This window comes from Sus scrofa, chromosome 10 (assembly GCF_054392235.1).
Source record: "Sus scrofa isolate SSC_HxYL_T2T_F1_AM1 chromosome 10, Sscrofa_HxYL_maternal_Yorkshire_Landrace_v2.0, whole genome shotgun sequence".
NCBI lineage: Eukaryota > Metazoa > Chordata > Mammalia > Artiodactyla > Suidae > Sus > Sus scrofa.
In genome coordinates, this window is record NC_139392.1 from 91107478 (window position 1) to 91395835 (window position 288358).

General features: G+C 45.2%; 1 protein-coding gene across 7 annotated transcripts; it reads left to right on the forward strand.

Moving 5' to 3' along the window:
• Positions 1 to 41597: 41597 nt before the first annotated feature.
• On the forward strand, positions 41598 to 195702 carry PRKCQ (protein kinase C theta). Of its 7 annotated transcripts, XM_021065021.2 has the most exons (19): positions 42290 to 42341; positions 82398 to 82523; positions 97476 to 97603; positions 101162 to 101361; positions 105469 to 105529; positions 113883 to 114045; positions 115199 to 115230; positions 115328 to 115413; positions 119064 to 119193; positions 122442 to 122551; positions 123308 to 123425; positions 125465 to 125625; positions 130612 to 130785; positions 164936 to 165027; positions 167316 to 167378; positions 171853 to 171991; positions 180847 to 181035; positions 191983 to 192111; positions 194489 to 195702. In XM_021065021.2, the coding sequence occupies exons 3-19, from the start codon at positions 97486 to 97488 to the stop codon at positions 194642 to 194644; spliced, it is 2121 nt and encodes a 706-aa protein (XP_020920680.1). In that variant the 5' UTR covers positions 42290 to 42341; positions 82398 to 82523; positions 97476 to 97485; the 3' UTR covers positions 194645 to 195702. The 7 variants fall into 7 exon arrangements, 6 of the variants coding, with proteins under 6 accessions (XP_020920682.1, XP_020920680.1, XP_020920678.1 ...); XM_021065023.2 differs by lacking the exons at positions 42290 to 42341; positions 82398 to 82523 and adding an exon at positions 41598 to 41853; XM_021065019.2 differs by lacking the exon at positions 82398 to 82523.
• The last annotated feature ends 92656 nt before the right edge of the window (positions 195703 to 288358 follow it).

Here is a 288358-nt window from a genome sequence, read left to right on the forward strand (position 1 = left end):
ACTTGATTCAAAACAACCAAGTTCTTTTAGTTTCGTTTTAGCTACACCCCAGAAAGCCACGGGGGGGTGTGTGTGTTTGTGTGTGTTTTCTTCAGTGTGTCTCCATAATGAATATTCTGAAAAATGTGCAACGTAAACTGAAGTGATACAGCTGTGGCTATTTTGTGATAGTCAAGTCTTATCTAATATGGTGGCTTCCGTGGGGAATCCAGTCGTGAAGCCCCAGCTCAGGGAAAGTGTTCCGTCAAAAGAGCCCATTGCCCCCAGGAAAAACCTGAGCTAGGCCTTTACTGTCACTTTATGGCTCAACATACTGTCATCCCCCAAAAGACCAAGGCATCCGAGGAGATGACCTCTGTTTTGATAAGATCTCTCAACATAACAATTAACACCCGTATCCACTTCATTTGGCTCTTGGACTTACGGCGTGATGAAAGTCAAGGTTTGGTGGACATCAGTAGGAAGGTAATGTGTTTCAGGACCCAAAGAGAAGTTATAAATCTCCTCTTTGTGCTGGTAGAAATGGAAAAAAGTGCCTGCAGAGTGTCACTGCCCCAAAACGCTAAACAATTCATTAACCTTCAGGGAACTGCCACTTATTATACCTAAAGACACAGAAAATCAAAACTTAATCCATCTCAGGGGCTGCCAAGGGAATGAAGACCGGTCAGTGATATTTGTCTTGATTCCGAAATAACATTTCAGCTCTTTGCTGGAAGTGGCATGGCTGACTGGGTGGGTGCAGTGTAGCCAGAAGTATCCTCTATGTGTGATTGTGACTCTCCCGGTGGTTGGCTTACGCGAGATGACCGACTTTTTAAGAGTCATGCCCAGGAATTTTTAGAGCAAATTTGAAAAGCAATGTTGGGGAAGGGAAGCAGTGTTGGGGAAGCAGTGCCCTAAATGTGGAAGATGTTTATCAGCCGGGGTTTGACTGTATTCCATTCAAACCTGTAAGCAGCTATTAACACTTGTTTATACTTAGCATCAGAAATCACAATTGTGATAATAAGAGTGCCTGCCATTTTCTGAATGTTTTGCACCAAGAACTGTTAACCTACATGCTTTTGTGCAATGCTTATAGTAATCCTATAAGACCAATTTTTTGCTGTATCCTCATTTTATAAACAGAAAAAAAGGTAGCAGTGAGTTATCACAAAGACAACAAGGTATATATGCACACTAACGTCAAAACAATTTGCATCACAGCGACACCTTCTTCACATGGAAAATAATTTGGTTTCAGTAAAATACAAGTTTAATCTGTCATATAGTATTGTTTGCTAATTTTAGCAGTTTTTCACTTTTGCTTATTTTTAAATTCTAAGGTGCATGTTTAAGAATCATTAACGTAAGAGCTTTATACCCTATTTGTGTTTACACAGGTTTACATTAAAATTAATTTAAGTCAACAATACACGATACAGGAGTTCCCATCATGGCGCAGTGGTTAACGAATCCAACAAGGAACAATGAGGTTGTGAGTTCGATCCCTGGCCTCGCTCAGTGGGTTAAGGATCCGGCATTGCTGTGAGCTGTGGTGTAGCTTACAGACGCAGCTCGGATCTGGTGTTGCTGTGGCTCTGGTGTAGGCCAATGGCTACAGCTCCAATTAGACCCCTAGCCTGGGAACCTCCATATGCCGAGGGAGCAGCCCTAGAAAAGACCAAAAAAAAAAAAAAAAAACATGATGCACTGTGTTTTCTTTCAAGGGATCTGCATTTTCTCAAGTGTGTGAAGCACTGGAGTACATTTGATGGCTGTAAGACGTTTTTTAAAAAAAGCAGGACTGATCATGTTTATCCTGAAGGGAAGGAAATTAAAGGTAAAGAATTAAAGACACACATCACAAGGGCCTTAAATTATTTAAAAGACTGTTGCCCAAAAGAGCCAGTGTCTTTTCTTGGTAGCTGGAGCTGTAATTAATGGATGAAAGTTACACAAACAACAACAACAACAACAAAAGCAACGTGGTGGCGAGAGAGAGTGAGCTACCTTGTGTGGAAATGACCTTCTTTTCAGTGGGGGCATTTCAGTATAGAATTCCACGACTGGTTTGCGTCTCGAGTGCGGGTGGGAAGGGTAGACCAGAAGGCGTCTCATGTCCCTTCCTATTTTGAGACTCGCCGATTCTCAAGGAAAGGCTGTTGAAATTAGGAAGACAAGACAGACGTCGCCCAGTCCCTGGTTCACCAGGACTAGATCTGTTTGTGATGAAATCTGAAAAATAGGCAAAGTGTCAAAGCCTCAGAGGCACCGAACTGGAGAGGGAACAAAGCCAGCAATTGTTATCCCCAAGAAACGCCTTAAAACTGAAATGGAGAATGGGAAGAAAAGGGTTCAGCTGATAACACGCCAGAGAAAAGAGGGCGGTCCTCTTCCCGGCTTGGAGTAGACGACCTCTCCAACTATCTTTCATTGTCTATGCCTTTTTTAAATTAAAGTATAGTGGTTTGCAATGTGTCTTCACTTTCTGTCGCACAGCAAAGTGACCCAATCACACACAGGCCCCTGTGCTGTCCAGTAGGACCCCCGTGCCCATCCAAATGATGCCATTTTTCATCCATGCCTTTTGCCTGAGGACCCGTCTCCCCAGACGTCCCTTCCGTGGCCCCCTGCACTCCTAAGAAAAGCACAAAACTGGGGCGTTCCTCCTTCCAGAGAATTCCCGATGGAAGAAAGTCTTTATGGGAAGGCAGATAGTAGGTGAACAGAAAGACAACAGAACCCTCTGCATTTTAAGAAAACTGGCACGAATGAGAATCTCAGAGAAGCGGGTGAGGGCAGGGCACTAAAGCTGACAGATACCAGGTGAGTGTGGGGATGGTGAAAAGGCCCACATGCATTTCATGGGCAGCATCCGTGACTTTTAAAAAGGGTCAACGGAGTTTCAGCAAATAAACAAGTAGAGGCCAGTGCAGTCTCTTCCTCCTTTTCTGCAGAACAAAATTGTTTGCAGTTCTTCAATTTTATAAAATGTAGTAAATCAGAAACATGCTCAAAGTTATTTTCCACTTTCATAATAAATATAGGTGATCTTTCTATTCAGCGTGTCCAACTTGACCTCTGGGATCAAAGAAGCAAACCAACCCACATCTTACTTTTTCTCTGGTTCATAGACTGTCAAAGAAAATAGTGTAAAATATCCTCAAATTTACCTGACTGGTCATAGGCACCACGTGGGAACTTCCTATGGATCATTTTTATTTTTTCAATTAATGTTTATGGTCACACCCACAGCATATGGAAGTTCCTGGGCCAGGGATGGAATCCCAGCCGCAGCTGCGACCTACACCACAGCTGTGACAATGCAACAATGCTACACCCTCTACCCCACTGCACTGGGCTGGGGATCAAACCCACACCTCGGCAGAGACCCAAGCCGCTGTGCCACAGCAGGAACTCCTGGGTCATTTGTAAATGATCATTTAAATTATAAAATTGTTACCCACCCTCCAGTGAGAGTACTCAGGCTCAAGGTGAACCAATATACGGAGGAGGGCAGAGTGGAGAGAAAACCCTGGGACTAGCCCTGATCTGAGCCTGCGCCACCTCTAGCCAATACATCTCCCCTTCTGTTCAAGACACTCTGAGGTTTTGCGTTTCCATGACTTTTAACTAAGAGCATCCAAACTGAAATGTAAATTTGAATATGATCCTTGGGGAGAGAAATAGTACAAACACAACCAGAGGATTAAACTCTTCATTTGTTTTCAAAGGAACTGCAAATGGAAACAATAAATGCCATTTAATGGTGTGGTGCTGCCTGCTTAAGAAGAGGGGGGTTTCCTCCACGGGGAAAGATGGTGGGCAGTGGAGGCCCAGGCAAGATCGCCAACCTCATCCTTGGTACTCAGGATGCTGGTGCACATTTGCTCACTGGGCATCTTTTATTATGACCTGGCATCAGTAATTTCTACTCCTAAGCATATGTTAAAATACAGTTATGACTATAACGGAAAAAATAAAAATCATTCAAATAAATAAAATACAGTTATGTATGATTTACTATCTTTAGTGTTGTGTTTGGATTGCTTTTTCTTTTTCTTTTTTTTTTTTTTTTTTGTCCTTTTAGCTATTTCTTGGGCTGCTCCCGCGGCATATGGAGGTTCCCAGGCTAGGGGTTGAATTGGAGCTGTAGCCACCGGCCTACGCCAGAGCCACAGCAATGCGGGATCCGAGCCACGTCTGCAACCTACACCACAGCTCACGGCAAGGCCGGATCGTTAACCCACTGAGCAAGGGCAGGGATCAAACCCGCAACCTCATGGTTCCTAGTCGAATTCGTTAACCACTGCGCCACGACGGGAACTCCCGGATTGCTTTTTCTTATGTGTGTCCATTGTAGTTTCAGGTTTGTGGTTCCCATTAGATTTTTTTTTTTTTTGATGTTGTGATTTTTTTTCCCCACTGTATAGCATTGGGATCCCCACTAGATTTTTTTAAAAAATTTTTTATTATAATTGATTTACCATATTCTGTCAACTTCTGCTGTACAGCAAGGAAAACTAGTTATATATATACATTCTTTTTCTCACATTATCCTCCATCGTGTTCCATCACAAGTGCCCTGTGCTATACAGCAGGATGTGATTGCTTATCCACTCCAAAGGCCATCGTTTGCTCTACTGACCCCAAACTCCCAGACCATCCGATTCCCTCCTCCTCCCCCTCGGCAACTACAAGTCAGTTCTTCATGTCCATGAGTTTGTTTCTTTTCTGTAGATTTGTCCGCTCCTCTTCTCATACTTGCTAGTTTTGATACCATACTTGTCAAAGGATGATTTCCTATTATATTTAGAATGGGTAAGCAATGAGATCCTACTGTACCGTACAGGGAACTATAGCCAACCTCTTGGGATAGACCATGAAGGAAGATAGTGTGAGATGAAGAATATACATATATACTCTCATATGTATACGTATGACTGGATGTATGTACATGTAATATAAGTATATGACTGGATCCCCATGCTGAACAGCAGAAACTGACATGACTGTGAATCAACTACACCCTAATGAAAATAATATTAAAAATTCTGTTAGTGAATGATGACCTCCTTTTGAATTCATGTGCCATAATGACGTCCATTCGTTTGAGCAGTTGGCCTAGAAGCCATCACACTGAACTAGACTTTGACATGCAAGGGCCTTTTACACCCAGTGCTCTCTACACTCTCATCCATTACCTCCTAATTAAACAGCAAAGGCTCCCTGGAAATGGCCCAGTTGGACATCATTGCTAATAATTTTGCCATCATTTGCTAGATTAATGTGACTAAGTGACTCATTACACAACCTGCGGCAGTGAGCCAAGATCTTGGTGAAACTCGTGAGGTATATAAATTGCTCAGTAAATTTCTTCAAATGAAAGCCAGCTTGTCCCTACTGATGGACTAGATTACAGTAGATGTTCGCCTCTCTCTTTTCCTCCCGGCCTTTGCTCTAAAAGGAGAGGGAATGACTCGGCTCTGGAAAGCAACTCCCTGAGATGGTGTTGGATCCATTTTTAGTTTAGAACAGTGAGCATTTGGATTGGGTCAGGGCCTGGATATTATATGAGGCCTTCTCCTCATATAGATTAGAAGAAAAACAAGAAACATCAGCAAAATGTGCTTCCCATGGTTGACAGCCATCTGCATCTAAAAGGACGAGAAAGACTTAGTGGTTTACAAGGTGGGCTTTGGAGATCCCATGGCTGCTCAGTGGTTGACCAGCACAACTAGTATCCATGAGGATCCAGGTTCGATCCCTGGCCTTTCTCAGTGGGTTAAGGATCTGAGCTGTGTTGTAGGTCACAGGCTCGGCTCAGATCCCAAGTTGCTGTGGCTGTGGTGTAGGCCTACAGCTGCAGCTCCAATTTGACCCCTAGCCCATATGCCATGGGTATGGCCCTAAAAAGACACACACACAAAAAATTTTAAAAATAAATTTGGGCTTCTATTACAGATAAATTACCAGGGTTCAAATCCTGGTCCTTCTCCCTCTTAGTTGAATAACCTAGGGGGATTATTTGATTCTTTTAAAACATATATTTCTTCTTTAATACTGAGGTATTATTGATTTACAATATAGCTTCAGATGCACAACATAGTGATTCAGTATCGTTATAGTTTATACTACATTTAAATTCATTACACAATACTGGCTATATTCTCTGTGTTGCACAGTATATCCCTGACTATTATTTGTTTTATACGTAGTAGTTTCTGTGTCTTTTAATCCTAGACCCCTAACCTGCCCCTCCTTCCCTCACCCCACTGATAACCGCTCCTTTTCTCTATATCTGTGAATTTGTTTCTGTTTGTTACACACATTTGTTTGTTTTTAGTCAGGCTTAGCATATTAATGATACCTTAGGGCATTTGCCTATCTCTGTTTGACTTATTTCACTAAGAATAACACCCTCTAGCAAATAGCAGAATTTCATTCTTTATAACGGCTGAGTAACATTTATGAGGCCACATCTCCTTTATCCATTTATCTGCAGCAAAGGAAACTATCAACAAAGCAAAAAGACAACGTACTGAATGGGAGAAAATGTTTGCAAATGATATGACAAATAAGGGGGTAATACCTAAAATTTATAAATAGCTTATACAACTCAGTATCAAAGGATCAAAGAACCCAATTGAAAAAGTAGAAAAGCTAAACAGGCATTTTTCCAAAGAAGATATATAGGTGGCCAACAGGCACATGAAAAAAAGTTCAACATTGCTAATCATCAGAAAAAGGCAAATCAAACCCAATATAGAAGAAAAAAAACACTATTGGAATTCCCATCGTGGTGCAGTGGAAATGAATTTGTCTAGGAACCATCAGGTTGGGTGTTCGATCCCTGGCCTCGCTCAGTGGGTTAAGGATCTGGTGTTTCCATGAGCTGTGGTGTAGGTTGCAGACACAGCTTGGATCCTGCATTGCTGTGGCTGTGGTGTAGGCTGGCAGCTGTAGCTCCGATTGTAGCCCTAGCTTGAGAACTTCCATATGTCATGAGTGCAGCCCTAAAAAGCAAAAACAAACAAACAAAAAAACCAAATAAACAAAAACACAGCACACTATGAGATATCAGCTCACACCTACCAGAATGGCTATCATCAGAAAGACTACAAGTACCAAATACCAGAGAGGATATGGAGAAAAGGGAACCCTAGCACACTGTTGGTGGGAATGTACATTGGTGCAGCCACTGTGGAAAACAATGTGGAGGTTCCTCAAAAAGCTAAAATTAGAACTACCATATAATCAAGCAATCCCACTCCTGGGTATATATGTGAAGGAAATGAAAACACGACTTCAAAAAGATTCTGGCACCTCCATGTTCATAGCAGCATTATTTACAATAGCCAAGATATGGAGGCAACCTAGGTGCCCATCACCAGATGAATGGATGGTTGATCATTTGGAGACTCATCTTCCCATTCTATATAATGGGTATACTAATACATCCTCCCCAATCCATACTTGGTTATAGTAAAATCAGGTCACAGTTAAAAACATTGAAACATGTCGACATTTTGTATACAGTCATTTACTAGCACGCAGGTGGAAAGTTCTGTAAGTTCAACTCCCTTATCTTTAGGAGGTCTGGCTGCATCTTGCATGAAACTAACTTGAGGCAGACACAACATTGCAGAAACAGGATTCTGCTCCCCTTATGAGTGTCATCAGACAATTCAAAAACCTTTGACCAAGGTCTAGACCCATGACCACTGGGGGATATATTTTGCCCCTGTAAGTGTGAATAAGTATCTCCAAAATATTTTAGGTCAATCACGTGTCTTGAGTACCACTCAAGTACCATTTCACCACCGAGAGCCCATTTCCAACAAGGGTGTTAATTCATGAGTCTCTAATTTCACAAATAAAAATGTATTCTTAATGTTTCTTACTCTAATTAGAGAAAAAGCCTGGTGTTGCCCAGGGATTACTAAGAGCTAAATGCCCATAGTATCAATGGGCATGAAATGTGTGGACTTTCTGACATCCCTGAAAGGTGAATTTCTAAGATAACTGGCTGCCCCACCCCACCCCAAGCAGACTTTCTCAATCTTCTTTGTCTGGAGGAACCCTTTAAATGAGTCCCAAGATACAAGATATTAAAGACGTATGATATGTATGTCATATGGTATGTACACGTGGAAATTTGTTTCCCTTGTGTAAAACTAAAAATGACTTTCTCACTCATCTATGAGGATAAGAGGAAAAACAGACAGCTAGGCTTAGTTTTCAACCTTTCTCAAATTAAGCTCTCCCTTTCCTTTTCAAAAAAGTTAAACCCTCAAAAAGTAAACCTAATGAATTTCTGTTAAATAACGAGCCTAATCCAAAACAGAAATTAATCTTTCTAAAGTTGATCATTGGAGAGATTTATTCGAAGATTATAAATTTACTTTACTGAATGTGACCTACAGCATGAACATTTATTGACAAACAACAAACAGCAAAGCTTCTGAAACCACAAGCCACAGCAATACAAATAAAAATGTCTCTCAAGAAATGACTATGTAATACTTTGAAAAAAAAAGAGTTTCTCACTGAATGATATAATCAGGCTCGAAAACAGGTCCAGCAGCTACACAATTATGGGTTGACTTCACCTCTTTAATAGATCTATATATGCACTTAAAAAGTGTTATTTTTGAAACTGAAAATAAAGAACGAAGTTTACTTCTTTAGCAAGAACCTATACTTGTTTGATGCTGCAGGAAAATTCAATCCTGAGTTGAATCAGATTTAATTTCCAGCTGAAGTGTAATGATTTTGCCCTTGCGTTTGGTGCTTATGATAGAAAACAAAGCTTGCTCTTATATGTGAGGACTTGAAAACTACATCAAAATAGCCATCATTTTCCTGTGACACACTTCCCTTACACAACATTCAGGACCATTCTCAGGAGAGATGAGAAACCTCCCCTAGAATACACAGTTGTGCTGCAATGCACAGAATTCTTTCTTCCCTCAGAACTGTGTTCTCGCCCCAGCAAAAGATTCAGAAACGGATTTGCTTGCCTGGTCATACACTTGAGTTGAAAAACAGGGAAAATAGGGCTCATTTTTTTTTTTCTTTTTAGGACCTCATCCATAGCATATGGAAGTTCCCAGGCTAGGGGTCGAATCAGAAATGCAGCTGCCAGCCTACACCACAGCCACAGCAACACAGGATCCGAGTGGCATCTATGACTTACATCACAGCTCATGGCAACACCAGAGCCTTAACACACTGAGCGAGGCCAGAGATTGAACCCGAATCCTCACGAATCTTAGTCGGATTCATTTCCGCTGTGCCACAACAGAAACTCCTAGGGCTCAATTTTACTCTTCATATTCCCAGGTTCTTTTCACCAAAATTGACATTCATTGTTAGCCTCAGGCATAAGGAGCGAGGGAAACATCTGAAGATTTTCTTTGGCAGCCTCTGCACTGGGGACATTTAAAAACCTGTACCTTAATGCAACCTGCCTCCTCCCTCAGTCCCTGGCCTTACACCAGCCAGAAGCACAGTGTGTATTATCTGTGCATTATTACCACTTCCAGCTTTCTTCTTAAAGATGTGTACCCTTCTAGTTCTCAGAGTGTTTTCGCCCACTGTGTACCATGTGACACCTGTGCAGTGGACAGGGTGGATCCCGTAATCCCGTGTGGTAACTGCATGGAGAGCAGATATTAGGAGTGTCCGCCATGGTACAGTGGGTTAAGGATCCAGCTTTGCTGCAGATGTGGCATAGGTCACAGATGTGGCTCAGATTCAATCCCTAGCCCAGGAACTTCCATATGACATGCTATAGTCAAAAACCAGAAAAAATAAATAAATAAGGAGAAGATATAGGAAGGCAAGCCCATCAGGGTCCAATCTTGTCTAAATCCCTCCCCTGTCTATAAAATGGAGTTTTGTAGAAATTTAATCGGGAGTATGCATAAACCACAAGAACAATGCCCAGCACGTAACAGGTACTTCACAGACAGGAGCTTCTGTGGGATGCACACTTTCCTGGGGGAATTGAGGAAGAACACGGTCCTGAGTAGGACCCATTGAGCATCATCACTGCTGACACCTGGCCCTCGCCATTCCCAGAATGCACCATGCTCATTTTCAGCCCTTTGGCTTTCCACCTGCTGCTCTGTCCAAAATTGTTCCCACCTATGTTCCATCCAGCTAGCCTCCACTTAGCCTTCCAGACTCATCTCCTGTGGCCCCTTTTCTGAAACTTTCCTGGAACAGCCCTCTTGTGTTAGGTGATACTTCTCGGGCTCTCATCTTCCTCTCTTCTCATCTCTCTGGCTGCACAATGTTGGGAGCTGTCTGTTCCCTGGTTTTTCACCTCTCTTGTCTATCCTGACCTATATGGCAGGAGTCATGTCTTCAATCTCTGTTTCTGGAGTCTCTGAGTAGATACTCCATAAAATTTTTGCTCTTTAAATGAAAGAATACATAAATGCACTTAAAAAGCTAAGGAAGAATCCATTAATTTGCCTGGGTGTGTGTGGTGCCCCCTGGTAACAGACATGAGATGCAAATCACCCATCCTAGTATCCTGGAGATAAGCCAGCATACACTTTTTGTTTTGTTTTGTTTTTTTCTTTCTTAAAAAAAATGGTGAAATTGACTTTTACTTCTGGTTAGAATACAAAATACAAAACAATTTTGATTCAGTGGAAACATTAGAAAAAGTCCATATAAGATAAACATACTCTTCATTGGGGCTGTTGCAGAGTAGTATACAATAGCAAGTCCAGACGGAAAAATCCCAGAGAGCGATGTTTTTCATAAACATGCAGAAACTGCGGTAGCATCTCTACCTGGGGCAAAGGCCTGTCTGGGTGCTAGTGGGTTAGAGTTGGAGCTGCCATAGACTGGGAAACGTGGCAGGAAAGAGGAAATCAGCCAAAATTTTGACAGCGTTGTGGGCTGGTGAGATGGGTGTGCAAGGGCATTCAGTGCTTGACCCAACAATTGTGCCCCCTTTCCCTGGGAGTTTGCCAAGAAATTAGCAGTGGGGGAGGACCTAGGAAACAAAGAGAATTCATGCAGCTGTGCACATCTGCCTTAATTGCCAGGCTTGGAACCAAATTTGAATCCAAACTGTCTAACACAGATATATTTCAGTTCAAACACTTTTGAAGCTGAAAGCAGCAGGATATAATTTCTCCAAATAAAAAGGTTTCCTGAATTTCCAGGAAGAGGTAAAGAAATGGTAGAGGGCTAAATCTAGCTTGGGGAAAAGAAGCATCACTTAATTGCCAAGATCATTTTTCTTGGCACCAGCCAAAGACGAGGACAGAGACATCTGCAAGTCCCAATGACATCACTTGGTCCTGCCTTGCACAATAGAGGAAAAAAACTGTCAGGGCATATTTCCAGTTTATCTAGACACAGCTGGGCCATGGCCAAGACTTTTCGGCCCCTATCCCCACCCCCACTGGTCTCAACAGCGAAGATGGCCCTCGGAAGCGTGGAGGAAAAGTCAAAGTCTTCATCAGATTTGTAGTCATGAATCCAAGGCTTTGTTATCACAGCCATATCATTGCTTTGTGCTTCCATTCCCTGCATGCAGCTCCCACCCAAAGGAGCCGGCCGCGCTCTTAGACTTGAGGCTTACCACCTCTAGACATGTCTTTATACTTAAACTATATATGCATAGATTCTTAAAGCTTTGTAGGATTGATTGACATTTTTTTCAGCTTTATAAGTTATATCCTGTTTATGACTTCATCTTTAACATATATAGGTCTTTTCTTATTTGTTTTTTCTTTTTTCTTTTTTTCTTTTCTTTTTTTAAACGGCCAGACCGATGGCATATGAAATTTCCCAGGCTAGGGGTCGAATCGGAGTTACAGCCTATGCCAAAGCCCTGGCCATGCCAAATCTGAGCTGCATCTTCAACCAATGCCAAAGCTTGCAGCAACGCCAGGTCCTTAACCCACAGAGTGAGGCCAGGGATTTAACCCGCATCCTCACAGATGCTATGTTGGGTTCTTAATCCTCTTGGCCACAGTGGGAACTCCACACATGTCTTTTCAACAGGATATTGTAAAACTTGTGCAAGGGATATTTGCAGGTCTGAGTGAGCATCAAACCTCTTGGGTGAGGACCCCCTGGGACAGCTGCAGGTTCATGATGTGCCTAGTGGTGCATGAGCCTCGCGGGTGAGGAAGCAGAGACGCCTCACGCGCAGGTCTTTGCTGCTTCTCATCTCGGGGTAAATGAGTATCCGGATGTCACAGGGCTGGGGTATCTGTGGTCTGTTTTATCACGTGTGCATGAGGCTGATCTCATTTCCTAAACTTTGTTCACTCGTGAGACTATAAGCTACAGTCTATTGTTGCTAGAAGAACTGTAGGCTGGAAGTCAGCTTGATTCTCATCCTAGTTGTGTCATAAGAGCCCCTGGAACCTCGGGCAAGTCATTTCACCTGCCCAAGCCTCAGTTCCCGTGTAGAGTGTAACTTGGTTTCCATGAGCTGTACAGTCTGGGGAAAACATTTATAGGGTGGAATGTGGTGAAATTGTTCAACTTCATACAGAAGGACTGGGAGACTGGCACTCACTTACCCCCAGTTGGGGGTAATTAGGCAAAGCAATTTTCCAAGGCCCACTTCCCCCTTCCCCGCAGATTAAGAAAATAATGATCTTATTATATAATGGATGTAAAGTGCTTAGGCCAGCCTGGCACATTTAAATTGGTCAATGTCACATGGCAGCAGTAATATTTCTCTAGGATCATCTTTTCTCATTCTTTAGTGTGACCTCAGCTCTCCTCAAAGTCTGCCCTCTCTGCCCTGGGTCTTCCGAGGATGTCTTCCCTCTCCTGCCATAGATGAAGCCCCTAAACCCATCAGTGTGATGTGACGGCCCCGAGACCCCCATCTGCTGCAGCAGAGGCTCTTCTGGTTCCCACACCATGAGCCAGCAGTGCCCACCATCCAGACCACCGACAGCGTAGGCATTAATTTTCTCATCACATTTCTCTGAACTAAAAAAAAATACCTTCCCACTCTTCATGTTTCCTTGTGGGTTTTCAATTGCTGACTGATTGTTTTCAACCCCTTTTCTTCTGAGCGCTCATGGAACTTGGGCTGGGACAAGACAGAGTGACAAAACTTGGTCCCTCTACCTCCGGGCAAAGATTACTTTTGATTCTAGATCTTATTTATATTACTTACTCTCATCTCTTAAGATGCGCTCTGGGAGTTCCCTGGTGGCTCAGTGGGTCACTCACTGCTTGGGCTGAGGGTTCCATCCCTGGCCCAAGAACTTCCGAATACTGTGAGCACAGCAGCACCCCACCCCCGTCCCCTGCAAAAAAAGAGATACGTTCTTTCCCAGGAAGGAAGTTTGGTGCCTCAAAAACACCTGGTGGCCACACCCACCTTGGCGCTGGCTATCAGGAGCGGTCTCTACCCTCTTCCTGCTGCCCCAGATTCCTTCTCTGGAATGATGAGCACGCCCACCTCCAGCCTACACAGGCTTGACCTTAGTGCTTTTTAAAGACCCCGACCTGTCCCTCGACTACATACTGCTTAATGCCTTGGGAAGGAGAAACCCATGGCCCCTCTCAGGGCACATAGTCATGGGGTGTGACAGACAGAACAGTTGCCACCTAAGATGTCCACCTCCTAATCCTCAGAACTTGTGAACAGGTGCCCTCACCTGGCAGAAGGGACTTCTCAGGTGTAATTTAGTTAAAGATTTTGAGCAGGGGAGATGACTCAGGATTGCCAGGTGGGCCCAATGTCATCACAAACATCCTTCCAAGAGGAAAACAATCATCCGAGTTAGGGAGGGAGCGGAGACGAGGAAAGCAGAGACGTGGGGGCGTGAGGCGGATTTGAAGATGCAACACGGCCGGCTCTTCAAGAGGAGGAAGGAGACATGGCTCGAGGACCACGGTGGCCTCTAGAAGGAGGAAAAGGTAAGGGACAGCTGCTTCCCCAGAGCCCCCAGGGCGGACCCAGCCCCAACAACACCTCCCTTTTAGGACCTCTGCTTTCCAGACCGGACGTGATGCATCATGTGGCTTTCAACCCCTAGGTTTATGATGATCTGCTACAGTGGCAATTGGGAAACTAATATGGGAGGGAGTGAGCAAGTCTGACCTGATAAATTCACTGCGGCATTTCTCTCTCCTTAAACCTTTTGATTCCTTCGTCTTATTCCAAGACACTCCGGCATCTCAGAGTCCTTTCGTCCGAGTCTGCGTTTCAGCCAGCCGTCCAAGCAAATTGTCAAAACCCATTTTAGCTCTGAGCTAACACACCGAATCCAGAACCTTCAGTAATTGGCCATGTTTGATAAATTCAGCCTAATCCAAAATTGTGTTCCTTTCTTCCTGGGTTATGCCCTTTAGAATCTACTCCCAGTCTTCCTTCCCTGGTTCCTGCTAATATTAATTACCAAGTGCTGCAATTCCTTAAGTGTGTGAGACTTCCCCCAGGTCAGGCTTTAGACTTCCTCCCTGAGTCTGGCTGGGAAACTGACTCCAGCATTCTCAGAGCGGAGAAACCAAGAATGGGAGGCAGCCCCCTCCAATATGTCATTTCACAGGTAAGAGTGTTACATGAAGCAGTAGGAAAGGAGAGTCTGCTTCTGCAGGTGAGGAAGCGCTGAGTTTGGAATCTGCCGCAATATCCTCTTTCCAAGCCCCTCTCTCCCAGCATTGTCCCATTTTCACACAAAAAAAGTGTGAGGCTGGAAAGGGAAAACCTTTGTTGTAATTTAGCAACCCATGAAGGCAGACCACATCTGATTTCTAGTTGCATCAGTTCGTGGATATAAAACCTAAGAGAAGCTTTTAGAGCATCCATAGAAATTCCTTGGTTCTCTGTTTCTTACAAATAGAGTTTAAACCCTGAGCTCATCATATATTATTTTCATGACGCTTTCTGGCAGAGTGAAAACATAGCTCATATTCTGTAGGTAGGAGGATATCCCTGTTGCTTTCAAATGCAACCGGATAAGGTCATCACCTCAAATTTCCCCATTTTCCTGGGAATATGAGTTATTATCAGGGTAAAAGTTCAGTTGCAGAGAATAGACTTCACACTAGCTGGCTAAAATAAGAAAACACCCTTATCATGGATTGCGAAACCCATTCCAGAATCATTAGGAAACTGCAGAAACAAACCCTGGGCTGTACTTCTAAGAACACCCTCCCAATTACACTGTAGCATCTGGCAGCCATGAGAGCTGTTGCTTCTGCCACAGTCCAGCATCAAGAGGCTACCTATCCAAGGGTGAAAGCTGCCTGCTCACATCTGGCCCCAGAACCACACTTGCTCTGCTAGGACCCAAACAAACAGAAAGGAAGCTCACTGCCCACTTCACCTTCAAGTTGCAAGCAAACATTACTGCTCAGCAGACCTAAATCACATCCAGGAAACCTAACTGCCAGGAGGTCTAGGAGGTGTGATTGTTAGCATCCTAGCCTCTGCTCTGGGAAGGCAGGTGAGGAAACCGGTCCATAGTGTTGGCTTGCTTCCCTTGAGGATCCTAGATGAAGAGCCATCAAAGAATTGGAGCAGTGCCAGGAATCTGAGCCATGTGGCTGCACTGGTGCGTTTGCGACATGCCAGGAATCTCTTCTTGGCAGACAAGCTGGAAGGTCAGGGAGAGCCCTGAGTGGAAAGAGGACGAGTCGTCTTGCAGGGAAGAAAGGCAATGCAACCTCCACGCATGTATTACTTGGTTCAGAAGCTTGATCTCTGGATGGCTCTCCGTGATCTGTGTTTTGGCTTTCCCTTTGCAGTTACCTTTATCTTGGTTTTTTAAAGTTCTCCAATTTGATTTCTCTTTCAAGAAAAAGAAAGATTATTATATTCAAGATGTGTAGCCAGGAGTTCCTATCGTGGCACAGCTGAAACGAATCCAACTAGGAGTCATGAGGCTGCGGTTCAATCCCTGGCCTCGATCAGTGGGTTAAGGATCCAGCATTGCCGTCAGCTATGGTGTATGTCGCAGACATAGCTTCGATCCTGCATTGCTGTGGCTGTGACGTAGGCCGGCAGCTACAGCACCGATTAGACCCCTGGCCTGGGAACCTCCATATGCCGTGGGTGCAGCCCTAAAAAGCAAAAAAAAAAAAAAAAAAAAAAAAAGCCAGAGCAATCATGAGACAGGAACAGTTCCTACCAGAAAGGAATATTCCCTCTGACAAGTTTTAACTTTAAGAATTCTCAGCTGGGGGAGTTCCCAATATGGCTCAGTGGGTTAAAACCCTGGCATAGTGTCTGTGAAGATACGGGTTTGATCCCTGGCCTCATTCAGTGGGTTAGGGATCCAGCATTGCCGCAAGCTGCATGTAGGTCACAGAGGTGGCTCCGATCCGGTGTGGCTGTGGCTGTGGTGTAGGCCAGCAGGTGCAGTGCCTAGTTGACTGCTGGCCTGGGAAATTCCATATGTGGTAAGCTGTAGGTACAGGGGACCAAAAAAATTTAAAAAAATAAAAATCTTGCTTGGAGTTACCCTTTGGTGCAACAGGGTCACAGGAATCTCCAGAGCTCTGGGGCACAGGTTCCATCCCTAGCCTAGCACAGTGGGTTAAGGATCTAGCATTGCTTCAGCTCCTTATGTTGCTACTGTGTCTCAGACTTGATCTCTGGCCCAGGAACTCCGTATAAGTCATAGGGTGGCCAAAAAAAAAAAAAGGAAAAATTCTCAGTTTATGTTGAATTTGGCAAATGGGAGCCTAATATGCATTGTTTTCATTTTGAAGTTTGGATCTATACAATTAACCAAGTGAAAGCTAGCATGTTGTATGAATGCTAATTAATTACTCCTCATTTAAATAACAATAATTGAGACATTGTTCAAGCTGTACTGGCTTTTGCATATGCAAATTGTGTTTTTCTCCACTACTGGAAACTCACTGATCACAGCTGCATAAGAAATGTCTGCTTTATGAAGTTTCCATCAATCTTCACAGGATAATGCTTAGTTATGCAGAATTAATTAGCATTTGCAGATTAAGAGATCTGACTTTCATTTTTGTCTACCTTTAACTCCTAGAATTGCACCAACTCATCCCCAAGAGGATTTATGAAGAATAATCATTTAATAGGGAAACAAATAATAAAATATTTAAACTGGGAGGCACATGTGTGAATGAGCTTGAGAATGTGTGTGCTTCTGACACATTGAACATGTGGAGTTTTTTCTGTTTATAAGAGCAAATAATCCCTAGGAACCCCAAGCATTTCATGTTGATAAGAGTCTCCCCAGTGACTAAGAGTGTTCTTGTTTTCTCTGCATCTTTCTCCATTTCCTTATAAGCATTTTTATTTTATTTTATTTCTGTTTTTATCTTTTGGCTGCACGAGTGACACATGGAAGTTTCTGGGCCAGGGATTGAATCCAGGCTGCAGCGACACAGAATTCTTTAACCTGTTGGGCTGAGGATCAAACTCATGCCTCCAGAGTGACCTGAGCCTCTGCAGTCAGATTCTTTTTTTTTATTATTATTATTGTTTTTTATTATAGTTGATTTACAATGGCCCTGTCAATTTCTGCTGTGCAGCGAACTTATCCATATATACACACTTTCTTTTTCTCACATTATCTTCTATCATGTTCTATCACAAGTGATACAATCAGGTTCTTAAGCTGGTGCACCACAGTGGGAACTCCTTTTTAAGTTTTGTTTGTTTGTTCATCTTTTCAAGGGCCGCATCCATGGCATATGGAGGTTCCCAGGCTAGGGGTCGAATTGGAGCTGTAGCTGCCAGCATACGCCACAGCCACAGCACCTCCAGATCCGAGCTGTGTCTGACTGACGCTGCAGCTTGTGACCACGCTGGAGCTTTAACCCACTGAGCCAGGCCAGGGACTGAACACGCATCCTCATGGATATTCATCAGGTGCATTTCTGCTGAGCCATGATGAGAACTCCCTTCAAGCATTTTTAAACCAAACTGTTCTTCTACATTGAAATCATCTGTTACCTCAGAATTTTGCAGCAAAGCCAGGGAAAGGCCCTTATTTAGCCATAGCAGAACCAGGCTGCATAAGCTGTTCTAACGTCTCCCCACTTCATGTGGCCAGATACCATTGGCTCCCTCTGGACACTCACAAGGTTTTCTCTACTCACACCAAGACCTGTTTGCTGTCATTTATTTGAATGCACATGGGCGGTTTGCAGGTTTAAATGAGAAGCTGTCTCTACTCTTTCCCCCAGTTATTTGTTCTGAAAGCCGAATATGCTCCAAAAGTAACATTGGGCATTTGTAGAAATCCAAAATGGATAATTCGTTTTTCAAAAGTCCAACTTTTCTCTCAATTATGCAAGTCCAGCCACAAACCACATGCTCCCACAGGTCTTTTTTTTTTTTTTTTTTTTTTTTTAGGGCTGCACCTGTGGCACATGGAAGTTCCCAGGCTAGAGGTCGAATAGGAGCTGCAGCTGCCAGCCTACACCACAGGCACAGCAATGATGGATCCGAGCTACATCTGTGACCTATACCACAGCTCATAGCAACACCAGATCCGTAATCCACTGAGCAAGGCCAGGGATCAAACCTGCATCATCATGGATACTTGTCGTATTCGTTATTGCTGAGCCCAATGGGAACTCCACCGGTCGTAAACATTGAGTGACTGACAGAGGACTTTCTAAGAATTACAAGATTAGCATGTGTGGCTGAATATGTGACTCTGCCTCCAATTAAAGGCTTCCTTCTTCGGTACTGTGCTCTTGATGAATTTGTAACCTGTTAGCACACTTTCTTGGGTTTATCAACTAAGACACAGTTCCAGAGCGGAATTCTCCATGAAACCCCTTATCAAGGATAATTTAAAGCACAATGGTGCATCTTGACTTTTTTTTTTTTGGAGAACAGACATGATTCTGAATAAGCAGTTTTATTATTTGCTTGCTTCTATCTTATCTCTTTCACAGGCAATATCCATCAACCGGGTAATTTGTATGGTCAAGGAATTAGTCACATATGCTTGTGGTGTGTAATTGAGGAAAAAAATTTCCTGAGCCTAAGGAGAGTTAATATACATTGTAATTGACTAGATAAACTAATTAAAATATTTTATTCATTCTCGTATACTATTCAAACTCATTCAAATGTTTTATGTTCTCAGTTGGTTATCACTCAATAGCTCCCTGAAAATTTATCAACGGGCTCCCAGGGCATCAGCAGCATCAGTTGCAAATAGCATCTATTTCCATAGCAAGAGCATCCTCCTTGGTCTGGCTTCTTTACTGGTCCTGTAAAAAGGACAACGTTTCTTCATCTTCCCAGAATATGAACTGGCTCCAGTGAGAACCCACCTAGGAAATCTACACTTTTTAAGTGACAGACTTATCAACCACAGGCACAGGCAAATACTTGCTCACACGCTGTTTCTGACAATCTGTTGTGGAGAGAACACAGTGATTTATTTCATATGCCATCTCCAATGAACTAACAGAAGCTCCCTGGGGAACTGCCTCGAGAGGATTCTGAGGTCCTGCATGAGCTTCACTGGGAAAGAAGGTGTGTTAGGCATCACCTCGGCTTTATGTCCCCCCTTTTGCTCTGGCCAATGCTGCAGCAGCCGCCTGTGCACAGGTGAGGGCTGGTAGCACCTCATTTCAGTCGTCTTGTGCATCTTTTGTCTTTTGTCCAGGAGCATCTCTGCTCCTTCTGTGAGGGATGTCCACAGGGACTGGGCCAGCCCTTCTGTCGTTCTGACAACCCTTGACCTTAGGCTGGGAGCCAATGGCTAAGTACTCTGTTTCTGTCTTGGACAGGAAACCCCAGGGAGCATTCTACACCATCCCTCAGGTATCCCTTGGGGTTGAACTTCAGTTGCCACGGCAGTAACCAGGTCTGTGATGCATCTTTAGGGTGGCTTTCCCACCTTTTTTCTTGCTTTTTTTCAACTCCCCATTCTTGTCCTCTGAAACCACTTCTCAAAGTAAATTATTTCCACAATAATTTCTTTTGGGGAAAAATCCAAGATGAGGAAAAAAAAAAAAAGCCATGCAAAATCATTGAGGTTCATGTGGAAAGGCTAAGCTCCAAGCCACATAAATGCCACACCTGATAGCTCCATCTTTTATAATTATTTACACTCTAAACAATAACAGAGCAACTCTGCTGAGATGATTGGCCCATTCAAAGTTGTCATCATGGAAGTTTTGGAACCAACAATGCGCATTAGGAGTTCTCATGGTGGCACAGTGGAAACGGATCTTACTAGTATCCATGAGGATGTGGGCTTGATCCCTGGCTTTGATCAGTGGATAGGGGATCTGGCATTGCCATGAGCTGTGGTATAGGTCACAGACTTGGCTTGGGTCCCACTTTGCTGTGGCTGTGGTGTAGGCTGGCAGCTGCAGCTCCATTTCGACCCCTAGCCTGGGAACTTCCACATGCCACAGGTGTGGCCCTTAAAAAAAAAAAAAAAAAGTGTGTTTTACTTTCAAGTTCAATCTTTGGTTTATTATCTTTAAAAATCAGTACAAATTGTTCATTCTCATCATAGTCAACAGCATTAATAACCTTAACTGAGTGTCTCTTCTGAGTGTGCACGTTTTCAAAATATAATTTATGTGTCGGGAGGATCCAGCTTGCAGGACTAAAATGTTAATGAGAAAGGACCCAAGGGCAACAGTTACAATGATCGTGTGAAATAGCATTTTCTAAAAACAAAATGAATGGCCCGAAGGAAAGATTATGAGCATTAGAGTGACTTTTCAGGGAAGAGGTGGAACTTGAGCTGGATGTCTAAAGGTCTGAACAGAACAGGCAGAGGAATAGACAGGGAATGCCAGGCTGAGGACAGGTTTGAGCAAAAGTGCAGCATAGGGATGTCGGTGGCGTAGTCAAGAAATAATCAGTCAGCTAGCTTAGGGGAGGACATCTACAGAAATAGAGGGAGAGACTTGGGGAGATCCACTGGGACCAGACTATGGCAGAACATAAAGATCAGAATAAGAAATCTGGATATGTATTCCACAAGTAGTAAGGTCTCCTTATTATGGGTTGATTGAAACTGCTGTCAGTGACACTTGAATCTTCTAGACCAGGAGCAATGAGAAAACATCTCAGGTCATGTAGCAGAAGATGAAGGAGACCACAGTCTGTCTTGAACCACACATCTGCTCTCCCCAATCTTGGAGAGAGTAAGAAGCGACCTTGAGACCTTTGAGTAACGCTTGAACGCTGGGGAGGCAACAGGCAAGACCCTATAATTTGAACTTGAATCTTCCAGCCTCAATACTAGTGGTTTTTCTGAATAATGTCACTGATTTCTTTTCTTTCTTTCTTTCTTTTTTTTTTTTTTTACAGAAATCATTACCTCTAATGTCTAAGTTTTAGAAGATGCTTCTAAGATGTTTACAAAGCATTAAAAGCTTAACCACCTAATATATTTAAAGACTTTGATAAAATAGGCAGGCAGGACGGAGCAGGAAAAAGACTTTAAAACAGCAGTGAGAGGATGGCCTCAGCTGCCTCTTTTTAATTTTTTTATTTCATGATTTCTTTTTATTCTATATTTTTAATTCTACTAAAAATTTGTTCTTGCGACAAATATTCTTTGAATGCTCACTGGATGCTCTGGAAGGTTATCAGGACATAAGCTTGGTGTTAAAGCTGTGTCCCAATTCATTTTCTGACCACGGGATTTTGGAAAATTATGTATAGTTTCTGGCCCTCAATTTCTCTTTATGCAAAATGGGAGAATTAATACCCACCTTACAATCTATTTTAAGAATTGTGTTTATAAAATTCCTATAGTAAATGACCAACTAAAGGATGCTTAAAATTTTTTGTTTCATTTTCCATATTATCCAAAAATAATTAAAAGATTAGTACTGTGTGATAGGGCAATAACTAATCTCCTAGCTATAATTTTAGCAACTCCAGTAGGCTCTGCCTGTAGAAGTAACTTTGGTTAGAAGTTAAATCGCTCCATTAAAACTTTACATTTCTACAAGAAACATCCAGTCTAACTTATTATTAATTTAGGTATGGCCAAGTCGATCTCCTTGAATTTGGTTTCACTGTTTCCCCTCTGATTCAAAAAGAAAATAAGCTGAAAATTGTATGTTTCATATGATTCTATTCAAATCACTTGGGACAACTGCTTTCTAGTTCCTCAATGAGTTAATTCTTTCAAGCAATCTTTAAATATATGATAACTTTTATCTTGCTCTTCTCATTTGTTAAAGTTCACTTTTAGTAAATGATGATTATGATTCTATTACATCAGCAACTCAGCCTAAAATTTTTTATGACTGATCATTGAAAAAAGTATTTTAATATTTAGATTTCTTTAGGGAGAGATAACGCAATTGATAAAAATTCCAGAAATTCGCAAAATCCCCAGTACTCATTAGTAAACCTGTTATCTTTTATTGAACTGTGATAACTTCTATTGAATAAAAATCTTGGTGCAAGTTGCAAAAACACTTGAGAATGACATTATCAGGTGTCATTTTTTTTTAACCTGAAGGGGAAAAAAAATATCAGAAATATTACGGTCCTAATTTCAAGAGAACTTTTTGTCTGGAAATGGAAGAAAAGCTACCATATTTACCTCCACCAGTTAGAAAGGGGAGCAAAGGTACATAGCCAAATGTGATTTCAATCAGTAGCTTGAGGCATACAACAAAAAGATTTTGACTTTATAGTGTCTCCTTCCACAGATGCCGTGCAAGCAGGTATTTTCACAAAAGACAAAAGTCACAGTTAAAAACCAAGATAGCTGAGTTGCAAATCAGCAACAGCTGTGAGTTTCTCTGCAGGCCCAGCAGCAGGAGCAGGCAGCAATTTAACAAGCAAATAAGCAACATAAATGACTCTATGGAGAACTCCCTTATGCAGGATGATCCATGGGTGCTGATGCGATCGAATCACTCGGGCTGCCCCACTGAGTTTGCAGTTTCGTCGCCAAATGTAATGCCAAGTATTGTGGCTTCCACTATTACCCCAGATATGAAGGTTCCCTACTTCCAACCACCCATCTGCTACTCAATTCCAAGAGGACACCTCCACATTTTCCAACCACATTATCGACTTTTCCAGCTTCTTTGCTTTGCTCGTGCGGTTACCTCTTCCTGGATTGACTTGTGTTTATTTTTCCCTTTGGGGAAAGCCTGCTTATTCTTCCAAATCTCCCCCACTGTGTTCTCTCTTGAAAGGCTTTCTAGGCACCCCTGCCTTCCAGAGACGCATCCTAGGACAGTCATGTACATTGTGTTTGGGGTTTAACAGTGTCTCCCCTCCCCAAAATTCATATGTTGAAGTCCTAGCCCCACCCCCAGTGCCTCAGAAAGGGATTATATTTGGAGACAGAGTCTTTGAAAGAGATAATCAAGGTTAAAGGAGGTCAGTGTGGTGCCTCTAATCCCATAAGACTGGCATCCTGATAAGACGAGATTAGGATACAGACACACAGAGTGGGAGGACCGTGTGAAGACACAAGGAAAAAGTGGCCATCAACAAGCCAAGGAGGGAAACCAGCCCTGCCAAACCATGACCTTGGACTTCCAGCCTCCAGAAGGGTGACAAAGACATTTTCTTGTTTTAAGTCTCCAAGTGTGGTACTTTGTTATGGTTGCCCTAGCAAGCTAATACACCATTCCAGACCCTCTCACAGAACTTACATTCTCAAGTTCAGGGATTCTGCCTCGTTCCCACCAGATACACTCACCAAGTGCTTATTGAATGGAAAAAGCTGACCATGAGGGGAGAACAGGGAAATGGCTTTAAGAAAATAGTAAAGGAATTAAAAGCGATGACAGAAATGTTGAGCACCCCAACTCAATCAAAATGTTTAGAAAGAGTTTCCTTACTTTTTGTTACCTGCAAAGCTGATTTTTTAAATGCAAAGGCTTCACACACACACACACACACACACACACACACACACACACACACACACACACACACACAAAGATGAACCGGATACTGAACATTGTGACTCTTGCTCTGCTATCCAACATTCAGAGAAGAGACCGAAAGAGACCCGTTAGTACCTGAATGACAGATGTCTGCAATCAGTCCTGTCAATCTAAGATGTGAGTTGAAGTCATCATCGCTTGTATTGATAAATATTTCCATCTCACACCCTGAAAACGTCAGCCCTTTAGTTGGATTAGGAAGACCCTAAAATAAATGCCTACCTCCTCCTTATTCGTTGGAGGAATTCTCCTGACTTCATGAAATCTTGACTTGTGCACAAAATGTATTCGCAGTTCCTGACAACCTGAAATGTTAAACCCCAGTACAGAAGGCACCTCAGGAAACGTCTCAAAGCACTAGCTGATTCTGGGTGTGTGGAGTGAGTGATGGTGTCCACCCTCCCATTCGTAGGTTGAATCCTAGCCCCCAAGGTGATGGTATTGGGAGGTGGAGTCTTTGGGAAGCAATCAGGTCATGCGGGTGGAACCTTCATGAATGGAGTTACTGCCAGAACCAGACGCCAGGGATCCCCTTGCCCCTTCCGCCGTGTAAGGTTCCAACTAAAAGCTTCTGTCTGTGAACCAGGAACTGTCACACATTTATCCGTGATCTGTTTGGTAGATCATGTAAAACTGCAAGGAGAGCAACATGATCAAAAGAGTTAAATCAATTAAATGAGCAAATCATAGTAGAACACTTGGAATAGTCAGTGTATGTTCAGTACTGATGCAGTTACAAAAAATCCCAGAGCTTAGCGATTTATAACAGCCCAAGGTTTGTTTCTCATCTTTGCCATGTGTCCAACCCAGACCATCAGGGGAACTCTGCTCATCACAGGCGCTCAAAGACCCAACTAATGCAGTGGCCACCGTCTTGGACATGGCTGGCCATTGCTCTAGGAATAATGTAACACAAGTTTCTTCTGCTCATGGCTTATTGGCCCGAATTAGTCACATGGCCACAAGCACAAGGAGCCTGAAGTGTAATCCTCCAATGTTCTTATAAGGGAGATGACCAGAAGTATTTGGGAGAAGCACCAATGACTATCCCAGCACATAGAATATATAGTGTTATATAAATAGCAGTTAAACTATTTCTTCTTTGTACAACAGGGATAGATTTTTGAGCTATTAAGCCAATATGGTTTGCTTTCTAAAACCTTAGTTAGCCCCTGGACTCTCACTCATTGATAGCCTCAGTACCTCAGGAGGAGAGCAGATACTGCCTGAGCCACGTGATAACTGTCCCTCTCGAGCCCTAAGCTGACTCCTTTGTGTAGGTTGTGAGGGAATCATTTTGAACTCTGGCTTTGCTGAAGAGGATTTCCTACACTCTAAAGGTCAACTGGTGGGTCTGGTTCATGGGCCTTTTACTACCAAGTAGAGAAGATAACATAAGGAATTCCATGTAACATGAAAGACAGGGACGTAAATAATAAAATGCAGGAATAAGAGCAAGCACAGAAATGTGGAATAAAGGATTGTTTCTGTTTGATGGAGGTGACAGGCACATTTGTGTAAGTCTTCAGAAAGATGACATTTGATCCACATTTTAACATCTCTACTTTTGTTCATACTCTCCCTCTCTGGAATGGTCCCTCTCTGCCTAGACACTGAAGGAGGAAGGATGCAGTAGAAGAACAGGTATGAAGGGGTTGTGTGAAAGAGCATTTCAAGCAGAGGAAAAAGCATGGGCAAAGTCAAGTCATGAAAAGGCAGGTTCTATTTTGTGAAGTATTGGTGATTTTAGTCAAAATTCATCATAGAAAAAAATGACAGGTAGTATAGTTGGAAGGGAAGTTATGGCTAGGTTGTGAAGGCCTACTGACTGCTGAAGGAATCACAGGAGGTTTTCTCTGAGATATGGTCAGATTTTGGTTTAGACCAACCAGTCAAGTGCCAAACCAAAGAGCTGGGAAGCTTTTGCCATTTTCTGGTCAAAGGATGAACAAGCTGAGCCAGAGCAGCACAAAAGGAAGGGGAAAGAAGGAATGTGTGAGAAAGGCAACCAGAGGCAGAACCCATGGAAATCAACCCCTTGAATAAAAGGAGTGAAGAAGAGAAACAGGAGAACTAAAAAGTACTCTGAGTCTCCAACTTGGAAGCCTAAGTGGGAGGTTAGTCAGCTAATCAAGAGAGAGGTCAAGGAGGAGAGTCGGACTTGGAGGGGGGAGGTAGGAGGATACTGAATTCTGCACAGGTGTGTTGGATTAGAGGTGCCTACAGGTGTTCAGATGGGCCAGTCCAGTTAAGAGCTAGACAGCTGGAAACCAATACCATGCTTTTCCAAACTCTGTGACATCTAGAGGATAAGAAGCTATGCATCAGATACTCCTGCAGGGCACTTCAATTTGCAAAAATGAGAAAAGAAAGCACCTTGCAGACTCTGTCCTTGTAAGAGTTGGTAGCTGCATTTATATGGTGCATATAATTGATGGAGGTACTTATTTCCCACCCTTTGTATTTCCCCTCAGGTGTGATCACACTCCTGGCTTCTCTCTTCTTCCATCCTAGAGAAGTGGAATGTCTATTCTGACCATTACGTTGATGAAGGATAAAGTAGGCATACTGAGTTCTTTTCCTCTTGAAAGAGATCCTGTCCATAGGTTCTATGAGTCCTGTGGGCATCACTTTGTGCAGACTCTGCCATTGTAGGGGAAGTCTGCCTGGGTCCAAATGACATGGCTACTAGGTGGGCAATGTTGCCAATTCTGAGGTTTAATTAGCAAGCTCAATATGTCTACTTAGCCATTATCAGGAATAAAGATATTTGTTCCCTAGTCTCCACTTCTTTGTCTTATTCACATCTCAGATGGAAGAGGCAGGAATAGTACATCAGGCCACATTAAGGCTCTGTCAGCAGAATCCTGGGCACAAGGTGAGCTGTAGGTTGTATGCCAGGAGTAGCAACAGTCTCCAGCCCACAAGGGTAACATGGACATGTACGTTGCTCCTGGCGGCATGGGTCTCCAGGCTTGATCACATGTCCTTCTTGGAAATACGTGAGCTAAAAAATATTCATTGATCAATGTCTTTTATGCTTAAATTATCTCTGATTAGTTTTCTAATTGAGAGGGAGGTCTCACTAATACCCTGTGGTTCAGATGACGCAGTCATTTGGAGTTTCAAAAATATGGTCACTCTGGCTGGAGCAGATGAATGGTGACTGCTTCCAGTGTCATCCCGTTTACACATGTGTGATCCCTCTACTATACTCTTGTCCTTTAAACTAATTCCTTCTCTTGACCTTGTCAAAAAATAACTGCAAGCCTTCATTCCTTGGCCGTCATCTCCTGTCTAGATGGCTCCTTCTAGTTTCAGCCATCTCCTTCTCTCTCCAACCAGACCTTCAACACCTGCCAACATCAGCCCTTCCACCCACCTGTCACACCTGCATCTTTTACCATCCTTCTTCCTCTCCCACCCTCCCATTGACTTCTTCCTGACTTTTGTGAAGGTAATTGATTCGAGTTTTCTGAGGGAAGAAACTCCACTGAAAGAGTTTGCTCTTTTTTTATTTGTAAACATATGAAATACTTCTTGTGATGCAGAAGGACTAACTCCACCCAGTTTTTTAAGGTCTCGTGTACTGCAACATGCCTGTAGTTATCGATACGGTTGCATACGTATATCAAACCATCATATTGCAGACCTTAGATACACTTTTTTATTTTATTATTTTCTTTTTTGGCCACCCCTCAGCATATGGAGTTCCCAGGTCAGGGTTCAGATCTGAGCCGCAGTTGAGATCTAAGCCACAGCTGCAGCAATACAGGGTCCTTAACCCACTGTCCTGGGCTGGGGATCGAACCTGCCTCCCAGTGCTCCCAAGACACAGCCGATCCCACTACACTACAGCAGGAACTCCACACACACATTTTGTTTTGTTTTGTCTTTTTAGGGCCGCACCCAAGGCATATGGAGATTCCCAGGCTAGGGGTCTAATCAGAGCTACAGGTGCCAGCCTACACCACAGCCACCGCAACACCAGATCCTTAACCCACTGAGTGAGGCCAGGGATCAAACTGGCAACTTCAGGGTTGCTTGTCAGGTTCGTTTCTGCTACGCCACGATGGGAACTCCCACACACAAAATTTTTAATTGTCAACTATACCTTAATAAAACTGGGGGGAAAGAAAATACACAAATAAAAAGTAAATCATTTGTTTTTGTATTTGTAAATGGATTACTCATGATATGAAAAAAATCATTAAATCTACAGCTATTCAATTCTTTCTATAAGAAATGTATGTGAATGTATTTTATGTTTAAATGTATTGTGATTACCTGTCTTTAATCCATCTACATAACAAATCTTGTTTGCATGACCGACTTCTATGTACCAGGTTGATGGGGCTATGATAGAAAACAAAACACAACACAATTTCTGCTGGCATGGAGCTTGTGTTCCAGAAAGATGCAGCCAACTGCGAAGAAGTACAGGATGGGATGCAGGGTGGAGACATAGAGGGAACAGTGTGTGCAGATCGGTGGGGTGGGGGCGCTTAGGGGCTGCAGTTTTAAATAGAGGGAAATACTCATTGAGAACCTAATGTTGGGGCCAAGACCCAGAGGGGGACTTCTGCAAATGTCCCACGCTGAGGCTTGTCTGACGTGTGAGGGAGCGTGACAAGGCCAGCGTGGCTGGAGCCCAGAAAGGAAGGGAGTTGACTCAGGTGCCTGGGGAGCCAGGCTGGGCCAGATGTCAGAGAAGGGAGTCCCTGGAGGGCAGGTGCAGAGGAGTGGTGCCTGTGACCTGGGCAGTAGCAGGGTCCTTCTGGCCACTGTGCAGGGGAGAGGTGGCAGGGAGTGTCTCCCCAGGCTGTGCTGCGCCAACACAGACACAGGTGTCACCACACACATCTGTGCTGGTGTATAAACAGGCTTACCTGATAACATCTCTCGGTGGCAGATCAGAGCTTGACAGGTGGAGAAGAGCCCACTCTGCCTTATCTTTCCCACACGTCACTGTTCCTTCTAAGATGGAACCCACGTGTGAAAATCACATGTAGGTATTCTTCCTGACACTTTAAAGAGCTGTGCATACCATATTTTTCATTGATCCATAGGCAACCAGAAGAAAAAAAATTTTAACTACCTTGCACTTCTTCCTCCGCTTAGGCGTTTTTCTTATGCATCTGCTAAAGACAGCCTTAGCAGATGGCATCTCTAACCAAGGCATGAGGTTTAGTCAAGAGTGGTTTTCCCCTCACTGCTGGGTAACTCAAATATCTTAAAAGAGAATTTCCAAGGTCAAAATGACAGTGTCTTATGAAAACAGAAGATACATAACACTTGCTTGGCATCGCTAATGGTTTTTGATGATATTTCAGAAAATTCAGAGGATATTTTTGTGTGGTTTTTTTTTGTTGTTGTTGTTGCTTATATTTCCTTCTGAGTCACTGCGAATTTCAGACATGGGCCCTCATCATGGACTTAGCTGGTGCTCTTTCCCTGTTTGCTGAAGGATTTATTCATTTCAGATACGCACGGAACTCAGCCGATCACCGTCGTAGATGGAACCACTGTTGAAAATGACCGTGAAGATAAAACAGCAGAGGAAGAGCTGTTCTGAGCAGGTCACCTTGCTTCCAGATGGGCTCCATAAGGGACACTTGGAGCTCTTTGGGAAATGGGAAGAGTCACCCTAGAAAGACATTGTCCCTAAATCTCCCATACTTTGAATGAAAAGAGGAGCAGCTTGAAAACACACTGGAGGGTGGAACGTGCCCCAGACACTGACACCTCTGTGGCTGTGCGTCCACTGCTCTATTCTCACGGCGATAGTAGATACAGTCAGGCTCCGTTTTCCAACAGGTTTTGAAACTTGCAACAATTAACAGTGTTCTCAAGAAAAACAAAACAAAACAAAACTCTTCTAACACAGGTTTTCACGTTTAAAGGAACGCCTCCCAGATGCTCTGAGCTACACTTTTTCTATTTTCTAGTGGAAAATATAACCACAGGTTACCATGTTTTCTTTCCTGTGTTTGAAAACCACATGTGTTTGAGTGAAAACATGAAGGTGAGTAATGAAATGGAAGACTTTCAAACACTGGGTACCTGTCACTGGAAATGAAACGTTTTATTACTGACGGCTTCCTCTCCCGCAAGACATCTTTGCGAGTTGAAAATGGATCTTTGAGTCCCATCAATCTCGGCTGAATACAAATCACGTTTAATTTTCCAGATTTTTTTTTTTAAAGGGAAGTACAACTGCTTGTCGGAATTAAGTTATTTTGTACCTTAAGGATTTTTCAGTTCGAAAGATGCGTTATCTAATACATCACTGCACTTTATAGCTGAGGAAACTGAGGCTTGGGACACCTGCACCCCACCCCATCCACTGGCTCACCAATGGTGAAGCCCAGGTGTGAATCTGGACTTGTACTTCTCTGAAGTTCATAAGACTTATACACACACCCTGCCTTTCTTAATACAGCAGGTCCTATTAGAAATGTGCAGGAATATACTGAGTGCTTACTGAGGAAATTCTGCATGCTTTATTTCAACAAACTCTTCCCTAGGAGCCAGGTAAATGGAAGCAGAGACATGGTATAAAATTACTGAATACTTACTTTGTGAGCAGGAACTTTCAATGTCATAGAAGACTTTGATTATCAGGACTTAGCTGCTATTGAAGGTTTAAAAAAAAATGATGGTGCTTTTTTAAGAGAGTCAGAAACCAGCAATGTTGACATTTGCACTTTTCTAAAAGCATGGCTTGAAAATTCTATTTCTCTGGCTTCCTCTGCAACACCAGACATGCCCCCAGCACCACACTGTCCCACAGTCATAGAACACATCCTAACACAGTTTGGCATGAGGCATGAAGGCTAAGGGTGGCCTGGTCAGCCAGGAGTCTCAGTTCGCTTGAATCTGGACCACATGGCCCTTCCTTCTGCCCAGTGCACTCTCTCATGCTACACCCATCTCTGCTCTCGGCCCAGCTGGTGCTTCAGGATGGCTGCTCCTATAGGAAAGATTCCATTCCTCAACCTGATCCTGGATTTGGCAGTTGTAGCCCAACTCAGTTTTGTCCAGGTAATCGGTACCTGATGAAAAACAGTGCTGTATCCATCATGGACAATTCCCCCCAAGAGATAACTTGTATCCAATCAATCAAAGATTAAACCACAGATCCAACCAGTTCTTCATGAGCAAAAACATATTGGAAAAACAAGCATATAGGTGGGTGTTTTCAAAAGGATATAAAACTTTATCCTTCTGCAGTTTAGTACCCGACCTTTTGAAGTGAAAATTTTCAACTCCTTAAGTTTAAAAGTGTAACTGAACAACTCAGAAGACAAGCAGATGCAACGTTATCATCTAGCCTCCTTTTAAATATTCTTTCTCAACACTCAGGATCGTCGTCATCATAAACCGCATCTCTAATGACCTGAAAGAAAAGTCTCCCAGATGATCGTTGTTGCCTTATTTATATTTTATGTCAGTGGTTTCATGATGCATTAATCTCATGGACATGCTGCTTCCAAAAGACAATGCTGATGGGCCCGAACTCCTTCCATTTATACTTTACATTTGTGACTGGGCTGCATTTAGAAATGGCATGAACTGCCTCTCACCCAAGTTAGAAAATAGTCTACTTTAAAACAAATTTTTTGGAGGCTTTTACCCACCGCCTATAATGTGGACTTCAAAATTTTCAACTGAATTTTTGCCTTGATAGAACAAAGGTTTTGTATTATCTACTCTGTACAAGGTGTGGCACTAGGGAGCTGGGGGAGGGACAGGGACAAAAATGACAGCACAAATCTGTGGCTGAGATATCAGCGGGCAACCTCACAGAGAGGCAGCACGTGAGTGGCAAGACCTTTCTTTCTCTTTCTTTCTTTCTTTCTTTCTTTCTTTCTTTCTTTCTTTCTTTCTTTCTTTCCTTCCTTCCTTCCTTCCTTCTTTCTTTCCTTCCTTCCTTCCCACTCTCTCTCTGCCCTTCTCTCATTCTTTCTCCTTTCTTCCTTTTCTTTCTTTCCTTTCTCTGTTTTCTTTTCTTTTCCTTCCTTCCTTCTTTCTTGGCTGCCCCATGGCATACATAGTTCCTAGATATGATCCAAGCCTCAGGTGGGACCTAGGCTGCAGCTGCGGCCAAGCAGTGTCCTTTCAACCCACTGTGCCCGGACCGGGGATTGAGCCAGTGTCCTGGTGCTGCAGAGACACGGTCAATCCCCTTGCACCATGGTGGGAACGTCTGGTAGGATTTCAGAGAGAGGTCGGAGAAGCCTCTCAGAGGAGGAGGAGCCTAGAATCAGGGCAGTGAGGGTTGTGAAGGACTGAAAGCCCCTCTTGTCTAACTCCCTCAGTCACCAAACAAGAAAAAAGACTCAGAAAGGAGCAGTGGCTTATTTGATGGCACAATGTCATTGAGCTTAAGTCGTTGCCATGTTGAAGAGCACCCAGAGAGTGAGACAGAGAGAGAGAGGGGGGCAGAGACGAGAGAAAGCGAACCCCACAGCCGCACAGCCCGCACTCACGGAACCAATGCACTGGAACACCACCCCTGGCTCCAGCTACGAGAAGGGCTTTATGATGAGCTTACACTCCATTTTCACATAACCACTTTTATATTTGATTTATCTAAACCGAAAATAAAACAGTTCATCCATTTCTCCCTCTACCCTGTGCAAACATCAGTCTGTTCTCTGTATTTTAGGGCTTTATATTTTTTGGTTTTTAGGTTCCACTTGAGAGATCAAACAATATTTGTATTTCTCTGATTTATTTCATTAGGCATAATGCCTTTGAAGTCTGTCCATGTTGTCACAAATGGCAAGGTTTTATTCTTTTCGTGGCTGAATAATATTCCTTTAGAGAGATGATAGATAGATAGATAGATCTCACAATTACTTTATCCATTCATGGATACTTGTTTCTAGATATTAGCTGCTGTAAAAAATGCTACAATGTATATGCGAGTGTACATATTGTTTTGAATTAGTGTTTTCATTTTCTTTGGATAAATACATAGTAGTGGAATTGCTGGATCCTATAGTAGCTCTACCTTCAAGGAACCTCCATACTGTTTCCCATGGTGGCTGCACCAATTTACATTCCCATCAACAGTGCACAAGTGTTCCATTTTCTCCACATGCTCGCCAACACCTATGTCTAGACTCTTTCAAATGACCTTTACATAAGCCGTATATGTGCAGTGAGATGGATTTATGCGAAGTGGACACACCTCCCCCATCAAATGATTAAATATCACCAACATGGTGTAAGCCATTCTAGTGCCCCCTTCCCAGACACTACACCATCCCCTCCCCAAATGTAATAACTGCTATCCTGACTTTTCGTGGCAAGAATTCATTTTACCCATTTTTGAGCTTTAAGTGAAATCGCACAGTACGTGTTCTTTTAGACCCGGCTTCTTGCACTCAACAGGATGGTTGTGAGATCTGCTCATGCTATAGCAGCAGTTTGTTAATCTTCATTGCTGCCTTGTATCCATCAATTGATGTAGCACAATTTAATAAGCCTTGTATCGTGGATGGACACTTGGGTTGTTTCCAGCATGGGGTGATTGTGAGTAGTGCTGTGATAAATATATTGTACACATCTTTTTAGTGTGTGTATCTATACGTGTCTACAGGTATACACTCATAGAATGCCTGGGTCACATCATCTGCATATGCTCAGCTTTCGTAGATACCGTCCAACAGTTTCCCAAAGCTGCACTAATTTGCATGAGAATTTCACTCCCTCCACAGCCTCCCCATAATGTACATAATGGAGTCACTATGCCCAGGGAGGTACAAAGCAGATCATGGAATTTTTGGCATTTTCTTTCTTTGCTAAGAAAGAAAAAGAAGAATTTAGGTTAGGAATCATGGAAGAGGTTCCCATTCCATCCAAATGAAATCACAAGGAAAAGAGAAAGTGAATCTGCAAAAAGTAAGTAAATAGAGGATTGGGGGGGGGCGGAATACATATAGCAAGAGTTATTTTAAACTCGTTTCAAAAGTGCTTTGACACTCTATGGGACATGGAAAAGGCCCATAATAGCCTCAGGAACGTACCTTTAAAGACTCTCAGTTAGTTGATGTATTGTTTGGTTTCTTTGGCCCCGGGACCCACCACTTTCCCAAGAAAAGTGGAAGCTCAGCAATGACATTGTAGCAGCTTGAATGTGTGGCATCTTGCTGTTTTGCAAAACCTTTTCAAGTGCTTAGGTTTTAAGTCTTTTGAAGTTCTCTTGGCTGGTCAAGTCACGTGATAGGTTTTCAAGCAATGGCTTCCTTGTTTTTTTGGCTTGGAGAGAAATTTTTTAGTGTGATGACAATTTAACCGGAATTTCTGCAGCCCTCTCAAATATATGCAATACCCAAATTTAGTTCCTTATCTGGTAATTCAGTATCAATTGCTTTGGCCTGACAGAATGTTTGTTCCCCTGGTTAAAAGCCCGCAATCCAACCCGTAAACAGGGACAGCAGGTGCTTTTTCTTTGACTGCCCAGTGGAAACTGCTTAAAACAAGTTACATTTGAAGAAAAACTTAAGCCATTATGCGGAGTTACAAGGGGAGATTTAAAAGAGTATCATTTATCATTCCTTAAGGCATGGGGGGTGATTTTTGTTTTAGTGAAAAAGCCAAGTAGCTGGCCCTATGTAGAGCAACCAGGGCATTTCAATCATCTGCCTAAAAATCACATTTCCATTTTCTTGACAAATGAAACATCAACAAATCAAGAAAAAAATCAAACTAATTTCAAAAAGATATTACAGATCATAAACTACAAATAGTGTGATAAAGATAGTTTTGGCTTCATTCTCAAGATCTGTGCTCTCAACCAGGACTGAAAGAAGACACCATAGTATTACCAGGCATCTTTATATTTTGAGATTACAAGGGTTTTAAAATTTCTTTTATATACATTGTATTTTTTTTTTTGTCTTTTTGCTATTTCTTGGGCCGTTCCCGTGGCATATGGAGGTTCCCAGGCTAGGGGTCGAATCGGAGCTGTAGCCACCGGCCTACGCCAGAGCCACAGCAACGCGGGATCCGAGCCGCGTCTGCAACCTACACCACAGCTCACGGCAACGCCGGATCGTTAACCCACTGAGCAAGGGCAGGGACCGAACCCGCAACCTCACGGTTCCTAGTCGGATTCGTTAACCACTGCGCCACAACGGGAACTCCAACATTGTAATATTTTTCAATTTTTTATTGAATATTCATTACTTTGTAATCAGGCAACACATAAAATTTGCTTTTAAAATAAAATAATTTGTAATCAGGCAACACATAAAATTTGCTTTTAAAATAAAATAATTCCCAAAACTATAGATAAAGGCATGTAAGGAACTATACCAAAATGTTAATGGTCTGTGGATTGCAGAATTATGGGTAATCTATTTCTTTTCTGTAATTTCTAAATGTGTGTGTACATGCAAATAAATAACAACAATAAACATTATTTTTCAAAATCTGCATGCAGAATAAGAGCCCTATTTTTAGACACTTTAGTTGGTGGCCAGAATTTTCCAGATACGGTTCAGCATAGGTCTGAAAGAGCCCTGCCTGGTTTCTGATTCTGGCTCAGCTACTCGCTATGTGATCTTGGCTAAGTGTCTTACCCTCTCTGAGCCTCACTAGTCTCATGTATAAAGTGAAAATAACACCACCCATATTATAGGCTTGTTATGAGAGCTAAACAAGATGACATATATAAAATACCCATTGTACAAATGCTCTGTAAAGTGTAGTTGATCATTTAAAGTACAACATTATCTTCTTAAGGTTTATCAGGATCAGTGTAATTTAGACATTTTAACCTACCCAATCTTCCTTATGAAGTTGGCAAGCTATATGCATATGGTTACCTCCCCTTTATTTAATTTTACAACAAACAGAAGAATTTGTGGAATAATGCATGACACTTGTAATCTATCTGGAAAAATAAGCTCACCTACCAATTTAAGGTACCAGGTACATCTGATTTTTGAGCCTATCTCCATCAAGTTCTAATATGAGGTGTAAAAAGATTGATTTTTCATTATTTTTAATGCTGCATAAAGGTACAAATATAAGCTATTTATATGATAACTTAAATATCACAGGTTTTTCTTTAGTCATCAGAGTGAATTTTATTTGAGTACTGGGAATTCAGGTTATGGGGTGTGTGTGTTTTATGGGTAAAATGGAGATAAGGCATCCGCTCTCTGGATGATATGTGGAATCCCAAATGCAGGGCTTTGATTCTTTGGTTTGCTGATTCTGCCTAGTGACAAGCAGGAAAAGAGAAAAAAATAAATAAAAGATGAAGGGAGGGAGGAAGGAAAGAGGGAGGGAGGGAATTGTGGAAGGAAATATCAGCTTGGATCTACTTGCGAATATGAGCCAATCTAAGTTTAAAGAAATACCAGTCTTGAGCATCACCATTTGGGGCGAAAAAGCAAACAATTCAGGGGAGAGATGCTTCAGCTAGAGGATAAAATGGGACCATGCAACAGAGCACACTTAAGTGACTCACAAAATAGCCAAATATGGTCAATTTAGCCTCATTAGGCCACTGTTCTAACCACTGGGAGGGGGGAGAGATTACTTATATTTTCATCTCAGAAAATATTTACTTTAAACTGAATGGTTGAATACCATTCAATACTACAGTATAGTGTTGTCAGGAAAGGTCTACACAAAGAAAAAAGTCACAATTGTCAATGTTTTCTTGTGCCATCAATGTGTATGACTTCCTGGAGAGTATTTGAATTTTTTTATACCAGTGACTATGTTAAAATAGCAATGAGTTACATTCCCTATCGCTAACAGTTAGAATGTTCTTTTAATTGGCATTTATTCTCAGACTTTTATACCTCAAAGAAATCTGACAGAATATCTCATGTAGTGCAACATAAATCCCCTCCCTGCGTGTGTGTGTGTGTGTGTGTGTGTGTGTGTGTGTGTGTGTGTGTTAATGGCAGAATAAAACCATAATGGTATGTGTTTGAGGGGTTGTGGGCTGAAGAAAAAGGGAATAACGAGGAGCAAGTGTATTATCTGCTTTTTCAAAAAGCAAATGGAAAGGAAAAGTGATTTTCTCTAAAGAAACGTGCCTTCACTGATTTTCAACTCCGAGGGCATCTGCGCTATGTCAAATGGCAGAAATCCAGTAATCAAACGTATAAATATGACCAAAGTTTCATCCTATTTTCTGACTTCTGAGTTCATAGATTTACTCTCAGGCTGATTAATCCTTCCTGGAGAGGATTTCTCATCAAAATGTATGGTCTTTTGGACTCTCAGTTTGCTGTTGTTTTTCCACTGGTGGAAGAGGATTACTTTTAAAGAAAAGTGCTCTCTATAGATGATTCTACCTAGTCAATATCCCTTCAATTTTAGACAAGACTTTACATCTATTATGGACCATGCTCATTATGCTGACATACTTGGGTTTACCAAATCCGAAGCGAACCTGTGGGTCCTTAGAGACACTGGAACATTTCTTTCACCCTAATCCTGTGTTTAGAGCTTCCAAACACACCGGAAGTTTATTGTGTTAACTTGTATCCATGTTACAACATTGAAAATGTTGCCATGCACTATCTGATTCAGATACTTAGGTTAGGTTACAATTAGTCTCTTCAGGAGCAGGCATGATTTTAAAAAATGATGCCTGAAGGACTTCAGAAGCCACAACAAAAACAAGACAGCAATGTTGTGCTTTTATAACTCTCTGCCTTAAAAAAAATACTTTGAGGCTCAATTTCATTCTTTTATGATATAATAATAATTGATGCTCAAGAAAAAAATGATTTACTCTAAACGTTCTGCATCATTAAAGATTAAAATTTATTCTTGTTTTATTTTCTAGGTCTGTGTTATTAAGTGGGCATTTTGATATATTCTGATTTACAAATTGGCCGTCTATACACACGTTACCTCTTTTCTTAGAATACTGTATTCATAGAGACATCCATAAACATAAACAATCCTTTTACAGTTCGAAGAATCTTGTCTTCTTTCTGTGTATGATGTCAAAAATCACACCTTTGGGGGTCAACAGACTGGGAGTCGGGCCATACCCTTTGGGGCTCATTGAGCCTGGCAAGTCATTTATTTGACCTCCGAGGCTCAGCTGTTGTATCTGTAAAACGAAGAGGGTATTACTCACCTCAAGGGATTCCTTGTAAGAATCAAATGAAATAATTGAAACAAACTGCTGGGCACCGTGCCCAGACATAGGCCATAAATACATAATGAGGTTTAGCTCGTATTCGTTTAATTATCTCTTTCTTCAATGGAGATGTAACACCTACCTTCCCAACTTTGTCTGAGGTTTTAAAATCGGCTTAACATTACTAAAGTAAAAAATAATCCCCCTGAATTTTCAAGGATTTCAGATTAGGATCACTGTTCTTTTTTTTTTAACTTCAGAGTAAAATCTGCATTCACCTTTCACCACCTCCCTGGTATTTTGGAAGAGCTGATATCAATCTTATTATCAACACTGATCAAACTTTACTTACTTCCCAAGAGGAGGATCAATCTTTGCTTCAGGTTTAGAGCTCTCATCTGACAGTAAAAATGTCTAAGTATTATCCTTTTCTTCCCCATTTGAATATCTAAAATTGGATTGAAAATTAAAAAAAAAAAATCTCTTTCCCTTGTCCAAGCTATGACTTTAAAATACCTTTCTTATTACTAGTAGTGGTATTTTTATTGGGGCATAATGGATTTACAGTATATTAGTATATTTTTTCCAGGTATACAACATGATTCAAAATTGTTGTGGGTTATACTCCATTTATAATTATTATCAAATAATGGCTAAATACCCTATGCTATACAATAAAACACCTTTTTTTTTTTGGCCTCTTTGCCTATAGCTTCTAGAATAATTTTGACATTTTCTGAATAAATTTACGCTAGACTCAACATGTTTCTCTAATCTTTGGTTAGGGTCGACCATTGTTTTCAATTCCAAGCCGATCCTTCGGGGGATTCAGGTGGATGGCTTTATGAATAATCTCTTCTTGGCCTTCGGAGAAATGGCTAGCTAGGGAGCCAAATTCTTCATGAAATTGTCCAAACTGGTTTCCTCTGAGTGGTAAATTTCTGCAGAGACAGAAGTGTCCTTGGAAAAGTATCCGCTGTTCAAATTGTGGGATCATATCTTTCTTTTCCTTGGTACCATCTTCCTCCAAACTGAGGCTCATACTAAGAACTTTTTCTTGTTAATATCAACCCCATATCCTTTACGGCAGGTCACTTTCACAGAAAGGTGCCAGAGCCCGTCTCTTTGGGAGGAAGAGCATAATCATCCAGATTAAAAGCAAAGAGATGTCTCAGGCTCCCTTGTGCAAACCCCAAAATGAAGGAAGATGGATTGCAACATCTCCAGAGAGAAGGTCCCAGAGTCATTTATTCCTTAGCTTTGCATCCAAAGCAGAATCACATCCTTCTCCGCTACAGTGACCTAAAGCGGCTGCCCCAGTCTGTCCTCAGCACGATTCCAGGAAACTTCAGGGCAGAAGCTGAAGTGGGGAAAGAAGCACAGAACTGAAAGCTTGGGTGTGTTTAACAGAACAAGTGGAACCTCACCACCCACGTGTAAGCCCCTCCAGGAAATGCAATTTCCTCTTCCAGGAAATAAAGGTGTGGAGAACTTCTGGGCAGCAACCATGTTCATAAAACAATGAGACAAATTGTGATACACAACAGAAATGCTTTGTTGCCTGGGGAAGGGAAGGCTCGCTGTGCAGGATACTGGAGTCAGAAAAGTCGACAGATATCCTTCACACCTGTATGGAACAAGAATGGGTCGGATGTTTTTCTTTTAGATGAGATTCAAGACAAAAGAAAAAAAAAAACACCCTTTATAGCTTTATGGTTAATATCATTTTAAAAGATCCAGTCTTAAGATTAATGGCTTTCTAGTTGTAGGACAATATGGCTGTAATATAATAGAGTAACGTGGGTGCCCAGGGACCAATTGTCCAAAAGAGAGAGAGGAGCAGAAAATGAGGGCATGGTTATAGAATGCAGGGGGCTGCTTCAGACTGGCCTGGGCTTGAAGCCTCACTGTGGTACTTTATTCACTGTGGGATCTCAGGCAAGCCTCATCATCCTTCTAAGCTGCGTTAGTCTCACCTCTAAAATAGCGCCTGCGACGATGGTGATGAGGATGAAGCTAAGGATGATACAATAGCTACGTTTTAGGATTGCCATAAGGATTAAATGACTAGTGCAGCAGAAGCCACGGGAAGACAGGTGCTCAATATCTAACGGGGATGGTGATTGTCATTACTTGACACTATTTTTAAAGCCACTGACTCTTGACTGCATCTAAAGGGCATGTGACTTTTCCTTGAGCTCCTACATGGACTCCTCAAATAGTTAGTGGAAACCCCAGCCTTGAGCAATGAGTGGGTTTGCTCTCTCCTAGCCCTGCAGCCTCTGGCAGTCTGTCGGCTCCCTTTTGTGTGATGGGCTCTGTTGAAGGATGGTGGGGGACAGCCAGGAGGAAGCCACCTTGAACCAAGAGGTTTCAAGAGATGCTGGGACCCCCCATGAGGGTTGTTCATCCAGCTCTGCCACCTCGTTCCCTGCCAGAAATACATTCCCCACCAAATCTCAATATAAAAGGAGCACCTCCTGTGAGCCAAGCTCTGGTGACATCACAATGAGCCGGGACAGCTGAGGTTCCTCCACCTTCACGCCTCCTGGATTTGTTCTTCCAAGAGGGGACAGCCTCTCTGTTGGATGTTCCTTGCCTGAAAGTCCATTCAGTGCTGCTGGATATTGATAAATGTGGGAGACACCATGCTTTTCAGGGAACATATTCTTATGTTTAAAATGTGTGTGTGGAGTTCCTGTCGTGGCTCTGTGGTTAATGAGTTCGACGAGGAACCATGAAGCTGAGGGTTCGATCCCTGGCCTTGCTCAGTGGGTTAAGGATCCAGCGTTGCCATGAGCTGTGGTGTAAGTTGTAGACACAGCTCGGAACCTGAGTTGCTGTGGCTCTGGCGTTACAGCTCTGATTTGACCCCTAGCCTGGGAAGGTCCATATGCCGCAGGGGCAGCCCAAGAAATGGCAAAAAGACAAAAAAAAAAAAAAAAAAAAAAAAAAAGTGCTTTGCTTTGCTGGATTCCTACACATCAGGGGAAAGAGTCACCACTATCTGGCTTCCGAGCATAGGCGTCCCACAAGGCAGCAATGTGAATTAGGTCACCAAACTCTTCTGGGCCTCAGGTTTTCATCTTTAAAGGTTTGGAACTTGTTGTAGTCTGAGGTCCTTTGCAGGTGATGATCTATGTGTCCAGGATCAGAAGACTGCTGATCCAAGGTTTGGGAAAGAAAGAAAGAGGGAAACGAAAGAAGGAAAGAAGGAAGGGAGGGAGGAAAGAAAGAAAGAAAGAAAGAAAGAAAGAAAGAAAGAAAGAAAGAAAGAAAGAAAGAAAGAAAGAAAGAAAGGCAGGCAAGAGAGGAAGGAAGGAAGGGAGAGAGAGGAGAAGGGGGGAGAAAGGAAAAGAAAGGAAGGAAATAAAGGAAAAAAGGAAGGAAAGAGAAAAAAGGGAGGAAGGAAGGGGATAAGGGCTCTTATTTCTCAGACTGCTCTGGGCTTAGTGTATTAAACCAACAAAAGCCTTAACCAAGTACATTTCAATCACTTCGGGTCATAATTGGGAAGGGAACAGCTCTGCAGTCCTGGTAACCAGATTTAGATTTTTAACCTAAGTGAAACATTAATCCCCTCGAGCACAGGCAAAGCACCCCAGTCATCCTCATCAGAGTCCTCATTAGCACCGCCAGGTAGGCGGAAACGTCTTCCAGTGCCAAATGCGCGGCTCGGACACTACGCTGCAGCTTCCAGGGCTGTCAACTTTAAAGCAGTGCGACCTTGGAAATGATACATGAAACGACTGTGCAGAAACCAAGTCAGAGGCAGGACACAACCGAGGAGAGATCATCCAGCGGCCAGAATTGCACCAAATCCTCCTCTGGTGGGTCAATTGAAAAGACCAGGGTTCACCTGTCCTTTGAGCGCAAAAGCTGGCCAAGCAGCTGAGGTTCTTTTTACCAAATGACCTTGATGCTTCCCGTGGGAAGGCTCGTTTCGCTTCTCGGTTGGGTAGATGGAGAGTCACGTGCTCCTGGGGCCCCTCCGCCCCGCGCGCGGCGTGGGCTTCGGCATCCCCGGCGCGGGGATGGGTCGCGCTCTCGGGCTGGAGGCGCCGCGAGCGGAAGCGCGGGGAGGAGCGCGCGGCGCGCGGGGCGGGCCCGGAGAGAGAGCGGTGCGCGGCCGGCGGTGCGCGGGGCCGCGGCTCCGGGGCGGGCGTCCGGGGAGCCGGCTTGGCGGCGGGGCTGCGGGGTGACGAGCGCCCTCTGGCCGGCGCCGCCCGAGGGCGCACCCATCGCGCCGGCCGCCCGCGTCCGCCCGCGCCCGCACCGCCGCCGCCCAGCCTAGCGCACGGACCGCCGCTGCCAGCAGGTAGGTCCCCGCGCGGGTCGCCGGCCGGGGGTAGGGGGTTCTCGGGGTGGCGGGGCCGGGACCGTGCGCCCTGCGAGGTGCGGGGGGTGGACACCCAGCTCGCGTTCGGGCTCCGATCCGGTCCAGGAAGGGGCGAGCTGGACGCCAAGGGACTCGGCGAGAGCGCTGGGAGCTACGAACTCTGGGTCTTGTTTCCGTGGTTTTTTGCGCGCGGAGCGCCCGGGATGCGCGGATCTCGGCCGGGCGGAGGCCCCCGGGGCCGGGGCGCCTCCTCTTCCTCGTCGGGTTTTCTCTCACCTGAACTACTGGGGTGGGAGGGACGGAGGGAGGGAAGGAAGAGGGCGGCGGAAAGTTTTCTGTGCTCCGGAACACACTGGAAAGGAGAGATGTTTGATGCTGGTGGCAACCGGTCCACGGAGCGAAGTCTCTTGTTTTCTTGGCGTTTGCTGGTGAGGCGGACGGGGCTGCCAGCACACCCTTGGAAACAAACCAAGCTTCTTTCCAGGGGTCTGGGGCAGGCCGGGGGAGGGGCGGCGGGGGTGATAGATTTAAAAAAAAGGAAAGGAAAAAAGTCTGGCGTTCACCCTTGTGTGAGAGTGCCTTACAGCTTTGAGGGCCACCTGTTAAGAAAGTAGAGTTCGTGTCTTTTTGTTGGGAAATGGACCTTGCATGCTCAGGGCTCGGCACCTCCCGAGTGTGAAGGAAGAGCGGCCTTAGGGGGGCTCCCCCGGGAGGCGCTGGGATTCCCGCAAGGAGAGCGTCCTGGGGGGCGTCCTGCTCAGAGTGGAGCTAATAGAAGATGTTCACCGATGGGCCAGGCTGACAAGGGGGAGAAGGATGAGGAGACTGGCCTGTCCCTGTCCGAGGACAGGAATAACCCATCCTTGGGCAGCGTGCTGGTCCTGCGGGGTGGTGCCCTTCCTGAGCGCAGGTCTGGGGTCCCTCCCTTGCATTGTTCCCTACAAGCCGTGACCACCCCCATCCTTTCCTGGCCGGGATATTTGATAGAGAAGCCCTATTTGTAAAGTGGGGTTCCCTATTCCCACCCTGCACCCCGGCCTTGGGACTCACCCTCTTCATCCCCCACCACCACCAACTTCTCTTTGTTAACTTGTAAAACGGCAGTCTTAGTGCTGACGCTTAATCTCCTTTTTAAAAATGCTGTGTCTGGTGGGAAGGAGGGTGACATTGACTAATTTGGTTGCACATTACTTTTGAAGTTTATGCACAGCTGTTTAAAATCCCTCCGAGGAGTTCCCGTCGTGGCGCAGTGGTTAACGAATCCGACTAGGAACCATGAGGTTGCGGGTTCGGTCCCTGCCCTTGCTCAGTGGGTTGACGATCCGGCGTTGCTGTGAGCTGTGGTGTAGGTTGCAGACGCGGCTCGGATCCCGCGTTGCTGTGGCTCTGGCGTAGGCCGGTGGCTACAGCTCCGATTGGACCCCTAGCCTGGGAACCTCCATATGCCGCGGGAGCGGCCCAAGAAATGGCAAAAAGACAAAAAAAAAAAAAAAAAAAAAAAAAAAAAAAAAAAAAAAAAAAATAAAATCCCTCCGAGATGAGTGCCATTGTTTGAGGCAGGTGTCTGCCGCAGACTGAGCTCCCTAGTCTGTCTTCTGCTGATTGAACGTACATATATTTAAAGATGCAGCCAAGGAGGAGCTTCTGAAACCTTCAAAGCCTCAGCTGTGGAACTCCTCCACGTTAGCAATTAAGTTAAATTAAGTTGGTTTGTTTGGGCCCTCTCCCCATAAACTTTTATCTCTGATTTCAGAAGTAACCTGTTGGCCATCAACAGCCTTTGTTTCAGTCCCCTGCGATTTTTCTTGTCAGCTTTTCAAATGTAAACTTCCAGGGAGGACTCTTGTCACCACCCTCCGCCTTGTCATTTCACTTCCGCTGTTGTCTGGTGTGATAGTGGCTCGGGATGGCAAGTGGCTCTTGGGCAAGCCTCTTTGTCTGTGCTCCTGCCGGCCCCACCTCCCTCCAACAGAAACTCCCTTTTTGAGTCCACTTGGAAGAGACATGGGTCAAGGACTGGAACTTTCTTTTGCAGGTGTGTCGCTTGCCTTTTGGGTGTGCAGGGGTATTGCTCAGTCACAAAGACCAGATTTCTCTTGTTCACAGCAGGTTCCCTTGAATTGTCCATTGTCTTTGACCATTTTCTTTTTTTAAATGTCTCTGATGCCGTTGTCGTGTATTCTCTCTCTCCTGTGGAAAAGGTGAAATTCTTCTGTGTAGTGAATTTGATGTTTTATCTAACATTCCATGTGGAGTGGGTCCAGGATTGGCTTTTGAGAGTGGGGACTTAGGGTGCAAATCGGTAACTGGCATTCAGGAGGAAAATGCCACAAATTCCCTAATAATGCAGAATTTATTGATGGGATGTTTGCCTTCCTTTAAAATAGGAATTGGAATCAGCACTAACTGATTTTAATGCATATCATGTTTTAGAGTTACTGAATATGTTGTTTGCCCCTGAAAGTATCGTCATCTAATGTGACTGTTTGTTAATAAGGGTATATTTCAGGTGGCTGACTTTTTATAGGGTTCAATCTTTTATCTGTTTTACCAAGTAATTGTTACAGATAATTTAATTAAAATTAAGATAGTTATATGATGAAAAATCCCAGAGAACACAGATGTATCATGTGATTTTATATGTATATGATTTTGTTGCCCCAAATCAGGTTGTCATTAAAAGTAGGGAAATTAGTCCCCTGGTGACATATGTAGCATTAAACTCATTCTTTCTTTTTCTGACCATTATTTTAAAACTTTAAGTGTCTCGTTTTCAAGCAGCAATGCATCCAGCTTGGCTTTTTAATACCTATTCTAGCCATTAAGGCAGAAATCAAAAGAAACTCATAGAAAAACATGATGCTGGGGCAATGTTGAGGCAGAACAATGAAATAAAAGGTGTTTCCTTGAAATAATGTGAACATCTCATCATTTTAACCTGTCAAGCATTTGTGCCCAGATTCACACTGCTCTGTCATCTAAAAATATCTCTGGGGCAAAAATAGAACCAGAGGTTTCTGAAATTAGAAGTAACTCACCCCAAGCCTGGATTTCTGCTCTGGGATTAAATTCGCAGATATTTAAAGGCACTCACTCTAGCATCACATACTTCTACAGGTCGATGTTAATTTTCAAATTAAGCTAATAATGATAGTAATTGGAGCCAATGAAAGCAAGAAGGCATGGGTTTATTGATGCATTGTTACTAATAACTTATGCGCCAGATAGTATACTCAGTTTTAGTTGTATCTGGCAAAGATGACTGCCTCATTAACTCTTCACAAAGTCTATTGATATATTTTATAAATATATTTACATATTTTATAAATTTGATATCATCTTCATCACCACCATCATCATCCACATTTTGCAGATGGGGAAACTGAGGCTCAGGCAGGCTAAGTCCCTTGTTTGCCCAGCTCTTGCAACTGGCAAGTGGTAGAGTCAGATTTGTGTGACCACCAAGCAGTTGCCAAAAAACCTCAGATCTGGGCAACCTGCCAGTTCTTTTTTTTTTTTTTTTTTTTAATTGTGGCAAAATGCACACATAGCAAAGTTTACCATCATAATCATTTGTAAATGTGCAGTTCAGTAGCAATTGAGTTCTCGCTGTGCAACTGTCATCACTCTTCATCAGCAGGACCCTTTTCATCTTGCAAAAGTGAAAGTATGGATCCTTTAAACACTAACCCTCACCTCCCCTTCCTCCAGCCCCTGGAAGTGTCCATTCTGCTGTCTGTCTCTGAATTTCACTACCCTAGGTACTTTACGTAAATAGAATCATACAGTATTTGTCTTTTTATGAGCTACTTATTTCACTCGGCTTAGTGGCTTTCAGATTCATCTACATTGTAGTCTGTGTCAGAATTTCCTTCCTTTTTTTGAGGCCGAATAATACGATGACGTATGTATACACCACATTTTGTTTATCCATCTGTTCAGGGACGCTTGAGTTGCTTCCATATTTTTGGCTGACGAACAATGCTGCTGTGAAATGGGTGTAAAAAAACCTCTTCATCTCTGATTCACATTCTTTTGGCTATATACCCAGAAGTGGAATTGCTGGCTTAAATGATAGATCTGTCTGTGTTTAATCGTTTGAGGAGCCGCCACACGGTTTTCCACGCCCGCTGTACCATGTCGCATTCCTATCGACAGTGCACAAGGGTTTCAGTGTCTCCCCGTCCTCTCCCACGCTGGTTACTTTCTGGTTTTTGATAGTTGCCATCCTAATGGATGCAGGATGGTAGCCAATTAACTTTTTACCAAATTATTTGATGCCTGGCCTCAGGGTCTCTGGGTGGATGCTGCTCCCGAGTTTGCTGCTTTTTTCTGATCGCCTCTTATGCTTGTGTCCCGTTTGCTAGTGCAGAATAATTGGAGGGATTACTACTCTGGGGTCTCCTGAAGGACTGAGGAAACCATGGACAGGAGGGCTCCTAGCAGATACACACGTGATCCCTCTAGTGAGGGCTGCCCCCTCTCCTGTCAAGGACCTGCTGATTTAGAAAGAGACAGATAGTTGTCGAGAATAAGTGGGCATATGGCATTGGCGTTGGCATTGATGACAGTGTGCAGAACAGACACGCTGCAGGAAATGAGTTAATGGTTGAGTTATCTCCTCTATGTAATCAAAACTAGATGAACTCTCAGGACAATGGACAGAACCCAAAAGCTGATGGCTGTGCATTCATCCATCAAGCTTTTGTGGGGCACCTCAGAACCACATACTGTGCCCTATAACCCATAGGGGAGATGCAGCCAGGTGAAGAGGGAAGTATCATATGATAAAGTGAGATGTTGTCATCCTGCGTTTACATTGCGTCATGTCAGTTTATAGTATCATGGTGTGCGACTATGTTATAGATTTATTTGTTTACTTTGCTTCCTCCTCAAGCATATGAACTCCCTGAGGGCTGGCATTTGTCCATAGCCGGAGTCCCAGGTCCTGCGGTGGGGCTGGCACATAGCGAGCCCCCAGTAGATAGCGCAGAATGAATGCATAAGCCCTGCGCTGAGGACATCCATGGGGCCATGGGAGCACTAGACCTGGGGTGCCTGAGATGTTCCAGAGAAAGTGACAGCTCAGCTGAGACCTAAAGGGTGGGGGAGGATGCTCTGGGAGGTGGGAACAGGGTTTTAGGATCGCCTGTGAGCAGACATTCTAGGCAGGAGGGAACAGTCTGGTTTGAGCACAGCAAGTGAATGAAGAAGAGCCCTGTGAGCCCAGAAGCTCCCCCTCAAAGTGTGCTGTTGGCGTCAACTTCCGCTCTTTAGTTGAAAGTGCAAAGAGCAGACCCTTGATTGCCCTGGACTGTCGTCTTCCTCTCTTTCCCATTGCCCGCCTTCGGAGCCGTTCACACCAGGTAGATGCTAAAATTAGCAGCTAGCAAGTAGGGTGTTGCCAAGATATGAGTGAGTTTCCAAAGCAAACCCAGTGCTGTGAGTTCACAGTCAGATCAGATGACTCTTGACAGCCCAGGTGAGCAAGAAGCCAAGTCTTTCATGAAAGTCAGCTGACGCCTCTGTCTTTCTTGCAGGATGGGGAGTTCACGTCAGCTGTGTGTTTAGTGTTTGAAGGGCAGTAGTCTTCAACATTTTCCATTCTATGGTCCGTTTATGTGTTGTTTTCAGTGTTATAAAAACAGGCCTCTCACCTAGTGTTTTTGAAACTGCGAGACGCTGCCCATTGTTGATGAACGTAACTTGTTGCAGTGGAACAGGCATATCTTTAAACATGAAGTAGAAGATAGTAGGAAAAAAAGAATGTGTACATATGTATGACTGGGTCACTCTGCTGTCCAGCAGAAATTGACCCAACACTGTAAATCAATTATACTCTAATAAAAATAAAATTTAAAAAACCCATGATGTAGAAGAGAAAACGCAAGAGTGAATTTCAAGTAGCAAGAGTCATTCATGAAATTTTGCGTCGTGGAGTTTGGGACATGTGTCTTACCTAAAACTTTGAAAATGACAGACGTCTGATGTTTAGTTTCCTGTAACATCCCCTTAAGTCATAGAGTCACACAAACTCAGGCCTGGAGGGAGGCAGGAGAATCAGAGAGGAAGTGGAATTTGTTGCATGAGCATCATTCCAGGTGCCTGGATGCATAGGATCATTTGCTCCTAAAGTCCTGCTCACTGGGCAGATCATCCACGGTTTATAGAGGGGATGCTGAGGCTTGTAGAGGTTGAGAAACTTGATCAAGTATCTTTTTGCATTGTAGTTTTGTCCAGATAGATGCCCAGGCGTGGGATTGCTGGATCATATGGTAGTTCTAGATTCAGTTTTCTAAGGAACCTCTATACTGCTCTCCATGGTGGCTGCACCAGTTTATATTCCCACAAGCAGTGCAGGAGGGTTCCCTTTTCTCCACACCCCCTCCAGCATTTGCTATTTGTTGACTTAATAATGATGGCCATGCTGGCCAGTATGGGGTGGTACTTCATTGTAGTTTTGATTTGCATTTCTCTAATAATTAGTGATGCCTGCTGACCACCCATGTATCTTCTTTGGAGAAATGTCTGTTGAGGCCTTCTGCCCAGTTTTTATTGTGGGTTTTTTTTGGGGGGGTCTCTTTTGTCTTTTTAGAGCTGCACCCACAGCATATGGAGGTTTCCAGGCTAGGGGTCTAATCAGAGCTGTAGCTGCTGGCCTACACCACAGCTCACAGCAACACTGGATCCTTAACCCACTGAGCAAGGCCAGGGGTTGAGCCCTCAACCTCATGGTTCGTAGTCAGATTCGTTTCTGCTGTGCCACGATGGGTACTCTGGGTTGTTTGTTTTTAATTGTTGTTGACTTGTATATTTTGGAGATTAAGCCCTTGTCAGCTGTGTCATTTGCAACTATTTGCTCCCATTCTGTGGGTTGTCTTTTCATTTTTCTTATGGTTTCCTTTGCTGTGCAAAAGCTTGCAAGTTTGATTTTGTTATTTTTGTTTTTATTTCTGTTGCCTTGGGAGACTGGCCTAAGAAAACATTTGAACGGTTGATGTCGGAGAAAGTTTTGCCTGTGTTTTCTACCGTATGATGCCACTATGTGTGGAATCTAAAATGCGGCACAAATAAACCTGTCTACAAAACAGAAACAGAGTCACAGACATAGAGAACAGACTTGTAGTTGCCAAGGGGGAGGGGGAGGAAGTGGGATGATGGGACTTTGGGTTGGCGGATGCAAACTGTTACATTTAGAATGGATGAGCAATGAAGTCCTACTGCACAGCACAGGGAACTACATCCAGTCTCTTGGAATAGACCATGATGGAAGATGAATTGAGAAAAAGAATGTATATACATGTATGACTGGGTCACTTTGGCTGTAGAGCAGAAATTAGCAAAACATAGTAAATCAACTATAATAAAAAAAATTAAAGAAACTTGATCAAGGGTCACACAATACATTACTAGCCGTGAACCCTGATATCTTGGCTCCTAATTTAATCTTTTTTTTGTCTCCATGGGTCGTATTCCCAAAGTTTGTTCACCAGTTGGCTGTTTGGGGGCAGTGTCTTCTTGGGGAGAGCATTGTAAGCATATTCCACATTTAAGAGGAATATGAACTTTGGGATATAGCACATCAGCTTCTTAAGGAACCACATCACTTAGGAAGAAGTAGTATTGATTAAACAGGCCAAGGGTGGTTGCACCTGAAATTGACAAAGATGACAATGGCTGCTGTCTCCTCCCCTGGAAGCTTTCCCCTGGCTGCTGGGAGAAGACGGCCTTGACAGTGCCACACAAGGCCATGTGCTTTCCTCTCTAAAGCGGGGCTCCCTGGAGCAACACCCAGTCCCACTGACGGCTTCTCTGGACCCATCCTTCCATTTTTGACAAAGCAGAAAAAAAGCATCAGCCTCTGTCCAGTGTTTACCCTCCACTGATTCTCTGGAGTCCATCTCTTCCTCCTCCTTGGGAATCTCCTTCTCGGATTATTCCCACTTGCACCTGTATTTTCCTTCCCTGCCCCACTCCTGGCCCTGATCTCACTGCAAAGGCAGACTGAACTCCCTCCATCCCGTCTTTGAAGAAAAAGACAATTCTTCTGTGATTCTTCCGTGCTTTTCTCCAGCTCCTTTCTTCTCTCTTTCCTCCTTTTCTCAACCAGATTCATTACATTCCCTGGCTCCTCCCCTCCTCGGCCCCAAACATCCAGCTTTGCCTTTGCTGCCTCTGGGAATCTGTCACACTCATGCTCCCTATTGCTGATTTTTGCTAAATTCCACTCTTGTCTTCCTTGACTTCTCTGCAGCAGACCATGCAGCGTTCTCAGAGCAACTTTCCCTCCTCTCGCACTTTCCCCTTCTCCTTTGCAAGTTGCAAGCCTCTCCTTTCTGTTCCATGGAAGGTTGATGTCCGTCAGTGTTCTCATGCCGTGGGTAACCTCATCCCTTACTGACCTTGAGAGCCATTTCCTCACTGACCTCTATCCAGCCATGACCTATCCAAGGTCCTCTCTTGCAGCTGGTTGATGCTCCCATCCAGCATTGCATGACCCAGTCTGCAGGCATTGCCTTCCCCTTCCTCTTGCCGCAAATACCCACTCCCAGTCTTCTCTGAACCTTGTGCTGGCATCATCTGTTCCAGCACAAGCTGAGATCTGAATGTTTTCCTTGACTTCTCACCTCCACAACTCACCCCAACCCAAGTTCTGTGAGTTCCACCCCCTGTCTATCTTTTTATTCCGTCCACCTTCTCCCAGCCGCACTCAGTGTGCAGGCCACCACCGTTTCTCTCCTGGGTTACTGCCAGAACCTCCTCACTGGTCTCTGTTACTATGGATTGTTCTTCACACTGCTGCTGGAGGATCCTTCTAGATCCCAGATCTGAGATGATCACACCTTGCTTTAAACCCTCCAGTGGCCGCCTGGTGTGCTTGGAATGAAACCCAGACTCTGTCATGTGAATTAGAGGTTCGAGTTAGTCTACACTCCCCTGTTCTCTCCAGTTGCATCTCTGCAGCACCGCACACATCACGTTCCTCCAGGTCTGAGCCTCTGTGGGTTCCATGTATCCTGTTGCCTCATGGAACTTTCTGCCCTGCCTCTAAACCTCTCCTTCCTTTGGCTATTCTGTATGTTTTCAGTGCCTAACTTAAACATCTTCCTGAAAACTCTTCCTGATCCTCCAAATTAGGACTTTGTTTCCTCCCACGTGTTCTCAAAGCACATGTGAGAGCATCTATATACATTTCTTCACACCATGTGTGGCAACTGATCAATACGTGCTAGCTGGCACAGCGCTCAGTCTGATGCCGTTATTGGGTTTGCTTTAGACGTCCCCAGTAGATTGTAAACTCTCTGAGGATGGAAGGCACATTTTCTCTTATTCTTGGTTAAATCTCTGGTATCTAGCACTGTATCCAATATATAGCAGGTGCTGAATAAATATTAGCAGAATAAATAAATGAGCCATAGGTTTTAGAGCCTGTGAGGTCTAAGGGATAAGAGGAAAGAAGTCCGGTCTAAGAGTTGAAATGTCTGCACAGGTAGAATTATTAGGATTTTCAGCAGGCGGGTCTCTGGAATTATCTAGATACATTCTACTCAAGTCAGAGTTGAAGGTGACAGGAAACATTTAAATATACTAATAGGCGACTTGCAACAAGGGAAAAAGCTCCTTCTCCCTATCTCCATCTCATCCTCCTAGTTTCTCACTTTGCTGAGAAATGCCAAGAATAAAAGGAAAAAGATTGAGTTAAGAATGATCAGGAAATAGAAAAATGATAATGAAGTATTCTGAAATATCCTACAATGGATGAGGCAGTAGGTAGACATTAAATGCAGTTATACAGGGAACTCAAAATCCTTTTAATAAAAAGAAAATATTAAAGGATAAAAGAGGTTAAAAAGCTTAATGAAACAGTACAGGATGTTAAGGATTCTTCAGAACAAAATCATAATGATCTTAAAATTCATTAAGAAAGGTAAAAGTGAGTTCCCGTTATAGCACAGTGGTTAACGAATCTGACTAGGAACCATGAGGTTGAGGGTTCGATCCCTGGCCTCACTCAATGGGTCAAGGATCCAGCATTGTCGTGAGCTGTGGTGTAGGTCACAGACGAGGCTCGGATCTGGTGTTGCTGTGGCTGTGGTGTCAGATGACAGCTACAGCTCCGATTGGACCCCTAGCCTGGGAACCTCCATATGCCACAGGTGTGGCCCCAGAAAAGAAAAAAAAATGTAAAAGTAAAAGACCTTTGAGAATTAGGATGATAAAGGCATGCCAGAGATTAAATACAAGAGCATTCAAAGAAAAATGTCTTTAAAGAGTAATACTATTTAGGGGCCTCACTTAAAGGTAGAATAACCAAAACCATGAAACCAGAGGGGAGGAAAAACAAAATCATTTAAAGAAGATTAAAAATAAATCCCAACAATAATCAAATAAAAGGGGCATGGGTTCCTAACGGCAATCAAGCCACAGCTAAAACAGTGTTGAAACTGGAGCTTAGGTTCTGGACTAATACCTTAAAAGCCCATGTAACCTCAGCGGGATTTCAGAGACAGTTTTTAGGGTATTTGCTAAGTGAATGGCATTATATTTTGGGGGGCATTGCACTGTGACTTTCACTGTGACATTTCTCTCCTTGGGGGGGTGGGTCACATAAAGGCAACCAAATAGTTATGCTTGTCTTTGCCAATTATAAGGGAGACCTTTCACGCTGGGTAAGATGCAGTCCCTGCGTTCCAGAGCCTAATGCCTCTTCCAGCCAAAGCGCCCCACTCCCCTTTGGGAAACAAGAAAGTAAGGTGGCCCTTACATGCGTCCCTGCCCTTGTCCATGAAGCCTCTTCTCAACCAGAGTCCCTTTAATGATGTCCCAAATAGTGTCGTCCTGTGTTACACCTGTGCAGCTCATACTGTTCTTACCACCTTCTCATGCTTTCTTGTGTCTCTGGGGTCTTGTGGTTTCTGTCCAGCCCCAAACCAGAGCTTAATGATGATATTTTAATTAGTATCTCCTGAGGAAGCTCCCCTGTTCCAGCTCTCCTGTTCCTTCTCATGCATAAACACTTGGCAAAGCTCAGATGCCTCTTGACTTAAGCTCGTGAGATGTCTCCTAGTTGGGGAATATGTTTTATTTTGCTCCCCTTGCCAGCAGGAAGGATTCTGGTGATGAATATCAGCTTTTCCAGGGCCTACTCATTAGTGCTAAGAGCCCTTAGCACTGTAATTTTTGCCAATATTCTTTTTTTTTTTTTTTTTTTTTTTTGTCTTCTTAGGGCTGCACCTGCAGCATATGGAAATTCCCAGGGCGGAATTGGAGCTGTAGCCGCCAGCCTATACCACAACCACAGCAACGCCAGATCTGAGCCATGTCTGCAACTTACACCACCGTTCACCATAATGCCGGGTCCTTAACCATCGAGCAAAGCCAGGGGTCAAACCCACATCCTCAGGGATCCTAGTCGGGTTCTTAACCTAATGAGCCACAAAGGGAACTCCCCGTCCATATTCTCAAGGTGGATTTGGGGGATCTGACTAAGAAGTGGTCTGTGGGGCCAAGTACATCATCACCTCTGGGCACATTGACTCCTGTTTGACCAGAGTCTAGATTAGTGACCTGCCGCCTTCCTCCTACCCCGTCCCAAGGTCTGGGTTCCAGTCCCTCTGCCTGGCTTGCTAGCTCCCTTGCAGTAAATGAGGACATTTGGGAGTTGGTACCCAGGATATAAAAATCCAGAGTAGGCGGTCCTTCTCAGCAGGAGAGACTGGAGAGCAGCTCTGGCATCACAGGCACGGTTCCCCCTGCCTTTGCCCACCTTTTTCATGGCTGTGCCAGTCTTTCTCAACATCCAGCAGTGAAGGCAGATAGAAAGGGTGCAGACAGACATGGGGGCTGGGAGATCTGCGATCTCATTCCTGCTTTGCCATATTGACTGTGAGATGAGTGAGCTGGAGGTAGGTGCACTAGGACCCCTCTTGATCTTAATATTTTATACCTATTTTGGGGGGTTGAGGGTCGTTCTTTTGATATTTACCCATTCCAGTCACACCAGGACGCTGCACAGCATCTGGGTGGCTACATTTCATGGCTCCCAGGCTGTGCGTTAGCCCATTCACAAACATGGGCGTAGACTGGAAAATATTACCGACCCTGAAATGTGTAACGCTTCACCAGTAAACAGGAGTGCAGTCACCCAGATGCTGAAACCACTCAGTGGCCCTTGGGATTCTACAGATGAAGACCTCACAGAACGGCAGTAACACACTGTTTTCTTCTGCGGTGTTCATGATGGTGGTGGTACAGAAATGCAGTAACAACCAAGGGTTCTCAAAAGGCAGGTTCCCCAAAAAAGAACAGCGTGATTTCCTCAGTGGGCTTTGTTTCTGGCAGGTAAGATCAGAAGCCATAGCAGCTGGATAGCATCTTCTCCCCTCTAAGATTGGGAACTCTTTTCATCCTTCTGCATCAGTCATTTGAAAAGAAAGACACATGAGCATCTTGGGACATGTTTAGGCTACAGATGGAGTGATATGAACAGTGACCACAAATAAACTCTTTCCTAGGACGAACTTGAGTTACTGCACTTCTTGCATGCTACCAAACCAATCCTAGATTGTTTTCTAAAAATCCTTTTAATGTCGAAATAATTTGGTGAGAAATAACTTGCATAATTCCAACTTCGGAAGCAGAGTTAGCTTAAATATTTGCCAGAGGTGCAACACAAAGTCCTTTAACCCTCCTTTCTCAATTCCAATATAAAGAAGGATTTTACTACCGGAATTCTTTTCTAGTTCCTGGACATTGAGATTCGTTATTATTTATAGCACGCTTGTGATCTGTAAGGAAAAGTACTTTAGGAAAGAAAGCCATGTGAGCAGTAGGAAAGGCTTTGTGTTACTTATTAAAATATAATAGGGAGTTCCTGTTGTAGTGCAGTGGAAATGAATCCGACTAGGAACCATGAGGTTGCAGGTTCATCCCTAGCCTTGCTCAGTGGGTTAAGGATCCAGCGTTGCCTTGGGTTGTGGTGTGGGTTGTAGACGTAGCTTGGATCTGGCATTGCTGTGGCTGTGGCGTAGACCAGAAACTGTAGCTCCAATTTGACCCCTAGCCTGGGAACCTCCATATGCTATGGGTGTGGCCCTAAAAAAAATAAATAAATGCAATTTACTTAACCCCAAATTGCCAGTATTGCTAAGCGTAAGCCAGCACATAATTTTAGAAATTGATGAAGGCAAACTTATCCATTCACAGTTCACCATTAGTGATGCTGAAAAAGAGACATGTCAACACATAACCTTATATTTGAATTTTATCAGTTCAATAGAAGCGAAAGGAAGAAAGGCAAGCCCTTCTCTTCTGAAAGCAGTCTAGAAGTGTTAAGAACAGAGAGAACGTATCTTCATTTACATACATAAAATCAGTTTTCCCCGGGAAAAATATTGTAGATGTTTTCCTGAGGAAAAATAGTCTATACCTCTGGATCTAAATATCTAGACACCAAGAGAGACCACACTGATGACTCAAGTGCTGATCTATCTCAAGATACTTAGCAATACAGCTAAGGAAGCAAATTATGTAAAGAACCACCAAACATGTTGCAGGGCCCCAACGTGAGACACATAATTGTTTGGATATTTGTCTAAAAACTACCAGTAGGAAAGTTCAGACTGAATTCCAGGGAATTTTAATCCGCACGCCACATTTTCTTAGCGTTTTGCAAGATGGAATCAGGATTATATTTTCTAAGAACCGCTTTTTGAAAAGCTTGAGCACTAATCGGTGAAGTGGGACATAAGTCGGAAATAAGATTTGGTACTTAGTAATTAAGGGAAGTACAACTTAACACATGTGGGAAGAGGGTCCTTGTTATTGTCCTGAACTTGGCAAGGCTGCGGCATATGACTTATTTGGCCTAGAGTATTGGTTTGGATACCAGTCACCATGTAACAGGCTTCTCCAAAACTTAGTGGCTCAATACAGCACCATTGTATTGGCTCATTTCTGTGGATCTGGCATTTGGGCTGGTTCTGCTGCTCATAGCATCACTTGGGGTCTCATGAGGTTGTGGACAGATCCGAGAGGGGTCACTCATATGTATGGCGCTTGGTGGGTATGTCTGGACGAGGGGACCACCCTGCTCCCTCCCTTTCTATGAGGCTACCTTGGGCTTCCTTTCATGGTGATTAGATCCTAGAGTGAGTGTTCCCAACACGCGAAGCCTCAAACCTTTTAAGGAACAAACCAAGAATTCCCTGAGCATCCTTTCTGTTGGGCTCTGCTGGTCAAAGCAAGTCCCAGGCTGGCCAAGATCACGGGGCGGTGTGATGCTCATGCAGCCATCTTTGGAAGTACAGCCTCGCACAAGTATTTAGGCGTTATAACGTTTCACCTTTATTTTCCGAGGTGGAGCCTCTAGCCTCCACCCCCCTCCACTCTGCTGAGCGAAGGACCTGATGAAAACAGAAATCTGACCACAGTTTTCTACCTTGCTCCTTGTCACCTACAAAGTAAGATGCAGACCCTTGGCCTGGCTTGCCAGGTCCTTTCTGGTCTGTCCCCTGCCTGCCTCTCCAGCCTCCCTTCTCACAAGACCCCAAGCCCTGCCTTGACCTTGACCTGCCTCTCTTGCACAGCTCCCCTGGGCTCATGTGCTGGAGAGCAGGATGGACCTCTTCCCATCACATCCTTGTTTGCTGACCCCTCGGGTATCACCTCCTCTGTGAAGGCTCCCCACCCCCTGCTCTATTTTAAAACATCCTCCCTGGGAGCTGCTCTGGCTTCCTGCATGGGGGGCCACCTTGGCAGTAATAATACCCCCTCCTGGACCACAGGGTGAGCTCCTGGAGGGCAAAGATCCCAGCCTCCCCTCCAGCCCAGCCCTGCCTCGTCCCCCATGCAGCCAGTGCTCAGTAAACAGCTGCTGTAGGTAGTGTAGTCTGCACACTGGGCAGCGCAGTGGCAGAGTGCCTGGAGGAAAGACCAGAAAACCCCAAACAGGAAGAAGGCGGGCGTGATGAGGAGGAGGTCAGAGCCGTGAAGAGTGACGGAACCGAGGTGGTGGATGCAGCACTGCAAAAGTGCCACGAGAGAGAACTAGATAAACAGAGGATGAGAACCAAGCCCAGCAGCTTGGACAGAATATCCAATTAGAGTACAGTTGGCCGTCGGGAAAGAAGAAACACGGAGCTGACATCAGACGCGGTCATGGGTGCACAGATGCGGGAGCGGCGCCCCATGAGAGCATCCCAGACCTGGAATTAAAAGGCAGGGCACCCCAACTCCAAACAGTCCAGAACCTCCCTCCTCCTCACACCTTCTCAGCAGGTGACTGACTGCCAGACCACAGGGACGGGGGTGGATTGGGGCCGAGGGAGGAAGAGTTGCTGCTTCTGGGAAAACTGGGACCGGCCACGACTCCTGAATCCCACATGATGCTCATTTCACCCGGTTGAATGTTTTTCCTCCTGAGCCAGGTTGACTGAATAACACGAAAGTGAAACTGCCTGTTGCCCTTGATGCTGGTGACAAGGTTCAGGGGAAACGGCGCCACAGGGGAGGGGGGCTCCTCCCCAACCCCAAGCAGGAAGACCCGCCTTGAAGGCGCCACCGCCGCCTTTTCACAAAACAACTAGAAAGGAAGTAATCGTCGTGAGAAAATGTGTGTTCTGCTAGATAGGGAAGGAGTGTGTAACTCGGCACCGTGGCTGCGCCTAATTTAGTGACTCTGTGGAGTGTGTAACTCGGTACCCGTGGTTGTACCTAATTTAGTGACTCTGTGGAGTGTGTCACTCGGCACCGTGGCTGCACCTAATTTAGTGACTCTGTGGAGTGTGTAACTCGGTACCCGTGGTTGTACCTAATTTAGTGACTCTGTGGAGTGTATAACTCGGTACCCGTGGCTGCACCTAATTTAGTGACTCTGTGGAGTGTGTAACTCGGTACCCGTGGTTGTACCTAATTTAGTGACTCTGTGGAGTGTATAACTCGGCACCGTGGCTGCACCTAATTTAGTGACTCTGTGGAGTGTGTCACTCGGCACCCGTGGCTGCACCTAATTTAGTGACTCTGTGGAGTGTGTAACTCGGTACCCGTGGTTGTACCTAATTTAGTGACTCTGTGGAGTGTGTAACTCGGCACCCGTGGCTGCACCTAATTTAGTGACTCTGTGGAGTGTGTAACTCGGCACCCGTGGCTGCACCTAATTTAGTGACTCTGTGGAGTGTGTAACTCGGTACCCGTGGTTGTACCTAATTTAGTGACTCTGTGGAGTGTATAACTCGGTACCCGTGGCTGCACCTAATTTAGTGACTCTGTGGAGTGTATAACTCGGTACCCGTGCTTGTACCTAATTTAGTGACTCTGTGGAGTGTGTCACTCGGTACCCGTGGTTGTACCTAATTTAGTGACTCTGTGGAGTGTATAACTCAGCACCGTGGTTGTACCTAATTTAGTGACTCTGTGGAGTGTGTAACTCGGTACCCGTGGTTGTACCTAATTTAGTGACTCTGTGGAGTGTGTAACTCGGCACCCGTGGCTGCACCTAATTTAGTGACTCTGTGGAGTGTGTAACTCGGCACCGTGGCTGCACCTAATTTAGTGACTCTGTGGAGTGTGTAACTCGGCACCGTGGCTGCACCTAATTTAGTGACTCTGTGGAGTGTGTCACTCGGCAGCGTGGCTGCACCTAATTTAGGTTGAGCTCGCTCTACCTCCAAGTCTCTGATCACTTTACATCTATGAACCCACTTTAGCGGGTGCTGTGATGGTCCCCATTTTACAGATGGGGAAACAGTTTACACAGCTGGTTCAGAGTCCCAGGGCTGCTCAAGGCAGAGATCTGAACCCAGGCAGTTTGATGTCCTAGTCTGTGTTTTTCATGCTCCTCTTGGCTTAGCCTAAATTTGGCAAAATCTACTGTATCTACTGATTCATTTTTTAAAAAATGTTACCCGGCCCTGGTACTAATTCCACGAAGTGAGTTTTGAGGCTTCCTTCCCCCTTTCTATCTCAGTTACCATTTGCAGAACATTTTAATATGGCAAATTCTATCATAGATGGACACACACACACACACTCGTACTGACTTCTGTAACTTGCAAAGAGTTCTTAAGAAGAAAGTTTGTTTAATTAAAAAGGAATGAGAAATGCAGCCAGATTAACATTCTTCGGTAATAACTTTGGAGTTTGAACTTCAGCTTTAGGAGGTAGTTCTGGAAATAAGAATGGTATATTGTTAGACTGTGAGATATATTTAAATTGGGTGTGTGTGTTTCTGGAGTTCCTTTCATGGCTCAGTGGTTAATGAAGCCAACTAGAATCCATGAGGATGCAGGTTTGATCCCTGGCCTCACTCAGTGGGTTAAGGATCTGGCGTTGCCGTGAGCTGTGGTGTAGGTCACAGACATGGCTCAGATCTGGCGTTGTTGTGGCTGTGGCTTAGGCCAGTGGCTACAGCTCTGATTCAGCCCCTAGCCTTGGAAACTCCATATGCTGGTGTGGCCCCAAAAAGCAAAAAAAAAAAAAAAAAAAAAAAAAAAGTGTTTTTCAATATGTGCATGAGGTAACTTCATAATTCACTTTTTTGTCAGTGTGTTTTCATATCTGTGAATCCCTGGTAAGAGTCAAATTAAGATTCTGATCCCTTTTATGTCTCTTATTGATTAATTATTGTTATTTTGACAAGCCCCTGAAGCATGAGATTCCAGAAAGTTCTAAGTGATATCCTTATTCAGGAAAACTTTTCTTTTGCCAGTGTTTTCCAAAGGAAAAGAATTATTTTTAATCTCCAAAAACTTATATTTTTTGGGGGGGATCGGTTTGGAAAATAATCCCCAGAAATAGAATATATGTGTCCTATTTGAGCAAATGGGCAAATTTCAGAGGTTGACTATAAATAGGAAAATACAATGAATAAATAGGAAAATTAAAATAACCACTGAACTCCCATGGTGCATTGTCTTGGGAGCAGAAACCAAGTGTCTACACTTTCTGTGGCTTCTGTTTTAACCTTGCCCTTGACCCTCATGGACCCCTGCTGTGCAGTCCTCCCGGGGCAGTTTTGGGGGATTTATGGATTCAGCCCTGGACGGGGGAGGAAGCTGTGAACAGTACAGAGGACTTTATTTTTTCTTGGGAGTAGATTTCCCAGCAAATCAAAGGGTGACTGCCCTTGGAATGCTCCTTTCCGCCTGATCTCAAAATGCCCTCTGTTTCGCCACCTGCAAGTGCTCACTTTGCTTTATTCTAGTTCCTGACCTCCTGCCAAAGAGAAGTTTAAGCGACACAGATCCTCTTAAAAATGCAAGTACCGCTGAGATTTCCTTCACATGTTGAAGTGGTTTAAAAAGTAACTTAGATGAGTTCCCTGACAGTGCAGCAGGTTAAGGATCCAACGTGGTCACTGCAGCAGCTCTGGTTGCTGCTGTGGCTCGGGTTCGACCACTGACCCAGGAACTTAGACGTGCTGTGGATGCGGCAAAAAACAAAACAAACAAACAAAAAAACCAGTAACTTCAAGAAAATGGGATTTTTTTATGGAGATGAAACAGGGCTTTATTCAATCCATACATAATAATTGTTTGTTTGTATTTTATGGCCACACCTGCAGCATATGGAAGTTCCTGGGCTAAAGTCGAATTGGAGCTGCAGCTGTCACGTGTGCCACAGCCACACCGGATCCAAGCCACATCTGCAAATTACACCACAGCTCATGGCAAGGCCAGATCCTCAACCCACTGAGTGAGGCCAGGGATTGAACCCACATGCTCATGGACACTGTGTCAGTTTCTTAAGCCGCTGAGCCGGGACAAGAACTCCCACACACATTGATTGATCAAGCCCTTTATTGATCATTGATCAGTGATTAATCTAGGTCTTGGGAAAGCAGGGGAGAAAAGAGGGCCAACATCCTGGCCCTCAAGAAGCCCACTTTCTTTTGGACAAGAAAGACAAGAAGAAGGAAGCAAGATAGTTTAGATCATGGCAGAACTACACAATAACAGTAAAGAGCCAAAGAACTAGAGCCACGTTTCTGGAACCTGGCCTGCTCTTAGATTACTAAGCACTAGCTTTTTATGGAAAAAAGAGGAAAAATATCTGCTATACACTCACCACCATAAAATCATGGCGAGAAAAAACAGAGTGTGGTCATCAGGTGATACAGAAAAAGCACATCCTGTCCTTTCTTAGTCCTGAGTGATGCACGGTCCCCGTGAGGGCTGGCACGGATCCCTTGTCCTTGCTGACACCCGCCTTGGGCTTAGTGGGTGGTCCATGCGTATTTGTTGTCTAAATAGATATATGGAATCTGGCTGTTGTGACTTCATTTAGTAATGAGGATCCATGCTTCTTATTTTAAAAATCCACCACTTTTTATTGCTTCTTTCAGTTTCAGTAGGTGTAGGCAGATGCATAGAAGGAGATTGAAAGGCTCTGTAATTACTTTCCACCCACCCGCAGCCCAGGTCCCCAGGCTGTCACTCTCATTCCTCCTTTTAACTTCCACAGGGGCCACATCGGGGGAACGTGCCTCGCTGTGCTGAAGAATAGTTTACTGGAAAAGGAATAATACCACTAGTCAATTTTTAAATAGTCTTTCCCCTTTTCTTTCATCCTAAGGATGAAAAGCATCTCAAAGCATTTTTCCCTATCTTAATAATATTGAAATAAAAATAGTAAAGTGTAGAAATTTAGCAAGTGCAAAGATGAACACTTCTTTCTGGACCCCTCATTTTCAAGGCAGAGATCTTGGGTCTCAGAGGAGATATTTAGGGTGTCACAGCTGATTGATGATGGAGATGAGACCACAGGGAAGGCCTTGTGGCTTCCATTAACTCTGGCTCTAACAGCCTTAATGCGTGAGATCACCCACACCAACCTCGAAAATTCAACATCAACCTAAAGATCTCGCTTCTCCTCCTGAAACTGGGTGACAGGAGGTGTCCTCATGAGCAAAGGGGACACGATCCAGTAGATGACACTCTTCCAGCAGGCGGGGAGTTCCTGAGAACAGTTCACTCTTGCGGGCTCCCTGGAGTCAATCCATCAGCTTTCCTGTCCAAAGCACTTTCTCAGACCTATGCAGTACCCCTGATGCTTCCTTGCTAAATCAGCAGCTTAACTTATTTACCCCATATCTTTTATCTCAGTTTTCTGGTTGTATTTTATCTAAGTCATCTTTACTTTAGTTGAGCTAAAGCTGTGGTTTTGCAAATTAAATCAGTTGTGGGTTTCTGCATATATCTCCTCCATATGTTTACTAAGCTTTTTTTTCTTTAAAAAAATAACAGTATATGTCTGTTTTCATCTTACTAGTTGTGTGATGGAAGCTTTGGTTTGCTTAAGGGTCTTTAAAACAAATTCAGAACTATTTACAAGAGCATGTTTTAAGAAACCAAAATATTTTTAAATGACTGGTTTAATCTTCATCTTTAGCTAAAGTTGAATTCCCTTAAAGTTTATCAGTTTGTCCATAATGAATAAGTCAGGTGGCTTTTGAGTCTGGACTTTAGGCAAAGAGAAGGTACTTCACATTTTTCAACAAGGAAAAGATTTGGAGAGACATTCCTTATGGCTCCAGTGGAAGAGGAATAGACAGCCTGCAAAGAAAAGGGGTCAGTACTAATTAGGAATCTATTGCAATGATCTAGGGGAAAGAGCTAAAGTTCTCAAGCTAAAGGATTGAAGAGTAAAATACAGAAGAAATCATCAGATAAAATGTTTGGGTCTTGTCACACAAGAGATGGCTGTAAGAGATGAAAATAAAGGAGCACTCACAGTTGATTCCAATATTTATAGGTTGGAAGATGAAGTAGATGGTAATTCCATTGATCGAGACAAAAGAGAGAGGAGAGAGATGGGCGTTGAGGAAAAGGAAGGATTCGTATTTATCTTGGCTGTGCTTGAGGAGCTGGTGGAATAACAGTGGAGAGGTTGGCATGGAGTTAAAGGTATGGGACAGAAGGACGTGCAAGTTCCGGTCCAAAAGATGTACTTTGTGAAGTTACCGCTAATTAGAGGGTCAACAAAGCCATCAACATGGGTGAGGTTAGCCAGAAAGGAGTCAGGACAAAAGCTGGACATGTTCCATAAATTTAGGAAAAGGAAGTGGAACCATCCAAGGAGCCTGAAGCTCGGCCACAGAGAGGGAAAAACAAAAGGAGGGAGAGAGGGGAGTCAGCCGTGTTTGTGTGACATCAAGGAGGAAGACCAAGATGAGGCAGTGGATCTGGAAACTGGGCAGAGCAAGGGCAGCAAAGTGGTGGGCAGCAGAAGCCAAGTGGCAGAGGATAGAGAAGCTGATGGAAGGTGGGGAAGGGAAGCTTCCTGGGGAAGGAGAAGCCCCCAGGCCACATCTGCAGGAGAAGTGAAGTCAGATGTGGTCAGAGGATGGGACACATGATGGAGGGGAGAGGCTGAAGCCACAAGGATGATGAGGTGGAGGGAAAGAATAGGTCAGGGATGTGGCCAGGGCTGCAGTCACACACAGGGCATTCGGGCAGGGGAGGTGGAGAAGAGGTAAGCCGAACCAGAGGGGATGGAGTTGAACAAATTCATGTCATGTGGCTTCCAGGTTCTCGTTAAAATAAATAAGCTCATCTGCTAAAAAAGAAGGCAGAGTTGTGGTTTCAGAGAATAAGGAGAAAAAGCGTGGAACAGTCTGTCTAGGAAGCAGGAAAGGAAACAGATGAGGAATGAGATTTCAAGAATATTTATGATTGTTGGCAAATTTGGGAATACATTATTGGTTGCTTTTTATTGTGGTAAAAATATACATAGCATGTCATTTACTGTTTTAACCGTTTTAAGTGTATGATTTGGTGGCATTAATCAGATTCACCATGTTGTGCAGCCGTCACCACGACCAATTTCCAGAACTTTTTCATCATCCCAAACAAATTCTGAACACACTAAGCAGTAAGGCCCTGATACTCCCATCATGCCCTGGTAATCATTATTCTCCTGTGTTTGTGAATTTGCCTGTTTATATATCTCATAGTGTTGGTTGGTTTTAAAGCATAAAGTAAGAGGAGATAACAAGAAGATAGTAATTCTAACTATAATGTTTCATAAATAAAGAGGTCATTCTTAAACCATACCCTCTCTTTATGTTTTTGTGCAGTTTTTCTTGTTGATTTCCAGTCATATAGCATTGTGGTTGGAAAAGATGCTTGACATGATTTCAGTTTTCTAGTTACCAAGGCTTGATTTGTAGCCCAGGATGTGATCAGTCTTAGAGAATGTTCCATGTGCACTTGAGAAGAATGTGTAATCTGTTGCTTTTGGATGGAATGTCCTATAAATATCTATTAAGTCCATCTGGTCTAATGCTTCATTCAGGGCCTGTGTTTCCTTACTGATTTTCTGTCTGAATGGTCTGTCCATTGCTGTAAAGGGGGGTGTTAAAGTCCCCCACTGTTACTGTGTTGTTGTTGATTTGTCCTTTTAAGGATGTTAGAGGTTGCCTTATATATTGTGGTGAACCTATGTTGGGTGCATAGATACTTAAAATTGTTGTATCTTCTTCTTGGATTGATCCTTTGATCATTATGTAATGTCCTTCCTTGTCTCTTAAAACGTTCTTCATTTTAAGGTCTATTTTGTCTGATGTGGGTATTGCTACTCCAGCTTTCTTTTGATTCCCGTTTGCATGGAATATTTCCTTCCATCCAAATCATACCCTCTATTTAATCCACTTAAAAAATATCACTGTAATGTTATAAAATTGGTTTAATATACTATTCTTTTTTTAATACTTAATGAGTTTTATTACTTTTATAGATGTACAACCAAATTAATCTATGACTCTTAAAGCAAATCAAATTTACTTTGGAACCCCTTAAATGCCACTTCGATGCTTATTTTTGATATACGTGCACAACAATCGATGTCTTTTTCTCCCCTCCAAATGACAGCACAGAATTGCAGTTTGGTAAATATTCTTCTGTCTAGCAATCTGTTTCAGAGGATTGCTTTATCCATCTCAATTTATATTGTCTGAGAGAGAAGTTCCCCAAAGTAGCCTGTAGATGCATCACTCAGAGAGGTTTTACCTCTACGATATGCAAACAAATAACTACTCTGCTTTAATGTCCATTCTAGGTAACATGACAGATTTACTTCTCAAGAGGGGATTCAAATAAATCATGATGGCATTGGATTTGATTTTGGGGGTGGGTTGCCTTTTTTTTTTTTTTTTTCTGAGCACCTTGCTTTGGGATCATAGGTCCCAAGCTAGGGAGTGAACCTGGACCACAGCAGTAAAAATGCCAGGTTCTAACTACCAGAGCACCAGGGAACTCTCAGGACCCAGTTATTTTTAATGGAAATAATTTTTCTTCCCAATAAAAGTGAATTCTAATGAGATGTAGTGGAAGGAGTCTCGGATATTGCAGTCATCTTCCAGCAAAAGGTGACCAGATCCAGATGTGCCTCTTCCTCTAGCAGCATAGAGTGGCTGTGCCCTTACTCGATGCCTTCTAAATTTAGGGTTCTCAATGGAAATGTCATCAGCCACAGCATTTCTCGTGAAGCTAGCTACCCCCTCCAAATATCGCTGACCAAGCTATCAGAAAGGGGAACTTTTCCACATCATTTCCCTACCCCAGTCTTACCCTTCCTGTCCAATTCCAGTGCCCAGCTCTGAGCCCCATTTCTCCATGGAGTTTTCTCTCTTTGGAACTGCAATTCCTTCAGAAATCCTTGCGGACTTCACCTATTTGCCTCTGTTGCTTTGTGTGTGTCATGTACCAAAGAGACTGGAATCTTCTTGAAGACAGTGTTTTCATCCATAGACTCATGAGCTATCACCACCTTACCCATGAGGACATGGGACCCAGGAGGTGACGTATGTGCCCTGAAGTCACCCAGCTGAATTCAGCACATGGTGGAACTGGCTGTTGAAGTGGATGGAGAGAGAGAGAGGTGTGTTTCTTCCCTAGAATTACTTGAATGAGCTCTGCCAGAATTTGTCTTTGAGAGTGTTTTTTTTTTTGGGGGGGGGAGGTTTGCTTTGTTTTGTTTTACTATTTCTGCTGCTAAGAAGCACCTTTTTTTGTTCTGAAGACCTTCCTCCAGATAAAAGATACAATTCCATACTATTAGTTATAGTTCAAATTTTTTTTTTTTTTTTGTCTTTTTGCTATTTCTTGGGCCGCTCCTGTGGCATATGGAGGTTCCCAGGCTAGGGGTCTAATCGGAGCTATAACCGCTGGCCTACACCACAACCACAGCAACATGGGATCCGAGCCGCATCTGCAACCTGCCCCACAGCAAAGCCGGATCCTTAACCCACAGAGCAAGGGCAGGGATTGAACCCGAAACCTCATGGTTCCTAGTCGGATTCGTTAACCACTGCACCATGACGGGAACTCCTAGTTATAGTTCAAAATTTTTAAAGTTATAGTCACATTTCCCATGTCCTAGAGATAACCTTGATGAAACTTTTCAAGTTCATTTTTATTTTTTTTTTGGCTGTGCCTGTGGCATGTGGAAGATCTCGGTCCAGGAATCGAACCCACCCCACAGCAGTGACCCCAGCCACTGCAATGACAAATGCCAGATCCTTAACCCACTGTACCACAAGGAAACTCCTAGAGGGCTTTTTTAAAGAACTTTGCTACTATCATAATTTTTCCTTTTTTAAATTGGAATATAGTTGCTTTACAATGTTGTGTTAGTTTCAGGTGTACAGCAAAGCGAGTCAGTTATATGTGTACATGTATTCATTCTTTTCAGATTCTTTCCCCTCATAGGTTATTACAGAATTTTGAGTAGAGTTCCCTGTGCTATACAGTAGGTCCTTATTAGTTATCTATTTTATATATAGTAGTGTATATATGTTAATCCCAAACTCTTAATTTATCACCCTCCATGTTTTCCCTTTGGTAACCATAAGTTTGTTTTTGAAATCTGGAAGAAAAAAAAAAAGGAGTTCCCATTGTGGCTCAGTGGAAACGAATCAGACTAGCATCTATGAGGACATAGGTTCAATCCCTGGCCCTGCTCAGTGGCTTAAAGACCCCAGCGTTGCTGTGATCTGGCATTGCTGTGACTATGGTGTAGGTCGGCAGCTACAGTTCCAGTTCAACCCCTAGCTGGGGAACCTCCATACGCTGTGGGTGCAGCCCCAAAAAGACAAAAAAAAAAAAAAAGAAAGAAAAAAATCTGTGAGTCTATGTTTTATAAAAAGTGCATTTGTATCATTTTTGTACATATTCCACATTGAAGTGACGTCATATGATATTTGTCTCTCTCTGACTTACTTCACTTAGTATGGTAGCCTCTCAGCCCATCCATGTTGCTGCATGTGGCATTATTCTTTTTGTGGCCGAATCATTGTGTACATGTACTACGTCTTTATTCCATTCCTCTGTCAGTGGACATTTAGGTTGTTTCCATGTCTTGGCTATTGGGAATAGTGCTGCTATGAACATTGGGGTGCATGTATCTTTTTGAATTATGGTTTTCTAAGGATAGATGCCCGGGAGTGCGATTGCTGGATCATATGATAGTTATATTTTTTGTTTTTTAAGGAACTCCCATACTGTTCTCCAATAGTGATTGTACCAATTTACATTCCACCAACAGTGTAGGAGGGTTCCTTTTTCTCCTCACCCTCTCTATCATTTATTGTTTGTAGACTTTTTGATGATGGCTGTTCTGACTGGTGTGAGCTGATACCTCATTGTAGTTTGGATTTGCATTTCTCTAATAATTAGTGATGTTGAGCATCTTTCCATGTGTTTTTTGCCCGTCTGTATGCCTTCACTGGAGAAATGTCTGTTTAGATCTTCTGTCCATTTTTTGATTGGGTTATTTTTGTTGTTGTTCGTTGGATTCCGTTTGCCAGTATTTTGTTGGGGACTTTTGTGTCTATGTTCATCAGTGATCTTGGTCTGGTAACTTTATTTTTTGTGGTATCTTTTTCTGGTTTTGGTATCAGGGTGATGGTGGCATCATAGAATGAGCTTGGGAATGTTCCTTCCTCTGCAGCTTTTTGGAAGAGTTTCAGAAGAATAGGTGTTAACTCTTCTCCAAATGTTTGATGGAATTTACCTATGAAGCCATTTGGTCCCGGACTTTTGTTGTTGAAAGTTTTTAACTCACTGTTTCAATTCCAGTACTTGTGATTGGTCTGTTCATATTATGTATTTCTTATTGGTTTAGTCTTGGAAGATTGTACCTTTCTAAAAATTTTTTCCATTTCTTCTAGGTTGTCCATTTATTTGCATATAGTTGTTTGTAGTAGTCTCTTATGATCTTTTGCATTTCTGTAGTGTCAGTTTTAACGTATCCTTTTTCATTTCTAATTTTGACTTGAGTCCTCTCCCTTTTTTTCTTGATGAATCTGGTTAAAGATTTATTACTTTTGTTTATCTTTTCAGAGAGCTAACTTTCAGTTTCATTGATCTTTTCTATTGGTTTTTTTAGTCTCTTTCATGTATTCATGCTCTCTAGTCTTTATAATTTCTTTCCTTATACTAACTTTAGGTTTTACTTTTTCTTCTTTCTTTAGTTGCTTTAGGTTTATGGTTAGGTTGTTTGGGACTCTTGTTTCCTGAGATAAGACTGCATTGCTGTGAACTTCCCTCTTAGAACTGTTTTTGCTACATCCCAGAGGTTTGGGATCGTTGTGTTTTAGTTGTCATTTGTCTCTAGGTATTTTTGATCTGTGATTTCTTCAGTGATGCATTGGTTGTTTAGTAACATTGTTTAGCCTCCACATGTTTGTGTTTTTTACAGTTTTTTTGTAATCGATTTCTAATTTCATAGCATTGTGGTTGGAAAAGATGTTTGATATGATTGCAATTTTTAAATCTTAGAGAGCAGTTTGGCAATAACTACTATAGTTGAGGATGTCTATACACCAAAACCCTATAGTTCTACTACTTTGCACATATTATGCGCAAACATATGCCAAAAGAGATACCTGCAGGTGTTTGTAACCGCATGAGTAATAAAAGAAAAAAAATTGAATACTGACATAACATAAAAATTTTTGTAGTCTGTTTACTTTAATGAAATTCTAAGGAACAATGATTCTCAAAGTGTGGTCTAGAGACCCCCTTGGGATTCTGGAGACTCAGGACATTCCCATGTCAAAACTCACTTAATAGCTCAACTAAGACCTCTTTCACTTTTTCACTCTCATTCAGTACAGTGGAGTTTTGCAGAGCCTGCATGTTATAATAGCAATAGACTGAATGCAGAAATAGGTGCAGGAGCCAACTGTCTTCTATTAAGCCAGACATCAAAGAGATGTGCAAAAATGCAAAACAGTGCCACTCTTCTCATAGTTTTTTAATTGAAAAATATGATAATCATAAAATATGTTGCATATGTTAACATGTATATAATGGATTTGATTCTTATTTTAAATTAATATATGTATTCAAATTTTTCTCAGTGTTTTTTTCTGATATGGCATATGTTAATTTAACCCACTTAAACCAAAGCTCTTCAGCGTCTTCATTAATTGGTAAGAAGGTAAATGAATCCTAAGGCTAAAAAGTTTGAGAACTACCGCTATAGAATGATGAAAATGAATAAATCGAGACTACGTATATCAAGAAGAATGAATCTGGAAGTTCTTGTCTTGGCTCAGCAGTAACAAACCTGACTAGTATCCACGAAGTTGTAGGTTCGATCCTTGGCCTTGCTCAGTGGGTTAAGTATCTGGTATTGCCGTGAACTGTGATGTAGTTTGCAGATGTGGCTCGGATTCCACACTGCTGTGGCTGCGGTGTAGGCCGGCAGTTGCAGCTCCTATTCGACACCTAGCCTGGGAACTTCCATATGCCACAGATGCAGCCAAAAAAAAAAAAAAAAGTGACTCTCACAAACATAGTAAATGGAGTTGCAAAAGGATATAAAGACGAGTTATTTTTCAGCTGCACATGCAGGATGTTTAAGTTCCTGGGCCAGAGATGGAACCTGCGCTGCAGCTGCAGCAACACCAGGTCCTTGACCCACTGTGCCACAGGGAAACTTCCAAAATATAAACAACAATTTCTGTTGAGTTTTAAAGCCAGTAAAATATGCTATATTATAATAGATATGGACATACAGATGTTTATTACATGTATAAAACATGATAGAAATAATAAACTCCAGGAGTTCCCATTGTGGCTCAGTGGAAACAAATCTGCCTAGTATCCATGAGGATGCAGGTTTGATCCCTGGCCTCGCTCAGTGGGTTAAGGATCTGGTGTTGCCGTGGCTGTGGTGTAGGCAGGCAGCTGCAGTTCCAATTTGACCCCTAGCCTGGGAACTTCCATATGCTGCAAGTGCGGTCCTAAAAAAAATAAAAATAGAAAAGACAAAAAGAAATGATAAACTCCAGAGTCTGGATATTAGTTCTCTTGGTGGGTGGTAGAGCATGAAAGGGAACTCAGTTGAGGAGGACGTTGGAAACTTCAAATACACTAGTTAGGTTTTCTTTTTTAGGTGGAATTGTAGGTATGGAATGTTCCTCAGGTTGTTTTTTATGTTCTGAATGCCTGAAATGTTTTATAGCATAACTAAAAAACAGTCGCTGTGTGCAACTCAATAATTACAACAAACAAAGAGTTCCCCTTAGACAATGGACAAAGAACTTGAAATTTCTCCAAAGATGATATGCAAGTGGCCGAGAAGTATATAAAAAGATGTTCAGCCATTAGAAAAATGCAAATTAATCCTACAACAAGATATCCCCTCATACCCGTTATGAAGGCTACTATCGAAAACAAAATAGCAAGTTTTGCTGAGGACATGGAGAAATGGGAATCCTTGTACACTGTTGCTGGGAATGTAAAGTGGCACTGCCACTGTGAAAAGCAATACATCAGGTCCTCAAAAAAATTACGGGTAGAATTGCAGTATGATCCAATAGTCCCACCAGTGGGTAATTCATCCACAAGAAAGCAGCATCTCAAAGAGAGATTTGCACACCCATGTTTATAGCAGTTCTATTCACAGTAGCCAATAGGTGGAAATAACCCAATAGCCACTGATGGATGAATGGAAAAAATACCATGTGACATTTTAAAACATGGAATACTATTTGGCCCGAAAAAGGAAGGGAACCCTTCAATTTAAAGAAGCAAGGATATTCTGACATACGCTGTAACATGGGGCTGAATAATATTCTCCTTTAATAGACTTTGCTGCTTCCTCTCTAAAAGGGGATCAGTGGCTCATTCTGCGAAGGTTGATGAGAATTTAATGGGACCGTGAAAAATGATGGCCAGTACCTAGCACAGTACTTCGGCCTATGATGTGTGCTCATTTCTCTCTGTTCCCTTTCTAAATTATAAATTTCTTGAGGGCAGGTATAAGAAATACGCTCTTCTCGTTCACCTAGTTCCTTATCATCGCGTAGTAGAGTGCAGTAATTGTGCTCCTCTTTAATTGAACTGGAGCCTCTCCTTATCGAGTAGATTAAAGATCTGCTCCCAGGGTCCCAGCACTATAATAGTGATTGTCTGTTCCACACTTTCCTGCTGCTCTCCTCACAAGCCCCACCGCCAATAAGTCAATAACGCGAGGAACACAACAGCAGACCCTGTCGCTCAGGAAAACAAAGTGGATGGAATACATTGCGGGGCTTGGATCTGTGGAACACTTGTCTGATCAATGCAGACATTGAGGACACGCTGAAAGAATTCAATCACGAGTCAAGACCCAGTTTTCTGTTATCTTAATTTGTGATCCTCCTTTGGCCTGAGTCAATGAAAGTTATTCGCAGAGGAGTTAATTATAGCATTGCATCGGTCCTTGCTGTGGCCAGTTTATTCAGTGGTCATTGTGTGATTAAATGGGCAGACTGGTACTCAAGGTGACAGTGTGACCTGTGGTTAAAGAGAATCTGGAGTGGAGTTGATTTTTACTGGAAACGTACAGCCATCCACAAACTTTCCGGAGGAGACAGCAGATAGATACGGAAATTGCTCAAAGCTACGACTGTGACACTTCCACTTCTCTCACATTGATTTTCCCCACTGTTTTCTTAAACCGCTGTCTGACACTCTCCCCAAATGGTAACTTAATACAGGAGTTGTTTGTCTTGAGACTGTCTCTTTTCTTTAATATGAACTAATGACTCCATCTCCAATTCGTAGTCGAAGTGTGCTCAGAGAGAGAAGTCAAGGGTTTTCTTTTCTTTTTTTTTTTTTTTGAAATCCGACACTTTCTTTTCCTTTTGGGGCATACCTTCGGGATATGGAAGTTCCTGGTTCAGGGATCAAATCAGAGCTGCAGCTGCAGCCTATGTTGTATCTGTAGCCGTGGCGGATCCTTAACCCAAGGGGTTGGACTGAGGACCCACCCCGAGCCACCGTAGAGACAATGTTGGATCCTTAACCACTGTGCTACCGTGGGAACTCCTGAAATCCTATATTTTATTGAATGAATCCTGCCTATCTAGACTGACGGAGCAATGAGTATTAGTATATTATGTGGCGGTTAATATGACCACTCTATAGTCTCTTAAGAAAAGCCAAATGGGCAATTTGTGAATATTTTATTCAGCACCTCAAATAATATAGCTTTCCAAATGTTCTGAAGGTAAATGTGTCATTTGTGTCACAAAACAGGCTTCTGGCTGTTCTAGAACCAAACATGACATAGCTCAGGGCGGCCAACCCCATAATGGATCGGAAAATAAAGGAATGCTTGCGTTATGCTAAACTGAACCCAGAGAGCAAGATAATTGATAGGTTTTTTTTGGGGGGGGGGTTTCTAAAAATAAAGGTGAAACCTAGTATTATATAAACAAACTTATTCTTGTTGTCCTTCCCAGAATCTGGTCCTTAATCTTTACACGGGACCTTCCTGGGGGATGGAGTGGGTTAGCTACGAGGCAGCAGTTACTCTGGGGACAGATACAGCACTGCTAGATGTTCTGGTCACGGGTGGAGCGGGTAGGGGGGCAGAAGTGCCTCTGATCCTTAGATCTGTCCTGCATATAACAGTAAAGTAGAAATGAATGTGGTTCTGCCTTTCTTCCAGAAGATACAGATGTTGCAACTGTGTTGTATTTCTAACTAAGGAAAGTCAGTGTGAATTAGTGAGATGTTTGTTAGAATACATTGTTTTAATTACCTTTGATTCACTGGGCGGGGGGGACACAAGGTAAATAAAATAGTTAAAAATAGGTTGTCTGGGGGCACTCACCCTTAAGAAGTGGGAACTGGCTGCCTGGTCTAGTGGAAAGGTCTCTCAGATGCAGAATCCTGGCTGCTTTCCTTTCTAGCTGAGAATCCCAGTGTGAAATGCTTAACCTTTTGCCCAGTTTCATCTGTGAAGTCAGGAGGACAGTTTCTGCTGTGCAGAGCTGCTGTGGGCCTTCTTTTAGAGCACACAGTCCAGCACAGAGCAGGTGCTCCATCAATAGAAACTAATCCCAATATGTCTCACTCACATTTGAATTGTAAAAATCTGTCACACACGGAAACACCTCCACTCAGGACTCAAAATAGTCTTGGTATATAGCAAACATTCACCCAACGTGTTTCCCAAAGGTAACTTTCAGCCTCTCACTTCCTTGTGGGATTTTTGTACCCATCCCAAATGCATCAGGGATGGGGGGTAGACTATTACAGAGGCGTTCGGTTTCCTGTAGTAAGACAAAGTGATACATGATACCGTCAGTGTTACTTACCTAAGGGGGAAATGGAAATTCGCTTTAGAGTGACAAGTGAACCATCTGGAAAAATGGTGACCCTTTTAGCATTATGGACCTAGAGGTGACTTTTTCCCTGCCCATGACGGGAAAGGACGCTGCTTTCTAGTCTCAACAACCGCCCGCACAAAGTGTAGGACAAACACGATCTCTGTCATCTCACCCAGGGAAGGATGTGCTTGAAGAATGAAGGACAGGAGGGGGACATGGTGTCCGCCAGGTGTGGCCGTGCTGGTCTTCCTGCCAGCACCGGCGTGGTCTTCTCTGGAGAACAGCCCCACCGGGCACCAGAGGGGCCCTGTGAGAAAGCTGCTCCTTTAGGAGTGAGTTTATTTCATCATCAATGACAGTGTTTTAAGTGTCTGGAGGTGTGTGTTTGCTTTGCTTATGTAACCACAAAACAGCGGTTAGTTTCTCTCTAATAGATAAGAGTGACAGAAGTTGCTGTCACCTTTAAGACGATGTATGCAGTCTGGTTCTGAGAATGAACTGGGTGAGTTGAGTCACGACAAACCTAGCTCGTACTTTTTCCTCTCGGCCTTTTCCCAGCACCACCCTTCCCCGTGTCATTTCTCTCCTCTGTTTGGGGATAGAAAGAAAGCAGAGAGGGCTGGGCAGCGTGTGCCTGCCAGGCTGGTGGTACTTTTAGATGCCTGGGCTCCACCTGTGGGATTTTTCCTTTTCTTTTTAAAACTCAGCGCAGCAGGGTGTGTGCACACCAATTACTGAGCACGCAGGATCCTGGGAACTACTGTGTGGAAGGCATGACTCTTTAAAAGACCGTGGCGGGAGCTGGCCGCCTCCCTGCCAGGCGTTTAAAGGGCTTTGCTCTCCTGGGGAGAAGAGCTGACTTTCTAACCCAGGACTCATCTTAGAGCTAAAGGTACTCTCTGGAGGAAAAGGGAAAGGACATTTTGGCCGTGGAGTTTCCCACTAACTTTGGGACCATCAGCACACAATCAGAAAAAGAAACCTTTGCAGTTTTTTATTTATTTATTTATTTTATTTTATTTATTTATTTTTTTGTCTTTGTTGTTGTTGTTGTTGTTGCTATTTCTTGGGCTGCTCCTGAGGCATATGGAGGTTCCCAGGCTAGGGGTCGAATCGGAGCTGTAGCCACCGGCCTACGCCAGAGCCACAGCAACGCGGGATCCGAGCCGCGTCTGCAACCTACACCACAGCTCACGGCAACGCCGGATCGTTAACCCACTGAGCAAGGGCAGGGACCGAACCCGCAACCTCATGGTTCCTAGTTGGATTCGTTAACCACTGCACCAGGACGGGAACTCCCTTTACAGTTTTTAAAAACTTTTTTTGTGTTTTTAGGGCCACACCCACAGCATATGGAGGTTCCCAGGCTAGGGGCTGAACTGGAGCTATCGCTGCCAGCTGGCAGCACAGCCATAGCAACGCCAGATCCCAGCTGCATCTGCGAGCGACACCACAGCTCATGGCAACACCAGACCCTTAACCCACTGAGCGGGGCCAGGGATCAAACCTGCGTTCTCCTCATGGATACTAGTCAGATTTGTTTCTGCTGAGCCACTATGGGAACTCCTACAGTTGTTTCATTGTATTATATTTGGCAGAAACAATGAAAAGAATGTGCACTTCGCTTTGAATATGTTCCACCTTATGGATTATGCATTTTTGCAGTATTCCAAGGAATACTGAAGAAGCAATGATGTAGGTATAGCCCTTATCACCCCATTCTTTTTAGATAAGGAATTTGAGGCACCAAGTGGGCAAGTGACCTTCCGACCTAAATGTCTTTGACTTTAAGCTGATCTTCTGACTCCCACTCGTGCCCCCATGTGCTGCAATCGGGTGTCCGAAAATGGGTGGGAAGGCTCCACCGACAACCCTGCTGCTGCATTGCACTCAAATGCTGCTCTGGTTTTAGAATGAGAGAGGTTAATTCTGAAGTTACAGGTGCCGGGCTCTTGATCCCTGTGGTTTTCTAGCAGGGCTGCATGTTCTTCTTTTATTGATTCCACTGAATGAAAGTATTCCGAGGAGGAAGCACCCATCCCTGGTGCTCTGTGAGAACTTACTGTGTGAATGGCATCGTCCAGCAGATCCTGTGTGACTCGCATAACATCAGAGGGCAAGGATGTGTCTCTAAGACTGCAGGTTTCTGTCTTTAGATGCATTGGCTTCAGCAAAAGAGTGAGCACAGCTAGCAAGACTGGGTGCCGGGGACTAAAATAGATGGGAGAGCTGAGTCTCTCCCCCTCATTTCACAGTCAGAGACACTGAGACCCACAGAGAGGGAGCGAGTTTCCCATTTCCTTGCACTTTGCTGGCCTCTTCATTCGTAGAAGACAAGAGCTGATGGTAGCAGGAACCGTTGTCCCCTTGCGTGGTCCCGACTCTGATGGAGGGTCAGGAAGACGTTGAAAATAGGTTTCTCCCCTCGGCCTTAAACATAATGTTACATAAATCCCCATTGGGTGCAGCATTTTCATAAGTTCATATAGAAATCAGATGCTATTGGAAGAACAGGGAAGAAAATCATTTGCCGTTTGAACAGGAATACTTTGGAGAAAAGAGCGAATAGAAGCTGATACTTCATGTGGACAAGAGAAAGCTCGGAGGTGCTTTTCACATGTAACATTAATACCAAGACCGTTAGAAACGGGGTCCTCCCTAGCAGTGTTCTGATCTTCATTGAAAAGAGAGAAATAGGCTTGTAATAGAGCGGGACGTTTTCTGTTGAGCTATTTTATTTTTAAAGTGGTAATCAGAAGGACTCAGCATAGACTTACTAGCTTCATGCCACACTCAGCTAATTCCATTTTTATAGTTACCAGATGAGTGGAATACTAGACAGAGAACATTTTGATTTCCATAAAATATTTAACGGGATGTCTTATAACATTCTGAATAAAACTATGGAAAATGCTGAGGGAGCAGCAGTTCATTTCAGATTCAACAAAGAGATGTCTTTAGTGGCAGATCATTGAAGTCTGTGCTTGATTCTGTCCTAGTCATCAGTAGCTGTGGAAGTAAATGGCCATAGTGAAGACTCAGAAGTCAGGCCAGGAGTTCCCATTGTGGCACAGCAGATTGAGGACCCAGTGTTGTCTCTGTGAGGATGCAGGTTCGATCCCTGGCCTCGCTCAGTGGGTTAAAGATCCTGAGTTGCCACAAGCTACAACGTAGATCGCAGATGTGGCTCAGATCTGGCATTGCTGTGGCTGTGGTGTAGGCCAGTAGCTATAGCTCCGACCTGACCCCTGACCTGGGAACTTCCATATGCCACAGGTGCAGCCCCAAAAGAAAAAAAAGCATAGGACTGTCGTAGCTCAGTGCACATTTGAGGGTTCGTGGTATTCTCTAGAAAGAAATTTTATGCAATTAGTGATTCATAGTGCTAAACCGAAAGATTATCCAAAGGGTCGGTATATGTAAATTTAGAAAAATCAGCACATCCTCAGAGGTGTAGAAAACCCACCATCCTCTGAGTTCTGGCATGTGTTACTTTATTCACTGATGAGTCCTAAAGTTATAGTAAGACAGGATAATTTGGATCGACAGGAAGGAAATGGGGGCTCTAATGATTAAACTCACCAATACTTCTTCCCTAGTGCTAGAGAGCCATAACTCCACACTTAGCTGTGTCTCTTTATGAAAAGTAAATGAAAAGTACTGCTGTTTCAGGCCATGTAGAAGTGGAGTTAAAAGTTGACAGCCTAGAACCCGAATGACGAGGTTCAGTGTGAGTGCAGCTCGCACTCACTGGAGTGGTGGGGAGGGCACTGTATGGTTGGACCCGTTCGCCGTGGTGCCATCAGCACCATGACGTCACCACTAGGCAGGGAAATTCCCAGCTGCCTTAGCGCTGCCTGTGTTTTCTGAAAGCAGAAGGAACCCACTGGGGGAGACTCAGTCCTGTAGAGCCATTCCGTGTGCCCTTCAAACCCAGTCGCGTCAATTCTAGAGAGAAAACCCAGAATCGGTTTGATGTTTCCCATGGAGGGAACATGAGGTATCTTTTCTCTCTCTGCTGAGAGGTCCTTCCTATTGGGGGTCCTGCTCCCTCCAATCAGAACCGGCCTGGCCGCCTCAATTACCCAAAGCCCAGCCAGGAAATAACCTGGAATCAGCGCAGGCAGGTTGGACTGGACTTGCACCACCGTCTGCTTCAGCCCCCAAGTCAGCCGTCCCCAGGCCCTGGTCACTGCCCCCTGCCCCAAGGGTGGTTGCTGGAGCGTAGAGCAGTGGACCTTCACCCCAGAGAAGCAACTCTTGCTTCGAGCCTCAGCAGTTCTGCACGTTGAGGGGCGTTTCTGCCAGGAGCTGAGGGCAGGTCCTGGGGGAGGATGGCAGGGGCAACAGTCCCATCCTCTCCGCTCCTGGAGGTGATGGCATCCTCCTGAAAAGATGGCTCAGGGAAGGGACCACCCCCCCGCCCGGTCCCTCCCCTTTGCCTGGAGGCCAGATGATCTGTTCCATCACTTGGGAGGAACCCCCAAACTCCAGAGGCCCTAGGAAAGGAAGTGTGGGTACGGCAGTGTCCTGGACCAAGAACCAGAAGAAGGCAGCACTGCTCCAGCCCCTCCCCGACCCACATTTGCAAACCACGACATTTAGAAGGTTAAGCAATGAGGTCCTGCTGCACAATGCGGGGAACCCCATCCTTTCTCTCGGGTAGAACATGATGGAAGACAGGATGAGAAAAGGAATGAATATATACCTATTTCTGGGTCACTTTGCTGCACAGCAGAAAGGGACACAACTGTAAATCAACTAAGAATAAAAATTTTTCAACAAGAGGTTGCAGAGATAAGAAGTGTGGCCTCACTGTCGGGAGCAACTGAGGCAAACGTGTCTTTTGAGAGCCCCGGAGAAACGCGAGATGACGAGAAGGTTTTAATCATTGTGTCTCAGCTGCAGAGAACCCAGTAGGAGTCGGAAGGGTTCCTGACAAAGGGGTCGCCGGAACTCACCCACTCAGATGTAATTAAAGGCAGTGACCGCTACAGGCTAGAACTTGGCGTAAGCAGATCAGAGCGGTCCGTGTGCCTTCAGAGCAGCCCTCAGAAAGGGAGAGAAACATTACAGCCCTCAGGTTGGCATCTGCTCCACCACCATCAGCTGTGCAACCTTGAATGCATGTCCTCACCTCTCTGAGCCTCTTTCTCTACCTGTAAAATACAGCTATGTCATGAAACCGTGGCATGAAAGTAGAGGAAATGTGAAAAACACTGAGTAAATGTCACTTTGTTAGGTCCCCTCCTCACTGATTTCCCTGAGAGGTAAACTGGGATGTGTGTAACAAAATAGCATATTGCTCCCAATTCTTTTTAGAAGATGAAATGTTACTTTTAAACACAATCAAAAATAGAGAGAGTTCCCATTGTGGCTCAGTGGGTTAAGAACCTGATTAGTATTCATGAGGATGTGGGTTCAATCCCTGGCCTCGCTCAGTGGATTAAGGCTCTGTCGTGGCTGTGATGTAGGCCAGCAGCTGCAGCTCTGATTCAGCCCCTAGCCTGGGAACTTCCATGTGCTGCAGGTGCAGCCCTAAAAAAAAAAAAAAAAAAAAATCCCACTTCCCTCCAGCCACGAAGGGCCACAGCGAAGAGCCACGGGGAGTGCTTGTCCCTTTTCCCACACCCTCTGGTCCACTCCCCAGAACCAGGCACTTCAGCCCCTGCCTTGTGCTGTCCCTTACGCATCCCGAGCTTGTTCAGGTGGCAGCCGGACCAGAGCTCATCCCATCTTAGCGGTCACATTGGGAGACGCTGAGAATTAGGGGCAGGGCCCTTTCTGAGATTTGGTAGGTTTTGTTTGGTTCCATGGTGGAAAAGTTAGTGCCCCTGAGCTCAGCCTTTTCCTTCCTGCAGCCCCAGAGCCCGACCAAGAGATGGAGGAATGCTGTAAATTTCCTTTGGCTTTCTCTCCCAGAGTTCTTACTCAGACAAACAGATTTGAATTTCAATTTTTTTTTGTCTTTTTGCCTTTTCTGGGGCTGCTCCCACGGTATATGGAGGTTCCCAGGCTAGGGGTCTAATCGGAGCTGTAGCCACCGGCCTACGCCAGAGCCACAGCAATGCGGGATCTGAGGCGCGTCTGCCACCTACACCACAGCAACGCCGGATCCTTAACCCACTGAGCGAGGCCAGGGATTGAACCTGCAACCTCATGGTTCCTAGTCGGATTCGTTAATCACTGAGCCACAACAGGAACTCCTGAATTTCAAAATTTTTTAAACCTCAGAAAGTTATCCTTGCCCAGAAGACGGTTCCGGTTTGTCTTGTGCTGTCAGGGGCGGAATGAGAGTAGGATGTTGATGCCCAGTGCCCTGTTTGGTCACCATCGCTGCGTCTCTGTTTCCCCCTATGAGCAGGGCAGGGAGGATTGGCTGGTCAGTCTGGGAGGCAGTGGAGGGAGGGAAGAAGGAGGGTGGGAGGGCTTATTGAATATAACGGTGAAATTCTGTTTGGCTACGAGGACAGTTCCTCTGTCATTCAGAAAACTCTCAGTTATATCCTTGCTCGTTTCTTACGAGTCTGGTGAAGTGTGATGTTCGTTAGTCTGTGGGTGTCACTGCCATCACGGGGCTCAGATCTTCTCCCACCTGAGAGTCCAGGCTCAGGTGGTCAAGGGCATCACCAAGGTGATTCAATGCCAACACCTATAGGTTCTAGCCAGTGGCAGCAGGCAGGTGGGTTCAACTGGGTGTTGCACATTCTCTAGGCTCATGCAGTGGGCTACATCCTACTGCAAGGAAATTGAAGGGAACCCTCCCTGGGCTGGTGGTAAGATCTGGGCCATAGGCTGCCCTGACCTTCAGATGCCCTCTGTGGGAGACCACCAGTGGCATGCTGCTTCTTGTTCCCCTCATCCTCCTATTCTCCTGGTTCATCTTCGCTGGCATCATGCTCCAGCCGTGCCTGAGTCTCCATCCCACTCCCCCTCACCTGCAGTTGCCCTTGCCCTCTGTCACCTGTTCCTGCTTCATCTCTGCTTCCCATGCTCAGCATCACCTGCAGGTGCATCTCCCCACCATCCCCCGAGCCCTTTCCCCCAGGCCCTGACTTCTCACTGCCCTTGGCCTTGGGATCCCCTCAAGTGACCTTGGAGCTGGGGGAAGACCAGATCCTACCACGCCGTAGGAAGAGGCATCTCTCTTTCCACTGTCCAAGGGTGTGTTCCTGAAGCCCCAAATGGGACTTTGGGAGGCATTTCCTACTAAATCTATTACAAATCCATTGTAGATGATTTCTTATTATCATTTAGTACTTTAAAAATGTGCCTCAGTCAATTCAACATCATGGGTAACATTTCCATGAGAAAAAAAAATGCTTGGATCTAAACCACTGATTCATTGAAGTTGTAGACACTGCTGTTTCTTAAGTCAGGAAGGAGTCTCCTGTGGTAAGGATTGGAGCATTTTTGAAACCAATCACTATGGCTTTGATGACTAAGAACTGCCCCCCAGCACTTTCCACGTACTAAACTCCCAGTAACTTGGTATTAATGAGAGTGACTTGTTACATTTCCAAATGCTATCAAAGCTAGGGATCTGAATGCATGCCAGGTGGTACCCTGGGGCCAGGTGCCCAGTGGCCTTGCAGTGACAAGGGACTAGATTTAGAATCAGGAGACTTAGGTCCTGTCACTTACAAGTTCTGGAAAAAGTCTGCACTTCTGCTGGCATCCATTTCTACTTTCTCTGTTATGGGAACCATCCCTCCTACTACACAAAATTGATAGGTGTGAAAAGTGACTCAATATATGAAAAGCATTTTCATTTTGTTATACAAGGTCTTTTTTAAAATTAGTATTATGAATCTCTCAAAAATAACCATTTTAAATTACCTATAATCCAGTCCACCCAGAGAAGCATTTTGATCTGGAGTTTTTCCCATTAAAATGTATGCATGTAAATGTATCCTTTAAAATGAGCTCCTATTATATACATTATGGTTAATATCTCTCTTTTTAACTCTATCCGGTGAATTTAGTGAACAGTGATCTCCTGGTTGTGAAATATTCCACTGTAGTTCTTTGCCATAGTGTATTGAAATAATAACTTAGCGAGTTATTGAGGCTATTTCTAGTTTTACTGTTGTGAAGCAGTGCTCCAGTAGGCATTCTTATTTGCATACCTTTATATACCTGCCTTATTATGTTAAAGTCATTTAATACATCTTTCTTTCATAAAGAGTGTAGAGTTCCTTATCCAAACTATTATAGCCAAATCAGTTTTATGATGCATATTTTATAAAAGTAATAAAGTTTAGAAACTGTATAGTAAAAATATTCCCAGTAAGTTTTGCATTAGGAGGGGAGGGTATTTAACAGTTGCATTCAGTGGGATTAAACAGACCTTAAACAGCCCACATCAGATTTTGCTACAAAATTAGCTTTCACTACAGAATCTTTTTTTTTTTTTCTCTTTTCAGAGCTTTTTGGACTTTTGGAATTGCAGAAAAGGGACTACCATGGCACTGGCGAATTTACACTTCTTTCTAGTGAAGTTGGATTTTTTCATGATTTTTTCGCCTTTTATGGTATTCCTTTTGTAAAGGGTATGCTCTTTGTTTTTAATTGGGTGAATAATATTTCATTATTAGGCTTGACCTTTTTTTTTGCTCCTTAAGAGCTTTTCACATATTTGTCGAATATTTCACCCCATATTTTACAGTCATATCTTGCATTTTTGTCATTTGTTTTATACTGTGTTAATGTTTCACACATATAAGCTTAAGGTAAAGTAGGAGAGAAATGTGATCCTTTATGGCACTTGCCGGTGGTATGTTTGAGAAAACTTTCCTAATTCCAAAACTATAATCATTCATCTGCACGTCTAATACCTTTAGTAGTTTAGAGGTTTTATTTCTCCATTAATATCATCTACCTGAATTTTGCGTTGATGTCAGCTTTAAGCCAATGGGAACGGTCCATTTCTTAAAACAATCTTGCCTTCTCCCCTAACTACTGTTATTACTGCACACCAACTTTCTTAATTATTTGGACCTGTTTCAAGACATTCTGTTGTGTTCGGGTGATCTGTCCAGCTCTTCTGCTGCCAGCACTGCACTGTTGTTATGATTCTGTCTTTATTTGAATGTCTGTTAGGGCTGGGGGGGTAGGGTATGATGAGTAAGGGGGGGCACAGGGTTCTTGAGCAGTGGAACCAGTTAGTCTGATACAAGCATGATAGATACAAGTCATTATGTATTTGCCCTAACTCATAGAATGACAACACCTAGAGTGGTCCCTAACCCTCCTGTGATGGTGGGTCCAGGCGATAGTGATGTGTCAGTGTAGGAAGTATACGGACCACCTGGTTGGGGATGTTGATGATGAGGCTGTGTATGGTGGGGCAGTGGGTATAACAGAAATCTCTGTCCTGTCTGCCGAATTTTGCCATGAATCTAAGACTACTCTTAAAAAAATGAAGTCTATTTAAAAAAACCCCAAACTAGACATTATTCTTGAAATCATAGCATTTACATTTCTGGGGGGGGGGTGTGCAGGAATAGAAAACTAGAATAGGTTTTGCATTTATCAAGTACTGTGTCACAAATAGATATCATAGAATAAGGCTTTTCAAACCCCATGATAAAGGACTGATTTTTAAAATGAAACAAGAACAATTTCCAGTATCTATTAAGAATGGCCACCTCTGTCTTAACCTCATCTTTGAAAAGCTATGTGTAAACTGTCAATGCTCTATGCATATTAGTTATTAGCCACCAGTCTGTAGTGGCTTCTTTGTCAAAATGCTGTTACGTATTCATTCCACCTCCCTTCTGCTCAGGAGAACAATGAAGGTGCAGTTAAGAATGGGCTGAAATACATTTCACACAATAGCCCTGATCACAAAATAATTGTGGTAACTCACTAAAAATTCACCAAGGAAAGTCAAAGCTTGGCACTTGCAAGAGATCTGCCCCCCTAATCAAGTACTTATTTTTTTCTTTTTACCTTTTTTTCTTCAAAGAAACAAAGTATTTAATCTCATCATAGTTTATGTGTATATGATGAATACAGAAAAGCCTCCCTTTGAATATGAATAACCTGCAGTTAGCTAGGTTCTCTCATGAAGTGATGCTTAGCTACTGTGTGTGAGGCTGCGGCACTGTCTAGAGTTAGCCAAATGGGGACATGTCACAAACTGTCTGAGAATGCCGAGAGTCTGGCATCTGGTGGTGTAAACAGTCTTTCTGTATAAGCAGCATTAATATTTGATGTAGGAGCAAATTCAGTCGTTGGTTTAAAGTGTATTCCTCACTGAGCGATGTTACAGCTACAACAATAAAATAAAACCCCAGTGGAAAGATGAATAAGAAACGACCTTGGAGACCTGAGCCCTAGTAACACTTCCTTCACTAATTAGGTGGCTGTGATCACCTGCTTTAAGTTCTCTGAGCCTCACCTTCCTCATCTTTCATCACTGGATCACGAAGAGCCCTTTCAGCTCCACATGAAACAAAAATGGAGTTCCCACTGTGGCACAATGGGTTCAGAATCCAACTGCAGCAGCTTGGGTTGCTGCAGAGGTGGGGATTGATCCCCAGCCCTGCACAGTGGCTTAAAGATCTAGTGTTGTCGTTGCAGCTGTGGCTTGGAATCAGTCCTGGCCTGGAAACTTCCATATACCACAGGTGCAGCCATTTATAAAAAGGAGACAAAGATTAAGAGATCAGCTGATTTGTTCATGGACTGATTCATTCAGAACCCATGTATCTGTGTATTCAAAGGACACTAAATATACTCGCTACAAGTAGCACCTGTCGTTACTGTGCTACTCCTGGCCTCCCAATGAGGGGCCAATGTGAAAAGAGAGACCAGTTTCCCCAGTCACTGTGTTCCTCCCTTGTGGGGCTCGAATTCACTAAACACTGATCCACTAATGGTGAGAGGGAGGGAGGAATGAATGGAGGGTCCTCTTGGTATGACCACATTTGATATTTGGACATAGAGGGCTTCTCAGCCTTGGCTCGATTGATGCATTTGCTGACTGCCACATTGTAGGTCGTTTGCCACATCTCTGGCCTCAACCTACCAAATGCCAGTCCCATGGCCTCCATCCGTTTGTGACAACCAAAAATGTCTCCAGTCCTTGCCACATGTCCCCAGGAGGCAAGGTCACCCTGGTTGAGAACCAGTAACTTAGAACCACCTCATTTTTATTTGCTGAACGCCAAGCAAATAAAAATGAGAAAGACACAGCTGGGCCTCGTGGAGCTTATTCTAGGGCTTCAGGGTGCAGCAAGGCAGTGGAGGGTCGGGCGGAACTCAGATTGTTGACCCCACACGCCTGTAGTTTCTGGGTCAGTGGGTCTGGGGTGGTGGTGCTGGAGGGTTTGCGCTTCTTGAGAGCGCCCCCCTCCCTGTGCTGGTGCTGGTGCTGGTGGCTCTCCAGAACTGCGCTTTGAGAACCCCTGAGCTGGTGAGTTCCCATCCGCAGGTGGCAGGTGCCCACTGCCGTTGTGACTCACAATACAGAAGTTCTCACCCCGTAAACCAGTGTTTCCTGGAAACCAGAGTCACCCGTGGTCTTTAAATTGAGAAATTAGCCCCTCGTTGGGCGATTAAACCCACAGCTAATCTGAAATATCGCAGGAAGAAAAATAAGCGGAGGATCCCCTGAGCCCAACAGTCAAGATCATGGCTTTGATGGTCTTGACTTCATTCTGGATTCACTGATACGTGGGTCGCAATGGGCTTGTCTAGGGACCTAAGCGGGATCTAATTTCAGCTCCTCTGGATTCTAAGCTCCCATCACAAACACGCTTTTACAGTCCACTCCTTTCTAAGTGGACGTGTGTGGGTGGCTCACCTAGAGCTGCAAGCACCCATCTACCCTCTGCCACCACCTCCTCCTCCTGCTGCAGTCCCTGGTCACCTCGTCTCCAGCAGCGACTCAGCCAGCACTGCCTGCCAGGCTAGCACACGCAGGCCCCGTGTGTGTTATTCTGCACCGAACGACTCGTTCGTCTTTGGACTGAACATCGCCACTTCCGCCTACTGCGGTGATACTGCCAAATACTGTATTTTCTTTGAAAAGTGTCCCACACCCTCAGGAGGAAGTGGGGTGTGGTGTTTGAGCACCGCTGGAGGGGACAGGGGTGTTTTGCTCCTGCTGGACCCAGGACTGACAGCCCACTTTGCCGTTTCTTATTCTGTCTCTTAACGCTGAGTCCACATCAACCGGCCACGTCATTATACTCGTGGGATAAACAGCAAATTAAAGTCCGCCCTCTCAGAACCTCCTCCTCTGATCTCCTCTAGGCAGAAGTGGTGTCCCCCTCTCTGAGGTCCCGAGGCTTATTTAGAACAGGGACCATGTCATGTGTTTGCATCCAGTGCAGCGCTTTATACTTAGTAGGTAGGTTTAGCAAATGCTTAGTGAGCAATGGCAAAAACAAAAACAAACCCGAAAAAACCCAGATGCACAAGTCACTTCATTTCCTTAGCCAGCAGTGCAATTCTAGGCCATGTCAGGTCATCCGTTGAGCGAGTCATCATCAGCAGCAGATTTTAGCAGGGAGGATTTCCAGGGATTCGTGGGAAAAGTCCTATGTGATGTAACAGCTACCTTTTCCACCAAACATTGTTGCAAGCATTTCATTGAATGGTTCATTCATTTAATCCTCAGGACAAGGCTGTGAAGTGGGTCTGTGATTTTCCCCATGCTGCAGAAATGGAAGCCTAGTCACACAGAGAGTGGGTCACTGTGCAGCTGGGGAAAGCTGGCTTCCTTCCTTACCATGGCTGTCTTGCCACACTTGTGAGCTCCTGCCTGCATCCTTCCTCTGCGTATACTGCCATGCCAGGGGAAAGGGACCATGTGTCCAGGGACTGCAACTTGACCATCTCAGTCAAGGCGCCCGGGCCCCTCGCTGTGAGTGGACGCCCTGCATGCAGGTGGAGTGGTTCTCCTCCCTGAGCATCTGATGGGCAGAAGAACGCTTCCTCTGGTTCTTTTGGAAGCGGGGGGAAGCTTCCAAAGCATCCTGTGTCTCATTAGAGCTACCAGGGCGATAAGAGAGTAGAGTCCCTGAGAAAATTGTCTCTTTTCTCCCCGCTTTATTGAGATAGAATTGACAGTTAAAAATTGGGTATTTATTTAAGGTGAACAGCCTGATGACTTGAGACAGTGAAATAATCGCCACAACCAAGCCAACATCCCCTCACATCATTACTTTTTTCTCTTGTGTGTGTGTGGCAAAGAGTGTCTTTTTAAAATTGAACACAGTGAACAGACCCATCATTAAATTTGCTTCTGTACAAGATGGCATCTTTGGACTCTAAGTGCTTACTCTGCTATATGGGTAGGAAGTAGAGCCAAGGAGATGGGCTTTATACGAAGCAGTTAGTGTTGCCCTAGACTTTGGCCCCAGGAGTCCTCCCTGATGCCAGCCAGCCATCAGGAATGGTGTAAGTGGGAAGGACATCCAGGTGGACAGCACACACTGATGACCCCCTGGGAAAACTTACCCAGGTCAATGGCTTTGACCTCACTTCCAAAAGAGAGCTAAAGTTCTTCCAAAAAGTGTCCACTTCATTTATATTACCCACTCTTTAACACTTATAGGCTCTAGATGTTACTGTATCATTTATACTCCAAATTATAGGCATGAAGTAGCAAGATCCTTGAACCACACGTTCTGCCAAAAAGAAACATCCAATTAGGAAGGTAGGTCCCTGAGCAAGCAGGCATCATGGAGGCTGTTGGAAAGCCTGTGTGGCCCCTGTAGTAGGTTCTTTCTAATTAGAGGCTGGTTGAGCAGATTGAAACAATCTATGGGGAACTCTCCACGTTTTCACTTCCTCCCTGACCTAACCTTAAAAGGTATTTTCTAACAAGGAGTAATTGACTGGTTTGGGTGGACACATTTAGCAACTAAAGCTGGAATCCAGGTCTCTCACTTACTAGCTGTGTGACCTTTAGCAAACCGCTTACCCACTCAAGCCTCAGCTTGCTTATCTGTAGAGTGGAGCTAATTATACCTCCCTCATGGGCTTGGTGAGAAGGTTGAAGAACATAAGCCCTGGAAAGCTTTCTGCAAAGTGTCGTGAATCAGAGGGAACCCAATAAATAACTCGCAGGGATATGCCTGTCTTTTGGAACAAATGGAGAGGTGGATCAGGAGTCAGGAAAATGGAGAAGAAAAAAAATCAACTAGTGATTTTTCTTCATTTTTAAAAAGTTTTATTAAAGAACAGTTGATGTGCAAAGTTGTGATCATGTCTGAAGGCAGAATGATTCAGTTATACATGTACACACAGCCATTCTTTTTGCAGATGCTTTTCCCATATAGATTATCTCAGAACATTGGAGGGCGTTTCCTGTGCTGTACAGCTGGCCCCCATTGGTCAATCCGTCCAGATGGAATTAAAAATCAACTAGTGATTGGTGGATATGGCCGTGTCCGAGCAGAAAGGTCGGTCCTTGTTCACAGTGTCATGGGCAGTGCTGGACCGGACCATGGCTGGCTTCCCAGGACTGGTGGATTAGCCCTGCCCTGCTTACAGCAGGGGCGGGGGAGAGGGGAAAGACATGGTCTTGGAAAGTCAGCAGATCCCCCCACCTCCAAAAGAGAGGAGAAGACCGCACTGGCCAAGCATAGTTTATTCTTCTAGAGCTCTAAATCTATCAGGCAAGTTGCTCCTCTTTCTGTGGGGAGCAGGAGAGAGTTTCTGAATGAGGCGGTACCGAAGTGGGGTCCTTGGAGGAGGGCAGCTGTGCATGGTGGGGACGGACACAGCATCCAACAGAGGAAGGTGTGGATAGCCCTCAGGATGGAGAGTCAGGTGTATTCAGAAAACAGGTCAAGGAGGGCTGAGCCCTGCGGTGGGGAGAGGGCACCTCGAAGCCAACACATGGGGGCTTTTGAACAGCAGCTTGAGAATCATGATTTCATTCAGCAAGGACGGGGGACGGGGACAGTTTTCTTGAGTTATTTGTGTGATTTGATCAGAGTTGTGCTTTAGCGGGATGCTTTAGTCATGTCACACATTAAAATTAGTGTCAGAATACGAATAGTGCTTTCTTCCCTGGATTTCAATTTTGCTTTATTTCTACACTGATTTTGGTGGGAAAGGGGATGTGTCCTGTACGTCTGTTCAGGTTGCTGAAGCAGAATATCACAGACCGAGGGGCTTACACGACAGAAGTTTGTTTTCTCACTCTTCTGGAGGCTGGAAGTCCAAGATCAGGTTGGAAGTCCAAGATCAGGGTGCCTTCAGGCTGGGTTTCTGATGAGAGCCCTCTGCCTGGTGTGTCGATGGGGACTTCCCACTATGTCCTCACATGGCAAAGAGAGCACGAGAGGTCTCTGGTAGCTCCTCCTCTTCTTACAAGGACACAGTCCTGTTACATTAGAGCCCCACCCTTTAACCCTCCTCCCTAAAGGCTCCACCTCCAAATACAGCCCCATGAGGACTCATGTCCTCAGCATATGAATTGCTGTGGCACAGTGAGTTAATGGATCCGGAGTTGCCATAGCTCCGTGTAGGTCACCACTGCAGCTGGGACTCCTATGGGAACTTCCACGTGCCATGGGTGGGGCCATAAAAAGAAAGAAAAATAATCAGTTGTGTCGGGGGTTAGGACCTCAGCATATGAATTGCTGTGACTCAGCAGGTTAGGAATCCAAGGGCAGCGGTTCGGGTCATTGAGGAGCGTGGGTTCAATCACAGTCAGCCCGGTGCAGTGCGTTAAAGGATCCAGAGTTGCTGCAGCTGCAGCCTAGGTCGAGGCTGTGGTTCCGATTCGGTCCCTGGCCCAGGAACTTCCATATGCCATGGGTGTGGCCATTTAAAAACAAAACAAATACATCCCACACAGTCACATGGGGACTTATGGCCTCAACATATGAATTTCCAGGGTGAGGGAGACACAGTTCATTCCAGAACTGGGGCTTGCGTGGGGAGGGCGGGGGGCGGGTCTTGTTAACGTTGACACGTGGGACAGCATCACTGGCTCTGTCACCAGTCCCCCTTCCTTGCTATTCTAACAGCTGGTCCCATGTTAGGCTTTTTCTCCTTTTGTCATCGCAGCACATACTGTCGGGGTTATTTTAGGATATTATCTTCCATTCATACTTCTTATTTTAATTCACCTTTGAGGCCATATTTGGGGGCCAGAGGCTAATGTTTAATCTGACTCTTTTTGTTGTATTACTTTGTACACATCTTAGCAACAGGATAAAACACTTCCCTGCTAGTTACAGTCTGTCTTCCATGTACATTGCAAAGCAATTTTTTTCATTATAGCTTTTTTTCTTTTTTTATTGAAGTACTGTTGATTTACAGTGTTGTGTTAGTTTGAGGTATACGGCATAGTGATTTGGTTGTATATAGAAACAAATCCAAAAAAGAATGTATATGTATCTATTCTTTTTCAGATTCTTTTCCCTTATAAGTTATTACAAAATATTGAGTATAGTTCCCCGTGCTATCCAGCAGGTCTTTGCTGGTTATGTATTGTATACATTGCAGTGTATATATGTTAATCCCAATTATAGCTTTTTTTCTACAGCAGTAAGTCATTTTATTCAGCAGTCACTCTTACTTAAGAAACCTTCCTATCTCATAAAGAAATGTGAAAGCTGTAGGTCTAGCATAATTTGCCAAAATTTGCCTGATGTTTAATTTACCAAATTTTGGCTGATCTGATATATTTGAAACCCAGTGACGTTGTTTTTTGTGTTTTTTTTCCTCATTCTCAAGCTTATCATTGATTCGTGTCGTCTCTTTTACGTGTAAAAGGTTCTGATCTTTCTGCGAGGCGTTCCCTCTGTCCCTGAAACACCTCCATATGCGTGCTGTCTAGATTGTTTTTAATAAAGTATGCTTATTCTTATTTCATTTGTGGCAAAGGAAGAGAAGTCACTATTTGTTAGCTGAGGAGAGCAGAGAGAACTTCTGTTGCTTTCTATTTCTGCGGAACTTTCCCCACCAGCTTTTTGTTGTGTGATAGCAATCCTTAAGATCACTGAGAAAGTGTTTGGTGGGTTTGAGTTGTTACAGGTGAGTCAGTCTGGGGAAGTAAGTGACTCAGCACCAGAGAGTCAAGAGACCAGGGTTTTCTGTTCAGTACCGAATGGTGTAGGACCTCCAGCCTTGATCCATCAAACTTGTCCACCTACCAGCACCATTGCTACCTGCCAAAGACAAATGGGACCACACTTCAGGTGAAAACGCTGAGCTGTAGGTGTAAAGATCCTCCATAAATTTAAAGTACATCTTGAGATGGTATTTCACAGCCGGGATAGCAAAAGCTCAGATTGGATGGACACACTCTTTATGGACACACTCTTTCATGAGTGCCAGCATCCTGCTGGCTCTGGCAGAAGGTGCTGAGTTCTCTAGGAGAGACACATGGAGGGTTTTATGGGAGCTCCGTGGCAGAGCACAGAGGGTGCTCATGTAATTCAGCCTGGATGTGCTCCTAAAAGACTCTTTCTATTCTCTTCTGCCATTTTGGGATACACCCTAATAACGCCCGTGAGGTGCACTAGAAGAAGATCAGAGTTGCAATAGTAATAAAGTAACTAACATTTTTTGAGGGTTTCCTATGGGCCAGCCCCATTCTGAGCGCCTCCATGCGTTTTTCCATCTCATTCCCATAGCCCTTTGAGACAAATAATAGAATTACCACCATTTTCCAGACGAGAAAGCAGACGCAGGGCAGTTAAATAAGTACTGCAGTTGAGCTCTGAATCACGTCGATTCTCTGCCTGTAACAATGCCAGGGACATTTCCTTTGTGTTGATTGCCTCTGTGACTCTCTGCCACCTGATCTGGCCACAGAATACCCTTGCGGGTGAAAGAAGTGCATGGAGATGAAGAGATGATACAGAATGTTGCGTTTGGAAATGAAGTTCCTTAGCAAAAGGGTGTTGAGCATTTGCTCGAGATGAGAGGGCAGGATTAACCCTGGAGGTACCAAGATGATTAAGACACAGTCTCTGCTCTCAGAGCCCGTCATCTTCTTTGGGAAGATCAGCCAATACAGTGTTGTAGGAAGATGCACGGGCACTCCATCTCCCCCACAACCCCCCATCCCCCAAAGGAACATGATGATGGAGAAAAGCCTTTATCACACAGCTAGGATCTAGTGAGGAAGGGACCTTCATGCACTCCCTCAGGAGGGTTTGTGCAGATGAAATCGGAGGGACGTCTACAGTTTTGAGTGTATGTGGTACCTCAAGGATTATGTAGGAGAAGTCCTGCTGGGGCTCTCTTCCATGTCTCCTGACTTTGGGGTCTGAGAGCTGAAGACAGAACAGGGAGGTAAGAGGATCAACCCCACTCAGATTTCTGAAATGGAAGAGGCGAGGCAAAGAAATGTAACCAGTGCTGTCTCGCAGGGTACCTAGGGAGCCAGCGGGGGCTGGGGTCCCAGTGAATTCCACCGAGATGTGCTGGAGGCGGGGTGATGGAGGCGAGGGAAGCAGGGCTTCAGAGAGGAGGTAGAGGCTGGGCAGGAACTGGGAAGATGAGGAAGTGGGTGGGGGTGGGCAGATGGAGGACGGCATGAAGTGGGCAGGCTTTCCGGGGGAGGGGGCGGCACTGCTAACAGCCTAGGGCTCCGAAACAGTGTGACGAGTTAGAGAAGTGGCAGTGGCTCTGCGTAATCCTAAGGAAGATCCTTTGGGCTTCGGGATGGAGATCTGAGCAGGAGTGAGAGGTGACGGGACTGGAGAGGGATACGGGTTAAGCCCCTGCGATGGTCCGGTGAGCGATGGAGCAGAACTGAACCTGTGCCCAGGGAAGGAGAAGAGCAGGTTGCCTGTGGCGAATGAGAGAAAGGGTGATGCTAGCGGGGCACCAGCCTGGGAGTCATGGCACCCGCAGCTGAGCTGGTAAAACAAGGGGCAGTTTCCTGAGGCCAGACAGGGAGTTCCCCTTGGACCTGGCAGGTCAAGCGTCCCCAGGGCTGTCCAGGAGAGACTGAAGTGTGATTTTATTGCTCAGATGAGAAGTCTATAGAGGGACCCCTCTGCTGCCAGCACAGCCTGAGCTGGTCAGTCTTATGCAGGCATTGCCTCTTGTAAAGGGCGGGGCCGCTGTGATTGGCAGTAAAGAGATTTATGAAATTACGCTCCACAGAGAGACCAGTGAGGGCAGGCCTGGTAGATGCGATTCCTGTGCCTGTGTTTCTCTACCTGTGTTCTCCTTGCTGTTTTGGCATCCCCAAGAAACCCCCGTTCTCCTGTAGCATCAGCTCTGAGCACAGAAAGCCAGCCCACCGAAATCTTTCATGTTAATTTTCTCTTCATGTTAATTTCCTCTTCATGTGCTTATTACACATATTCTTGGCCTCCGAGATTTACATATATACATATACGTACACACTCGTGTGTGTTCAGGATTGTGGAAATTCACACTTGCAACAGCATTATGTAAAAGTGTATGATTTTTGTTGCCTTGCAAATATTAGTGAAGAGCATTTCAAAAATATTCACTAATTACACAGGTAAAATAATATTATTGTGTTTTATATTTTAAATATTTTCATTATCATTTAAATTGAATATTAATATATCCTTAAAGAAAATGTGCTATCAAATTCTTATGTTATTTTTCTCAGCTATTTGCACCAAGATGCAAAATTTCAGGAGAGCTTAAATACTACAGAGTAGAAATTTTTTTTTTTTAAGGCTCTGACCATTTCCCTTTAGTAAATTGAGGCTACTCTTGATTACTTAGGATTTTAAATATTACTTAATATTTTATTATGTGGCTTCTCAGTTTCCTAATGTATAGTCCTTATCTATATAACCTTTGAATTTATAATCTACTGCCTTGAAATGCCAGTTGCATATTTCTTTATTTGGGTTTTTAAACTATCACATGATAAAACTGACTTTTGTTTTGGTGTATAATTCTGTGAATTTAGGTCTATATTTTTGTGACCACTACCATAATCTGGCTATAGAACAATTTGACCTTCCCCCAAAACCTCCTCATTCAGTCTCTAAAGTCATACCCCTTCCCCCACCCAAACCACTGCTAACCACTGATTTTTCGCCCTCTGTATAATTTTATCTTTCCAAGAATATCATACAAATGCTGTTATATAGTATCCCGTTTTGTTTTGCATTTCTTAGATTGCTCACAAGCATGAGCATTTCCCTACATAACTAATTGCAACTATGTTTTTAGTATTTTTTGTGTAGTTTGTATAATTGCCACTTATCTAATTGGGTCATGGGGGGGGTTGGGGCTTGGTTTTTTTCCTACAAATTTGTATATGCTTATTATATGAGAATGACGCTAGCTTATTGTCTGTTGCATTTACCATAGATATTTTCTCTAAATCTTTGTCTTTTCATTTTGTTTATTTCTTTAAATGTATATGACTTTACTAGGCCAAAATATGTTTGATCTGGTAATATTGGAGCTCGCTAGTGATCTAGTCTGACATAATCTTCCTAAATTAAAAAATATAATTATAAAAGGTGCTTATCACAACATCATTTCTATTATGGAAAAACTGCATGCAATCTAAATTTGTAACTGTAAGACTTTAGGGAGAGCAATTCATGGAGCTGTTCCCCCAATAGGCTGTCATGCAAGAATTAAAGGGATGCTTACAAGGATGACATAAGAACTTGAACAATTTCGGAGTTCCATTGTGGAGCAGCGGAAACGAATCCGACTGGGAACCATGAGGTTGTGGGTTCGACCCCTGGCCTCACTCAGTGGGTTAAGGATCTGGCATTGCTGTGAGCTGTGGTGTAGGTTGCAAATGGGGCTCGGATCTGGTGCTGCTGTGGCTGTGGTGTAGGCTGGCAGTTGTAGCTCTGATTAGACCCCTAGCCTGGGAACCTCCATATACTGCAGGTGCGGCCCTAAAACGACAAGATAAAAAAAAAAAAAGTCAAATATAGCCTCATACAGTTTGAGCACAGCATATTTAAAAAAAAAAAAACACAAAACCACACAGAACCTATTAATTAAAATAGACTAGAAAAAAATCCATGAAAGAAGTAACAGCGATTTGCTTCTATTGGTGGAACTATGCAGAGAGTTTGACCGATGCTGAGTATTTTCTTCATTTTATGATGATCATCTATTACTGTCACAGAAAGGGAAAAGATTCTGAGCTTCTCAGGAGAAAAATGCTACCTTTTGCCTTAAAAAGCTACCCCTGAGCCCGAGGCTTGATTGAACAACGTGTGAGGTCATGCACACGAGTGACAGTTCTGCTTTCTAAATGTCACAATGTCAGATCCCGGCACTGCAACTAGACCTGGGCTGTTGGACAGATGCAGGCATTGAGCAAGGGCAGATGGCTCCGGGTGAGGGGCTGGGGCAGGCGAGTCTGGCCAGCTGGCGAGGGAATCTGGGTTGCTCATGGATAGGAAATCTGAGCAAGCCCTATGGGAGAAGAGGGTTTCGCTGCAACGCTCTTCTCTACTCTTGCTACAACCCCTGGGAACCCTAGAGCTTCCTGTCACTCCCCAGACAGGTTCCCCAGGCTCTGGTTGAGCTGCCATAGCCTCCTTGTGAACCCAGCCTGGAAACTGCAGAGTGACACATCATCCATGGCTAAAGGTCAGAGTGGCTGTAACTCGGACTTTACAAGTCAGTGATCCCTCCAGGCTCAAGACAAAATTAAGTACTTTACCTTCATTTGTATTGAGGGAAATCTTCCCCAAAAACCCCACACGGTCAATCCTCTCATCAGTGATGATAGTTCTTGGTGATTGCTCCTGATTAGTGGAGAAATACAGAATTGTCTGGGAGATCTACGTGGCCCAGGCACAGGGGGCCAGGGAGCAGGGAGGGGTCTCATGGCATTTTCTCCCAGTTCTTAGCTGGGATTCCGCCCAGGAGTTCTAAACTCACAGGGTGCAGAGGGCCCTAAAGGCAAATCTGGAAGCAGCTAATTCAATGGTGTGGTGTACACAGAGTGTGTTTCAAGGCCAATAAACCCAACAAATCACGACGATCCATAGCCACCTCCTTTAGCTAAACCTGCTTAACTGTAGGAAATTGGGACGTTCTCAATATCCATGAAATTAACAGCAGTTTTCAAGAGCCCCTAATTTGTACTATGCTTGGCTAAAAAATGCCCAAGACTGCCGGCCTTCCAGGGGTCTGGGGCTCTTTTATGGCTCTGCGGGCATCAGGATTACAGGCCCAAGATGTCCAGTTGAGTTCTTGATTTTCAGTCGGGGATCCTGTTATTCTGAGAAGTTTTCTTCCTTTACACAAAGGTAGAAAAGACAGCTAATGCTTTCTTCTTGAAATCTTTGGCTTACTTCAGAACATTCAGGAAAATTTAAGAGACAGAGGAAGCAGGAATTCCCATTGTGGCTCGGTGGTAACCAATCTGACTAATATCCATGAGGACACAGGTTCAATCCCTGGCCTCGCTCGGTGGGTTTAGGATCTTGCACTGCCGTGAGCTGCAGTGTAAGTCACAGATGCAGCTCAGATCCTGCGTTGCTCTGGCTGCGGTGTAGGCCAGCGGCTACAGCTCTGATTGGTCCCCTAGCCTGGGAACCTCCATATGCTGCAGATGCAGCCCTAAAAAGATGAAAAAAGAGAGAGAGACAGAGGAAGCAAGGAAGTTATTTTACACTCAATGCCAGGTAATAGTTTCAAGTGAATGGAACATTATGGAGAAGTAGGTTTTAAAAAGGGGGGGATTGGATAGTGATGATCCTTATACAACTACAGATGTTATAAATTCATTGAGTAATAAAAAAAGGGGGGGTGTTTAGCTGAAGTGAATGGCCACACAAAGACAAGGAATAGCACATGGAGAATCAGACTAGATCCTTGGCACTTGTCGCCAGCACTGTGATAATTTTCACCCATGTCTCAGCACCTGCAGTTGTGAGTTACTTGGCTCTTTGAAGTACGTTCTTTATCTTTCCACAAGGACGTGCTGTTTTATGGTGGTCAGTGATTTAGGCTTTTGAAGTGCTTCATAATATTCAGAAGCTTATTGTATACATGTATGTGTGTGTGTGTGTGTGTGTATATAATATGTATGTGTTTGTGTCTAAAGTAAACAGATCCACTGCTAGGTAAATGCCCAAACCTGATTCCATCACACACATAAATAGCCCCTGGAAGAATTTTACGGTATCATATTTAATTGCTGGGACTAAAATAGACTCGCTCTTTGTAAACTCATTTTCTTCTCACTCTCTTGTTTCCTGGGTACCGCCTTGAATAACAGAAGAAATAAAACCGCCGAGCTTTTGCTTCTCTCTGCCGCTTTTACGTGTAACCCCATTTGATTAAAAGTGGAATTTAGGTCTAACCGACGAGGTTGAATAACACCCAGGTCCAGAAGACCGCATCGGCGTGTGGTTTGGGGTGAGCCCTGTCCGGGCTGTGCGGAAGGGGAACTAAAACTTTTGCTTGAATGGAGAGTTGAGCCGTGTGAGGCTCTGGCTGTCAGAGATAAAGCACTGGTCACGTGGAGATGGGACACCCCCAAATAATATATTTTCTGACACCCCCCCATAGCATTTTTTGTTGTTGTTGCCTTGCAGGGAAGCGACCATGTCACCATTTCTTCGAATCGGTTTGTCCAACTTCGACTGTGGGTCCTGCCAGCCGTGCCAGGGAGAGGCTGTTAACCCTTACTGCGCTGTGCTTGTCAAAGAATATGTTGAATCAGGTAAGCTGGTTGGGTGTGGGAGGGAGGCGGGGACGGGAGGAAGACCCTGCTACGAGCTGGGAAGCAAGACCTTCTGGGGTCTTCAGGGTCGTCTGGTTCAACCTAATTTTGCAGCTCAGGAAACTGATGCCCAGGGAAGCCAGGTGCTTCCTCAAGGGCACGTGGGCTTAGAAGCAGCCACTGAACTGGACCTGCGTCTCCTGCCTCATCTTCTGTTGCCTGATCCCATTTTCTACATGAACTAGGGAAAGAAGTGAATCAAGGACATTGTATAGGAGCTGACTGGGGGGAGGGGATCTACAAGCGAGCTCAGGGAGAAGATGGCAGTGTTAAGTCTGGTTGTTTTCAGCGATTATAAAGACTGCCCAGTCTTACAGTTAACTCCAGCGATGGTTTACAGCTTCTTTGGCTAGACTTAGATGAAAAACACAAACGATCTATAAGTAGCCCTGAGAGTCCCAGTTTCTGAAAACTGACTTTTGTGTTTTCTAAGACCCTGGATGAGTGAAGGAATAGTCATGTTTCACCAGATTTAAATATTCATAAGCAGCTCAAGGTCAAGGGGAAAGTCGTTCAAGGTTCTTCTTTGGGTTGAGAGCATTCCAGTAGAAGAATCCTATTCTTCTGCAATCCCTCCGCCATCACCTCGACTTCTCCCACCCCCTCACCCTGATCCCTGCCTCTGTATTTTAAGATTCTTGATGGATTTTCTGAGGAAAGGCAGGAGGAAGTTTACATCCCTCAATCTGCACAGCCTCACAGCCTTCTCCTCTCTCCCTACACACACTTCTGGTTCTAGAAGACACTTTGCAGGGAAATCAAATTGCTGCCGACACAGGGTCACAGTAACAAAAGGAGCCATCACGCTCATTTACAAAGAAAGCATTTTGGGGCGCCTACTGTATACAGGGGCAGAAAAAGTGCCTTTCCTGTAGCGCTTCTTTCCCAGCAGAGGAAGATAGGCAAGAAACAGAAACACAGTGCGGTAAGTCACGTGAAGAAAGACATTAAAGCCGGGTGGTGGGGAAAGAGAAGGATTGGGGCTGGAGAGAAAGATGGAGAGAGACTCATTTTGTGTACAGTAGTCCTACAAAAAATAGTCCTTTAAGGGGGGTGGCATGCACCAGCGCAAGAGGATGCTGATTTTGCAGTCCAGAACCTCTAGGGAGATGTTTCCAGCTCCGAAGCCTGGGGGTCCACATCCTGCTAGGGTGGCTTTTCCCTCTCTTAAGACTTCTCCGTGGCTGATTGATTTTGCCCTTCCAGCCACTGCGGGCACATCAAAGCCGAGGAGACCGTCTGATCATCTCCATTCCCAGATTTCTCTCCCGTTTAGTTAAAAGTGAGGATGGCACTTGCTCCCACTCTAAAACCTTTCAAATGTCACAGAAATCTTTGAAGTGTGCAACGTCTGAGTTTTTCAAAGCTGCTTTGGACTTAATGGGTCTCCTGGATCCAGTTCTGTTTATAACCACAGGTCTCCCTGTGGTTTGCTTCCTGAGAGCCTTTTTTTAAAAAATGTTGTCTTCTTCTTTGGGCCTTGCCTTTGAACTTGGTCTGATCAGCCATGTGGATCAAGAGAACACATCAGAAAAGAAGACTTTGTTTTTCCAGAAGCTTAGCCTGTGGAGTCGGGAGGGTTTTGTTTTTGATTTTGTTTTTGTTTTGTTCTGAAGAAAAATCACTCTGCACATGATAATGCAAGCATCACTTCTGTAGCATTTGCGCATCAGTCTTGGAGGGTGTGAGGCTGCGTTTTACATGAGGCAATAGACCAGGGACAAATAGGACAAAGAGTCGGTCTGGGAGCCTTTGAAAGTGGTAAACCTCACTGTGGATCGGATCTTGAGTTCTGGCTTTTTTTTTTAAAGGACTACAAACATTAGTGAATGCAAGTGTGAAAAATGCCTTGCCATGGGAACTTCTGTCCTTGGGCGGATGTGGAGAAGGGTCATGGTTGGAAGGAATTATGAGGGGTGGCTTCAAGCCTGTGGAAGTCAAGGGCTACTGTGATCATCAGTGTTGCCATTGCTTTTTTCAAGAGTCCAATCCCAAGTTAAATTTCTTTTAAACAAGCCATAGAAATCTTCCCCTTCCTTTTGCACCCTCAGCACTGTCAGAGTTTATACCTCTCATAGCTAGATTTACCGAAAATTTGAAGTCTCGGCTGAATTTAGCGGATGCCGCACACCTGTTCTGCATTAAGCACCTGCGCCAGAGAGGAAGGGCCATCAGGGTTCAGATCTGCTTTGTCTTCCTACTTTGAATGAATCTCTGAATTGCAGTATCTGCCACCTTATGTGCTTATGATCCCAAGAAGCAATCACTGAAATACAGGTGCAGTTTTCTGCTCCTGGAATGATTAACGAATAAATAATGAATAAATAGTACAGAAAATCCAATATGGATGAAAAATGTGACAAACCTAATCCCCTTAGTCAGCACTTCCCCAATCACCTGGCGGTTCTGGGGAGGGTCCCTTAAACTTTGTCCCCTCAACCTTGGTCCCTGTTACTAGCCATCTCCAGGGCCCTCCCACCCCCACCTGCAGGTCTGTAACCTGCTTCACTGACTCTTAGGCAACCATCCCCACCTCTCAGGCATACTTGTTGGTTTTTGATTAGGTGTGTGGTTTATATGAAACATACCCTTCTTTGAGAATTAGAGAAGGAAATAATGGCTCATGATATTTTTTGTTTTGCTTTTTTCTCTTTTTTTTTTTTTTTTTAGGGCTGCACCTGTGGTATATGGGAGTTCCCAGGCTAGGGGTCGAATTGGAGCTGCAGCTGCTGACCTACACCACAGCCACAGCAACACCAGATCCGGACCACATCTGCAATCTACACCACATCTTTAAGCCAATGAGTGAGGCCAGGGATTGAACCCATATACTCACAGACACTATGTCGGGTTCTTAACCCCCTGAGCTATTGTGTTTTGGGTTTTGTTCATGATGTTTTAAAGGGTTTTGCCTCTTAGTGTATTTACATCAAGTGGAACATTTTAAAATATCTTTTTAAAGGAACACTCATTCTAAGTGTGAAGCTATGCCACAGTATTTTTCAGATCAACACATGGCAGTTGTATATCGACTATTTTTTACAAGATGCCAGGGAACTTGACCAGTCATGTGTCCACCCCTTATGGATTAACAAAGGAGGGTTCCCAGAGGCCCCAAAGTGGAAAACCAGTAAAGAATGGGATCTAGGTCACTGCACCCTATCAGACATACCAGGCTTTGCTCCTGGGTTCAGACTCACAGAGAAGCGGCTGACTGTTGAACAGGACAGACTGGAAAAGGACATCACCAGTCCAAGAGGTGGTCAGATTTTTTTTGTTTCGTCAATTACCCAGGTTGACTTCTCAGTTGCATCCGTTACCTTGCCTGTAGACCTTGGAGTAGTCTCATTCTGTCCTGTGTTGTCTCTGATTGTTTTAGGTACCATCCTTCTTCCTAGCAGATGTATATCCTAGCAAGCAGAGGGCGTAGGTGCCACTCTAGGCTTCCTCCCCAGAGCCAGCCAAACGGGTAGCAAGGACATCTCTTTCTGTTCCTAGAGAATGGGCAGATGTATGTCCAGAAGAAGCCAACCATGTACCCGCCGTGGGACAGCACCTTCGATGCCCACATCAACAAAGGACGAGTCATGCAGATCATTGTGAAGGGCAAAAATGTGGACCTCATCTCTGAAACCACTGTGGAGCTCTACTCGCTGGCAGAGAGATGCAGGAAGAACAACGGGAAGACAGAAATATGGGTGAGTATCCAAGCCGTGAGCTTTATGGAAAGTGCATATCCCACTAACTGGTAAGCACCATAGTAGCTGAAGACTAGGTCAAAATCTCAGTGCCATCCTGCAGGTTTAATACGCTGGCCTTGAGTAAATGCCCCCCTACTTCCGTATCTATCGGTGGCTTAAAAATGACAGTGACTCTTCATGTGGATGTAGAAGGGGCTGACATACTCAAATCCCTCTGATTCTTATCTAAGGGGAAGAACGCTCTTAGGCTGTGAAGAGCTGTTTCTGACTTATACCTGTTAAAGTCAGCTCGGAAACATCAGAAATTCCCCATACCTTTAGAACCTGCCTGTGGTCTATTTATCAAGGTATCACATAGGTATCTTGATATCTTAGATAAGATGATGGGTAAAGAAGTGAGAAGAGAGAACAAAAATTGATTTAACGTTTGGTCTCTTGATCCTTCCTTTGAGCTTTTTGTAGCCATCATGTGTTCAGCTGAGCTTGCTTTGCTCTCAAAAGTACATTATACACAATCGGTGTTACTGCACCAAGTTTTTGAAAACTTAGGTCATAACTATTTTGGTAGCGAATGTTTAGAAATGTTAAAGGGAGGAATATAATATAAAAGCATAAAAAATTCTAGTGGACATTTCTGGGGTATGAAAATTAAAGAAAATATACTCGTAAAAACTGCTTTTACATGGCCCGAAACCCAGAAACTGTTCTCAAAAGTCTCTTATCGCATATGCAAAGGAGGAGACGCCTTCTGCTTCTTACAACTCAGATGGTTAAGAACTCCAGCCAAAAGATTTTCAAGTTGCAGGGTTCAAAATGGGAATGATACAAGACTAAAACCTAGATTTTTGGGTCAGTTGTGTATTTTTGACCTCAAAAAAGGTATTTTTTAGGAACGTATATGTATCTGTGTCACAAAAGTAATCTTTAAAGATACAGCAGGAGTTTTTCTTAAAGATCCCCATGCTTAGATGAGTTTGGGTCATTTAGTTTAGGGGATCATTTAGTTAGGGCTCAGCCTGGGGAGAGGGACATGGACACAGGATTCCTCTCAGGTTGCTGGCTATGCAAGTAGGAGAGGTTCAGTAGGTGGGTAATGTCACAGGTATGTGACTTTGTGTCAAAGGTTTATACCAACCAGGTGGCTCACGGTGGAGGCTGTAAGTGCCCTTGAATCATGGGAGTGCTGGGTTAGGCTCAGAGAAAGAAGAGAGAAACTGGAGAAAGGGTTTCTCAGTGTCTCCCCCCTTCCCATGTATTTCCCACTTTCTGCCTCATTTCAAAAAAGAAAAAAAAAAAAAAAGGAAAAGTCACCAAATCCCTAATTTTTGAAGTAGCATGCTGCTTGATTCCCCTTTCCATTAATGAAAGATAATGATTTTAAGAATTCTTTCATTAGGCATCACTGGCAAACAGGTAGCTTTTCTGTTTATATGTCTCAAAGTTGCATTTGATTTCTTGCCTAGACTTTTTCTGTTGTTCTCCTCACCGGACGTGTCCCATTTTTTTGCATATAGGGATTATCAAGGCATAAGCCCTTGGTGGCCCTTAGGTCCTCATTGGACTACTAAGCAGTCTCCCGACATTTTCTACTTTTGCTGTTTTCAAGGTTATTTCTCAGTTCACTTGTATTTGTAATGTTTAAGGGTCAGCAGATTGCACTAGACTTATAGTGTCCATTGCTTCTCCTGAAGTCTGCTTTCTCAACATTAACTTCTATTTTTTTTTTTTAATGGCATTCTCAGCATTGCCTCTCACCTCCGAAGAAATGATTCCATCTCCGAACATTAAGATTTTCCTTCTCTTTATCATGGTTTTCACTGTGATGTGGGCATCTCCTCCTCACTCTCAAAAACACGATGGAGGGAGTTCCCATCGTGGTGCAGTGGTTAACGAATCCGACTAGGAACCATGAGGTTGTGGGTTCGGTCCCTGCCCTTGCTCAGTGGGTTAACGATCCGGCGTTGCCCTGAGCTGTGGTGTAGGTTGCAGACGCGGCTCGGATCCCGAGTTGCTGTGGCTCTGGCGTAGGCCGGCGGCTACAGCTCTGATTTGACCCCTAGCCTGGGAACCTCCATATGCCGCAGGAGCGGTCCAAGAAATAGCAAAAAGACAAAAAACAAACAAACAAACAAACCACAATGGAATACGCCTTTCTATGGGTGTGTTTTTTTTTCCAGCAGCACAGTGGTTTAATTTCCTCCATCACCACTAGTTCCTGAAGATTGATGAGGTTGCAGTCACCTGGTACCAGTTTTTCTCACTTCCGTTGAGAAGGATCCCTCTTTCCCTTGTTCTTCTAGTTTTCTGTTTGCCTCCATATGTATTAGTCCTTAATGCAGAGAATGGTGGTGCATATACTGATGTTGAAAGCACATCTCTTTCCGTTAATCTGTGTAAGCTTGCATGAGAATATGTAGTTAACCAAGCAGTACAAGCTTGTCACGTCATAGAACCCTAATTGTAGGGATGCTGTGACATAGGCATCCCTGTGATGTCAGTTTCTCAGAGATCTTTAAACCTGTGTGACAAGCACACGGTCGCACAGCCGGCGAATGATTTAGCCATGATGCATATTCGATCCTGAGTTCAACCAGACACTTCTTACAATTTTTCAATCATTCTGGTTACTCATGGATACATGGGTGTGATGCTCAACAGTGACCTTCAGTTCACCTTTGTATTCCTTTTAGCATATTAACAGCAAGGTGTTCTGGTTTAGTATATTATTGGTCATGGTCAGATTATCTCAGACGTTACCATTTTCCCCCTTATGTCGCATCGCATGATTTCCTGCATCGTGTCTTAAAATGTCACTTTGTCTGGTCCCTTCTACATAATGATACTGAAATAGATTTTTAATCCCTTCCTGGATCAATCTAATTTTTAAAGTTTTTCAGGTTTCTTTCTTTTCTTTTTTTGCTTTTTAGGGCCACGTATGCATCATATGGAAGTTCCAGTCTAGGGGTCAGAGGACCCTACACCAGAGCCATAGCAATGCGGGATCTGAGCCACGTCTGTGACCTACACCACAGCTCATGGCAACGCCAGATTCTTAACCCACTGCACAAGGCCAGGGATCAAACCCACGTCCTCATGGATACTAAACTAGTTGGGTTGGTTACCACTGAGCCATGGCAGGAGCTCCTAAAAAGTTTTTTTATTGAAAACATAGATGATTTACAATATCATATTAGTTTCAGGTGTGCAGCACAGCGATTCAGATACATAGATAGATACGTAGATATGTTATTTCCAGTTGCTTTTCCCTTACAGGTTATTAGGTAATATTGAGTGTGGTTCCCTGAGCTGTACAGTAGGTCCCTGTGGGTTGTCTATTTTATACACTAGTGTGTGTGTGTTCATCTCAGCTTCCTAATTTATACCCCCATCCTCTTTCCCTGTTGGTAGCCATAAGTTTGTTTTCTCTGTCTGTGTGTCTCTCTCTGTCTTGGAAATAAGCTCATCTCTACCTTTTTAAAAAATTCCCCGTGTAAGTGATATCGTGTGGCATTTATCTTCCTCTGTCTGGCTTTACTTCATTTAGGTTGATCATCTCTAGGTCCATCCAATCTCAGTAGAATTTCCCGCAGCAGATTACCCAGCACTTTCCAAAGGAAACAGGCTCTTCTTGCGAAAGAAAAAGGCAACTCCCATTTAAACCCCGATTCACCTAGAGGCAGGTGTATCCAGGTACCGCAAAGCAGGACTTCTCTTTCCTTCCGACAGGAACCTATGTGTTTTCCAGGTGACCTCGTCCGACCCTCATGTTCAAGATCTGAATCTACACTGTAGGACAGCCCTTCACATAAGCAGCAGGGAGGGCAGGAAAACCAGATGGAAACAGAAGCAGAGTTTGGCTTTCTCCTTAAGGCAGTTATGATCTGTCTCCAGGGCGAATGAATGAGTTGCTGAGGAGTTTTACTAAAAGAAGGGCTCTGTTCATAGGTGCTGCGCTGTCCTGATGACAATGGGAGTGAGTTAAGCGAAGGGGAGCGGGGCTCGGGTGCGGCCCGGGCAGCTCCCCTTCCCAGACTCGCCCGTCGTGATGCGTCCTGCTCAGCCCCGGTCTCCCATTCTGACCCATGTTTCTTTCCTTCTCCCCAGTTAGAGCTGAAACCGCAAGGCCGGATGCTAATGAACGCAAGATACTTTCTGGAAATGAGTGGCAAGTGGCATTTCTTATTCCTGTTTGGGGGTGAGGGGGCATGTCGTGTCCTATGCGACGTATTTCACTTTTCCGACAACAAAGAAAAGGGCAGCACAGGGAATTCTCTTAAAATTCCCAGTGGTACCCAAGCACGAGTTGAACCTCTGCTATGTGGGGCCAGATAAGCATAGAAATAGAAAACATTTAGAGCATCAGGGTTTTGTGTGTGTGTGGGGGGGAAACAGAATGATTTATTTTATTTTATTTTTATTATTATTATTATCTTGGTCTTTTTGTCTTTAGCGCCACTTCCCGCGGCACACGGAGGTTCCCAGGCTAGGGGTCGAATTGGAGCTGTAGCCACCGGCCTTCACCACAGCAATGCAGGATCCAAGCCGCGTCTGCGACCTACACCACAGCTCACGGCAACACCAGATTCTTAACCCACTGAGCGAGGCCAGGGACTGAACCCGCAACCTCATGGTTCCTAGTCAGATTCATTAACCCCTGAGCCATGATGGGAACTCCCAGAATGATTTACTGATATATTTTAAAAATTCTGTTGGAATATAGTTGAGTCACAGGTGTGCTGGTTTCAGGTGGACAGCCGAGGAAATCAGCTCTATGGCCATTCCTTTTCAATTCTTTTCCCCATATTGATAATTATATAGTATTGCAATTTCCCTGTGCTATACAATAGGCCCCTCTTACCTATTTTATATATAATAGTGTGTACATATCAATCCCAACTTCCTATTCGACCCCTCCCCCACCCCATGTAACCCAAAGTTTTTAAACGGTGTGAATTCATATGCCCAGTGCATTTCTAGCCTTTTGTATTTTCATTTTGGGGCTTAATATAAATGCCCCTTAAGGCTCTGCTTCTGTGTCACTGTGTGTGGACACAGTCTGCGTATAAATGAGGTGAAGTAACAAGTTGTCACACCACCAGGAAAATGCAAATGAAATAGAAAACAGATAAATATTTTCCTTAACTCTGTAGTAACGACATGCAAACGTTTCGAGTTGTCACCTCAAATCCTTTTAGGAACAAGGAAGGAAAAAGTGCATCGCGAAAGAGTTTCAGTCCCACCTCACACGCAGACACTGGTCACAGAATGACATGTACCAGCCGTGTGCGTGGCGCCTGTGACAGCTCCTCAGGTCCTTTGGCTGCATTTATTGCGCGTTGACAAAGGGCTGTTTAAGTGAATCAAGTGCCCCTACTCATAAGATCTTCATCCCCAGAGTGAATCTGTGAACGCACTGAAATCAGAAGAAACTGATTTCACTTTTTCCTAGGTTTTCCTCCCAAGAAGCAAGTTTTTAGTTTTAGAGATTTGTGGTGGTTTCTGGGGTTTTGCAGAACATACGCAATCGCTTTGGGTCTGCATTTAAATAAATACCTTAGAAAAACATGTTATGAGGAAATGAGGGGACCTTGACCATTCACCAGATATTTGCTGATATTGAGGCACTGCTATTGATATGGTGATGGTGTGGTTATTTTTCTAAGGGGCCCTTGCCGTTAAGATATAGCCTGAGATGTTGGTAGATGAGATACCATGATATCAGGGATTTGCTTCAAAATAGCCATTGGCACAGGGTTGGGGAGGCAGATGGGGTACATTGGAAGACAGTGACTATGGATTAGTACCTGTTGAAGCTGGATGATTGGCCCTAGGAAATTAATTACAGAATTTGCTCAACTTCTGTGTATATTTAAAATTCTCCATAATAAAATTTTATTTTTAAGAAGAAAAAATCCTAAGAAAGGAAAAAATACTGTCTGAACTTTTCTTCTTGTTTCTTGTGGAGACTAGATACATAGTACCTGTCATTGTTTTTGAATCAGCCAGATGATATAGCATGCGCATAAGACAGCTGAATAAATGGGCTTGCATTAAAATGAAAGTACTGGCCTAAATGGTAATACCTGTATTACATGAATTCCTCAAATAAGAGAAAGTGTACTCTATTAGTTGAAATGTGATACAATATAAATTGAAGAAAGTCTTCCATTGGAATGCAAATTTTTTTTTGGTAAAAGGCTTTAAGATCACTGTTTTGAAGACAATTTCGTGGTTATTCATCCTATTATTATGGAACTTAAATTTTTGTCTTAGCAAATTCAAGTGAGGAAAAGCAATGCTATTTCACTAAGAATAATTACACAAGCCCAAGAAGGTTTTTTGAGGAATAAAACTTGGTAGTATTTAAAATTTTATGTCTAGACCCCAAATTGAGACTCCATCTGTAAATGTTTATGTATTTTTTAAAAAGCCCTAGTTTTTAACAATCAATATTACAGGAAAACCCAACTAGAAAATTCCTTATTGAGGACCAAAAGTATAGCATATCATTCAGTTTTAAGATTGCTTACTATTACACATAAGAAATAGTTTTCTGGGAGTTCCTATCATGGTACAGCAGAAATAAATCCGACTAGGAAACATGAGGTTGTGGGTTTGATCACTGGCCTCACTCAGTGGGTTAAGGATCCGGCATTGCTGTGAGCTATGGTATAGGTTGCGGATGTGGCTAGGATCTGACATTGCAGTGGCTCTGGCATAGGCCGGAGGCTACTGATTAGACCCCTGGCCTGGGAACCTCCATATGCCATGGGTGTGGCCCTGGAAAAGACAAAAAGACAAAAAAAAAAAAAAAAAGATTCAGGAAACCAAAACATGAATTCTTACACTAGGGGAACTTAAACCCTGGTTGGAGAAGTGGTACAGATTAAATAATTAGAGAAGAATTAAATCCTAAACCACATAAATACTGATTAATCAAGGTTATCTTCATTTCAGAAAATTCCATATAGCAGGCATTGAAAGATAGGCAGAGTTGAGATTTGCAAAGAAGATGGATAACCTCCCAGGAGGAAAAAAATTGTAGACTTGAGCAAAAAATATGAATGGCCAGAGGGCTATGAAAAGAACCAGTCTAGGTAGACCAGTAGCCCCCACAAAGATCAGAATGAAGAATCAAAGACAGATACTGGAGGTCTTGAAAGCAGATGAGAGAGACGTGTAGCTTGGGGAAGTCACCAACAAGTATTCATAGAATGCCATGGGACCACAGAGGGGCGAAGAATACACCAGCAAAACCAGGTATAGGTGGGCGGAGGTGAGGGAGCGAGGAAAGTGGGACAAGGCAGATGCTAGTGAAGATGATTTCTGAGTTGAAGGCTAAGTGACTCCTACTAATGTGTGGGAGAAGGCGTGGTGGGGAAGAGCAGTAGCTGGTCTGTCTAGATGGGAGCAACTGAGCAAGGGTCCAGGCAGACGGTACCTCCGGGTGGAGGCCTGGCTCGAGTGTGGAGTGTGAGGTGGAACAGGTCAGCGGGCATGTCTGCAAGATGTACATGTATCAGATGAGTCTGGACATTTTCCTGCAGATAATCTGCAAACACTGAAAGGCTAGAGGCAGCGGGCAAGGGCGGGGGGACAGGGATGTGGCATGCTCTGTATGGGGCTTTACACAGTTCATTCGGGCAGCTGGTAGGAGAGTGACTGAGATTCAGCAAGAGGTAATGACATGTAAGCAGGGGGTAAAACGGAAGCATACGAGCAGACAACCTTCGGCAGAAACAGCTGATGGGTTAATGTGGGAGGTAAAGGAAAAGGAGGGGATAAAAATTACTCCCAGGTTTCCGAATAAGTGGAGTTATAATTAAGGAAGCAAATACAAGGGAATAGGTTACTGGCAAAAACGATAAGTATAATTTTTGGACCGACTGAATTTAAGTGCTGGTAGACACTCGAGTTGGAGGGATCAACAGAGAGGTAAAATACTCAAGTCTGAAACAGGAAGGTGAGCTATCAACATGGACTTGTAATGGACTCCTCTGGATGACTTTTTCTCACAAAGCCTTGGAGGTGTCTCTTTTTCCCCTTGGCCATGCCCACTACATGTAGAAGTTCCCAGGGCAGGGACTGAACCTGCGCCACAGCAGCAACCTTAGCTGCTGCTGTGACACCGCTGGATTCTTAATCCACTGTGCTGCAAGGGAATTCCTTACAAAGCTTGGGAGAGGAAGGGGAGGATGCCAGGTTTGGAGATCACAACATCTCTGGTGGAGGAGGGTGCTCACGAGAGCAGAGTTCTGGCTAGACAGGCAGTCAGGCCAGAAGTGGGCTAACAAGTGGCTGCGAACAAGAAACTAGATCCAGGTAAAGTGGGCTAACAAGTGGCTGCGAACAAGAAACTAGATCCAGGTAAAGTCTAGTGTTTACCGGGTGGAAGGGAGGGAAGGACTGACAGGAAAGGAAGATGAGCTCTGAGAGAGGAAGGTGTGACCCTTCGTCCTGAATGGTGAAGGATTCTGCGTCCCCATCTGTGGCGTGCTGGTAGGTAACTGAACAGATAAAGAAAAGTGTAGGGAAGTGTGAACCTCTGAGGTGGGGGGACTGGATGGTGCATGTGAACATCGAAGCCAGCAAGAGTGATGGTGGGAAAGCAGAATAAGAAAAGAGAAAGTGATTCTGGCGAAGAGAACTCTCCATCACCAGTGGAGATTTTTAAAAGAGTGACTTGGGTGCTGAGAGCATGGACCAATTACTTCCCTGTAAGGAAAAGGAGGGAAGAGGGTATCTCAGGGTGGAGGCATGGCTAGAGTGTGGAGTGTGAAGCTGCCCTTTAAGGGTGCAGGTGAGAAGATGCTATTGCAAATGTTATCTGACACAATCTCTTAACCCCATTCATTTGCTTTCCTTCCCCATCTCCTCTGCTACCTACTCCCATTACGAACTTCCCAGTCCACATATTTTGAGAGATGGTGTCAACATTATTTCCCTTCATTCAACTTTTGTTTTTAAAGACTCTCAAAGCATTGTGATGATGCACTTAGAATGGGCACCCCTTTTCATCCACACTGCCATGGAATCTTGTTCTTACTTTCTTTTCTTAGGGACTCTATTATTTCATTTCTATAACCATACCCCTGGACCATATTCTAATCACCTACCCATGGCATAACTGGAATTTTATAGGCTTTCCTATATCCAGTCTACTTCCTTTCCTAAATCTGTTCCTTACTCAAGTACAATTTCCCCCAAACACCACTTCTGTCACATCACATCCTGCTCAAGAACACTGCAGTGGCCCTTGTTGGTGACTTCCCCAAGCTACATGTCTCTCTCATCTGCTTTCAAGATGTCTTTCCTTCTGGGCTCTCCTTGCATGAAAGCAGTGGTTGAACCCCATCTTATTTGTCTCTTTAACTCCAGCTCCGGGTTGCATGCTAGGTACATAGGAGGCACTCAAAGAATGTTTGTTCAGCTGTTCATTTGGACTCTGGCATTTAGAAATTTCTTTTAGATCTCCACACAGTGACTATTCCAAACAGTCCCAAACTCCTTGGTTTCTGAAGGCATCTAATTCCTCTTTTACTCTTGGAGGTTGGCCTTACTGCCAGTGTAATGGGAGAGACCCTGTCTTCTGTGAGTCTCCGCACTTGAGGATACAGCTGGTTCTTCCTGCATTCTCTCCCCGCTCTTCTGCCCCGGAGGAAGTACCTCCCTTGCCTGGCCTCTCGACTCTCATCCCAAGCAGCTCTGTGGCATCAACCACGCTTCCTCTTCAGAATCTCCATCTTTTTCCTTCTCTCTTTGGTGTCCACCTCATTGGCAAGACATACTTAATTCCTTTCCTTCCCTGACGCATTTCTTGAAAATGTCGCTTAATAAATGAGTCTCTCTTTCTTCACGACTCCATCAATTCTTAAACCGTTAGAGTCTGGCTTGTATTTCAACCAACCTGCTAAATGGCTCTCTCTGAGAGAATAAATCCTCAAAACAAATTCATCTTTCTTAATCTTCAGTTCCCTTGACATCTCTATATTGGCCAGTGTGGAGAAAAACCATCCTTTCTTGGCTTGTCCAATGTAATGTTATTCAAGTTTTCCTCTTAATTTTTCAGCTGCCTCTTTGTGGCCTCTTTTGTAATTCCTTTTCCTACCTCCTAAAAAATGCAAGTGTACTTATCTCCAAGTCTGTTCAACACTATCATATACTGTTCTTCCTGACCTGGCTGTTAGCCACTCAAAGTTGGGGAAACATCTCACAGTTTTTTAGAACATTCAGCATAGCAATTTGCTCATGGCTTCCCAGGAAACATTTGTGATTTAATTGACTGCAACAAGTGATAGATTAAACTAAATAAATAGATTAGGCACCATTGCTATAAAAGAATTAGCCAAACATATAAAAACCAATGAGCTTATTCAAGCCAGTAAACAAACAGACGACCAAACTACTTTAGAAATAAACAGTGGATACAAGAAGAATTTTTAAAATTCTGAGTTTTTAAACATTTACATCCTTGGAATAATTGAAATAGAGGATAAAGGAAATCACAGGAAAGAATAAGGGAATGAATTCATTTCTAGCATTCTTCACACTTTTAAATGTACAATACTATATTCAAATACACAGACTATGTCATATTTGTATGTATTTTAAATATAACTCCATGGAGTTATATATAGAGTGTACTATTATGTACATAAAATAGCTTGTATAGAAGACTATATACATTATTATATATTGTTATATAATATATGTTTTATATATACATATAATTGTTTACAGTACTACAGATAGGGGTCCCAGAATAATTCACTTCCATCCCTGAATTTAAAAGTAAATGTATGCTTTATTTCATTTCATCTGGACCAAAATAGAAATGAGTCAAATCTTACTGACAAATGACCTGCTATATCAGTCACAAGTTGTAAATGGATCTCTACACTTAAACTAGAACTTGTGGAAGAAGAAAGCAGTTGCCTCAGTGACCCTAAATTTAATCCCTTATTCACCAGGCCTAGTTTATTTCCAGCCCAGTTTCTTATAAAAAAGACCTGACCTGCCTGACTTTGAAGTTTTAGGGAAAGTATTAAGCCCTTATCTAAGGGAACTCTGTATTAGGAATGCTTTTTAGCTGGGAGTTTGGCATTTCCATAAAACAAACCTACCAAATGGACATTGTTCTCTATGGTGGACCACTGTGGGGAAGATCTTAGCCCCAGAATGTGTCCTGGGACCAGGCTGAGTCCTGGGGAGAGGTCTCCACCTGCACATCCCACCTTTGTCCACCCGTGTTTCTAGCCTTGCCTGATAAGGGGTGTAGAAAAAAAGGTACTTTGGCAGGAACATTTGCCACAAATGTGTTGTCAGCCTCTACCATGGCTTAGCCAGAGTGGAAATAATTTAGTTCAAATATTGTTAACTTTGTATTTGTGAAATATGAGCACCTTATTCTTGTTAAACCTCCAATTTTTTGTATTTGGAAAAAGAAAACGAATAGAATAAGCCATCCAAGAATCTTCAAGCTACTTATAATCCTAGAATTATCATCATTAAATTCTTATTTTAGCATTTATGATTATTTTTATTACCTCTTTCTTGTTTGCCATGCCATACTCTCCCCCATGCTGGAGTTTCCACCATGGTGTTTAACCATGGCTGCCTTGCTATCATGTGTGTTCTCTGGACTTGGGCTTCAGCCAGGGCTATTCTTCTCACTGGTGTTCGCAGAATTCTGCCAGCCTTTTGGGAAGATGTCATCTGAGCACAGGGCACTGTGGACACTTAATACCCAAAGTATCTGCTCCAGTGTCCAGAGCCCAGTGTGAACTGTGGAATGTGAATGTGACGATTTGATTTAGATGACTAGGTAACATCCAGGATTACCTAGACAGTTAAAAAAAAAAAAAGGGCAGGGATCTGTTCGTCTCTGGCCCTTTCCACAGTGACCAACACAGTCTGTGGCTGGTGCCTCTGATTAGTATGGCCACAAGGAACCAGGGCATAAACAACTCCCCAAAGTTCTTTTGCCTTCCCACGTCTGGCCAGCTCCCTACTGTCTACTCTTACACACTTTACTGTGTCCATAAACAACCTGATGCAAAGCATCCTGGGACCTAAAAAAAAAAAATGTCATTTCCAGGTTGCTGCCAGTAACCACATCATTCTCTAGAATTACAGGCAGAAGAGTCTTTGCCACTTCCTGCCTTTTCTGGCTGACTCATCACTGACAGTGAACAGGAGAAGTTGATAAATACCTTCAAAGTTCTGACTTCTGGTGTTAAACGTTGAGGATAGCTCAGTGCTGTGAAAGGGGAGTGAAGGACGGGGGCCAGTAGTCCAGCCTCATTGTTTCAATCCTGTAACAGTAGACCCTCTGATAATTCTGTTACGGGATGAAGGAAGGTCCCTCAGTATTGTACCCACCTTAATAAGCACTTGGGATCATTCGGACCTCGGTGCTTGTTGACCTCCTTGTCCATCTCCATCCCTCACCCCCGCTCACCCCCGCAGTGACAGCCCTGTTGCAGAATGTCACTCTGCTCCCTGTCCTCTTCCTACAGACACAAAGGACATGGGTGAATTTGAGACCGAAGGCTTCTTTGCTCTGCATCACCGCCGAGGAGCCATCAAACAGGCCAAAGTCCACCATGTCAAGTGTCACGAGTTCACCGCCACCTTTTTCCCACAGCCCACGTTTTGCTCCGTCTGCCATGAGTTTGTCTGGTACGGTAACTTGGCCTTCCCCTCCAAGCTTCAGTTATCCATCAGGCCCGGCATGCTCCGCCTTGGCAGCCGTCCTGGAATAAGCCCTAGCCAAGAGTTTGCAGTGGTCTTAGGTGGGTGGAGAAGGCTCAGAGGCTGTGGTCCTCAAGGGCATTTTCGTAATGTGGCTCCGGTAGAGTAGAGCGAGGAAGCTACTAGCTCCCTCAGGAAAGGGTTGCAAGGACTTTCCTTTCTAATTAAATGGGAGGCTCGTGGGGTGAGTGGGGAGGGACAGAAGAGGAGATATCTTTATTGTGAGTACAGTTTTACAGTTGAAACTGCCACCACCTCGCCAGCCCAGCTTGTGCCAGTAGTAACGTCTGCAAAAGGCAGCACTTGCCCGTTGGAGCTAATGGGCTGAGATGTTTACAAGACTCTTGGGGGTCTTAACAGCCCTCGAACCGAGATTGGTTCAAGCCTCAGTAACCACACAGCGAAGGCTATGGTAGATTGGAGACTTGAAATGGCTTTTCTTTCTGGTCTCAGCCACCTCACCTCTTAGGGGGTGTTCTCTCCTCTGGGCTATTGCAGAATCCGTTCATGCACAAGCCCAGCTCCACCAGGGTAGCCAAGGGTCAAATAGACTCTGGATGGATTTCCATCAACTGTTTTTGTCTAATGACTTAAACTTCCTTCCTTTGTAAGAGGGAATATTACTCAGGAATTGGTCTTAAGCTGGACAGTTTATTAGTTGCAAATATTCTCGGATACTTCAAAGAGAAAGTTAATGTTACACAGATAGCTTTCCTTACCTGTAATGAGCTCAGTGAGACAGTGAATTTCTAAGCATAGATGTGCAATTTTGCTACTAGGAGCCCATGATCCATTTTTACCTTGGGCATATTTGTTGCTACATGTTTGCTTGGAAAATACGTGAATGGGAGGGAACTCAGCAACTTCTCATTTATGTAATTATCAGACTTTTAACAAAGCAGTGTAAATTGAAAGAAAAAAAATACGTTAGCACTCTTGGCCAGTAACAGACTGGGGCTGCTGATCAGGAAATGCTCTGTGATAGGAGGATGCTACAAGATCTGTTCATCTTTTAAATGTTTTTGGTACCACTCTTGACTCAAAGGTCCGTATAAATATTCAATCATGTGCTTTATTGCAGGGGCCTGAACAAACAGGGCTACCAGTGTCGACGTAAGTAAGAAAGATTTCTGTTGTATTATCGTCATTCTTTTCTGTTGAGGTGTCCCTGAACTTCTGAAAATCTCAAGCTATAGTCTTTTCTTTTCAGAATGTAATGCAGCAATTCACAAGAAGTGTATTGATAAAGTTATTGCAAAATGCACAGGATCAGCTATCAACAGCCGAGAAACCATGGTACGTATGGATCTAGATTCCATCTGATAATTTTTACCCTGATGTTAAAGTTTACAGCCCGCTAATGCTTGTTAATAATGCCTGCTTTCGAGCCTTTAAATTTTTCAGTGCACCCCAGTACCCCAAAACCCTTTCCTTTTCTATGATGATTGTTACTGAGATCCAGACTCGGGGATGAATAAGAAAGCACAAGAAGCATCTTAATGAGTCTACCTTTTTCAGAAAAAGTCCTTAGAAAGGGGCCAGAAAGCACAGTTTTGATCCATCATATGACAACAAGCCTCATGGCATCAACATGTAGAGAGACATTTAAAGAGCGGGGGTTGGTAGATGCAAACTGTTACATGTAGAATGGATAAGCAATGAGGTCCTGCTGTATAGGACAGGGAACTATATCCAGTCTCTTGGGAGAGAACATGATGGAAGATAGTATGAGAGAAAGTACATATGTATGGCTGGGTCACTTTGCTGTACAGCAGAAATTGACACAACATTGTAAATCAACTATATTAAAAAAAAAGAGAGAGAGATTGAAGCAGGGGTTCCCATTGTGGTTCATTGTGGCTCATTGGGTCACAAACCCAACTACTATCCATGAGGATGCAGGTTCAATCCCTGGCCCCACTCAGTGGATTAAAGATCCGGTGCTGCCGTGAGCTGTGTTGTCGATCACAGATGTGGCTTGGATCCAGCAGTGCTGTGGCTGTGGTATAGACCAGCAGCTGCAGCTCCAATTTGACCCCTAGCCTGGAAACTTCCATATGCTGAAAGTGCAGCCCTAAAAAAGAAAAAAAAAAAAAGATTGAAGCAAAAAAAAGAACTTTATAAGGTTTTCATAGAAATATTCTTATCATATACATGTATGCTGTACTAACCTAATAATGCACTTTACAATTTAAAAATTAAGAAGTAAACTGGCCCAACTCTGGCTCTGTTCATGAAGCCAGCTCAGCTGTATGGCAGCTATCATTCTAAAAAAAATTAAAAAGAGGTAGGTGGTTATTAAATATAGATGGGAGCATTTACATGGATGATGACAGAAGTATCATTCTTACATTGAGAAGCCCATATTTCTTTCAGAATGACCTTTGAGATGTATCATCTGGGGACAAGTCAGACTTTGTGGGGAAGGGAGGCAGGTGAAGCTGGAGAGATAGGGGCAAGCCAAATGGTCCATCCTGGCAGGAGTGCAAGAGGTCCAGAGCCCGCAGGGAGGAGCCACTGGTGGACAGGAAGGGAGTAGAAGGAGAAGATTGCAGGTGAAGGTAGGTTTGAAGACGGGGCAGGGGGTGGACAGATGAGGGGGCTTCCCTTGGACAACGTAGGTCCTCCATGAGGTCTGAGGACCAGGGAAAGAAGGATGAGAAAGCAGCAGGTGGCTCTGAGGAGAAAGGAGGACCTGGAAAATAATCATCTCAAAGATGGAAAAGCGAGGGGATTCCAGAAGAGCAGCAGGCTTGCCAAGCCCATCCGTTGGAGTTGGAGGGTAGGAAGGTACCAGACTGCCCCAGTGTGCGATCTTCTCCAGCAAAGGGGCAGGCCAAGAGATGGCACATGGATTGAGTTTTTCAGAGTAGTGTTACTTTTAAAATTCGTGTCAGAAAGGGATAATGTCGTATTACAAATGACTCTGCTAAGGCTCGGAAAGGTTAAAGTCTTTTGTCCAAAGCCAGCCACCTGTAAGTGATGGAGCTGGGACTAAAATTCAGATCTCAGTCTCCCAGACCAGTGCTTTTGTTTGTTTAAATTGAAGGGCCACTTCCCTGTGTACCCTCTGTCTCTTTACTCGATGCCGTTAGCTTTCCTGGAAAAATCACAAATTGTAAGTGCGACTGTTACTTCCATGGCCCATGTCCAGTAGAACTAGGATGAGAACCGCAAGGATAATTTTAAACTTTTGTAGTATCCTATTAAAGGAAAATGCAAAAGGTGGAATTAATCTTAACCATATACCTTAACTCAGTCTGCCCATGTTAGCATTTCAATATGTAATCAATATAAAACATTGAGATATTTTACATTATTTTTTTCACACAAAGTCCTCAGACTCCAGGGTGTATTTCATACCTACAGCACTTCTTTTCAGCACCTTGCCAAGTGTACCTTTGGCCCTCAAGGGTAAGTGACTGCCGTGCTAGAAAGTACACATCTGAAGTCTTCCTCACATGGAACTTGAACCATGTGGACTTGGCTTCAAGATTTGAAATTGAAATCTTCCAGCCTGGACCTTGACATCAATGGGTCCTATTTATGTGGAAACGTTTATATGAAATAGGAGTTCCAAAAGGCATTTTTTTCTTGGTTGGACATGTCTGCAGTAAGTGCTGGGTGACTTTTAAGCTGTTCTAAAGACTGAGTGCTAACCAGTATCCACAGCACCAATGGGTATCCCTTTAATGAAGTTGGTTGCTTTCCTTGCACGTTCTCAAATGAATTAATTACAGCTTTCCGTAGAGACTATAAGTCTCAAGTAAGGAAAACTTTTTACGCTGCCTGAGAATATTGGTGTTCTTACCAGGAATCAAAATGCCTGGTTTGCTGTTGTTCGTGTCCTAAGTTCGATTAAAAGGGAGAATTTAAACTCTGAAATGCTGTAAGAAAATCTGCATTATATCAACTACCAGCAGCCCTCTGTCTGCTCCCTCTCCCCATGCCTTAAATCATCACAATTATTTTGAGAGAGAGAGCACTAATGGTGAAAGAGGGGCTAGGCTCAGAGATACCCCAGCTCGATGGCTGTGTGTCCTAGACAAGTATCCTGCCCGCCTGTCAAGTCAGGACACCAGCAGAGGCTCCTTCAAATGAGGTATTTAGAGGATTGCACAAGACATCACACTTGTTAAAGAGAACACACGTGGAATTCCTGTTGTGGCTCAGTGGGTCCAAACTGGACTAGAGCGGGTTCGCTCCCTGGCCCCACTCAGTGGGTTAGGGACCCAGCTTTGCCTTGAGCTGTGGTGTAGGTTGCAGACATGACTCGACTTGGATCTGGCATTGCTGTGGCTGTGGTTGGATCTGGCATTGCTGTGGCTGCAGCTCCAATTTGTCCCCTAGCATGGGAACCTCCATTTGCTGTAGGTGTGGCCCTAAAAAGAACAACAACAAAAAAAGTAATATGCATGATACGTTTGTTCACAGCACCTGGCAAACCATTAGGGACCTCTTGCCTCCCTGGTTTATGTATAACGAGGGTGAAAACGCTCCCACTTTCAGCTCACACACTCACAAACCAGTGCCTCCAGAGGAGCCATGATAGAGCATTTTCCAAAGGTTAATTCGCTAGTTCTAGGCTGAAAGAGAAAAGGACACACTGACATTACAGTAAAGCAGGGAGGTATGTTTACTGAGCTCCCATGTAAATAAGTAACCCTGGTCTCCTCTCCCTGAACTCTTAACCCATATGTGGGAACACCGCCACCGTCTCCAGCTACCTGATGGGCATATCTCACACCCTCGCCCTTGACCCAGGAGAGGGAAGAGCTCCCTGTCATCTTTGAATACAACTCTAAGCCTTGACCAGTAAAAATTCCAGTTTCCAGCACGCAGCATTCCAGTGCTTTAATTGTTGTGCCCTGCTCACGCACCTGCTGGGACCCGAGAAGGGGGCCCTGGGCACACGCGCACTGTCCCACGCTCTCCTCCTCTTGCAGTTCCACAAAGAGAGGTTCAAGATCGACATGCCGCATAGATTCAAGGTCTACAACTACAAGAGCCCGACCTTCTGCGAGCACTGCGGGACCCTGCTGTGGGGCCTGGCCAGGCAGGGACTCAAGTGCGACGGTGAGTCCCCCGGAACCCCTGGGGGTGGGTTTGCAGCTTGGATGGACAGGATGAAGAGTGCTGCCACCGTGAGGGAGAAGCTTGGACAGCAAACCTCTGCTGCTCTTTCCTTCCCTGCCACCACCCTGTTGCTCACACCCCAGAGAGGTGCGCAGTTGACAGAGGTCAGCTGTCACAGCTCCTGGCCGGACACCTTCTGGGGTACCTGCTCTGGGGCCTGGGGTGGGGGGGGAAGGCAGCATTTTCCTCTGATGGGTGCTGCCCCTGGCATCTCCAGCTGGGTCCCTGCCACTCACTTTGCACCAGCAAGTACCATTCTGCCTGTGGCTCTGTCTGGGGAGCAAGCCCGGCTGTGCTGGTGGAGGGTCCGGCCCAGAGAGAATCCTGTGACTTCAGCTGGAGAGCATGTCCCCTGTCCCCGACGTGTGCTGGGGACCCCCAGCACACAGGAAGGGGCCCAGCCCAGCTTGGACTCTGATGGTTCCTGCGGGCAGCCTGTCGGCAGAACCCAGACTGGCCGCCTTCTACCCATCAAGGAATTCAGCCCAACCCTGAGACAGAGCAAAGCAGGCCTTCTTTCTCTCAAAGTCCAGGTTGCTAAGGCAGTAACCTTTAGGAACGGAGATGCTGGGCTGAGGAGGTAGGAACAATTCCAGCAAGAACTAACAAGGCACTTGTGCCTTTTTCGTGGGGCTGAGGGTGGGACAGAGGCCAGAGAACCTACTTAAAACAGAGGTTCCTGGCTTGTCAGGGACCTTTTCATTTTAAATTATTAAACATAGATGTTGCTTGATTTTTTCTGGACAGCTCCATCATTTAGGCCATACACATCTTTTAAGTGATACTGATGGGGGCCTTGAGGAGGAAGGTCACCTTGAGCAGCTTCCTTGTCCTCATCCCAGCTGCCTCCCCATGTCTGGTGGAGGCTGGCGTGATACCTTCACGGAGGCAGGAGGGGTGAGGCTTTCGCATCATGACTGTAGACAAACCCACAAGTGGCCGGGGTCCACCCTGCGCTCTCCTCCCGACCTCCTGCACCTGTTCAGGAGTGTGTGCTCAGGTGGGCGGGGCGTTATAGAGCATCTTCTGGAGCTCACGGGCAGGAGGTCATTTCAGAGGGTTCTGCTCTGACAAAGAGGATGGAGACAATCGAATCCCCCTTCCAATGGCTCCCTGTTCCTGCGACAGTCTCACAATTGGGTCTTTTCTCCCTGGAGCCCGGGTGCCCACCTGCGGAGGCCAGCTGGTCCCCACAGCAGGGTTATGCCGCAGCTCGGAACTTCCGCGAGGGTTCCTTGGCATTGTTCCACGGCTCCACGCCCTGCCCTGGTCTGCCCTCTCCTAACATTCTTGCTTCTCCCTCCCACCCTTTCCTCACCCGGCCTCCAAGCTCCCTCCCCGCCCTCTCTTCTCTCACCCCCTCCCCTCCCCCCTCCTCCCCTCCCCTCCCTCCCACTCCCCTCCACTCCATCTCCTTCCCTCTCTGTCCTGCTGTAGCCCCGCAAGCCAAGGTGCCACCTCCTCATGCCCTTCTCCGCCTCTCCGCCTCCCACTCTCTCCCCTGGACCTCTCTGCCGCTCGGCCTCACTCACCCTCCTCCTCCTCCTCTAAACTCCCTTCCCACAGGGCCCCCCCTGTCCCCACCCTGTCTCCTTCCCCTCTCTGCTGAAATTCCCATGAAATTGGTCATCGGGAGGGACCGTTTGCACTCACAGAGATGGAGTTATCACCTTCTCGGTTAGTATCGGCCCTCTGATGGTATCAGAGTGGGCAGGGGGCTTCCTTCCTGGCATCAGAGAGGAGCCTGGATCCACTACGGTTTTAAAGAGCAGGGTGCCAAGTCCTGCAAGTGCCTCCCTCTGCCTTGAGATCAGGAGTAGGAAGAAGGAGCAAGGGCCGCCCTGGGTGAAATGAGCATCCGTGAGTCTGGAATGAGTTGAGCTAGCGATGCAGAATTCAGAGTGCAGATGCCTTATAAGCAGTATCTTTACTATATATTTCATTTCAGATGGATTTTTATGACCTTATATACTGGGACAAGCACTAGTTTATACTTATTTACATAGAAAATGCCGTTTTGCCTTGTTTTATCATGAGCTATCTGTGTATCTAGTTAAAACTAAAGGTGAAAACAGCTAAATTTCACCTAAGTGTTTCTATAAAGTTTTATTGTAATGAATAATGAAGATAAAAGTTGTATTTGGTGAGCACCTATTTTGAGGTCCATCACTGTGTAAGGTTTTGAATACAAATGGGCTGATAATAAGGTAAGAAGGTTACAATGGCGTGATTTTATAGCTTCTCCTGCCCAATCCCATTATAACAGTCCTTTATAGGATCAGGTAGGACTAGAGATCAGAGTTCCATCTGCTGGTGTTTGGATGTCTTTATTAGCTTTTTTTCTTCTTTTTCTGTCATAATGGTGATGTTTCTTAAGGGGAATTTGAGTTTCTTAAGGGGAATTTGAGTTTTCTAGGACTAACAACATGAAGCAATAATTGTCTTTACATAGACACACAGGCACACACACACCCCCCCCCCCCGCAACAGTAACAGTAAAAGAGGGTAGCCTTTGTCCTGCTGTTTTGAGAACTAAATGAATCAGGCTACTTCTCCAGAATTGTAGGTCTCCGAGCTGTTTCGTTCAAGGAACCCAGCTCTCCATGTGGTGAGAACGTGTCTCTGGACCCCTTTCCCTCCTCCCACCCCCATCCCTGCACAGATACCCAGACCATCCCATCATCTCAGTCTCAGCTCAGGCTGAGGCTGCATCCTGGGTTCCAGCCTAGAGGGGAAAAGGGGAAGCTTGGGCTCCAGTCTAGAGCGGGAGTGGGTGGCCTCTCACCCCAGCATTTCTTTACCAACTTATTTGCTGGGAACATCCCTGGAACGAGAGCCAGTGTCTGTTCTCTACTCTCAGCGCGGGCACATTCTAGATGCATCCTGGTGGCAGCCTTCACCCCCTCAACAGGGCTGTGGTTCTGCCTCGAGTTGGGAGTCATTTCCCAGCATCGTGCCGAGGAGCATCTGGTGTACGCACGTCTGTCTCCGGCGGGGAGGCGGGCGCACAGTGGCATCGTAAAAGCGCTGCCCTCATTTACCATCCTCCGGATCTCCCTCTGCTGGGAGGATGGCCGGGGAGGGCCGGTTGTTCCTTTGCCACACGTGCACTGTTTACAGATCGTGCACAAAGTTCGTGGACGTTGGTTCCCTCCCCCTTGATCCAGGTGTTGCCTTCTTCCTTTCAGCGTGTGGCATGAACGTACATCACAGATGCCAGACAAAGGTGGCCAACCTTTGTGGCATAAACCAGAAGCTAATGGCTGAAGCACTGGCAATGATCGAGAGCACGCAACAGGTAGGGAAGCTTTTAGGGGACAAGGTCTGGTACTTTCCGTTCAACAGGGACGATTCCATCTCATTGCTCCTTGATCTGGGGCAACTCCATGGGGCAACATGGCATCTATTTCCCAGCACCTGCCTTGACCCTGACTTTCACCTTCATGCTGGCACTGCCCACACACTTTGAGATATTCATTAACTTAGTGGGTTTGTATTGTGTGGATCTTTATAAGACCTTGAATCCTTCATGAAATGAGCAGGGGGAGAAACAGTTTCAGTAAAATTATTGCAGAGTCATTGCCAGCTTCATACCTATATGTGAGAGCTGTGACATAGCCTGGGGAAAAGCATTTATTTGCTCGAATCACCCACAGAATGCCCTCAGAACACTGAGTCTAAGGCAGCTTTTGCCTTGCTACTTACTAGCATGCCGCATGCTCACATCTGCGGCTACACCCTCGTTAAGACATAGCATTACCTGTGTGAGCTATTTCTCCATCCAGTGGCCTTCCATTCTTATTTGTGACGGGAGGATATAGAGAACATAGGAGAAACCAGTTAGACCCTAGAAAAGTATGAAGGCAGCAAATTCATTCTGCTGGTCCATAACTACGATAGACGTTCGCAGGACCCAGGATCCTGCGAGGAAAGGAGAGCTTGGGTTAGCCTGTGCTTTTAGGGAGCTGAAATGGCTCTCATGCCTACGGACAGCAAGCCGTGCTGGGTGGGTGGGTGGGCAAGTGGGTGGTCTCACTCATTCTTTGTAACCTAGGCTCGCTGCTTAAGAGATTCTGAACACATCTTCAGAGAAGGTCCGGTTGAAATTGGTCTTCCATCCTCCATCAAAGGTGAAGCCAGGCTGCCGTATGTCCCCGCATCAGGGAAAAGAGGTAGCTATCCCAATCCACGGAGGACTCACCATCCATCATTAATCTTCGTCCGCCTTACCCTGAGTTCCTGGATTCAGATTCTCCATCTGTGTGGACTGATCCATGATTCTTTTCTGTGTCGAGATTACAGACCTAGCCACCAAGAGGCTCTTACTCCTTAGACGTGAAACCCTAATGCGGCCCTCTGGGAAACCTTTGTAGGAGGGTGGGAGGTGGCGGGAGGTTGCGGTTGGGGGAGAAGAGGAATGGGGTCACTCAGAAGCAAATCCACATTGAGCTCCATGGTAGGAAGACCACAGACCATCTAATTCTGCACCTTTGAGACTTTTCCGGGAAGTTTAAGATTAGAAAGGGAGGGATAGCCCACTATCCTTAACATTTATGACATTTTGGACAGATATTTGGGATCCTTCATAAGAAGACATGACCCTGTGATTCTGGAGCCTGAATGGTTTTAGCACGTGTTAGAAACTGCTTATTTTCCTGGGACTTGGGGAGAACGTGAAAGATAAACCTAGAGACTAGAAAATAAAGGTCATTATTCCAACCTCAAGGAAGGATAATTACGTGAGGCTGATTCTCTAGGGACATCACAGCAGATACAAGGATCAGTTAGCACATTATCTGTCTTTTGTTTTTGTCTTTTTGCCTTTTTCTAGGGCCACTTCCCGCAGCATATGGAGGTTCCCAGGCTAGGGGTCTCATCGGAGCTGTAGCCACCGGCCGACGCCAGAGCCACAGCAACACGGGATCTGAGCCGTGTCTGCGACCTACACCACAGCTCACGGCAACGCCAGATCCTCAACCCACTGAGCGAGGCCAGGGGTCGAACCTGCAACCTCATGGCTCCAGGTTGGATTCAGCAACCACTGAGCCACAACGGGAACTCCACATTATCCATCTTGAGTTAGCCCAATGCGATATGTCCGACATATTTCAATTTGAAAAAAAGAATTATTACAAGGGAGTGGGAGGAAGATTCCAAAAGGTTTTCCGCACCTCCTCTGCCATGGGGTGAGAAAGACACTGGCTTTAAGATTTTGTTGAAGGGTTTGGGTTAGATTTGGGAAGGGTCTCTGGGCAGAAAATTAGACCCTAGACTGTGTCTCAGAGATGATCAGAGCAGGTAGCATCTTGACTCAAAGACTGGTGAATGATGCAATTCAGATTCCCCCACCACCTTTTTACAGCCACACTGCAGTGTCTGGAGGTTCGCAGGCTAGGGGTCAAATCAGAGCTGTAGCTGCCAGCCTATACCACAGCCACAGCAGTGGCAGATCAGAGCTGCATCTATAACCTACACTGCAGCCTGCAGCAATACCAGATACTTAACCCACTGACTGAGGCCAGGGATGGAACCCACCTCCTCATGGAGACGACATGGTTTCTTAATCCACTGGGCCACAGTGGGAATGACACCATTTGGATCTTTAGTGATCTGCCACCATTTCTTCTTCCCTCACGTGGTGGGCTGTGAGCCATGTAAGCAACTGAGAATCATTTCTCCTCAAATTGGGTTAAAAATCCCAATTTGTCCATGATTTGGCATTATCAAAAGTGCTCCTTCCAGAGTTCCCACTGTGGCAAAACGGGATTGGCGGCATCTCTGGAGCACTGGGACACAAAATTCGATACCCCACTGGCACCGTGGGTTAAGGATATGGCATTACCTGGGCCGTGCTTTAGGTCATAGCAGTGGCTCATATCTGGCCCCTGACCTGGGAACGTCCATATGCCATGGGGTGGCCAAAAAAAAAAAAAAAAAAAAAGTGCTTGTTCCTGTTGCGGGGATGGTCTTGGCTGATTGGGATGTTTCTGAACTTGACCTCTTCCCCAGTGTCTTGCAGAGACCCAGGCCACCCCGCAGATGCCAGGCTCACAGACAGGGGGTGCTGCTTTGCTCCGCAGGGACCCCTTTCCACATTATTGCCCCGCGGGGCTTCAGAGCAGGAAGAGCGCAAGAAGGCGTGTTGTCAGAGCAGCTAGGATGCCCCTCCGCTGTTCCTTACTTCCTTGTTGCCCCTGGCTTGTGTTTCCAGAGCCTCAGGGCATCTGCTGGGAGTCACCCCTGGATGAGAGGGAGAAAGCACGCCACCGTCCAGAACCCCCGCTGAACACAGAAAGGCCGTCTCCACAAGTGAAGTTAAAAATCGAGGATTTCATCCTGCACAAAATGTTGGGGAAAGGAAGTTTTGGCAAGGTATGGGAGAAGTCTGTGGGCCAACTTCTGGGGATTGAGCGGCAAAGCTTCTTGGCCAGTGGAACTGAACTGGTGGGAAACTATGCTTGGATGTGCAGAGCAAGCGCTCCTGGTCAGGAACTGTGATCTGATGGTATATTATATGATAGCACACTACATTAGAGCATGCTATTTTATATTTTATACTATATTATACTGTTATATATTTTATATTACATTTTAATTTATACTGTATCATATTTTGCTTTATATTATACTACATTGCATTTTATACTATATTTTACTATATTTTATATTATACTCCATTAAACTATATTATATCAGTATCTATTAGAGGGCAGAGAGGCATCTGAATAAACACAGGCCCAGCAAGCTGAGCTCTAGGGAAGAGCAGCTGAGCTCTTTGAGAATTGTTGTTCTCAGCCATGTCACTTTGAAAGTTTTCTTTTTTATTATTATTGTTTTTGCTTTTTAGGGCTGTACCCTCGGCATATGGAGGTTCCCAGGCTAGGGGTCAAATCAGAGCTGTAGCCGCTGGCCTACAGCACAGCCACAGCAACGTGGGATCCGAGCCACGTCTGTGACCTATACCACAGCTCATGGCAACGCCGGATACTTAACCCACTGAACAAGGCCAGGGACTGAACTCGAGTCCTCATGGATTCTAGTCGGGTTCATTAACCACTGAGCCAAGACGGGAACTCCTGTTATTTTTTATTTATTTATTTATTTATTTATTTATTTTTTGTCTTTTGTCTTTTTTGTTGTTTGTTGTTGTTGTTATTGTTATTGTTGCTATTTCTTGGGCCGCTCCCGCGGCATATGGAGGTTCCCAGGCTAGGGGTCCAATCGGAGCTGTAGCCACCGGCCTACGCCAGAGCCACAGCAACGCGGGATCCGAGCCGCGTCTGCAACCTACACCACAGCTCACGGCAACGCCGGATCGTTAACCCACTGAGCAAGGGCAGGGACCGAACCCGCAACCTCATGGTTCCTAGTCATATTCGTTAACCACTGCGCCACGACGGGAACTCCTATTTTTTATTTTTTTGATTATTGTTGATTTACAGTGTTGTGCCAATTTCTGCTGTACAGCATCGTGACCCAGTCCTACGTACATATACATTCTTTTTCTCATGCTATCCTCCATCGTGGTCTATCCCAAGAGACTGGATACAGTTCCCAGTGCTGTGCAGCAGGACCTCATTGCTTATCCATTGCACCTGCCAGCCCAAAACTCCCCGTCCATCCTTCGCCCCCTCCCCCCTCCCCTTGGTGATCTACTTTGAAGGTGTTCATCCCACAAGCTTGTGAGCTTGAGCCTTTGGATACTAAAGACAGGGGCAAGCGCCTCACCCAGTTCCTGTTTCACTTGATATTTCTGTGTCACTGCTGGTGGCAGATGCTGCTGCTGTTGCTCCCTTCTCAAATCCAGAGTGTGGTTTTACTTTCTGTGTGATTCTTTTTTTCTCTGTATCAGTTTGTAACAGAGGACCACAGCGGGGGTGTGGGGTGGGCTTCAACCACAGGAACTCACTTCTCCCTGGTGTGGAGGCTGGAAGCCTGAGATCCAGGGGTGCGCAGGGCGGGTTTCTCCCGAGGCCTCTCTCCTGGCCGGGTCCCCGCGTCCTCCCAGGGCCCCTCCTCTGTGTGTGTCTGTGTCCCAGTCCCCGCTTCTTATAAGGACACCGGTCAGACTGAATTAGGGCCCGTCCTAATGACCTCATTTTAACACAGCGACCTCTGTAAAGGTCACATCCTGAGGTGCCGGGGGTCAGGACATCAGCATATGAATTATTGGGAAGGGACATGATCCAGCCCAGACCACGGCTGTAGCCGAGCCTGCAGAAAGGTTCATGGCGAAAGACCCTCCTCTGAATTCTTGCTGCCACTCACTCAGGTTATGGGCTGCCTGTCAGCCACAGAGGGCAGGGGGACCAGGAGGAAGACGGCCTCTGAGAAATTATACTCTCAGTGACAAGAGAGTATTCTGAGCCAGTGACTGGAGAGAGGGAGGTTATGGAATATAGGCTTTTAGGTGATTTTGGATGTTAAGGTTAGAGCGTGTATTAATGGGATTCTCGGCTGTTTTATGTTCTTGGATCCAACTCCCAGGAAAATTCTAGCCAGAGATGACTGTTGCACGAATTTGTGCGGGCAAGGCCAGCTTAATGCACTGCACCTGCTCATCTGACTTTGGCAGCTGAACTTACCCCATTTATTTCGTAATAAACAAATGAAAATGCTGCTGGGCATTGCCGTAGCTAAACGACATTGCACTGCAATTGGGGTTGGATTTAAATACCAAGCATCGCCTTTGAAAAAACCATTCTGCCCTGCCAATGGTAACTGATCTCCATTAATTCGGTTAGTTCCTTGCCACAATAACATGAACCATGGCAGGCTCGTTTGGTGTTAATCTGAGTGAAATAGGCAGTTTTACAGCCAATCCTCATTAAAATTTAGCATCAATTAATGTGCAATTATAGCCTGTTACCAAAATTGAAAGCACATCACAGAGATGGAAATTGCCTTTTCAGCTTCTTCGTTTATGACTGGTTTTGGGGTGCTTTATTGAAAGAAGAATTACCAAAAGAGGACTTTAATTGTCAATGAAATGTTTTTCTTGGTTCCTGTGAGCATTTCTACATTCCAGCAAGGTTAAGAAGCCATTAAGCTAAACCTCTAGGCCTTAGTAGACAACCCCAGGGGCAGCCAAGGGTTTCAGGTACTCTCTGCTCTACGTCCAAAGCGGTAACCTGTCCTCCATCAGGACCCTGGGTCCCTCCACTCTGAGGCCACTGCACAGGGCAATCCAAGGAGAGGGGAAATACTCACCAAAGCGCAACGGGAGAGCCACGTTTCCTTGTCTCACAACCCTAAGAATACACCACAACTTCTTTCTTTTCACTCAGTATGGGAAGTATGGCTCCTCACCAAGATGGCAGCCTCTGTATCCTGGCTCTCCATCATCTGCAGGCCAAGGAGAATGAACTGCAGGCTTTCTGGGAATAGGCACATCATTCATGTGCCCCAGTTCTCATCTAAGCTCTGTCCCCTGTAGCAAGACAGCTCCCCCAAAGCTGTGTGTCCACCCTGTGTTGTTTTAAACATAGACACACACATTTTCACTATGGGTGTAGTATCACTAACTTCAACATTCCCTAAAAGTCACCAAAAGAACCAAATGACAGGTGTTCTCCTTTTTTGAGGTATAGCTGAGGGACAACATTTTATTAGTTTCAGGCGTAGACCATAATGATTCAGTAGTTTTATAGATCGCCCGCCATTTAAAGGTATTACAGAAGTAATATTTCCCTGTACTCTATCATAAATCCCAATTGTTTATTTTATACATAGGCGTTTGTCTCTCTTAATCCCCTACCTCTATCTTGCCCCTCCCCCCCTTCCTCTCCCCACTGGTAACCACTAGTGGGTTCTCTACAGCTGTGAGCCTGTTTCTGTTTTGTTATATACAGTCATTTGTTTTGTGAAGATTTCAATAACTGTCATTTAGAAAGCATTTTATAGTTCACTTTTCCACTTAGTTTTTGACTTCCACGGCAGTCCTGTCCCTTAGCAATGCAGTCATAGTAACCACTTTTGCGCATTTAGGGAACTGAAGCCCAGGGGGGTTAATTTGTTTGCCCACATTCCCGGAGCTCATGAGTGCCTGTGAAATGAGGCCTGAGCTGGAGTGTTCTATCTCCGAATGCCATATCCTCCCTACTGTCACTTCATCTGTGGGCTTCATTTGCAAAAGTGAAAGTCGGAGACCGTTTCCATTACATGCCATCTGGTGTCCTTTCTTCTAAGATTCGTGAAGCCGGCTGGAAAACGTCAGCTCTGGAGTCCGAATTTGCACTTGAGCATTCTGGATTTGAGAAAGTTGTTACCCTTGCAGACTCCTTGTTTTTTGCTTTGTTTGCTTTTCTTTTTATGGCCACACTTGTGGCATGTAGAAGTTCCCGGGCTAGATGTTGAATTGGAGCTGCAGCAAGCCTATCCCATGATCTGACCTCTGCTGCAGCTCATGGCCATGCCAGATCCTTAACCCACTAAGCAAGGCCAGGGATCAAACCCACATCCTCATGGATACTATGTCAGGCTCTTAACCTGCTGAGCCACAACAGGAACTCCATAGTTTTGGTGGGTTTTTTGGTTTGGGTTTTTTTTTTTTTTTTTTCTTTTAATGATCACCGTCTTGCAGAGTGTTCTGAGCTAAGAATTAAATAGATAATAAAATGAGCACCTGTAAAGTGCATAGCAGAATGTCTGACTCACAGTAGGTCTTGTAGGTAGTACAAGTATCTGTGCCGTCAGAAGAGAGGCTGTGCTCTCTATAAGCACATCAGGACAGCTCTGATCCTCACCTGTTCTTTTTTGCCTTGAAAAAATGGGTTAAAACTTGGAGTCAGGTTTGATGCTCATTTTCAGTGATATTTCAAGAGTGATCAAGTCTCCTCTCCAACACTTGCCGCTTCCTTCATACATATTTATGTCTGTAAATTTTTTTGTAAATGTACTAAGGTCCCTGGGCAGACTGGATACATGGTTTTTTTTATTCTTTTCATTTTTTAAAGTTTATCGACATATGGTTGAGTTACAAGGCTGTGACGATTTCTGTGATTCAGGTATACGTGTACACGCATCCATTCTCTCTCAGATTCTTTTCCCACACAGATTATCACGGAATAGTGGTGTTCAGAGTTCTCTGTGCTGTACAGCAGGTTCCCATTCAGGGTATGCTTTTATAAATAGAATTTCTCAGGAGTTGAGAATAACCCATTCGGTCACACTGTAGTTTTCTGAAGCCCTTTGAAAGTTAGAGAGGTTGAAACTGGTCCATAGCATATCCTGTTTATCTCCATAAAGAGAAGGGAGGGGGACTGAAGACTCATCCTCCTTCTCTCTCCGGACCTCGTGACTCTTCTTTAATGAATGCAAATCCAAATTCTAGAAGTTACCTCTGCCCCTTCCTTCTAGGTCTTCCTAGCGGAGTTCAAGAAAACCAATCAATTTTTTGCAATAAAAGCCTTAAAGAAAGACGTGGTTTTGATGGATGACGACGTGGAGTGCACCATGATAGAGAAGAGAGTCCTCTCCCTGGCCTGGGAGCATCCGTTCCTGACACACATGTTCTGTACATTCCAGACCAAGGTAAGGCCCCCCCAACTTTCCTCCACCTCGCAGCCAGTTACCCGCAGCCCTCGCCTGGGGATGGGGCATCCCAGGTGTGCTCTTTCGGCCTCTGAGTCCATTTCCCATCCGTCCAAACAAGTTTCTTCGCCTCTAAACACCGCTGAAGTGTAACTTAGACGTTTGTAATGTAGAGGGTTGGAAAAGGGCTTTCCTTCTGGATTTGTCTGATGGTTGTGTGTTCGAAAGTGCTCCACCTTCTATAACAAGGATGCTAAGCAGCCCGTGACTGGCTTCGCGTAGCAGTGCTTTGTGAGAGGGGAAAAGGGAGGCCTCTGTTTGTTCATCTCCCATACATGTATGCGAGGATAAACAGATCAAAACTTATGTGCGCTGTTATTTTCCTTCATGAGGCCAGATGGAGCGCTTCCTCTAGAGCGGGCTTTATCAGCGAGGCCCTGAGCAGCGGGGTAAAGGGTGAATTTTGTCCGACGTCTCCCTTCTGTTCTCACAGAATTCTCCTCATGATCTCCATTTTCCTTTCCAAAAAAACAGTCATTTTTCTGACTCAAAAGTTACTCAGGATCACTTTAGAAAATTTGGAAAGTGCTTCTATGCTCAGAGAAGAAAATCATGTGTAATTCCACCACTTGGGTGTATGTACCCTCTGTTAATAACTTAGGAGTTTATCCTAGATTTTCCCCCACTAGATTTTTAAAAATAAAAATTACCACCTGCCATAAACACCTAGTGCTCTGTAGCTCGCGCTGCGAACACTCTGCATTTCTTCACACCTGTGGATGTTGTTCTGCAGTGTGATTTAGCTCATTAGACTGTCTCCAAACGTTGTTTCTGGTTTAAATAACACTGAAACGAACGTCCTTCTAGATCAGTCGTCCTACGCAGACGCTGATTTTCTCTTTTCATTTTCCTGTTCTCCTTGACCCTACCCCCGTGTAGGTAATTTATTCTGGAATAATAAGCAGACCCATGAGTGGCATGTGATCAAAGCCCAAAGAACATGAAGAGTTTTTTCTCTTGCTCCATTTCAGGCCGTAATGATAATTTACTACCTTAGTTTAAGTATCAGAGGACCTCTTAGCTGCCTCCAACCATAATTTAGTGGAGAAACTCTGGGAATCGGCCAGAAAAGGTGGACTGTCACTTAGGGATGTCATCCCTCCTTCCTCGGCTCCCAGTAGGTTCTCTACAAGTGTTTAATGAAGGAATAAATGAATACATAGCCTTAGCTAAAATAAAGAGAAACAAGACCATGAAAAAGCACTCAGTGATCATATACTGTATTCAAAGCATAGTTAAGGATCCAGAAATAATACCATTCCTGACACAGGGAATTCCGTACTCGAATGAGGCACGAATGATGCTTCTAACAGTGGTGAGTACTGTCAGATTGCAGAATGCAGACGCTCAGCACCAGAGCTGAGAAAAATGAGGAATCAGAGTGTAAACAGGCAGAAGGGGTCTAGGGCAGCTGAGATGTGGGGGCCCCTGGAAGGCATGAAGGAAGAAGGGGATTGTGAAAAGCTGTTTAAGAGAAAGGAGGTTTCTCCTCTGCAGCAGGAAGGAGTTTGGAATTTCTGAGAATGAGCGCTAGAGAGATTTCCCGCTAGGAATTTCCCCTCACAGTCTCTGTTCTAGATTTGCTGTGCACCCCGGCGGCTCCGACAATCTCACGTTTCCTCCTAAAATATGGTGAGCTTTTATCAAAATGCTAACTATTCCTCAGACCAGGCTACCCGGGCATTATGCAATCAACCTTCACCTGGTTGATTTTTGTATATTCATTTGTTTTTGTATACTCATTTGTATGATTGTTTTCCTATCTTACATAGAAGGCTGTTAAGAATCTCACTTTCTAGAAAATAACTATATTCCATTCTCTGATGGTCAATGAGAGCCTCGGGTCGTGTTTGCTTCTTTCCTGTTACAGGAAGTGCTCTTCAGATTCCAAGGCTTTGTAGTGTTTTACCAAAACCAGAGAAGCAGATGCATGAGGAAAAGGGTCAGAATGAACACCTCACATGTAAAAAGACCATCACACTACTTAGACTTCAAGGATTTGAGTCCTTTTAGAAATAAGATGGAGGGGAGGGAGCCAGCGCTGATGTTGCATTTTCTGAAAGACCCTGAGTTGGTTTGAGATGTTGGATTTTCAGATTTTATTCATTTTGATTGAGGCGTAGTTGTCGTACTATGTTACATGTCACAGGTGTGCAATATAGCGATTCACAGTTTTAAAGGTTATACTCCATTTATAGTTATTATAAAACATTGGCTAGATTCCCCGTGTTGTGCAATATATCCTTGTATCTTATTTTACACCTAATAGTCCTGATTTCTTATTCAAACCTTCAATGTCAAACAGAATAACCACATGCCACAGGCGAGTACAAAAAGCAATTTATGTGAATGATGATTTGCTCTGGGTAGCTTTGTAATCAACTGGGAAAGCACCTTCTGGATTATTTTTTCTGCTTGCTTATTTTTTAGAATCTGGCTTAATGTGTATAACAAGAATTCAAAGCAGCCTGTGACTTGCTTAACAAAGCAAAGATTGCTTTGGCTATTTGGGGTCATTTGTGGTCTCATGGAAATTTTAAGATCGTTTGTTCTAGTTTTGTGAAAACTGTCATGGGTATTGTGGTAGGTATGGCACTCGATCTGTGGGTTGTTTTCATATGAACATTTTAACGATATTTTTCTAATCCATGAACACAGGATTTCCACTTTTTTGTGTTACCTTCAATTTCTTAATGTCTTTTAGTTTTCAGAATATAGGTCTTTCATCTCTTTAAATGTATTCCTAGGCATTTTATTCTTTTTTGACACAATTGTAAATGGGATTGCTTTCTTGCTTCCTCTTTCTGATAGTTCATTATTAATATATAGAGATGCATCACTTTGCTGTACAGCCTACATTGATGGAACAAGAGAAAGAAATGCAGCGCATTTGTGCATATCCGTTTGTCCTCCTTCAGCTTTACGGAATTTATTAACTCCAGCAGTTTTCTTCATGGTACCCTTGGGGTTTCCTATGGATAATGCCGTGTCATCTTCCTTTCCAGTTTGGATGGCTTCCTTTTTCTCGTCTGGTTGCTATCTAGCACTTCCAATACGATGCTGAATTTAAGTGGTGAGAGTGAGCATCTTTTTCTTGTTCCTGATCTTAGAAAAAGAGCTTTCAGCTTTTCACCATGGAATTTGTTGTTAGCTCTGGGTTGGTCTTAGATGGCCTTTATCATGCTGAGGCATATTCCCTCTATACCTAATTTGATGAGAGTTTTGATCACGAATGATGTTGAATTTTGTCAAGTGCTTTTTCTGTATCTATTGAGATGATTTGATTTTAGCCCTTCATTTTGTTAATATAAGGTATCGTGTTGATTAATTTGCAGAGATGGAAGGAACCATCCTTCCATCTCTGGGATAAATCCCACTTGATCATGGTATATGATTCTTTTAATATTTTGTTCAATTTTGTTTGCTTATATTTTGTTGAGATTTTTACATCTATATTCATCTGCAATATCGGCCTGTAATTTTTGTGTCGTGTCTTTGTCTATTTTGGTATCATAATGCTGGCCTTACAGAATGAGTTCAGAGTTATTCCTTCCTCTTCAGATTTTGGAAGAGTTTGAGAAGGATAGGTGTTAACTCTTTTTTTATATGCATTTGGCAGAATTCCTCTGTGAAGCAGTCTGGTTCTAGACTTTTGTTTATTGAGGTCTTTTTGTTGTTGTTTATTGAGTTTTTTTAATTACTGATTGTGTCGTCACTGATTATCTGTCTGTTCATGTTTTATATCTTTCTATATCCCTTCACTACTCTTGTAGTTGATTTTACTACTTTTGTCTTTTAGCCTTCACACTAGCTTTTTAAGTGCTATTCCACAGCCTTTCCTATATATTTGTCTTTAGCAGTGAGATTTTTTTTTTCTTTTATGTATTTTCATATTTCTGGTTATGGCCTTTTCATGTCCCAAAAATGTTAAAGGGTCTTCGTAAAGGCCAGTTTAGTGGTAATGAACTATGTTAGTTCTTTCTTGTCTGGGAAACTCTTGATCTCTCCTGTAAGCTTGCCAGTTAGAGTATTCTTGGTTTAAAGGATTGTTGGGGGGGGGGTTGTTTTTTGTGTTTTTTTCCCTTTCAGAACTTTAAATATCATGCCACTGCCTCTGGCCTGCAAAGTTGTTGGTGAAAATTCACCTGATAGTCTTAGAAGGGTTCCCTTGTATGTGGCTAATTGCTTTCCTCTTGCTGCTTTTACTGTTCTTTAATTTTTGCCATTTTTAATTACAGTGTGTATTGCTGTGGGTCACTTTGCAGTCATTTTGTCTGGGACTCTCTGTGCTCCCTGGACCTGGATGTCTGCTTCCTTCCCCAAGCCAGGGCTTTTTCATCCCTTCTCCCTTCTTCTCCTGGGATCCCTATGAGGCAAATGTTAGTAGGCTTGATGTTATCCCAGATGTAAACTATCATTTTAATTTTTCTCTTTGCTCTTCTGCTTGGGTGATTTCCACTATTTTGCTAATCCATTCTTCTGCAGCATCTAAGCTGCTGTTGCTTCCCTGTAGTTGTTATTTTAGCCTTCATTGCTGATTGGTTCTTTGTTCTCTGACTCTCTGTTAAAGCTCCCATTGTGGTCCTTCATTCTTCCCAGAGTTCAGTGTCTTCATGACTATTATTTCGAACTCTTAGATGGGGTAAGCTACTTATCTTTATGTCATTAAGATAAAATCCTAGGAAAAATCCTATTCTTTCATTTGGAACATATTCCTCTGTTGCCCCTTTTTGTCTTTCTGGTTTGTTTCTATGAAATAGGAAAAAACAAACAAACAAAAACCCAGATGCCTCTCCTTGTTTTAAAGATGGCTTTGTGTAAGAAGCATCCCCTGTGTGAGCTGGGCAGCGTTGGCAAGCTGGCTGGAGCAGGCAGGGGCTGGGGGCTTCTGTAGCATGCCAACCTGGGGCTTCCTTGACAGGAAGGCTGGATCAAGAGTGGATAAGGGCCAAAGAGGTCCCTGGGAAGGGCATCCTGTGGCCAACCTGGCAGAATGGCGGGAGCAGAATAAGGCAGAGGCCTTAGGAGACACCACGCCAAGGCCATCCTGGCTGTAGCTGGTGTGGGTCTGTGGCGCGCTGCAGTGGCCGTGGCAGGTGGCTACAGTGTTCGGTTGTCCGCATCTACACACAGCACCCCGACCCTGGAGAGAATTCCAGCAGTTCCTAACGCATTTGACAGATGCCTCAGGTTAGTAAATGGATTTGCTCCACACAGAGTCTAAGTGCGCTTTAAATCACTGGGCGCCATGGTGGGCAGGTCTCTGCACAGGCCTCTGAGTGGTACCCTCCCTCCTGCACATCACTGAGTCAGAGGTGGTTCCTGTTGATGCTGGGCTTCAGTCCCTCAGTTTCTTGTGCACAAGCTCTTCCGTCATCCCTGAGTTCTTCAGGAGGAATTGCTTTTAGTGTGTCTGTGGGAGGAATCTTTTAATTGTGCCAACAAATTAAAATCTACTAGAAACAAATTAATCATAAAATCTTAAAAATACACTTCGCAAGTTACTTTACAGGATCACTGTAAAATTAATTCAACAAATGGTTTTGTGGACCTATTAATAAGCATTATGTTTCCCCAAAAAATAGACAAAACTCTAAAACTATATGGGGATTAATAGTAAACAATTTCCTTTTCCTACCCGATTCTAAGTAGTAAATTGAAAAAGAAAAAGTTTTATCTTAGAAGAATAGTATTCTGCTTTCTTGGTTTTAAGATACCATTAGTACTTAGATGCTCTGTTTCCTTGATACACAAAATTATTTTAAAAACTAGAAGCCATCTCCCAATTTTAGAATTGTTTCAATGTGGAGTAACATGGCTAGTAACAGGGTCAGAAAATAATAATGTCTTTAAGGGATGGAAGTGTTCTTCTCTTAAAGGAGTGAGATATTAAGGGATTCACAGCAAGTATGACAGTTCCATCATCTATTGCATGAGGTCTCCATCCTCAAAGGTACTCTTCAGTCTAACGTGGCTGCTGGAGTCCAGCCCTCACAGCCACATTCTATGGGGGAAGAGAAAAAAGGATAGAACCACTCCACGCCAGCTTAGTCTTTATAAAAACACTTTTCCAAAAGGCCCACACACAAAAAAAAACTGCTGCTTACCTCTCTGTGACTATTCTAGCTGCAAGGAAAGCTGGAAAGTTGAATCTTTAAGATGAGCACGTTGTCATCCAGAATGATTTTTTTTTCTTTTACTAAAAAAGGCATGCAAGCAGCCATCCTTGCTTCAGCATATATTTTGAGAGCCTATTTTGTGCCAGATAGTTTCCTAAGGACTTAATTTATCTTATTTAATTCTGTTAACCCCAATGAAGTAAATGTTATCATTCCGTTTTACCCAGGAGAAAACTAAGGCTAAGAAAGTGCCTTAAAGCCACTCAGCTAGAAACTGGGAACAGTGTTCCGTCTCACCCTGTCTTTGTTCAGATAAGGGCCACTAGTAAGACACTAAGTATCTTAGTGACATGTCATCTCTGTGGTGATTAATGTTCACCTACAGGGAAGAAAAAAAACATAGAAAAGTAGTTTTCCTCTCTTTAAATTATGCTAGAGTCAAAATTCAACAACTCAAGTACCCAATGTTTCTCTATCTCTGATAACACTGGGGGAAATAAGAGTTTGGAAAGTGCTAAAGCACAAATTCAACTGAGTGAATTGAGAGGTCTGATTGTCTTTCTAAAAAACAATTCATAAATTGAGCAGCATCCTGTCTAGCAAAGAGAAGGCTCTGAGAAGCTATATGAAATGCAAGATTGTTATAGGCTGAAAGCGGGAGCAAGAAGGAAAAAGTAGATTGTTTCAGGCAAAGTCACCTACTTTTAGGGGATGAAGGGTCTACCAGATGAATATCCTCCTCACTCATCCTGATCAGGAAGTTCCAGGCTGACTGGTTAAGATTACATTCCTGGGAGGTTGGAACGACAGTGAGGTTAAGTATTAGGTCTCGGTTTGGAGACAGGGTGGGGGTGGGGTGGGAGGTGCTAGGCACAAGTGATTCCATTTGAATCCCTTTTTTAAAAATCACCTCCCTCTTTTGATCAGGCCCCCAGTTTACTTGGGAGATGTGCTCAAAATTGAAGGCATTAGCACTGCTCCCAGCTACCGTGCGAAAATTCTCCTGGTTTTTGATGATCCTTTAGGTGGTATTCACGGGTCAGGATGGTTTTTTGTTTTTACTGAATCTGGGGTGTTTGCAGGTCACAGGGTTCAGGGTTACAATTTTTAAGTTAGTCATTCTCTTCATTCCTTTTTTGAAATTCCAGCCTTAAGGAGGAGATCATTTACTTGGCGGTCGGTGGCTGTGAATATGCATGCAAAGCCTTTGCAAGAGCACAGCATTCCAGGGCGACTACTAGGAACTTTGAACAGTAGGATACTTCCCACTGATCTGGAGTGCTCTTCAGCCCCAAGTCCCAAACCAATCAAAACCAAATAAGTCAAAGACAGAACCCCCTGACAGAGTCACGTTTTTAAGCCAAGGGGCTTGTTCAGTATTTTATGTAACCGAGCTTCAGCTTCCGCAGAAGTGTTATCTTGGCTAGTAAAGTAAGGCCCTGCCCGAGGGAGGGTCAGTTATGCTTGCCTCGTGTCCCTTCCTTGCATGGAGCTGGATGCAAAGGCCCCCAGGTGCGGGGTTGTCAGCCCTTGAGAGGAACAGAGACCCGGGGTCTCTAACATCATGGACAGATCAGAGGTTTTGATGACAAACCTAGCAGCCTAAAAAGATTAGACTCCCAAGCAATGGCCTGAGTGCGATGGATGACGGTGGTGTCCTTCCAGGCCAAGGTCAGAGGAAAGGAAAGACAGTGAAGGAGAGAGGGTTTCATGTTTAGGTTCCCAGCAGTTTACCTTGACACCGGCTGCTTCTCTGATCTTGAGTCTTCAGTGGGTGTACAGGACCTGATGTCAGGTGGGGACTTCTTCAGGGTGGGAAATATACCCCAGGGTCAAGTTCCTGCATTTTGGCTCCCATCTGGTTAGTGAGGAGCATCTGGTAAAATCCCTTCCAAGGAGACTCAAGGGCAGGCTTTGTTCACGGTGATTCCAAATGAGAAAGGTGAGAGAAAAGTGGAAACGATAGTTGGGAGAGTCATAGCCAATTACGTGAGGGAAACAGAACTATTCAAGGTCTAATCCAGGTTACAAGTGTATAGCACAACCGCAAAAACAATGAGCAGGATTAGACTCTAATAGCTACAAGGATACAAACATAACTTTGTCTAATCACCTTTTTTAAACCAAAGGTAATTACAGCAAACCTAATTTGTTTACATTAAACTTGGCCTGATTAATTATATAAATGCAGCAAGAAGAGTGATTGACCATACATGCTCTTCTAAAGACTGCTTTGGAGTTCTCATCGTGGCTCAGTGGTTAACGAATCCGACTAGGAACCATGAGGTTGCAGGTTCGATCCCTGGCCTTGCTCAGTGGGTTAAGGATCTGGCGTTGCCTTGAGCTGTGGTGTAGGTCGCAGATGTGGCTCAGATCCCGCATGGCTGTGGCTCTGGCGTAGGCTAGTGGCTACAGCTCAAATTAGACCCCCAGCCTGGGAACCTCCATATGCCGTGGGAGTGGCCCAAGAAATGGCAAAAAGATAAAAAAACAAAACAAAACAAAACAAAAAAAACTGCTTTGCTGGAGAGGAACCTCAGATGGACTGTTTAAAGCTTCTGAGGCTGGAAGACAGACCCAAGTCTCACAATACCTATAAGTTTGGGTGAATTCCTCTCTCCTTGAGCTCTAAAAATAGACTGAAATTCCTGAGCCTACGAGGAAGTCACCTCCTTTCTCACTCACCTGGTAAGCTTCCAAGACCCTTGGTACAAGAGTACCAGTCCCATTTTTCCTAGAGGCCTCTCGGCCTCCCTAAAGTCAACCTTAGTTATTTCAAGCTGTCTGGTCACATCTGAGCCTATACACACGTATCTCACATACAACATTCCAAAGCCTTGGTGACCTAACCAGTGTATCCACTTGTGTCCATTATAAGAACAGGTTCTCACTGAACTTATGTGACTAACTCCTTTGCCATAAAAAGAATACTCAAGAATTTCTGAATTCTGGAGGAATCAGAGAGAAAAAGGAAGTGTTTCACCTCTGTTTACCAAAGTCTACTTTACCAAACTGGAATTCAGATAACGTAAAAGAAATCTCAAATCTGGAGAAACAAAACGTTCAAGTACCAGCCGCGTTTCAAAGACGACATAAAAATTATAATCATCTCCCTCGGTTCATCTGGTCCCGTCTTATTCTTGTGCTGCTTCAGTCCCGTTTTTTTCCATCAGTTCTGGAAATTTTCACCCCATTCCATTGTATGACCTTAAAGTTATCAGAAACCTGCGTTTGCTAGAGCACTTTTCATGAGTCTCTTCAAAAATGAAGCACTTTTGACAAAATACTTTTGCAAAAGCACCTGAAATAATAACTCTCTGTAAATGACAAAAACTTAAAAATGTTGAATGACTATAGTTAAAGAGCTGATGAAAGTTTATGTGAAAAGAAAAGGTAGTTATTTCTATGATTTATATGCATATTTTGTTTGTTTTGTTTCGTTTGCCTTTTTAGGGCCGCACCTGTGGCACATGGAGGTTCCCAGGCTAGGGATTCAATCGGAGCTACAGCCGCCAGCATACACCACAGCCACAGCAATGCAGCCTCTGCGACCTATACCACAGCTCATGGCAACGTCAGATCCTTAACCCACTGAGCGAGGCCAGGGATCGAACCCACAACTTCGTGGTTCCTAGTCGGATTCTTTCCCGCTGTGCCACGACAGGAACTCCTATGATTTATATTTTAAGATAGTAACTGGAATTATGATTATAACAGGACATATCAATTTTGAGAACACGTATATCTACATAAATATGACAGAAAGGGGGCTTAGTATGACTTTATTTGACAGTGCTTCCCGTGCAATCTAATAAATAAACCTTGTGAGTATACTATCTCCTTTTATAAGGAGAGAAAACAAATCTTTTGAAATCTTCCAGGGGCCCTCTGGAAAATATCAAGGTTGGTTTGAGGTCAGAAGACATCATTTAGAATTTGATGTGGGGGAAGTTTGTCAAAAACTTTGAAAGGTTTAAAAATACTTGGTGAAATAGGATTATAGGTCACTATGAAATAACAGTTACCCATTTAACCAAAGTGACAAATTGAAGATTTCGCAGGAAAGTACAGAAAGTTAAATAACTGGGTTTTTTTAATCTTAGCTTATTAATAGAAAAGATTCAGTTTTAACGAATTGAAGACCTTGTCAAGATAATGGGAATCACAGGAAGTTATTTTGAAAATTCTTTCACAGTCTGTTAACAGAAGTAGACAAATAGTCCAAAAGAACTTTTCCTTTTAAGAAACAGAAAACCAGTTCTAATTTTGACTGAAACTTTTTTTTTACTTAAATTCATTGCAATCCATTGCAATCATAGCTAACTTGACTATGCATAAAATTCAGCTCCCAAGATTTTTTTTTCCCACAAATCACCTACAACTTTTTCCCCTGTGTTTTCCCCATTCTGAATTAACCATTCTCACTTTAGGACAAAATTACTTTCTTTTTCCTCATCAAAAATACATCTCTCTTCCTCATATCTTCTTTGTGTTTGTTTTTTGTCTTTTCTAGGGCTGCACCCGCGGCATACGGAGGTTCCCAGGCTAGGGGTCGAATCACAGCTGTAGCCACCGGACTACACCACAGCCACAGCAGCACCAGATCTGAGCAGCACCTGAGACCTACATCACAGCTCACGGCAAAACCGGATCCTTAATCCACTGAGCAAGGCCAGGGATCAAACCCACAACCTCATGGTGCCTAGTTGGATTCATTAACCACTGAGCCACGACGGGAACTCCCTTCATACCTTCTTTTGGCAAAATCACACATCTTACTTTCCTTGTCTACGGACATGTTCCCCTTATTATTTCTAGTAGCCTAATTAAAAATATTAGAACGTTTAATCCTAAAAACCCTTAATTTTTAGTGAAAATAAAGAAGTAAACAATTGTAGTTTCAGGTTGCCACAAATTTTTGAGGAAACTGTTAATCTACCTAAAATCTTTTATCCCATTTCCATCTATTTAATTTACTTGTTCTCAATGCATATTTAGATTATTAACAACAACCAAAAAAAACCTTCATGAGACATTAGACAAGTCTGCCATCACCCCATGCTATTTTTCTTGCTGCAAAACTTGGTAACAGAGACATGAATTTATTTGACCAAAAAAAACAGGTAGAATAAAGTACATTTGCATTCTTTGTAATGCTAATAATTCTGAGCATCTATTTACTTTAATTAATCCAACAAACTTCAACTAGCTTTTTTTTTTTTTACCAAATATTCTCAGCTCATGTGAGATCGAGACATATTCAAGTGTTTTGGTTTTTTTTACAGACATACCTTTTCTTATTGCACGTCACAAAATACTGTATTTTTTATGAATGAAAATTTTGTTGCAACCTTGCATTCAGCAAGTCTGTTGAGGCCATTTTTCCAGTAGCATTTGTTCACTTCATGTCTGTCCCATTTTGTTAATTTTCACAATATTTTAAACTTTTTCATTATTATTGTATTTGTTATGGTGGCCTATTATCTTTGCTATGGTGGCCTATAATTCGTGATCCTTGATGGTACTATTGCAATTGTCTTGGGGCACCACAAGCCATGCTTATATAAGACAGCAGATTTATCGGATAAGTGTTGTGTGTGCTCTGATTGCTCCAGCAACCAACCGCATTTCTCTCTCTTCAGGCCTCCCTAGTCTGTGAGACACAGTGTTGAAAGTAAGCCAGTTAATAACTGTACAGTGGCCTCTAAGTGTTTAGTGAAAGGAAGAGTCACACATCTCTCACTTTAAATCAAAAGCTAGAAATGATGAAGCTTGGTGAGGAAGGCATAGTGAAAGCTAAGACAGGTTAAAAGCTAGGCCTCTTGCACCAACTATTAGCCAAGGCCTGAATGCAAAGGAACAGTTCTTGAAGGAAATTAAAGGTGCTTCTCCCATGAACACAAGAATAAGAAAATGAAACCGCCTCATTGCTGATAGGGAGAAGATTTTAACAGTCCAGATAGCTCGTCAGCCATAAGATTCCCTTAAGCCAAAGCTTAATCCAGAGCAAGGCCCTGCTCTCTTCAACTCTGTGAAGGCCGAGAGAGGGCCAGAAGCTATGGAAGAAAAGTCTGAACTAGCAGAGGCTGGATCATGAGGTGCAAGAAAAGAAGCCATCTTTCTAACATAAAACTGAAAGCTGATGCAGCAGACGCTGATGTAAACGCTGCAGCAAATTATCCAGAGATCTACTAAGATCATGAATGAAAGTAGCTACAGTAAACAACAGATTTTTCATGTGAATGAAACGGGCTTCTATCGGAAGAACATGCCATCTAGGACTTTCATAGCTAAAGAGAAGTCAGGGCCTGGTTCAAAGGACAGGCTGACTCTCTTGTTAGGGGCTGATGAGCCTGGTAACTTGAAGTTGAAGCCAATGCTCCTTTGCCATCTGAAAGGGATAGGGACCCTTAAGAATTAAACTAAATCTACCCTGCCTGAGCTCCATCAGGGCAACTACAAGGCCTGGATGACAGCACCTCTGTTTACAACATGAGTTACTGAACATGTCAAGTTCACTGGTGAGATCTACTGCTCAGAAAGAGATTCCTTTCAAAATATACTTGCTCACTGACCATGCACCTGGTCACCCAAGAGCCCTGATGGAGCAGCACAATGAGATTAATGTTGTTTTCATTCCTGCTAGCACCGTCTCCATTCTGCAGCCCCTGGGTGTGATTTCAACTTTCAAGTCTTATCGCTTAAGAAATACATTTTATAAGGCTACATCTGCCATAGATGGTGATGCCTCCAGTGGATCTGGGCAAAGTAAATTCGGTAAGTAAAAGTAAACCTTCTGGAAGGGACTCACCATTGTAGACGCCCCTAAGAACATTTGTGATTCGTGGGAAGAACATTAACAGCAGTCTGAAGGAAGTTGATTCCAACCTCAAGGATGACTTTCAGGCATTCGGGACTGCACTGGAGGAAGAAGCTGCAGATGTGATGAAAATAGAAAGAGAGCCGGAATTAGAAGTCAACTCTGAACAAGTGCCTGAATTGCTGCGATCTCATGATAAGACTTTAATGGGAGAGGAATTACTTCTATGGATGAGCAAAAAAAGTGGTTTCTTTTTTCTTTTTATTGCTATTTCCCCAGTACAGTTTTTTTCCTACTGTACAGCAGGGTGACCCAGTTCCACATATGTGTATACATTCTTTTTCTCCCATTATCATAAGTGACTAGACAGTGCTACACAGCAGTCATTGCTAGTCCACTGCAAAGGCAGTAGTTTGCTTCTATTAACCCCAAGCTCCCGATCCATCCCACTCCTTCCCCCTCGGCAACCACAAGTCTATTCTCTAAGTCCATGATTTTCTTTTTTTGTGGAAAGGGTCATTTGTCCCCTATATTAGATTCCACATATAAGTGATATTATATGGTATGTGTCTTTCTCTGACTTATTATTTCACTCAGAATGAGATTCTCTAGTTCCATCCATGTTGTTGCAAATGGCATTATGTCATTCTTTTTTATGGCTGAGTAGTATTCCATTGTGTATACATACCACATCTTCCTAATCCAATTGTCTGTAGATGGACATTTGAGTTGTTTCCATGTCTTGGCTATTATGAATAGAGCTGCAGTGAACATGCAGGTGCATGTGTCTTTTTCAAGGAAAGTTTTGTCCAGATATATGCCCAAGAGTGGGATTGCTGGGTAATATGGTAGTTGTATGTATAGTTTCCTAAGTTACCTCCATACTGTTTTCCATAGTGGTTGTACCAGCTTACATTCCCACCAACAGTGCAGGAGGGTTCCCTTTTCTCCACACCCCCTCCAGCACTTGTCATTTGTGGACTTATTAATGATGGCCATTCTTACTGGTATGAGGTGATATCTCATGGTAGTTTTGATTTGCATTTCTCTAATAATCATGGATGTTGAGCCTTTTTTCATGTTCTTATTGGCTATCTGTACATCTTCCTTGGAGAAATGTCTATTCAGGTCTTTTGCCTGTTTTTCAATTGGGTTGTTGGCTTTTTTGCCGTTGGGTTGGGCAAGTTGCTTGTATATTTTAGAGATTAAGCTCTTGTCAGTTGCATCATTTGGCACTATTTTCTCCCATTCTGTAAGTTGTCTTTTTGTTTTCTTTTTGGTTTCCTTTGCGGTGCAAAAGCTTGTCAGTTTGATTGGGTCCCATTGGTTTATTTTTTCTTTTTCTTTTTGCTTTTTTTTCCTGTTGCTTTGTGAGAGTGACCTGAGAAAACATTTTAAGGCTGATGTCAGAGAATGTTTTGCCTGTGTTCTCTTCCAGGAGTTTGATGGCATCTTGTCTTACATTTAAGTCTTTAAGCCATTTTGAGTTTATTTTTGTGCATGGTGTGAGGGTGTGTTCCAGTTTCGTTGATTTACATGCAGCTGTCCAGGTTTCCCAGCAATATTTGCTGAAAAGACTGTCTTTTCCCCATTTTATGTTTTTGCCTCCTTTGTCAAAGATTAATTGACCATAGGTGTCTGGATTTATTTCTGGGTTCTCTGTTCTGTTGCATTGGTCTGTATGTCTGTTTTGGTACCAGTATCACACTGTCTTGATGACTGTGGCTTTGTAATATTCCCTGAAGTCTGAGAGATTATGCCTCCTGTTTGGTTTTTGTTCCTCAGGATTGCTTTTGCAATTCTGGGTCTTTTGTGATTCCATATAAATTTTTGGATTGTTCTAGTTCTGTGAAAAATGTTGTGGGTAATTAGATAGGGATTGCATTGAATCTGTAGATTGCTTTGGGTAGTATGGCCATTTTTATAATATTAATTTTTCCAACCCAGGAGCATGGAATATCTTTCCATTTCTTTACATCTTCTTTAATTTCCTTGATTAATGTTCCATAGTTCTCAGCCTATAAGTCTTATCTCCTTGGTCAGGTGTATTCCCAGGTATTTGATTTTTGGCATGCAACTTTAAAAGGTATTGTGTTTTTGTATTCCTTTTCTAATATTTCATTGTTAGTATACAGAAATGCGACTGATTTCTGAATGTTAATCTTATATCCTACTACTTTGTTGAATTTGTTAATCAGTTCAAATAGTTTTTGGGTTGAGTCCTTAGGGTTTTCTATATACAGTATCATGTCATCTGCATACAGTGACAGTTTTACCTCTTCTCTTCCTATTTGGATGCCTTTTATTTCTTTTGTTTGTCTGACTGCTGTAGCTAGGACTTCCAGTACTATATTGAACAACAGTGGTGAGAGTGGGCATCCTTGTCTTGTTCCATATTTTAGTGGGAAGGCTTTCAGCTTTTCTCCATTGAGTATTACATTTGCTGTGGGTTTGTTGTAAATGGCTTTTATTATGTTGAGGTATGTTCTCTCTGTACCCACTTTGGTAAGAGTTTTTATCATGGATGGATGTTGGACTTTGTCAAATGCTTTCTCTGCATCTACTGAGATGATCATGTGGTTTCTGACTTTTATTAATGTGGTGGATGATGTTGATTGATTTGCATATGTTGAACCATCCTTGGGCACCTGGGATGAATCCCACCTGGTCGTGGTGTATGATCTTTTTTATATGTTGTTGGATTCAGTTGGCTAAAATTTTGTGGACAATTTTTTCATCTATATTCATCAAAGATATTGGCTTATAATTTTCTTTTCTGGTGGTATCTTTGTCTGGTTTTGGAATTAGGGTGATGATGGCATCATAGAATGTCTTTGGGAGTGTTCCTTTTCAACCTTTTGAAAATGTTTAAGGAGGATGGGTATAAGTTCCTTTTGTGTGTTTGGTAGAATTCACCCATGAAGCCATCTGGTCCTGGACTTTTATTTGTAGGGAGTGTTTTTATGGCATATTCAATTTCATTTCTAGTGATCAGTCTGTTCAGTTGATCTATTTCTTCTTGATTCAGTTTTGACAGGCTGTAAGTCTCTAGAAAGTTGTCCATTTCTTCTAGGTTGTCAAATTTGTTAGCGTACAATTATTCATAGTATTCTCTCATGGTTTTTTTGCATTTCTGTAGTATCAGTTGTGACTTCTCCCTTTTCATTTCTTATTTTGTTTGGGTTTTTTTCTCTCCTCTTCTTGGTGAGTCTGGTTTCTTGATTTAGAATCTACTTCTTGTAAAGTTGCTGTGAGGATTGTGGAAATGACAACCAAACATCTAGAATATTATATAAACTTGGTTGATAAAGCAGTGGCAGGGTTTGGGAGGACTGACAACAATTTTGCAAGAAGTTGTGTGGATAAAATGCTATCAAACAGCATTGCCTGCAGTGGAGCAACCATTCATGAAAGAAAGGGTCCATCAATAGAGGAGACTTCATTGTTGCCTTATTTTAAGAAATTACCATGACTAAACCCACCTCTAGCAACCACTACCTGTTTAGTCAGCAGCCACCAACAGTGAGGTGAGACCCTCCACCAGCAAAAAGATTATGACTTGATGAAGGCTCAGATGATGGTTAGCATTTTTCAGCAATCAAGTATTTTTCATTAAGGTACATACATTTTTAAGGCATAATGCTATTGAACACTCAATAGCCTAAAGTATAGTATAAAAAATAACCTTTATATGCACTAGGAAACCAAAATATTCATGATTTGCTTTAATGTGATATTGTGGTGGTCTACAACTGAACCCACAAAATCACTGAGGTACGCCTGTGTATTTCTGGGAGTTTCACAAATACTTAATTCAAGTAAATGCTTAATCATCTTCAAATCAATTAAGTAGAGCTCTTTTACAATTTTAGTTACACTATGAGGGGGTGAAAATACCATACACATACAACACTAATGCACAGACTCACATAAACCTACAGACAGGTGCAAACAGAGAATTTATAGCTTTCGCTTTAAAATTACTACCATGAATCAGGTACAATAACATGAAAGTCCCTGCTTATCGTAGAAGCTGGATCGAAGTTGTTTACCTGGTAGAGGGAATAAGTTCAGGTTACCTGCTCAGATGGCTAAAGCTTTTTACTGATGTTTGCAGGGAAGACACTTAAAAGATTTTTTTATTCACCTAAGTTTCAAATGACCCTTCCCCCTTTCATTTTCCTTCTGATAAGAATTATCTCCCTAAAATTTATACGGCATTGACATCTCAAAGGCACAGCGCTAGAATGCAAGTTCCTCCACGGACTTTGGTTTCCTACAGCCAGATTTTTTATAAATCCATATGTGTGTTTTTTTGAGATAAATATGGGAGGTTTGGGGGTTGGTACAAGAACTAGTTAGATTTTGAACTGCCTCTAGAGCTGAGTTTCTCATTTTGCAAAATGTGTCAGATAATGCCAGTGGCTCCCAATTTCTCAAAGAATTGGGTTGCAGCCTAAATGACGTCATAGGCTGATCCAGCCCCTCCAACTCGACTCTCCTCAATTCGCTTTTTTTCTTTCATATCAGGGAGAGGGTGGAAATCAAAAGATTTCTGTGTTCTAGATTTAGAGCTGTTTGCCTTTGGAATGTTTTAGTAACTCCTCCCACAAAGGCTTTAGGTGTTTCATTCCGTCTGGGGTGTACACAGTTTTATTTTGGCTGAGAGGAAGAGGCCATAAAATTCCTAGGAGGCTCTGACTATCAGCTTCTAATTTCTAACCAACTTCTTACCACAGAGCACCAAAAACAACAACAACAAAAACCGCCCTGTAAATATCTTGCCAGTTTTCAGCTGGGACAAGCAGTAACTATTTCTTGCGGTATGGAACACCCCTCGGACTTAAGGGGCACCCCCAAAGTGGGTACCAAAGTTGTCACATTTTCCTCTCTACTCCATGTACTGCGGGGGCCACAGCAGTGCTAACTCTGGTAGGAATCCCATCCTTGCTGGCTTTTGCCAGTTCCCCTGAGACCCCCTGCAGGTTCTGGAGTGAGGTTTAAAGCAGAAAGTGTAGCTCCCGTGTCCACCAGAAAAAAATTAATTTTTCATTAATTTTAAGTCTGCCTTAGCTGCTTAAGGGAATAATGTAGCAGTTAGCAGCAAATCCCTCCCCATCACGACGGCCCTGGGAGGGGCCCCTGGGGGGGCGGCCCACCTTTGAAGGTAGTTGTAAGGGGGGCTGGTGGTGGATTTTTATTTATGCTCTTGTGGTCTCTTTATAGAGTAGAAAGACAATTTAGACCAGATTGCTGGGATAAGTATTCTAATAAAGGAGGGCAGAGGGGAGCAGTAGGAATTCTGTCATGTCCATCTTAGCATCTGTTTTAGGTACTTCTTGTACCGTTAATTTTTCATTAGCCTCTTGCAACAAATTCTTCGGTGCAGCTACGCTGGCATCTTGAAGCCTTTCGAAGGCTTGTGTGTGCCAGTTAAAACAGGTGTCCCCATTCTGTTTGATTTGGGAGCCCTTCCTTTCCAGTGTACTTCTTAAAAATCTCAACTTACTGGAACTTTCCTCAGAATGGCCACTGTAATTTCCCCGAGGGCTGACAGAGCTTGGTAGGACCCTTAGCCACAAAGGTAGTTCAGCCAGTTCTGACCAGCCATATTTGGGGGGCCCCCCAACCTGACAGTTACCAAGCTAAGTCCTCAGGACCCACAACAATCTTAAGTTCTCTTTAGCAAGATTTTGGCCATTTTTGTAGACATCTACAGCTTCTGGAATTACAGTTCTTAGATAAATAGCAAGTGGCATGCTTAACTCTTTAGAATTTACAGGTCTCATTTTTTTCTGGCCAATCCTTTTGGGTCACTCAGAGCAGGTGCATGCCCAAGAGGGCTGTGCTGCGGGGCTGGGGGTGGTATGGTGTTTTACAGTGGACCTCACTCTGTGGAAATGGACCTCACCTGTGTCGGCAGGTGACCTTGTGTCGCTCTAACCCATCCCATGACTAGCTTCTCCTCGTACAGGAGGCTCTGGGTTGGATGCTAAGTGCTTTACCGGCTTTTAAATGCTCAATCCACACCCACCTTTTTTCTTCTTCTGAAATTCCCATTAACAACATAACACAACCAAACGGGCACCTTAGCACACCAGCATAACCAAGAGATGTCCCGACAGCCTAGCCAAGGCAGAGACCTGACGCATCACCAACAGCTCCCAACATGGAGCTTGGGACTGAACCAGCAAAACCCCAAAGAATGAGGCCTGGAGCCTGATTCCAGACCATGGGGAACCACAGCCGCCCCCAGCAGGTCCCAGCATGGAACCTGAGGACAGACAAATGGGGGACTGAGGACCAAACCACCAGCAGGTCCCCGCGTGGAACCAGGGATTCCAGTCAAATGGGGACTGCAAAGCCGATTAAATTAGACCAGTTTAATTTACACAAAGAGCAGAGCTCAAAGCCGAGGGGAGCTTTAACCAGAGCCCTTGCAACAGCCGGAAAAGGGAACTTAAAGCATTCTTACCTCTGTTTCCAATTGTCCCCAAAGCCATCAGAAGTTCTCTCTGGATCCCGTCGCCGTCACCAAATCTGTTGAAACACATAATGGACCTGAGTAAATGAGAAGCTCTGATGGTTCTTATTGGATGAGTCATGAATTGGGGAGCATCCCCGCTGGCAGGGAGCTCAGAGGGGCTCTGTGCCGTGGGAACCAGGAGCAGGCGGGGGGGCTGGGGGCAGGGGGGGAGGGGAAGGGCAGGCTGTGTCAGGCTAGGTCACGTTCCCCTAGGGGAGGAAGGGTCTCTCCCCCAGCGCTGACCAGAAAGTTCCAGACTTTCTGCAATTAAGACTGCATCCCTGGGGAAGGTGGAACTACAAATAGCTTAGGTATTAAGTCTCAGTTTGGTGATGTGGGTTTAGCACACGTGGCTCCATCTGGGGACTTAGAAAAAGAAAAAAAAAAAAAACGAAAAGATGCATCTAACACTTTTTAAGGAAATGGTTTTTCCTTAGAAATGAAAGGTGGACTATGGTCTGCCTTCACCTGTGTCTCCTCTGACCCCTGAAAACGCCCATCTGTATCGAAATCCTTTAAGACGTGTTTTAGGTCACATGAGCACCTTTCACCTGCTCCAGCCTGAATGTGGGTGCAGGCCCACAGATTTGCAGCCCCGCATGCAAAGACTGCCCAGCGGGACGCCAGGAGTTGGGATGCTCGTGTTAACTCGCATGTCTACACCACTGCGCTCGATTCCCACTCTCCCCGCCTGGACCAGGCAACCCTTCTTTGTCAGTATTACTCTAAAATGTCTCTTTTTATGGGGGAGGGGGCAAGTTTCACTTTCCCTTTATAGAACACACAAGCCTTAGCTTCCGGGCTGGCCTCACCAAGGTCATTCCTCTGCTTGTGATTTCAGAGCATGAGTGTTTTCCTGACGCTCCCTGTAACTTTCAACAAGTCACCTAGGGTTTCTTTGTAACCTCATTCTCCCCCTTTGCCTCCAAACGGATAACATTTTTATTTAAATAGCATTTTCAGGAAAGTTTGAGTCCTTTGTGGAGAAAGTGCCATACAAACTGCAAGTTATTATTATTTGAAATACAAGAAAAACTCCTCTGGCATGGCAGTTTTTTTAAAAAAAAGTCTGTCATTCTAGTATTGCCGTAGTTTGGAGGCAAGATCCATCTAAGACTGCCAGAAGGTTTTTAATGTTGAACATTTTATTCAGAAACCACTCGGGCTGAGGCGCTCACGAACGCGTTAATCCATAAACCCTCCACTGGAGTTAGGAGTGCTGGCAGTTACCACATTTTAGCAAGGAGAAGAGAAGCCACATAAACCACATCCTCAAAAACCCTGATCCATGATCTAAGACAAGAATTCACTTGTTGTGCTGTCCCCATTCACAGGTAACTGATAAGTCTCTTTAAAGCATGCTGGCAGTTTTCTGATACTCAGAATGCTTGAAAATTGTCATTTCAGAAATTGCACGTCACTTTGATCTGCTTTGGATGCCTTTTCTGTGCAACCAAACTGTGATTCAGATGTTAAATTCACACTTTGTCAAAAATGTAGTCAATTTACAGTAGAGGCAGGGTAAATTCCTGCTGTACTCAAACAGCTTGCTATAGGTCCTACCCCCTGCAAGACACCAGTGATAAAAGGCAATTCATGACCAAATAGGCAGGAGTTTTTGTTTGTTTTGTCTTTTTAGGGCCTCACCTGTGGCATATGGAGGTTCCCAGGCTAGGGGTCCAATCGGAACTGCAGCTGCCAGCCTACACCACAGCTCATGGCAATGCCAGATCTTTAACCCACTGAGCAAGGTCAGGGATCGAACCTGCGTCTTCATGGATGCTAGTCAGATTTGTTTCCGCTGAGCCACGATGGGAACTCCTGTATGCAGGAATTCTTGGACAACAGGTGCTGCCTGCTGAGTCTGAGATTCCACGCACCTGCTTTTTAAGCTCACAGATATTCGCTCGCTTTTATGGGACTTGTTTCTTCAAGGCTCGTGTGCCGCATCGCCAGTCATTCTTCCATCAGCTGTTTTCCCAAAGCCTCAAACACCAGCTTCCCTAAAAACAAAAGCCTTTTGCATCACCTTCAAGGGTATCCTAGCCCTCTCACCTCTGTCCCTCGGCCCTCCTTTGAAGGCTTATTCAGAGAGGATCTCTCCACAGTGTCTTTCAGTGTCCAGATCCCGCTTAGGTACCACCATCTCTCACCACCTGCTGGCAGCTGCCAAGACCTGAACAGGCAGTTTTGTTCCCGTGCTTTGGTCTGTTTGGTGACTGCCTTCACATGCATTCATTTGGTTTCTCTGTTGAAATAGTACTTCCTCTTGGTATCAAGGAGCCTGTTTCCTCTCTCTCTTTTCCCGCAGAATTCTAGATACTGTGCTTGGGGTGGGGACTGTGGGGGAAGAAAATGAACCAGAAATGGTCTTTTGGTAAATTACACTGGCCGACTGCAGCATGTCTGCCAGCATCCTGAAGGCCAGAAAGGCTGGTGCTGTCACCCTGCAGAGGAGAGGACGGCCCCCTGCTGTCCACGCTTCTGCCTCTCTCTGCCCTTCAAGGCCGTGATCTCCCCTTGACCCTGGGCTCCTAGGATCTGAGCCCACTGCAACCTCGTGGACGCTCTACCTGGATGGCAGAATTATTCTCACCTGCCCCTAGTCTCCCCACATCCAAACTTTAGTCACTTTTGGGTCCTTTTCTCAGCTGACAGTCTTGGGAAAAACGTCCCATCAGTAGCAAAGGGCAGCCTGACATGTAGCATTCCCAGCAGTCATTTCTTCCTACAGCAGAGCACACAGAGGGGCACTCCCCTATTCAAGCAACAGCAACAGCACGCAGCCCGAGAAGGGATAAACACGGGACTCTTCACAAACAGGTGGTAGTTGAAACTGGGGAATAAGTGTGAGAACCCACAGAAGAGGGTCAAGGACCAAACCAAAGTCAAGACCCCTCATAAGAAGAAGGAGGAGGAGGGAAAGTCGGGGATGGAGTGGATCCCTCGGGGAGGTTCGGGGAAGCCAGGAGAGGGAAGAATGTCAGGAAAGAGGGGACCACAAGGTCCGGGCAGGGAGGATGCTGCCTGTGGAGTGTGTCGTCTCAGGAACAGAAGGGAGCATCCTTCTGGGGGCTGAGGACAGGTACCAGGTTAGAGAGTCTTAAGGAGTGAGGGGCGGGGGATTCAGTAGCTACACAGCCGTCTTTCAGAGAGCATTTCTGAACATGGACACTTGTTAGGATCACAGGGTTCAAGAGTTACAAGGAGGGAGAAGGAATCTGTGGAGGAAGATTCTGGAAGAGAAAGGCATTTAGGATAAAGGAGAGGGGTCCCTTCTGAGAGATGAAGCATAAGGAGGTGGCAGCAGAGAGACTAGGTGAGAAGAAGAGATGAGAGAGGGTGATCACCGCAGCAAAGCAGGACGCAGCCCTGGGCTGGAAATGAGAAAGACGAGAAGGGGTCTGAGGACACTGGAGAGGAAGGGGCTTGACCCATGGGCGGGGCTCCAGTAAGGATGGATTGAGACATAGAAGCACAACTCACGAGGGACCGTCTAAGGGCCGAAGTGTGGAGAGCATGTGCGATGCGAATTCCCCAGGGATGAAACCTGGAAAGGTGAAAAGTCTTCAAGACAAGGAAATAAGCTGACATCAACTTACTGTGTCGCCTCCACCGCCGTTTTTATAATGATGGTATGAATCCAGAATGGGACTGAGCTCTTAAATCCTCGATAGTTACTAGGTTAAAAGACATAAACTAATTCTCCAAGAAACTATGAAAAAAAAAATTTTAGAAGAGCAGTTACAGTCATTTTAAGTGGACACAACCAAAAGAAAGATGTGTTTTTTGAAGTCATAGTTTCCGTACTTTAAATAGAAACTGCAATGCTGCCTTCTTTGTGTAATTTCTACCTTTCTGGGTGAATAAACATTAGAATTTAGTGGAATTTAAGAGTCTCCATCTTCAGTCATTATTAATATTTTTATGAATTCCAAATGAGGACGAATCTAAAGCCTGTTTTTCTTCTAGTCTTGTACATTTGCATTACTTTTAATGCATCAGCTAGTCTATAGCTACTAGGGTTTTTTAAGAGATTAACTTTTACAGAAAAACTGAGTGGAAAGTCCAAAGACTTCCACAGACACCCCCTTCCTCTCGCCACCCTCACAGTTTCCCCTATTTCAACATCTCGCTTAAGTGAAATGCATTTGTTACAACTGATGAGTCATATTTATATATTATTATTGAAGTGGAGAGTTGATACTGAAGGCTTTGTATTGAATATTTTATGAGTTTTGACAGGTGTAGGACATGCATTCACCATTATAGCATCATGCAGAATAGTTTCACTGCCTTAAAAATCTCTGCCCTCAGCCTGTGCTGCCCTCACACCCCCACCCCCCAGCCAACCCTGATTTTTTTTTCTATCTCCATGTCATATAATTTAAAAATCTCAGTGTATATATAGCCTTTTCACTGGCTTCTTCCACTAAGAAACAGGCACATAGGATTCCTCATGTCTCTCCACGGCTTAATAGCTCACTTCTCTTCATTACCAAATATTCTGTTGTCTGGATTATCACAGTTTACGAATCCCTTGCCTACTGCGGAACATCTTGGTTGCTTATGGCTCCTCCTTTGACTAGTTATACTCATTTTTTTCTCTTGTAATGACAGGCCATATGAAAGGGTTAAGAGTAGGAAGGGGTTGCAGAAGTGGTCTGCTCAGATCTCATGTTGCAGCTAAGGAAATTGAGATCCAAAGACGAGATCAGCCCCGCTTGTCACAGTCTAGCCTCTTTTCTAGATCATACTGTCCATCCAAAAGTGTTCGCAAACTTGAGCTTGCCAGGTACCTGAACGCCAAATCCAACCCCACTCATTGAAATGGAGCATTATCCATTGCCTGTCCAAAACCTTAGAAACAGGCAAGCCTCCCCTGGGCCTTCCTCTGGCCACACATCTCCCTGTGGAGCAGGGACCATGCTCCCCTCACCCCCCATCCCAAACTCCAGGACCCCAGAATTCCACACCCACATAGTTCGAAGCATGTGTGCATCTCTCTAGGTTCCTTTCTGGGAAGGTGGAGGCTACAAGCTGGATGGGACGTGGTGCAAGATTTGAAAGAATTCTAAAGGCATCATTGACCTTCCTGGTCATTTATATACACACACACACAGTATATCTATACGTATACTAATTTATATATAAATAGGGAGAGGGAGAGAGGGAAAAAAGCAGGAATATGGAACACATTTTGTTCTAACAATGCACATAATAAAGGTTATGACATAACCTTTACTCCGTGTCACACACAGGGCCGAATACTTGCTGTGGATATTTCCTTTAATTTTAGGCATGGACCAGCCTCCCTTCCTTCTCCAGGGTGCACTTCCCCTGGCTGTGATAGGCTCTACCCTGAAGGTGAGTGGAAGTCTACTCTCCAGGTTCCATATTGTTCTACTGCCATCTTGGATGTTATAGCAGTTATTACAGATGCTTAACGTCTGATACTTGGATATTTTACAATAGATAGCTTAATTCTAATTTCTTCAGACATGCATACCTCCTCTTGTATAAAATTTATGACATTGATATATTTGCCTTTGGGGAAAAACTAGAAAAAATGATTCTTTTCCTCCTTTTCTTATTTTTTTCTAGAGAGGGAATCCATATTTCTGACCACAATGACATGATATTTGCCAAGCTCCCCATGTATTTTCAAAATTAACTGATATATGTATGGCAGAATCATAAAACTTTTAATGCTGTGAAGTTCTTGCTTATCCTGTAATAGATGCACCTTTGGCAACTATTCTGGTATCGGTTCCGTGCTGACTAGCTGTCTTGAATAGTCGTCATGACTCAATAATTTCCATGTTCTTTATTTTCATTCTCTTATTAAAAGCAAATGTAATCATTCTAAGAGGAAAGCAGAGGAGAAGCTAGATCATATTAAAATCACTGAGTCCCCTTTACATTTTCCCTTTACAAATTCTAGAATATTCATTCACAAAATGTCCTCTTAAAGAATGATCTCGGAGTTCCCGTCGTGGCTCAGTGGTTGATGAATGCAACTAGGAACCATGAGGTTGCAAGTTCGATCCCTGCCCTTGCTCAGTGGGTTAAGGATCCAGTGTTGCTGTGAGCTGTGGTGTAGGTCGCAGATGCGGCTCAGATCTGACGCTGCTGTGGCTGTGGTGTAGGCCAGCGGCTACAGCTCCAATTAGACCCCTAGCCTGGGAACCTCCATATGCTGCAGGTGCAGCCCTAGAAAAAGACAAAAAGAGCAAAAAAAAGATTGATCTCATGGTGTAAATACTGATGTATTTTGACAGCCCCAGGGCTTTTCATTTCTCTGAAGGACATGCATGCAAACACAGCCCTGGAAGAGGTACACCACTGGTTTTGTTAAATCACTTTAACCTTGTATTTAATCATCTTTTCTTTCATCTTATAAAAAAATTTTTTTGCTTTAATGATGTTTCCCTTCTTAGATATTTTGGTTATTGATTCTTTGTTTAAAGAATGGCTCCATTTGCATTATTTTGATTGATGAGATGACTCCACCCCCTGTGCCTGGTCCCGCTTTCCTCATGGTGCCCAAGCCTGCCAGTTTCAGTCGAGGAGAGTAAAGAAGCTAGCACCTTACTTTCCATCCAACACTTCCTCTGGGTTTCCATGCCAGAGAGCTACCCCCCGTGACACATGCTGAGAATCTACACCATACCCATGTCAGGTGGTAGAAAACGCACTTATAATTCTTAAGAAAGTCCACTCATATTTTCTCTAATTATAAAAGTAATCACGCTGAAGTATACTTTAAAAATTGGAAAATACATGAAAGCATTATCAAAGAGTTATTCCTAGTTACATCAAAGGTGCCAAGAACTAGGATTTTTGAGTCTTTTCATTTTTCTGTATCTTTTTTTCTCTTTGTAAGCAGTGATCACTTAGTAATTTTAAAATCGTCTGCCAAGTAAATCATTTTCACATCAAAACCAAAGTCCTTAAAACTTGCCTTTTTTCCCCTCCCTTTTTATGGCTGCATCTCTGGCCAATGGAAATGCTGGGGCCAGGAGTCAAGTCGGAGCTGCAGCTGCCGGCCTACACCACGGCCACAGCATCACTGATCCAAGTCATGTCTGTGACCTACACCACAGCGCAGCAATGCCAGAGCCTTAACCCACTGGGCAGGGCCAAGGATTGAACCTGCATGCTCACGGACACTGTGTCACATTCTTAACCCACTGAGCCACAACGGGAACTCCAAAATTTGCCTTTTATGTTAAAGCTCAATCTGTTCCAGAGACCCCACCTGTGCTTAGGAGTACATATTTTTCAACATGTGTATCATATATAATAACTAGTCATAAATATAATAACAGCTAATATTTACAGAGCATTTGTGGTATAAATATATTTATGCCAGTCCATGTTCTAGGCATGTGACATATTCGGGCTCATATAATCTTCACAGCCACCTTCTGAAGTAGGTACTGTTATCACCCCCATATTACAGACAGGGACATAAAGGCAGTCCCTGCAGGGGCTCGAAGACACCAGAGGCCCAAGGGCTGTTAGCGGACCCAGAACGCACACGCTGGTGGTTTGCTGGCCCAGCCCGGCCGCCTAACTGCTCCACTGCCTCTCCGCAGAGACCCCATCATCCTAGGGAAACGGATTTTAAAATTCATGAGATGGATCCCTGTTTGAACTTCCATTAGTGGAAGAAGATAATTTGTTAGTTAATGCAAGACAACCCCCTGGGACAATTAAGCCAGAAAATGCCAACGGAGCCCAAGTTCCTGGTGCAGCTATAAAGCTCTAGAAACTCAGGCACATTATTTCTCACATGGACTCATGAATCTGTCACAGGCCGTGCGTTTTGCTAATTAGAATTTGCAGTAGCAATATAAACAGACCGTAATGAGTGTGTGCTGGTCTACAGCGAGCCGTGCCCCTCCCCCTCCCCCTCCCCCTCCCCGACTCCCCCCACCACACACACACAGAGACACACACAAGTACATTTAGACATAAGGAGTACATATGCGATTACCTATTTGGTTTTTCTTTTCGATGGCATATTCTTTATGAAAAAGAAAATAACCGTATTTTCTGGGACGTTTTAACTCCCAGCTTAACAGAGTAAGGAACCCATGCGGCACTCCACCTTCAGAGTGGCCCCAGCCTGTGAAGTACAAGCATACCTAAGAAACTGAGTGTCCACGCGCCCACAGTCATGCAGGGTGTGTGCGTGGAAGAGCAGGAGATTTGGGTGAGCCTTGGGTCCAGGTACGCAGCAGGTGAGCGGCCCTGATGCAAGCTCCGCCCCCACCTGGGCACTCCTGGTTTGCGAGCTCCCGGGCTCCGGCAGCCCTGACAGCCCTGTGGCCTTTCTCCACCCAGGTAGCCCCTCTGTGGCCTCCCCACCGCAGGGATGTCAAGGAAGCAGCTGTCCCCGTTTGTAACTGCAAACCAGAACCTAGCCCTGGGGAACCACAGTAGACGCGGTGTAAACCTCCGCGGAGGTGTCGGCGCTCCAGCTGGGACTTAGCGCCACTCTGCACGGGTTCGGACTCAGGGCGCACACAGTGTAACAGGGATGGGGCCAGCAAGTAGAGACTCAAAGGCAGTACCTTCGTTAAACGTAGACCATGATGAGTTTAAGGATTTGGTCTTGAAAACCAGAGAGCAGTATGTATCTACCATCTGAAAAATGATTTTTTTCCCCAGTTCTTAACAAAGTATCTGTATTCCTGTACTTAAATTAACGAACTACTTTGTATTCCTGTATCGCTTTCACCTGCCTTCCTCCTTTTTACCAGTATAAAGTGCTTTCACAGCTAAATTTTATAGATTGATTTACAAAACAAAGGAATTGGGATGTTCGAAGCCCCCCCCCCCCTTTCTCAAAGTGATCTCTTGTATTTTTGTAAGTACCTGGAACAAATACACAGTTCCATCAGCCAAGTGATGAAAGATATTGGTAGAAGCCCTGGAAAATTCAATGTGTCGTATACACATACACAGAATCCTTTCCTCTTTTGAATTTTTTAAAGTATTCAATATGTGTATTTAAATGATTTTGCAAGAATAAATACCTTTGTAAAGAAAAAAGAGCCACATAGGTCTGAATACCTGTCTATCTACAGAATATCAGCATTAACTATGGCCTTCAGTTGTCAGAAAATCACAGCAAAGCAGTAACTAACTGACGCGCTTGTTTTTGTGGGTCTGGCATACAGAAGAGCCTGTATGCCGTGGGTATGTTTGCAGACTGGAAAACTGAGAGAAAAATATTATTGAATGGTGTATCAAGTGCTTTCTTGTTATCGAGAGGTTATTCAGTGAATCACTTCTTCCGGTGGCCCTAATTATTGAACCATCCAACCCCAACTAAAACTGACTTCACCCACAGAATGGAAATACACCCAGTGTTTTATTGTTTAATTTGCAAGAAGCTTAGCCATTTCCCTGCAGAAAGAAACACCCTAAGTAAGGCAACCTCCCTGTTATAAATGCATGATTTCCTGGAGCCCCGTGACAATATGCTATGTTTGGGGGCAAAGGGAAACACTCGCTGAACGCTTGGACTAGGGGCGGGGGGCGTCCTGATCCTTTGTTGGGACTCTTTTCTGAAATCAGAAAAAATACCCACCCTTCTCTGAGCAGGCCTGCTTGAGTTCTTCCTAAGAGAACGAAACACATGATTCAGAAACGAAATACAAAGACCAATCAAAAGTGATTCACCTGCCACTCTTGTCTACTCAGGACAGCCCTGGGCCACGCTGTCCTGACGCTTTCTGCCTTAGCCCTTGGTGCTTAGACAGTAAAGCAGTACGAACGGAGGAACATAGAACTATTGCCCCCAGCCCATAGCTCTGTTAGCATAATCAGGAGACAGGAAGAAGGCCCCTGACCTCTATCTTGTGACCTTTAGGGTGTCATGGTGGACCAGAATGCACCCAGCCATAATAAAACTTGCACCCTCACAAGTTTCAGAAGGAAGGCTCACCTCTCTGCCTTCCCGGGCTTCAAATGTGCATTGTTTCTGGACAAAGATTTCGCCCAAGAATTTTGCAGGCATTAACTTCCTCTTACCAATATGTATTTGATCATCTGGGAAGGACTCAATAACCATAGTTTGTTTATTTCATGTCTTCCCCCAAGAAAAAAGGGAAGAAGGAATTAAGGTGAAAATCAGGGAGTCCTTAGGCTGGTGAAGAGGGCCTCGGTCAAAGGGTGTCACCAAGACTTGTCATTGTTCAGAGGCTGAGACAGGTGCCTGGGGAGGGTGTGACTGACCTGATCCCACAGCTCGTTAGGGACACAGAGATGAGGTTTCCTATCCACAGATGGTGCCGGAGCTGTCGACAACTTCTGAGTCTGGGGCAGTCTGGGAGCATCCCCCCCACCCCCCACAGCATCACAAGTTCAACTCTCTTTCGCTCCCCCAGAAGAGTCATTTGCATCAGTTAATGTGTCACCAGCAGTGACACGGGTCACCAGCCTACATGCCCGTCCCCAGCCTGCTTGCATAGTCTCCCAGCTCTGATGGGCACAGAAGCACAGCTGGAGCTCTGCCTCCCTATCCTCCTCCTCGTTTCAACATCCACAGGGCTGTGCACGTCCCGTCTCTGAGAAGGGTTGCCTGGCCTGGGACAGGGGGAGGGGGTGGGGGTTCCGACACTCTGCAAATGAAAATTAAGAAATGTGGAAACAGGAGTTCCTATTGTGGTGCAGCAGAAATGGAGCCGACTAGGAACCCTGAGGTTGCAGGTTCAATCCCTGGCCTTGTTCAGTGGGTTAAGGATCCAGCATTGCCATGAGCTGTGGTGTACGTTGCAGATGCAGCTCGGATCTGGTGTTGCTGTGGCTGTGGTGTAGGCTGGCAGCTATAGCTCCAATTGGACCCCTAACCTGGGAACCTCCATGTGCCGCAGGTGCAGCCCTTAAGAAAGAAAGAAAGGAAGGAAAAGAAAGAAATGTGGAAATAATAGTGACGGAGTTTCCATGGTGGCTCAGGGCTCAGTGGATTAAGAACCCGACTACTACTATCCATGAGGATGCAGATTTGATCCCTGGTCGCTGAGTTAAGCATCTGGTGTTGCCCAGATGCAGCTGGGATCCTGCATTGCTATGGCTGTGGTGTAGGCCATCAGCTGTGGCTCCGATTCACCTCCTAGCCCGAGAACATCCATATGTCGCAGGTGTGGCCATAGAAAAGGAAAAAGAAGTAGGTAGTGCTGTCCTACACCATTTCTGGAAGAGACATCTGGTCGTGCCTTTGCTCCTTTGTCAGAGATCAGTTGACGGTATTTACATGGATCTATTTCTAGGCTTGTCTGTTCCACTGACCTGTCGGTCTGTTCTGTCCCCAGCTCTACCACTGTCTTGATAACTGGTGTCTATAAAGTCTTGAACACTGGCTTATAACAAGTCACTGTAAGTTGCTATAATACACTATACATTATAATACACTCTAATAAGTCTTCCTACTTCGTTCTTTTTCCAAATTGTGTGGCCTGCCCTGGATCTTTTGCTTCCCTTCCATGTAAACGTTTGTTGATGGTCACCAGGTAACTCACCGGGATTTTGACTGGGATTCTCCTGAATCTTTAGGTCAAGTGTGGAAGAACTGACATCCTGGCAATATAATATCGTCTTCCTACGTATGCACATGGCATCTCACTCCATTTTAGTTCCTCTGATCTGCGGGTTTTTTGACTGGCTTTCAGGTTGTTTACTATCATGACAACAGCTACCAGTTGCAAAGTGCGTGCTGGGTGCCAGCCCCCGGCTCACCCTCTGCAGGCTTCATCCTGTCTACGACTCAACGACAACCCTATGAAGTAGGAATATTATTCCTTCCATTTTGCAAAGGAAGGGAGTGAGACTAGGGAGAGGTTAAGCAGCTTCTCCACGGTCAGGAGGAGAGGAGCCCTAGACTCGACCTGGGCAAGGCCACGCCCCTGGTGCTCGCAGCTGCTGTGAGTCTTCTCCTGTGTTTGGTTCTTCCTGACCAATCCCGGGCTCCCCCGGGGGCAGATTTTCCTCTTGACCCCCTCTTTTGGACCCTGTGGATTCCTTTAGCTCCGAGTACTCCTTCCTCAGCCATTTATGAACACTTGAGTCTACTGTCTTTTTTTTCACTTTTTAGGACTGGGATTTGGGATCCATCTTTTCAAAGGTTTATCCTTCTCTATAGGCTCCTCAACCCCAACCCCCCGGTCTTTGTGGTTTGTGCGTGCACACATTTATGCTGGCTTCATCATGGGGCCCTCTCAGTGGGCCCAGCGTGGAGCCAACAGGCCCCGGGATGAATGGATTCTCAAGACTTCCAACAGCTCTTGGAACCCCCTGGAAGAAGGCAGAGATCCTCAGAATAGCATGCTCTAAAGGGAGAGGTCTCCCCACGCCACCCGCCCAAGCTGGACGTCCAGGCAGGGACTGCCCACACCCCCTTTAAGAAGTCCCCATTAGCTGGTATTCACCCAAACCAAAGGTTTAAACGGAAGCCAGATGCCACCGTAAAGAACCAAAGACAATCCAAGGGCTTTTTTCAGTGCCCCTGTCGTAATATAAAGATGAGAACTAGGACAGATTTCTGAAAGACCGATTGCAGAGCCATCAAGTCTCTCACAGAATTAAGCATGCCGTCTCACCTGCTGTACATCTCCACTGCTAGTAATCATCACTGAGGCAGGGTGGGCCTCTTGGAATGCCCACCGACCATGCACTGTCATCTCTTCTCGTCTCATCCACTGCGCAAATTCAACCCCCAACCCTCCCCACTGGGCGCGGATTCTGATTTAGTCATGAGAACGGATGGGACCCCGTCCCGCGGGATGTGAAAGAGTTAAGGTGGACCTTTTGCCTCAAGTCACCTTCCCCCACTCTCTCCAAGTTCAGACGGACAATTTGTAAATTCCGAAATTTCCACCTTGGTGGGAGTCTGTAAAGCATCCTCACGCTTTAGAGGAGCTTTCCATCTGAGCACAACTGGAAACGGTCTTTAAGTTCTTATATGTCTTGTTGTCCCCAGTACCTAAAAGATGTCGCCCCTGTGCACACAGGCCATCCTCCGTCTGGGTGAGCAGGTAAAGGGAATCTGTTCGCATGGTACTTAGGAGAATGGAGTTAGCAAGAAGGCGTACTAATGAGGAAGCAGGAGTGTGCAGATGAGCAAGTGATCAGGCGCAAATTATGTCTGAAATATCAGCATGAGGTTAGATTTAGGTCTGTGGAGGATTTGGGCAGGTCCCCCAGAGCAAGGCCGGGCTCCAGGGACGGGTACATGGCACCGCCAGGAAATTAGATCTGAAGTCACAGCCTGGGAAAAAGCAGGCCATTTCCTTTCTCCTGAATTACTGAGAGAGTTGCCACCGTGTGTGTTTTCCCAGTTCAGCGGAGACGCAGCCTCAGCACCCATGGCAGGAAGCATGTGTGTCACTGTCACACCAGCACAGTTTCCACCGTCACTTCCCTGCCCTGGGGCCTTGGCTAGTCTCACATTGAAACATAAAGGTTCAGTCTGTTAAAAAATCACCCAGGTGAGGTTTCCAGGTGCAAATTCATGCCCCAGCACGCCGACTGTCTCCACACTGAGTGGGTGACTCACTCTGTGATTCACGAGGATGCTCAAACCCAGGGAGATCCCAGGCACACAAATATCCTTACGGAGGAGATCCATCTCACACCACGGCCAAGCTCAGGGTCACTAGGATCAGCCCCTCTGAAGCTTTGACCATGACCTGAAGGCCACTCAGCCCTTGCCTTTGACGACCGCTATTCAAGGGCCCCGGCTCTAACGCAGGTGGGGCGTCCTGTTAGGGGAACCCCGCTGGCTCGCAAGCTGGGGCTCACAACAGGGGACATGGGGCTGGAGAGAAGTCAGACCAGACTCAGCCGTGAGCTCCTGGAAGGCGGCACCGTGTCCCCGTCTTTGATGGAAGAGACAGGTGTGAACATTCCTGCTCTCACTCTGCCCGGAGGACACGTCCAGAACCACTTCTGAGTGTTGAATGAGCAAAGCCTTTCGAGCTCTGGCCCCGGAGTCAGAGGCCCCAATCCGTACTCTTTTTCTTTTTAGGGCCATACGCACAGCATATGGAAGTCCCCAGGCTAGGGGTCAAATTGGAGCTACAGCTGCCAGCCTACACCACAGCAACGCCAGATCCAAGCTGCATCTGTGACCTACACCACAGCTTATGGCAACGCCGGATCCTGAACCCTCTGAGCGAGGCCAGGAATCAAGCTGGTGTCCTCCTGGATACTAGTCAGGTTCTTAACCCTCTGAGCCACGTCGGGAGCTCCCCCCAGTCTGTACGCTGGGCCATCCTACATACTGAGTCTACAGTCAGCACCCATTAAGTGCCCAACACCATCCCACTGCCAGGGAGCAAGTCCTGTGGGCCCCTTCCTGGGGCTGGACCCCCACCTGCTGAGTCACAGCACACTGGCATCTTCGAAAATGTCACACAGCCGCCCCCCCAAGACTCCCCCAGCATCTTGGGGTTCAGAAATGTTGCAGATGGGCCAAATTATCTTGACGGCCTTTTTAGAAGGGAGTTCAAAGCCAAATTGGTTCCTCTGAAACAAGGATATCCATTGAAAAAGTAATCCTTGCTTGCTTTTTTTGAAGAAGCTCAAAGTTGGGATTGTTGTGTTTTTCCCCAGGAAAACCTCTTTTTTGTGATGGAATATCTCAACGGCGGAGACCTAATGTACCACATCCAGAGCTGCCACAAGTTCGACCTCTGCAGAGCCACGTAAGAGCCTTTGTCGAGTGGGGGACCCCACGGGCCTCGGTATGGGGTCAGCAGTGCCCACACCATGCTTGCTGTTTCTCACTCGCCAGCCTCAGCCCCAGGGCGAGGTGGCCCCAGGAACACATCCAATGAGCAGCCACTTTCCCTGTCTGTGAAGCTTCATGTCAGTTTTCTTTCAGTTCTCCGCCTTGAGATCACCTACTAAAAGCCCCCCCCCCCCACTCTGCCCGAAGTCCTCAGGCCCCTAAATCATGTGAACTGGAAGCAGTGTCTGTCCTTTGCATGGAAGTCCACTGGGACCCAGATGGTGAAGGGGGTCTCGGGATGGGGCGTAATGGGAAGCTCCGTGTGACGGCAAAAAAGCATCTGGCTTAGGGGTCCGGAGACTTAGGAACAGGGAGAGACACTTACCCTCCCTTGAGAGTACATCTTGGCCGTCTTTGGCGTCAAGCCACCCTGGAGGCAGGAGGCGAGCAGGCTGGGTTTGCGGCCGCGCCTGCAGTCAGGTCCCCCCAAGCCCTGCCCTCCTTCCTCTGCAAGCCCTCATTCCTGAGTCATCAAACCAGGTGATGAGGAGACACACGATTCTGTGCCCCCAGACCCACTTAAAGGTGTGGCTACACCCACACCTTCTCTGCTCTCAGCCCCATCATCTTTCACGTATCCCAAGTGAGCCCTGGGAGGCGCTCAGGTTGAGCTGCATCCAGAGACAGACTTTTCCACCTGCTCCTGCAGAAACCCTGGCTGCGGTGGCCACTGTGTCAGATCCAAGGAGGAGCACACCACCTGGAGCCATCAGCCCAGGGCCCGGGGATAACTGTATGGGATTTCTGCCGCTCAGAAATCATTGGGCATTTTTCTGCTGGAGATAATGCCCTCAGGGCACGGTCCCCTCTGGCGCTGTAAGGCATGGAAGCCACACGCGTGTCTCTTTGCCTCTCAGGAAGGGGCTCCTACCTTCTGCTCCGAGATCCCGCAGCCCTCGCTGGTGGGAAGTTCTCCCTTATATCTAACTTTGGTCCCACGAGTGATGACGGAAACCCACCTCCTCTGAGTCTGTCATCACTGAAGATGGGGAAGCAGAGGTGTCCCTCCCAGCTTCTAATACAGGCATATCTCGTGTGAGTGCATGTGGTTGGCTTTGCAGATGCTTTGTTTTTTCCAAGTTGAAGGTTTGTGGCAACCAGGCACTGTCAGAGGACCTTAGCAGTAAGGTCTTTTTTAATTTGTATTTGTATTTTTTAGGGCTGCAGGTGCGGGATATGGAGGTTCCCAGGCTAGGGATAGAATTGGAGCTCCAGCTGCCCGCCTACACCACAGTCACAGCAACTCAGGATCTCAGTTGCATCCGCAACCTACTCCTCAGCTCATGGCAATTCCTTAACCCACTAAGCCAGGCCAGGGATCAGACCTGCATCCTCATGGATACTAGTTGGGTTTGTTTCCAGTGAGTCACAATGGGAACTCCGGGACGGTATCTTTCAATTAAGGCAGGCACATTGTTTTTAAGACATAATACTATTGCACACTTCAGAGACTACAGGGTAGTGTCAACATAATTTTATATGCACGGGGAAACCACAAAAAAAATCTGCATGACTCGCTTTATTGGGATGTTCTGGAGCTGAACCCACAGTCTTGCCGAAGTCTGCCTCTGGGTTCCTCCGGTGCTCAGGCTGCATTTCTTACATGTGAACAAGTCAGGTTAATGTGCAGTGACCCTGCCTATGGGCCTAAGGAGTCTAAGTAGGTTTTAAAATAAAAGGGAGAACCATGTCCCTATCATTACATTCAGTGTTTGTGTGTTTTAGCAAAGAAAAAGTGACAGTCAAAGCATTATAGTTTACAGTGTAGGAGTAAACACTAGATGCAGGTAGGACTAAAGATACCAGCTCCATTTTATTTTCTCAGGGCTGAAGCTGGACATGAAGAATGGATGACATCTTCCTCTCATTATGATTAAACAAAATTTCGGGAGTTCCCGCTGTGGCACAGTGGGTTAAGAATCCGACTGCCACAGCTCAGATTGCTACAGAGACATGGGCTCAATCCCCAGCCCGGCACAGTGGGTTTAAGGATCCAGCACTGCTGTAGCTGTGGTGTAGGTTGCAGCTGTGGCTTGGATTCAGTCCCTGGCCCAGGAAATTCCATGTGCCAGGGGCGTGTCCATAAAAAAAATTACATCTGTACATTGAGCAGAGCACTGCAGAGAACTCACTATATAAAATGGGGGGGGGGGGTATATTCTGCTAAATATCTGTGTCGAGCCTTGATTTTCGTTCCCTCAGGTTCTATGCTGCTGAAATCATTCTCGGCCTGCAGTTCCTTCATTCCAAAGGAATCGTCTACAGGTAACTTTTACTCTTTGGAAAAAAGTACCGAGCTAGGAGTTCCCGTCGTGGTGCAGTGGTTAACGAATCTGACTAGGAACCATGAGGTTGCGGGTTTGATCCCTGGCCTTGCTCTGTGGGTTAAGGATCCGGCATTGCCATGAGCTGTGGTGTCGGTCGCAGACGCAGCTCAGACCCCGCGTTGCTGTGGCTCTGGTGTAGGCTGGCAGCTACAGCTCTGATTCGACCCCTAGCCTGGGAACCTCCATATGCCGCGGGAGCAACCCTAGAAAAGACAAAAAAAATAAAAGGACCAAGACAGATGAATTTCCTGGTCGGGCTGGTGTAACCATCACCCTGCAGTGACATGAAATGACCAGTGGGTTTTTGTGGCAGAAAGTTCCACAGCCAGGCTTCCTGCCAGAGCAATAACATGGACGGCAGCTTAACAACAGCCAAGGTAGAAGTTCCAGTCTCAGAAGCAAGAAGGCTGTGCTCTCATTTTGTTCTTTATTCCAGGCCTGTCTTGGAATCAAATGCAAAATGCATGTGAAAGAATTGCCGATGTTAGATATGTTCATTATCTTTCTGAGCTGTATGTAATACCGTGGCTGGATATACGGCTCCCTGGTGATGACCCCAAAGCCACCTTTCAGCCACATTTCTAGGAACATAAGTGGATATGACACAAGTGTGTTTCATACAGCAGAAACTCAAAATGATACCAAGATTGCAGAGAGGGTGGATTAGGAAATGAACCTGCCATTTTTGCGTGAAAGTATGACCCCTCATTGGACACACTGGAATATAGTCCCTAAGTCACAGTGAGAGTGGATGTAATTAAAATGAAGAAACAGGAAGGCAGAAGACTTAAGGAGAAGACTTAGACATACTGGAAGTCTCTAGTCCTAATAATGAAAGTGTGACAGCACTTGAGTCAGGTCTGAAGGAAGGTGTGTCCTGGCGGTGTCCATGCACCTGCTCGGACAGAAGCAGGTGACGGAGGTTACCACGCTGGCCCGGAAGCAAGACCTCAGCTCTGGGGACACCCGCGAACAGCATCACTCCGCCAAAACACACCTGCGTCCCGTGCTCACTTTCTCTGGCTCATTTATTGTCACCGAAGGTGAGAACGCAAAGGGAACAGTTACTCAGGACTTACTGGCAGCCCATAATCACTGGTGGTGAAGTGGTCCCTGGATGGAGATGAATTCATTCAACAAATAGTTGCGGAACGGTCAACCCAGGCTACACTCTTGTCAGAGCATCACAACCCAGCAAGGAGCAAGCAGTATGCATTTCCACCCACAGGAAGCTTAGAGTTTAACCAGAAGGCTAGATAGGAAGATTAGTGATGGGACTTCGGAATTTGGAAATGGACCGCAAGCAACATAGAGCGCTCAAACGCTTGCCTCAGCAGCAGCTCAACCTCCCCGAGAACATGGAGCCGAAAATGCAGACCCGTCAGAACCAAAGTGGCTCCTCTCTGCTCAGCTCAGTCTCCCCTTGGGTTGGCGTGGCCTGTCTCTGCTCTTAGACCAGTCCCTTCAGTTGTGTTTTTACAAATGGATTTCTGTTTCTCCGAGGGCTGGTGAGGAGGCCCCCACACAGCCCTGAGCATCAGGCACCCAACCCGGACAGCTCAGTGCCGCCATATTGCAACCCCAACAAGTCCCCCTCAAGGAGAAGAGCTGACCAAGAGTCAGGCCTCCACCTCGGGCCCCGTCACCTAGGGAGGGTGGGGTGTGGGGACAGAGCCACCTGCCAGCCCTTTGGGAGCAGACTCTTTGAGCAGGAAATTCTGAGCAATTTTTCTTAAAGGAGGTACCAAGAAAGGCAAAAAGAGTAGCTATTCCTCTGTCCCAGGCCATTTTAGGTTCATCAAGGAAGGCAGGCACAGCCATCACCAACCTCATTTCCCAGACTTGGAGTTGTTGTCATGAAACTCACGTTCATGGGCAGATAAAGCAGAAAAGGCTGGATGTTCTGTGACCGACTGGAATACCTAAAATGCCACCGATGAAAATCGATCAAAGTTTCAAGAAACCAATGACAGGTGTGGTACCTGCCTTATCTTTAAAAAATCAATTTCAGGTATAGGATGACAGAAGTGGGTGTCATAGTAGTTTGGGTAGGGAGGAGAAAAAGGATGCCCAGAGGTTTTAGTTTACAGTAATTCCACATGAACCGTGACAGTGATGGCGCTTCGGAAATGACTAATGCACAGCTTGGGCCGCAGTGCTGAGAAGCAGGAGGATCAGGCCAGGAACTTAAAGGTGCCACTGCAATCTGTACCTGTGAGGTTATGTGTCTGGAAGACCCCGGGTCCATTCTGAGCACCATGTTCCAAGAAGCAAATTGACCAATCCGAGCTATTTGGAGGGTAGGGGCCAGAATGTCAGGTGTGGAAGCCATGCCCTATGATGAACCATGTGCCTCAGCCGAATCAAGGGGAGCCAAGAGGAAGCTTGGTGTCACTTTCTCAATCAAATATCCAAGGGCTCCCGTAAGGTTAAAGCAAGGACCTTGGGCCACCCGGTAAAATCTCAGGCAGGCATAGCTCGGCTCATTTATCTTTTTTGAATCTCATCACCCGTTATATTTCCGTAAAAGTGAGCTGGGCTGCTTGACCAGGTCCTGGTTTTCTAAGGACAGAGGAATTCGCTGGCCTGGGGTGGTTCTGGTATCAGATGGATTCTGGCTCTGGAATTACTCTCTGTCAGGAACAGCTTCCCCTAAGTGATCTCAGAATTAGATGCAGGACAGTTTATCCTCGAAGAAACATAAATCCTCAGAAATTGGCATAAAGCGAGTCTATTTTTAGGCCTTTCTTCCTGCGACGTTCCCCCCCAGGAAAGGTACTGGATAAAGAGCCTCAGATCTGTGTCTTGCCCATGTTAGTTAGAGCTGAATTAGCCATATTGTCTATAGATGGCTGTGTTAGCCATATGATCTATGGAGAGCTGTGTTAGCTGTATTATCTACAGATGGCTGTATTAGCTATATCATCCATAGATAGCTGTATTAGCCATATTATCTGTAGATAGCCAGAGTAGCTGTACTATCTATAGATAGCTGTATGAGCTATTAGTCATATTATCTATAGATGACTGTATTATCTATTAGCTGTATTATCTGTAGATAGCTGTATTAACTATATTATCTATAGATGGCTTTATTAGCTATTAGTCATACTATCTATAGGTGGCTGTACTATCTATTAGCCATATTATTTATAGGTGGCTGTATTAGTTATATCTAGAAGATGGCTATATTGGCCCTATTATCTATAGGTGGCTATTTTAGCTGTATTATCTATACATGGCTGTATTAGTTATATTATCTACAGATGGCTGTTTTAGTTATAAGATGAATATATTAGGCCTATTATCTATAGGTGGCTGTATTAGCTATATTATCTGTAGAGGCCTGTATTATTTATATTATTTACAGATGGCTGAATTAGTTATATCTATAAGATGGCTATATTAGCCCTATTATCTATAGGTGGCTGTATAAGCTGTATTATCTATAGATGGCTGTATGAGCTGTGTTATCTATAGGAAGCTGTATTATCTCTGAGAGCTGTATTAGTTATATTATCTATAGGTAGCTGCATGACCGTATTACCTCCTTGATAAGTCAGGGGAATCCGCAGCAACCAGCCATTCCCTTGAAGAGGCAGTTTTATCTACACCCCTGCCTTGAATGTGAGAGGGTAGGTGTCTGTGTGGTATTAACTACCACCCCACAGAAAACACCTCACCAACCACCAGCCCGACAGCGTCTCATCCATCACCAGCTGCTCCTGTCCACCCAGGCTTCATTTCTTACTATCGAGGGATGCTCCTTGGCAGTGATAACACCTTGACACGTCCCCATCACAGCACCTGCCCAGCCAGTCACACAAGAAATGTGGCTGGAGCTTTGGAGATGGGCCAGGTCCCAAGCTGGGCATAGAAGACACGGAATTCGGTCAGAGCCCAGACCAGAGAAAGCCGACCTGGGCCCGGAGGAGCTGCAGGTGAAGCCCCGGGCAGAGATGGCCAAGGCGGAGCAGCAGTGAGCCCGTGGGCCACACTGTAGGTGGAGGGTTGGGGTTGAAAGAAGAGACGACCAGCAAAGCACCTTCTAGCTGCCTTTTGGGCTGTGATGGGACCTGCAGCCCCTCCTCATGTGGCAATTCCATTTTAACAAAACTGTATATTTTTTTCTTTTTACAGCTGCACCCACAGCATATGGAGGTTCCCAGGCTAGGGGTCCAATTGGAGCTGCAGCTGCCGGGCTACACCCCAGCCACAGCAACACGGAATCCAAGCCACGTCTGTGACCTACATCACAGCTCATGGCAACACCAGATCTTAACCCACTGAGCGAGGCCAGGGATGGAACCTGCATCCTCATGGACACTATGTCAGGTTCCTAACCTGCTGAGCCACAACAGGAACTCCAACAAAACTGTATTATGAATGTGAGGTTTTGCTTTGTTTTCCAGGGACCTGAAGCTAGATAACATCCTGTTAGACAAAGACGGACACATCAAAATCGCAGACTTCGGGATGTGTAAGGAGAACATGTTGGGAGACGCCAGGACGAACACTTTCTGTGGGACCCCGGACTACATAGCCCCGGAGGTAAGCCCCTTCCCAACTCGGCTCACTCCGGCCAGCACCACAGCAGCTTCCTCCCCTGAATTTGCCTTGGGATGTGTATGTTTTTCTGAGTATCTGACAAACGCAGCTGCACACAGGTGCTGGGGAGGGGGTTACTGATGCTGAGGTCATCATCTCACCAAGGTATGAGGGATCCAGCATGTTCTTCCCATCACGGCTCCCCCACCCCAGCCTTAAAATATATTCACTCTGTTCAGACCAACTGGAAGAGACAGCTGGCGAAGAACCAGGCGAATACCCAACAGGCTTGGGGCATCCACCTGAGTCCAGTGGTTTCCTTTGAGACCAGAAAACCTAAGCTGTGGTTTCCAAGCTGCGTGTGATCATGGAGACGTGGCTGGGGTCTCACTGCCACATTCTGTCTTCTGTCAAATGAAGACAATCCTGTCACCTGTGATGGTGTCAGATGAGAAAGCCTGTGAAAGTTAAAAAAAAAAAAAAGCCATTGGGAGTTCCTGGTAGCCTCGTGGCTAGGGATTCAACAAGGGGCATTGTCACTGCTGTGGCTCTGGTTGGATCCCTGGCCCAGGAACTTCTACACGCCATGGGTGTAGCCAAAAAAAAAAAGAACCAAAAAACAAACAAGGCCTTTGCTCTCATATTCTGAGTCCCAGGAGAATCAGCATTTGCCCAGAAGGCATCCATCCATCCAGCTGTACCTGAGGACCCCTGATTCTGGACTCCCCCCCGCCCCAGCTTCCCCCTGCCTACCCCTGGGGGAAGGGGGACGCCCCCTTACACATGCTCCTTCCCACAGCATAAACACACAGTGGGCTTTTGGTCTTTGACTCTCTCTGCATCACTGGATGATCACTAAAGTCAGGGGCTCTTTCTTATTCACTTGTTAACAGCTTGTTTTGAAGTAAGTATAGATTTTAAAAAATCTGCCAAAAATAGTATAGAAATATCACCTACACCTACCCTAACCTTCCCCCCCAGGGATCCCATCTTACAGAACTATGGTCCAGTATCAAAACCAGGAAACTGATATTGGCACAAGGTTGCCGCGTCCAGCGTGGCAGGGCAATGGGAGATCCTGGAAGAGGGACAGTGCGGTGTAACAAAACGCACAAGACTCTCTTACAGTTAGCAAGTGGGGGACCAGGAGGCACTCTTCCGCAGAACAAAGGTGCCTAGGCTTTAGCCCACAAGACTTTTATTAAGGAAGGTGTAGGTTAGTGAGCAAAACCAGACATAGGCAATGACAACGCTATCGCCTAGTGAATAACAAAGGAAACCACTAGCAAGGAAGTTACTGGTGAATACCCCGAGGACATGGTGCAGCTGCTTATAGAATAGCATGGTTAATGCATAGCTCCCTTATCTCCCCTTTGAAGGAGACCCTGTACCTTAGAACTCTGCATCAGCAGATACGCTCATCTGGCTTTGCCTCACAGGCATTCCTTGCCTTATGGTGACACCAAGTCTGCCTTCTGCAGAGTTCAGCAGTTCAGTGGTCTGCAACGCAAGGCGTTTCTAGTTCTGTCCCACCTTACTGCATGTGTCCATCAATGTGATTTGTTATGTCTGAGGATGGAGCACGAGGCTTGGCACCTTAAGGTACTAATAGGTACCTTTTCAAAGAAAGAATGAACTACTGATAAATGTGTGAATGGTGATGGTTGTTTACTAGGGAGTGTTGGACCTCGGGTCTCCCGGGCAAAACAAAATTGAGTGGCAAATCCCAGTCATTGCCCAAGTAATTGTAGCATCCTCAGGCTGAGAAATAGGAGGCTCTGGGCTGTGGGTCTGTACTTCATTTTGATTGCACCTTATTTAAATGCAGGGTTGGCCTCAGCAAGAAATTGTGCCTTTTCACTGTCCTGTTTATAAGTGCCTTATGCCCTCTGCTTTCCCCAGCAATCCTTCCTTTCTGACTGTCTGCTTCAGCATCTTCCAGAAAGTAGCTTCAGAGACTTAGTGCTCTTTGCAGCTTCTGTCTCGTCCTCTCATCTTCAGGCATGCTCGTCTTCCCGCACTGCCACTCTCTGTCCTCTTTTCTTCATGTACATGCTCCCTGAGCAGCTGTACTTATAATGATTTCAGCTCCTAAATCAGTTCAGCCAGCCCACACTTCTGGCTCCAAACCCATTACGTCCATTTTCTTGCCTGAGATCCCCAGTTGTCAAGGGCCATTCAAACATAACAGATCTCAAACCCACTTGCTCTGTTGAAATTGCCGCCCTCCCCAACACACACACCCTCCTTATCTCTTTCTCGATGAATTACGTCCACGTCCCTCCATCCAGTGTCCTGTCCAGGCAACTAGGAACTCTCCAAGCTTGCTCCTCCTTCCTTATCCCTCTCAAGTTCTAACACCAAGACCTTCTAAATGTAGACCTCATGACTTCACGTACATACTCTCTCCTCCCCAATCTTGTGACTGAAATAAAAATCTCCCTTGATTCTTTCTTGATCCTCAAAATAAATCCCTTGGAGAAATAAATCAATGTCCTCTTACTGCTGCTGCCCTACCCCAAGCCCTCAACATGTCTGGTCTTCGTGTTGCCTTTATCTCTGGCTTTCCTCTCCATCACTACCCAGCTGCCCAGCACCCTCTTTACATATTTTCAAGCTTTCCCATCATGCTTCCTCATCAGTTAAAAGAGCACCAGCATATGTATATTTATTATATATGAATCTTAGACACTGATCACCAACTACGACTGTGTTATAAAGCATGCATACAATCAAACTGAACTGAAGATGAAATAGGCAGTAGCTTTAAATAAGTTTTATTCTATTAGTAGTACGAACCTTTGTGCTTCATTAAAATAATGAGATTAGCTTAAAAATCTTAGTTCAACACTTTGTGATTCTGGGACGCGAAGAACTGGTTTTTCTTGGCTCATCGCTGAAAAAGTTAGCTCAGAAATTTACACTGTAAGATAAGACACTACAATATGTACATGAGGAGAGATTCATGGTTGACAAGAGTGAATATAAGCCCAGCATTTTTTTTTTCAGGGCCACACCTGCAGCATATGGAAGTTCCTAGGGGTCTAATTGGAACTGCAGCTGAGGCCTACGCCACAGCAACGCAGGCTCTGAGCCACATCTGTGACCTAAAGGGCAACACCAGATCCTTAACCTACGGAGTGAGGCCAGGGCTTGAACCTGCATCCTCAGGATACTAGTCTGCTCGTCTCCGCTGAGCCACAATGGGAATGTCCCAAGCCCAGCATTCCAAACAATGTTTGATAAATCTGATTTAGCCAACATCCCTTCATAACTGATGAGATCGTCCTTATTTTTAGCCTGATTATGATGTGACCAAGAGCTTGTACTAGGAGTAAGAGAGCTCCGCACTGCCATTTTCCACTTTGCATTATTTAGCATGGTCTTTGAGCCACGCCTCTCAGCAGATAACTTTTTAAGGACTTTACATTTTGTGAAAACGAGTTTGGTTAAAACAGAGCCCACTGATCCCCTTAGTTTCGTATGCAACATAAATGACGCACCTTGGGATAATAAATAATCCTAATAGTGACACACCTTACAATGTGCTGAAAACAAATGGTCTAGGGGACCCGCCACCAATGTCTTCTGAGATGAGGCTTCCCATGCCTCCCTCAGGAAGCCTAGTCACTGCTCACATTTCTGAATGAAGGCACCAGTGTCACTCTTAGATTTTTTTTAAACTCCCGTGAATACAAGATTTCATGTTGCCTTCCTACTACTCATTGCACCATTTGGTTGGTCCCTGGGGTGCATCCACTGATCTGAAGGCCACTGCTCCACCAGGTTTACCTTTCTAATGCGAAAACCTGCTACACCATGACTTTAAAACCTTCAACAAGTCCCCATTATCAGCTGGGTACAAACCAAAATCCCAGGCAGAGGTCCTTAATAATAGGTCCCAAGACTCCCATCTTCCTGCATCTCTCATATTTCTTAGCCATGTCTGTAGTTCTCCCCACCTCTAAAGTCATCTCCCTAAAGATGCCTCTGTCTTCTTGGAGTAATCAGTTGTTTCCTCTGTGCAACCATAATTCAATTTGCCAATAAACTAAACCTTTCACAGTTAGGGACTATGATTTATCCACCTTAATGTCTAGTCTCCTCCCTCACAGCTCAGAGCACCCATCATCTGTTCCATGAATGACCACACCGTGTCCGTGGTCCATCTTTGAATATGTGCTGGGTTTTCCCACCTCTTCACCTCTTTTATACAATAAGTCTCTCTAGCCTCTCCCTTTTCCATCAAAATCATGCCCATTTTTCAAAGCTCCATTCACACACTATCTCCTTTGTGAAGTTTTTCCTTTATCTCACTCACCCATTACCCCTTTCCCCAAAGATGTGAGCAGAGAATCTAAAACACAAAAATAAATGCATGCATAGAAAACAAACTTACGGTTACCAAAGGGGATAGTGGGGGTGGGGATATAAATTAGGACCTTGGAATTAACAGCTACACACTACTGTATACAAAGTAGATAAACAAGAAGGAGCTACTGTATAGCACACAGAACCACATTCAATACCTTATAATAAGCCATAAAGGAAGAGAACCTGAAAATCTATGTATCACTGAACCACTTTGCTGTAGACTTGAAACAGAAACAAAACACTGTAAATAATTATACATCAATTTTTAAAAAGAAAAAAAGGTAAAATTTAAAAATGCATTGCACACAGTATCAGGAAGGATGCACAAAAAGCCAACCGTTCTCCCTGAAACTTGGGGATAGTCTCACAGTCCACGTCTCCAGAGACCTTCTCAAAAGCTCTGCAGTTCCCTAAGTCATAGTTAAAGGATTGAGGGTCTAAAGGATAACTGGAGGTCCATGCCCATTTTAACAAAGAATAGAGAAACAGGGAGACACGCTTTTAATATGTACTAGCCACTTAGTAAGTCCAGGTGGAACTGCAACATGTAGAAGCAGCTCCCTGGAAAAAGCAGGAGTCACTTACAGATCAGAACCCTGAAGGTACAGGTGGACTCTTGGTTTTTTAATGACATTCCTCCACTGTGTGTATAATGCAATGAAGCCTTGTACAGCCCGCCACTCACTAGCTCCACAAGACGGGTGGAGGTGCAGCCCTCTCTTGCTCGAAGAAAGAAAGAAGGATGCTGACATGACATGGTGACATCATTATTATTGGAATTACTTGAATAAAGATGGGGAGAGGACAGGACAAAAGACAGCATGGCCATAAGGTGGCATCAGGGGTTGAGATAAAGGGCCGCTCCAGCCAGTGCTTCTCCACCAGTTTCTTTAAAAATATAGACTAGTTTGAGTGTAGCCAAGTTAAGTGGAGGTCTAAATCCTGGGGACAACATTTTAACAGGAAAGGAACATCATGTAGTGAAATACCAGAAGCCCAGAGTCCAGAAGATAGCTTTCAACTCACTAACCAGGAGACCTTAAAGACAGGTCCCCTCTCTAAGGTCCAATCACCATCCTTTGTTAAACAGGGGTAGCAGGACCTACCTCAGGGGTTCTTACATACAACACACACAAAATCCAGGAAACAACCAGTACACACCAGCAGGCATTTGCAAACATTCTGTCTGTACAAAATGTGTAATTGAATGGGAATCAGCATTTTGCTTCTTCCTCCTAACTTAAGCCCAAAAATATTTATTAAAATCACCTGCCTTGGAAGACTTAATTTCCATCACAGCTGTCTCCTATCCTCCAAATTTCTGTTCATTTTCCAGCCAAATGAAGTTATTTATTACCAAAATGCAAACTCAGAGCAGCTCCTGGTTGCCTTGGGCTCCCCCTTGTGGCACATCCTGGGAATTGTGTGTGAGCTGGATCCCAGTGAAGGCAAATTTAGTTAAACTAAGACTGTGCTGTGTGGGCATCTTTATTTTATCATTCTCTCTGGGTCTATTTTTACACTAGTCCTTAGGGCTAAGTGCATTTTTTTCTAAACTTTAGTATCCAAATATTGAGTTAAGGCCAATAGGTAGCACCTTTATACTGGAAATCAGCAGCAGATGGCAAAATTCTGCTTGCAACTTAACTCTTATTTTCACAAATATCTGTCCTGATGAACTGGCACCCACTTAACATAGAATACAGAGTCATTTCCATGAGGCAGAGCATTTTGTCTCTCCTACTTTTCACGGGAATGTCACAGTCACCCAGTAATAAGCTGACCCCACAGCATCACCACTTTTCCCAAATGAGGTTAAGAGGGTTCAAGGAGTCTGCCTGAAACCACACAGTGTTGTAGAACCTGCAACCATCTGCGTGGTCATCACAGTTGGTGGTGGTGTGTTTGCTTAGCAAGTCTTGTGTTAGAGACCTGTAGACAGTTCCCTGAGCCTCGCTTCCAAGCCTCTCTCATTGCCCAGACACATACCGGGGGGGGGGGGGGGGGGTCAGACATGGCTGCTGTGAGCATTATTCTGCCGCATCGGAAAGCTCACCAGCACTCCCCTAGCAAATATGAAAATGGCTAGAACTGCAGTGTCATTTTTCTTTGCTAAAGCCATCAGTGCTACAATCCTGCCATTCATTCCAAAGGCCCGTTTAAGAAGAAGAGAAAAAGCCAATCCTAAGACGGCCTGTGTGCATGTGCACACATTCACTAGATGCACTGAATTAAGCCTTAAGTCGAAGGATGGAAAGGGTGTCTATGCCAAGAGGGTCCCTTCTTGCTTTTTAAATTTGGTGCTTTCAAACCTGTTTTCCCATCCTCACTTGGGTTTGGATAATAAAGCAGCTTTGCCCCAAGCCTACCTGGGAGCAGCATTCATGAAAAACAAAGACTTTTCTTCTCCATTTCACAAATTGCTCTTATGCTCCTACCAAGTACTGTTTTGTTTTGTTTGGGGGCCACTCCTGTAGCATATGGAAGTTCCAGGCTAGGGGTCGAATCAGAGCGGCAGCTGCCGGCCGCAGCCACAGCCACGCCAGATCTGAATCGCATCTGCAACCAACACCGCAGCTCGTGGTACTGCTGGATTCTTAACCCAATGAGTGAGGCCAGGGATCGAACTCACATCCTCATGGATGCGAGTCCATGAGCCACAGAGGAACTCCCCAGTACTGGCTTTCACAGTGATATAATATATATACCATAAAATACACCATCATAACCTTTTTTTTTTTTTTTTTTTTTTTGGTCTTTTTGTCTTTTTGCGTTTCTTGGGCCGCTCCCTCGGCATATGGAGGTTCCCAGGCTAGGGGTCGAATCGGAGCTGTAGCCGCCTGCCTACACCAGAGCCACAGCAACGCAGGATCCGAGCCGCGTCTGCAACCTACAGCACAGCTCACGGCAACGCCGGATCATTAACCCACTGAGCAAGGGCAGGGACCGAACCCACAACCTCATGGTTCCTAGTCGGATTCGTTAACCACTGCACCACGACGGGAACTCCCAATCGTAACCATTTTTAAGAGGGCAGTGCACTAGCGTTGAGTATATCCACACTGTTGCACAGCCAAGTCTCCAGAACTTTCCATCTTGTACAACCGAAATCCGTCCCCATTAAACAACTGTTGCTTCCCGACAAACCCTGACAACCATCATTCCGCTTTCTGTCTATAAACTGGACTCTCTAGATATGTCATATAAGTGAAATCCTACAGCAGTTGTCTTTGTGTGTCTGGCCGATTTCACTTTGCGTAACATCCTCAGAGCTTATCCATGTTGAAGTGTGTGTCCGAATTTCCTTCCTCTTTAGGGCTGAGTTAATACTTAGCTCTGTGGAGAGACCGCATTTTGCTGACCCATTCATCCACGGATGGGCCGTATGTGCTGTTTTAGAGACGGTCGTGGCCTGCTTTGTTGGGGTGACAGGCCCTGAGCAGGATGGCAATACGGTATCTTTCCACGTTAAATAAGGAAGTTGCTGAAAGGCCAGAATACGAAGACTTTTATGCCAGGAATGTGGACAGGAATCTCTTTAAAAGTTAGGTGGGATTCCAGACTTTAAATCCACTTCCCTAAAGGACCGACCAGACTCCTTCCCCTCCAAACACTGCTAACAAGTGTCACAGTGTCACCGCATGTTGCAATGAGAGGTCTTGGTTTCTGGATTTGAACAGCTCGTTTTCCTGGTCTCTCTCAGCAGAGTCACGAAACTTGACTCTTCGGAACCATGACCTGTTAGCTTTAAGGGTGGGCTTTGTCAGATGACCTCTTTGGAAGCTTGATGTTTTAGGCAGAGACTCAGGACCACAGATGCCACACAACATGTGGTCTGGTTTAGCGCTTCACCTCAAGGCACTGAAGGGCCTGGAAAACCTAGCTCTCTTAGGTCTGGATCTGCCACCCACGTGCGGGAAAATAAAGGTTGGCGGGACAAGTCAGTTGTTTCGCTTAAGGCCAGAGGCAAAAAAAGAGAGAGAGAGAGGAGAGAGGTTGAAACTCAAGAACGTTTGCCCAGTTTTGGCACTGCCCACTCATTTCTACCTAGTCACTAGCTTCTCGAAAGTTTCAGTGTAATCTTTGTAAAACCATGTGCTGTCTTCGTCATGAGCTATTGCCTGGGTGGCCTTGAGACATCCAGGCAGGGCGTTCAGACCAACCTCGTTTTTATTTTTTTTCATGTTTTGGTTAAAGTGTAGTTGATTTATAATGTTCCTTCAATTCGTGCCGTACAGCAAAGTGACCCAGCCACTCTAAGTCAAGGGACCAGACACAGTTCCCTGTGCTATACAGCAGGACCCCGTCACCCATCCATTCTAAATGTAACCGTCTCCATCTCCGAGCCCCAAACTCCCCGCCTGTCCCCCTCTCCCCCACCCCTGCCCCTGGCAGACGCAAGTCTGCCCTCCGTGTGCACAATCTGTTTGTTTTGTAGAGAGGCTCATTTTTAGTCACTAGGTCCCTGCCGTTTGGTCCTGCAGATCCTACTGGGTCAGAAGTACAACCACTCTGTGGACTGGTGGTCCTTCGGCGTCCTTCTCTACGAGATGCTCATCGGCCAGTCCCCATTCCACGGGCAGGATGAAGAGGAGCTGTTCCACTCCATCCGCATGGACAGTCCCTTTTACCCACGATGGCTCGAGAAGGAGGCAAAGGACCTTTTAGTGAAGGTAAGAAGTGGCCTGGAGGAAACGCTCCTAGGTTTAGTACTAGGCTTTCTCCTCGGTGCTCCCGTCCATTGCTAGGTTCGGGTTTATACCTGGCAGAGTAAACAGTAACTGCACTGAACCAGATTTAAAGGGGATGTGCACCCTTGTTTTAACTGAGGCACCGATAGGATGAGCATGAGCTATCAAAAGGAGTCTCAGACCCTCCCGTGCAAGAAACACCCAGGAACCAGTTCCAGGACTCTTAAACAGCCGCACCTTGAGATGTAATGGGTCTATTGAACAAAAGCTATTTGGGGCTTAAAACTTAAACTTGTTTCCCATAGTCCCTACTAAATCTGTTCAGTCCACCCGAAATGATAAAATTCCTAGAAGAACGTATAGGCAGTAACTTCATTAACATCAGTCCCAGAGATATTTTGGGGGGATCTGACCCATAAACAGGGGAAACAAAGGTGGGAAGAAACACATGGGACCACATGACATGAAAAAGCTTCTGCACAGCAACGAAATCATCAAAATGAAAACTTTGAATGGGAGAGGATACTTGCAAATCATATTTGGTAAGGGATTAACATCCAAAATATAAAAGAACTCATACAGCTCAGTGACAGTCTGATTTTAAAATGGTAGATATATACAATGGACTACTACTCAGCCATAAAAAAGAATGAGATAATGCCATTTGCAATAACATGGATGCAACTAGAGATTCTCATATCAAGATAAGTCAAAAAGAAAAAGACAAATACCATATGATAGCACTTATACGTGGAATCCAAAATATGGCACAAATGAGCCTATCCACAGACAAGAAACAGACTCACAGAGATATAGAACAGACTTGTGGTTGCCGAGGGGGAGGGAGTGGGATGGACGGGGCGTTTGGGGTTAGCAGATGCAAACTGACATTTAGAATGGATGGGCAGTGAGGTCCTGCTGTATAGCACAGGGAACCATATCCAGTTTCTTGGGATAGAACATGCTGGAAAATACTATGAGAAAAAAAAAAAAAAAAAACCATGATGAAAGATGTGTGTGTATCACTGGGTTACTATACTGTACAACGGAAATTGGCACAACGCTGTAAATTAACTACACTTTAATTTTAAAAAAGCAAAATGTAATGGATGAAGGGATCTGAATAGACAATTTTCTCAAAGATGAAAAGATGGCTAATAGGCACATGAAAAGATGCTCAGCATCACTAACCAGGGAAACTACAAGTCAAACCAAAACCACAGTGAGCTATCGCCTCACACCTGTCAGAATGGCTGCTATGAAGAAGATGGGAGAAGGTACCAGCAAGGATGTGAAAAAATGGAACTCCAATGATGGAAGACCACTGCTGGTGGGATGTCAACTGGTGGAGCCACTGTGGAAGCAAGTATGGAGATCCTTCAAAAAGTTACGACTAGAATGACAATACACTCATATCGTATTCCACTTCTGGGTATTTATTCAAAGAGCATGAAAACACGAATTGGAAAAGATATATGTACCCTTATGTTCATTGCAGCCTTCTTTGAAATAGCCAAGAAATGGAAACAATCCAAGTGTTTGTCAATAGACGACCAGATGAAGAGGTGGAATGTATACCCAATGGAACATTAGCCAAAAAAAGTGAAATGCTGCCATTTGCAACACCACGAATGGAGAGGGTCTTGTGCCAGTGAAATAAGACAAAGACAATTACTGTGGGATTTCATTCACGTGGAACCTAAAAAATAAACTCATGGATACCGAGAACAGATTGATGGTCACCAGAGGAGAAGGGGCAGGGTGGGCAATGCTGGGTGAAGGGGGCAACGCTGTGGTGAAGGAGGGGTAACCAGGCTTTGGTGGTGATCACGCTGGAGTGGGTGCAGAGGCTGAATTATAATGCTCTACACCGGAAACTTACCATGAAAAAAATCTTTCCCTGCCCTGGCTGAAGGCTTGGATAGAACAAGTGATTTTCAGCTCACTTTTAGATAAAAGACCAACTTCTCGTCCCTCCTACATTATGAGACACCATCTCAGCCAAGAAAGCAAAGCTGTTCTGTCCAAGACATAAGTCATCACACCCATCTTAAAGGTTTTGGTTTGGTTTTTTGGTTTTTTTTGTCTTTTTAGGGCCACACATGCAGCACATGGAGATTCCCAAGCTAAGGGTTGAATCAAAGCTGCAGCTGCTGGCCTACACCACAGCCACAGCCACACAGGATCCAAGCCGCATCTGCAACCTACACCACAACTCACGGCAATGCCAGATCCTTAACCCACTAAGCGGGGGCCAGGGATCCAACCTGCGTCCTCATAGATGTTAGTCAGATTCGGTGTCCACTGAGCCACGACGGCAACTCCCATCATGTCCATCTTAAAAGCACAGACTCCCACTCCCTTTCCGCTGGGCAGGCGCATGGCCGCCACCCACCTTTGGAAAAGGGAGTCTGTTCACATTGTGTCCTGCATGCGTGTCCCCCTCTTCCCCATCTCCTGTGTTTCTATTTCCGACCAAACACAGGGAGAGGATGGAGGGATGAGGAGGAGAAAGAACTGCTCTTCCACGGCTGGGGGGCTTCATGCTCTTGGAATCCATTGGGTTTTCAAGCCAAGGCTTTCTATGGGATTCAGACAGGTGTTTTGGAAATCCCTGTCCCTGGGGACATCTTTGACGGAAGCCCTTGAGGTGCAGGCTCCTGGATCCATCCCTCAGCCCAGCTACTGGACTGAATCCCACTCCAGCCACACCCCATCCCAGCGGGACCCGCTGCTGCTGAGCGGGCTCTCCCAGGCAGCACTTAGGACAGACGCAGACCCGCTCTCCTCACATCCCCGACCTGCATCCACGGGACACCCTGATGTATTTTCCACCCTGAAACCTAAAGAGAGCAGTCTTCTACCATCTCAGCAGCAGTCTCCAGAACTCAGCATCAAAGCAACAGTCAGACCCCACCCGTGACACCCCAGGATCAGTTAAGACCTGGCGCTAGTGCTAGAGAAGCAAACCATGCTCCAAGACTCACTGGTTAAGAAAGCAGGAGCTCCCGGGCACCCACACAGACACACGAGGAGCACCTGAGAGCCACCGTTAACGATCTAGACCTTAAAGCCCCAGGTTGCCTTTGCTGAGGATACAAAATACCATCTGCCGTGTGAGTGCCATGTGCTAGAAAATGAAAATCCTGCTAATTCACCATGCTAATGAGCTGCTATCATAGTAAGCGCCTACACCTGCTGAGCTGTCCCAGCACCTCTGGGGGCCAAAGAGACCTACCAATGTGACCAAAAGCCCAGCAAGTCGAAAGGCAGTGGACCGAGAATACAGGTGTTTTGAACAAAACGGTTTGGTTTCTGGAAATTCATCTCAGCCGGCTAAAAACAAATCATTTAGGGAAATAATGTTTAGCCTTGCTCGTCTTATAATGAAAAGGGGACCAGGACAAGATCCTTCACCATTAGACGCTGTCCATGGATTTGAAATCCAAACTTGGATTACCCTGCCTACCTTTTTCTCACTAATCTGCTTTTTTTCTCATGAAGAACGACTCAGAATTAAATTTTAGGGCATAATACACGTTTGCCTTTCTGATACAACTGTCAGGTTGTCTAGGGTGTTTGAAATGTTGAGCATTCTCGCGGCATTCTCCCTAAGGAACCAAGATCTAGAACTTCAAGTGCTGACAAAGCCCTCGTAGGAGTCCCAGCCCGAGGCTGATGGTGTGTAAACATCTGAGCCAGTCTCACTCAATTCTCACTTGCTCTCTGATCCAAGCAAGCCATAAACTTAGAAAACTCCCCAAACGGCCAATTAAATTCACTTTTAATGACTGAACAAAACACATATAAAATGAAAGCTAATTTCAAAATTAACCAAGTTTTAAAAAAGATGACAGCAGTAAAAATAAATTAGCAGGATGGGAATGTAAAGTTTTGCTCTCCATAAAGGCAATTTCAGGTATTATTACAGGTGCTACATTTATTCTACACTTGGCTCTTAGACTTAACTAAGGTGTGTTAATTGTCTCTAGCTGCCATGAACAAAACACCATAGACTGGGCAGCTTAAACAACAGAAACTCACTTACAGGTCTGGAGGCTGGAAGTCCGAAGAAGTCCAAGGTCCGGGGCCAGGGCCAGGGCCAGGGCCAGGCCCAGCAGAGAGAGTTCCACACCCAGTTTGCAGGGCTGCTTTCTCGCGAGAGTGCGCTGGCGTCTCCTCTTATAAGCCCTGAGCCGATAGGCTCAGGCCCCACCCTGTGACCTCATTTAACCTTAAGTACTTTCTTCCTCCAAGTACCTTCACACTGGTTAGGGATTCAACACATCAATTTTGAGGGAACACAATTCAACCCACAGCACAAAGGGGGCGCTGAGAAGTCCTGGGCCATCCAAACTCACCAGAAAGGGGGAAACGGGAACGGCTTGGGGGTCTGGAGGCTCTGGTGCAGCCGCTGTAACCTACCTTTACATAAAGCCGAACAGCTGTGCCGCCTAAACCCAGCTCCATCTGGCAAAGGGTGATTTCCCAGCATGCCACAGGGAGGATGTAAGTGGGGCCAGCTGGAGGTAACGAAGTACATCTGTAGAAGGACACTGGGGGAGTTCCCGTCGTGGCGCAGTGGTTAACGAATCCGACTAGGAACCATGAGGTTGCAGGTTCGATTCCCTGCCCTTGCTTAGTGGGTTAACGATCTGGCATTGTCGTGAGCTGTGGTGTAGGTCGCAGACGAGGCTCAGATCCCGTGTGCTGTGGCTCTGGCGTAGGCTGACAGCTACAGCTCTGATTCGACCCCTAGCCTGGGAACCTCCATATGCTGCAGGAGCAGCCCAAGAAATGGCAAAAAGACAAAAAAAAAAAGAAAGAAAGAAAAAAGACACTGGGAATGGTGGTTTCAAAGGAGAGGAAGACTGGGGAGGAGGAAAGGATTACTTCCGGTAGGAGGAGAAAAGATGTAAAGTCATGCATGTGGAAGATTATGCAGCAGTGAAAAGGATGGAACTATGGGTTCACAGAACAATGTGAATGGGTCACCAAGACATTAAGCCAAGTGGGGGGGAGAAAAAGCCCATCTCAAAAGGTCAGACTGTATGAGTCCACATGTGTGACATTCTTGAGAGGACAACGCGGCAGAGATGGTGATCAGATTAGTGGCTGCGGGGCTTAGGGATCGGGGAGGCAGGGGAATGACTCTGAAAGGGGAGCCCAAGGGAGATCTCTGTGGTGCTGGCACGGTTCTGGATCCTGTTTGTGAAGGTGGTTACGGAGACGTGGTTATAGAGACCTCCCTGTGTGATGAAATGACACAGAACAAGATACACGGTATCAGTGCCTGTGTCCTGGTTTTGATATTATACTCTCATCGTCTATGACGGAAGCACTCGGGGAAACTGAGTGAAAGTACATGGGACATCTCTGTACTATCTTTTCAACTTCCTGTGAATCCATATGTATGGTCTGCGTGTGTCCTCCCCCACCGCCCCAGAAAATCACATGTGGAAGTCTTCTAACCCCCCACGTGGTGGTTTTAGGGGGTGAGGCTTTGGGAAGGTAATTAGGTTTAGACGACATCATGATTCCTCAAAATGAGATTAGTGCCCTTTAAAAAAGAGGGAGAAGGAAATCTCTCCCCTCAAACACATGCACCTAGAAAAGGCCAGGGAAACACACAGCCAGAAGACAGCCACTGGTGAGCCGCGAAGAGAGGCTTCCCAGAACCTGGCCATGCCACCTGCAAGCCACGAAGAGAGGCTTCCCAGAACCTGGCCATGCCAGCACCTTAACCCTGGATGTCCTGCCTCCAGAACCATGAGAATAAATGTCTCCTGTTTAAGCCTACACATCAGTGGTGTTTTTGTTCCAGCATCTCAAGCAGGCTAAGATCGTAATTATTTCAAAATAAACAGTTTAAAAACAAAACTAAATGTTAGACTAAACACCAGCAAACAGACAAAAAGAGTCATCTGCAGAGTTTCAGTGGCAGGAAGAGATTTGCTGTGAGAGTAGACCGTAAATTTGGCGAATTGGACAGAAACCAAGACAACTGAGAATAAAGAAGGAGAGGAAGTGGGACTCCCGATGAAGGGGGTTTAACCTCTTGGTGAAGAGGTTTTAAATCCACATGGAAGAGTCTGGGCTTAGTCTTTCTCATGTGAGTTAATAGAAATTCTCTATTCTTGTCCATGAAGAAGAGGGTTCTCCCATGTTCTAGGAGCTGGGCGAATAGAAATTAGTTTCCAGCCTGTGAGTCGCTGATTGTAAGACTGGCTTCTAGTTTCACCTCTGTGCCTCTTTGGCTCTACAGTTTTGATCCAGCAGCCCCCACATCCTCAAGCTCCCTTTTCTGCAGAAATCAAAGGTAATATCATTTCTGAGAAACTTCCTCTAGAGAATTACAGATAATGTTGTGAAACCCAGAGTCACGGGGCCTCTGGGAAAGCTAAGTGAAGAGTATTCAATGGCATCTGTAACAGGAGGAGGCTCAGTACTGGACTCCATTCTCTTTAGCCCTCGCAGGACGCAGATACATGCCGTGCACTGAGCAAACGTACAGCAGGAGAGGCTGCATGTCATCAAGAAGTACAGGTGGGATACCGCTGTCTCGTTGCCTGTCACCCAAGACACGCCCTTTTCTTCCCTTCATCCAGGATGTCCTGTCCCTTTGTTTGGAAAATGATGGAAAATTCGTGCTCTCAAATAGAAATACCTCTCCCTTTTGTAGAAAGAGCCGTTGGCAGAGGGACAGAAGAGGGAGAGAAGATTCCAGGGGCAGGTGCCAAGCCCGGGGGGCCATCCGAGGCAGCCCAGCCCTGCTTTTTCTCCTGGACAGTCGAGTAAATTTACACAAACTCCAGATGCATCCTGGCCATTTATGTCGGGGTGTGCTCTTTCCTGTCAGTACAGACCACACTTCTGACAGCTTCTATGGACAAAATCAAGTCTTTCCGCATGAGCATGTATTCCTTCGGGGCAGCCTCCCTGCAGCAGAGCCGGTGACCTTCCATAAGGTCAACCAGCATCTTTAGAACCGGGTTGGCGGGGGGGGGGGGGCTGCTGCAGGGCAGAGAGGATGAATATTTATTCTTCTGTACAAAACTAGAAAGAATTCTGAGTCTCGATGCTGGAGATCATATCATCCCCTCCTTATACATTTTATCTTTAAACGTTTCTGAAATTTCCCAGGTCCACATGCCAGGCTCAAAATGCCACATGTTCCTGGGAACACCGAGCATGCATGCCCTTGGCCCAAGGCAGTTCCTTCCAACCGATTCCCTGAAGCATCTGCTTTATAACATGAGGCTGGTTAGGGCCACACACCTTCTCGAATCTTGTTCCATCCAAATGTCCTTCAGAGTGGAAGCCAGTCACTTACTAAGATCATCTCAGGGGAACGAATGTGGGGCAAGTCACTTATTTCCGTCCATCTCTCGACTCTTGCTCGCGTCTGAGTCTACGGAGAAATACGTTTCGCCATGAACTTGTCTATAGGCTGCTCTATATGCTGAAACCAAGAGTCTAACAGAAGACAGAGACTGAAGACACATGATCTGGGAAAAATTAAATGGAAAGACAGCTTGGCCACATACCCAGCACACACCCATGGAGTAGCTGCTTGGTCCGTGGCGCCACGCTGGACTCTGTAAGAAACAGAAACGTACTTGGTGTCTGCCCTCCAGAGCTTCTCCTCTAGCAGGAAAGCCGCCTTTTAAAATGTGGTGCAGATACACAGTGGGCTACTTTCTTTAAGGAAGGGGAGATGTTCTATAGAGTTCAAAGGATAGACTATCCAACAGCGGAAGTAGGATAGGGCTGCTCATCACTGAGGCTCTACTGCTGGCTGGACCCATGGTCTTGAGCAAGTTGCCAAGCTTCTCTGAGCCTCAGTTTCCTTGTATCTGCTTTAGGATCTGCCTTTAAAATCAGGATGGCCAGAGTTCTCATTGTGACTCAGTGGGTTAAGAACCTGACGTAATGTCTAGGAGGATGCAGGTTCGATCCCTGGCCCCACTCAGTGGGTTAAGGGTCCAGCATTGCCGCCAGCTGCAGCGTAGGTCACAGGTGCGGCTTGGATGCGCTGTTGCCGTGGCTGCAGCTCCAATTCGACCCATAGGCTGGGAACTCCCACCTGCTGCAGGTGTCACTGTAAAAAGAAAAAAAAATCAGGAAGGTCTAGCTGAGGCATCCAGCCCAAGGCCTGACTCTCTAAGGACACTGAATGGATTGAATGATGTAACCAGCCATGTGACAGGGAGTGTGACTCAAGAGGAGAGGTGAGAGCTCACCGTGAGTGGAGGTAACCAAAGAAAGCTTGGCAGAGAAGACAGGGCGTAAGCTGAACTCTCAAAGGTGTGTCAGGACTTAAAGAGGAGGAGGAAGGGACGGGAGTGGATTACAGCGAGAGGTAAACCCTTGCAAGATGGAGTGTCAAGGCGAAGGGAAGACCTCGGAAAAGGCCACAGATGCACTGAGTAGACACGTCCGGACAGAAGAGGGTCCCAGTGAAATCGGAGCGTGAGTGTCGGCATTAGAGGGAGCCTGGAAGGCCCGCCGCCCCAGGGGCCCAGAGGGTGTTAGGACTCACAGGGCAGAAGATCAGCTTGTCTGACCCTTCATTTTACAGGTGCACAAATTGAGACTCAGAACCTTGCCCCAGGCCATGGAGGTGGAAAGCCTCTCGGTTAACAGGCTCGAGTTATTTCCACTATGTGGAGATTTTCTAACGAGCTTCTTTGGAAGCCCAAGTTTCTGTAGAGAGGCCCCAGCAGCCACCATCCAATAAAGGGGAGAGAAAGTGGGGCCATGCCAAGGACTCCCCCCTTGGCCACACCAGGCAGTTGCATGAGTGTCTCAAGGGAGCTTTTCAGATAATTTAAAAAAGAAAGAAAAAAGAAAGGAGTTCGCTGGTGGCCTACCAGTTAATGATCCGGCTTTGTCACTGCTGTGGCTCAGGTCACTGCTGTGCTGCAGGTTTGGTCCACATGTCACAGGTACAGCCCCCCCCCCCCAAAAAAAAAGTTTTAATAAAATTTTTTAAAAACAAAGAAACCTCCAAAGGCAATAGCAATGGGATCCTGCTGTGTCGCCCTGGGAACTGTATCTAGTCCCTTATGATGGAGCAGGATCATGTGAGAAAAAGGAATGTCTATGCATATGTGTGACTGGGTCACCTTGCTGCACCGCAGAAAATCGACAGAACACTGTACACCAGCTGTGATGGAAACAATAAAAATCATTATAAAATAAAATTTTAAAAAGAAAGAAATCTCTGCTTTGCTCCAGCATATTAGTGAATTAATTAGCTGTCAGTTAGTTAGTGATTATAGAGTAGAGCTTTTGAAGATTTTCAAGTAGTAAGATAAACAGTAAAGCCGTGTTTTAAATCCCATAGACTGACCACACTGACTGGCGAGTCTTATGATTCTTATGAGGTATAAGCCATCCAGGCAATTTTGGTGCAAACGGGAAGTCAAGTTCTGCCAGAACTTCATGGACAATCATTGCACTTAACCGGCTTTTATTTTCAGGATTCATACCCTCTTTTAAAAAAAAAAAATTATATTTGATTTACAATGTTCTGTCAATTTCTGCTATACAGCAAAGTGACCCGGTCATACATATATACATTCTTTTTTTTTTTTTTTTCACATTATCCTCCATCATGGTCCATCCCAAGTGATCAGATATAGTTCCTTGGGCTGTACAGCAGAATCTCATTGCTTACCCCTTCCAAGGATCCATACCCGCTTTATGACACCCTGTAACAAGCAGTTATTTTCATAAATGAACATCTAGCTGATGAAAGAAAAAGGGTAGCTGCTCCAGACCCCCAGGAGAGCCGAGACGTTTCTAGTTTGCATGTTTGGACTCTCCTAAGGCCTTGGAGCCCTCGACATGTTTTGTTTAAGTTCGAAGAGTTTCCAAGTTTCTCTGCTGTTCTGGCCAGTGTTCATGTTGACGTCATGGGGGGAAGTGACAGGACAGGGGCCAGCATAGAGAGGAAATATGTATAAAACGGGTTGGAAATGATCAAAGATGATTTGAGGGAGTTCCCACCATGGCTCAGTGGTAACCAACCTGACTAGGAACCATGAGGCTGCGGGTTCCATCCCTGGCCTCGCCCAGTAGGTTAAGGATCCAGCACTGCCTGAGCTGTGGTGTAGGTTGCAGGTGTGGCTCAGATCCCCTGTTGCTGTGGCTGTGGCATAGACAAGCAGCTGCAGCTCCGATTCGATCCCAGCCTGGGGACTTCCATATGCCACAGCTGTGGCCTTATCAGGCAAAAATAAAAACAAAAATAACCTCAATGATTTGAATACAGTATTAGCATCCAGAAGGCTTGCGGGAGTTAAGAGCGATTCTGAATACTGAATACTACAAAATCCAAAGCTGACTGCCAGGGAGTAGTTTGTTACAGCTTAAGCAAGCTCTGAAAGTGGCTTTGAAAGAAATCAGACTCAATCGATGGGCAGTCGGCCAAACAGCAGATATGCTGGTCACTTACTCTGCTTTTGGGTGTTCCAGACCAGGAATTAGCACACACCTGTCTGTCTGTCTGTCACTGTTTTAACCCACGGAACATCCCTGTGGGGAGGACGCCCCAGTCACCTTATAGATGAGGAAGCTGACTCGGCATCTGTAACTTGCCAGAGGGTCCCGTGAATTAGAGCTGATCTCAGTCCAGGTCTTTGTAACTTGAAGGGTAGCATCTCTAGGGCAAAGCCCAGACTCGGGCAGATGGACTCTTCAGCCTGTTTGAGGGAGAACATTGCCGCTCGTTTGACCTGAGTTGATAGTTGATGACGGTAAACAGAGGGACAAGGTTCGGAAGGCAGGTGGCAAAGGCCAGCCTTTCTCCTGGTGGAGTCAGTCACGCGTGTGCAGTCCTGGCCCCCATGCTAGGTGCACCTGCACCCAAGGGGGGCTGCTTCATCCCTGAGACCTAACTGCTCCCCCTCTGCTCCCTTTCAGCTCTTCGTAAGAGAGCCTGAGAAGCGCCTGGGGGTGAGGGGAGACATCCGCCAGCACCCCTTGTTCCGGGAGATCAACTGGGAAGAGCTGGAAAGAAAGGAGATTGACCCTCCATTCAGGCCTAAAGTGGTAAGGGGCCCCAGGAGCCAGTGGTCCTGCCGTCGTCATCCCCACTTCACCCCCAGCCCCACCTCTCAGGAGGGTCTTCTTTGACCATAACCAGGGTACTGGGTTTGGAGGGGTGGCAGGGAATGTGACTCATTTGCAGAATTTAACCTGTGTCATCAAATGTAGCTTCAGAGAAGTTCCCATTGTGGCTCAGCAAGATAAGAACCCAACATAGTATCCATGAGGATGTGGGTTCAATCCCTGGCCTCGCTCAATGGGGTTAAGGATCCAACATTGCCGCAAGCTGTAGCATAGGTCACAGATGTGGCTCGGATCCTGCATGGCTTGGCGTAGGCTGCCAGCTGTAGCTCTGATTCCACCCCTAGCCTGGGAACTTCCATATGCTGCAGGTGCAGGTGCAGCCCTAAAAAGGAAAAAAAAAAAATGTAGCCGCAGGAAGAATGAATCTTCGGATGTAGGAGCCTTAGGCATACCCCGAACTTTTTTTTTTTTTTCATTTTTTTTTAACTGAGATATAGTTGATCTATAACATTGTGTAAGTTTAATTTTTTTTTTTTGTCTTTTTAGGGCCACGCCTGCAGCATATGGAAGTTCCCAGGCTAGGGGTCCAATCAGAGCTACAGCTGCCAGCCTACACCACAGCCACAGCAGCACCGGATCCCCCACAAATGTGGGGGGACCGTCAGATGTGATGGGGAGCTTTGCAGAGGATGCATCCAGGCTGTGTGGTCCCAGTCTGCGTGACCCAAGCCTGGGCGTAAACCCAGCCTCCAATGGCCGGAACTCTGGAGCCGTGTTTTCCAAGATTCTCTGACATGTGTCATCTGTCCCTGCAACTACATCCCCAGTGGTAATTAATAGGTGTTTCTCCATTTGAGAAGTAGACTGGTCCTTGGACAAAAGAGGTCTCTAAATTCCCACGTGCACAGCCACCCGCCAGCCGCTCACCTCGTGAGAAAAGGCAGAACTTCCTGGGTCACCACAAGATGCGGCAATGCTGAGATGACAAAAGTTCTGGGGGTGGATGGCGGTCATGGTGGTCCAGCATATGGATGCGCTTCATGCCCCTGAACGGTACACAAAATTGGTTAGAATGGTCACTTTCATGTAATGTACATTTTACCACAACTTAAAAAATAAATAATAACTTTTAAGAGGACATAAAGCCAAGTGGCACATTTGCCAGCTTGACCCACTCCCGGTGATTCTGGAAAGGAGGGAGCAGTGACCGGGTAGTCTATGACCCGTCCTCGCAGGGAGGAGGCATGTGCTTGTGCCCCTCAGGCAGGCTGTTCACGGTGGCACGTGTCTTGCTCTTAGTCCTGACAGCGAGTGGCCAGAAACAGCAGCGTGGGAAGAGTTCTCTGATCAACATTCCCCCCACGCTCTGGAGATGTTCCAGGGGTCCCACGGGCTGGACCTCTCGTTACTTGTTACCACACCATTGCTAATACCTGGGGTAATGGTCTTTGTGATGAAAGGAATTTTTCGCCTTGTTCTAGCTCATCAGAACAGTGTCCTTCGTGTCTCAGCTTCCATGGTAGATTGCAATTGACTTGATATTTTCCACAAAAATATCAGACCCTTGAGCTACCCTTTGCCAGTGGGACAATTCCCAGTTCCTCCTGTACGAAGGAATTTCCATGACCTGTGGTCCAGGCAGCTGTTTGTAGGCAGAGGCCATTGGCTTCAGCAGCTCAGGGGCCCCTCTGGGGGTGGGAAGGGCCTGACTCAGTTGCGCTCGTATAAGGATGACAGTTGATAGTGGTTACTCCTAATCTTTCAAGTTCAAGGGTACACCATGCTAAAGAGTGTTTATGAACAGGTTTCTTGTGATGGGCACCAGTCGACCAGGGATGTTGTCTTTCCCAATCCATGCTGTCTGTGGAAGACAGCTTAAGATGCTTAACAATAAAATAAATGTGTGTTGGGGGGGACCCAAGGGCACTGAGGGATGTTACTAGAAGAACAGGGATTTATAATCTGAAACTCCTTCTTCCTCCAGTCCCTCTGCTCCCACCATCCACCCCTCCCACTTCCTCCCGCTCCCCCACCCCCTGCCCCTGTGGGGCTTTTTCAAAGGTTACCAGTCCTTCTTCATGTAAACTCTTACCCGGAAGCATTAGGTCTTCCTGGAATGTATGCAAAGTGGAATTCCTTTATATGAATTTAACAATTCTGTTGATAAGCTGATGACTCCAGGTCTTAGAGACATTTGATAAAAGCCCTACATGATCAACCATGAGAATTACCTTATTTGCAGACACGTACTTCTTCATACACAGCTGGTAGCCTGGATGACAAAAGGAAGGATAATGAATTCAGTGGCTGATTTCCTTTCCTTTTTTTCTCCCCCCTCCCTAAAACTCTGGTCAAGAAATCACCGTACGACTGCAGCAACTTCGACAAAGAATTCTTGAACGAGAAGCCCCGGCTGTCATTTGCAGACAGAGCGCTGATCAACAGCATGGACCAGAACATGTTCAGAAACTTTTCCTTCATGAACCCAGGGATGGAGAGGTTGATATCCTGAGACTTGCCTCTCCAGACACACGAAGGGATGGGTCCTCCTTCCTCGGTGAACTGGTCCATGTGACGCACCTTTGGTTCCTTTTCAACCTGGAAAAGAAAAGAAACACTCAACAGTGAAGGCTGGGACCATGGAGCCCCTCACTGACTTTGTATCCATAGCAGAAACCAGCTCTGCTTCACTAATGACAACGCCCTGACACCTTTCACGGCCACCCTTGACCTTAGGTCCTTACTAATCGCAGTCATTTACTTGAAAGAGGGTTCCCCCCACTGTGAATGATTTGAAAACTTAATTCTGCTGTAAAGTATGGTTCCTCAGGCATCAACCGCTGATCAATGAAATATGTGTGGACACGAGCAAAATCCAAACTTCTCAAGACTGAAAGAGCATGTTGCCTGGGGTAGAAATGGGTTCCGTTCAGCTCCAGACAAGTAACCACTAACCCATTTTATTCTGTTCATGTCTCTGGAAGGGTAAAGGGTAGGGGGTGGGGGAAGCCCTGAGCAGGTACTTATGGGAATTCTTCATAATAAATGTAGCTTGTGACTTGAGATCTACAAATCCATTTATTCTGAGTAGCCCTGAAGTTCATTGGAAAGACGAAAGTGGGGAGAATTTGTGTCATTGATGTGGATGGTTTACTAGAACCCTACTCTGGTTGTCTTGTCAACATAGACATTAAATTTAGAGCCCAACAAGGATAAAGTCATTTTACTGCTGCCAGTAGAACCCTTCCATCCAACCATCCTTAGCTGATTTCAGTATCAGAGGCAGTCTCTCATTTTACCATCCTCACATTTGAATGGGAAAAAAAAATGAAGTGCATAATTCTAGAGAAAAGAAAACCCAGTCCCTTTATTAGCCCATTACTGATGATTGGATGACTCCTAAGTCTCTTGAGACTTCATGCAAGATAAAAATCCATGCATGCTATTTGTAGCAGTCTTATTTAATTAGAATTCTAGCTATACATGTTGAAAGTATCTGTACTATTTGTATATTTTGATAATGCTGTGACAATGACAAGAGGTAGATAAATAAAAAATGAAATAAAGAAAGATGCCTCCTAATAGTTTAATTCTCTATTTGGCCCCCCTCCCAACCTGGTTCTGTTTTAGTTAGCATGAAAAGGTAGCTGCTGTTGAGCTGATGTACATTTGAGAAACATTAAAAATCCCCAAATAGGAAAGAAACTCCGATAACCCTAAGTCATTGGTATCAGAGTCATCTTTCCCTCCTACACAGGATTTCTTGAAGGCAGCGTCTCCAACCCCTGAATTCAGCGCCAATCTCTCTCCTGACACTGCCTCCCCCCAAGGATGCCCTTCTTGCTAGTTCTTGTGGAATATCATAGATCCTCATCTGCCTCTCTGCAGCTTTTTGTGTTTTCTTTTTAGGGCTGCACCTGGAGGTTCCCAGACTAGGGGTGGAATCAGAGCTACAGCTGCTGGCCTACACCACAGCCACAGCCATGCAGGATCTGAGCTGCTTCTGCAACCTACACCACAGCTCACGGCAATGCCAGATCCTTAACCCATGGAGCAAGGCCAGGGATCAAACCCCCATGCTCATGGATACTAGTCAGGTTCATAAACCGCTGAGCCACCACAGGAACGCCCTCTGTAGCTTTTTATTACAAGGAAAGAGCTCTTTGATCTCAGCCCCTCGGATGCTCTGACAGAGCCCTTCCTCTCACTCCACCTTTAATTCCTCCACCTCCTTGGCCTTGTTTCCCCTCCATTGGTTTTATTCTTCCACTCAACGCACATAATCTTCCTCCTCGTCTCCAGGGAGCTTCATGTGGTCCTACCCCCCACACACACACCCCACGGGCCACCACAGGTGAAATGGGCATCACTTTCCTTCTAGACCCTCACATCACTGGTGGCAGAATGTCCCAGCATCGCTCAGCATCTTGTCTATTTGAACCCCCTCGTGGGTCTTACTCTTCCTGCTTTCCCCTCCTGTCATCTCTCGCCTGCTTTCTCCCTCACCAGCCTCCGCTATCCTCTAGACTGCAGAGTTCCAGTTTTCCCACATACTCAGGAAGAAACTCATTCCACCTCTTTATTTGTGATTTGGCAGCTGTTTCTTCCTGCAGGTGGAACATCCACTACACAGTTTTATAAACTTGTGTCACTATTGTTACATAGTCAGTGACACTTGGTAAAGCACAGGAAGGATGACTTTATTTAAGAGGGACCATTGCGAGTGACAGAGGGGCCACTGAGTGGTTGATTCTCCGGGGGGTGGGGAGCAGAGACCACCATGCATGGGGCGTGGAGGTTTATAGACAAGGAACAAAGTGGGTGGATAATGACTAAGAGGAAGCGTCAGCAGTAAAGGGGGTTCTGGCTAAATGGATCTAACACGATTCTTGCTGAAGGCGGGCCAGTGATCAGACTGCACCTGGGGGATGGCAGAGGATGAGAAAACCAAACAGATGTCGAGAGTGGGGGTTCTGGCTGAACTGACTTTGCAAGAGTCTTGCTAAAATTGGACAATACCGAGACAGACACAGAGCCCAGGAGTCATGCTTAGTTGAAACAGAGTTCAGGGGGGCTGAGGAGAGCCTGGTCAAGGGGAGAATCTTGGTCAGTGTTTAGAGCCAAGGTCCCAGTCACAGCATTGCAAGAGCTCTGGGATTACAACGAGGCTGCTTTCTCCTTGGTGCCAGAACTACTTGCATACAATCCCGAGAGGCTATTGTCCTCACAGCTCTGAATGCACTTTTGAGAAGATATCTGTTTCTCCGACACCATGTGTACGCTGAGATGTGCTGGGAATGTGAGGACGTGGGGAGCTATGGAGAGATGGCAGGTTTGGGAACCAGACAGACCTGAGCTTTATCAGATAGACAGACAGACAGACAGATAGATAGATAGATAGATAGATAGATAGATAGATAGATAGATGATAGATAGGTTATAAATGTGATGGATAGATGTATGTGATGGATGAATGGATTGGTTTGATATGGATGGATGGCGAGGTAGTTTGATGGATAGTTGGATAGAGAGTAGATGGATAGATAATAATATAGATAGATAACATGATAGATATTGATAGATGATAAGTGCGTCCTATGTCTTAAGTCAAATCTGAAACAAGAGGAATAATTCTTGATTGTCTCTGCTAAGTAGCTCAGAACCCACGTCTCTGGCATTGAGTGCTATGTCTGGCCACCTTTGCCTCTAAGTGTGGACAAAAGAAGATTCAGCACATTTAGCAACAGAGAATTATTTCTTAAATCCATGTCTTCTAGTTAACAGATGGTCTTCAAGTTCAGAATGTCTTCTAAGGAGTTTCCACTGTGACTCAGCGGTTAACAAATCCAACTAGGAACCATGAGGTTGCGGGTTCGATCCCTGGCCTCACTCAGTGGATTAAGGATCCAGCGTTGCCATGAGCTGTGGTGTAGGTTGTAGACGCGGCTCAGATCTCGCATTGGTGTGGCTGTGGTGTAGGCCGGTGGCTACAGCACCAGTTAGACCACTAGCTTGGAAACCTCCATATGCCATGGGTGCCGCCCTAGAAAAGGCAAAAAGACAAAAAAAAAAAAAAAAAAAAAAAAAAAAAAGTCTTCTAGGTGGAGTTTCTTTGTCTCCCATCATCCTACCTGCCAAGAGAAGACTTTTGGAAACTTGGACTACATCTGGTCCAGAATAATTGTGGCCCTGGGCAGGGTAAGGACAAATACAAATTAAAAAGAAGCTAATTCCCCCTGTTGAAAATGATGGAAGAAACTTCTCCCTCTCCCTCTTCTCCTTTTTCCAGAGTTGCTCTCCCTGTCCTTCTCAGATGTATATCAAACGTTACATACCTTTTTTTGCAGGTCTCACCACTTAGGGATGTTTCCTTGGGAACCTGGAAGCCACCTTTTTGAAATGCATACATCCAGGGAGATAAGGCTTCTGTCTCCAGTTCCCTTGGAAGGGTAGGAGCCTCACCTCATGGGTACCTGGCTTCAATTTGCAAAACTACCTCTTGTTCTAAACATGTGAGTGTTTTTCTCTCTCCTTGAGAATAAAGCCCATGCAGGTGGCCCCCGACCACCATGGGAAGGTTAGGGATGGTAAAAGATGCTGTCAATTCCCCCAAGTGAGGACCAATGACTGTTCCTCTTGAGAAAAGGTATATAATGGGGTGTGTCTGCTTGGCTGTCTAAGGGGAGGAGAGCCCTTTCTGTCTTTACAACCTTCTCATGGGCTGCCTGTGATACCCATCACGGTCTGGTTTAATGCCCACCCAGTAATAAAACAGTTTTCTTTCCCTTTGGGTTTTTTTAATTATATTTCCCCAACACCAGCTTCTCCCCTAAACCTCAATAGAAAGAAGGGATTAGGGAAGATATAGGAGAATTTTTTGACCCCCTGCCTCCGTCAGCCCAATTTCTCCTAAAGAAAACAACTGGCATAAAACAATTCTAATACTCTCTTCCCAGGCACACTCTTAGACTTCCCTCTAAAACACTGTAATAAGAGCTTAGAAAGCTGTTCGATCAATTACTCATCAAACTTTTTTTCTCCCCAACTAGAAGATCATTCAACACATACTTATCATGTACCTATTATGTACCTGGGAGCACCTGGCTTGTCTTTGGGGATCCTCTCAAAGAACTTGGAATTTTCGTCTTTAATCCTCATTCCTGGAAGATGTGTGCTACTCAAAATACCAGCCAAGGAGTTCCTGCTGTGGCGCAGTGGGTTAAGAATCCAACCAGAGCGGCTCTAGTCACGGCAGAAGCGCAGGTTCGATCCCCAGCCTGGCACAGTGGCTTAAAGGATCCAGCATTGCCAGTCTGCAGCTCAGACTTAATCCCTAGCCCAGGGACTTCCATATGCTGCAGGTGCAACCATAAAAAATTAATTAATTAAATACCAGCCAAAATGTGGCAACTGCAGTTGTCAGAATTATGACTGATTTTTTAATCTATGTATTTCTCTCTCCCACAAACATGTTTCTCTTAACTGGAGACAGTATTACTCGAGCAACTCCTGACACTGTCTTCAGGGCAGGCTTGGCTCGTTCCTCCAGGAGAGCACCCTTTGCTCTGAGTTCTGCCTAAGGCACGTCAGGGCAAGGTGGCGGCAGAACCAGCCAGCTCTTTTCCTAGTAACACAATCCATGCTCTTGCAAAGCTTCACCCCTGGGGCTTGGCCTTCTGGGATGGGGAGTGAACCAGCCGATGAGCTGAAGCCCACGAAGAACAGAAGTTTAAAGACAGCAAAGTATATGGAGCTCTATTTCCAGTGCTGCAAACATCTGGATAGAGGGTGTGAAGGTCACTCCATAGGCGAGGTGGAGACACTGAAATTATGCCAATGAAGCACGATACAGCCCTTACACACAACCATTAGAATCATACACTTTACATTTTTTCATTAAAAGAAATAAAAGAGTTTCCTGCCAACAAGGAAGCGAATTTCTAGGGCAAAGACCCACTCAGATTTTTCTACATATAAGATAGTATCTACAGCTACAGAGAACAGACCTGTGGTCACCAAGGGGAAGGGTGGGGGAGGGGTGGATTGGAAATTGGGATTCACAGATGCAAAACAGTATACATAGAACAGGCAAGCACCAAGGTCCTACTGCATAGCACAGGGAACTGTATCCAATGTCCTATAATAAACCATAATGGAAAAGAATTTAAAAGAATGTGCGTATATACCTCTATATAAGACATGTACACATTGTATATAAGTGAATCACTTTGTTGCACAGCAGAGATTAACACAACACTGTAAATCGACCATATCGCAATAAATGTTTAAAAAATATCATATTATCGGAGTTGGAGGCTATCAGTAAGATGTGTCAGCCCTCATCTGCCATAAAACAGTAATTGAACAGCTACTCATGGAGGAGTCTAGCTTCGCTCTGGGAGAGTTCTGGGGTACGATGAAGGGGCTGTAACAACTCAGGGGAGGCCAAAAACCAAGGAGAGTCACAGGAAGCTATATAAAGTGATCAGTGGTGTCTCCCATCCTTCAGACTAGCACAGTTCAGCACCAAGGGGAATCCTGTGGGGGAAAGGAGAGCAGGAGGCCACCAGCAGCACCATAGGGGTGGATACGGGATCAACAGCCAAAGTATATAAGGACTCACACAACACAATAGCCAAAAAACAAACACACAAAAATGGGCAAAGTACCTAAGTAAAGATTTCCCCAAACAGATGCCAACAAACACATGAAAAGATGCTCAACATCACTCATCTTTAGGGGAACACAAATCAAAGCCACAATGAGCTATCACCTCACACTGATGAGAATGGCTGTTCTCAAAAGGACATAGCGTTGGTGAGGATAAAGAGAAAAGGGAACCCTTGTCCCCCGTTGGTGGGAATGTAAATCGATGCAGCCGCTATGGAGAACAGTGTGGAGGGTCCTCAAAAAATCAAACACAGGGGAGTTCCTGCTGTGGCATGGTGGGTTAAGACTCCAACTGCAGCGGCTTGGGTCGCTGGAGAGGTGTGGGTTCAATTCCCAGCCAGCACAGTGGGTTAAAAGATCTGGCATTGCCGTAGCTGTGACCTACATTGCGCAGATTCAATTCCTGGCCAGGAACTTCCCTATGCCATGAGTGCGGCCATTGAAAAAAAAATCTAAGATAGAACTATCCTATGATCCAACAATTGCACTTTTCAGTATATACCCAAAGGAAAGGAAATCAGTATCTCGAAGAGATATTTGAGTTCCTAGGTACACTGCAGCATTCATTGCTCACAATGGCCTAGATATGGAAGAAACCTAAATACCCATAGCAGATGAAGAAAGCACAGCATAAGTATGTAATGGAATATTAGTCAACCTTTAAAAAGGAAATCCTGACACTTGCAACAGCACAGATGAACGGGGAGGATATTACCCTAAGTTAAGTGAGCCAGACAAAGACAAATACTCCATGGTCTCACATGTGGAATCTAAACTGGTCAAAACTCGTAGACGTATGAAATAGCATGGTGGCCAGGGGCTGGGAGACGGGAAAATGGGGAGATACAGGTCAAGGGGAACAGAGGTGGGTATGCAGGATGAAGAAAGTCTGGAGATCTCAGGTACAGCAGTGCAACTGTAGTTAGCAATGCTAGAGGACATACTTGAAATTTGCTAAGACAGGAGACTAAGTTTTCTCACCACAGAAAGTAAGTATGTGAGGAAATGGGTAAATTAACCAGTTTGACTGGCGATAACTTCATAATACAAACATATACCAAAATATCAAGTTGTACACCTAACATATATACAATGTTTGTCCATTTTATCAATGAGGCTGGGGAATTTGTTTTAAATTTCTAAAAAGAGACATTTCTCCAAAGAAGACATATGATGGCCAACAGGCATATGAAAAAATGCTCAACATCACCAATTATTAGAGAAATCAAATCAAAACTACAATGAGGAAGCACCTCACACCAGTCAGAATGGCCATTCTTAACCAGTCAACAAATAAATGCTGGAGAGGGTGTGGAGAAAAGGGAACCCGCCTTCACTGTTGGTGGGAATGAAAACTGGTACAACTACTGTGGAAAGCAGTATGGAGGTTCCTCAGAAAACTAAATACAGAACTACCATATGACGCAGCAATCCCACCACTGGGCATATATCCAGACAAAACTTTCATTAAAAAGACACATGCACCCCTATGTTCACTGCAGCACTCTTCACAATGGCCAAGACATGGAAACAACCTAAATGTCCATCAACAGATGAATGGATTAAGAAGATGTGGTACATATATACAATGGAATATTACTCAGCCATACAAAAGGCAAACTAATGCCATTGCAGCAACATGGATAGAACTAGAGACTCTCATACAAAGTGAAGTAAGCCAGAAAGAAAAAGATGACTACCATATGATATCACTTATTTGTGGAATCCAAAATATGGAACAGATGATCCTATATAAAACAAACAAACAAACAAAACAAAACAAAACAGAAACAGATCGGAGTTCCCGTCATGGCGCAGTGGTTAATGAATCCGACTAGGAACCATGAGGTTGCGGGTTCGGTCCCTGCCCTTGCTCAGTGGGTTAACGATCCGGCGTTGCCGTGAGCTGTGGTGTAGGTTGCAGACGCGGCTCGGATCCCGAGTTGCTGTGGCTGTGGTGTAGGCCAGTGGCTACAGTTCCAATTGGACCCCTAGCCTGGGAACCTCCATATGCCGCGGGAGTGGCCCAAGAAATAGCAAAAAGACAAAAAAAAAAAAAAGAAACAGATCACAGCCGAGGTTCCCAGGGGGAAAGGGGAAGTGGGATGAATGGGCATCCAGAGGGTTTTTGGATGCCAACTCATATTTGGAATGGATGGGCAATGGGACCCTACTGTACAGCACAGGAAACTGTGTGTGATAGGGTCACTGTTTTGTACAACAGAACTTGAAGAAACATTGTAAATCAACTACATTTAATAATAATAATAAATTTAAAAGTAAAAGTAAATAAATAAATGTTAGGAAAAAATTACAAAGCACACGATATAGGATTTAGAGATTTTGGAGAGCTGTGAAATTATTTGTTTAAAAATCCATTCCTGGAGTTCCCATCATAGCACAGTGGAAGCAACTCTGACTAGGAACTATGAGGTTGCGCGTTTGATCCCTGGCCTCGCTCAGTGGGTTAAGGATCTGGCGTTGCTGTGGCTGTGGTGTAGGCCGGCAGCTGTAGCTCCAATTTGACCCCTGGCGCAGAACCTCCGTATGCTGCAAGTGCAGCTGTGGGGTCACACACCCACCATCTCTTTTACAGTAAACTCTGCTTTTCCCCCAAGAGCCTCGCCTTGTGTTATTACAAATCTTACACACTTCCCCTCTAGAAATGCATGGGCTCTCGGAGAATAAATCTCTGTCCATGTTGGTTTCTCTGTTCATTTTGCATCATAGCTTCTGTGATGAAAGCATATTTAAAACATCCATATATGTGTATGCAGTCCATAGCACTGTATGATTTTCTGATGTTTAAACCTCAGAGGAAATGTTTTGATAGTTTTCTGCAGATTCTAATTTTCCGATCGGATCACTGAGCTTCACTTCTTCTCCAGGTTTTCCGTCACCTTCCCAAAAAGAAGACATGAAGGCAGGTGGCCCTGGCCCCCTAAAATAATAAAGACAGCGCTCCTTTAAGTTTCAAATCTGGAAGATGCTTACCTTATAAACCCCTCAACTTGCATTTGAAGAAATGGAAGATTCTGAGAAGTGGCCCCTCTGAAGTCACAGTAGGGGAGTGATGGATGGGAAGGCCCATTCCTGAGTTCTCCTAGTGGGCTTTCATGACCCAATTCACTGCTTCCTTGACACTTAAGAGCAAGATGAGGATTCCAAATTTTCCATAGCAGAACTTTGCGCTAGAAATGGGAAGTTGAATAAAGAACACATACTAGGGGAGTTCCCATTGTGGCTCAGTGGCTAACGAATCCGACTAGGAACCATGAGGCTTCGGGTTCAATCCCTGGCCTTGCTCAGTGGGTTAAAGATCCGGCATTGCCATGAGCTGTGGTGTAGGTTGCAGACGTGGCTCGGATCCCGCCTTGCTGTGGCTGTGGTGTAAGCTGTTGGCTACAGCTCCAATTCGACCCCTAGCCTGGGAATCTCCATATGCCACAGGAGCGGCCCAAGAAAATGGCAAAAAGACACACACACAAAAAAATTTTTAATTAAAAAAAAAAAGCGCATACTAAGCACCTGTTGTGCCAGGTGAAGACCAGGCCCACACAACAACCCCATCAGTTGCTGTTATGTTTCCATCCAATGCCCTACGTCACAGCTTCAAGGCACACTGCTGGCAATCAGCCAGGGTAGAACTTGAACCCAGGTCTTTCCAACTGCAAAGCTCCAACTTTTATCCCGGCAACATGCTTTCCCAGCTCTCTCTCTGTCTTTGGAAGCTGAAGTGTACATATTCTTTCTATGCGGGGGCATTTCCCCTCTGCCCCCATGCTACACCATCAACATCCCTTCCCTGAAGCTAGGTCCCACCTTCACAGCACACAGGGGAGCCATCCTCGCTGCCCTCAGGGACTTGAGGTTCAACAAGCTCTCTCTGAGCATCTTCCTTCGTTTTCCATCGCTGCCCAGTGGTAAAAGCAGGAGCAGGGAGGCAAGTACCGTGTAGACGCCATGTCACTCACTCCTCCCTTCTCTTCTTTACCCACCTTCTCAACAAGGCATCTATTTACCGAGGCTGCAGCGACTGAGAAAATGCCTAGACCATCTTGCCCTCCCCTTCCTTCCAAGCCACGCGAGGAGAGCGTAGCAATTCCTTTGAGAGCAGAGCAAACTGCAAAAGAGAAGGGATGTAGTAGCATCACCTGAAAGGCATGGCTTCCCGGCTTCCCTGCATTGTGTCACAGAGGGAGTCACAGATCCTACACCCTGCGATGCATCTCATTGTGTATGTGGAAATGTCCACATTAAAAGTACTTTTAAATTTAAATTTTTAAAGAACCTCCATAGTGGCTGCACCAGTTTACATTCTCACCCACAGTGTAGGAGGATTCCCTTTTCTCCACATCCTCTCCAGCACTTACTCTTTGTAGATTTTTTTGATGACAGCCATTCTGGCTGGTGTGAGGTAGTACCTCACTGCAGTTTTGATTTGCATTTCTTTAATAATTAGTGATGCTGAGCATCATTTCATGCGCTTTTTGGCCATTGGTCTGTCTTCTTTGAACCCATATGATCTAGCAATCCCACTCCTGAGCATATATCCAGAGAAAATCATAATTCAAAAAGATACATGTACCCCAAAGTTCATTGCAGCACTATGCAGTAAATATACAACAGATACAACAGATACAACGTGGAAGCAACCTAAATGTCCATCAACAGAAGAATGGATAAAGAAGATGTATGGATACAATGGAATATTACTCAGACATAAAAAGAATGACATATTGCCATTTGCAGCAACATAGATGGACCTAGAAATTATCATACTAAGTGCAGTAAGTCAGACAAAGACAAATATCGTATGAGATCACTAATATGTGGAATCTAATTAAAAAAATGATACAAAAGAACTTACAAAACAGGAACAGACGCAAAGATTTTGAAATCCAATGTATGGTTACCAAAGGGGAAATGTGGGGGTGGGAGAAGGGTAAAATAGTGGGTTAACTGACATATACATGCTACTACATATAAGATAGATGGGTAACAAGGACCTACTGTATAGCATAGGGTAATCTACTTAATACTGTGTAATAATCTATATGGGGAAAGAATCTGAAGAGGAATGGATATATGTATTCTATACAATTGATTTACTTTGATGTACACCTGAAACTAACACAACTTTGTAAGTCAACTGTACTCCAATAAAATTTATTTTTAATAAAGTATTTTTAAATGAACTAAGAAGAAGTCATAAAACTAATAGCAAAGAAATCTTATGAACTGGAAATGAAAACTATGATGATAAAAAACAGAAGTTAATTAAGATAAAGTAGTAGTAGACCTCATAAATAAATTTGACTTTTTAACATCTCTTTGACTACTTGCTTAGAAAATAACTCAGGGGACATTCATAATCACAGTTACAAAAACAAAAAGAAAACTAAAGATATTAATAGTATTAACATAGGAGTTCCTGTCATGGAGCAATGGAAACAAATCCGACTAAGAACCGTGAGGTTGTGGGTTTGATCCTGGCCTTGCTCAGTGGGTTAAGGATCTGGTGTTGCCATGAGCTGTGGTGTAGGTCACAGATGTGGCTCGGATCCTGCGGTGCTGTGGTGTAGGCCAGCAGCTGTAGCTCCAATTTGACCCCTAGCCTGGGAACCTCCATATGCCACAGGTGCAGCCCTAAAAAGACAAAAAGACAAAAAAAAAATAGTATTAAAATATACATAATTACATGTCAATAAATTAGGAAATCTAGATGAAATGAATAATTTCCTAGAAAAAAATGTCAGTCGTTAAAACTGACTTCAAGAAATAGGTTATTAAAAACTCTAATATTCCTGACCAAGTGGCATTTATTCCTGAAATGCAAGGATGGCTCAACATACAAAAATCCACAACATTGTAAATCAACTATATTTTAATTTAAAAAAAAAGGAAAAAGAGAAAAAATAAAATTTCTCAATTAAAAAAATCAATTAATATGATACACCACATTAACAGGATGAAGAGGAGAAAAACACATGATCATCTCAACTGATAGAGAAAAATCACTAAAAATTTCAACACCCTTTCATGATAAAAATTCTCAACAAACTAGGCATAGACAGAAACTATCTCAAGGTTATAAAGGCTACAGCTAATGTCACACTCAATAGTAAAAGACTGACGAAAAGGACCATGTATTGTAAAATTATATTTATATGAAATGTCTAAAATAGGCAAATCTATAGATAAATAAAGTAGATTAGTGGTTGCCTTGGGTTGGAAGAAGAGACAAAGTGGCTGCTGAAAGAGGGTAGGGAGTGCTGACGGGCATGGGTTTCTTTCTGGAGTGATAAAAATGTTCTAAAATTGACTGGTGATGGCGGCACAATTTTGTGAATATACTAAAAGCCATTGAATTGTACACTTCAAATTAGCAAATCACATGGTGTGTGAATTATGGCTCAATAAGCTGTTATTTAAAAAACAATACTAAAAAACTGAAAGTTTTTCTTAGGAGAATTTCTTCTTCTAAGATCAGAAAACAAGGCGAGGATGCCTGCTTTCCCATTTCTATTCAACATAGTACTGGAAGTTCTGGCCAGAGCAATTGGGCAAGAAAAAGAAATAAAAGGCATCCAAATTAGAAAGGAAGATGTAAAATGGTCTTTGTTCACATGAACTAATGTGTAGGAAACCCTAAGGATTACACTCATCACACACACACACACACACACACACACACACACATGCATGTACACACACACATCATACGTGCATGCGCACGCATGCATGCACACGCACACACACACACTGGTAGAGCTAAAAAACAAATTCAGCAAAGTTGCAGGATACAAAATCAACACTCAGAAACCAGTTTGTTTCTACACACCAACAATGAACAATCCAAAAAGGAAATTAAGAAAACAATTCCGCTTACAATATTGGCAAAAAGAGTAAAATACTTAGGTATAAACTTAACCCATGAGATGAAAGACTTGTAGACTGGAAACTACAAAACACCGCTAAAAGAAATTAAAGACATAGATAAATGGAACAACACCCCATATTTACGGATTGGAAGGCCTAACATTGTTAAGATGTCAACATTCCCAAAGTCATCTACAGATGTAAGGCAGTCTCTATCAGAACTCCATCAGCGCTTTTTGCAAAAATAGAAAAATATGTCTAACATTCATAAGGAATATCAAGGGACCCTGAATAGCAACAACAACAAAAAAAGGAGTTCCCGTTGTGGCGCAGTGGTTAACGAATCCGACTAGGAACCATGAGGTTGCGGGTTCGGTCCCTGCCCCTGCTCAGTGGGTTAACGATCCGGCGTTGCCGTGAGCTGTGGTGTAGGTTGCAGATGTGGCTCGGATCCCGCATTGCTATGGTTCTGGCGTACCGGCAACTACAGCTCCAATTTGACCCCTAGCCTGGGAACCTCCATATGCCGTGAGAGCGGCCCAAAGAAATAGCAAAAAGACAAAAAAAAAAAAAAAAAAAAAAAAAAGAGTCTATAAAAAAATACAAATTAAAAAAAAATCTTTAAAAAAAGCAAAGTTGAAAGTATCACACTTCCTGATTTCAGAATTTATTAAAAAGCTACCCTAATCTAAACAGTGTGGTACTAACATAAAGATGGACACATGGACCAGTGGAATAAAAAGCCCAGAAAGGAACCCTCGTGTCAATGGTTAAATGGTTTTCCACAAAGGTGCCGAGACCATTTAACGGGGAAAGGGTAGTCTCTCAACAAAAGGTACAAATCTGCGTAACCACATAAAAAAGAGTGAATCTGGATACTTCCCTTACACAATATACAGAAGTAAACTCAAAATGGATTAAAGACCTAAGCTATAAAATTCTTAAAAGAATAGTATACAAGAAAATCGTTATCACATTGAATTTGAAATATTCTCTTTTGAGAAGCCAAATGGCCTGGGGCTGAGTGGGACAAGTGTCCAGGCTGCCTGAACACCTCTGTCTGTACCTTGTAGATAGATGGGTTTAGCTTCCTGACCTTCCTTGTAGATGCACGGAGGGAACTCTGAGCCGTGAGACTAGATGCTGCTCAGGCGTCTCCCAGCCCCAGGGGGAACCATCCACTACCCTACGAAACACGGTGGGGGGGCAGGGTGCTTGTCCTGGTCTCCAAATGTGATCCAAGCTACTTCTCAGAAAATATTTAAGGAGTTCCTGCTGTGGCACAAGGGGATCAGTGGCATCTCTGGAGCCCTGGGACACAGGTTCAATCCCCATTCCAGCACAGTGGGTTAAGGATCCAGCGTTGGCACATCTGTGACACAGGTCACACCTGTGACTCAGCTTGGATCTGACCTCTGGCCCAAGAACTCCTACACTTGATCCTAGCCAAAAGGCCGAGAAGCTATGGCCCAAGAACTCCTTATGCCAAAAAAGGGGGAGAAAAAAAAAAGGAAGGAGGGAGGGAGGAAGAAAGGAAAGAAGAGAAAGAAGGAAGGAAGAAAATGTTTCAGAAGAGGGTAGGAGGAAAGCCCCCACCTTCTCTCACTGAAAGAAGACACTCAGGGAGCTCCCTCCGTGGCTCAGCAGAAATGCATCTGCCTAGTATCCATGAGGATGCAGGTTTGATCCCTGGCCTTGCTCAGTGGGTTAAGGATCCAGCATTGCCGTGAGCTGTGGTGTAGTTTGCAGACGCAGCTTGGATCCCGAATTGTTGTGGCTGTGGTGTAGGCTGGTGGCTAAAGCTCCATTTCGACCCCTAGCCTGGGAACCTCCACACGCCGCAGGTGCGGCCCTAAAAAGACAATAAAAAATTTTAAAATTTTTTAAAAAATAAAACAAGAAACTCAATAAGACAACTGCCAATGAGCTGTCAGAGTAAACTCTTCAGGGGCAAAACGGATCAATAGCACTGTTAAAACGCCCTTTTTAACATTTTTCTGCAGAAGAGATACGGATGGCCAACAGTTACATGAAAAAATGCTCAGCGTTGCTAATTGTCAGAGAAACGCAAGTCAAAAACCACAGTGAGGTATCACCTCACACCTGTCCCAACAGCGATCATCAAAAGGTCTACAAAAAACAAATGTTGGCAAGGATGTGGAGAAAAGGGTACACTAGTTGCTGTAGGTAGGAATGTGAATTGGTACAGCCTCTGTGGAAAACAGTATGGAGGTTCCTTGAAAAACTAAAAATAGGGAGTTCCCACGGTAGCGCAGCAGAAATGACCCTGACTAGCATCCATGAGGATGGGGGTTCGATCTCTGGCCTTTCTCAGTGGGTTAAGGATCCAGCACTGCCGTGAGCTGTGGTGTAGGTCGAAGACACAGCTCAGATCCCAAGATGTTATTATGGCTGTGGTGTAAGCCAGCAGCTATAGCTCTGATTCAACCCCTAGCCTGGGAACTTTCATATGCAGCAGGTGCAGCCCTAAAAAAGAAGAAAAAAAAAAAACACCTAAAAATAGAGCTACCATATGATCCAGCAATTCCACTGCTGGATATACATCCAAAGAAAACGAAAACACTAATTCATACAGACACATGCACCCCAGTAGTCATAGGAGCCAAGCTATGGAAACAGCCTAAGTGTCTATCAACAGACAAACGGCGTGAAAAATGCAGTATGTACACACACACACACACACACACACACACACACACACACACGTACACAATGGGCTATTACTCAGCCATAAAAAAAAGAATGAAATTTTGCCATTTGCAACAATATGGATGGATCCAGAGGGTATTACGCTTAGTGAAATAAGTCAGACAGAGAAAGACAAACACTCTATGTAATCACTTATATGTGAACTCTAAGAAAATAAATGAATAAAACAAACGAATGTACATAACAAAACAGAACCAGACACAGAGAGAACAAACTAGTCGTTACCAGTGGGGAGAGGGAGGAGGGAGTGCCCAGCTAGGGGAGGGCATTAAGAAATACAAAATAATGTAGAAAATAAATAGGTTAAAAGGATATATTGTACCACACAGGAAGATACAGCCACTATTTTGTAATAACGTTAAATGGAGTATAGTCTTTAAAAATATTGAAGCACAAGATTGTATACCTGATATTGTAAATTAACTATACTTCAGGAAGAAATAAAAATAAACACCGAAGAATAATTCATTTATGTATATAGCATGTTTACCAATTCATGTGTAGTATTAAAAACCCAATTCATTCTCCCCCACCACTATAAAAAAAATAAAATGTTCTTTTAAAAGTTCTCTTACAGCGCAGTGGGTTAAGGATCCGGTGTTGTCCCTGCAGCAACTTGGGTCGCTGCTGGGGTGTGGGTTTGATCCCTGGCCCAGGAACTTCCACATGCTGCAGACATGGCCAGAAAAAAAATGGTCTTTTAAAGCCCGTTTTGCTGTCGTCCACTTTTCCCCGATTGCGTGCCCACAGACGGCTCTGGGCAGGATCTGAGCCTAATAAGACAGCCCCCCCCCTTCATACGTCTGTTGTGTTTTTCTCACCCAAGCTCACCTACAACAGAGGGGTGCAGTTACCTTTTGTGGGGTTGCTTTTCAGTTGATAAGTACCCCTAGGTCCTCGTGGGCTGTTTGCAAACTGGCATCCATTCTAACCAGTCGGTGCCCACACTACCAGGCTATTTATTTTAAATCTCAATCCTCAACGTGGGCAAATGGCATGAAGAAATGATACCGACTTGGTAACAAAGGTCTATAAATTCCTTTTCTCCTACCATGAACATTCAGACCCTTGGAGTTCCCGTCATGGCTCAGCAGAAACGAATCTGACTAGCATCCAAGAGGTTTCGGGCTCGATCCCTGTCCTTGCTCAATGGGTTAGGGATCTGGCGTTGCCATGAGCTGTGGTGTAGGTCAGACACAACTCAGATCTACTGTGGCTGTGGCTGTAGTGGAGGCCCATGGCTACAGCTCAGACCTAGCCTGGGAACCTCCAAAAGCCTTGGGTGCAGCCCTGGGGGAAAAAAAAATCTGACTCTAACGAACCCTGTAAAAGTAGATTACATAGCTTTTTTAAAAAACAAGCATAGAACCAGCAGTCCTGTAATTACTAATCTTGTTTTGAATCTACTCTGCCATTCTCCTCCAAAACCACTGTGCTGCGCCACTCAGAGGGCACCCCATCGCCCCGCCAGACACAGGCCACGTCAAAATGGCAACACATTGAGCCAAGAACCTGCTGACATAGTTCACAATAGAAGCAGAAATCAATGTCTTTATCTTGACTGCTATAAACATGTCCTATGATTCCGTGCCATGTCTATTCTGCAGAGGACAACACTAAAAATCTATGCCACAGCAAGTTCCAGTTGTGGCTCAGAGGGTTAAGAACCTGACTGGTATCCATAAGGACATGGGTTTGATCCCTGGCCTCCCTGGTAAGAATCGGTCTGGCGATGCCATGAGCTGTGGCGTAGGCAGGCAGCTGCAGCACCAACTTGACCCCTGATCTGGGACCTTGCATATGCCACAGGTGGAGCCCTAAAAACACAACAACAACAAAAAATCTGTGCCACAAAATTATGGATTAAAAGTGGGCCGGGGGGGGAGGAGGAGGAGTCTACCCATTGTTTTCACTCTTAGATTTTTTCCGACCAGAAGTCCACCACCCAATTTCTCTAGACCTTATTATGCCGCTCCTTCTTTTTCCAGTCAAGTTCATTTCCTGCCAATGGTGGTGTCACAGAATGTGAAGAGCATCTAGACACGTGGCAGGATCGTTAGACAAGACGCAGTTCCCATGACTCCTAGTTGCTACCCTAACTCATTCTGCAGCTGGGAATTCTTCTGACACTCAGCATCCTGCACTTCTAAATCAGTCCCGTCCTGAACATGATGAAACAAAGATAATACACTTAACAGAGCAGTAACTTGCCCAAAGTAGCAGACCAGCAAACCGGAGCAAATGAGGAAGTCCGGGGTGGGGGGCATTATTTGTTTAGGGTCTTGTTGCAGAATAGTTAAGAGGACATTGAAAACATTTGTTTAGGAGTTCCCACTGTGGCTCAGTGGGTTAAGAACCCAACTAGTGTCCATGAGGATACAGGGTCCATCCCTGGCCTCGCTCAGGGGGTTAAGGATCCAGTGTTGCCATGAGCCATGGTGTAGGTCGCAGACGTGGCTCGGATCTGGCGTGGCTGTGGCTGTGGTGCAGGCTGGCAGCTGCGGCTCTGATTCAAGCCCCGGCCCAGGAACTTCCAAACGCCGCAGGTGCAGCCATGAAAAGAAGAAAAAAGACCACTTCTTTATCCCTGACTTGGGTTCTCCTGGGCAACCCCTCGGAAAGGTGGGGGGGGGGGGGAACCGTGACAGGTACCTGCGCTCGGGTGGGAAAGAGTAAGTGGGGGAAAGACATGTCACCTTTGCCCTGGGGGTCAAAACCGACAAAAGGGATGAGCGCGAAAGAACAACCAGGTAAAGTTAGTGCCTCAAGCTTCAAATGAACCTGCAATGGGGCTGCTCCATCAGCATTTTTTTTTCCTTTTCATTTTTGGTACCACAATGACCTCCATGAAGAATAAGCCACGAACACAGTGAAACAGAACTGTCCCAGACATGAAAACCCTGATAGGAGAAATGAAATGTTGTCATGGCCCAAAGGGTTAGGGACGCGTGTTACCTTAGGGCGGGCATGGGAGCGGGCTGACGGTCTGACAGGTGTACAGTGAAATGATCACGGCTGTATGGAGGTTATGGTGGTATTTTTAAAAAATAGACACTCAGGAGTTCCCGTCGTGGCGCAGTGGTTAACGAATCCGACTAGGAACCATGAGGTTGCGGGTTCGGTCCCTGCCCTTGCTCGGTGGGTTGATGATCCGGCGTTGCCGTGAGCTGTGGTGTGGGTTGCAGATGCGGCTCGGATCCCGCGTTGCTGTGGCTCTGGCGTAGGCTGGCAGCTACAGCTCCGATTTGACCCCTAGCCTGGGAACCTCCATATGCCGCGGGAGTGGCCCAAGAAATAGCAAAAAAGACCAAAAAATAAAATTAAATTAAATTTAAAAAAAATAGACACTCAGCCGTAATGAACACTGAGAACCTCATCTAGGAGGTGAACATAGATGCTTCAGAAGCTCCGATTCAGATGTTTGGGTCCTTTGTTCTGAAAATAACATCAAGATTGCCGATCTCTAGCGAAGCCCAAAGGCAGGAGGGCTCCCTCCCTGGTGGAAAGCTCACAGGTGTTTATCAAATGTGCCCACTTGAAGGAGGAGGAGGCTGGACCAGGGCCCGGAGGGAACAGCCTCAGGAAGCGAAGGCACATAGATGGAGGGTCAGAAATGCTTGGGCCACGGGTTCTGAAGTGGCTCTGCTTCTGGTTCGCTGTGAAACTCTGAACAAGTCATTTAGTCTCTGGGGCTCAAAAGAAGGGGCTCAGCAAAGATGATATCTAAGGTCTTTTAGTGTGAACATTTTCTGGTTCAAATCTGAATCAAAATCCCCGAGCAACAGCAAAAATGGGCACAACATCGTAAATCAACGACACTTTAATTTTTTTTAATGTTTTTTAAAAAAAATCCCCGAGCATCTGCAAAGGTCGGTGAACAATACTTTCCAGGCACGCAGACTCACTGATTCCGCGCTGCTCTGCAGACCTGAGGGCCGCCCTCTCTCCCCTCAGCACCCTTTCTCCTCGCCCAGGGTCCCCACACACCCCTCCCCAGTGTTCATTATGGCTGAGTGTCTATTTTTTTAAAAATACCACCTTAGCCTCAATGCAGCCATGATCATTTCACTGCACCCAGTGTTCTCATGCCGCTCAGAGACCCCACGGACCCCAGCAAGAGATGCTTCTGAGCGCTGGCTCTTAGCAACAACGACGTACAAATCTGCATCCTTCCCACAGTGGCCGAAATAACATTGCTGAATTCACCATCGGCTTATAATACATGGTGCCCGTGTGAGTTCATTGCATGACTACAGATCCTAAGGTTTGCTCCATAATGCAGAGGGTACCAAGTCCTTACACGTCTCGTTCTGTCCTTATGGGAGCTTCTGAAACTTGGTAATGAACGAACCGATTTAGTAGGTGAGGAGGCTGAAACTCAGGGACACAGGAAGTTGCCCAGTGCAGACTCCGAACCCGGATCTCTCAGGGTCGGATCCTGCGTGGTTCCAGGATCCTGCTGCATCTCCTCATCAGTGCTACATCCCTGTTACGTATTAGCAAGACTTTTACGCGGACTCAGGGACTCAGGTTCACGCCTGGCCTTCCCCGTTCCATTTCTAAGGAAGCCAGCTCAGGGAGACAGGCTCATGGAAGTCTAGCTTCTCACCACCACCCCCAGTTCTCGGCCACACTGTCCTTCTGCCTAGACTCAATCCTGCCAGTAGAAAAGAGAACTTTAACTCGGGCCCCAGGCAAAGGTGTTGGGGAAAAGGCCATGGGGGATTTTTAGAAAGATGTGGACTCAGCATCGGGCTGTTGTAATGGACCCGTCGCCGCACAGGCAGACCAAGGAGGAGGCGTGAGTGCTTCCCGTGCAGAAGTGCAGACAATGTGGGCTATTACTTTTTTTTAAGTGTGGAAAATGTTATTAACATTCAGTTTTAAAAGCTTTACACCTGTGGTACATCAAAAGAAGGGGGTTCTGATAGAATGAGAACAAGAATGTTTATCTAGGAGTTCCCGTTGCAGCTCAGCGGGTTACAAACCTGACTAGCATCCATGAGGGTGAGGGTTCGATCCCTGGCCTTGTTCTGTGGGTTAAGGATACCCTGTGGCTGGGGCACAGGCTGGCAGTTATAGCTTCAATTTGACCCCTAGCCTGGGAACTTTCATATGCCACAAGTACAGCCCAAAAAGGGAAAAAAAAAAAGAATATATATATATATATATACATGAATAAAATATATTTATAAATATATATTTTAAAAGAATGTGTTTTTATATATATGTCTGGGTCACCATGCTGTGCAGCAGAAATTGACACAACACTGTAAATCACCTATAATAAAAAAATTAAAATTAAAAAAATAAACTTTTTTTCTAAATCACTAAATAAATACATATTTGGTAGAATGTGCCTGTGGGGGCAAAAAAAAAAAGAGAAAGGGGTTCTTTTTTTTTTTTTCTTTTGTCTTTTTGGGCTGCACCCGTGGCATATGGAGGTTCCCAGGCTAGGGGTCCAATCGGAGCTGTAGCTGCTGGCCTGCACCACAGCCATAGCAATGCAGGATCTGAGCCACGTCTTCGACTTACACCACAGCTCACGGCAATGCTGGATCCTTAACCCACTGAGCAGGGCCAGGGATCGAACCCACAACCTCATGGTTCCTAGTCGGATTTGTTTCTGCTGTGCCATGACAGGAACTCCCCGAGAGAGGGGTTCTTAAAGAAGTTATTCTTTAGGGTTTGATTTGAAGGTTTAAAGGTTGTGGAGCTTTGGTGTGTTTTTGTGACTTTCTTTAAGAAGTCATGCTCTTATTGCTTATCCACTCTAGATGCAGTAGTTTGCATCTAGTCCCTTGTAACGGAACATGATGGAGGACAATGTGAAAAAAGGAGATAGATAGACAGACAGACAGATATGACTGGGTCACTGTGCTGCACAGCAGAAATTGACAGAACACCATAAATCAACTATAATAAAAAAAATTTTTTTTAAAAGAGTGGAGAGGAGTTCCCATCGTGGCTCAGTGGTTAACGAATCCGACTAGGAACCATGAAGTTGCGGGTCCGATCCCTGGCCTCGCTCAGTGGGTTAAGGATCTGGCATTGCCGTGAGCTGTGGTGTAGGTCACAGTCGCGGCTGGGATCCCGTGTTGCTGTGGCTCTGGTGTAGGCTAGCGGCTAGAGCTCCGATTCAATCCCTAGCCTGGGAACCTCTGTATGCCACAGGAGTGGCCCAAGAAATGGCAAACAGACAAAAAAATGAGTGGAGAATCTTGGTCCAGGGCTGGTAGTGTTGTACCAGTTTCTTAACTTGCTTGCTCCCCAGCCCACCTGGCACAGCTGCTGGGCTGGGGCTTCGCCCACCACTGCTCAGGTGTGGAGGACGCAGCCAGAGGAGAGGTCCCTTTGCACGCGCCGGAAAAGTACAGTTGGAGACCTCAGGCTTCAGAGAATCTGTTGTAGATTCACCAAGGACCCCAGGCGAGGAAGCATCAACCCGACTCTCCTACCAGGCCCAGAAAATGCTGGGCTCCATTGACAAGAGTCCAAGACCAGGAAGACTTCTCCCGCCACCCCGCCCTCTTTGCCTCTCCTCTCTTGACTTAGGGGGCCTGGCAGATGCCATGGGGATGGAGCCAGAAAAAGAGACTGATGCCTGGGGACAGAAGAAGGGGAAGGGGCAGACTGCTCCTCTTCTCAGCCAGGCAACCAGCACGCAGCCCATCCGAAGCAGAGGAGGGAGAAGTTACACTGTGCGGATTTCGATGCCTCCAGGGCACTGCACATGTCATGTGCTGAAATGAGACTTGAGGGAAGACCAGAAGGGACCAGGGGACATTTTCAATCACCTAAGGACAACTGGAAAAATCATGGGACCTATGAGATTTTGGAGGCTGGAAGAAGTAGCCCCACAGAGAAAATCTGAATGGACAGCAGGCACAAAAATAATAAAATACAGTTTGTTGTGTTTTACCCTGAGTTCTGCTTGTTTACACACAAACATGGACTGGGGCCAAGAGGAGGCTCCATCTGGTGCAACAGGATTCAGAGATTTCAGAGGCACAAGTCCCCTGCCTCTCATCGCCCACACAGCCATCCTTGCAGGGGCTCAATGAATATTTGTTGAATGAATGAACAAAGGAATGAATGGGGCTGTGGATGACCACCGCATCCGAGCATCGATAGCGAGCAGGAAGGCCTGGTGCTAAGTATTTTGTCCAGCAATGATGGACGGCACTTTGGTATCCGATTCTGTCTTGGGATTTTTAGGAAGAGGAAGAAACCAGCTGAGCAAGAGAGAAGGCACCGAAGCAAAGGCCAGGAGGCAGCAAAAGGGACGAAGAGCCGAAGCCAGGCAGCAGACAGCCACCAAATACGCCACGATGGAGTGCGCCACAATGGAGTGCGCCACATGTCACCAGAGCAAGGAAGCGCTAGTGAGTGACCAAGGTCTCCCCAGTTCTGGGGGCACCTCGCACTGTTCTAACATCCCGGAGTTACCGAGGGGCACGAGCCGCTCAGAGGTTTGTAGGCCCCCCTGGAGGCAGCCTTGTGTGGTCCTACGACTCACTGAACTCACACCAATTGCTCAGGGGGCCACCGCAAGTCAGAAGGCAGGCCAGGGACCTGAAGCCCCGGGATGCAGCCGTTCCGCAATGATGCCATTTGATGCCCTCGAACACTGCCAATGAGGCAGAGTCTTGGCTGCCTTGTTTCTCCGTGTATCCAGCCAAGCCCTGAACCCAATGAGTTTGGAGTGTGTCTCTGGTGTGAGTGTGTGTGTTTGTGAGAGAGAGAGAGAGAAATTAACTAAATCATTGCAAAATACATCGCACAGCTATCGGCATCGGACTGGTTGACTCATGGTTCCCTGAGGTGTATTCCTGCCCCAGAACGTTGACTCATTTTCTCCTACCAGCCCAAAACGCGCCCCCACATCTTATAAACAACCCCCAAACCAGCCCCCTCAAGGCCCAGCTGAAGCTCCAACCTCCAGCATGAGGCCTTTGTGGCCGTGTCAGGGGACACTGCTCAGGGATGCTTCCCTCCACATTCTGTCTTAAATGACAGAAGTTAAAAGCAGGCCGGGGAGGTCCCTTCATGGCTCAGTGGTTAACGGACCTGACTAGGATCCATAAGGATGTTGGTTCGATCCCTGGCCTCATCCAGTGGGTCGGGGATCTAGCATTGCCGTGAGCTGCGGTGTGGGTCGCGGAGGCAGTTTGGATCCCGAGTTGCTGTGGCTATGGTGCAGGCCGGCAGCGGAAGCTCCTAGTTGACCCCTAACCTGGGAACTTCCATATGTCCTGGGTGTAGCCCAAAAATGAAAAAAGAAAAAAAAAGAAAGCAGGCCTGAACAACCAGAGCCCAGAGATGCTTAGGGATGCATCGGGCACCCCTGAGGGGGTGTGCATTATCCTTATCAGGGAGACACCCTCGGAGGGTGGGAGCAACTCCGGGGTCCAGGAGGCAGGGTGACATCCTGCTGAGAGACAGGACAGGAACCCATCTGCGGCCTCGCAGCCCTCCTCCGCCTTCTCACCTTTCCTACTTGGGGTGAACTTCAGCAATCACAAGCCACCTTTCGAATGCATGCCTTTCGCTGGCAGAAGGGGTTGCTGGGCCAGCCCCTAGCCAGCAAGCAGGGGGTAATTATTCCTCATGGAAAAATCTTGGAGTTCCCGTCATGGCACTGAGGAAACGAGTCTGACGAGGAACCATGAGGATGTGCATTCAAACCCTGGCCTCGCTCAGTGGGTTAAGGATCCGGCGTTGCCATGAGCTGTGGTGTAGGTCGCAGACGTGGCTCAGATCCTGCATTGCTGTGGCTCTGGCAGAGGCCAGAGGCTGTAGCTCCAGTTCGACCCCTAGCCGGGGAACCTCATATGCCATGAGTGTGGCCCTAAAAAGACAAAAGACAAAAAGAAGAAGAAAAATCTTGCCAAGGACTGGCCATTTGGTGCCTGATGTGTATTTTTTCACTTATTCCTTAAATCAACCCACTGAGGACAGCAAAGCTGCCCCCATTTTATAAATAAGGACACTGAAGTTTGGAAAGATTATATATCTTGCTGAGGATCTTTAAGGAAAAAAAAAAAAAAAAAGAGCATTGGAGGAGTTCTCCTGTGGTGCCACAGATAAGGATCCAGCATTGTCACTGCAGAAGCTTGGGTCTGCTGCGGCACAGGTTCAATCCCTGTCCTGGGAACACGCACATGCCACAGGCATGGCCAAAAGTAACAAGCACAAAAAAAACCCAAAACACACAACAGGGAGCTCCCACTGTGGCACAGTAGGTTAGGAATCTGACTGCAGCAGCTCAGGTCACTGTGGAGGTGCAGGTTTGATTCCTGGACCAACGCAGTGGGTTAAAGGATCCAGCACGGCCACAGCTGTGGTGTAGGTCACAGCTGCAGCTTGGATTCAGTTCCTGGCCTGAGGACATCCATATGCCACAGGTACAGCCATAAAACAGAAAAATAAAAAAAAAAAAACATTTGCAATGCCTGTACCCGCTATCACACTAAGGGGATGCCAGCTTCACCACTACATGACCTTGGATGAGTCCCTTAAGCCCTGTCTCCTCATTTGTAAAGAGTTTGGATATTAGATGGCAAGAGCGCCCTCTTGGAAGTGAGGAACTCTGAGACGGGGGTTATCCACAGAATCAAGGGAAACCAAACGCAACCTCAAAGGGACATTAGGAGCAGTAAATACGAGTAGACATGCAAAGCACTTAGAAGACCACTGAGTGTATAATAGGCACCCATTATTAGATCAGCGTTGGTATCATACTAATATTCTCAACAAATAACTTAGAGACCTCTTTCATAAGAAAAATAATTCCATGTGAATTATTTCTACCTGAATTAATTCCATCCGAACTCTACCCCCAAAGGAAGGGATCAAAGCAAAAAAAAAAAAAAAAAAAAAAGACATAAATTTTAACTCATCGTTCTCACACAGTCATAAAAAAATAAAGGTGTGGTTTCTAAACATTAATACAATTAAAACTACAAAAAATAATGCCACTGAAATCAACAATATTAATTTTATACAGGGAGGCTGAAACTAAACCACCACGCCCAAAATAAATATGTCCTGACTTAGTGTCAGTTCTTTTGTGTTTATTGTGGTTAGAAGACCGTGAACGACAGGGTGATGGCTCCATCCATCCAGCCCTCTTCTCTCTGCGGCTCCCAAAGAGGGACCAGTTACATGTCTGGATGCATCTGACCTTCACTCGTCATAAACGCCTATGTGCGCCTCACCTCTTTCCTTACAGCTCGCAACAAAGTAATTCCATTGCTGCAACAGAGCCATGAGCAAGATGCACCCGAAGCTCTGAGATTCAACACGAGAATTTTCGGCAGTCACGGGAATGTGCGATGTTGGTGCCATACGAAACAGTAGCCAATGGCCGCAGGTGGCTACTGCTTGAAATGTGGCTAAGACTGAAAAATCAGCTTTATGGTTTTTCACTCATGAATTACTTTATTGTAAATTTACACCATCACATGTGACTAGTGGCCATCCTGGTAGAGAGCACAGCTCTGAAATCTCAGGATGATACTCAGTTACTAGAAGTCACCTGTGTGATCCATAATTCCCATATGTCTATGTCTATAAGTAATAGATACAATAAATATATGTATCATATACCCAAAAAACATACACACATATATGTATACAGACACAAACGTTCAAATGTGTGGCAGGAACCTTCAGGCTACTGATAATGTCCCAATTTGTGGACACTCTACCATGGTACACGGCGTTCTCCCTGTTGGAAAGATTTACCCAGGCCCACCCCTAGATGCCATGGCCTCTGCTCCCCCAGAGCAGGTCTGGTAGTGGGTCGAAGGTAAAGCAGAGAATCTAGAAACAATATTGCCAAATTCTGAATTTACCAGGCCATGCCAAGGGCTCGAGTGCTACATTTGAAGGGTCAGCTCAAGGAACTGAAGCACTTTGAGAGAAGGGTTATTCAAAAAATCAAAGGAAGGGTTATCTAAAAAATCAGCAGAACAGATAAAAGAATGGAAGATGTTTGGCTTGGAGAAGAGAAGATATTACAGAGAAAGAAAAGAGATGAGACCCAGGGAACTCTATCCAGTCTCTTGGGCTAGACCACGATGGAAGATAAAATAAGAAAGGGAATGGATATACATGGATGACTAGGTCACTGTGCTGTACAGCAGAAAGTGGCACCACATTAAATGTTATAGGAATATTATAGGAATTATTTTTCCTATAACACTTACTGGGCACAACATTAAATCAACAATACTTTTTTTTAAGAAAGTAAAAAAAGAAAGAAAAGAGAAGATATGGTTCTGTGGACAAATATTTGGAGTCCACAGTTATGGGAAGAAGGGATGACACTTGTTTCAATGCACCTGAAGTGACAGAAAATGGAGCAGTGACACAAGACTGTGATGAATATAAGAAAGACACGCGTGCCTTCCATCACCAACAAAACTAAAAAAGAAAGACTCTTTTGGCCACCTGCCTGGCTGAGGGAAGAGAGAAGCAGGGCATTGAATGCAGCCCTATCTACATCCTTCCCAGCCTCACTTAATTTTTAAAAGAAGGATGCATTAGTTAAAAGAACCAAGCAAACAAGAAAAGAGACAACAGAGGGGAGAGCTGTTAACAAATTTGGAAGCTGGAAAGCAGGTGAAGAAGACTTGGCATCATGGAGCGAGAAACCCTAAGCCTATTTATTCCAGAGAATCTCAGAAGGGGAACAGCAGTGTGAAATGAACAAAGATCCAGAAGGCAACAAGTAAGGTGGAGCTGAAGGAGGGGGACATGCGGAAACTCTTTAATGGTAGTTGGTTAGTTTAAAGAATGTGTTCAGGATACACATTCTCCAAGCAGCCAAGTTACCCCTCAACAGGCAGCAGAGGACTAGATTTGCCCTCTGGAAAGGGTGACCTTGACAGAGAAGATCTAGACTCAGGATCCCTCCGTGGAAGGTGCAGATAGGTCGTTGTCACAAAACGTGGGAGATTAAGTTCAAGGCCACATATTTCCTCGTCCCAGTCCCCTCTCCCACTTCATCTCCAGAATAATTATTTCTCCTCTGGCTGGAGATTATAGGATTCCTTTTGGAGGAAAGTAGTCAGCCCTGGAGAAAAGGCCAATAGACCCAACTATTTAGGGCCGTCCATGGAAACGGCTGGGTTCTGGCCTCTTTACCCTTAAGTGAGTCCCACTATTGCATAATAAGCCCATTCCAAGAATTCACACTTCCCAACCATCGTCTTAGTGTCTCACCAAAATATAAACAGATAACCACGAATTGCCAAGCACTTGAAAAAAGTTCCAACCTAAAAGGCAAGAAACCAAAATAACATGGAGGGTGGGGAAGCTGAGAGGAAGCAAAAGAAACAGAAAATATGGGAAACAGCAGAAAATGAAACAATAACAACAATAATTACTATCTTCAGAAAAGCAAAAGGAAGCATTGCATTCACATTGCATCCATGGACAAGACATGATGCTATGAACATGTGCAGTCTACAGAAAAGAAAAAAACTATTTGGGATATTTCCAATATTGATAAGAGAAATGTTTTAAAACTTAGTAGATGGACATTTCTCCAAAGAAGACATACACATGGCCAATAGGTACCTGAAAAGATACTCAGCATCATGAATTATCAAAGAAATGCAAGTCAACACCAGAGTAAAATATCACATCACACCCATCAGAATGGCTATCCTCAAAAAGAATACAAATAACTGATGTCAGAGAGGGTGGGGAGAAAAGGGAACCCCCCCTACACTGTTGATAGGAACACATATTGGTGCAGCCACGATGGAAAACAGTGTGGAGGGTCCTTAAAAAACTAAACATAGAACTACCATATGATGCAGCGATCCTACTCCTGGGCATCTATCCAGAAAAGATGAAAACACTAATTCAAAAAGATGCATGCACCCCAATGTTCACCGCAGCACTATTTATTACAGCCAAGATGTAGAAGCAACCCAAATATCCACTGACAGACGAATGGATAAGTAAGACATGGTGTATATATATATATATATATATATATATCATAAAAAGAATAACATAATGCCATTTGCAGCAACGTGGATGGACCTAGAGATAAATATCATATGATATCACTTATATGTGCAATCTAAAATAACTGATGCAGATGAGCTTATTTACAAAACAGAAAGAGACTCCAGACATAGCAAACAAACTTACAGTTACCAAAGGGGAAAGAGGGAAGGGATAAATGAGAAATTTGGGATTAGCAGGTGCAAACTACTATATATAATGTACATAAACAAAAAGGACCAACTGGATAGCACAGGGAACTATATTCAATATCTTAACCCTTAAGAGAAAGACATCTGAATATATATATATACACACGTATATGGGTATCTGAGATACTTCGCTGTACACCTGAAACTAACACAACATTGTATTTCAGTAAAAAAAATAAAATTACAGTTTTAAAAAAAGTTAACATAATAGGTTGAAAAAGAGTTAAATCTCCCAGAAAATAGATCAGAAGGACAGCTTTGAAAATGTCAGCAAACACATCAAATTTCAGTCCTGAGGTTCAGTGTCCAAACACAGGTGCAACCAAAGGAGCAACAAAGAGACAGAGGGGAGGAAGCTCTGAAAGAACTCGTGCCAGAACACGACTCAGAACCGAAACATGCTTTCAGGTTGAACAGACTATTTTGACACACAGTAAAAATGAATGAAAAAAAGACATCCGCAGCCAAGCACAAAATAAAGAAGTTTCAGAACACTGCTGACTTGAGAGCGAGAGACAGAGAAAGCGGACCCAAAAACCTTCCATAAAGCCGCCACCTGCAATGATATGTCATTATCCACTGTCACACGGAAAGCTCCAAGCCAATGGAATAATGCCTTCAAACTGAGAGAAAACAGATTTGGGACTGGCACATGCACCCCGGGCTACATGGAATGACTGGCCAACCGGGACCTGCTGCACAGCGCAGGGACCTCTGCCCAACCCTCCGCTGTAACCTGCGTGGGAAAAGAATCCGAAAAAGCATGGATGCGTATCTCTGAGTAAGTGACTCCCTTTGCGGTCCAGCAGAAATGATCCTAACTCATAAATCAACTCTTCTTCAATCAAACTTAAAACATGAAAAAAGAGAAAGCAAGTGTGAACGGTAAATTCCATAACGAACCCCGCTATCACTCAGGCATTAGGTCAGAATAAAAACACTTTCCAACAATTTAGTTCTCCAAAAAAAGTCTCTCCCATGCACCCTTTATCAAGAAGATATATTTTACAAAAAAAAAAAAGGCATGTAGGAGCTTGGGGGCGGGGAGGGGTCATATGCCAGGGGAGGGAACTTGAGCAAGGAAGACAAAGAGAGAGGAACTGGGAAACAGAGGACCCAGCAGAACAGGACGTGAAGGAAGAGGAATCCCCAGACTCACTATGGAAGAACTTGAGACACAGCTCTGCTGTGACACAGCCCCAGAGCGACCAGCAAAGACACAGCCCTGCTATAATATAGCTTAGACCACAGCTCTGTTATAACACAGGCCCAGAGAGCAACCAGCACAGACCACAGCTCTGCTGTAATACAGGCCCAGAGAGACACAGCCATGCGATAACACAGGCCCTGACAGCAACCTGCTTAAACCACAGCTCTGCTATAACACAGAGCCAGAGAGCAACCCACTTACACCACAGCAGGATGACAGAGGGCTACAAGAAGGAAAAGAACCAAACACACAAATGGAGTAGCTGCTGAGTTTAAGTGCATTAAAAAGAGATCACGGTTCTGACATCTGTGGGTAAATTAGGGACAGAGACACAGAAAACCAAGCTTTTAATAAATGAGGTGGTTACCAATTCTAGGTAAAATAAAAACATGTTCAAAAATGCAAAGGTAATCATAATACATTACACAGACCCACTGGGACTAACAGTCCCCTGCCAATAATTACGCGAATTTAAAATGAATCAAAATGAAAGCTACAGCCAAAGTGGAACAGGTGGCGAGCAGCAAAGGGTACATGTATGGTGGAGTCGGTGAAATACCTCCTCATCTTTGAGCCAAAAAATAATCTCAAATTTTTAAAATCAAGAAGGAGCAGCATACAAATCTACTCGAGATGCATAAGGAGAAACAGCTAGAGTCTGCATATTATGTGCACCTATTACGCTGAATACACACAGCCAACACACACACAGAGGGAGAGAGAAAGAGATGATAGGTGAAAGACAGATAATAGATGGATGAAAGATACATAGATAATAGATGACAGAGAAAAGGAAAGAAAGAAAGAAAGAAGGAAGGAAGGAAGGAAGGAAGGAAAAGAGAGAGAAAGAAAAGGAAAGAAAAAGAAGAAAGGAAGAGAAGAAGAAAGAAGCAGGCTCCTTGGGAGGTAGGAAGTTCCCTGGACCAGGGACTAATCAAGCTCAGGATGTATGAAAACGTTGTCAGAGGCCTCAGAGGACTTTCAAACATCAGACTCCAGTTATAAGGGAATCAGTCACCAGGTCTCCCTCTAACCGCTAAGATTTTGTGAGGATTCCTCAGAGTTTGGATGGAGGGGGGCACTGACAGCTCCTGAACTGAGTGCCAGGCGTGGGTGAGCGTCTGAAAACTCCCTGTAAGGGGGCGCAGGCAGTTTCCCTTCCCCTGACTTAGGGGCCCGCGGGGCTGGGGAGAGAAGAGAGAAAAAGGCTGGCAGCAAAGAAGGAACCAGGCTTAGCTCGCTTCCTGTCTCCGTGAGGAAGTCAGTCTGGGGCCCAGACCGACCTCTGAGAGGAGGCAGCGACGGGGGTTTACCCCGGGCAGCCTTCTAAGCCTCTCAGCTCTCAGGCTGAAGCATCCTCAAGCAAGAGACAAATGTCCAATTTTACCATCTAAATATTTTTCATCCTCAGAGTCTGATTCTGCCTCTTTCCCCTTCTTTTAAATAAACCCAGACTTCATTTTTAATAAATTCTCTAAATTCACATAAGGCCCTTTTAAAGGCAAACAGCAGCATGCAGTTAATTTAAAAACAGGGATGTCGCTATCGGTAAGGGGAGGGGAGTCCGTTTAAAATCCAAAGGGGAAGATAATTTTTCTGCCAGTGCCTGTAGTAATGACCACATGTGTTCTTTTGTTTGTTTGTTTGTTTTTTCCAGTGCCACAGGCTTTTAGAAGCTCTGGGTGCCCCACCGAAGATACACATTTGAAAAACAAACGGAAAATCTAAGTCCAGTGAAGCCTACTCAGATTTCAGTCAGTATTTCAAAACATCAACAGATAACATCGACCCCAGAGAAACGAGAAACCACCCATTTTAAGCTGCCCCCACGGTCACCCGGGCTGCCCTCCCTCCAACACCCTGGAGACAAGATACCCACGGATGTTGCCATGGAAATTGTGCTTTTAGGGTTTTCCTCTGATGGGTCCTTTGTCGCATGGCAAGGTGGAGACCTCTAGTGTCCACAAACTGCATTTCCTCCAAGAAGAAATGACAAGGCTGGTGTTCGTGGCAGGGGCTGCATCAAGAGGAAAGCTGATGCTACTCGCTGGGTTTGGTCCTAAAACGGCAGAACCCCAGCGTGGCATGAGAATAAGAAGCTTCCGCATTTTGCACTCATGATGCACCTGGTCAACTATTTCAAGAATCCAGGCTGCTTCATCGTGGTGAACTCCCCCAGAAGGCACGTTTTCCAGGTAGACCAGGAACTGGCCCGAGCCTTTTTCAAAAGAGAAAAACATTCAACAATTGCCAACAAGGGAACTCCATCCACACTGCAAGCCCAGGGAGTGCCCATCGCGGCTCGGGGGTAACAAACTCAACTAAGCTCCATGAGAATGCAGGTTTGATCCCTGGCCTCGCTCAGTGGGTTAAGGATCTGTCATTGCTGTGAGCTGTGGTGTTGGTCACAGATGCGGCTCAGATCCTGCATGGCTGTGGCTCTGGTTGTGGTGTAGGCCGGCAGCCACAGCTCCAATTTGACTCCTAGCCTGGGAACTTCCCTATGCCGCACCTGTGGCCCAAAAAAGAGAAAAATAAAACATTCTGTGACCCCACCAATCCCAGAGTAACGCATGGAAACATACGGTCCCTGGGTCTCAGCACAAAGGGAATTTTAGGGACAGCAGTAACCATAAACCATAAACAAAAGGCTTACAGTATGATGCTACCTTTCCCTCATCGTGACCTTGACCTCATGACTTTACCTTCCTGGTCTAAATTTGGGAGTTGATACCCTGAGGTAAGTGAATGAGCTGAAATTATCCTACAAAGTTTGAGTATGTGTATATGCATGGATTTTCCTGTGTTTAAGATTTTCTTGGAGTTCCCGTCATGGCACAGTGGAAACGAATCCAACTAGGAACCATGAGGTTGCGGGTTCAATCCCTGGCCTCGCTCAGTGGGTTAAGGATCCGGTGTTGCCATGAGCTGTGGTGTAGGTTGCAGACGCAGCTCGGATCTGGTGTTGCTGTGGCTGTGGTGTAAGCCGGCAGCTGTAGCTCCAATTAGACCCCTAGCCTGGGAACCTCCATAGGCCATGGGTGCAGCCCTAAAAAGACAAAAGACAAAAAAAAAAAAAAAAAAAAAAAAGTTTATTGCCGTTTCTAAGAAATCTGATTATGATACATCTTGTGTTATTTTTTTCTTGGGCATGGGATTCCTTGAGCTTATTGGATCTGTGACTTCAAAGTTTTCATCATATTTGGGAAATTGGGGTCATTATTTCCTTAAATATTTTCTCCATCTCCTTCTTTCCTTTGGGAATTCCAATTGTAAATATATTTGGACATTTACTTATTCTATAGCCCATTGATGTCCTATTACTTTTTTTCTCATCTTTCTTTCAGGATTTTATCTTGGATGTTGGTTGGTTTGTTGGCCTTGTTTGTGTCATGTGGAAGTTCCCAGGCCAGCGATGGAACCCGAGCCACAGCAGGGACAACACCAGATCCTTAACCCACTGAGCCACCAGGGAACTCCTTGGGTGGTTTCTATTTCTACATCCTCAGGTTTACAAAGCTTTCCTTCTGCAGTTAACCCCATCAGTGTATTGTTTATCTCAGATGTTGTCATCTTCACCTCTAAAAGTTTAATTTGCTTTCTGTGAAAATTTTTCCATGTTTACACTGAATATGTTCAATATTTCTTCCAGCCTGTTAAATTCATAGAATGCAACTTAATAATATATTTAATATCCTTGGCTATTAATTCTGCCATCTATGCCCTTTCTGGATCAGTTTTGATTTTTTTCCCTCCTCTTTAGAGGGTATATTTTCCTGTTTCTTTGTCTGCCTGGTAGTTTTATTACTGGATGCAGGATTGCAAATTTTTCTTTGTGATTTTTGTACTCTTAGAAATATTTTAGAGCTTCATTCTGTGATGTGGAAAAGTTACTTGCTTTACGATCTTGCTTTAAGCACCAACAGACAAGGCTGGAAACCTTGATTATTAGGCCAAGGCCTTTTTTTCTGCACTACCGTGGCAGACCTGCTTCGTACTTGATGCCCTGTCCTGTGGAGCATGAGCTTCTGCACCCTGGCTGTTGGGAAAGGGCACTATTTCAACACAGAGAAAATTCTAATCTTGGAGTTTCCATTGTCACTCAGTGGGTTAAGAATCCGATTAGTCCCCATGAGGATGCAAGTTCAATCCTTGGCCTCACCCAGTGGGTTAAGGATCCAGAGTTGCCGTGAACTGTGGTGTAGGTCACAGATGTGGCTTGGATCCTGCATCACTGTGGCTGTGACATAGGCTAGCAGCTGCAGCTCCAATTTGACCTCTAGGCTGGAAACTTTCATAGGCTGTGGGTATGGCCCTAAAAAGCAAAAAAAAAAAAAAAAAAAAAAAAATTATAATCTCTCTTTACAGAAAACTAGGATACATGAGTAATCGTGCTCATGAATGATGATAAAAGACAGCAACACACCTAGGGAAGCTGACGATATCAGTTGTGCCCAGCTGCCCTCACTGTTGCGGGGATCGATAACTCAAGGGACTTGTAACCCACTTATACTCTACAGTGTGCAGAGACACACTGATTAGGAAGCCCAGATTCATCGATCAAAATTTTCTTTAATGTATGGTGTGAGGTAGGGATCTAACCTTATTTTTTTTTAAGGGCTGCACCTGTGGTATATGGACGTTCCTGAGCTAGGGGTTGAGCTATAGCCACTGGCCTACACCACAGCCACAACAACAGAGCAATGTAGGACCTACACCACAGATCATAGCAGTGCCGGATCCTAACCCACTGAGCAAAGCCAGGGATCAAACCCACATTCTCATGGACACTATGTCAAGGTTCTTAACCCACTGAGCCACAACAGGGACTCCTAACTTTATTGATTTTTGAATGGGTAACCAAATGACTCCATACTGTTTATTAATCAATGGGTAATCTGTCCTTTCCCCACTGGCTTAAAATTCTCTCTATATCATTATTTTTTTACCATACATATTTCTGAATAATCTCTGTATGATATATTGAGCTATTTATTTTTCCACTGAGAATCAGCTATTTTGATTTATAATCACTTTGTAATATGCTGATATCTTGCAAGGCAATCACTCTTTTTCAAAAACTTCTTGTCCATTCTTACATATTTACCACTACAAATAAACTTTAAAACTAGCTTAAACTGCACTGCTGTGGTGTAGGCTGACAGCCACAGCTCTGATTCAACCCCTAGCCTGGGAACCTCCATATGCCGCGGGAGCAGCCCAAGAAATAGCAACAGCAACAACAACAAAAGACAAAAGACAAAAAAAAAAAAAAAAAATCTTCTGAACATCTAGCTATTGCCTGGGTTAATGGGCTGATTTTACCAGTTACTAACTGACTACAACTGAGGAGGGTACTGAGATGCCAGGCATTATCATAGGTGCTTATTTAAAAGGGTTTATACCTGAAAAGGGTCTAGAAGCATGTCTGGCCGTCATAAGCAAATACATGTTGCTATTATCATCAGTATTATTATCACTATGTAAATCCTTTGCTTGTATCTTTTTTCTTTTTTCTTTTTAGGGCCATACCCATGGCATATGGAGGTTCCCAGGCTAGGGGTCAAATCAGAGCTGTAGCTGCCAGACTACGCCACAGCCACAGCCACAGCAACACAGATCCAAGCCAAGTCTGCAACCTACACCTCAGTTCATGGCAATGCTGGATCCACGGAGCAAGGCCAGGGATCAAACCCACATCCTCATGGATTTTAGTCAGGTTTGCGATTGCTGAGCCACAGCTGGAACTCCATGCTTGTATTTTTTTGACTATGCTAAGAAATGGCCAATGGGTGACAATAATAAGTGGTCATATCATAAGACAGACTATGTGCTAGATCAGAGAGGTCAGGAAACACTTTCTGTAAAGGACTAGATAATGCCTATTCTAGTCTTGGCAGAGCACATGGTCTCTGTGGCAGCTACTCAACTCTACAGTAGGAAAGTGTTCATAGCAACATGAAGAGTAACTTTATTTACAAAACAGGACTTCTATAAAGACTGGAATTTGCCAATCCCCAGACGAAATCAGGAAGTCAGCTATAGGTTTTTATGTGGTCCTTCCATAGTCTTACCATGACCCCTCTGCATCCTGTGCAGTGATGTGGCACCATAGGAATCTGTCTCGTCCTCCAGAAAATATTGCTGTATGATCTTAGAGATCACCCGCGCCCCATGTCACAGTAGGGTCTCTGCAATAACTTCTGGGCAATGGCAAGCTCTCCCAAGAGAAACGTGAGAAAGAATAATCATAGCTGACATTTTTAAGTCTTCATTATGGGTTGGGGAACCCTCCACATACTTTAAATTCATTAACTCATTGAGTCTTCACAACAACGACATAAGGCAGGTACGAAGATGATCCTCAATGAACTGATGAGAACTGAGGTACATAAAGGCAAAGTAACTAGGTCAAGGTCACATCACTATTAGAAAATTATGTTGGGCTATGGACTTGACTCCTCTCTCATTATAAGCTACAGACTGAAAAAAAAAAAAGAAGTGCTTATTACTTAAAAGTCTTTGGATTTTCTATAAAACACAAAGATCAAAGCACTTCTCTCTGATCAGTCTGTACTGTTTCTCAAAAGGAGGAACTCGCATTGCGGTAGGAACTTTATTTGCTGGTAGAACAGCTCATCTCATTGTAAGACATTTTGCCCCCTGGCCCCCCAAGCACTAAATGCCAATAATGCCCATGACCACCATTCCCTGGGGCCATTTTGGAAAACCAGAAATGCCCTGTAAACACCACTGCTGCTCAAAGCCCTGGCTGTGAAGCTGCCTGGGGTCAAACTTGGAAGCAGTTGACCTAGAAATAAAGCTCCACCCTCTGCCCAGATTTCCTCCCAAGGAGGCAAGAGGCATTGAAGAAAAGAGCATTTTCTTGTCAGCCTCACCCAGCCAGTGTGACCAAGAGTCCCAATCAGAAAAACAGCTGTGGTCTCTGACACTCGAAATTCCAATTTAGGAGCTTTATTCATTTACTTAAGGGTTTGCATCACTTTACTTAAGGATTTGCATCTCTTGAAAAGCACATATCCTGCCAAAGTAATAACATAGAAAATAATCCCATAATTATCCCTTCATAAGGACAAATGGCAAAGCATCTCGAAATCAACCACCTGATACAGGAAGACAACTGTTGAGGAGGGAGTGCCCCCCAAAGTGTTACGAGGACAATTTGTGCTCTGTCCCCACAGCCTTTTCCCACACAGTTAATGATCTACCACTAGCAGACTTCCTCTAATGGAGGGCAACCCAAAGCTAAATGAGGTCTCTTAAATTCTGCGTTTGTCACGGCATCAGCCAGCCTTTCAACACACTGCACGCAAGGCAGGATGAACTAACCTTTCCACATCACAAGCCTTGTAATTTTGCCATGGGAGTAACTGCAGGAACAAAGAAACTTCACCTGCTACCTTAATCCTAGCGATTTTTCCCCTTCCATGAAAACTGTAGATTTTCGGTAAATCAACATTCCTTTTTTTTTTTACAAATGTAAAATCAATAGACAATCTTTATTTTTCTGACTATAAAATCATGTGTACATGGTACAACCATACAATCTATAAAGTGAGTTTCCTACAATTTCCTTCCTTCCAGAGAAACACTATTACTCACTAGCCTGACCAGTTAAAATATGTTTCTGTGGATAAAGCGACCTGTTTACTTCCATACATGAACAGACAAGACCAATTTGAAATTTTTGTGCCATGCTCTATGTAACAGAAGCCACCCCTGATGTGCACAGTGGAGATTTTTCCAGGAGGCCAAGAGGGGCATTTTGCTTCTTTTGTTTCGTCCAGGTCTAAAGAACAGAGCTGCTCTTCTGCTGGCAGGCACCAGTCCAGCTGGCATTTAAACAGCTTTGGCAAGCAACCGTTCTGATTGGTTGGTGCCATTGGCCAATAGTTAAATATTTTGCATGTTACACCTCTGTTATGGACTGAATTGTGTCCCTTGTCTCCATTCGTATGTTGGCGTCCTCATTTCCACCCCCCGCCCAAGTGTGGCTGTGTTTAGACTTTACAGAAGGAATTCAGGTTAAATGAGACTGTGAGTGTGGGGTCCTGATCCAATAAGATTAATCTCATTTTAAGAGACACCAGAGATGTCTCTTCCTTTTGGGGGGGCCCTCTTTGGCTCCCCATCATGTGAGGACTTAGCAGGCAGATGTCTACAATCCAAGGAAAGAGCCCTCCCCAGACACTGACATTGCTGGCACCTTGATCTTGGACTTCCAGCCTCCAAAATGATGAGAAATAAATTTCTGTTATTTGAGCCACCCAGTCTGTGGTATTTTGTTATGGCAACCTGAGCAGACTAAACACCCTCCTAAGAAATACTGACTCTCCCTGAAAATTCCAGCAGTTCATTTAGTTATCTTGAGGAGACAACAGCTTGAAAGAAGATTTTTGGGTTTCAGTGACCAGTCACATTTCCTACATCCATCTGCAGCTGCATGGAAGAAGAGTCCCAGCTCAAATTTCTAAAGTATCAAGCTTCTGTAGGAAGAAGACAGAGGACCCACCTCTGCCTCTTCTGAACACCCTCTGGGAGAAGAAGGTCATACTCAGGAGGATTTTCTCATTAAATTCGTACCCAAGGAGTTCCCATCATGGCTCAGTGGTAACAAACCCGACTAGCATCCATGAGGACACGGGTTCGATTTCTGGCCATGATCAGTGGGTTAAGTATCTGGCTGATAATCTCCAGATCACTTAGCTGTTTTTCTGGGGTTTTTTTCTTTCTCCCTTATCTGAGTTATGGTTCTCTTTTTCATTTTTATAGGTTTTTGGTATGGTGACCTTTTTGCAGACAATAGAGTTGTAGCCTCTCTTACTTCTGGTGTCTGCCGCGCTTGTGGCTAAAACTGGTACAGGGGTTTGCTGCAGGCTTCCTGATGTGGGGGACTGGTGCTTGCCCACTGGTGGGTGGGGCTTTGTCTCCGGAAGAGATTAGAGGTGGCTGTTGGGGGCGTCTTTAGGCAGCCTGTTTACTCATGGGTGGGGCTGTGATCCCACCGGGTTATTGTTTGGCCTGAGGCTTCTCAGCGCTGATGGGTGGGGTCAGATTTTCCCGAAATGGCCACCTCCGGAGGAAACATGCTGATGAAGATTCCTGAGAGCTTTGCCTCCAAGGTCCTTCCCTCACAACAAGCCAGTCACCCCGTTTTCCCAGGTTGTCCTCCGAGAACCGCAGTCAGGTCCAACCCAGATTCCCATGGAGACTCTGCTTTGCCCTGGGACTCAGTGCACGTGAAAGTCTATGGGCACCTTTTAAGAATGGGGTCTCTGTTTCCCCCAGTCCCGTGGAGCTCCTGCACACGAGCCCCACTGGCCTTCAATGCCAGATGCTCCAGGGGCTCTTTCTCCCAGTGCCAGGTCCCCAGGTATGCGGACCTGATGTGGGGCTCAGAACTCTCACTCCTGTAGGTGAGTCTCTGTGAACCAGTTACTTTCCAGTCTGTGGGGCTTCCCACCCGGGAGGTATGGGGTTATTTATATCGTGTAATCACCCCTCCCACCTCTTGATGTGGCCTCCTCTTTGTCTTCTGTTGCAGGATATCTTTTTGAAAGTTTCCAGTCCATTTGGTTGAAGGTTGTTCCGCATTTGGTTGTCATTTTGTTGTTTTTACGAGAGAAGGTGAGCGCCAGACCTTCTATTCTGCCATCTTAATCCCGTCTCAGTAAATCAACATTCTTGCTATAATAACTCCTCCACGTTACAAACTGGGAAAAACCCTCTATGGGTTTACTCACCCTCACCCAAATGAAGGAGAATATATCACAGTCAACAAAACTGCGGTGTTTGAAAGTTCTTTCAGGAATAGCTGAAATGGAATTCCACTTAGAAATTCCAGAAAACATATGTAAAATGAACAAGAAATAAATACCCCAACTATAGGGATGGGGACCACCAGTCTTAAGTCCTGTTTTATGAGGTTCTAAGAGCAGCGAGCATCTGGATTTAATCTTTCTTCCATAACTCCTCCTTAAGCCAACGCAGACTGCATGGTGCGAAATGTCTTCAGTCTCATAAAACCTTTGCACTAAATTTCCTCTTCCCCCTCTCCGGCACTGTGAAAATGGAAACCATGGTGCAATGCCATCACACATTCACCAGATGGACAAAGCTTAAGTTGGACAAGGCAGGACAAGGCTGCAAGAACTCCGGCCCCCCACTGTTGACGGGCGTGTAAATTAGAGTAATTGCTTCACGAAAGAGTTCAGCACTGACTATAAAGGTAGACTTGCCTTTATATGTCCTACAACTCAGCCATTCCATTTCTGGAGAAATTCTTGCTCACATTATTAACCAGAAAGAATGAGACTGTATCTTATATGAATATATATAATATGAAACATATTATTCCAAATATAAGAATATGTACATAGCAACATTATTCATAACAGTAAAAACCTAGAAACAACCTCAATACCCATCAACCTTTGAATGAATAAATAGTAATTCCTAACGAATTAATAGACTTAGATGTTGCGCAGCAGCAGCTTCTAGCACCTCCGAGGGCAAAACAATCAGATTTATTTGTCTCATGAAAGAAAACAGCCCTGTCTCTAGAGTAGCCTTGCCAAAATCAATCCGTCAATCAAACTGGAGCCTGGTCTAATCTCTACATCCAAGCACTAATTTCTAGGAAATGCACAACACAGAATCATGCATCACAGTACACCCAGGGATGCAGTTGGCAAGATCCAAGAAGGGCAATTCCAGAAGACAAAGGTTTTCTTCAACAAATAAACTACAAGGAAAAGGCAGGGTAGGGGTGGGAGGTGTGGAGATAAGACTAAGGCTTTAAGAAGACTTGACATCCATTCATCACACCGTTTGGATCTTATTAGATCCTGATGTTTAAAAAACTATAAAGAAAGGAGTTCCCGCTGTGGCTCAGCAGTAACAAACCCAGCTAGTATCCAAAAGGATATCCCTGGCCTCACTCCGTGGGAGAAGGATCCTGCATTGCCATGAACTGTGGTGTAGGTTTCAGCTGCAGCTCCAATTGGACCCCTAGCCTGGGAACCTCCATATGCTGCAGGTGCAGCTCTAAAAAACAGGGGAAAAAAAAAAACGTAAAAAATATAATCAAAAGCGACATGAACCATTGGAAATGTGAATACTAAAGAGCTGGTGGAATTATCGTTAATCTTGGCATAACAATAGTGTGGTTATTGTTTTAGACTCTTTAGAGAAATTTAGAAATACGTAATATTTTATCTAGTTAGAGGTACAGTGAAATGATACAATGATACACGGGATTTGCTTGAAAATACTGCTGGGGAGAAAGGATGGGCTGGGACGTGGGTGAAGCCAGACTGGCCATGAATTGGTCATTGTTGAATCTAGACCATGAACACACGGGGCTTTGTCTCCCTGCTCTGCACGTGCGTGGGACGGGAATTCTCTGTGTAACAAAAAGATGTTTGAAACAGACAACTGCATACAGTATAGTCATCCAATGACACAGAAATCCAGCAGCTAAATTGGTGATGTTCCTTTTCATCCACCACCGTGTCTGAATCACAAAGATTTAAAGGTTGTTTTGTTTTGATTTGTTTTGTCTTGTCTTTTCAGGTCCGCGCCCACGGCATACGGAGGTTCCCAGGCTGGGTGTCAAATCAGAGCAAGAGCTGCTGGCCTACACAACAGCCACGGCAACGCCAGATCCAAGACTCGTCTGAGACCCACACCACAGCTCACAGCAACACTGGATCCTCAGCCCACTGATCAAACCCGCATCCTCATGGATCCTCTGAGCCATGACGGGAACTCCACGGAGATAGAAAGTTGAAAAAAAGAATAAAGGCACAGGTGAATAGATACACTTCGATCCCATGTATGTGAAGTTCTTAAACAAGAATTTTTTAAGGTTAATTTTTTTAAAAAATCAAAGGAAAAGGAAGAAATTCAAACAAAATTCAGATGGGGTCACCTCTGGGAGATGGGGCGGGGGGACACAGAAGGGTTTTGGGATACAGCATTTATTCCACTCATTGGCCTTTTTGGTGACTAGATGGATAGTTCTTTTGTTATTCTTCTTTAAACTCAACATCTGCAGGTTACACACTCTTTGCTATGTAGACTGTATTTTTATATTTTTTAAAAGAAACCAAAATATGTTCCTACCAACATATCACCAACCCTAGCAGATTTATAATATCATGGGCTAACTGAAAACCAGATGTATAGCTTGCTGAATTTAAATAAGGCTGCCTACAGATTAGCATGCTTCATTTTTTTTTAATGTTTTACGATTCATATCTTATTGAGAACCTTCAGGGAATAATTCACACCAGAAAACAGAGCCCTACTGAGTCCTGAGAGTTAATTATACAAGTACCAGAAGACATTAGAATTGTTTTTGACAGTGTTGTGCAGTTCCCTGAATTAAAGTTCTGTTTCTCTTACTGACTCAGCTAAGCATCAGAAGGAAGATTCTTCCAAGGAAGTCCTGTCATGCCTATACCCTGAAAATCACTGACTAAAAGACTGCTGCCTCCCAAAGCAGTTCTCAAATTCATGTTTTTTTCTTTTTCTTTTTTTTAGGGCCACAGCTGCAGCATATGGAATTCCTGGGCCAGCAGTCAAATTGGAGCTGCAGCTGCGACCTTTGCTGCAGCTCGTGACAATGCTAGATCCTTAACCCACTGAGCGAGGCCAGGGATGGAACCCACATCCTCACAGACACTATGTCAGGTTCTTAACTGGCTGATCCACCATAGGAACTCCCTAAAATTCATTTTTAAAAAAGAAGAAAAGAGATCCCATGTGGTTTTAGGGTTTGGTTTGGTTTTTTATGGCTGCACCTGCGGCATATGGAGGCTCCCAGGCTAGGGTCAAATCAGAGCTGAAGCTGCTGGCCTCCACCACAGCCACAGCCATGCCAGATCCAAGCTGCATCTGCAACCTACACCACAGCTCACAGCAATGCCGGATCCTCAACCCACTGAGCAAGGTCAGGGATCAAACCCTGGTCAGATTCGTTTCCCCTGAGCCAAGGCGGGAACTCCAAAAATCCCATGTTTTTGTGTGAAGTTTTGATCACTAACTTCATTCAACAAAACGGGGGTTAGAACAGAAATGTTCTAAAATTAGGTTGTGACGATGGCTGTACAACTATAAATATAATACAATTCATTGGATTAACAAACGCAGTGTGTGTCATTGCAGAGACAGGCTATCAGGTCTCGGTCTGAGCAGAGGCTCCATTTCACAGTGTTGCTTGCAGTTAGAGGAAGCCAGGTGCCCAAGTCCTGGCCAACAAAACGTGGGAGAAAATAATGCAAGTTCCCTCTAGGCCAGGCCCATGGAAACCTCCCAAAACAACCCCACTCTTCTCTGTCAGGACACTGACACCTAGGGACAGTGCAGATGTCGCAAACTGAATGTGTCAGTGCCTCCTTCAACCTGGTCCTTTTTTTTTTTTTTTTTTTTTTTCTTGTCTTTCTACCACACCTGAAGCATATGGAAGTTCCCAGGCTAGGGGTCTGATCAGAGCTGCAGCTGCCAGCCTACACCATAGCCATGGCAACACCAGATCTGAGCCACGCCTGCGACCTACACCACAGCTCATGGCATCGCCAGATCCTTAACCCACTGAGTGAGGCCAGGGATTGAACCTGCATCCTCATGGACGCTAGTCGAGTGCATTACCACTGAGCCATGTATGGGAACTCCTCTGCCTGGTTCTTGGTGTGGGACAGAATTCTCCAACATTTTGAACTTATCATGAGCAAAAAACGCAAAGTTCCATCATGTAGTTTCAGACCCAGCTTGAAGACCTAAGAAGCAGAGAAGCCGATGCTGCAAGTGCTGGTCCAGGTCTGAAGGTCCAAGACTGAGGACAGTGATGCCTCAGGGCGGGAGAAGATGGACGTCCCAGCTCAGGCAGAGAGCAAATGTGCCCTTCCTCCACCTTCTCGTTCTATTCGGACCCTCAGGATGGGGGATCCTGCCCTCCAGTCTTATGAGGAAAATCTTTAGCCATCCACCAATTTAAATGCCCATCTCTTCCAGAAACACTCTCATAGACCTCTCTACAAATAATGTTTAATCTGGGCACCCCATGGCCAGGTAAGTTAACAGGTAAAATTGACCATCGCAATATTCTTCATTTTAAACTTTTTTTCTTTTTAGGGCTGCACCTGCAGCATGTGGAAGTTCCCAGGCTAGGGTCTGAATCAAAGCTGCAGCTGCCAGCCTATACCACAGCCACAGCAATGCAGGATCCTTAACCCACTGAGCGAGGCCAGGGACCGAACCCAAGTCCTCGTGGATACTAGTGGGATTTGTTTGTGCTGCAGCACAACGGGAACTCCTAAACTTTTTTTAAATTAAAGTCTAGTTGATTCACAATGTTGTGCCAATTTCTGCTATACAGCAGTGACCCCATCATACACACACACACTCCCTGTCATACATTATTTTCCATCCATCATGGTCTATCCCAGGAGATTGGGTAGACTTCCCTGTGCTGTATGGCAGGACTTCACTGCCTATCCACTCTAAATGTAATAGTTTGCATCAAATATCCCCAAACTCTGCATCCATCCCACTCCCTCCCCCCTCTTTCCTCCCCCTTGTCAACCACACGTCTGTTCTCCATGTCTGTGAATCTCTTTCTGTTTGTCGAGAGGCTCAGTTGAGCCATATTTTAGATTGCACATAGAAGTGATATCATACGTCTTTCTCTTTCTGACTTCACTTAGTGTGATAATCTCTAATTGCAACCATGCTGCTGCAAATGGCATGATTTTGTTCTTTTTTATGGCTGAGTGCTTTCAACTTTTTTTCATTGATGCATAGTTGCTGTACAATATTACACGTTACAGGTGTACAATGTAGTTGATTCACAATTTTTAAAGAGCATACGTCTTGATACTTACTACAGAATATTGGCTGCAGTCTCTGTGTTGCACAAACTATCCTTGTTGATTATTTTATACCTAATAGTTTGTGCCTCTTAATCCTCTACCCCAACTTGCCCCTCCCTTCATTCCTCTTCCCATGAATAACCATTGGGTTTGTTCTCTATGAGTCTGCTTTTTTTGTTATAGTCACTAGTTTGTTGTGTTTTTAGATTCCACATGTAAGTACGATGATACAGTATTTCTCTTTCTTTGTCTGACTTATTTCACTAAGCAAAATACCCTCCATTTTATCCATGTTGTAGCAAATGGCAAAATTTCCTTCTTGTTACGACTGAGTAGTATTCCATTGTGTGTGTGGTGTGTGTGTGTGTGTGTGTGTGTGTGTGTGTGTGTGTATCTCACATCTTCTTTATCCATTCTTCTGTTGATGGACAATTAGATCGCTTCCATGTCTTGGCTACTGTAAATAATTCTGTTATGAACATTGGGTGCATGTATCTTTTTGCATAAGTGTTTTTGTTTCTATTGGATATACACCTAGGACTAGAATTGCTGGATTATATGATCACAATAATCTTTTTTTTTTTAGGTCTTTTTAGGGCCACACCCATAGCATATGGTGGTTCCCAGGCTAGGGGTCTAATCAGAGCTGTAGCTGCTGGCCTATACCACAGCTACAGCAAGGCAGGATCTGAGTCACGTCTGTGACCTACTCCACAGCTCATGGCAATGCTGGATCCTTAACCCACTGAGCAGGGCCAGGGATTGAACCCAAATCCTCATGGATACAAATTGGGTTTGCTACTGCTGAACCACAATGGGAACTCCACCATCACAATATTCTTAATAACTATTTTCTGATTATAAAAATTATAAAGTCCTTCTGGCTAAATTGACGAGAAAGCAATCTCTTTCCCTCTAAAAAATGACATTAACATTTTTAATTGGAAAGTAATTTTAAAATTATAATTAAAAATCACAAGAACAAAAAAAAGTGGGAGAAAAGACAAAAGTATATAAAAGATTTCAACAGAGTTTTGAAAGAGGAAAAGTAGATAGGGCTAGCAGCTGACACTAAGAGAGCAGGAAAATGGCCACACAGATGTCAAGAGTGGGAAAGAGAGAGAGAAGGAGCACCAGTGGGAGGTGAATCAATTCACCCCAGAGGATCCCAGAGTGGCGTAGCTTGTGGAGATTCCAGGCAGTGCACAAAGAAGGGGTGAGGTGGAATTGAAAACCTATGCCCTGACAAGATGGATATCAGGACCTCTGCCCTGCTCGCAACGAGGCAACAAACCCCCATTCACCACACACAAGATACAGAGGCTTATCTCTGGATAAATTGAACCCAAGCATCTTTGAACGCAGGGGCAGGTACATTTAGGGTAGAGGTAGTGATGGGACTGGACACAGAGGAATTAAGCAAGATTTACATAGGAAAATATGGCACTCCAGCCCATCTTTCCTGCCCCACTCCTAGAAAAGAAGCAGTCGGTTACATAGCACCTCATGTATGAATACTATCTCCTAGCAACTCTGGATGGTAATAATCACTATAGGAATGCCTTTACAATTATCAAGGAAATTGGTTTCAATTGTAATTCTATACCCAGCCAAACTATCAATCAAGTGGCAGGTAGAATAGATGTATTTTCAGTCATGAAAAGATTTGGGGAAAAAACTCCCCCTTTAAAAGATTTGTTGCTATCAAAATGGGCTGCACACCAAAATGAGGGGAAAATGGAATCCAGGATACCCAACACAGAAGAATAACAACAACAAAAACTTTCAGATAAAATCTTCTGCACCCATATTCGCTACAATGCCTATCCAGGTTGGAGCAGAAAAATGGACCGATGAGAGAAAGCCCCTTTCAGTTACAGAGAAAAAGAGAGCAAGAAGGTGAAAACACAATGAGAGAAAGGTGGAGAAATTAAAACAAATAATTTATTTAATATAAAAGAGATGATGGAAAAAATTATTCCTCAATGTTTGACCAATCACTTTAAATGCAGGGTGGAAGGAACAGCAATATGGACATAGAAAACTAAGCAAATGAAACATGAAACAATTATTATTAACTTGGGAAAAAAAAAACCAAGAAGTTGTGTGAATAGCTTGGCTAAATTCTAAATGATATTTACATAGTTGGAATGATGTAAATGCTGATTATTGATTTTGAAAAACTGTGATGACTTTACTGAGAGAAAAAGGGAGGAGAAAGTAGGGGGGGACCTGGTAACAGTAAAAAGCTATATTTCCAACTATCAATAGAAGAAAGTCAATAGCGTCAAATATTGGTACTTTAAAAAATAGCGATATTAGCAGACAATTTAAAATGGAAGTCAAAAACAGTTCACATTTATGGAGTGGTCATCAAATGCCAGGCTCTGTTCTAAATGTTCACTCATTTAACCTTCAGAAAACTGAAATTACTGAAATTATGAAATCCTATCAATAATAATCCTATTATTCTTGCGTTACAAATAAGAAAACTGCAGCATGACGGGGGTGGGGAGAGACTCAGTACACAGCTAGTAAGTGGCAGAGGCAGGCCCAGACAGTGTTTTCCAGAAGCTACGGTCTTAAACGACACAATCTATTGTGCTGGAAAAACTCCTTGAAGAGTTTCAGGAACCTGTGGAAAAAGGGAAGACGGCCGTAGGGAAGGGTCACACAGAAAATGCTCTCTTACCGTCAACTTTTCTTAGGACTGTGACATTTTAAACCTAGTCCAGTTGTGCAAGATGTCCATGCACTGTCTCTCAGCTCCAAATCCACCCTTCACCCAGTGTAGTCACCCTGCAGCTGGTGCAATATGAAGCTTTGCCCGTAGAGGGCATGAGAGGGACAAAGCGGGAGGGATCCAGGGTAAATAGGTAAAATGATTGAGGGTTATTTGCATTAAAGATGCATTTATGCTGTGACTTAGGTTGTCAAATGTAACTCTAGATAATTGATTTTCACTTTGTATAGTATTTCATGGGGCAAGCCTGCTACTGTCCTACGGATAGACATTTGGGTTGTTTTCGTTTGTTTGTTTGTTTGTTTTTTAAGGGTCGCACCCATGGCATATGGAGGTTCCCAGACTAGGGGTTGAATCTGAGCTGCAGCTGTCGGTCTACACCACAGCCACAGCAACACAGGATCCAAGCCACATCTGTGACCTACACCACAGCTCTTGGCAATGCGTAATCCTTGACCCACTGAGCGGGGCCAGGGATTGAGCCCGCCTCCTCATGGATACTAGTCAGGTCTGTTCCTGCTGCACCACATCAGAAACTCCTATTTGGGCTATTTCTAATCTTTACTGTTACAATGTTGCAGTCAACACCTGACAAGGTTTCTTTTACCCTTGGGTGAAAGTTCCTCTGGAGCTCAGCAAGGACAAGCCCGTTCATGGCAATAATCCCCACCATTTACTCAGGGCTTGTGAGCCAATTGATGTACCTGCATTATTTCAGTTACAGGGTAATAAATCACCGTGTTGTATAGAATTTAGGTTTCTTACTGCATTGAGTTGATAGACGCTGCGATTATACTTTCAGCCACTAGGGGGAGACTCACGTTAAGATTATTTTACAGCTGAATTCTGGAACCACAGGTTTCAGCTACACCAAAGTTTGCTTTTAGACATGTCCAAAAAAGTAACCTGAGTATTGGATGGCGGAGACTGGACTAGAACACAATTCTGAGTCTTAAAAGAATAATCTTCGTATGATATTTGATACAGCTATCTTCTAAGATAAATTATTCTAAACCACGGATTTTTCTAAAACACTATACATTTTAAAACCAAACCACGCTTCCGACTTCTCTTTTTACAAATCAGCCTCAATGTCTAAGGGCACAGTTATCATTATGCTTTTTCTCCACTTGGATAAAACATGAACTGCATTAGCTATAACACAAGCTCAAAACAAATGGCCAAGCTGCCTTGGAAGACAGACGCTGGCTGGCCAAGCTCTAGGCAGCCCACCTGTCTGACCTGGACTCCAGGTTGAAATCATCATTCCAGCCGCAGGGTCTCCTTGGCAACAGACACCTTAGGCCCTGGGGCTGTCACTGTTCCCATCCGCTCGGTGGGGACCGTGGCAGTTTCAAGAAGTAGCTAGTTCTCCTGTGATCTCAGTCAGAGCCTGGTGTGGCCAGGAGTTGCAGTCTGCCCTTCCACAATCATAGGAAGTTCCTTTCGAAAAAAGCAAGATGAACAAAATGAGTCACCTACGAGGAGTGGTTTGGAAGATACCAGGCAAATTCCCTCTTCAACAATTCTGCCTTCCCAACCACCCCGTTTAACATTCTACTATTAAAAATCTTATTTTTTGTTGTATTTTTTAACTGAACTATCATCAACACACAACGTTGTATCCATGTGAGTTGTTGGACATAACTTGATACAGGTATCTACTGCAAAATGACCATCCCATGATGTTGGTTTACCTCCTAGATCAGAAAGATTCTGAGAGCCCAGGAGTCCCCTGGTGGAGATGCCAATCACACTGAGTAACTAACACTTAAGTAACTGGTGTAACTGGAAAACAAGAGAGCAGGCAAAGTTCTGGGTTGGGAGGGGCCGGGGGTGGGGGTGGAACAGAAACAAGAACAGCTGAGGAAAGTCTTATTGAAAAAAAGGCCAAGCAGAGATGTGGCTAATACACAGATTTGCCAGAAGGAAAAGTACTGATCTGCTCATTATTCAGGTATAAACACGGAAGATGGAATCCACTCTCAGAATTTGGCACTAAAGGGAATTTTCCATTGAACCTTTAGGTCGAATTAGAATGAGTCCCCTAGCTCTCACCTGGCTCAGTCTTCCCCACAAAGGCACACTCTCCCTAAGGACCATAAAGATTTGGCCCTTAACCTTGGCAGAGAAAGAGTAGACATCTCTATTTGTTCGTTCTTACACCTACAACCGTGATCACAATGACCCCAAATTCTCTCTCAACTGTCAGATCTCCGGGTGCTTTTTATTAGAAAGTTTGTCTTTGCAGGTGTTTTTTCCTTGCTTTTGTAGCCTAGTATCTTCTGTCATTGCTTCATAGGTAGTTTTATGCCTTATTCTTCACCTCAAAGATTATAAAATCATGAAGACTTTTCTCAAAAGCCTTCATATCACACGGTTGGCCTGGAAAGTGTACTCAGGAAAAAATTAATGTTTGTGTTTGATTTTAAGAACAGAGTCTTGCTTAGGTGAATCATTACTCACTCATCCATTCATTCTCTTTATTTTTATGGAAGTATAAAAATATAATGTTTATAATGTTTCAGGTGGACAGCAAAGTGATTCAGTACTATAGATATTACTTTTCCATTCTTTTTTAGATTCTTTTCCATTATAGGATATTATAAGATATGCACTAGAGTTCCCTGTCCTTGTTGTAATCTATTTTAAATATAGTTGTGTGTATCTGTTACTCCCAAATCCCTAATTTATTCCTCTTTGATAACCAGAGATTTGTTTTCTACGTCTGTGAGCCCATTTCTGTTGTGTAAATAAATTCATTTGTGTCTTTTTATTTTAGATTCCACACACAAGTGAAATCATACGATATTTGTCTTTCTCTGTCCGGCTTACTTCACTTTGTATGATAATCTCTAGGCCCACCCATGTTGCTGCAATTGACGTATTTTATTCTTTTCATGGCTGAGTAATATTCCATTGTGTGTATATATGGATGGATGAATGGATGGATACACACAGTACTCTATCCACTCATCTGTCGAATATTTAGGTTGTTTCCATGTCTTGGCTATTGTAAATAGTGCTGCTATGAACATTAGGGTGCATGCATCTTTCAGAATTAGAATGTTCTTCTTTTCCAGTTACATGCCCAGGAGCGGGACTGCTGGATCCTATGGTAGTTTTCCAAGGATACACCATACTCTTTGGCATAGTGGCTGCACCCATTTGCATTCCCACCAACCCTTTAGGGTTTAGGAGAGTTCCCTTTTCTCCACACCCTCTCCAACATTTATTGTTTGTAGACTTCTTGATAATGACCATTCAGACTGGTGTGAAGGTGACACCTCACAGTTTTGATTTGCATTTCTCTACTAGTTAGCAATATTGAGTATCTTTTCCTGTGCCTGTTGGCCATCTGTGTGTCTTTGGAGACCTGTCTATCTAGGTCTTCTGCCCCCCTTCCTTTTTCAATGGCTGCACTGCAGCACGTGGAAGTTCCCAGGCCGAGACTTGAATCTGAGTCACAGCTGCAGCCATGACAGATACTTTAACCCACTGTGCTGGGCTGGGGATCAAACCTGCCTCTCTGCAGTGACCCGAGCCGCTGCAATCAGAGACTCTACCCACCCCACCACAGGGGGACCTCCCTCTTCCCATTTTTTGATTGGGTTTTTTTTTTTTGCTGTTGTTGCATAAGTTATTCGTACATTTGGAGACTGAGCCCTTGGCAGTTGTATCGCTTGCAAATATTTCCTCCCGTTCCCATAGGTTGTCATTTCATTTTGTTTATGGTTTCCTTTGCTGTGCAAAAGCTTTTAGGTTTAATTAGATCCCATTTGTTTATTTTTTCTTTTGTTTCCATAACTCTAGGAGACCGATCCAAAAAAATTTGCTGTGATTCATGTGAGAGAGTGAGTGTTCTGCCTATGTTCTCCTCTAGGAGTTTTACAGGGCATTCATTCATTCTTCAAACAAGCCATTCTTGAGCACCATGTCCCAAGCACTGGAGATGCAAAAATAAACTTACATAATTCAAGCCCTTGCAGCTATAGGGTGAAATGCCAGATGGCAGAACAGTGTGCTTGCGGCAATAATAAGAGGTACACGGATAAGAGTCACCTTGAATTCTATGTGAAATACCCACAGACTACCTTCCCCGAGTTCCGTCAAGTCTTTAGCATGAGGAGAAGCACTGCTTCTGTGCCTGGCCAACATTTCATCTGAGACCCACCAGTCTCAGCTGGGGAAGATCCAGGAACTCCCGGTCCACAGACACAGGGCAGCTCCGGGGAGAAGCTGGTAGACTCAAACCCCTTGAATCCCGCTGCAAAGAAAGCATGCTCGGTAGGACCCCTTCCCTCCTTTCCTCGTTTCCAAGCAGAAGGCATGGCCTCAACGGCAGCCGTCGTGTTGGGGCTGGTAGCACATTCCTTGGTGTTTGTCTGAGGACAGTGGCATTGAGGAGCCCGACTCCCACCACACTTCTGCCTCGGAGGTTTTGCCTTCTGCAAATTGCTGGAAACAAAATGTTCCAGCACAGAGGTGAGCGGTGTCTCAGGCAAGAGAGGAACCCTCGGGGATGAGTGTGCCGAAGGTGTCCCTGGCTCCCCTGCCTAGGATATTAGTGGGCAGAGCAGAGCGAACACAAGACACAAAAGCTTAGTGAAGGATTAGAGAGATGGGGGGGGAGAGGAGCGGGGAGGAGGGAAGAGAGAAGGGGGGAGCGGCCAGGGTATAATGTGCAGACACAGAGCAAAGGGCGTCCTGCCCTCAGTGGAGTGTCGCATACAACACGGAGCGCCACCTACGTGAGAAAGGGGGACCTGGGAGGAGTGGTCACGTCCACTCTTCCTTTCCTTGGCGGTTGTTGTGGTTGTTGCTGTTGTTTGGTTTGGTTTGGGGTTTTTTGTTTTTGTTTTTGGTACAAAGAGGGATTGCCAAAGTGAGAAAAAAGAACAGGAAGATAAAAACCCTGAGCCAGGATTTTATCTTTGTCTCCTTGGCTGTCACTATAGTGCTTCCCACGCATGAGGCAGAGGGAGAAAAGGAAGGAAGGAAAAGTTAAGCCTTGGCATCTTTCGTAGCCTCTGTGTTCTTGCAACAACTGTACTGCAAAAATAAATAAATACATATACATATCACTGCTGTATTTATATATGTATATATTACTATTATATTACATTACATATTACTATTTTACATATATATAAAATAGTACATAAAATATATGACAGTAATTCTGGACTTGAGTCTCTAGAGGGAGGCAGAGGAACGTGAGAAAAGCTGCCTCTACTGCCACTGTTCCTGCCACCGTACCCAGGGCTGTCTTGGACTTGAGACACTTCATTTATCAGGCAAGATGAGGCATCCGAAGAATCAGTTCTTCTGCCTCGTTCTTAGTTCAAAATGTGCATCCCACCTTTAATCCGTGTAATCTCCACATGTTTAAAGAACAGATCAGAAAAGAGCTGCAGATCATAGAGCAGTGCAGAATTGCTGAGTCCATGGTCTACAAGGACTATCAGTCATCTGGTCGACCCTCTGGGCCACTGCTGCAACTCAGCAGGAAAATGTGCAGGAATCAGAGCCTTGGACGAGCGCGTTCGAGCTCTGCTCCCTCTACCAGTCATTGTCAGAAGCCCAGTTTTTCATCAGCAAAAGGCTAAGAGCCATCATTTCTACTGTGTCGGGTTGCTGTAAAGACTGATCAATGAAAAAACATGTTCACAAAACAACGAACTACATGGATGCAAATCTAATTATTATTATTACCCATGTGCTCAAGTCTACTTAGTCATGTCCTTAAAGCTGCCCAGGGAGAGGCCACAAGGAGGGCAGGAACTACAGGGGCCACTCTGAGCATCTAACGTGGCACCTCATACACAGCAGGCAATTCTTAAATTTCTTACACAAATGAGTAAAAACACTTATGTGTAGGAAAACCACATCGTTAACATCTAAAACAAGTCCCTTTTTTTTTCCTACTGAGAGAGAGAGAGCACTATTTGTGATTAGTCCAGGAAACAGGTCAAAGGCAGGTCTTTCCTGGGCCAGCTGGACACACGTGGTCACTGCACTTGTGTGGCACCTACCACGCCGCGGGCCCTATCTTGAATGCACTGCAATATTAACCATGTAACTTCAGACAATCCCGTTGCGGCAGGTGCGGGTATTAACCACATTCCACAAATAGCTCATGAGGACCTACTACGGGTCCCAAGCCTCCTAGATTCTGAGGACACAGCCAAAACGTAGCTTCCCCAAAAGCAAAGATTCCTGGTCTTTAAGGGTGGGAGACGAGAAAGCCAGGAAATGATACACAAATAAACAAGTAGGTTACATGGCAGGCTAACGGGAGCAGCGCCGCGGATAGAAGAAAGCGATCCTAGGAGCGCGGAAGGCGCGGGGACAGCTGGGCACAGAATCAGTGCGCAAGCGGCCTCGGTCCCACCTGAGGGGCCGCCTCCGGTTCCTGCTTTTAACCTCGACACTGTTTTTTCCCTTCGTTCCGAGGAGCAGCCAGCCTTGCTCCGCATTCGAGTTCGCTTCCTCCATGGGCGGTGGAGGGCGACCCAAAGCCGGGGGATCCTCTCCTGACCTCAGCTCAGGAGCCTCCATCCGTGGCAGACGTCGGAGGCCACGGATGCCACGGTTCGGGTCACGGCTGCGTGGACTCTGAACCCGGGGCCCCTGGAACTGCCTGTCTGCTCAGGAGGAACGAAGGCTCTGCCTAGAGAAGCTGTGTTTGTAGGTTTGGGGACACAGCCAGACAAACCCGCCAGACAGGAGGGAACACATAACCCCGACGGGAAGGGCACGCCTTGCCCAAAGTCTCAACTGCTTCGACTCATCCTGGTCTCTGAGCAGAGTGGAGGCCCCGGAAACCCCAGGATGCTGAACTTCCTCTGCTCTCCCGCCACCCCCCGCCCCCGTCCCTGCCTCCCCCACCCCTCGCCTCCCCTGCCCGCCACCTCTCACATCCCCCACCTCGCGGCCCCCACATCCCCACCTTCCCGCCCCCACATCCCCAACTCCTGCCCACCCACTTCCCCCACCCCCCTCCTCCCCGCCCCCACATCCCCAACCCCCCACCCCATCTCCCGCACCGCCCCCACCCCCCCGCCCCCACCCCACCCCAGTCTCCCCCGACCCCCACCTCTGACTCCCCCGACCCCCACCTCTGACTCCCACCCCCTGCATCCCACCCCCGCCACCTCTCGCACCCCTCACTTCCCCACCTCCCCCTTGCCCGTCCTCCCCCACCCCCCCTTGCCCTGCCTCCTGCTGCGCTTCTAGCCCTTCCCCGTCTTGTGACTCTGGCGGGACTCCAGGGCGGTTATTCAACCTGTCTCAAGACACCCTGGGCCAAAAGCAGAACGAAGACGGCAAGTGCCGACTCCAGGGCAAAGCCGGCTGCCAAGAAGCCCGTCAGTGGCCCAAGGCAGGCAGCGGGCACAATGGAGCTTTCAGTGTGAAAGTCACCCCAGAAGGAGCTGGCACTTGCCCAGCCTTCGGAGTCTGCACCTCCACGCTGAGCCGTCCCCACCACCCACCTTCACGCCATGGATTCAGCACATCGTGGCAACTATTTCTGAGGGCCTACTATGTGCGAGACCTTCAGGAAAGTCATGAAAAGAGGACACAAAGGATGTCTTTCTGGAGAAGAAATTGCTCAAGTATTCGGACCAACCCAGACACACTCATCACTTGGCTTTGAGAAAATAGATGATAAAATCGCCCGGGTTCTTAGCAGCAGCATGGATTCCCTTCCCTGGTTGGGTTTTCAGTTGTAGTTTCCTCTGTCCTGGATCAGCTGTTGACCTACCGTCCTTTAATCCAACGAATTCAACAGAGTGTCCAGTGTGTGTTCCAGCGACAATGACCTGCTGTGTGTGTGGGTAGCACGTGTGTGAGTCACACGTGTGTGTGAGAAAGTAGTTCCCCTGGAAGCCCTGCTCACAGCCAAAAACGGGAGCTGACGACCCAGGAGCAGATGACACGCTGGGTCCTCCCTGCGTTTTTACATGCCCCACGAGAGGAGGGGCCCGTCGGCGAAGTGACAGGTCCAGTTCAGGGCTCCAAGCCGGCTGCCCTGTGAACGAGCAGTCGGAGTGTGGAGACAAGCACATCTCATCTGGAGATCAGACCTCCAAACTCGCACCGGGAGGCAGATGGGGAAGGATGGGATGTGTCAAAGTCAAAATCAGTCAGGTCTGTGCTAGACCCCTCCCACCAACAACAGGAGAGGGGAGAGGCACCTGCACACACAAGCTAGTCCTATGCAAGCAGCAGCCCCAGCTTCCTTTCCCATGTGTCCTAAAGCATCTTTCCCCTGCATGTAGGGGGTAGCAGGTACGAGAGGCACGGGTGACCGGATTCAGTACAGACGCTGGGACCCTCCCCACCTGGCCCTCTTGCCCTCTTTGGCTCTCAGAGCTGGTACTCAGGCCCTGACCCTCTAGCAAGAGGTCAGGCAAGCTTTTCTGTAGGCTCTGCTCCAGCCGAGAAGACACAAGAGCAGGAGAGCCAAGAGGGTGTCCCAAACCCCACAACTCAGCTGAGCCACCCTTCCCTAAAGCTCCCTCGACACAGCCCATCCACGCCCACTTATCTCCATCAACGTTACAGCATCCACTCTAAAATATTAGGAGACAGAGTTCCCGCTGTGGCGCAGTGGCTTAAGAATGTGGTGTCACAGCTGCAGCTCAGATTCAGTCCACGGCCAGTAACTTCCAAAGACCGCGGGTGCAACCATGATAAGTAAGTATCCTCGGAAAACGAAACTAATATGATCCAGCAGTCCCACTCCTGGGCGTATCATCTGGACAAAACTTTCATTCAAAAAAATGCATGTACTCCTATGTTCATTACAGCACCATTCAGAAGAGCCACGATACGGAAACCATCTAATTGTTCATCAAGATGAATGGATTCAGATGTGGTACATTTATACAATGGAATACTACTCAGCCATAAAAAGAGTGAAATAACATCATTTGCAGCAACATGGATGCAGCTAGAGATTCTCATACTAAGTGAAATAAATCAGAAAGAGAAAGGCAAATACCATATGATATCACTTATGGAATCGAAAATATGGCACAGGAGTTCCCGTCATGGCTCAATGGTTAACGAATCTGACTAGGAACCATGAGGTGTCGGGTTCAATCCCTGGCCTCATTCAGTGGATTAAGGATCTAGCATCGCCGTGAGCTGTGGTGTAGGACGCAGCTCAGATCCCGTGTTGCTGTGGCTGTGGTGTGGGCTGGCAGCTACAGCTCCAATTAGATCCCTAGCCAGGGAACCTCCATATGCTGCAGGTGCAGCCCTAGAAAAGACAAAAAGACAAAAAATTAAAAAATAAAAGGTGGCACAAATTAACCTTTCAACAAAGAGAAACAGACCCACTAAGATAGAGAACGAACAGACTTGTGGTTGCCAAGGTGGGGGGGAGTGGGATGGACGGGGAGTTTGGGGTTAGCAGGTGCAAAATCCTACATTTAGAATGGATAAGCAACGAGGTCCTACTGAACAGTACAAGGAACTGTATCTGACCTCTTGGGGTAGAACATGATGGAAGACAGGATGAGAAGAAGAATGTGCATATGCATGTATGCCTGGGTCACTGCGGTACAGCAGAAATTGATACAGCACTGTAAATCAACTGTACTCTAATTTTCAAAAAAGAACAACGCCGTTATCCACAATTTCACCTTCTAACTTAACTTGACCGCAATAGTGTCATCTATACAATAAACAAATACATAAATACATATAAATAAAATATGAGGACACCATCACAGATCACCAGACGCCTGAAGAAAATCCCTGATGAGAAGGAAGAGGCCAGATCAAATCAACAGGGGGAGAGGACAATTTAGAGAAAACAGAGTCTACGTGGGAAAGGGTAATGAGTTTCTCAAAGAGAAGCTATCCCCTAATTTTCACTTTGGAGAGAGAAAAGAAGCAACAAGAAAATGTATTGGGAAAAGTACAAAGAATAGCAAAAAAAAAAAAAAAACCCAAAATCCTTGAAAATTAAAAATATGAGTGCAAAAACTAAAAAACAATAGAAGAATTAGCACATACAATTGAGGTAACATCCTATAAGTTAGAGCACATAAAACAGAGAGATGGATGATAGGGGGTCAAAAAAGACCATCAGAGAATCAGTCCCATGGGTCCCACCCCTGAATAACAGGAATACAGAGCAACCTCGGAGGAAACGGAGAGGATTCCAGGACACACATCAGAATTGAAAGACATGAACTTGAAGGTGAAAAGGCATCACTGATTATCCAGAAAGAGGAAAGAACATAGTCTCAGACCAAGAAATATGATCAATGCAGCACAGCAGGAACAGGAGAGGATCCTACAGGCTTGGAAGCCGGCTGGGGAACAGGTTAATCTCAAAGGCTTGAGCATCAGAATGACACTGGACCTCTCAAAGACAGCCCTGGACACTAGAAGGCCAGAGAGTCATGTACTCAAAACCGATGGAACATGATTCCCAACCAGACTGGTATATCCAAGTAAACCATCTCTCAGAGTATCAGGATAAAATATAGACATTTTTGGACATGCGAGGTTACGAAAAGAAAAAAAAAAAGTACCTCCCATGCACTGTTGTCAAGAAGGTATCAGAAGACTCTCCACCAAATTGAGAGAAAAAGCTGAGAGAGAGGAAATCAGGAGACATGAGAAACAGATGCTTCTCCATCAGAGCGAGGAGGAGAATCCCCAAGGTGACAGTGAAGAGAATCCCCACAGTGACAGCTCTCCCTCCCTGCTCCCTACCCCGGCACAGGTCATCATAGGCTCCTGGAGAGACCTCCTTAGGAAGATGAAATGATGGAACATCTGCGGTCTCCCACTGTCTTAAGGGAACTGAGACGAAAGAATTTGCAGTTTTATTAGTGACAGTTGCGCAGAAAACCAAGACCAATATCATGTTTGATTGCACTTCAAAGAAAAAGGTGCATCAAAAAAGGAGAAATACCTGGAAGTTCCTGTTGTGGCTCAGCGGTGACAAACCCAACTAGCAACCATGAGGACGTGGGTTCGATCCCCGACCCCCCCTCAGTGGGTGAAGGATCCAACATTGCTGTGAGCTTCAGTGTGGGTCGCAGACATGGCTCGGATCCCGTGTTGCTGTGGCCATGGTGTAGGCCGGCAGCTGCAACTCCATAGCCCGGGAACTTCCATATGCCGAGGGTACAGCCCTCAAAAGCAAAACAAAAACAAAAACTGTATCACCCTGTGAAGTGATGGGAGTGAAGCATCTCCACTGACCCTTCCCAGCTGCTACCTCCCGTCGGTGAGATGATCAGGTCAGGATAACCCCACGGAGGTTAGCTCACCTGGGAGGAGGTGAGATAACACCTGCAGAGCACTTAGAAGAATATCTCAGGTGCAGAGTAAATTCTCCACAAATGTCAGCTATCACTAATAAAACACGCGCTGCCACACACACACACACACACACACACACACACACACACACACACACCCTATTCATAGCCTATTCTCAGAGCATTCAAGCCTTCATTAACACAAGGGCTGAACTAATCTAATCAGCACCCATGACCGAGCCTAGTGGTTAAACAAATGAATGCTTTATGCCTAAAATGAGCTGCATGATAAAGATCACCCCTCTCAGAAATGACACTAAAAATAACAAAACCTAGCATTTGTTGGAGACAAGTGTCTTTCCACACATCCTTCCTTGACCGTCTAGAGAGTACATGCCGGGCATCCCCTGCTCCCAAAGCAGGTTCACTTCCCCCGAGCAGGGCTCTTATCATTGGCCCAGGACCTCAATTCCTCTCCAGACCAGTGTTGTCCAATAGAAACAGAACACAAGCCACGTACATAATCTTAAATTTCCTAGTGACCACATTTTAAAAAGTAAAAAGTAAGAAAAAGGTAATGTTAATTTCACTAGTGTAGTCTACGTAACCCATTATACCCACTATCCTATTGGTCCAACATGTAATTGAGATATAAATCATTATTGATGAGATAGTTTACAATCAGCATAAGTCATTATGGATGAGACAGTTTACAATCAACATCAATCATTATGGATGAGACAGTTTACCTTTTATTTTGCACTAAGTCTTGGAAATCAGTATATATTTCATACTCCGACGCATCTCAATAGGGACTCACCGCATATCAAGCTCTCAATAGTCAGAGGTGGCTAGTGGCTCCAGGGCACATTTCTAAGGGCCCATAAGGGTCAGAACCTTGCCTGGCCTGTTCAACCTTTGTAACCTCAGGGCCCAGCACAAGGTCATTATAGAACCTGGTATACAGAAGGAGCTCCTTAAGTATATGTTTGGATGATGGGGTGAGGAATGAATGAATGAGATTGCATATGCATCGTTCACCCGCAACATTCAACCTTAAGTCCTATCTGTGAAACAGGCTGCATGGACCAGCCGATTCACCAAGATCTGGTATCAGTCTTCGGTGTAGAGGAAGCAATGAAAGCGTTTACCAAAAACATCTTCCGGCGTGACCTGGGTGTGCCTGCCACACCCCAGCGAGTGCTCCCCTCTTTGGAGGTTTGCGCAGGGAGAACGGGTGGTCCCCTGAGCGAGTCTGAATCGGATTCCTGTCTCCCTCCAGCTGAGGGACCTTAGGCAAATTTCTTCACCTCTTGAGAGCTCTGTTTCCTCATCTGTAAAACCTCATGTGGTTGCTAGGATACCACCTACAAGTGGAATCTAAAAAAGTGATACAAATGAACTTACTGACCAAACAGAAACAGACTCCCAGACAAGGAAAACAGCCTGTGGTTGCCAAAGCGGAAGGGAGTGAGGATAAGTTAGGAGTTTGGGATTAGTAGATACACACTACTGTATGTAAAATACAGTGTATATAGTTCCCTCTGCTGTACGGTAGGTGGTACGCTATATAACCATATGCAAGGTCCTGTCATGAGCCATAATGGAAAAGAATTGGAAAAAGAATAGGTATTTCATATATGTATATATATAATTAGCTATGCACCTAAAACTAACACAACATTGTAAATTAAATACACTTCAATTTTTGAAGAAAAGACTCCTAATGAAGCCTGGAGGGCCAGCCCTCGAAATATGAGCAGAGTTCCCTCTTCCATCTTCCAAGGCTCCCTACCGGCTCTTCCTTCCCTACCCACCGCCGCAAATTAAAACTTCAGGGCAGCGCGGCCATGAGGCTTCTCACTCAACCAGTCTCCTTGGCATTCACTGCCTCTTTTCTTCGTCTTCCTTCACCACTCAACTTGTCAAGGTTGACCTCTTCCACTTGTCTCTTCCACTTTGCTTCCTAGCTCTGGGACAACGTCTCATTCACGTGCCACGTAATCCCCCCCCCCAAAACGACCTCCATAGCACCCTCTTCCTGAAGACATTGTGGTTCATCATGCCAAGAGTGTAAGGTTTCCCCTGCTGTGCTCCCCGATTCTTGAAGAATCAAAGAGATAAAATTCTCACCTGCGTCTTTATCCTCCTCTGCACAACCGTACATCTTAACACGCACATCAGTGCATAACCCATCACTGTTCCAAGAGCCTGCATGATCCCTGAGGATGGGAGGCTGGACCACACTCAGGACAACAGCCACGAGGGAGCTGTGTTAGAGCCAGGCAGCCAAGGACAAGCATCACCAGCCTGTGAAAGGCCCCCAGAGAGTCAGTCCCGTGAGAGCTGAAACCACCGCCTTTGTTCTCTGGAATGTCTACGGAACAAGCCATACCCAACTTCTCCTGGCCTATGACTCTGTTCTTCCAACAGCCTCTAATTTAAGGAAGTGGAACGAGCTGTTCTTTGTGCCTGAGAGAGCCACAAAGCCAAGGCTCGCCTAGCTGTCAGCTGGCCAGCAACCCATGAAGCGACTTGGTTCAAAATATTTGTCCAGCAAGTGTGATAGTCATTGGTTGAACCAATTAGTCTGGCTCCTTATGAGATCTGGCATAAATAACATGGAAATAATTGGCTACTCAGGAGGAGGAGGCCAAAGCAAACACATCCAGAGAAGCAGATACACCATGGTCAAGAAAACCAGAGCAGTCATGCTCAAGGCTGATTCAGACCTTCATCAGCAGATGGGGCTGGAAAGAGAAATGAGGTGGGCGCAGGCTCCTGGCTTCCTGGTTACACTTACCAACCTGGGGCAACTTCCCAATAAAACCCCAGTCGGCCTGCGCTCCATAACCAAAACAAAAACCTGAGGCTCATCTTACCTGCGGAGGCTTTATGGAGAGATGGGTGCACCCCCAGGGCAGCGAGAGTGAGGGAAAGGAACGTGAGAACGCGGGAGAGCACATCCACACAAGGTGTGTGCTTTGCAGCAGTCATGGCCTCAGGAGGAAACACAGCTGGTGGCTCAGCCACGTGGGACATTTCAGGGAAGCAAAGAGCATCACTCCCCCAGGACAGCTCAGGGACTGGGGCAGGAGGGGGCGGGGGAGGGGGAGAGCAGCTGCTTCCCATCTTTGGTCTCATTGGTCAGAACTCACTAAGCTCCTGCCTCCGCCCCAAACCTTCAGGCTCTTTGAGCCCCGCTGGGAGTGGAGCATGCGCTCACCTACGCTTTTGAGTCAGTCCTGTTAGCACCTGGGAGCCGGGATCCCACGCCCTGCCCGGCAGCCCCTCATCTGGGTCTGGATGTGGTGGGAGCTTCCGGGTCACCAGGAGAATGCGCTGGAAATTAGGGGCAAGAGCTGAGGGCGGGGGAGGGGGGAAGCAGGTGGGACCAGGAGAAACCGCATTCAGCCCAAAGCATCCCTTTTCAGTAGGTGAAGTGAGTTTTCGTTTATGCCACGAGAAAAGCCTAGTTCACAATTTACGCTGTTTATCCTCAGCTTGCTCACGCTTCCCCCACTCCGCACCAGCTCCAATCACTGCCAAAATCAGCTCAGGTAGAAATCAAATAGAACTTCTCGCCTTCGGGATTCAAGTCGTCTTATCACAGCACCCCCGCTAAAGCATCAAAACTCCCCTTCGTCCAGCATTTCCATGGTCAAAGGCTGAATATTGCATCCAGGGGCAAAGCATTCCTGGTCAGAGGACGTGCCCCAGTCATTTCGTTTAGAGAGCAGGATAGCTATTGTCACAGCGCTATGGTTCCCGAAAGGCAGGCCCAGAACCTTACATGCCTCTTGAGGGATGTTTACAAAAACTGTGTAATTTTTTTTTTTTAATACTTCAAATTACGTGGCTTGGGCAATGATAGGTAAAATTCAGTTCGCATCATGACATCAAGGTGCGTGACGATGAGGCTCTGAGGCGGGCTGTGTGGTATAGGGGGAAATTTACATGGGAAATTGGGTGCTTGGTTTGTCCAGTCCTGCCTGAGCATTAACCTTCTGTGTGATGTAGGATCTACCACCAGCATCCTCCTCCACAGACCAGGGTGTTAGGACAGCTCCCCGCGGCGCCAGCATCCTGCAGTTCTCTTTTGCCATGACTGAGCCAAAGAAAGCAATTTCAAAGGCTATTATTACTCCAACTTTCAAGAGTCTAAAACTTCTCACACTCAAAATTGGGAGGCATGGTCTGACCGCTGCCCTTCTTTCTGGTGATGGGGTACAGAACGTTTGAACCAGGCAAGGTGGCTTGGCAATCATAACACCGAGCTTCCTTCCATTTGGTGACTCCCCAGCCATGTGTTTGGAGCCTGAAAATCTGGCTACCTGGGCTGGCTTCCCCCAGAGAAACCCGGGACACCACCTCCCTTCTGGCTGTCAGGTTGCCTGTCTATAAAACAGGCTAAACGGGGCCCATTGAAATCCTCCAGGGGGACCCTGTTGCTCCCGGAGTCTGCCCCTTAAGTGTGTACACACGGAGGGTTCATCTTTGAAGACCTGGAATTCGATAGGTCTTCCCCTTCGGCCCTCCCTAAGAAAACTATCCCAACCAGAAACAAAAAATCAAAGATCAACTAAGGAGTTCCCATCCTGGCTCAGTGGTAACCAACCCCACTCGTATCCATGAGGATGCAGGTTCGATCCCTGGCCCCGCTCAGTGGGTTCAGGATCTGGTGTTGCCGTGAGCTGGGGTGTAGCTTGAAGAGGTGGCTGGGATCGTGCCTTGCTGTGCCTGTGGTGTAGGCTGGCAGCTGCAGCTCCGACTTGACCCCTAGCCTGGGAACTTCCATATGCCCCCCACCCCGCCCTGTGTGGCCCTAAAAAAACAAAACAAACAAACAAATCAAATCAAATGAAACAAGAGAAGCCTGGGCTGCCTGGACCAGAGGCACAAAAGTGGACGTGTGAGCTGCGTGGGAGGGACCGGGCAGGCGGTGATTCGCATCATGCAGAGGGCGGAAGTGGCTCTCACCCCGGGCTCAGGTTCAGGAGTCTCAGCGGGAGTCCCAGTGCTAAATCTGAGAGCGGCAAGGCTACCCTATCTGGGAAGCGCGGACTTGGAAGCTTGATCACTAAAATGCCATTCACTTCCATGTAAGGCAGGCCCTGCTTTGCAAGTATTAAATATAGTTCCAACTATAAATGGTTCGCCCAAACTGGAAGGAAAGAGAGGCTCAAACTGGATAGAGCTTGGATTTTCTTACCAGTGAGCATGGAAAGCTTTCTCCCCATTGTCTAGAGCTCTCCAAATCCAGGGAACACTCACCAGCCTCCACAGGTGACATAAACCTTAAGAATTTGTGTTATCGACTAATATGAGACGCGGGCCTCGTTCCCTCCCGGATTCTCGGTTTTGCGAGGGATACGCTCAGCCCGGGGGGCGGAGCCAGCGCGCCTTAACCTGGACCCCCCTCCAAGCTAGGGTTGCCCTCGCCCTCCTCCAGCGGGGATGGTGAAACAGAGGCGGGTCCCACTTCTTTGGCGGAGAACCTTCCTTTCTGCTTGAGCTCCAATTTGAAAACGTGCCCCTCTTCCCCTCACTCTCATGCCACAGGCCCCCTGTGTGTGCCCCTCTCCACCACAGACCAGGCCTCCCAGTAACGTGTCACCTTGGTCCCTTAAAGCCTCCATCAGACCTCTCCAGCCTGCCCTGAGTTGGTCGTGTAAGGGAGCAGTTACATGATATACCAGTTCCTTCCAAGGTGCTAGTTTATATTTGCTATTTGCACCTCCCAATTCTTCCCTCCCCCAAAAGTTTCACCCACAATAGCCATAAGATTGGTTTTGAAATCTGTGCGTCTGTTGCTATTTTATAAAAAAAGTTTTGGGGGGGAGTTCCCATTGTGGCTCAGCGGGTTAAGAACCTGACTAGAATCTACGAGGATGAGGGTTTGACCTCAGGCCTTGCTCAGTGGGTTAAAAGATCCAGCATGCCACAAGCAGCGGTGTCTGGTAGCTGCAGGGCTGATTTGATCCCTAGCCTGGGAATTTCCACATGCCTCACGTGCAGCCCTAAAAAAATTAAAAAGTTCTTTTATATCATTTTTATTAGCTACACACTACTGCGTAAGATAGATGATTAATGAGAACCTACTGTGTAGCCCAAGGAAAGCCACTCAATAGTTTGTAATAACCCAATGGGAAAAAAGAATGGATATATTTATATGTATGACTGATGCCCTTTTTTGCTGTACACCTGAAACTGAGGCAAATATTGTAAGTCAACTACACTCCAAGAAACTAAAATAAAGGTGCTAATTTAGAATGGCAGGTACATTCCTCTCAAGTCCTGGGACAATGAGAGGGATTGGGGCAAAGGGGGAGTTTGCCCCAGGGCTCTTGCACATGCATCTGGGGGGCGGGGGAGAGAAGGTAGCTGTCGCCTGATCACAGGGACCTCGACAAGGCTCCACTGGAAGAAAAACATCCCCCACCCCACAGACTCATTGGTCCTGAGATGGGAAACACTTCCATCTTTGCAGAAGCATTTCCTTGCGGTTTGGAGCTAAAACACTCTTATTTTTTCAAAGGTGCGCTTCTTGGTGAGCTGACTCAGTGACAAGGATCTGACCAGCTATTTAATTAATGACAACATGTTGCAAGTATGGCCCAGAGCAGGGCCAGAGGCCACAGGACAGGGAAGAGGCAAATGCTGACCAGGGCAGCTGGTCGGGGCTGTCGGAGGCTGTTTGTCTGGTAGGGGGGTGGGGCCGTGGACACAGTGGGGTGACACTGGCACCTCAAAGGGAGCAGAAGGCCCCAGGAGCAGGCTTCAGGGGCCACAAGAAAACGGCTACAACTTCACAACTACGCCCGGGGGGCTCCGTCCCCTGGAGACATTCCAGCTCCCCCAGGGAACATCGAGCTGCAGAATGAATGGGTTTTGTTTGGCTTTGCTGAGATGCATCTTAATTCAAGAGCTTTTGCCCGAATGAGTCAGAAGCAGGAAAGTCTCCAGCCTCACAGCAGCTGGTACTTTTCCATCCCGTCCCGTCATTATATAACAGGGCACATTTTTAGAAACTTAGTTCTAGCTGCAGAGCCGTCTGGGCTAAACTTCCAACTTCCCCATCCTCAGACTTTCAACGTTCAAGAAAGGAGATGTTGGCATTTTTTGGGTTTTTTGCTTTTTTTAAGCTATCAAGAGTAGGAGTGGGAGAATAACGTATTCTTCCTAAACGTAAAAGGAGCAATGAGTTTCACACAGTCACTTCTAAATGACACCATCCTACCCCTTGTGCTTTTATAGGGACAGGATCAGAGAACCCACAGGTGGCTGGGTTTTATCTTGTGGCTTTCAGGGAAGCACCTGGGAAAATGCTCAGCTTGAAGATTTTAAATGGAGTGTCACATATGGAGGTAGAATGTTAGCTGCAGTTCATACTAGCAGGTAGATGACTGACTACAATTCATACTAGCAGGTAGATAATCATACTAGCAGGTGGTGGCTGACTGCAGTTCATACTAGCAGGTAGATGGCTGACAGCAGTTCCTACTAGCACGTAGATGGCTGACCGCAGTACATACTAGCAGGTAGATGGCTGACCACAGTACATACTAGCAGGTAGATGGCTGACCACAGTACATACTAGCAGGTAGATGGCTGACCGCAGTTCCTACTAGCAGGTAGATGGCTGACCGCAGTTCCTACTAGTAGGTAGATGGCTGACCGTGGTTCCTACTAGCAGGAAGATGGCTGATCACAGTTCCTACTAGCAGGTAGATGGCTGACCGCAGTTCCTACTAGCAGGTAGATGGATGACCACAGTTCCTACTAGCACGTAGATGGCTGACCGCAATACTAGCATGTAGATGATTGCTAGACCAAGGAAGTTTCATGGGGACACCTTGAGAGGACTGGGTTCCTGAAATAAGGAAAGACTGAAGCCAGAGAAGAAAAATGTGTTTGCAGAGATGGAGGTAAAAGGGCTCAGAGTCAAAAGCAAAACAGAGGCAGATACTGCCTCAATGACTGTCAGGTCATTTTGCACGATGACAAGGTACAAGGACCAGATCCCAGATCTCTTGTTTCTCACCTCTCCTGCTAGAATGTCCAGTCATCCTCTTGGGCCTTTTGTCCAAAACAGCCCCTTGTCTATAGGGACAGTTGTGACCAAGTCTCTCCAACCTAAGTGCCTAGGAAGGAAAAAACAACAGCCCGAGGCCAACATGTCCTTAATGCGAAGCCACGTGCCCAAGGAGAAGCTCTCCTTGTTTAAAGTCTGCCCAGCTGCCAAGGATCATGAAACCTTAGCCCCAGCCCCAAACCCTGAGCCAAAGCCAAACGGGAATGGAAAGGAGCAGAGGAGCAGGCAGAACGAAATGGGCTGTGGCTGGGCGGACATCCTCTGCGGGCCAGCTGCACCCCTTCCTCCTTGTGGCCACAAGCCCGACCTCCGGTGTGCACACCGTTCCCCGAGGGCCTTCCAATTAGAAAATCAGAATTGTCAGCTGACCCAGTCCCAGCAACTCGGCAGAGAGCGCCAGCTTAGTTCTGGCCTGATATGCTTTTCGCAACTTGTTTTTGCAGCAGTGGCCACGGCGTTTCTGTCCCCTCCTCTTGGATAACCTTTCAGCGCCAGTGGAACCACCCTGCACCCACAGCGCCAGTCGTAGCTCCTTTTCAGATGAATGTGAACCTTGACCCCTGAGAGGCAAGCGGGTGGAGAAGTGGGAGGTGCTGGATGTAACAGGCTGCAGACCCCTGTCTCTGCTTCCAGAAGGAAGACAGTCTGTGTATAACACTTGTCCTGCTCCTCACTGGACAAGCCAGAGGATGCAGTGAGCAGCTGGTCATGCACATGGTAAGTATCTAGCAGCAGATGTACACGAAGCACTTACCATATGCGGAACCCAGGACCAGACACGAGTCACCAAAGAGACCAAGATGGGGCTCCCCACCTCCACGCCCTAAAGACCCTGGCAGCCTCTGTGACAACCACTCTTCCCAACTCTGCATCCAGAAAATGCCACATTGACGGCTTGACAGCCGCCATGTGGGAGAATTTACACTGCAGAAATTGGCAACCATTTCCCACCAGGACTCTGCTCTTGCTGCTCTGGGTTCTGTTGTGTGTGTGTGTGTTTGTTTGTTTGTTTGTTTTGAGGTGCTTTGCCAACACAGCTCTGTAACGATGGTGCGACTGAAGGGCTAGAGCAGAGCACATTTTTCTGCTTCTACGGGATGGAGTAAGGCTTATGCACATAGGAAACGACATCCTGGTTGTGCATTTAAAGCTGAGCGAGATTTCACCAGGCAGCAGCAGAGGAACAAAGAACTTCCGACAGAACATAATAAATAGAGGCACAGGATTTTCTCATTTAAAAAGCTCTAGGGACTCAGAGAAGGAAACCAATACAATCCGTTGTGCTGCCCAGGGAAGCCTGCTGGGCTTCAAAGAATAGATAGGTCTTGGGCAGATGCACAGGGTGGAAGAGGCAGGGAGGAGAAAGGAAAAGGGTGGAGCAGATATTGTCATCGGCTTGGGCAGCGTGGAGCCGGGCTGCTCAGCACCAACAGGGAGGAGAGCCTGGCATCTCTCCACTCTCTGCTCTGACCTTGAAGCCCCTGTGGTAGAGTTTACATGTAAAGAAAAACACTGAAGTTGCACAGAAAAATCACAGCATCCATGTGCCTGCAAATCTCAAGGATGGAGAAGAGAATCTGTCTCCAGTTCGGTCGGTTCCTGAGCAGGGTGTCAATTTCCCCCAGTTTGACAGGATGTTATGCGCATCCCCCCAGCCAGGTGAGAAATTCCTTCCTTTAAAAGCACCCGCTTATTCCTTTCCTTCTCCCCCATAACACAAATAAGTGAGGGAAAGAGTTCTGTTTGGATGGTTTAAATGACAGTTTAAAAATTAGCACAAAAGCCTTCACATTAAAATGGCCAAAATCCAGAACCCTGGGGACACCCAGCGCTGGTGAGGATGCGGAGGGAGCAGGAACTCTCATTCATGGCCAGTGGGAATGCAGCAGGGTGCAGCCACTTTGGAAGACCGTTTGGCAGTGTCTTACCAAACTAAACACACCCCTGCCACACAATCCATTAACTGTGCTCCTTGGTATCTACCCAAATGAGCCGGAAACTCAGGTCCACACAAAAACCAGCACACAGATGTTTACAGCAGCTTTATCCATAACTGCCAAAGCTTGGAAGCCACCGAGATGTCCTTCAGTAGGTGATGATAAATAAACTGAGCTGCATCCAGACAATGGAATGTTATTCAGCATTGAAACAAAATGAGCTGTCGGTCCAAGAAAACACACAGAGAAAAATGGAGATGCCAATCTGAAAAGCTACACTGTATATGATTCCAACTATGGGACATTGTGCAAAAGGCAAAACTATGGAGACAGCAAAAGGGTGGGTGGCTGCCAGGGACTCTTGCAGGGAGAGAGGAAGAGGTGGAGCCAAGAGGGTGTTTTAAGGCAGCAAAGTTTCTCTGTGTGACTCTGTAGTGAAAAGATACGCGAAATTATACATACATCTGTCCAACACACAGTATGGGCAACATCAGGAGAGGCCCCTACCATCCTCTCTGGACTCCGACGGTGGTGATGACGTCAGTGTAGGTGCATCAGTTGTAACAAGCGCACCTGGCAGAGGGTGTTGATGGGGGAGGGGGAGGACACTGGGGACATGGAAATCTCTGTACTTTGCTGTCAATTTTGCTGTGAAAGTAAAATGGCTCTAAAAAATAAAGTGTATTTTTTAAAAGATCTTTACAATTGGGCACAAGGGAAGAAGCTTGAGCTTTTAAAGGGTCCCTGCTCCTCCAGGACACCCCCGCTGCCCAGCCCAGCCCAAAGGTTTGTCCCCGCCCTGGTCCTTGGGAGCCACCAGATGGCGCTGCTGCAGCCGCCAGCGCTCCTTGGAGGGGACTTAGCAGGAATCTGGGTTCAGGCAGCAACCCCTCACAAGGAAGCCCATCAGGGGCTGGAGCGGCCGGTTCCTCAGGAGGGCTCTGGTGGCTGCGGGAGTGAGGAGGGAGTGGAGAATCGAGAGAAGACACGGGGAGGAAAGCAGCCATCACCTATGACAGCTAAAGGCTAGCCCAGGATGCACCAAGGGGTTTCATCACTACAACTTCCCTGCAGACAGTTTCATTATCAAAGGGAGTTCCCACAGTGGCTCAGCAGGTTAAGAACCCGACTAGTATCCCTGAGGATGCAGGTTCAATCCCTGGCCTCATTCAGTGGATCCAGCGTTGCTGTGAGCTGTGGTGTAGGTCACAAATGCAGCTTGGATCTGGCATTGCTGTGGTTGTGGTGTAGGCGGCAGCTGCAGCTCTGATTCGCCCCCCCAGCCTGGGAACTTCCGCATGCCACAGGTGCAGCCATAAAAAAAGCTAAAAAACTAAAAGATAAAAGGGCTGCAAAGAGCAGCACGCTGGAGGGGTGCGTTTCCATCCGTTTCCTGCGTGGCCTTTGAGGACAGTTTAGGAATCCTCACTGGACTGTGCGGAAGTGACCACACCCGGTTCAGCTCCCCAGACACATCAGCTGGGCATCATCCTGCCTTATTCCTGGATCCTGGGGGTCGGGGGCTGCCTCTGCCACATGCCACCTGGGCCCTGCCAGCCCTGCGATGACACATTAGTCAAATGGGGATAACACGACAACCGCGCCCTCCCAGTCATTCTGAGGTCGTCCGTGTGAAAATATCCTGTAGCCTGGAAAACTTTGTAATCAGTATTCTCACCATCATCACACTCTGTCCTGCAGCTCCAACAGCTGTTCCCACACCCACTGAAGCATCAAGTTCACGGTCACTGTGCCTCCAGCGGTGTTTTTGTTTTTGTTTAACTTTTCTCGCAGGGGCTTTGTTTATTTATTCATTCATTCATTCATTTATTGGCCATCCCACGGCATATGGAGTTCCTGGGCCAGGGACCACATCCAAGTCAAAGGTGCACTGGATCCTTAATCCACCGGGCCAGGGCAGGGGTCGCACCTGTGTCCCAGCGCTCCAGAGATGCCACCCACCCCGTTGTGCCACAGCAGGAACTCCCCCAGCCGGGTACTAAAACCCTCCCCACTGCCTTGTCTGCATCCCTGCAGTAGCCCGAAGCCCAGTCTCCCACTCGGCGTCCCTCAAAATCCATCCCTCCAAAGGCCACCAGAATTGTACAGCGGTGTTCACAGCCCGCTGTCCCTTCGCTCAGAGCCCCCAAGAGCGCTCCCCTCGTCTTCCACATGGAAGGCGGTCTCCTGACCTTGGCCTCTGGGCCCCGCAGTTCCTTACCGCATCCTCCCAACCCACACCCGTCCCTCGGCCCGGCATGTGCCCTGCGTCCCTGGCCCAGCCACTGTCCCCTTAGCCTGATCTTTCTCTTCTTGCCCAGGCCAGCCGCGGTCACTCCCTTCTCCATCCTCCTCCAACTCCTCCTGGCAAATCTACACACCCTCTAGCTCCTCTCCAAGGACCCTTTTTAAAGAGCACCCCCAGGTCCCCCATCCTACTGAATTCCCCGAAAATCACAGAGGCTTTGTTTTCTCTCTCCGCTTTCCCAAGCGAGCACATCCTGCCATAATAAATCCTTAATGAACTGATTCAGGGTTTTATGTATCCTTTATCTTCCAACCAAAGCCTAAAGTTCTGTAGGGAGAGAGTGCTGGCTAGGCGGAACTCCTAGTGACTCAGTGGGTTAAGAACCCGACTAGTGTCCATGAGGATTCAGGTTCAATCCCTGGCCTGGCTCCGTGGGTTAAGGATCCGGCGTTGCCGTGAGCTGCGGTGTAGGTCGCAGATGCGGCTCAGATCCGGCGTTGCTGTGGCTGTGGTGTGGGCCACCAGCCGCAGCTCTGATGGGACCCCTAGCCTGGGAACCTCCATATGCAGCAGGTGTGGCCCTAAAAAGAAAAAGAAAGAGAGAGAAAGAGATTTGCTGAACGGACTTGAAGGAGGAGAATAAACCCAGGGTCTGAAAAGACTGGTGCAGCGTTGGCGAAGCTCTTAAGGCTAATTGTTAAGAACTGCAATTTGATGTGAGGTGACCACAAACCAGTGTTTCAAATACACTCAAATCCACACAGGGTCTTTTTCCGCATCTGACAGTTACATTTTCTCCATGAGAACGGCCTGCACTGCCTGACAGTTTCACTGCCTCAATGTCTCATAGGTACAGTCAGTAGGAGGCAAAGCGGCTGCATTCCTGAGCCTCCATTTCTATCGGTTACCTCTGCTTTTGGGATTTGCTGAGAGCATTTTTCTAGAGCAGCGGCTCGCCAGGAGCAAGCCTTGGACCCAGAGCATCGACCATCCCCTGGGAATTTAGAAATGCAGGTTATCAGCCCTGCCCCCACCCCCCAATTCTTAATGGGAAACTCATGGGTGGGGGGGGGCAGGGAGCAGGGAAGAGGGCGTCTATGGTTTGACAGCTTTCCAGGCAACTCGGATGGAAACTAACCCTGAAGGCCCCGGCCCTCGATGCTCCACTCAGACGGGTGGGCGGTCCATGGACCAGCAGCATCTGCATCCTGGGAGCGTGTGAGAATTGCCGCATCTCGGGCCTCACCCCCGGACCCACTGAATCAGCATGTGCGTTTTCACTCAGTTTCACAAAAAACTGAGAAGCACTCTTCTAGAGCACTCTGGAAACAAAACGCTTTTTCGTAGGAAACTGCCATCCAGGGGTGCGGCTGCATGAAACCGGCCACATGTTTTTGCCACTTTGTCCACCAAGGGGTGGTGTGTCCTCCCCAGCCCTTGAATCCCCCCCGGCCGGTGCCGTTTTGATGGATAGACAAGCCTCCGAAGCTGGCCTTTGAGAGACTGGAGTTTGTGCCCTTGCCCCTGAGAAGGCTCTCTCGTGGGACTCAGCCAGCACCCTGCGCGAAGCCCTCGGAGATGCCAGGAGGAGGACAACGGAGGCAGGAGGGTCCCCACCCCGCTGGGCTCCTGGCTGACAGCCCGTCACAGCCGTGGGAGCGAGCGGGGAGGGGGGCAGCCCAGCGCAGGTGAGCCCGCCCAGAGCAGGGGACCTCCCACCGACCCACAGGCTTGTCGTATGTCATAAAGGTTGTTTTGAGCCACTACGTGTGGCGGTGGTCCGTTATAACTGGTAGACAACTGAAACCCTAAGCTCATCAGGGACCTGGTCACGGGTCTTCTGAAGGAGTCTCTTGGTCCAAAGGCGCTTTTGCGAAATTATGAGCATTACGACTTTCATGAATTTGCCCCAAAAGTCTCAAAAGTAGAGCGTTGCAGCTTTCTGCAAGATGAATGAGCCGGTGAGCGGATGGTTGCACCAAGGAGTGTGAGTTTCTCATACAGCCCAGAGCAAAAGTCACATCATCTAAGGGCCATTTATGGACCAGAATGGGTGAGCACAGCCAGGAGAGAGTTCTATTCCTCCAGCCAGAAGTGCCTGCAATACCTCCAGCGATTTGCTCTAGAAAGTAAATTGGTCACTTTAAAAGATTTTTAGGGAGTTCTTGTCATGGCTCAGTGGAAACGAACCTGACTAGTATCCTTGAGGATGTGGGTTCGATCCCTGGCCCCGATCAGTGAGTTAAGGATCCGGCGTTGCCCTGAGCTGTTGTGTCGGTTGCAGACACGGCTCGGATCCCATGTTGCTGTGGCTGTGGTGTAGGCCGGCAGCTGCAGCTCTGATTCGACCCCTAGCCTGGGAACTCCCATGTGCCTCAGGTGTGGCCCTTAAAAGAAAAAGAAAAAAAATTAAAAGGACAAGGCATACCTACGGGGAATCAAGGGACAGCCGTGTGCCCAAGCCTCAAAACCAGCAGGGATCCAGAGCAAGGGGCATCTTCAGGACCTGGCAGAAATCTGGGCACAGCAGCAGGACCGTGTGTGTCTGGGATCCACTCTCCTTGGACCACAGGCCTCTGGGACAGGATGATTTCAGCTAAACGGAGCTGGTTATGCGCACGGCCGTGAAGGTGATGAAACTCAGGCCCCAACTTCCAAGCTCTGCAGCCCCTCCTCCCCGATGTGTGGGCAGGGCCAGCGCCCCGTCATCAAGGACTCAATCACCCTCTGTGTGCCACCTTGTACTCTGCGCAGAGGGCCCGTCGTGGGAGGGCACCGTCTCCACGTCATGGATGTGTCCACAGAAGAGGGTGACAGGTGTAGAGTCATAGGAAAAGCCGTGAAATCTAGGGAGATGACTATTCCAGCCACTGGCCACGGCCAGACCCCAAGGTGGCCAGCAGGAACACCTGTCAAGGCCACCATGCAGCTGTGTTCTGGTTCTTCCATCAGCAGAAAGACAACGGATGGCCGGCTGCCCCATGCGTGCGAAATAATGATCATTTCCAAAGTCTCAGAGGCTTTACAGCCATTTGTGATACAGTCGTATTACAGCAAACACCCAGTGCAGTAAAGAAATTTAACATTGCAGAGTTCCTGTTATGCTCAGAGAGTTAAGAATCTGACTAGTAGTCATGAGGATGCAGGTTCCATACCTGGCCTCGCTCAGTGGGTCAAGGATCCTGCATTGCCATGAGCTGTGGTGTAGGTCGCAGACACAGCTTGGATCCCGCGTTGCTGTGGCTGTGGTGTAGACCGGCAGCTGCAGCTCTGATGGGACCCCTAGCCTGGGAACCTCCATGTGCCACAGGTATGGTCTGAAAAAGAAATTTTAAAAAGAAATTAAACATTTCCAAAAAGAAGCCAGTGTGTTTAGAATGTCAGGAGCAGGCACATCAGACTCCAAGGCAAGGGAAGCCTTGGTTGAGGAAACGTTCCCCAAAAAGCTGTCTGTGGATCTAAGGATCCGCAGCCTACTGAGTGCAGGGGGGCATTTCAGCAGCAAGTTTCTGGAAACTCTAAAAGCTGACCACAGCTCTTCACGGCCCCGTAAGACAGACCCTGTCCTGCTCAGAGCAAGTGGCAGGTCACAGCCAGAGGCGCACACTGGAGGGGGGTACTGGCCAGCACCAATGATAGTCGCTCTCAACCCCATTCAAACCATTCCAATAAAACATTACATCATGTGCAGAAATATGAGCACAGAAGACAGTACTGTTTCCATGAAAACTAAGCCAAACACTTTGTATAGATTCAAGGATGCGAGTTGATTTTTTTTTTTTTTTTTAAGTTTAGAAAACAATTTGGCAGCTTCTTTGTTTTTGTCCACTGTGGTAAAATACACATAACATCAAACGTACTGTCTGCAAAGGACTGAATGTTTGCAACACCTCCTCCCCCAATTACATGCTGCAGCCCAACCCCACTGTGGCTGCGTCTGGAGATGGAGGAACTAGTGAAGGTTGAATGAGGCCATAAGGGTGGGACCCTGTTCAATAGGATTAGTGTCCTTATTAGAAGACACATCGGAGAGACACCCACCTGCTCACAGAGGAAAGGCCACGTGAGGACACAGCAAGAAGACGGTCCTGTCTGCAAGCCAGGAAGACGCCTTCGCCGGAAACAAAATTTGTGTCTTGTTTGTTTTGTTTCTTTTTTACAGCCACACCCACGGTATATGGAGGTTCCCAGGCTAGGGGTCAAATCAGAGCTGCAGCTGCCGGCCTGCGCCACAGCCACAGCCACAGCCACAGTAACACCCAGACCCAAGCGACATCTTCGACCTACACTGCAGCTTGCAGCAACGAGGGATCCTTAACCCACTGCGTGAGGCCAGGGATCGAACCCGCATCCTCACGGACACTGTGTCAGTGTTCTGAACCCACTGAGCCACCATGGGAACTCCCAGGAACCAGATCTGCCAGCATCTTAATCATGGGCTACCAGCCTCCGGACAGGTGAGAAGATAAGGACCTTTCGTTTAAGCCCTGCCGGCAGGAGCTTGTTATGCAGCCCAAGTGGATGATACACCTGCTTAAGCACGTTTCCATGTGCAGTTCACTGGCGTTAAGCACATTTGCGTTATTATGCAAGACTGATTTTTTTTAACGTTTGACGAGGGGACAATGGTAAAGAATTTGGAGATAAAAAAACATAAAAGTCTAAAGGAACTCTGCCTTCAGACTGCTTTTCAAGTATCTGTAAACTCTCCCTCCTTTAGGAGAACCCAAACAGGAAAACAAAACTTTCTGACTGTGCCTTATGAAGAAGGTCAATGGCAGCTTCCAACGTGGCTCAGCGGTTAACAAATCTGACTCGCATCCATAAGGACACAGGTTCGATCCCTGGCCTCGCTCAGTGGGTCAAGGATCCAGCGTTGCCTTGAGCTGTGGTGTAGGTCACAGACGTGGCTTGGAACCTGTGCTGCTGTGGCTGTGGTGTAGGCCAGCAGCTACAATTTGACCCCTAGCTTGGAACCCTCCATATGCCACAGGTGTAGCCCTAAAAAGCAGGGGGAAAAAAAAGAAAAAGGAAAAAAGAAAGTCAGTGGAAAACTTTGACCTGTGAACCATTACGCCAAAAGCCTTACACCAAGAGTCAATAAATGACTGTTCCTGGTAGGGTTAAGTGAGAAGGGTTAAGCAGGTGGCTTTTATTTTTTTAATTTCCTTCTTTGACTCTTTGGTCCATTGGCCAGCCACTGGCCGTGTTGATGAACTCAGATAAGGGAGTTTGCACAGATTCCATTCCGTGTGGTTGCCTTTTAAAGGTCGAACGGGCTTCGACCAGGCGACAGAGGAAGGGATAACAGCCCAGGTGGAGAAACAGGTGGGACAAAGTCACAGCAGCACGAGCTGTGCATGACGCATCGGGGAACGAGGGAGACGTCAAGGGCGACTAGGACGAAGGCGTCCTGGGAGGAAAATCGGAAAAGCCTGGCTGGTCTCAAAGGGCACAGGCTTTGAACGTCACGCTGAGACATGTGCCCTTGATCCTGTGTGGGGCCCCTGAGGTTTGCTGTGGGCTTGTGTCCGGGTCCAAGCTATGGCCCAACCCAGCACACGAACTAAAGCAAAGGGCGGCTGGTGTCAGGTGTCTCCTGGAAGAGTCCCTCTAAGAGATAACAAAGGTCTGAAAGGAACAGTAGCAGCAAAAAATGGAAATGTGGAAGCAGACCTGGCGGGCACCTTTCCACATAAAATTGACGCTTCATGGAGAAAGAGATGGTCCCAAGGTTGCTGCAAAAGGTTCTAGTTTGTCTCAATAATTGTTTAGCTTGAACCGGCAGGAAATTGGCCTGGAGCTTTCTCCCAAGCAAATATCTTTTTCTTTAATTTTTTTTTTTTACTTTTATTTTATTGGAGTATAGCTCATGTATAATGTTGTATTCGTTTCAGCTGTCCAGCAAAGACAATCGCTCATACATATAGCCATTCTTTTTCCCATATAAGTTATTACAAACTATTGAGCAGATTTTCTTGCTATGCAATAGGTTCTCACTAATCATCTACTTTATATGGGGGTGTATTAATGTTATTCCCATGCAAATACCTTTTTGACGTGGATAAATTATTATTATTATTTTTTTTTTTTTTTTTACGGTTGCACCTGTGGCATATGGAAGTTCCCAGGCTAGGGGTCAAATCAGAGCTGTAGCTGCCGGCCTACGCCACAGCCACAACCATGCCAGGTCCAAGCCACGACTGTGACCTACACCACAGCTCACGGCCATGCTGGATCCTTAACCCACTGAGTGAGGCCAGGGATGGAAACCTCATGGTTCCTAGTAGGATTCATTTCCGCCTTGCCACGACGGGAACTCCCCAGAATAGGATTCTTAAGTGGAAATGAATTGAATCGCACTGGACTCCAAGATAAGCTTCATCCCCTTCAATTTCTTTTCTTTTGAGACATTTCCAAGGCAGTTTGAACCTTAATCCCTTTTCATGACTAAGGGTGTCCAGCAATAATTACTTGACCATGAGTATCAGCAACCATAATTAATATTGTGGCTCCGTCTTTTGTGTGTATTTAATGGTCAGAAGCATGAGTGGCCACAGGAATGCGAGTTAATGCTAGGATTGTGCCGGTCTTGCCTGGGAGATGCTTAAAATCTTACAAGAGACACAGGCTGAGCTATAAATACTTATAATACAAATAAAAGGTTAAAACAGCATGAAGAGGCAAGAGGGAAGGTGTTCCCATAATTCAGAGGAGCCAGATTTTAACATCCTAACCTCGTGAAAGTATTAGCCCTCCTCCCTGGGCTCCACGCGTCCTCTGCTTTTGTTCCTTTGTTTCTTTATTTTTCTTTTTAGGGCCACATCCATAGCACATGGAGGTTCCCAGGCTAGGGGTTGAATCAGAGGGGCAGCTGCAATTTACACCATAGCCACGGCAACGTTGGATTCCAGACACATCTGTGACCTACGCCACAGCTTGGGGCAACACTGGATCCTTAACCCACTGAGCCAAGCCGGGGATCGAACCCACAACCTCGAGGACACTATGTTGGGTTCTTAACCCACTGAACCACAGTGGGAACTCATTCCCTATTATTTCTAACTCATCTGTCTCTACTCTCTGGCCATGCCAAACACTGTTTCCCAAAATGGCCTTTGCGTTTTGTATCAATGTCTTCCGCCCTCTCTTACCCCACTACCCAGTCTGAGATGGGCAGTGTCCGAAGGACCAGCCTGGGTGCCTATGTGAAGATGCGTTTATTCCATGCAGGGGAATCACGTCTTATTCACGTTACGCTCCAAACCGGATTTTACGGGAACCAGTCTATACTCTCTTGGGTGCTAATTTCCTGGGGTTGGCCAGAAAGAGGACACGCTATGAGAAAATCCAGGAATGTCTAGAGGTGGTAAAAATACCAAGGTCCCTCTGGTATGCATGTCCAGACTCGGGTCCTAGAAGAGAACCTTCCTCTGTTTGCCCCGAAGGCAGTGAAGCCTGAGTTCCTCGGAACTTTCCGGTGGCATTCCTCAGGCCCTTCCCGAAATCTTCCGTCAGAAATACCTTTGTTAACTTTTCGTGATAGCATCGCAGGCTGCCGGCAGTAAAATGAAATGAAGTAAGAGCAGTTAGATTAAATTCTAGATCGAGGTGCTAAACGGCTTCTGAAACAGAACTTAGAAACTAAATGCTCTAGCTTATTTTAAGCACAACTTTTGCCTGAGATCAGGTTCTTCTCACCTCCTCTAATCCTAGAATTCTGTAATCCTAAAGCCACTGGGAAAAAATTAAACATCCGTGAAAAGGCTACCCCCTACTAAATACTTAATGTAGCCAAGTTATTTACAGTTTTGTATTTAATCCCTACAGCACCCTAAGAAGGTATGACTGACTCCCCTTTAGAAACAATCTAAGACTCAGAAGTCACACTGCTGTAAAGTATCAGACCAGAAGTTAGGGCCCAGATCCACGCAATGCCAAAATCCTTCTATTAGAGACAAACTCAGCTCTTGGTGTGGGGCCAATAAAATGAATTGCATGCCCAGTAGCTGATAAAAATCCAGGGTCATAATGGGATTGATGTTACAGAGGGCACTTCGCATAACAAAATAAAAGGCATCTCCGTTGTCTGGGAATTTCTAGTCTATAAAGCAACACAGGGCATGCCACGCAGTGAGAAGGAGCTGAAACTGAATATCTCATTCATCCTTTTCCTGTCCCCATCCTGAGGTAGGGGAGCTAGGAGGTCTTGAGCTTCTGGGATCCTCTCGGCTCTTTTCCACTGCAGTTGTCCTTAAGCAGCCAGTGTAAAGAGGTAAGACAGTCCCAGCTGTCAGCTGTATGGTGCCTTAATATCCTCCCATTCTCCCCCTGAAGACGAGAAAAAAGGATGCCAGAACATCTCTTTAAAAGCATTGATAAGAGAGCCAAAAAAGCAGAGTTCCCTGGTGGCTCAGCAGGTTAAGGATCCAGCATCGTCACTGCTGGGAATAGAGTCACTGCTGTGGCGTGGGTTTGATCCCTGACCCAGGAACTTGCACATGCTGCAGATGTGGCCAAAAAAAAAAAAAATGGCAAAAAGACAAAGCATATTCAGAGGCCGAATAATAAGAAACTCAGGGAGGCAAGTCGGCTCTCACCTTGATGGCATATTCTATAAAAAGTGGATTTGTGTTCAAGAGCCCCAAGGCACAGGGGATGGGGAAGCCCGAGGTTCCAAGGAGTCTACAGAAAACAGCCCAATCACGCTCATAGTAAGGTGAGAAAGACATAACCTCACAGCTAGGAGATGATAAAGTTGCCTCTCTCGATCCTGGCACTAAATGGAAAACAAGAAATACTTTCCTGAGAGTTCATAGCCACAGAACATCCCCCACATGAGTGTGCAGCCCAAACTCACACAACTGTGCTAGCCTTAAAAGTTTCAAGTTGAATATTTCCTTTAAAGTGGCTCCAGGTTGGTGACTGATGGGCCTTGGTGCCTGGCAGCAGGAACACAGACCCAAGATCACGACAGATGAAGTTCCCAGAAACACAAGGTTCCAGTTAAAAAATATCACATGTGCATAGAAAACACATACGTGCATGCACACACACACACACACACACACACACACACACACACACAGAGCAAGGAAACATGTATGGCAGCCAGAAGAAAAGGATAAAAAGAAACAGATTAAAAACATAAGATATGGAATTATTATCAAAGTTAGAACATGAAATAAGCATATGTAATTTTCATTAAAGGAGTTCCCACTGCAGCACAACAGGATCAGCAGCATCTCTGCAGAGCCAGGATTCGGGTTTGATCCCCAGCACGGCACAGTGGGTTAAAGGATCTGGCATTGCTGCAGCTGTGGGGTAGGTTGCAGCTGTGGCTCAGCTCTGATCCCTGGCCCAGGAACTCTTTATGCCTTGGGGCAGCCAAAAAAGAAAAAAAAATACTCATTAAAGGTATAAAAGGGTTGAAAATGAACAAAGAAGAAGTGATGTATAACAACTGTTATTAAAAAAAAACCAAAATGTTTAAAATCAAAGGTAAATAAACATGCATAACAGCAAATTGGACACTGATAAGAAGAAAATTAGTGAATCGGAAATTTAGATGAAGAAATTATGCAGAAGACAGTCCAGAGAGTCCAGGAGGATGAAATGTGAAGAAGAGAACAAATGTCACCACAGATAAAGAAGAAGAGTATTCATCTAATTATAGTCCCTAAAGGAAAGGGAGAACAGAACAAAGGCGACTGGAGCAAAAGAGAGAGAACGACACCACGGCATTTAACGAAATAGCATCTCTGAATTCTCCTTTCGTGGTGAAAAACATAAATCCACAGATTCGCTAAGTCTAACAAATCCAAACACAGGAAAGGAAATATAATCTAGAGCACTGGAGAACAAAGACACTGATTACATGCTAAACACTGAAATCTTAAGTGCAAGTGTTATAATTTTTAGTAAAAGCATTAAAAGAACGGAAATAGAATCTACGACTAAGTACTGGAGGCAGGAAAAGCAGAAGGGAAGAAAACTAACTGATACTCCCACTTAAAAAGGGAGGAAAAGGACTATAGAAAAGTCAAGGCAATTAAAGAAGTAAGATTAGATGGCAGAAATAAATAAAATTATCAGTATGTTAAATATAAGTGAACTAAAAGCTGCAGTTGAAAAGACCAAAAAAAGATTTTCGGTCTTTTTAAAAAGTTTAACATTTTGTCAATATGCTGTTAGAAGAGACACATCTTAAGAATACAGAAAGATAAGAAGTTGGAACTACGTACACACACACACACACACACACACACACACCAGGCAAATAGCAACCACAAGAAACCACAAGAAAACTGATACGATCGCAGACACAGAGAACAGGCTTGTGGTTGCCAAGGGGGAGGGGTTGGGGGAGGGATGGAATGAGAGTGGGGTTAGCAGATGGATATTCAGGTTGGATAAACAGCAGGGTCCCACTGCACAGCACAGGGAGCTATATTCAATGTCCTATGACCAATCATAATGGAAAAGAATATTTTTAAAAAGAATGTTTATATTCGTCTCTGAAACTAAATGTTTATATATACATAACTGAATCACTTTTCTGCACAGCAGAAATGACGCAACTGTGTATTCAACTATACTTCAATTAAAAAAATAAAAAGAGGAGTTCCCGTCACAGCACAGCAGACACAATCTGACTAGGAACCATGAGGTTGCGGGTTCGATCCCTGGCCTTGCTCAGTGGGTTAAGGATCTGGCATTGCTGTGAGCTGTGGGGTAGGCCAGTAGCTACAGGTCCGATTCAACCCCTACCCTGGGAACCTCCTTATGCCATGGGTGCAGCCCTAAAAAAAAAAAACAAACAAAGAAAAAAGAGAAAGACAACCAGAAAAACAAAGATAACTGGTATGACTATATCAATATATATCAATATCCAACAAAATAAACTCTAAGGAAAAAGCATTACCAGAGTATTAAAGGCTCAATTTACCAGGATAATAGATCAATCCTAAATTTTTATATGCTTAATACTATAGCCTCAGTAGCTACAAAGCAAAATCTAACAGAGTGAGACAAATTCACCATGACTGTATGAGATTTTATCCAACCTATAAGCATGGGGTTCCTTAAAAAAAGAACCTAAAGCAAAGTTGATACAGGGGGCGCTATCCTAGGGAAGCAAGATAAATAAAATATGCACCAATCCCCCCACCCCAGAGAACGGTCAAGTCGAGGAATTGGTAGTTAAACTGGTCAGCCCATTTCTCCAACTCCCTAAAAACACAGACACACATGGAATCATACCAAAGAGAAATGGGTGATTTCCAGTCATTGTTCTTACTTTCAACCAAGTCAACAAGCATCCTGAATAGCAAGAAGCATCCCCTGAATCTCCAAGCCATGAAAAAGAATGTTAGCCAGGTTCGCCACAGATATGGAGAACATGTATGACAGAACATGTATGCATGTATTATATATATATAGAGAGAGAGAGAAGTGGGGTTTTTTTTTTTTTTTTCATCTTTTTAGGGCCGAACCCCCAGCACATGGAGATTCCCAGGCTAGGGGTCAAATGGGAGTTGCAGCCGCCAGCCTACACCACAGCCACAGCAATGCCAGATCCAAGCTGTATCTGCAACCTACACCACAGCTCTCGGCAACGCCGGATCCTTAACCCACTGGGCGAGGCCAGGGATGGAACCTGTGTCCTCATGGATACTCGTCAGGGTCATTTGCACTGCGCCACAATGGAAACTCCCAAGAAGATGTATTATCAGGAAGTGGCTACCATCATCACAGGCAGACAAGTCCCCAGATCTGCCAGCTGAGTCAGCAAGCGGGTGACCAGCAATGCTGAGGGTACAGCTTTCATGCAAAGGCCACAGGAGGCTCATGATCCGGGAAGAGCCCGTGTTTCAGCTCAAGTCTAAAAGCAAGAAAAAGCCCATTTCTCAGTTGGAAAGTGACCAGGGAGGCGGCGTTCTCCTTTACCCGGGGGAGGGCCAGCCTTTGAGTCCGACTCAGGCCGTCAACAGATTGGGCGAGGCCCACCCGCGGGAGGGAGGGAGGGCCGGCGACCTGCTTTACTAGGTCTACTGATTGAAATGTGCATCTCACCTCACAGAAGCACCCAGGATAACGTCTGACCCAACCCCTGGGCACCCTGGGACCGGTCCAGCTGACACCTCAGTCAAGCGTCACAAAGATCGGGGGCAGATCTTTGGCCCAGAGGTCCCTGGCCCAAGGGGCGCTCCCAGGGTTAGGGAGGGGCTGGACAGCAGGTGGAGCGCCGAGAGCCTGGCGCACTGCTGCCCATCATGGGAGGGGCCAGAGCACATCCTCATCATGACAGAGCCAGCCCCCGCCCACCAGTGCCTGCCCTTCTGGACCACAAGTGCCACTGCTCCTCGACAGCGCGTCTTTCCAACACAAGGTCAGGCTAGAGCAGCGCTTCTAAGACCAGGACGTGCATAGGGATCGCCTAGGTGCTCCTGCAAAAATGCAGATTCTGTGCCGTCTGGGGTGGGGCCTGGGGTTCAGCCTTGCTCATAAAATCCCAGGAGCTGCCGATGCTGCTGGTCCACGGGCCCCGCTGAGCAGTGACGTCTAGAACAGACATATCTTCTTCACGTTATCTCCAGGGACAGAAAAGGTCCAGCTCTTCTCTTTTTACTTATTTGTTTTTATCTTATTTATTGATTTATTTATTGATTGATTGATTGATTTTTTACCAACGTACCTACAGTATATGGAAGTTCCCAGGCCAGGAGTTGAATCCAAGCTCTAGCTGCCAGCCTACACCACTGCCACAACCTACAGCATGGCTTGTGGCTTCACAGCATCCTTAACCCACTGAGCAAGGCCGGGATTGAACCCACGTCCTCACAGAAGCTAGGTCAGGTTCTTAACCCCCTGAGGCACAATGGGAACTCCAGGTCCAGCTTTGCTCTTACTTCCGGTTCATTTATGACCAGAACCTGACCTAGCCCGTGTCCTTTCTTCCCAACTCCAGCCCCATGGTTTTAGCCCTAAGAAACCTTAATAAGATGCTGGCTGAGAAGCGGGTTTCTCTCTAAGGACACACCATCAGAAGGCCTGTCAAAGATACTGTGTTCCATTACACCTGGTCACGGCGCAGGAGATGCTGTTTGCCCTGCTGTCGCTGTTCTTCCAACACCACGTGGCCTCGGGAGCACAGCCCTAAGCAGCTTGGATTGGTTCTGGTGTGGCTGCTACACCATCGTCTGGGTTTAGTTACCATGTTTCCCCTCTAGATGCCCTACGCCCTCAAAGACACCACCGTCACCAAAGTCATAATAAACATACTATGACACGGTTTCATAGTTTGGACGCATACACACGGCCGCACCTCCGCCCAACGCCCATCCTTCAAACACCAGCTCGGAGTTCCCTGGTGGTGCAGCAGGTTAAGGATCTGGCATTGTCCCTGCTGTGGTGAGGGTTCGATCCCTGCCCCAGGAACTTCCATGCCATGGACACAGCCAAAAAAAACCACACACACACACACACACACACACAAACAAACAAAAAACAAGGAGCTCCCATTGTAGCTCAGCAGGTTACGAACCCAACTAGTCTCCATGAGGACAAGGGTTCAATCCCTGGCCTTGATCAGTGGGTTAAGGATCTGGCATTGCCCTGAGCTGCAGTGTAGATTGCAGACATGACTCAGATCCTATATTGCTGTGGCTGTGGTGTAGGCCAGCAGCTGCAGCTCCAATTTGACCCCTAGCCTGGGAACTTCCATGTGCCACAGCTGTGGCCCTAAAACGCAAAAAAGTAAAACAAAAAACACCAGCTCAGGCTTCACCTGCTCTGAAAACCCTTCTCTAGGCTGATGAGAGAGCCCCTATCATATCTCAAAGTTTTGCTGACTTACACGTCCTATTTCCTTCTATAAACTCCTCCAAGATAGAAACAGCGTCTCATACACCTACAGGTGTGTGTGCTGCTCAGAAGAGCGTCCAGAGCGAATGAGGGAACTGACCGTGGTGTATCCCGCAGGGCCACGTCTTCTTTTCTCCATGTAGCTGATGAGGAAACCCAGGCTGAGGAAGTAAGTGGTCTGGCCAAGGTCACACCAGTTGTTGCCCAAATGCTGACCGATTCAGAGTGGGACGCACCCTGCCACGTCACCGCCCTCGAAACTGCCTTTGTCTTTATAAGATCCCCTGAGAGGTTTTGCTGAAGTTGCCCCTCGAATAAAGCGGTGTGCCACGCCCTGCTCCATATGAGCTGACTTGTCACACACAGAAGTGTCACAATTTACCTGCACTTGCAAGCAGAGCTGCCTGCGTGCTCGGCAGGTAGCAAAGAGAATCCGTCTGCGTTCCGTGTGTCACCAGGTCTGACTTCGTATCTCACTCTGACTGGGGACCAGTATATGCATAGGGTGCAGTCCCGGTCAATTAGCAAGCTGAACCCCGAGGCTGACTCTCCCAGGTTAGCGGTCAATTTTAGCTTTGAATTTTCCAAAAGTGACTCTGTCTGGCCTTCACATGGTTGGAGTTCAGCATTTAAAAACATGTGCTGTGTAATATTTTTTTCCCCTTCTTTGGCATTTAAAATTTTCCATGTGTTTAAGTGAAATCCAATATGTGAATAAACAGAAATTAACTCATCAAAATGAAAGCAGGAAGAAGCCCGTTATTTCCAAGACTTTTTGCCAAAGCCTCTTGACGCTTTCTGGAGAGGCAGAACCAGCTGTCTGTTGAGATTCAGGTGACGCTTCGCAAACCTGGCATCCATTTTTATAAAGTAAGGCACATAAAAGCCCCCAAAGAGAAGCTGTGGAACCCAGCTGTGTCCAAAAAACAAAAGACACATAATGCATTTAATTAGCAGGAGTAGGAATTGGGCTGGTGAGACACTTCAGATTCATCTTCATATTACATTTTTTCTTAAACATGCTCTCTAATTTTTTTAAAACTCGGTAAGAGTGCTATAAAGTTTACTGTTCACATGCCAAGCAGCCTGAATCAACTCAGTCATTCAAAATTATCAGACTGTTTGCACATCCAATAACTAAAGATGAATACAAACTACAGGCCTCAGCATCCATTCCTGTGCTCCCAGGGGATGTGTGATCCAGCCAGCCAAGCCCAGGCCAAGGTCTGCCACACATAAAAATATTTATCAGCCAGCAGGCACAAAAACAGCCATTTCTGTAAGCTCTGGGAAGCACCAGGGCTCAGACCTTTCCTTGGAATGGTCATTCAAAACAGACAGAACTGTATTCCAGCAGTCGTGTTCAGCTACCACGCTCATGGGATCCAGTTGCTAGAACCTTCTGTTGATAGATGGACTCAAGACACTAGAGTGACTGGTTCAGACAACACTCCCAAGTTCACAGCTTGCTGGCATCACCGGATTCCCACACCCAGAGCGAGAGTACCTTTAAGTAGTTCTAACCAACACACACAGCTCGAGCGCCACTTACTACTCCGATGAAAAATAGATTCATAAATTTATTAGGCTCGTTAGGGAACCCTTGAGAACTGACCAGAAATAAAGACCACAAAAACCGTGGAGTCGCCTCTCCGTGCTAGTAACCAGTCCCAAAGGGTATGGCCAGTTGGAGTACTTGACACGCTAACCAACAATCCCAAAGAGGATTAAGAATGAAAACACACACACACACACACACACACACACACACACGTCTATACTACAATATTTTAAAGTACCTTTTAAAAGCAAAATATTTAAAAGTAAATATTATGTACATACAATAGCTAGGCAAAAGAAAAGAATTTAACAGTGATGGATGGATTTTATAAAGACATACAGAAGTGCAGGGAGGGCTCCTCCCATAAAAAGGAGCCCACTTTTAACCTTAGTTTGCTATATTTGTTTAAAAAACAATCACCGCTTAGCCTCTTGGTTTGAAATCCAAACAGGGCCCCAAGGAAGGGACAAGACTTGCTCAAGGTTGTCCTGAGAACGAGAGGCAGAGCCAAAACCGGCACCCATCTGGAGCCTTTCCGTGGTTGCCGTGGAGCTTCTGAAAAGGAAACTTCTCGAATATGAAAATGATGCATAACTTTTGGCGGGAAATGCATCCAAGAAAACGAAACTCTGACGATGGAACACACCAGGTTACTCTCAATCCTGCCCTCAGAGCCCCGCTGGGGCAGCTCCTCCCAAACGGTAACACAGAGGTTCTCTGTACCTTCTCACTTCAGTTTACAGAACTCCATGACACGTCATGCACAGCGATGTAGATGGCTGTTATCTAATCTGGTTTTATATAGGAAGCAATCCCCTATGATGTGTGATAGGCTTCCAAACCATGACTTTTGTGAAGGTTGCATGACACGTCGTGTTTTATTGATTTGTTCATTCCTCTATTTTTGGACATAAAGGTTATCTCAAAGGGTTTGTTATAATGACTTTAAAATGAGGAGTTCCTGTCGTGGTGCAGTGGTTAACGAATCCAACTAGGAACCATGAGGTTGCGGGTTCGGTCCCTGGCACTGCTCAGTGGGTTAAGGACCCGGCGCTATTTGACAAAGTCCAACATCCATTCATGATCAAGACCCTTGCCAAAGTGGGTATAGAGGGAACATTCCTGAATATAATCAAAGCCATCTATGATAAACCCACAGCAAATATAATACTCAATGGGGAAAAACTGAAAGCCTTCTCACTCAAATCTAGAACAAGACAGCGATGCCCACTCTCACCACTGCTCTTCAACATAGTTTTGGAAGTCTTAGCCACAGCAATTAGACAAACAAAAGAAATCAAAGGCATCCATATAGGAAGAGAAGAGATCAAACTGTCACTGTATGCAGATGACATGATACTATACATAGAAAACCCTAAGGACTCAACCCCAAAACTACGTGAACTGATTCATAAATTCAGCAAAGTAGCAGGATATAAGATTAACATTCAGAAGTCAGTTGCATTTCTGTATACCAGCAATGAAACATTAGAAAAGGAATACAAAAATACAATACTTTTTAAAATTGCACCTCACAAAATCAAATACCTCGGAATACACCTGACCAAGGAGGTAAAGGACCTATATGCCGAGAACTATAAAACTCTAATCAAAGAAATCAAAGAAGATGTAAAGAAATGGAAAGATATTCCATGTTCCTGGATTGGGAAAATCAATATTGTAAAAATGGCCATACTACCCAAAGCAATCTACAGATTCAATGCAATCCCTATCAAATTACCCATGACATTTTTCACAGAACTAGAACAAACAATCCAAACATTTATATGGAACCACAAAAGACCCAGAATCGCCAAAGCAATCCTGAGAAACAAAAACCAAGCAGGAGGAATAACTCTCCCAGACTTCAAGAAATACTACAAAGCCACAGTCATCAAAACAGTGTGGTACTGGTATCAAAACAGACAGACAGACCAATGGAACAGAATAGAGAATCCGGAAATAAACCCTGACACCTATGGTCAATTAATCTTTGACAAGGGAGGCAAGTACATAAAATGGGAAAAAGAAAGTCTATTCAGCAAGCATTGCTGGGAAACCTGGACAGCTGCATGCAAAGCAATGAAACTAGAACACACCCTCACACCATGCACAAAAATAAACTCCAAATGGCTGAAAGACTTAAATATACAACAGGACACCATCAAACTCCTAGAAGAAAACACAGGCAAAACACTCTCTGACATCAACATCATGAATATTTTCTCAGGTCAGTCTCCCAAAGCAATAGAAATTAGAGCAAAAATAAACCCATGCGACCTCATCAAACTGAAAAGCTTTTGCACAGCAAAGGAAACCAAAAGGAAAACAAAAAGACAACTTTCAGAATGGGAGAAAACAGTTTCAAATGATGCAACGGACAAGGGCTTAATCTCTAGAATATATAAACAACTTATACAACCCAACAGCAAAAAAACCAATCAATCAATGGAAAAATGGGCAAAAGACCTGAATAGACATTTCTCCAAAGAAGATATACAGATGGCCAGCAAACACATGAAAACATGCACAACATCGCTGATTATAAGAGAAATGCAAATCAAAATGACCATGAGATATCACCTCACACCAGTCAGAATGGCCACCATTCATAAATCCACAAATAACAAGTGCTGGAGGGGCTGTGGAGAAAAGGGAACCCTCCTGCACTGTTGGTGGGAATGTTAACTGGTACAGCCACTATGGAGAACAGTTTGGAGATACCTTAGAAATCTATACATAGAACTTCCATATGACCCTGCAATCCCACTCTTGGGCATCTATCCGGACAAAACTCTACTTAAAAGAGACACATGCACCCGCATGTTCATTGCAGCACTATTCACAATAGCCAGGACATGGAAACAACCCAAATGTCCATCGACAGATGATTGGATTCAGAAGAGGTGGTATATATACATAATGGAATACTACTCAGCCATCAAAAAGGATGACATAATGCCATTTGCAGCAACATGGATGGAACTAGAGAATCTCATACTGAGTGAAATGAGCCAGAAAGACAAAGACAAATACCATATGATATCACTTATAACTGGAATCTAATATCCAGCACAAATGAACATCTCCTCAGAAAAGAAAATCATGGACTTGGAGAAGAGACTTGTGGCTGCCTGATGGGAGGGGGAGGGAGTGGGAGGGATCGGGAGCTTGGGCTTATCAGACACAACTTAGAATAGATTTACAAGGAGATCCTGCTGAATAGCATTGAGAACTTTGTCTAGATACTCATGTTGCAACAGAACAAAGGGTGGAGGAAAAAATATAATTGTAATGTATACATGTAAGGATAACCTAACCCCCTTGCTGTACAGTGGGAAAATAAAAAATTATATTAAAAAAAAAAAATTAAGGACCCAGCACTGCCGTGAGCTGTGGTGTAGGTTGCAGATGCGGCTCGGATCCCATGTTGCTGTGGCTCTGGCGTAGGCCAGTGGCTACAGCTCTGATTGGACCCCTAGCCTGGAAACCTCCATATGCCGTGGGAGTGGTCCAAGAAATAGCAAAAAGACAAAAAAAAAAAAAAATGACATTTTACCCCTAGAATGTAAACTCCCAAAGTAGGGACTTTCTCTTACTGATCATAGTACCCTCAGCCCGCAAATGTATCCAGAACATTTAGCAGAAGCTCAGTAAGAACGGATGAGTGTGGGAGTTCTCAGCGTGTCTCAGCAGTTACAAATCTGACTAGCATCCATGAGGATGCAGATTCAATCCCTGGCCTTGCTCAGTGGGTTAAGGATCCGGCGTTGCCATGAGCTGTGGTGTAGGTTGCAGATGTGGCTCGGATCCTGTGTTGCTGTGGCTGTGGCTGTGGTGTAGGCCAGCAGCTGCAGCTCCAATTTGACTCCTAATCTGGGAACCTCCATATGTGGAGGGCGTGGTCTTAAAAAGCAAAAAAAAAAAAAAAAGGATGCGTGTTGAGTTCCTGCTGGGACACAGCAGATTAAGGATCTGGCATTGCCACAGCTATGGTGTAAGTTGCAGCTGTGGCTCCGATTCCATCCCTGACCCAGGGAACTTCCATATGCTGCAGGTGCAGCTGAAAAAGGAAAAAAAAAAAAAAAAAGAACAGCTGAGTGGATCCAGCGCAATCTGTACATTAAAATGTCCCCCCCTGGCTTTTCCACCCCCTGGTTTTGTCATTACCCGACTGATAATAATTACCCTTTCATTAAAGTCTTCAAAACAGTGATACTCTAATTCTCGTTCCTTCTGAATTGAGTAGCTGGATTTTTACTTGAAGATCTTTCCCCAGCCCACCCTTTGCTGACTGTGACTATAGTTCGTGTGGGAAAAACAGAATAAGTGCTTGATTTTTCTTCCTCCATTTTACTAGTTTTCAGAATAATTGAAGGTGGTAGACTCCACCGGTGGAAAAACGACTTGAGTTTTGTTGTTTTGAATATCATTGTGAGTTCATGGATTAACACACATTTATGTGTTTCAATCCACTGAAGTGATTACTCTTGGCAATGCTCAAATTGTCCTAACTTTTCGGTGGGAGCTTCTGTGGACTTTGGCTCTGACCCCAGTCATCTTTAACGGCTTCACGGCTGATCTGACAAGATACTCTTGGCTCCTCGTGCACGGTTTCTGACCCAAATCTGGACCAGCTGTCCCTCCAAGGATGCTTGATCCCTCCTACCTTCTTACTCACCTATGGTTTCAGTTTCCCCTTTGATGATCAGAACGTATTCCCAATGGAACACTCCTGCAAAAGGAGTCCAGAGGAACCCGGTGGGGCATAAAAATTATTTTGAGCTGAAGACATTTAAGCTCCTGGAACCCCCTATCTGCCTAAAAGCTGAGCCTCCCCAAAGAACTTAATTATCATAAATCCCCAATCAGCACCACACTCAGATTGTCTGTCACAAAGTTGTCGCATTTCCCATCCACTCTCCTACGGGACCATTTTTTCTTTCTTTTCTTTCTTTTCAGGGCTGCACCCGCAGCATATGGAAGTTCCCCGGGGCCAAGGGTAGAATCGGAGCTGTAGCTTCAACCTACCCACAGCCACAGCAACACTGGATCCAAGCTGCAAATGCAGCTTACACTGAAGCTTGTGGCAATGCCAGATCCTTAACCCACTGAGCGGGGCCAGGGATCAAACCCGTGTCCTCATGGATAGTTGTCATGTTCTTAGCCCACTGAGCCACAAAGGGAACTCCAGGATCATGCATCTTTTTAAAAAGATAAACTGTATGTATTGCAAGTATCTTCTCCAGGACAAGTCTGGACATCCTGCCAGCAGGCAGATGGGGTCTCGGAGCACTAAGATGCTGGTGCCTGTGAACTTGGACCGACGGGGCGCAACTGCAGGACCAGCCCCTCCCCGAGTCAAGCCCCTGCCCCCAGCACCTCCACATCCCAGACCCCACAGCTGTCCACACCTGCTCTAAAGATTCTGACTCCTCTCCGACAGAGAGGGTCTGTCCCCCACGTGGGGGTCTCTCTCCTGGCTGCTCTTGTGGAATTCAGTCTCACGCTCCTTCAAGGCCTCCTCTGCTGCAAAGTTCAGACATTTTTGCACCCCCAAATACAAAGCACAAAATTGGAGCCCACCCCAGACTTACTTTTGTGTACAAGTTGAAACTGCGCTACTGTACCGACACATTTTATTTTTATAAAAAGGTATATATATTTTTTAATTTTGGGCCATGCCTGCAACACACAGAAGTTCCTGGGCCAGGGCTGGAACCCGAGCCACAGTAGGGACCTGAGCCACAGCAGTGACAATACCGGATCCTTAACCGCTGGGCCACCAGGGAACTCCCTTGGGCATATTTTAGAAGATGCACCAAAGAAACTGAAAGAGACTGTGAAAAATAAGACAGGGAGATGTGCTAATATTTTCTTTCATTTCCCTTAATTGGTTGTCTTACCAACCTCACCTGAAAACTCTCTGCAAAGTTATCCCGGGAGCTTGGGATTGGCTCTGTAACAGCTGACGTCTCAGACAGACAGGACCAGATTATCGAACCCTGAACTTGAGTCTTAATCATCTTTTTAATCATCTTTTTTTTAAAAAGACTATTCTGGAGTTCCCACTGTGGTACAGCAGGTTAAGGATCTGGTGTTGTTTCTATGGCGGGTCAGGTCTCCGCTGAGATGCAGGTTTGATCCCCGGCCCAGGAACTTTCATAGGTGCAGGTGCAGCCAAAATGAAAATACAGGAGTAATATTTAAAACTTTTTTTTTAATTTTAGAAGCTAAAAAAGACTATTCTTGGGAGTTCCCATCGTGGCGCAGTGGTTAACGAATCCGACTAGGAACCATGAGGTTGCGGGTTCGGTCCCTGCTCTTGCTCAGTGGGTTAAGGATCCGGCATTGCCGTGAGCTGTGGTGTAGGTTGCAGATGCGGCTCGGATCCTACGTTGCTGTGGCTCTGGCGTAGGCCGGTGGCTACAGCTCTGACTCAACCCCTAGCCTGGGAACCTCCATATGCCGAGGGAGCGGCCCAAGAAATAGCAACAACAACAACAACAACAACAACAACAAAAAAGACTATTCTTGGGGCTGAAAGTGACAGAAACGGGGTGAATTATTGAATCTGTCCAAGATGTCGCCTTGGCCAGCAGACAGTGAAGACAAATTCAATTCCTGGTCCTACCTCCCTGGAACTCAGTCTTTTTGATACCCTCTTTGCCCACAGCTAAACTGACTCTTTCTGCTGGATTTTAAATTTTTTACAGGCCCCAGGAGAGAGCACAGACGGGGGCAGCTACATAATCATTGGGCGTTGCTTAGCTGGGGCCTCTTCAAATCAATCGAGACTATTATTACAGGTACAGAAGCAAAGGATGGGGCCACTCGTTGTGACGGGGACCTGGCAGC

Coding starts and splice junctions, on each gene's coding strand:
- PRKCQ (XM_021065018.2), top strand. CDS start 42,735: ATGCTGGTGGCAACCGGTCCACGGAGCGAAGTCTCTTGTTTTCTTGGC. Junction 97,604..101,161: donor CAAAGAATATGTTGAATCAG/GTAAGCTGGTTG, acceptor TTCTGTTCCTAG/AGAATGGGCAGATGTATGTC. Junction 125,626..130,611: donor GGAAAGGAAGTTTTGGCAAG/GTATGGGAGAAG, acceptor CCTTCCTTCTAG/GTCTTCCTAGCGGAGTTCAA.